At 37.9% G+C, this 287237-nt stretch overlaps 16 protein-coding genes and 2 pseudogenes across 29 annotated transcripts in view; 12 read left to right on the top strand and 6 right to left on the bottom strand.

The window, feature by feature from the left end:
- Window positions 1-3260, bottom strand: part of LOC144646980 (cytosolic arginine sensor for mTORC1 subunit 1-like) — an 11452-nt gene extending 8192 nt beyond the window's left edge. Inside the window, exons 1-4 of one of the 3 annotated variants that reach the window (XM_078506705.1) lie at window positions 3152-3225; window positions 2607-2958; window positions 2234-2304; window positions 91-278 (exon numbers count right to left, since the gene is read on the bottom strand). In XM_078506705.1, the coding sequence (XP_078362831.1) occupies window positions 91-278; window positions 2234-2304; window positions 2607-2743 (396 nt within the window). In that variant the 5' untranslated portion in view covers window positions 2744-2958; window positions 3152-3225. Of the gene's footprint in view, window positions 1-90; window positions 279-2233; window positions 2305-2606 lie in introns of all 3 variants that reach the window. The other 2 variants (XM_078506706.1, XM_078506704.1) reach the window with 2 other exon arrangements.
- A 149-nt stretch (window positions 3261-3409) lies between these two features.
- Window positions 3410-8995, top strand: LOC144646981 (ribosome maturation protein SBDS-like). Its single transcript, XM_078506707.1, has 5 exons — window positions 3410-3713; window positions 4612-4741; window positions 5642-5842; window positions 7142-7309; window positions 7788-8995. Exons 1-5 carry the CDS (start codon window positions 3586-3588, stop codon window positions 7914-7916), a joined length of 756 nt encoding a protein of 251 aa, XP_078362833.1. The 5' UTR covers window positions 3410-3585; the 3' UTR covers window positions 7917-8995.
- On the bottom strand, window positions 8894-11942 carry LOC144646983 (ribonuclease P/MRP protein subunit POP5-like). The gene is made up of 5 exons (XM_078506710.1): window positions 11647-11942; window positions 11411-11553; window positions 10451-10600; window positions 9893-9976; window positions 8894-9150 (listed from the first exon to the last, which is right to left on the bottom strand). The coding sequence occupies exons 1-5, from the start codon at window positions 11664-11666 to the stop codon at window positions 9029-9031; spliced, it is 519 nt and encodes a 172-aa protein (XP_078362836.1). The 5' UTR covers window positions 11667-11942; the 3' UTR covers window positions 8894-9028.
- Window positions 11831-24864, top strand: LOC144646977 (S-adenosyl-L-methionine-dependent tRNA 4-demethylwyosine synthase TYW1-like). Its single transcript, XM_078506702.1, has 21 exons — window positions 11831-11946; window positions 13003-13184; window positions 13837-13953; window positions 14479-14580; window positions 15020-15205; window positions 15648-15747; window positions 16473-16645; window positions 17729-17848; window positions 18174-18219; window positions 18392-18466; window positions 18827-18879; window positions 19001-19119; window positions 19368-19477; window positions 19845-19916; window positions 20919-21024; window positions 21910-22045; window positions 22518-22628; window positions 22964-23032; window positions 23210-23308; window positions 23528-23584; window positions 24217-24864. Exons 1-21 carry the CDS (start codon window positions 11832-11834, stop codon window positions 24376-24378), a joined length of 2310 nt encoding a protein of 769 aa, XP_078362828.1. The 5' UTR covers window position 11831; the 3' UTR covers window positions 24379-24864.
- A 29330-nt stretch (window positions 24865-54194) lies between these two features.
- On the top strand, window positions 54195-58275 carry LOC144646966 (SREBP regulating gene protein-like). Its single transcript, XM_078506688.1, has 5 exons — window positions 54195-54305; window positions 56350-56479; window positions 57120-57271; window positions 57405-57518; window positions 58068-58275. Exons 1-5 carry the CDS (start codon window positions 54219-54221, stop codon window positions 58149-58151), a joined length of 567 nt encoding a protein of 188 aa, XP_078362814.1. The 5' UTR covers window positions 54195-54218; the 3' UTR covers window positions 58152-58275.
- A 501-nt stretch (window positions 58276-58776) lies between these two features.
- On the top strand, window positions 58777-75021 carry LOC144646951 (uncharacterized). The gene is made up of 18 exons (XM_078506675.1): window positions 58777-59080; window positions 59740-59892; window positions 60401-60634; window positions 61183-61702; window positions 64674-65008; window positions 65582-65847; window positions 66564-66828; window positions 67296-67556; window positions 68431-68574; window positions 69199-69373; window positions 70257-70384; window positions 70604-70804; window positions 71707-71879; window positions 72569-72626; window positions 73315-73395; window positions 73629-73697; window positions 74291-74491; window positions 74931-75021. Exons 1-18 carry the CDS (start codon window positions 58991-58993, stop codon window positions 74970-74972), a joined length of 3396 nt encoding a protein of 1131 aa, XP_078362801.1. The 5' UTR covers window positions 58777-58990; the 3' UTR covers window positions 74973-75021.
- Window positions 75022-75153: 132 nt separating this feature from the next.
- On the bottom strand, window positions 75154-80186 carry LOC144646964 (uncharacterized; annotated as a pseudogene). The gene is made up of 5 exons (XR_013569497.1): window positions 79597-80186; window positions 77919-77982; window positions 77507-77593; window positions 76903-76972; window positions 75154-75647 (listed from the first exon to the last, which is right to left on the bottom strand). The product of XR_013569497.1 is annotated as an uncharacterized LOC144646964 (transcript).
- Window positions 80187-80626: 440 nt separating this feature from the next.
- LOC144646953 (scavenger receptor cysteine-rich domain superfamily protein-like) lies at window positions 80627-92840 on the bottom strand. The gene is made up of 11 exons (XM_078506676.1): window positions 92577-92840; window positions 92419-92454; window positions 90992-91309; window positions 90038-90349; window positions 88678-88995; window positions 87275-87586; window positions 84734-85075; window positions 84038-84325; window positions 83288-83593; window positions 82441-82752; window positions 80627-81547 (listed from the first exon to the last, which is right to left on the bottom strand). Exons 1-11 carry the CDS (start codon window positions 92608-92610, stop codon window positions 81309-81311), a joined length of 2817 nt encoding a protein of 938 aa, XP_078362802.1. The 5' UTR covers window positions 92611-92840; the 3' UTR covers window positions 80627-81308.
- A 4174-nt stretch (window positions 92841-97014) lies between these two features.
- LOC144645679 (uncharacterized) lies at window positions 97015-102983 on the top strand. Of its 2 annotated transcripts, none has more exons than XM_078505233.1 (6): window positions 97015-97227; window positions 98736-98813; window positions 99574-99689; window positions 100452-100640; window positions 101616-101762; window positions 102224-102983. In XM_078505233.1, the coding sequence occupies exons 3-6, from the start codon at window positions 99576-99578 to the stop codon at window positions 102380-102382; spliced, it is 609 nt and encodes a 202-aa protein (XP_078361359.1). In that variant the 5' UTR covers window positions 97015-97227; window positions 98736-98813; window positions 99574-99575; the 3' UTR covers window positions 102383-102983. The 2 variants fall into 2 exon arrangements, with proteins under 2 accessions (XP_078361359.1, XP_078361358.1); XM_078505232.1 differs by having other exon boundaries at window positions 99571-99689.
- A 2061-nt stretch (window positions 102984-105044) lies between these two features.
- On the top strand, window positions 105045-114090 carry LOC144646949 (scavenger receptor cysteine-rich domain-containing protein DMBT1-like). Its single transcript, XM_078506669.1, has 11 exons — window positions 105045-105127; window positions 105246-105281; window positions 106222-106536; window positions 106830-107141; window positions 108391-108702; window positions 109716-110027; window positions 110563-110904; window positions 111412-111699; window positions 111774-112079; window positions 112432-112743; window positions 113298-114090. The coding sequence occupies exons 1-11, from the start codon at window positions 105094-105096 to the stop codon at window positions 113573-113575; spliced, it is 2847 nt and encodes a 948-aa protein (XP_078362795.1). The 5' UTR covers window positions 105045-105093; the 3' UTR covers window positions 113576-114090.
- A 3358-nt stretch (window positions 114091-117448) lies between these two features.
- LOC144646948 (Golgi-associated plant pathogenesis-related protein 1-like) lies at window positions 117449-140504 on the top strand. 3 transcript variants are annotated; one of them, XM_078506667.1, is made up of 7 exons: window positions 117449-117480; window positions 117712-117770; window positions 120901-121068; window positions 135286-135514; window positions 138058-138127; window positions 139516-139665; window positions 140093-140504. In XM_078506667.1, exons 1-6 carry the CDS (start codon window positions 117464-117466, stop codon window positions 139663-139665), a joined length of 693 nt encoding a protein of 230 aa, XP_078362793.1. In that variant the 5' UTR covers window positions 117449-117463; the 3' UTR covers window positions 140093-140504. The 3 variants fall into 3 exon arrangements, with proteins under 3 accessions (XP_078362793.1, XP_078362792.1, XP_078362794.1); XM_078506666.1 differs by lacking the exons at window positions 135286-135514; window positions 138058-138127; window positions 139516-139665; window positions 140093-140504 and adding exons at window positions 121498-121729; window positions 122074-122143; window positions 123242-123397; window positions 123788-124112; XM_078506668.1 differs by lacking the exons at window positions 117449-117480; window positions 135286-135514; window positions 138058-138127; window positions 139516-139665; window positions 140093-140504 and adding exons at window positions 121498-121729; window positions 122074-122143; window positions 123242-123397; window positions 123788-124112 and having other exon boundaries at window positions 117712-117841.
- Window positions 140505-145738: 5234 nt separating this feature from the next.
- Window positions 145739-161105, top strand: LOC144646947 (Golgi-associated plant pathogenesis-related protein 1-like). 4 transcript variants are annotated; one of them, XM_078506662.1, is made up of 8 exons: window positions 145739-145898; window positions 155135-155270; window positions 156129-156260; window positions 156999-157037; window positions 158013-158241; window positions 159605-159689; window positions 160505-160667; window positions 160843-161105. In XM_078506662.1, exons 2-7 carry the CDS (start codon window positions 155135-155137, stop codon window positions 160661-160663), a joined length of 780 nt encoding a protein of 259 aa, XP_078362788.1. In that variant the 5' UTR covers window positions 145739-145898; the 3' UTR covers window positions 160664-160667; window positions 160843-161105. The 4 variants fall into 4 exon arrangements, with proteins under 4 accessions (XP_078362788.1, XP_078362791.1, XP_078362787.1 ...); XM_078506665.1 differs by lacking the exon at window positions 145739-145898 and adding an exon at window positions 148417-148480; XM_078506661.1 differs by lacking the exon at window positions 145739-145898 and adding an exon at window positions 149037-149181.
- On the bottom strand, window positions 161096-165153 carry LOC144647514 (Golgi-associated plant pathogenesis-related protein 1-like). Its single transcript, XM_078507312.1, has 5 exons — window positions 165027-165153; window positions 163559-163791; window positions 162788-162823; window positions 161593-161747; window positions 161096-161146 (listed from the first exon to the last, which is right to left on the bottom strand). The coding sequence occupies exons 1-4, from the start codon at window positions 165151-165153 to the stop codon at window positions 161601-161603; spliced, it is 543 nt and encodes a 180-aa protein (XP_078363438.1). The 3' UTR covers window positions 161096-161146; window positions 161593-161600.
- A 4008-nt stretch (window positions 165154-169161) lies between these two features.
- LOC144645677 (ectin-like) lies at window positions 169162-174892 on the top strand. Of its 3 annotated transcripts, XM_078505229.1 has the most exons (7): window positions 169162-169283; window positions 170939-171047; window positions 171684-171815; window positions 172309-172552; window positions 173710-173794; window positions 174218-174381; window positions 174623-174892. In XM_078505229.1, the coding sequence occupies exons 2-6, from the start codon at window positions 170984-170986 to the stop codon at window positions 174371-174373; spliced, it is 681 nt and encodes a 226-aa protein (XP_078361355.1). In that variant the 5' UTR covers window positions 169162-169283; window positions 170939-170983; the 3' UTR covers window positions 174374-174381; window positions 174623-174892. The 3 variants fall into 3 exon arrangements, with proteins under 3 accessions (XP_078361355.1, XP_078361356.1, XP_078361357.1); XM_078505230.1 differs by lacking the exon at window positions 174623-174892 and having other exon boundaries at window positions 173710-173804; window positions 174218-174367; XM_078505231.1 differs by lacking the exon at window positions 170939-171047 and having other exon boundaries at window positions 169192-169283.
- Window positions 174893-180272: 5380 nt separating this feature from the next.
- Window positions 180273-194416, bottom strand: LOC144646958 (uncharacterized). Its single transcript, XM_078506682.1, has 9 exons — window positions 194097-194416; window positions 193146-193271; window positions 192370-192486; window positions 191415-191537; window positions 190405-190983; window positions 190069-190288; window positions 189573-189645; window positions 188843-188997; window positions 180273-180478 (listed from the first exon to the last, which is right to left on the bottom strand). Exons 1-6 carry the CDS (start codon window positions 194197-194199, stop codon window positions 190191-190193), a joined length of 1146 nt encoding a protein of 381 aa, XP_078362808.1. The 5' UTR covers window positions 194200-194416; the 3' UTR covers window positions 180273-180478; window positions 188843-188997; window positions 189573-189645; window positions 190069-190190.
- A 15190-nt stretch (window positions 194417-209606) lies between these two features.
- Window positions 209607-214744, top strand: LOC144646968 (ectin-like). The gene is made up of 6 exons (XM_078506690.1): window positions 209607-209648; window positions 210514-210537; window positions 211392-211617; window positions 212311-212398; window positions 212701-212853; window positions 214612-214744. Coding segments are annotated over exons 1-5 (489 nt in total). The 5' UTR covers window positions 209607-209647; the 3' UTR covers window positions 212851-212853; window positions 214612-214744.
- An 8564-nt stretch (window positions 214745-223308) lies between these two features.
- On the top strand, window positions 223309-236503 carry LOC144646963 (ectin-like; annotated as a pseudogene). Its single transcript, XR_013569496.1, has 8 exons — window positions 223309-223414; window positions 230529-230679; window positions 231547-231678; window positions 232176-232199; window positions 232941-233170; window positions 235174-235261; window positions 235564-235716; window positions 236364-236503. The product of XR_013569496.1 is annotated as an ectin-like (transcript).
- A 12349-nt stretch (window positions 236504-248852) lies between these two features.
- Window positions 248853-286465, top strand: LOC144646965 (ectin-like). 2 transcript variants are annotated; one of them, XM_078506686.1, is made up of 7 exons: window positions 248853-249008; window positions 276508-276658; window positions 281133-281156; window positions 281797-282019; window positions 283523-283610; window positions 284080-284231; window positions 286326-286465. In XM_078506686.1, coding segments are annotated over exons 2-7 (624 nt in total). In that variant the 5' UTR covers window positions 248853-249008; window positions 276508-276522; the 3' UTR covers window positions 286327-286465. The 2 variants fall into 2 exon arrangements, with proteins under 2 accessions (XP_078362812.1, XP_078362813.1); XM_078506687.1 differs by lacking the exon at window positions 281133-281156 and having other exon boundaries at window positions 248854-249008.
- The last annotated feature ends 772 nt before the right edge of the window (window positions 286466-287237 follow it).

Genomic DNA, 287237 nt, shown 5'->3' with positions numbered 1-287237 from the left:
CTGTTTTCTGTCATCTCTTCTCCCAGCTCCCATAAAGTTCCCACCCTGTTTCCCATCCTAATTTAATCTGTCAAACACCAAAACACCTACCAGGACATAATCTGATTGGTACGTTGAAATGACTAGCACCGAGACTTTACAATCTGCCAGGGGTGAGATGACGGTCTTGACAATTCTACTGATACCAGTCAACTGATGGCTCCCGTAAGCTCCAGCTGAGACGGTTAGTACTCGCCAAACAAGATCAGGCATGTCAATACTCTCACTTTGAGGAAGCTCTGTAAATGACAAAAGAATACTGAGCTTTATATATAGGTGATGTCTGCATGCAGGCTAGAAACATGGTATGTTTCTTCGACCATATCTCAAAGTGCAGCAAAGTGAGCTCCACATCGTTACATGGTTACCTGTTTTCAATGACTGATTGTGTATTCACTATTTGTATGTCATATTCCTATTTGAATATGTCATGATTTAATAAATAAAACTGTGCACAAAGATCTACAGGATATATCCAAAAAAAGTCCTACTGAGATATTTATTAAAGCATTCAAAACTTTTTTACTCAGTGTCCTGCCAAGTGTCTGGCATTAATCAAATTTTTTGTCACTAACGCTTAAACCTAAAAGGACAAGAAGATCCCACAGATGTTGTCAGAATGGTTTCACATAAACCTGATTATTTTGGTTCCTTTTGTGTGTGCCTAAATTTGAAACTGATTTTTTTTGTTTATTTTTGCAGTCATAGCTCATTTAACAAATTCATACGGACTTGAACTAACTTCCCATAGAGTAAGAGTCAAGAAAATGTTTTTGCAAATATAATTAAAAGCTCTGTTTTGTTATTAATTTTAATCTTATTCCTCTGTAACCAGACATGCAGTTTTAGGATCGCCTGCAAACTAAGTAAAAAAATACTTTGATCTTGCCTAGGCTACTTATATATTGCATTCATGGTATCTAAAAGAAAACAATGTACAGTGTTGACTCAGCAGTGATTGCATATTTTTTAATTTTGTTTTTACAATGTTATTATTAAATATTTAAAGAGTTCAAAATTAAAAGTCAAACTTCATTTTCCATGCGTATGGAGAAAAACAAGCCCTAAACAGCAACAATGCTTATTTTTTTTTGCTTTTCAAATAAACTTGTTTGGTGCCAAAAAAAGATCAAACAACATTGCATGATGTAAAACAAGGTCATGATTGTGACCTCACAAACAAAACCCCCATGCCATTAAAATAATTTGATCTGAATTTTTACATTAACACCATTTTATAACATACAAATAAAATATTAAATTAACAAGACATCTCTTTCCCTCCTTCTATTTTTAGGGAGATTTTACTATGTGGCATTGTAAGTAGTGGATATTACATTGCAATGTTGGAATACTGAATAAAACATTAGTGAAAATAGATTAAAATTATTTAATTTGTTGTTGACATACAATTCGGAGAGAAAGAACTGTTAAAGCCATTGACAATATAGGGGAAAATCCACAATATTGCTCATGAACTTAATAGCTCAGTCTCATATTGCAGAAAATTCATCCTTTAGTTTTGCAGTAAAAACCCCATGTGAAACCCATGGTTAGCTTGATACCTAAAAGATTCAAATTTTGTATGACACATCTAATTGGATCACAAGTTACTGGGAACATCATGTGATTTTGTTTACATTCCAAAAAATCCTCAGTTCCGGATCTCAGCAGCATGCACTTAACCAAGATTAAAAATATAATAATTTAGTTCGCCCAAACGTTTCCTCTACTTTCTCACGTTTGCTCTGATTGTAAACAAAGCTTTATTGTAATAATATAAAATAATTATAAAATTTTTAATTTTTACTTGACACAGCAGGGTTTACATGCTTTATTTATAGATTTCTGTTTTGCCAGGTTTAAATTCTTTTTTCCGGCTTCTGATGATAGTAAAAATATTTCTGAAGCAATTTCTATTTAACCTTCTATCTGATTTCTATTGGGTTAATATTGGTTTACCATATCATATTCTGACCTCGCGCTAAGTGAAAATACGCTCCATTAAATTAGTTGAACGCGCGCGCAAAAGCCCTTTAAATTTTCGGCATGCATTTGAACAAAAGCAGTTTTTTTTTAAAATACCAATCTTTAAAGATTTTACAGCATACCCAATACATTCGAAACCTGTTTTTTGCTCGTATGATGTTTACATTTACATTTTTTTGTTTACATAATACATGTACGTACGCACCTTTACAAAGGTCTTCTTCCACGATGATCGTGTAGCCATCTCTGGTTTCGGTAAAACTGAAAAATCTTGGCCTGCAGAAAAGATACATAGTATAAAATACAAGATATGAAATAACTTTGTTACGTAATGGAAATTGCGCGGGAAGAAATCGCTTTTGTTTCGTCCCATGACAAGGCGATTTTCGAATGCCGGCAAACTTGTAAACATGCTTGAATTACAACTTCAAGGAGGAGATAGGAAATCTCATGAAATTCTGAAAGAGATGTTAAGTTATTACTTTGTTTACCCTGTATTAAACCGATTGAAGAACATAGCATGACAAAATCAAGTTACTCGGTTAAAAATTATAACTTGTAAGTTTATGTAAGCGTACCTTGATCGAGGTAGTAATGAAATTTTTATTAGCGCGTGAGTGTACAAAGGGATTGCATCCTTCTTCAAATTGGAAACTCGAAGCTTGTGCTCAAGAATGTGAAGTTCAGAAGCATGACCCAAAGATCCATTCATCATTTTTGTCCTCAAACGCAAAAATCAACGGCAATCGTGAAAATGCGTGGATGTGTGCGCCACACACTGTATATGTACAGTTCTTCGACTTCCCGCCGTTTCAACGTGATCCGTCGATTGAGCTAACACACACTGTGAACATCCTTCTTGTCAAACGCATTTCCTGTCAAAGTCATCTTAGATAAATACGATCAGTTCCGGATATCAGGCGTTCCAGGCTATATATATCGAAATAACAACAACTTAGTTCAGTACATTGAGTGAATCACACAACAAGATTGCAATACGAGACACAAGATCCTCCAAGTTGATGCCCACGAGCGGGCCTCGTTACCGGTTTTTCTCGACGTTCAATTCACGATGGTGGACGTGAGGGAGGTCTAAAGGAATTTATGTAGGTTATACACGTACTTCCTTCTCAGGAAAACCTCAATTATTTAACGAAAACAACTTCTTTTGCAATCTTTTGTGGCGATTTCAAATGATTGCATTACTGTTTGACGGTGCCCCATCCTAAGCGATCCTGGGTACCAGGTTGGACCAATGCGCGGTTACAAGGCGGTGCAAGTGACTGACTCAGTAGGGTCCCGTGACTGACAAAGATTATGAAAAAGTCACCAATTTAGTGACCTTAAGTAATAATTGAGAATTTTAAACCTTATAAAACTAAATAGCTTTAATAGTTTTTATATTCATCAAAAGATTGTTAGAATGAGGCTTTTCAACAAGTCCACAATGAATTTATCCCAACATGACAACTGACTTTACCCCTCCACTGAAGGTAGTAATTTCATTCATTGCGAGGTTGTCGTCTTCAAAAGTTGAAAATATTGTATGAAAGCAAAATGTCGATTTTTACGCCAACAAATCAAGTAAAGCTAACAAATGTAGCTGTGGTAAGGTTGAAGAAAGCTGGAAAACGTTTTGAAATCGCCTGCTACAAGAACAAAGTCATGTCTTGGCGTAACAAAGTGTAAGTCTAGCAAACATTTCACTCAAGTGACTTTGTAGTTTTCAGCTGACATTGCAATAATAGAAAGTAAAAATTAAAGTTACTAACAAGAGGTGGAAGTAAGGTATATATTATATGAGTTATATAATTAACTACAGATATACTTTATTTAGGGCAGCTGCAATCGTATTTTTTTTACCAAAAAAGTTAGTTAGAATATAAGCTTTATAATTTGAGCTTCAAACATGCATAGATTATACACAAACAGGTAAATTTTTTTTAGAAAAACCGCCCACAAACGATATTATCCCGACGTTTCGGCGACATCTTGACGCCATTATCACCCCAGGGTAAATTGAGAAAAAATAATTAATATGCGAGGTTCAAAGAGGTAAACATTTGCATAATGGTGGTGGCTATACAAATACATTTGAGCACGGATTGAATCCGTTTGCACGTTCAGACTCGGTGTTAATTGCTTGATGTAAAGCATCTCGTTGACAAGACAGTCAAATTTGTTCTTGCATTTCTTTAGCACTTTGAAACAACTGAGGAGGTTGTCATAGTGCTTGCGTACAGAAGATGACGTGCTTTTGTGGCCATCCACTCAGGCATGCAAATGCCCGCGCGTGTAGCCAACGTAGTTCCCTGTATCACACAGAAATGCAAAAATAAAATAAAACAAAGGAGAAAAACAAAAGATATTAGATGAAATTGAAGTGTTTTAATAGAGCGATGAGTGTTGATAATTTTCTCAGTCAAAATAAAACAAAGGAGTAAATGACAACTTAGATCAGATTGTCCAATCAACATAACTGTAAGTAAGTTATGGCTTCCTTTGTTTTACCTCCAGTTGATGAATTATTTATGAGGTTGACAACTGTATTTCACATAATAATTATTACAACTTTTTCTACAGAGAAAAGGACATTGATGAAGTTCTTCAAACCCATACAGTTTTCACAAATGTTTCCAAAGGCCAAGTTGCAAAAAATGAGGATTTAACAAGAGCATTTGGAACAGCAGATCAATCAGAAATTTGTGTACAGGTAATAATAATTAGTCACATAAATTTGGCTTTCATGTACAAGTGCCCAATAGTAAAAATAAAACATTTATATATACATTACAAACCTATTATTTCAATCTAGATCACTGTGAATTTAAGTGAATGATGTTTTAAGCAAGGCTGGTTCTTACTTGCGTTTTGAGTCTGAGTGGTAATCGGAAGTGCAGAGCACTATGATCTAGTGAAAATGGGGAAAAAAAAAACAAAAACCCTTTTTGCTAAAAAAAAAAATAAAAAATTTTTTTTTACAAAAAAAAATACCCGAAAAATATTATACACTTAAAAAAGCCGGCAGCCGGCCCCTAGCGACATCCCTGGAAAATGGAACCGATGTAGTCATATGCCATAAGCAGAGTTTAGGTTCCACTTATGACTCCATCCATTGCTTATATATAATCTGCTGCAAACAAGATTGTTGAAGTCCCAAGCAGAAAGGAAGTAGGCGGAGGACCTGAGAGCTAGCATTGTGATTGGTTTGTTCTTCCTCTTCTGCTTGTGGCTCTGACAATCTATTTTTACTGGATCATAATGATGACAGCTGGTCATAAGCAGAAAAATAAATATCGGAAGAAAATGAAAACATACTGATTAACTGGACTCTGATCCCGTCAAGTTTGTGCCTCTGCTTACGACTCTGATTTTCGATTTTTACTGGTCGGTAGTGCTCTTATGACTCTGATATTTACATCACTCTTTGACTAGGACTCTATTACTAATGACAACCAGCTTTTAGAAAGATCCTTTAACATGTGACTCAAGCAAAATGCTGCACAACAAGAAGCTAAGGGGCATAATTTGTTGATTAAAATGGCTAAGATTTATTATATTTTCTCTTTGGCAAAATTATTTATAATAAATTGTTTATTTTTTTCACCTAAAGATTTTGGCTAAAGGAGAGCTACAGGTGTCAGAGAAGGAAAGAAGCACACAGCTGGAATCAATGTTCAGAGACATTGCGACAATTGTAGCTGACAAATGCGTCAACCCAGAAACAAAGAGACCTTATCCCGTTGGTTTGATAGAGAGGGCAATGAAAGACATCCATTATTCAGTTATTCCAACAAGAACAACAAAACAGCAGGTACTAGTTTTGCAGTGGCTAACTTACTGGAGCAACGGTTGATAGCTTTAAACCCTGGGGTGGCTGGTTTTTTAGCTCTGGGCTGGGTTGTTCAAAGCATGATAATTTAAGCTAAATTATGAGGTCTTTTTCCTCAAGTTTTGAAATCGACTTATCTCTAACATGCAAAACCCACCATAATAAGCATTAAAATACTCTTTCAATCCCCCATCCCCGTCCCCATTTATGAAGGACAAGGGAAATTTAACCCTTGATCAGCCATACAGTCAGGGGAATGAGTGCCAGTTGATGGCGACATCACTTCTCCGAGAAGTGACTGAGCCTGCGGTTTTCGTCCCAGAAGTTGCTAAACAGAAGCAAGGGGACATCATTTATCAACGTGTGACGGCTTTTGGAGTACCGTAATGATTCGATTAAGCCCCCTCCTTTCAATAAGCGCCCCCTTCCGAATAAGCGCCCCCCTTCAAATGTGTTTTTGTGGTACAATAAGCACCCCGTATTCCAAGTAAGCGCCCCCATTCTTACAAGCACCCTCATTCTTATAAGTGCCCCTATTCTAGGCATAAACGCCCCCTATTGTGGATCAACTCCCTAGGTGAAGTCATCTACTTTGGTCTCAAGTTCTTAGATAAAGTCGCATGAACATTTACCATACCGTACAATGTATATAATTACTGCTAAAATGAACAATTCTTTTATAAAGTAATATAAAACCGCTGCTTTTCCCTCTAACTTTACAACAATTTGCTGCTGTTACAGTTTCTGTTATTGTTAGTTATCTTTAATATTTATTAAAGTTTTGTTTTGAACATTTTGTTATTTCTCAAAAATTTAAATTAGCGCCCTGTCCCGAATAAGCGCCCTGTCTCGATTAAGCGCCTCCCTTGAGGTGCAAAAAGTAAATAAGCGCCCCGGGCGCTAAATCGAATCATTACAAACGAGTACCCACCCCCCCCCCCCACTCCCAACACTGCTCCCCTCGCAGATGACTTAAATTAATTAAGCTGTTGCGATTTCTTACCTTTCTTCAATAATTTGGCTGGCCTCAGTCCACTCCAAGCCTTTGTGCCATGGGGGTGAGGAATGGTTAAATTTGTCATCCAAACACTTTTGAGATCCTTAGTTTGAGAGTTCCACATGACAAGAATTTATGTTGACAGATCATTGGAGGAGGTTGATCATGGTGTGAATAACTGGGGCTGAGACCTCAACTCAGTGCCATTAAGGGTCTCACCCTGGATTAATATGTGCCTTAGAAAGGAAGGATCAATAATTCCTATCTTTGTTACATTTTCTTAGGCTTTGGAGGTCATCAAGCAACTCAAAGAGACCATGGAAATTGAACGTGCTCAAATGCGTCTGCGGTTGATCATACCAAGTCGGGAGGCTAAGAGAGTACACGAGAAACTTAGACCTAGCATATCTGTTGTGGAAACTGAAGACTGGCAGAATGGAGATTTAGAAATAGTAAGAAAAAGGAATTAATGGAGTTAACTTAACAAGAAAAATAAAAGATTTGCACATTTGTTATAAGTCAAGTCTAAAATGTTTAGGTTTCTTTCTGGATGGGATATTGTGACTGAAATGTTTCAGTGCATACAAGAATACTGCATGGTAAAGCTCTCTCAACATGACAATTTGAAACCCAAAACAGGTCCTTCAGTTGCTACATATATGAGCATTCTCAGCATAAAATATGAAACAAGCCCTACAACAGGGTCTTATAATTGGAAAAGTCAAATCATTCTTTAAGAGCTGTTACAAGATATAAGCCCAGGAGCTTATATTTGAGAGGGCTTGTTTTCAGAAAGGATTTTTGCATCTGAAATTGTAGGTTTTTTTTTTGGGGGGGGTTTTTTTTGGGGGGGCGGGGGGGGGCGGCGAGGAGTATTGTTGGAATTGCATATCTCTTACTGAAATTATTTTTGTTGCAATTTGTTGCTAGGTTTGCCTCATAGATCCTGGCTGTTACAGAGTTATTGATGAAACTCTCCGGGCTGAAACACGGGGACGAGGAACATTGGAAATGATCAGTTTAAAAGATATCGAGGAAGGCGATGAAAGACTTGAATAATATGGCTGCAACAAATATGTGCACACTAAGTTGTTGTTTTTTAACTGTTATGCAATTAAATTAATGCAATAAAAAGAACACAGAAAACAAGGAAATGAAAGATGTAGGGCAAAAGAAATAAAGATAAAAAGGACAGAAAGACAAAAAAAAAAAAATCGAAATTTGTGGGGAAGAATTACTTGGCCCCTGAGCCTGCTGCAGCATCATTCATTTAGCTGAAGGCTCCAATCTCTCCCCAGGAAGAGTTTTTTAGGCCCCCATACCATATGAGAATGCCACAGGCTGTAAATTGGAGATTCATTCATGCGACTCAAAGATAATTGAGTTGTAACCGCTGTGTGCAGCGAGCGTGTACCATATACACTCAGCTTCCCATAAAATCCTTTGGGATATTAAATTTAGCAAAAATATTGGCTGGTGTATGCACTTATACCTTGGTTGTAATAATTAATTTCTGCCAGAAGTTGACTAAGATCAAGTGCTCACTCTGCGAGACCAGATAGAAGGACTTAATAGATGTTAAAACATTTTAAATTAACAAGCCTTTTTTGTCACCGCAACTTACTTGAGAAATAAAAAAATGCTTGAGATTGAGGAGATTTTAAAAAGCAGTGTTGGCATGGCCATTCAAGACAAAAACATTTGGTAAAATGTTGGCATTTAAACAAACTTTCCTAGCCTGTGAAGAAGCAGCCTGCATGCAGCATCTCTTATTTGCCCTTTTCCACTTGAGGAATGAGATGGCTTTACACAAGAAGGTGTAGAAGGCGTTTCCTTCTCAAGTGTGAGAAGCAAACAAAACTTTTTCTCATCTGAAGAATTTGTTTGCTTCTTGCACACAGGAAGGTTACGAGTTACAACTGGTAAGCAGGCTAAGAAAAAGTTCTTTTTTCCACCAAAGATTTCCACCAATGTTTTTGTCTTTTGTGATTCAGGCAGGTTTTAATATCATTATTTGAATGACACACAGACTTGAAGCCACTGACAATAAAATTTATTATGTGGTATTATATTTTACAAGGTTACATAACATAACATAAAAGAATTGAAAAATAAAGGTTTGTTGTTGTATAACATAATTTACTTTGAATCCTGCTAGTTAGAGTCAACATCTATTCATCAGGCAGAATGTCTGAGGTAGAATTTGTTTTCTTTTTCCATGCTTTAAAGGGGTCCAGGGGAATTGTACTTGTTTCAGCTTTCTTTATGGTCTTTGATATCTTTTTCCTTTCAGCTAAAACAAAACAAAAAGAAAAAACAGTTTTTATGGTCACAAGTAAAACCTTTCTTACAATCTGTCAGTTAAAGAACAAAAGGATATAAAATTAAAATTGACTAGGGGTTTAACATTTTAGGTTCTTCATTCTTTTTAGGTGCAAAAATAATATTGATTTTGCTGCTTGGGAAAGGCCACTGGATCAGGCTTGAATACAAGCTTCCCTCCTGCCAGGCTTGGCAGTAGAAGGTTGGACATTGGGCTGATCATCCCATCCCATTAAGTAGTAAATTATGATGGTGATGACGATGATGATGACAATGTACTGGTTTACTTCATTTCTTGATAAATAAAATTAATGTACAGGAATTCATCTAAGTGACGAAAACCACTATTTTGTGATTTGCAAACTCACCATTGGTTGAAACCAAATTATGTGAAAATGCCAGTGATGTGAATTCTCAAGACAACAGGGGTCAAAATACAGGCAACCGAAGGCACCACACCCTCTCCACACAGTGTGTGCCGATAATATATGCTATGTATTATCACTGTAGTATCATAGGCCTGCAATGCATGCAAATGGCTACTGTCTATAAAGCCCTAAGTTACTTTTTAATGTGCTTTTGGTGGTTAAAAATCCGGTTACACTGAATGTTTTTTTCTCTGATGATTGGTAACTGCTGTAAAGTTCTTTCTTCTCTGCCACACAACAATGAGTATTGCCAAGAGTTAGAGATACATGGTTGCTAAAACTAACCTGGTGTCTTGCACCGCTGTAACAACTTTAATAACTCCTCTTTATTGTGACGTATTAGGAACTTTTGACAGGAGAGAAGAGTACCTGAAAAGAGCCAGAGAACACAAACCACGTCTACACTTATTTTTTCTGTTCTGTTCATAAGTTTGAAATTATTTCTATTTCCTTTCATGAACTAAATGGAAGGGTAGCATCTCTAGCAACCTTAAAATCTACTAATATATATCCTGATTAACTTAAAATCAAACTTTGAAAGATTGCAAGGACAACGGAACATTTTTCCACATTGGTGGGGGGGGGGGGGCTGACTAGTGACTTGAAGTAGGGGGCTTAAGAGACTCTTCTCTTAGTAAGTCTAAAGTTATTTTTTTCGCAAAAAGTGGGGGGCTAAAGCCACCCTCCCCCCCCCCCCCCCCAAACACCAACCCAGCCCACCAGCTTCACCATCCCTGGATTGGTAGCTGGTCCTAAACTATGAAACACACTGTCACCAAGGGAACTCAAAAGGGTAAGAAGTTTGCAAATTATATTATTAATATATTAAAAAAAATATATTACCTCCAACATGAAGTACTCTGAACATGCAAGGTGTAACTGTTTTTTCAATGGAAATGGTCCTGATAAAGGTGAGTGCAGACCAAACCATCCTATAATAGTCCCTGCCGCAGGCTATAAAAGCTACTCCAGTGAGCGGGTTTACATACTTCACTAAAATAGGAAACAAAACGAAATTAAAAGTACTGTACTAGACAGTGGTCAAGAAAGGATACTTTGACTTTATGAACAAATCCCATTAAGGGACACTGTCACCAGTTTCACTTCAAAACCGCAAGAGCCTTAAGACAAATGGAAACTACGAATAGTAGTCCTATTTTGTTAAAAATCACCATCCAAGTGTACTGAAGCGATAAACAAGTGATATAATTGTGATGCCATCGGGAACTTTAGGTGCCAACTTGAAAAAGTCATGCTGATTTTTTCAAGTTTTGTCCTTGCGGACCGGAAAAGCACCTAAAATTTATCATGGCTCACTTTTTCGCTCAACAACAATTTACTTTATACCTCTATCTTGATGTACTAGGTACATTTTGTGTACGAAAAGACCTCTTTAATATAGCTATTCACCAATTTAAATTAGTAGGTAAAGTCTGTGTCTGAGCCATGAGGCTCATACAGCCGGAGCTTATCCCGGTTTCCGTAGCATTAAGCGACTAGGAGTATTGCTACTCCCCCCTGGATGGGATGCTAGTCCATCGCAGGGTTACCCCCCAGGGTAATCGCCGGTACCCATTTATACACCTGGGTGGAGAGAGGCACTGTGAGAGTAAAGTGTCTTGCCCAAGAACACAACGCAGCGCCCCGGCCAGACCTCGAACCCGGGCCGTTCGACTCGGGGTCGAGCGCGCTAACCATTAGGCCACCGCTCCTCCCACAAAATTTAAATTAGTACTTTTTACAAAAAAAAACATTAAAATCCCCGTGACAGTGTCCCTTTAAGAAAGCCTATGAGTTATGCACCTTGCAATGACCGATCAACGCAAGCCATTCCGTAGTCTCCATGAGCGGATATGACGGCTTCTTTCACGGCTTTGTATATTACTTTGCCTAAAAGTTTGTCATTGACTTTGCCGTCTTTAAATGAAATTTCCACCAACAGATACCTGCAATAGGAGTGAAATGACAGAAAACGAATTCAGCTAAAACGTGAAATACTCTACTTATAAACTTCTGGTGAGTTTGTGTTCAACACTTACCTCTTTTTAAACCTGACCATGCTTTCTACTTCATGATTTTAAGCTTAATACAAACAGAAGTTCATCCGTCGGTCAAGTTCGTTTTGGCGGTATGAGCAACTGCAGTTATCGACAGGCGTTCCTTGCCTGACTTTGTAACCGAGCTTTTGTTTCGGGAACGTGGAAACCACGTTGTGTAAGAACACATGACGCAACAAAATCAGCTGAAAATGGCGGCTTGTAAATCATGCGGGTTGATGTTCCTTTTCTTTCGGACAGCCATCTTGCTTCTCGTTATTTGTTTATCCTTTCAAGTAGATGGTAAGTATTAAAAGCAAATAGTAACTCTTTGTATTTATCGGTTGTAGAATGTAAATTTGGTGGACTACTAAAGTAAATTCGTACAGTGTTTCGAAAGTTTTGAAAAATTCAGCATGCACGCATGTTTGCCTCTATAGTACACTTCCTTTTCCTCGTTTTTCTTTCTTCACGGATTTATGAATATTACAATAGACAAGAATTAAACCATATACTCCAAACTTTTAAACTCTACAATGTATTGATTGTTTACGACGTCAACGCATTCCACATTCTTTCTGTTATAAACAATTATGTTTATGTCTTTAATCTCTGTTCACCCACGTTCAACTCAGTTCACTCACTCACTGCCCATTATGCCCACTGGCACGTAGGGCAGCAACAAAGGTCCTCCACTGCTTTCTGTCTTTGGCCAGCTGTTGGATGGTGTTCCAGCTTTGGTTTAATCCCCTCTATTCTGTCCCTACTGTGCGTCAACTCAGTTTACCTCTGTTCATTCCTGGCCCACTCGCCTTTGTTAACACACGTTCACGTCTGTATACCTCCTTTTACCTTTGCTGGTACCTCTGTCTAACTCTGTTCATCTCTGTTCACCCCCATTCCCGTCTATTCATACCCGTTCACCCCTATTCATTTCTGTTCAATCCTATACTCCTCCCTTCACTCCTGTTCACCCAAATTCAGCCCCATTTTCCTCTGTTCAGCCCTGTTCACCACCAGTCAGTTATCTCTTCTGTTCGTCTGGACTAGTACTATGAGAGGCAGTGTAAGCAGTCCTTTAATGCCACCAGAAGTGGAGGGGAGGTGGAGGAGGGAAGAGGCCAGGTGCATCTAAGTAGGCCGAGCATTTGAACTTACATGTTTTCCCCATCTACATTGAATGCCCAGCATCTTCCTCCATGCAGCCAAACATTGATAGATGATATTGCATATTAAGCTTACCATTAAAGCACCAGGAAACACACAATCTGTGGTTAATGTCTGTGCTACAGTGCTCTAATTTGATTAGCAAAATGTTTTGTAAGGTGTGTGAATTTTAGAAATCTGTTTTTTCCTTAGCACATTCTTCAAAAGCTGATAAAAAGCCCACATGGCAGGACAAGTTAATAGATTGGTGGATGTCTGTGAGACTTCAGGGAGGAAGTCTTATTGTTGGAGGATTGGGCTTGTCTTGGCTTATTATCAAACTCAGAGGAAAAGACAAGTACACCTCAGAGTATAGACAGAGAAAATCTAAACAGGTACCGGTAAAGGTTTCTTAATTGAGATAAAATAAATATTAAGTGATTATTGTTTACCCATGGAAACTGATTCAGCACAAGTGCTTATGGGGCCGAGCATTCAAATATTAGAAACAAAGATTACATATTAAACATACAGTAAGGAGGTTAAAAATCCCAACTAGCTATAGCAGGAGTCCAGTGCCCTAACCACTCGGCTAGCTGCCTCGCTGATAAAGATACATACATAGATACATTCTGACTATTGTTATAAAAAAAAAAAAAAAAAAAAAATTCCCTTTTAAAAATTTTCCCCCCCCGGGGAGGCAGTCAGGAGGAACCCCCATTTTTTCGTGGTTCCCCATTTATACACGGGGGGGGAGAGAGAAAAGAAAAAAAAGTTTTTCCCCAAAAAAAAAAAAAAACCCCCCGCCGGGGGCCGAACCCCGAACCCCCCCCCGGGGTCCCGCGCGCTAAACAATAGACCACCGCGCCTCTCCAAAGGAGAGGTATGTGGAAAAAATATAAATTTATCTGAGTCCCAGACAGGAGTCAAACCTGTGATCTTACAATGGATGGAGGGGTTGGATGCTCTAACAACTAAGCTTAACTGGAAGTGAAAACTATTTAAGGATATTAATAAACTTAAGGGTAATGTTTTTTTTTTTAACAGGGAAATAGAGCTATCAATGACTCTACACCTCTTGAGGATGCTGAGAGTAATAGAAGAAGAATAGCCAGATCAGATGGACTCAAAATATTCTTTGGAACACAGACAGGAAAGGCTAAGGTACAAAGTGCATGGTATTTGATGCATTCATATCTAGTGTACAAGTTTGCATTTTTGAATTTTGAATAAGGTAACTTTACGTTAAGTAATTCAAGATAAAAAATTCAAATATTTATTAATTTGATTATGAATTTGAGTTTGTTATTTTGGGGGGATTCAGTAGTGAGACTTTCTTTGATTAAGTCCCTTCCAATATAATATAGCATGCATTAGTTTTTCCTACTTTCTTCACTCATAACTAATAATAAATAACCCTTTGTTTTGTTTCATACATTTTTATAGCCTTTATTTTACTAGACTTATAATTAATTATTATTTATCAGGGTCCCTGTTGATACCAGCAGCCTTTACTGCTGACTGGGCAACCCTGAAGAAATAAAAGTACCTATCTAATAGTCAGAACTTAAGTTTACTAAAATACATGTTCATGTAATGTTTGCCATTATACTGGAAGGCACCGTCATAACAACTGACTGAGATTGCCATGATCTGTTGCCAATAACTTTTCATTTCATTCTTTTGCAGAGCCTAGCAGAAGACCTACAATCTAAAGCACAAAGCCTTGGGTTGAGAAGTGAGGTGGTGGATTTAAAGAGTTATGAACCAGAAGACAGTCTTTCTGACGAGGTACATTATAATATAGTTATGTCTACAGTTGTAAGAAACCATTAAGCAGTAGTTAAGTTAAGTGTTAAGAAGTTTTCTTCATCAAACATACCTGGTAAACTCTGTCTTGCTACTAACAAAAAATGGAATAATAATAAGCTTATGTTTACATCAACAACACGCTTTTAGGAGCCACCAAACTTGCAAAAGCAATGACTAGTACTACCTTGTAGTTTTATGTATTTTATTTATAAAATAATCAGTTTTACATACTTTTCCATATAAGTGTCAATTCACAACAGACAGTGCCTTTTCCAAATGTTTCCGCAGATAAGCCCCACTCCCAATTTCAAGCGATGATTTTTGGAAAAAAGGTGCGGCTTAACTGTGGGTGTTTAGGGTAATTCAGTTTACCTTCAAGTTTGCTGACTACATGTATATTTGATTTTCTAAACTACAGGTAGACACTTGTGTGTTTATAATTAGCACCTATGTGGATGGAAAGCCCCCAGACAACACTGAATGGTTCTGTAAATGGCTAGAGGAAGCTGCAAATGATTTCCGTGTGCAAAAATCACTCCTTCATGGTTTAGACTATTCTGTGTTTGGCCTCGGCAATTCTCTCTACGAGGAAAGGTTTAACTTGGTAAGTGTCATTACAAATTAAATTCCTCATCCAACATTCATAACTTGACTAATTTGACTGATGATGAAAATCAAGGCCTTGAAAAAATTGTTGTTTGAACTTAATAGAATATTAAAAACAAATTGCACATCTTTCAAAGTTATGGGAAGATAGTGGAATCCCTAATTTGGGTCAATGAATACCTGTTGTGTGCCATGTAGACATTTCACCAATCGATGTTCGACTTAAATTTAATAAAATTGAAGTTTGTATATTTTTAACTAATCACTTCAAGAAATGAATTTTGTATTGAATTTTTTATTTTTTTTGTTATTGGAAGAAATTTAAACACTTCACTATTTTAACTGCAAAGTGTTTACATGTACATGTAGCAACTTAATAATTATATGCTCTTCTTTAAGAAGTTTCAAACAATCACCAGTTGAAATTAATTCTATTGCAGGTTGGAAAGAATGTTGACAAGTGGCTTGGGCTGCTCAGTGCAAGGCGAGTCTTTCCTTTTGGAATGGGAGATGAAAATGTGGCAAACAGCAAACATGGAGGTAAGAACATATCGTAGAATAATCTACTAAACATTGAACAGCGTGGCTGGCTGGTTACTTCGACCTCCTGTGCGCCCCGGTGTCCGTCAGCGTCGTGTCCTGGCCGTCCCTCGTTCTGCCCCGTGGGTGTGTGTTCGCGGTCTCCGTTGACTCGCTGCGCCGTGAGTAGAGCGCTGGAGTTGAAATCTGGTGGTCGAAGGTTTAAGTTCCGTTCTGGCTACTACTTGTGCTGGTGTCAGGGATGTCGCTAAGGGCTGGCTGCCAGGTAGTTTCAACAGCTGAAAGAGAACTCAAATCCAGCTGAAATTTCATATGAAAACAAAGACTTTGGTAGACTTTTAGAGCTGCATTTGAAGGCCAAAAAGCCAGCTGGGCTTGTTCATGAGCCGGGTCAGTGTTTTCTTAGCTCCATCCCTGTGGTGTTGTTTTCAGTAGTTCAACTCCTCGGCTATGCTTGTAAATAGCCAACTGGTCTGCCTCTAGCCAGTTTGGATTTTTAACCATGCTAAGTTCATTTGCAATATTTGTTTAATCAGTGTTCATGTTAACATTGGCCCTGAGAAGCCCTGTTGAGGGAGTGGCCAATAAAGATATTTATTAATATTTATTTAGTTAACAATAAATGACGTACAGCAAGTGAATCTTGAGTTTAACAGTGTTGATTTTGTGAACATGGTTTGATTTGTTAAAATGTTACTAAAACATTGTTTTTAATATTTTTTTAGGCACCGAGGAAGACTTCAAATTTTGGAGTTCAGACTTTCTGTCCCATTTTAAAGATGCAAGAGAAAAATCAGAGGAGACTTCCTGTCACTGTTCCAGTGATTCACAGTTGACTGACAAAACCTGTTGTCACAATCAAGAAGATCTTAAGGAAAATAAAATTCAAGATGATGAGGTAGTGAGTTATAAGGGTGGTGAATGGTCCTTCTAAAAATGCATATCTGGCAAAACTTTAGCCAAATTTTAAGGGTCTCGTCCTCTCAAATATTTCTTTTATGCCTGCTCTGAGTCTTGATTTCTTTTGCAAGCCTAAAAAGGTCTCTGGCTTGCAGAAAAGATATCAGTCTCGCAAAGTCTTACATTTACCTTTGGACACCCATTGTTATATATTTTTAGGAGTCTTGCAGTGTTTTGGCATGCCCAAACAATGAGTCAATAAATACAAAAAATTAAACCACAACATAATTATATGTACCTAAAATCAATTGTGTTACAAATTCTCTAGACTTTTAATATACACGTAAATCATGTACTAATCATTTGAAATGCAAGCTTTCTTTAATTTTAATAGCATTGTAAATGGCAAAAATATTAACCTTGCCTTCTGAGTGGCATAATAGTTATTCGCTGGACTCCAGATTAAGTGGTCTGGGTTCGAGCCCTGGCCAGGGTCATGGAAATGTGTTCTTGGGCAAGGCACTTTACTCCCATAGTGCTTCTTGTCACCCACTCCCAGGTTTAAAAGCTGGGTACCAACGAATTTGGGAGGCGCGGTGGCCTAATGGTTAGCGCGCTCGACTCCGAGTCAAACAGCCCGGGTTCGAGGCCTGGCCGGGGCGCTGTTTTGTGTTCTTGGGCAAGACACACAGTGCCTCTCTCCACCCAGGTGTACAAATGGGTACCGGCGAATTAACTGCTGGGGGGTAACCCTGCGATGGACTAGCATCCCATCCAGGGGGGAGTAGCAATACTCCTGGTCGCTTAATGCTACGGAAACCGGGATAAGCTCCGGCTGTATAAGCCTCATGGCTCCGACACAGACTCTACCTACCAACAAATTTATTGCTGAGGGGATAACCTTGGGATGGACTAGCTTCCCATCTAGGGGGGAGTAGAAATACTCCTTTGGGCTTCATGCGACTGAACTGGGATAAGCTTTGGCCTGATGGACCACAAGGCTTGAACACAGACCTTGCCTGCTCAAAAATGTCCAGTTAGACAGTAAGTAAAACACATTTCTCTTTTTTATTGACTGCAGGTGATGTATGAAAGCACCAGTGAAGAAGAAGATGGAGAAGATGAGGACAATGAGAATAAGTCTGGCTTGTTAGATATGGAGGATTTAGGACCTATGATGAATACAATGAAACAAGCTAAGGTAAAGTACATAGGAGTTGGGTAGCAGAATGAGCAAAAAAAAACTAGCCACAGGCAAGTAGAAATGCAAAGTGCCTCTGCTCAAACCTAAGTTAGCTTAAGAATTCTGGCTGGTAGAAAATTGGTTTTGGCCATTGAAATCAAAGCTGTCACTAGCCAATAGGGTAGTTAGCAAATAAGTTAGTCTGTAGCCCTGAGAAGCATGCAGAATGGTATGAATTTTTTAAAGTTAATTACTGATCAAAACATAACTATCATAATGCTGAAGTTTTGTTACAGTATTAATTTTTTTCCTACTGGTAATTTCATTTTGTACCTCTTTGTAGGAAGATAAAGAAGCTATGCAGTTAAAAGGCCCAAAGAGAATAATAGGTAAGATTATTAAATATTGGATTTGGTACATTTCATCTGGACTATGCTAGCTATAGACTGCAATCACAATGCAGATTAGTGATAATAAAATTATAATAATATAGGTGAGAAATGTTGGTCACAGAAAACTATACCTGTAATGTTTAATTGTTTCATTGTACTCACTTTGAAGGTAAAAAGAAAAAGGTGATCACAGAGCCTAAAGAGATGATTACACCTGCACTGGAGAAAGCCCTAACTAAGCAAGGTACATGTAGTAAAGACATTTCCAATCACCGACCTAAGACCAGGGCTTGAGACTAACTTATTAACTCACTAGTTTACTGGCTAGTGACATGTCAGATTTTACTAGCCAAAGTAATTTTATTGATTTCTATCAAGAACAGTTACCAATGTTCATTGAACGATTTCATTAGGCACTCACTGTTTATCATTGGGCTCTCCAAAACATTTTGGTTGAAATGCAGTGTTCAAAATATACACAGCATACTAGTTAATCTCAATTTCATGTGCTTAACTTTCACTCCTTTATTTGTTTTACAAATAGCAGTTTGAAGTTTTGATTGCTAGTAACATTTCCCAACTTTTAACTTGTTCTTTTTTCTAGGTTATCGATTGATTGGCACTCATTCTGGAGTTAAACTTTGCAGGTGGACAAAGGTATGTTGAAGAAGAACTTTAATTTGTTTTACTGCCGGGTAAAACTTAATTAACCTGCTTTTAGCAGTGATGTGTGACAGTTAAAAATATTTTTACACGGATCCTTTTCTTTTGCTTACAGTCAATGTTAAGAGGTCGTGGTGGCTGCTACAAACATACCTTCTACGGTATAGAGAGTCATCGTTGTATGGAGACCACGCCCAGCTTAGCTTGTGCCAATAAGTGTGTCTTCTGTTGGAGGTAAGCACAATTTAGTCTCCATTTAAAAACAGAGTAAAGTTATGCAATCAAGGTACATTGTTTTTCATGGAGAACTCGAGAATATAAACATTTTTCTACAGGTTTTGCATTTCACAATTAACCAAAGATAGGTGTCTCGGCCGGGTGTTACAGTAACTTTAATCCAAAAAAGAGTTAACCATTTGACGACCATTAGAAAACCTCCCAATGTTTATTCTTATACAGTGAATTTAATTTTTATACTGCAGACATCACACAAATCCTGTTGGAACAGAGTGGAAGTGGAAGATGGATGATCCAGACACCATTGTTAATGGTGCCATGGAGAATCATCGTAACATGATTAAACAATTCAGAGGTATGTTTACCAAAATCAGCTGAGGTTAAACATTGTCATATTTTCCCTTGTCTTTTTTTTTCTCCCACAGCAATTAGGCTATAATATTGTTTGCTCATTTGACAACTTAAACAACGAGTCCCGTTTTCACATTAGATTATCCTTTAAAAGAGGTTTTCCTAAAACTGTATGATAATTGACAATTTTTCTTGTCCTGAATGTGTTATAAAAATAATGTTTTCAATTTGATGAAAACAAAGTTCTGCTTGTACAAGTACATTGAAAGAGTTCAATCTTATGGTGCATGCTGGCCATTCCTTGTGCATCTAACCCTGTTAATTCAATAAAGCAAATGTTATTCAACTGCTTTGCTATACTCTGTTTTCAGGTGTTCCTGGTGTTAAACCTGAGCGATTCGAAGAAGGAATGAACATCAGACATTGCGCACTTTCACTTGTCGGTAAGAGACTTTCAATCACCTGGTAATGTTTGAACTCTGGTTGTAGAAACGTACAGTATAGAATGAAAACATATAGCCATAAAAGTGTAGAGTTAAGAATCAAAATAGAGCCGTGGAAACGTATAGTTTAGAATGAAAACGTAGAGCCATAGAAGTGTACAGTTTAAAATGAAAATGTGCAGCTATAGAAACGTAGACTTTCGAATGAAACCGTAGAGCCGTAGAAGCGAAGAGTTAAGAATGAAAATGTAGACCCGTGGAAGTGTAGAGTTTTGAATGAAACAAACAGGCGTAGAAGCATAGAGTTTCGAATGAAAACGTAGAGCCGTAGAAGTGTTGAGTGTAGAGTTAAGAGTCCTAGAAGCACACAATTAAGAATGAAAACGTAGAGTCTTGGAAGCATACCGTATAGAATAAAAAACATATAGCCGTATAAGTGTCGAGTTTAGAATGAAAACGTAAAGAAGAGAACAGTTTAGAATGAAAACGTAGAGTTGCAGAAGCGTAGAGCTTAGAATAAAAACGTTGACCCGTAAAGGCGTGCAGTGTATGAAAACGTAAACCAGAGAAGCGTAGAGTTTAAAATGAAGTTGCTAGAACTATTGAAGGGTGGGAGAGTGGAGAAGGGTGAAGAGTAAAAAGTTTTTTAGGATTGATTCGTTTACTACTGCCTTGATCACGTTTATGTAGACAATTAAATTACGTGAAAAAAAGGAAAGATGAGATGTGCTTTATGGAAACAGAAGCACCAGGCGAGTCCATTTCAGAAATTCTTTGGCTACATTTTTTTCTAAATCAAAACAGATGTAAGTATTTTTTTTGTTCGAACATGGAGGTATAGAGCTCTACGAAAACTTCTACACCAAAAGTGACATCCAAAAACGTGCCAGGTGTAACTAAGGAAGCATTGCATGTACAAGCCCAAGCAAGGCTGTGAAGGACCCTAGCTATATGCTCTCACTGTGAATTGCTTGTTGATCCTCAGTTTCTTTTTGTCCATAGGTGAACCTATAATGTACCCAAGGATCAATGAACTCGTCAGGATTCTCCATGGCCATGACATTTCCTCGTTTCTTGTCACCAATGCACAGTTTCCTGACGCTATCAGGTGGGTATTGTTTGCTGCTTTGTTTTTCCAAATTCTTGTTTATGGTTTTCCCTGTCCAGTTGAAACGTTTGTAAGCCCCTTGTTAAGTTTCCATTAAGTTTTGGAGCTCTTGATTAGCTCCATCTTTCAAGGTGTGGGGTTGCATAAGTTTAATTCACCAAAGCCTTGCATACTTGTTTGCATCTCACTCAGTAACTATAGAGCCCTTAACTATTTCTACATGAACTTATGTGAATTTTTCGAAAGCTCATCTATAAGTTATATATAATTTATCACCTATTGTGTTGGAATGGTCATATTTTATTGCCTGAGGTAATTTAGTTTAAAGATGAGGCAGCGAGAGCTGATGCCATGTGGAAAGGAACAGGTCCTTTTCACTGAAGACTTATAATCGCCTATGATTTTCGAAATTAATGTGTGATGAAAAACTGTAGTTTTCTTAAGCTTAAACTTCCGTGGCATGGGCTAGGACATGGGTGGAGAGATTAAAATGTCGTTTTGGGTAAAAAAAAAAAGGCCAGCTACGATTTTCGAGAACGCAACAGTGGCTTGTAAATTTGGGTAATAATATTTCGTTCCCTAAAATTTTCTGAAGTTCGAAAGTTCAGCTAGCGTACACACAACACATTTATATCCGATAAGGTACAGTTTTCTAAGCGTTTAAAACAAGTCTTTTAATCGCACACAAAGGACGCTTGTAACATAAAAACGGTGTGCCGACTCTATAATAAAATTTCCTCGTTAAGCGAGTCCGCTCTGTTGAGAAGGACAAATTAGTTATAACTAATAACTGATGACAACGCACAGTCACTCTCACACAGTTTTTACTTTAAATATTTTGTTGCAGCGATTCACAGTTAAATGAATGGTTTTATTTTCTTTTAGAAACCTTATTCCTGTGACACAGTTGTATGTGAGTGTGGATGCGAGCACAAAAGACAGCCTCAAGAAAATTGATCGACCACTGTTCAGAGATTTCTGGCCTCGCTTCCTTGACAGTCTAAAGGCTTTATCAGAAAAGGTCTGAAGAGTCTTGCATTGTGTGTTTTTACTTAACAACATTTGTACAGTATTTCCAACAGTTTGAGGGTTCACTGGCTACATTCTATGTACTTATACAGGTGTAGGCTAGGGTTATGATTAACATATCACTAATCACACCTCCTTAAACGGACTGAGCTTGTGCCTTTGGTAAGCTTGGTTGTGGCATGTTGATATTAATAGCGACAAGCATATGTGATAACACTGCAGGGAGTTCTTGCTAAGTCTTGTAGTATTCCCCGATTCTTTTGTTATTTTACGAAGATTTGCTGAAACGGCCTCCCTCATAACTCTGGTTGGAGAGTAGGTCTGGGTAAAATGAGCATAGAAACGATTTCAATTCAAGTTTAAGACCAACGCCCCCTCCTTATCACACCGTGAGTGGCAAATTTATTTTTGTTCAATTTTCTAGGCATGAAAGATATTTTCATAGCTGGTGTCTTGCATTTCAGGGTCAGAGAACTGTTTATCGCCTCACAATAGTGAAATCGTGGAACAATGAAGAACTCCAAAACTATGCTGACTTGGTTTCCATTGGACGCCCAGACTTCATTGAAGTTAAGGTACTGTTACATAATTTCCTAAAGGAACAATATGTTTAATTTCAGAGGTCATCGACTGTGAGACTCGCTTACTCACCGACTCACTTGCGCCAGATACACCCGAGGCTTTTCAATAGGAGCTAGTCTTTTACTTTCCAGTGCCTTTTAAATTTAATTGTCACCTGATTTTGGGATTTTATCGTGCCCATTTCAACAGTGTAATTACTCGTTAGAAAATGACTGATAAGCAGTGGATAGTAAACTTGAGTGAGAATAGGTGACTGCTTTTATTGAGTGTGCCATAATACTATGCATGTTAATGTTTATTTGTTTCTCTCTCTTCTTTTTCTCTTCAGGGTGTGACTTACTGTGGAGAGTCTAAAGCATCAACTCTGACAATGAAAAATGTACCATGGCACGAGGAGGTAGAAATTTTAAAATATCACTTTCTTTAAAAGGAAGTTTTGCGAATTTTAGCAGTAATTCCATGCAATAATTTGTATTAGTTAATTATTTTCTTTAACCTTATCAACTGTATGTTTGACAATGTATTCATATTTCAAGGAGAATCTTGATGATGATCAATTTATTTTGCTCCTTAGGTGATCGGCTTTGTTCAAAAGCTCACAGACTTGCTGCCTGATTATGAGATTGCGTGTGAACATGAACATTCCAACTGCCTTCTTATTGCTCACAAGAAGGTAAGAATTTATTGGAAACTGCATTTTGCCCCCATCTCATTATTTGCTGTAATTTTACTGTATCCTTTGTGCTAGCCTGAGTACAACTGTCCCGCTCCTGGAGGCTAACTTTGTGTCCCCCAAAAAGTTTCAACAGTTCTAGTGCACTATCCATTGTGCCACCCATGTTTCTCTGTTTCTTGTTTTATTATTTGCTTACTTTATTCAATTTATTTGCAGTTCAAGAAAGAGGATGGATGGTACACATGGATCGATTATCCCACATTCCATCAGCGTGTAAGTCCTTAATGTCAACATAGGTTTAGTGATGGAAATATTCTCCCAAGTTTTACCCAGTAAGGAGCTTTGAGCACCTCTTTTGTGAAAGAAGGAGCATAGGGTATAGGAACTTTCTCGTAAAGGATTGCCAAGATCTCCCGCTTTGCATCATCTGGCTGATAAAAAAAAATAGCCTGCAAATACAGCCGCCTCTCATTCGCTCCCGCTACTACGTGCGAAACGCGAAGAGAGACGTCTACGATTCACGGCCAGAAATTCCATACTGATGACGTTAGCTACTTATTAGATTTCCCAACATCACACACTCTGAGGAGTACTTTGATTTTTATTGAAATTGAGATCAGTTGAAATTGGCTGAGAAGAGACTTTGCCGAAGACCGAGTTTTGTTTTAAAGAAACTTTCAACGAACAGTTAAAATTCTGCTTTGGTACATCTTCACGTTTTATTATTCTGTTGTAAAATAAACTTACTACTTGCGAGAAATGGCGAAAATTTAATAAGCGTCCAGCCTCGAATAAGCGCTTATGTTAAAAACGACAATAAAACCATATCTTCTGTGAAGGCTTTTCCCTCCTTTTAAATCTTAACATAGCTCACATCTTTTCTTTTTATTTTATTCGTTATGTAGTTGCGTAGTTATGAAGAGAGCAATGGAACAGAAAACTTCACTGCCTTAGACTACATGGCCAAGACACCGGACTGGGCCTTAATGGGACATGCGCAAAGGGGGTTTGATCCAGAGGAGACTCGCTGGCACCGCAAGAAGAAGAAGGACATCAGTGGCTGTTAAATAATTAATCTACAATTTTATAATTCGCTTGTAATATGTTAAGAAATGTCGCAATGACATCTTCACGAATTTACCTGACTTGTTTTTTCGTGAGTCAGGAAGGTTGCGAAGTAATGGTGGCATGTTTCTATGGCACAAAGAGACACAATTTACAAGTTTACAGTTTTCGGATTGCAGCTGCTCGCGAGTTTTTGCACTATTTTCTGATTGACAACAGCAATCGGAAATGCTTCGTTTATTTTACGAGAATTTTAAGCACGTCCTGGAAGAAACTGACATCCGCCGAATATTTCAGCTTCTATACTAGAAGACTGGTTTTGAACCTAAAGGAGGTGGCAATCGAGCACACGTTGTTGTGGACACAATTGTTTCCCTGCGGATACAAAGATTCTGATTTTTTCAGGAAACATTCTGTGTCTGCAACAAACGTTTTCCTTTTTGCTAGCCCAAGAAAAACACCACGAGCAACAATGTGTCCGCCACAATGTGTCCTTGTTTGCCACCGCCTTTTACGCTTTTCACACTGTATTATTTACATGTTCAAGTAATTGAAAGTTACTGCCGGTTGATAGGAGAATTTGGCAGAGAGCCTAGAAAGGAGAGGGCCTCAGTGGTGAATTCCCCAATAGCACTGATGAAATTGTTTGCTGTACTTAACTTGTGTGGTTTGCTTAGGATGTTCAAATTTTTACTACACTGTATTCTGGCTGGTACCTTGTAGAATACTTTCTTTCAGAATTATGTTATTTATTATCTGTTTCTATTTCGATTTTATATTCACTTAAGATATTTTTTTTTAGTTAGCAGTTCCCACTGCTATTTGTAACTGACTCAGTAATTAAGTCATTATTAAAGTTAAAGCCATTACTATTACTACAACTCTTACTTAACGGACACCTCTATGTAATAAGACGGACACCTGGTGTTGGTCCCGTCCTGCCGTTTTTCAGTCTTTTCACTGTAACTAAACTCCCCATAAGACGGACACCTCTCTAAGAGGGACAGTTGGAGCTTGTCACGACGGTGGTCGTGTTAGAGAGAGCCGACTGTAGTGATGTTAAGGTATCTGGATTCTGTACATAAGTAAGGATAGGAGGAAACTTCTACTCTTTAACTTGGAGTAGGAGCAATTTTCAATTGAGTGTCGAAAGTAATATGGAATTGCTTATTTTGCTTCACTACACTTTGTGATCGGTTTTGAAACCGTGAGCTAATTTCTCAGCCAATAAGAAGTAACACCACAACCAATGGTGACTTGCTTGCACACGTTTTTCTGCACTTCACAGCGGCTACATGCACTTGCCTTAAGCTTTGATTAGTTCACTGGATTGCCTTTGTACTTTGTGATTACTTTGCTTTTGGTCTTACGACACTTAATTGAAAACTGCTTTATTTTGTGAGTTAGACTTGTCACTGGAGCGAACAGTGATTTACTTGCGCTAGTATAAGTACTACCTAGTAATTTATACATACCCATACACCTATAAACTAGTAGGTATTCAACGCAAGCCAACCAAAAGTTTGTTCCATATGGCACTGGTTATTCAAAAGGTGGATAATGCTATCCACCGGATCAGTCAATATCCAGTGGACAGTTGGTTTGTGATTTATTCCATGGATAGCGTTATCCACCCTTTAAACAACTGGACCCAGAAGGTTTAAAAAAAAATAATAAATTTTGAGTTTCATCTACATTCTGGTACATGTACTGTAAAATGACCCTAGTCAGCTTCCGCCATTCTCGATGGCATCAACTAGTGAAGCGATATCTTATTGCATTGCTGTAAGTTGTGTTACTAGAAGTTTGTACAAAGATGTGGCTGAGTAGAGTCCTTTAAGGAGTAAACGTACCCCAAACAGACTTTGCCATAATTACATGTTAATTACATGTTACATCAAAAGCGTTCTTGGCTCGAGACAGTCACATAACATGGCACTTACGTTGACAAGTTCTACATTTTCCAACTGAAAGAAAGACTTTTTTTTTCCACCACCAAATATTGTCTCGGATTGGTCTTTACTTGTGAGAAAAAAACATTCATTTCTCTCTCTGAATAATCAGAGACACTGTTAGTGTACAGATTTCAAATAAAAACAGCATGCGACTAGGCTTATTAAATAGCCCCTTTGCATGATCTGGCCACATGGTACAAAATCAGCCATGCTGGACCGCAAAACACGCAGTGGCACATTCAGAACAAAGCGACTCGCACCAATTAAGCTTCACCTTCCTGCGTTATGGATGTCCCACTGAGTAACTTGCGTCCCGGTTCGTCCGAAGGGCCTATTCCTCTTGTTCCCGTTCCAAGGGAGCAATTTCGAATTTCTCACACAAAAAATAATACCCTAAAATTCAACAGCTACCGGCCACGTCTGCTTAAACTCAATTATCTTGGAGGAGGCATGTCGAGGCGGCGGTAAAAACATACCACCCTACCCTGTCGTTGACCGTGTCACTTAATTTTTACAGCAAAAACTCTAAACTCCCTTTATAAAAACAAGCTATGTCACGCAATTTTAGGCAATTTCGGCACTGGCAAACACACAAAAAAGGAAAGAAAGAACGAGGTCCATATTGCGCCATCTTTGACCGAGCAAGAACGGCAACGACAATAAATGAAAAGGAAGCCAGTTGCATGCAAAATCGATGGCGCGTGCTACTTTATCCTGATTGGGCAAGCTGAAAAATAAAATCATTTCATTGGTTTACAAGTTTTATGCGTGGCTGTCAAATTCTTGAATGGTACGAGTCGAAGTGGTCGAACTAAAGGACACGATGCGACACAACAAGAATAGCTTTTAGAAGTGTTTTGAAATGGCTAAACTTGAAAATCAATGTTGAGTTTGAAGCCGTGAAACAAGAATGCTCATTCAATCTGGGCGCCGCTTTCGATTCTTGGACATTTTCCTCTGGCGTTTCAATCTGTAGTGCAAACCAAACCTTGCCTGACACGAGCTAAATATTGAAAGCGCAGTTGCTGAAAGCGCTTAGAACTTACCAATTCACGGAAAAGGGCCGAACTTGTCTTTATCATTGATGTAAATGTTTGACCAACTCTTGTTCAACTTCAGTGTTAGGGGCTTCGGTGAAAAGATGTTAGTGCCAGTGATTCAAGAAGTTCGAAATTTGATACGGTAAGATTTTTGAAGTCTTTTGACGTCTCGTCGGCAGAACATGCTCGTTTGTTTCCGTTATAGTTTTCCTTGGCGCTTTTACAGAGTGTCCTAGAGCATCATTAAGCTCGCTATTGGACTCAATTTTAAACAAATTCGAAGAACTGAATTTGTTCCTCCTCGGGGCGGGCTTGTTGTAGTAAGCCCCGGCGGAAAAGCTCTGTAATAGCAACCGAAAGTCTTCAGGCTAAGAAATATGCTCACATAACAAGATAACAAAATACCTCGATAATTTGACAATCGAGTTTTACACGAATTAAGAATAGCCTGAAGACTTTAAAAAATTTCAACCTACAAAGTGACCTAGGTGACCGTTTTTTAAAACTTTTCTTACATCCGGGAACTTCATAAGAATGAAACCAATGAAACTACAAGGTACGAGTGACAAGGCTGTCTTCCTTGAAATGTTAAAATTTTGTTAATAGGATAACAATGATATTTTTATATGATTAAAAATGATATATTATATTAGGCTGTCTCGAAGCAAAGACAGTTCACAATGTACAAGAAATAGCAGAACCTAACATGACGTTTAATTTATTTTTCCCGCGAACGGCAAAAATTCAACTCGTGCCGTCTGCCGTTTGGCGTTCGTACGCGGAAATGAGTAGTTTTTTGTTTGTTGTGAATGTGGGATTTCTTTCTTATATTTATGAGGGATTAATTTTAGGATTCGATAAATAGGTAGCAAAATGAAAGGCAAGCTCGCGTTTGTCGTTTATGTTCATTTCAAGAAACAAGGTACGTAAAACGTTTTTGAAGTGTCAATCGTTCTAGCCGAGTGGAATACAATGCAACAACAATTTAATTTCATTTCACTGTATTTGGAAGCGGCTATATTGTTGATCATGAACTTGAGCCACGGAAAAAAATACCATTGGTATTGAAGTAGAAACTGAGTCATTGAGATAATACGTATCGAAATAATATTAGTTTAAACAGTAAGTTAAAGATATGAAGTTCACAGCCCATGCATAACATAATAATTTCAGACAAATAACTTGAAAAAAAAAAAAAAAAAAAAAAAAACAATTATGCTATGACATACTCATAGACCAGTCCTACAAATGCCGCAAAATATGATATATATATTTTTTTCGGAATTAAATGGAGTTTTCAGCAAACAACGATTTCTTGGACGAACCAGTTCAAGAAAAATAAATGACAAGACGCCGAACGCTAAAAAAAACCCAACAACAATGAAAGTCCACCCAAAACACAAACTAAGACAGTGCGAAAAAGGAAAAAGGAGATCGAAAAAAGCAGAAAAACAAGCAAATAAGAAAGAAAAAAAAAATCAAAACGGAATTTCCGGGGAGGAATCACTTGGCCCCCAAGCCTGATCGAAAGTAATTCCTTGGTCTTAGACGCAAATCTCCACCCGGGGAGGTTGTCATTCGGCCCCCAAGCCAGTTCTAGAATGACCCCTATAAAGCGTGATTCGAACCCTCGACCCATGATGACTTCGTTGTCCTCGCTGCGCGCCGCGATTTCCACTCGGCCACCTCTGCAACTCCTTGAGAATATTAGTATATTTGGTCGGTGTAGTAAGTTTTTTTAATAGGGGGGTTCCGACTGAGAGTGCGCACACTGTTGGTTTAGTTAAAATGGGCTAAAATCGGCAAACGTAGAATTTTATTTGGTGCAAATAGTGTTTCGCAACAATCTAAACTTAGAAAAGATTTCAAATCGAGCGATTTTCCGCTACCGACAACTTAGTTCAGACCTGGCAAACTGCATGTCCCACAAGTCTTGGACGTTGTCGGAGATCAAAACATGTTTGACCCGGCACCAAAAGACAGCGAGCAAATGCCGTTGGCGAAGTCAAAAATTTTGCCGACCTTCTGAGCTCCAGGCTCAGATTAAGGCTGGAAATTGCTCTGTCACTAAAGTGACCGCAAAAACATGCAGAGCACGAGTGACAAGGCTGTCTTCCTTGAAATTCAATTTACGCAAAAGGGTTGAACTTGTCTTTATCATTGATGTAAATGTTTGACCAACTCTTGTTCAACTTCAGTGTTAGAGGCTTCGGTGAAAAGATGTTAGTGCCAGTGATTCAAGAAGTTCGAAATTTGATACGGTAAGATTTTTGAAGTCTTTTGACGTCTCGTCGGCAGAACATGCTCGTTTGTTTCCGTTATAGTTTTCCTTGGCGCTTTTACAGAGTGTCCTAGAGCATCATTAAGCTCGCTATTGGACTCAATTTTAAACAAATTCGAAGAACTGAATTTGTTCCTCCTCGGGGCGGGCTTGTTGTAGTAAGCCCCGGCGGAAAAGCTCTGTAATAGCAACCGAAAGTCTTCAGGCTAAGAAATATGCTCACATAACAAGATAACAAAATACCTCGATAATTTGACAATCGAGTTTTACACGAATTAAGAATAGCCTGAAGACTTTAAAAAATTTCAACCTACAAAGTGACCTAGGTGACCGTTTTTTAAAACTTTTCTTACATCCGGGAACTTCATAAGAATGAAACCAATGAAACTACAAGGTACGAGTGACAAGGCTGTCTTCCTTGAAATGTTAAAATTTTGTTAATAGGATAACAATGATATTTTTATATGATTAAAAATGATATATTATATTAGGCTGTCTCGAAGCAAAGACAGTTCACAATGTACAAGAAATAGCAGAACCTAACATGACGTTTAATTTATTTTTCCCGCGAACGGCAAAAATTCAACTCGTGCCGTCTGCCGTTTGGCGTTCGTACGCGGAAATGAGTAGTTTTTTGTTTGTTGTGAATGTGGGATTTCTTTCTTATATTTATGAGGGATTAATTTTAGGATTCGATAAATAGGTAGCAAAATGAAAGGCAAGCTCGCGTTTGTCGTTTATGTTCATTTCAAGAAACAAGGTACGTAAAACGTTTTTGAAGTGTCAATCGTTCTAGCCGAGTGGAATACAATGCAACAACAATTTAATTTCATTTCACTGTATTTGGAAGCGGCTATATTGTTGATCATGAACTTGAGCCACGGAAAAAAATACCATTGGTATTGAAGTAGAAACTGAGTCATTGAGATAATACGTATCGAAATAATATTAGTTTAAACAGTAAGTTAAAGATATGAAGTTCACAGCCCATGCATAACATAATAATTTCAGACAAATAACTTGAAAAAAAAAAACAAAAAAAAAAAAAACAATTATGCTATGACATACTCATAGACCAGTCCTACAAATGCCGCAAAATATGATATATATATTTTTTTCGGAATTAAATGGAGTTTTCAGCAAACAACGATTTCTTGGACGAACCAGTTCAAGAAAAATAAATGACAAGACGCCGAACGCTAAAAAAAACCCAACAACAATGAAAGTCCACCCAAAACACAAACTAAGACAGTGCGAAAAAGGAAAAAGGAGATCGAAAAAAGCAGAAAAACAAGCAAATAAGAAAGAAAAAAAAATCAAAACGGAATTTCCGGGGAGGAATCACTTGGCCCCCAAGCCTGATCGAAAGTAATTCCTTGGTCTTAGACGCAAATCTCCACCCGGGGAGGTTGTCATTCGGCCCCCAAGCCAGTTCTAGAATGACCCCTATAAAGCGTGATTCGAACCCTCGACCCATGATGACTTCGTTGTCCTCGCTGCGCGCCGCGATTTCCACTCGGCCACCTCTGCAACTCCTTGAGAATATTAGTATATTTGGTCGGTGTAGTAAGTTTTTTTAATAGGGGGGTTCCGACTGAGAGTGCGCACACTGTTGGTTTAGTTAAAATGGGCTAAAATCGGCAAACGTAGAATTTTATTTGGTGCAAATAGTGTTTCGCAACAATCTAAACTTAGAAAAGATTTCAAATCGAGCGATTTTCCGCTACCGACAACTTAGTTCAGACCTGGCAAACTGCATGTCCCACAAGTCTTGGACGTTGTCGGAGATCAAAACATGTTTGACCCGGCACCAAAAGACAGCGAGCAAATGCCGTTGGCGAAGTCAAAAATTTTGCCGACCTTCTGAGCTCCAGGCTCAGATTAAGGCTGGAAATTGCTCTGTCACTAAAGTGACCGCAAAAACATGCAGAGCACGAGTGACAAGGCTGTCTTCCTTGAAATTCAATTTACGCAAAAGGGTTGAACTTGTCTTTATCATTGATGTAAATGTTTGACCAACTCTTGTTCAACTTCAGTGTTAGAGGCTTCGGTGAAAAGATGTTAGTGCCAGTGATTCAAGAAGTTCGAAATTTGATACGGTAAGATTTTTGAAGTCTTTTGACGTCTCGTCGGCAGAACATGCTCGTTTGTTTCCGTTATAGTTTTCCTTGGCGCTTTTACAGAGTGTCCTAGAGCATCATTAAGCTCGCTATTGGACTCAATTTTAAACAAATTCGAAGAACTGAATTTGTTCCTCCTCGGGGCGGGCTTGTTGTAGTAAGCCCCGGCGGAAAAGCTCTGTAATAGCAACCGAAAGTCTTCAGGCTAAGAAATATGCTCACATAACAAGATAACAAAATACCTCGATAATTTGACAATCGAGTTTTACACGAATTAAGAATAGCCTGAAGACTTTAAAAAATTTCAACCTACAAAGTGACCTAGGTGACCGTTTTTTAAAACTTTTCTTACATCCGGGAACTTCATAAGAATGAAACCAATGAAACTACAAGGTACGAGTGACAAGGCTGTCTTCCTTGAAATGTTAAAATTTTGTTAATAGGATAACAATGATATTTTTATATGATTAAAAATGATATATTATATTAGGCTGTCTCGAAGCAAAGACAGTTCACAATGTACAAGAAATAGCAGAACCTAACATGACGTTTAATTTATTTTTCCCGCGAACGGCAAAAATTCAACTCGTGCCGTCTGCCGTTTGGCGTTCGTACGCGGAAATGAGTAGTTTTTTGTTTGTTGTGAATGTGGGATTTCTTTCTTATATTTATGAGGGATTAATTTTAGGATTCGATAAATAGGTAGCAAAATGAAAGGCAAGCTCGCGTTTGTCGTTTATGTTCATTTCAAGAAACAAGGTACGTAAAACGTTTTTGAAGTGTCAATCGTTCTAGCCGAGTGGAATACAATGCAACAACAATTTAATTTCATTTCACTGTATTTGGAAGCGGCTATATTGTTGATCATGAACTTGAGCCACGGAAAAAAATACCATTGGTATTGAAGTAGAAACTGAGTCATTGAGATAATACGTATCGAAATAATATTAGTTTAAACAGTAAGTTAAAGATATGAAGTTCACAGCCCATGCATAACATAATAATTTCAGACAAATAACTTGAAAAAAAAAAACAAAAAAAAAAAAACAATTATGCTATGACATACTCATAGACCAGTCCTACAAATGCCGCAAAATATGATATATATATTTTTTTCGGAATTAAATGGAGTTTTCAGCAAACAACGATTTCTTGGACGAACCAGTTCAAGAAAAATAAATGACAAGACGCCGAACGCTAAAAAAAACCCAACAACAATGAAAGTCCACCCAAAACACAAACTAAGACAGTGCGAAAAAGGAAAAAGGAGATCGAAAAAAGCAGAAAAACAAGCAAATAAGAAAGAAAAAAAAATCAAAACGGAATTTCCGGGGAGGAATCACTTGGCCCCCAAGCCTGATCGAAAGTAATTCCTTGGTCTTAGACGCAAATCTCCACCCGGGGAGGTTGTCATTCGGCCCCCAAGCCAGTTCTAGAATGACCCCTATAAAGCGTGATTCGAACCCTCGACCCATGATGACTTCGTTGTCCTCGCTGCGCGCCGCGATTTCCACTCGGCCACCTCTGCAACTCCTTGAGAATATTAGTATATTTGGTCGGTGTAGTAAGTTTTTTTAATAGGGGGGTTCCGACTGAGAGTGCGCACACTGTTGGTTTAGTTAAAATGGGCTAAAATCGGCAAACGTAGAATTTTATTTGGTGCAAATAGTGTTTCGCAACAATCTAAACTTAGAAAAGATTTCAAATCGAGCGATTTTCCGCTACCGACAACTTAGTTCAGACCTGGCAAACTGCATGTCCCACAAGTCTTGGACGTTGTCGGAGATCAAAACATGTTTGACCCGGCACCAAAAGACAGCGAGCAAATGCCGTTGGCGAAGTCAAAAATTTTGCCGACCTTCTGAGCTCCAGGCTCAGATTAAGGCTGGAAATTGCTCTGTCACTAAAGTGACCGCAAAAACATGCAGAGCACGAGTGACAAGGCTGTCTTCCTTGAAATTCAATTTACGCAAAAGGGTTGAACTTGTCTTTATCATTGATGTAAATGTTTGACCAACTCTTGTTCAACTTCAGTGTTAGAGGCTTCGGTGAAAAGATGTTAGTGCCAGTGATTCAAGAAGTTCGAAATTTGATACGGTAAGATTTTTGAAGTCTTTTGACGTCTCGTCGGCAGAACATGCTCGTTTGTTTCCGTTATAGTTTTCCTTGGCGCTTTTACAGAGTGTCCTAGAGCATCATTAAGCTCGCTATTGGACTCAATTTTAAACAAATTCGAAGAACTGAATTTGTTCCTCCTCGGGGCGGGCTTGTTGTAGTAAGCCCCGGCGGAAAAGCTCTGTAATAGCAACCGAAAGTCTTCAGGCTAAGAAATATGCTCACATAACAAGATAACAAAATACCTCGATAATTTGACAATCGAGTTTTACACGAATTAAGAATAGCCTGAAGACTTTAAAAAATTTCAACCTACAAAGTGACCTAGGTGACCGTTTTTTAAAACTTTTCTTACATCCGGGAACTTCATAAGAATGAAACCAATGAAACTACAAGGTACGAGTGACAAGGCTGTCTTCCTTGAAATGTTAAAATTTTGTTAATAGGATAACAATGATATTTTTATATGATTAAAAATGATATATTATATTAGGCTGTCTCGAAGCAAAGACAGTTCACAATGTACAAGAAATAGCAGAACCTAACATGACGTTTAATTTATTTTTCCCGCGAACGGCAAAAATTCAACTCGTGCCGTCTGCCGTTTGGCGTTCGTACGCGGAAATGAGTAGTTTTTTGTTTGTTGTGAATGTGGGATTTCTTTCTTATATTTATGAGGGATTAATTTTAGGATTCGATAAATAGGTAGCAAAATGAAAGGCAAGCTCGCGTTTGTCGTTTATGTTCATTTCAAGAAACAAGGTACGTAAAACGTTTTTGAAGTGTCAATCGTTCTAGCCGAGTGGAATACAATGCAACAACAATTTAATTTCATTTCACTGTATTTGGAAGCGGCTATATTGTTGATCATGAACTTGAGCCACGGAAAAAAATACCATTGGTATTGAAGTAGAAACTGAGTCATTGAGATAATACGTATCGAAATAATATTAGTTTAAACAGTAAGTTAAAGATATGAAGTTCACAGCCCATGCATAACATAATAATTTCAGACAAATAACTTGAAAAAAAAAAACAAAAAAAAAAAAACAATTATGCTATGACATACTCATAGACCAGTCCTACAAATGCCGCAAAATATGATATATATATTTTTTTCGGAATTAAATGGAGTTTTCAGCAAACAACGATTTCTTGGACGAACCAGTTCAAGAAAAATAAATGACAAGACGCCGAACGCTAAAAAAAACCCAACAACAATGAAAGTCCACCCAAAACACAAACTAAGACAGTGCGAAAAAGGAAAAAGGAGATCGAAAAAAGCAGAAAAACAAGCAAATAAGAAAGAAAAAAAAATCAAAACGGAATTTCCGGGGAGGAATCACTTGGCCCCCAAGCCTGATCGAAAGTAATTCCTTGGTCTTAGACGCAAATCTCCACCCGGGGAGGTTGTCATTCGGCCCCCAAGCCAGTTCTAGAATGACCCCTATAAAGCGTGATTCGAACCCTCGACCCATGATGACTTCGTTGTCCTCGCTGCGCGCCGCGATTTCCACTCGGCCACCTCTGCAACTCCTTGAGAATATTAGTATATTTGGTCGGTGTAGTAAGTTTTTTTAATAGGGGGGTTCCGACTGAGAGTGCGCACACTGTTGGTTTAGTTAAAATGGGCTAAAATCGGCAAACGTAGAATTTTATTTGGTGCAAATAGTGTTTCGCAACAATCTAAACTTAGAAAAGATTTCAAATCGAGCGATTTTCCGCTACCGACAACTTAGTTCAGACCTGGCAAACTGCATGTCCCACAAGTCTTGGACGTTGTCGGAGATCAAAACATGTTTGACCCGGCACCAAAAGACAGCGAGCAAATGCCGTTGGCGAAGTCAAAAATTTTGCCGACCTTCTGAGCTCCAGGCTCAGATTAAGGCTGGAAATTGCTCTGTCACTAAAGTGACCGCAAAAACATGCAGAGCACGAGTGACAAGGCTGTCTTCCTTGAAATTCAATTTACGCAAAAGGGTTGAACTTGTCTTTATCATTGATGTAAATGTTTGACCAACTCTTGTTCAACTTCAGTGTTAGAGGCTTCGGTGAAAAGATGTTAGTGCCAGTGATTCAAGAAGTTCGAAATTTGATACGGTAAGATTTTTGAAGTCTTTTGACGTCTCGTCGGCAGAACATGCTCGTTTGTTTCCGTTATAGTTTTCCTTGGCGCTTTTACAGAGTGTCCTAGAGCATCATTAAGCTCGCTATTGGACTCAATTTTAAACAAATTCGAAGAACTGAATTTGTTCCTCCTCGGGGCGGGCTTGTTGTAGTAAGCCCCGGCGGAAAAGCTCTGTAATAGCAACCGAAAGTCTTCAGGCTAAGAAATATGCTCACATAACAAGATAACAAAATACCTCGATAATTTGACAATCGAGTTTTACACGAATTAAGAATAGCCTGAAGACTTTAAAAAATTTCAACCTACAAAGTGACCTAGGTGACCGTTTTTTAAAACTTTTCTTACATCCGGGAACTTCATAAGAATGAAACCAATGAAACTACAAGGTACGAGTGACAAGGCTGTCTTCCTTGAAATGTTAAAATTTTGTTAATAGGATAACAATGATATTTTTATATGATTAAAAATGATATATTATATTAGGCTGTCTCGAAGCAAAGACAGTTCACAATGTACAAGAAATAGCAGAACCTAACATGACGTTTAATTTATTTTTCCCGCGAACGGCAAAAATTCAACTCGTGCCGTCTGCCGTTTGGCGTTCGTACGCGGAAATGAGTAGTTTTTTGTTTGTTGTGAATGTGGGATTTCTTTCTTATATTTATGAGGGATTAATTTTAGGATTCGATAAATAGGTAGCAAAATGAAAGGCAAGCTCGCGTTTGTCGTTTCCCCTTTCCCCCCCACCCCCCATGTTCATTTCAAGAAACAAGGTACGTAAAACGTTTTTGAAGTGTCAATCGTTCTAGCCGAGTGGAATACAATGCAACAACAATTTAATTTCATTTCACTGTATTTGGAAGCGGCTATATTGTTGATCATGAACTTGAGCCACGGAAAAAAATACCATTGGTATTGAAGTAGAAACTGAGTCATTGAGATAATACGTATCGAAATAATATTAGTTTAAACAGTAAGTTAAAGATATGAAGTTCACAGCCCATGCATAACATAATAATTTCAGACAAATAACTTGAAAAAAAAAAAAAAAAAAAAAAAAAACAATTATGCTATGACATACTCATAGACCAGTCCTACAAATGCCGCAAAATATGATATATATATTTTTTTCGGAATTAAATGGAGTTTTCAGCAAACAACGATTTCTTGGACGAACCAGTTCAAGAAAAATAAATGACAAGACGCCGAACGCTAAAAAAAACCCAACAACAATGAAAGTCCACCCAAAACACAAACTAAGACAGTGCGAAAAAGGAAAAAGGAGATCGAAAAAAGCAGAAAAACAAGCAAATAAGAAAGAAAAAAAAATCAAAACGGAATTTCCGGGGAGGAATCACTTGGCCCCCAAGCCTGATCGAAAGTAATTCCTTGGTCTTAGACGCAAATCTCCACCCGGGGAGGTTGTCATTCGGCCCCCAAGCCAGTTCTAGAATGACCCCTATAAAGCGTGATTCGAACCCTCGACCCATGATGACTTCGTTGTCCTCGCTGCGCGCCGCGATTTCCACTCGGCCACCTCTGCAACTCCTTGAGAATATTAGTATATTTGGTCGGTGTAGTAAGTTTTTTTAATAGGGGGGTTCCGACTGAGAGTGCGCACACTGTTGGTTTAGTTAAAATGGGCTAAAATCGGCAAACGTAGAATTTTATTTGGTGCAAATAGTGTTTCGCAACAATCTAAACTTAGAAAAGATTTCAAATCGAGCGATTTTCCGCTACCGACAACTTAGTTCAGACCTGGCAAACTGCATGTCCCACAAGTCTTGGACGTTGTCGGAGATCAAAACATGTTTGACCCGGCACCAAAAGACAGCGAGCAAATGCCGTTGGCGAAGTCAAAAATTTTGCCGACCTTCTGAGCTCCAGGCTCAGATTAAGGCTGGAAATTGCTCTGTCACTAAAGTGACCGCAAAAACATGCAGAGCACGAGTGACAAGGCTGTCTTCCTTGAAATTCAATTTACGCAAAAGGGTTGAACTTGTCTTTATCATTGATGTAAATGTTTGACCAACTCTTGTTCAACTTCAGTGTTAGAGGCTTCGGTGAAAAGATGTTAGTGCCAGTGATTCAAGAAGTTCGAAATTTGATACGGTAAGATTTTTGAAGTCTTTTGACGTCTCGTCGGCAGAACATGCTCGTTTGTTTCCGTTATAGTTTTCCTTGGCGCTTTTACAGAGTGTCCTAGAGCATCATTAAGCTCGCTATTGGACTCAATTTTAAACAAATTCGAAGAACTGAATTTGTTCCTCCTCGGGGCGGGCTTGTTGTAGTAAGCCCCGGCGGAAAAGCTCTGTAATAGCAACCGAAAGTCTTCAGGCTAAGAAATATGCTCACATAACAAGATAACAAAATACCTCGATAATTTGACAATCGAGTTTTACACGAATTAAGAATAGCCTGAAGACTTTAAAAAATTTCAACCTACAAAGTGACCTAGGTGACCGTTTTTTAAAACTTTTCTTACATCCGGGAACTTCATAAGAATGAAACCAATGAAACTACAAGGTACGAGTGACAAGGCTGTCTTCCTTGAAATGTTAAAATTTTGTTAATAGGATAACAATGATATTTTTATATGATTAAAAATGATATATTATATTAGGCTGTCTCGAAGCAAAGACAGTTCACAATGTACAAGAAATAGCAGAACCTAACATGACGTTTAATTTATTTTTCCCGCGAACGGCAAAAATTCAACTCGTGCCGTCTGCCGTTTGGCGTTCGTACGCGGAAATGAGTAGTTTTTTGTTTGTTGTGAATGTGGGATTTCTTTCTTATATTTATGAGGGATTAATTTTAGGATTCGATAAATAGGTAGCAAAATGAAAGGCAAGCTCGCGTTTGTCGTTTATGTTCATTTCAAGAAACAAGGTACGTAAAACGTTTTTGAAGTGTCAATCGTTCTAGCCGAGTGGAATACAATGCAACAACAATTTAATTTCATTTCACTGTATTTGGAAGCGGCTATATTGTTGATCATGAACTTGAGCCACGGAAAAAAATACCATTGGTATTGAAGTAGAAACTGAGTCATTGAGATAATACGTATCGAAATAATATTAGTTTAAACAGTAAGTTAAAGATATGAAGTTCACAGCCCATGCATAACATAATAATTTCAGACAAATAACTTGAAAAAAAAAAAACAAAAAAAAAAAAACAATTATGCTATGACATACTCCTAGACCAGTCCTACAAATGCCGCAAAATATGATATATATATTTTTTTCGGAATTAAATGGAGTTTTCAGCAAACAACGATTTCTTGGACGAACCAGTTCAAGAAAAATAAATGACAAGACGCCGAACGCTAAAAAAAACCCAACAACAATGAAAGACCACCCAAAACACAAACTAAGACAGTGCAAAAAGGAAAAAGGAGATCGAAAAAAGCAGAAAAACAAGCAAATAAGAAAGAAAAAAAAATCAAAACGGAATTTCCGGGGAGGAATCACTTGGCCCCCAAGCCTGATCGAAAGTAATTCCTTGGTCTTAGACGCAAATCTCCACCCGGGGAGGTTGTCATTCGGCCCCCAAGCCAGTTCTAGAATGACCCCTATAAAGCGTGATTCGAACCCTCGACCCATGATGACTTCGTTGTCCTCGCTGCGCGCCGCGATTTCCACTCGGCCACCTCTGCAACTCCTTGAGAATATTAGTATATTTGGTCGGTGTAGTAAGTTTTTTTAATAGGGGGGTTCCGACTGAGAGTGCGCACACTGTTGGTTTAGTTAAAATGGGCTAAAATCGGCAAACGTAGAATTTTATTTGGTGCAAATAGTGTTTCGCAACAATCTAAACTTAGAAAAGATTTCAAATCGAGCGATTTTCCGCTACCGACAACTTAGTTCAGACCTGGCAAACTGCATGTCCCACAAGTCTTGGACGTTGTCGGAGATCAAAACATGTTTGACCCGGCACCAAAAGACAGCGAGCAAATGCCGTTGGCGAAGTCAAAAATTTTGCCGACCTTCTGAGCTCCAGGCTCAGATTAAGGCTGGAAATTGCTCTGTCACTAAAGTGACCGCAAAAACATGCAGAGCACGAGTGACAAGGCTGTCTTCCTTGAAATTCAATTTACGCAAAAGGGTTGAACTTGTCTTTATCATTGATGTAAATGTTTGACCAACTCTTGTTCAACTTCAGTGTTAGAGGCTTCGGTGAAAAGATGTTAGTGCCAGTGATTCAAGAAGTTCGAAATTTGATACGGTAAGATTTTTTAAGTCTTTTGACGTCTCGTCGGCAGAACATGCTCGTTTGTTTCCGTTATAGTTTTCCTTGGCGCTTTTACAGAGTGTCCTAGAGCATCATTAAGCTCGCTATTGGACTCAATTTTAAACAAATTCGAAGAACTGAATTTGTTCCTCCTCGGGGCGGGCTTGTTGTAGTAAGCCCCGGCGGAAAAGCTCTGTAATAGCAACCGAAAGTCTTCAGGCTAAGAAATATGCTCACATAACAAGATAACAAAATACCTCGATAATTTGACAATCGAGTTTTACACGAATTAAGAATAGCCTGAAGACTTTAAAAAATTTCAACCTACAAAGTGACCTAGGTGACCGTTTTTTAAAACTTTTCTTACATCCGGGAACTTCATAAGAATGAAACCAATGGAACTACAAGGTACGAGTGACAAGGCTGTCTTCCTTGAAATGTTAAAATTTTGTTAATAGGATAACAATGATATTTTTATATGATTAAAAATGATATATTATATTAGGCTGTCTCGAAGCAAAGACAGTTCACAATGTACAAGAAATAGCAGAACCTAACATGACGTTTAATTTATTTTTCCCGCGAACGGCAAAAATTCAACTCGTGCCGTCTGCCGTTTGGCGTTCGTACGCGGAAATGAGTAGTTTTTTGTTTGTTGTGAATGTGGGATTTCTTTCTTATATTTATGAGGGATTAATTTTAGGATTCGATAAATAGGTAGCAAAATGAAAGGCAAGCTCGCGTTTGTCGTTTATGTTCATTTCAAGAAACAAGGTACGTAAAACGTTTTTGAAGTGTCAATCGTTCTAGCCGAGTGGAATACAATGCAACAACAATTTAATTTCATTTCACTGTATTTGGAAGCGGCTATATTGTTGATCATGAACTTGAGCCACGGAAAAAAATACCATTGGTATTGAAGTAGAAACTGAGTCATTGAGATAATACGTATCGAAATAATATTAGTTTAAACAGTAAGTTAAAGATATGAAGTTCACAGCCCATGCATAACATAATAATTTCAGACAAATAACTTGAAAAAAAAAAACAAAAAAAAAAAAACAATTATGCTATGACATACTCATAGACCAGTCCTACAAATGCCGCAAAATATGATATATATATTTTTTTCGGAATTAAATGGAGTTTTCAGCAAACAACGATTTCTTGGACGAACCAGTTCAAGAAAAATAAATGACAAGACGCCGAACGCTAAAAAAAACCCAACAACAATGAAAGTCCACCCAAAACACAAACTAAGACAGTGCGAAAAAGGAAAAAGGAGATCGAAAAAAGCAGAAAAACAAGCAAATAAGAAAGAAAAAAAAATCAAAACGGAATTTCCGGGGAGGAATCACTTGGCCCCCAAGCCTGATCGAAAGTAATTCCTTGGTCTTAGACGCAAATCTCCACCCGGGGAGGTTGTCATTCGGCCCCCAAGCCAGTTCTAGAATGACCCCTATAAAGCGTGATTCGAACCCTCGACCCATGATGACTTCGTTGTCCTCGCTGCGCGCCGCGATTTCCACTCGGCCACCTCTGCAACTCCTTGAGAATATTAGTATATTTGGTCGGTGTAGTAAGTTTTTTTAATAGGGGGGTTCCGACTGAGAGTGCGCACACTGTTGGTTTAGTTAAAATGGGCTAAAATCGGCAAACGTAGAATTTTATTTGGTGCAAATAGTGTTTCGCAACAATCTAAACTTAGAAAAGATTTCAAATCGAGCGATTTTCCGCTACCGACAACTTAGTTCAGACCTGGCAAACTGCATGTCCCACAAGTCTTGGACGTTGTCGGAGATCAAAACATGTTTGACCCGGCACCAAAAGACAGCGAGCAAATGCCGTTGGCGAAGTCAAAAATTTTGCCGACCTTCTGAGCTCCAGGCTCAGATTAAGGCTGGAAATTGCTCTGTCACTAAAGTGACCGCAAAAACATGCAGAGCACGAGTGACAAGGCTGTCTTCCTTGAAATTCAATTTACGCAAAAGGGTTGAACTTGTCTTTATCATTGATGTAAATGTTTGACCAACTCTTGTTCAACTTCAGTGTTAGAGGCTTCGGTGAAAAGATGTTAGTGCCAGTGATTCAAGAAGTTCGAAATTTGATACGGTAAGATTTTTGAAGTCTTTTGACGTCTCGTCGGCAGAACATGCTCGTTTGTTTCCGTTATAGTTTTCCTTGGCGCTTTTACAGAGTGTCCTAGAGCATCATTAAGCTCGCTATTGGACTCAATTTTAAACAAATTCGAAGAACTGAATTTGTTCCTCCTCGGGGCGGGCTTGTTGTAGTAAGCCCCGGCGGAAAAGCTCTGTAATAGCAACCGAAAGTCTTCAGGCTAAGAAATATGCTCACATAACAAGATAACAAAATACCTCGATAATTTGACAATCGAGTTTTACACGAATTAAGAATAGCCTGAAGACTTTAAAAAATTTCAACCTACAAAGTGACCTAGGTGACCGTTTTTTAAAACTTTTCTTACATCCGGGAACTTCATAAGAATGAAACCAATGAAACTACAAGGTACGAGTGACAAGGCTGTCTTCCTTGAAATGTTAAAATTTTGTTAATAGGATAACAATGATATTTTTATATGATTAAAAATGATATATTATATTAGGCTGTCTCGAAGCAAAGACAGTTCACAATGTACAAGAAATAGCAGAACCTAACATGACGTTTAATTTATTTTTCCCGCGAACGGCAAAAATTCAACTCGTGCCGTCTGCCGTTTGGCGTTCGTACGCGGAAATGAGTAGTTTTTTGTTTGTTGTGAATGTGGGATTTCTTTCTTATATTTATGAGGGATTAATTTTAGGATTCGATAAATAGGTAGCAAAATGAAAGGCAAGCTCGCGTTTGTCGTTTATGTTCATTTCAAGAAACAAGGTACGTAAAACGTTTTTGAAGTGTCAATCGTTCTAGCCGAGTGGAATACAATGCAACAACAATTTAATTTCATTTCACTGTATTTGGAAGCGGCTATATTGTTGATCATGAACTTGAGCCACGGAAAAAAATACCATTGGTATTGAAGTAGAAACTGAGTCATTGAGATAATACGTATCGAAATAATATTAGTTTAAACAGTAAGTTAAAGATATGAAGTTCACAGCCCATGCATAACATAATAATTTCAGACAAATAACTTGAAAAAAAAAAAAAAAAAAAAAAAAACAATTATGCTATGACATACTCCTAGACCAGTCCTACAAATGCCGCAAAATATGATATATATATTTTTTTCGGAATTAAATGGAGTTTTCAGCAAACAACGATTTCTTGGACGAACCAGTTCAAGAAAAATAAATGACAAGACGCCGAACGCTAAAAAAAACCCAACAACAATGAAAGTCCACCCAAAACACAAACTAAGACAGTGCGAAAAAGGGAAAAGGAGATCGAAAAAAGCAGAAAAACAAGCAAATAAGAAAGAAAAAAAAATCAAAACGGAATTTCCGGGGAGGAATCACTTGGCCCCCAAGCCTGATCGAAAGTAATTCCTTGGTCTTAGACGCAAATCTCCACCCGGGGAGGTTGTCATTCGGCCCCCAAGCCAGTTCTAGAATGACCCCTATAAAGCGTGATTCGAACCCTCGACCCATGATGACTTCGTTGTCCTCGCTGCGCGCCGCGATTTCCACTCGGCCACCTCTGCAACTCCTTGAGAATATTAGTATATTTGGTCGGTGTAGTAAGTTTTTTTAATAGGGGGGTTCCGACTGAGAGTGCGCACACTGTTGGTTTAGTTAAAATGGGCTAAAATCGGCAAACGTAGAATTTTATTTGGTGCAAATAGTGTTTCGCAACAATCTAAACTTAGAAAAGATTTCAAATCGAGCGATTTTCCGCTACCGACAACTTAGTTCAGACCTGGCAAACTGCATGTCCCACAAGTCTTGGACGTTGTCGGAGATCAAAACATGTTTGACCCGGCACCAAAAGACAGCGAGCAAATGCCGTTGGCGAAGTCAAAAATTTTGCCGACCTTCTGAGCTCCAGGCTCAGATTAAGGCTGGAAATTGCTCTGTCACTAAAGTGACCGCAAAAACATGCAGAGCACGAGTGACAAGGCTGTCTTCCTTGAAATTCAATTTACGCAAAAGGGTTGAACTTGTCTTTATCATTGATGTAAATGTTTGACCAACTCTTGTTCAACTTCAGTGTTAGAGGCTTCGGTGAAAAGATGTTAGTGCCAGTGATTCAAGAAGTTCGAAATTTGATACGGTAAGATTTTTGAAGTCTTTTGACGTCTCGTCGGCAGAACATGCTCGTTTGTTTCCGTTATAGTTTTCCTTGGCGCTTTTACAGAGTGTCCTAGAGCATCATTAAGCTCGCTATTGGACTCAATTTTAAACAAATTCGAAGAACTGAATTTGTTCCTCCTCGGGGCGGGCTTGTTGTAGTAAGCCCCGGCGGAAAAGCTCTGTAATAGCAACCGAAAGTCTTCAGGCTAAGAAATATGCTCACATAACAAGATAACAAAATACCTCGATAATTTGACAATCGAGTTTTACACGAATTAAGAATAGCCTGAAGACTTTAAAAAATTTCAACCTACAAAGTGACCTAGGTGACCGTTTTTTAAAACTTTTCTTACATCCGGGAACTTCATAAGAATGAAACCAATGAAACTACAAGGTACGAGTGACAAGGCTGTCTTCCTTGAAATGTTAAAATTTTGTTAATAGGATAACAATGATATTTTTATATGATTAAAAATGATATATTATATTAGGCTGTCTCGAAGCAAAGACAGTTCACAATGTACAAGAAATAGCAGAACCTAACATGACGTTTAATTTATTTTTCCCGCGAACGGCAAAAATTCAACTCGTGCCGTCTGCCGTTTGGCGTTCGTACGCGGAAATGAGTAGTTTTTTGTTTGTTGTGAATGTGGGATTTCTTTCTTATATTTATGAGGGATTAATTTTAGGATTCGATAAATAGGTAGCAAAATGAAAGGCAAGCTCGCGTTTGTCGTTTATGTTCATTTCAAGAAACAAGGTACGTAAAACGTTTTTGAAGTGTCAATCGTTCTAGCCGAGTGGAATACAATGCAACAACAATTTAATTTCATTTCACTGTATTTGGAAGCGGCTATATTGTTGATCATGAACTTGAGCCACGGAAAAAAATACCATTGGTATTGAAGTAGAAACTGAGTCATTGAGATAATACGTATCGAAATAATATTAGTTTAAACAGTAAGTTAAAGATATGAAGTTCACAGCCCATGCATAACATAATAATTTCAGACAAATAACTTGAAAAAAAAAAACAAAACAAAAAAAAAACAATTATGCTATGACATACTCATAGACCAGTCCTACAAATGCCGCAAAATATGATATATATATTTTTTTCGGAATTAAATGGAGTTTTCAGCAAACAACGATTTCTTGGACGAACCAGTTCAAGAAAAATAAATGACAAGACGCCGAACGCTAAAAAAAACCCAACAACAATGAAAGTCCACCCAAAACACAAACTAAGACAGTGCGAAAAAGGAAAAAGGAGATCGAAAAAAGCAGAAAAACAAGCAAATAAGAAAGAAAAAAAAAATCAAAACGGAATTTCCGGGGAGGAATCACTTGGCCCCCAAGCCTGATCGAAAGTAATTCCTTGGTCTTAGACGCAAATCTCCACCCGGGGAGGTTGTCATTCGGCCCCCAAGCCAGTTCTAGAATGACCCCTATAAAGCGTGATTCGAACCCTCGACCCATGATGACGTCGTTGTCCTCGCTGCGCGCCGCGATTTCCACTCGGCCACCTCTGCAACTCCTTGAGAATATTAGTATATTTGGTCGGTGTAGTAAGTTTTTTTAATAGGGGGGTTCCGACTGAGAGTGCGCACACTGTTGGTTTAGTTAAAATGGGCTAAAATCGGCAAACGTAGAATTTTATTTGGTGCAAATAGTGTTTCGCAACAATCTAAACTTAGAAAAGATTTCAAATCGAGCGATTTTCCGCTACCGACAACTTAGTTCAGACCTGGCAAACTGCATGTCCCACAAGTCTTGGACGTTGTCGGAGATCAAAACATGTTTGACCCGGCACCAAAAGACAGCGAGCAAATGCCGTTGGCGAAGTCAAAAATTTTGCCGACCTTCTGAGCTCCAGGCTCAGATTAAGGCTGGAAATTGCTCTGTCACTAAAGTGACCGCAAAAACATGCAGAGCACGAGTGACAAGGCTGTCTTCCTTGAAATTCAATTTACGCAAAAGGGTTGAACTTGTCTTTATCATTGATGTAAATGTTTGACCAACTCTTGTTCAACTTCAGTGTTAGAGGCTTCGGTGAAAAGATGTTAGTGCCAGTGATTCAAGAAGTTCGAAATTTGATACGGTAAGATTTTTGAAGTCTTTTGACGTCTCGTCGGCAGAACATGCTCGTTTGTTTCCGTTATAGTTTTCCTTGGCGCTTTTACAGAGTGTCCTAGAGCATCATTAAGCTCGCTATTGGACTCAATTTTAAACAAATTCGAAGAACTGAATTTGTTCCTCCTCGGGGCGGGCTTGTTGTAGTAAGCCCCGGCGGAAAAGCTCTGTAATAGCAACCGAAAGTCTTCAGGCTAAGAAATATGCTCACATAACAAGATAACAAAATACCTCGATAATTTGACAATCGAGTTTTACACGAATTAAGAATAGCCTGAAGACTTTAAAAAATTTCAACCTACAAAGTGACCTAGGTGACCGTTTTTTAAAACTTTTCTTACATCCGGGAACTTCATAAGAATGAAACCAATGAAACTACAAGGTACGAGTGACAAGGCTGTCTTCCTTGAAATGTTAAAATTTTGTTAATAGGATAACAATGATATTTTTATATGATTAAAAATGATATATTATATTAGGCTGTCTCGAAGCAAAGACAGTTCACAATGTACAAGAAATAGCAGAACCTAACATGACGTTTAATTTATTTTTCCCGCGAACGGCAAAAATTCAACTCGTGCCGTCTGCCGTTTGGCGTTCGTACGCGGAAATGAGTAGTTTTTTGTTTGTTGTGAATGTGGGATTTCTTTCTTATATTTATGAGGGATTAATTTTAGGATTCGATAAATAGGTAGCAAAATGAAAGGCAAGCTCGCGTTTGTCGTTTATGTTCATTTCAAGAAACAAGGTACGTAAAACGTTTTTGAAGTGTCAATCGTTCTAGCCGAGTGGAATACAATGCAACAACAATTTAATTTCATTTCACTGTATTTGGAAGCGGCTATATTGTTGATCATGAACTTGAGCCACGGAAAAAAATACCATTGGTATTGAAGTAGAAACTGAGTCATTGAGATAATACGTATCGAAATAATATTAGTTTAAACAGTAAGTTAAAGATATGAAGTTCACAGCCCATGCATAACATAATAATTTCAGACAAATAACTTGAAAAAAAAAAAACAAAAAAAAAAAACAATTATGCTATGACATACTCATAGACCAGTCCTACAAATGCCGCAAAATATGATATATATATTTTTTTCGGAATTAAATGGAGTTTTCAGCAAACAACGATTTCTTGGACGAACCAGTTCAAGAAAAATAAATGACAAGACGCCGAACGCTAAAAAAAACCCAACAACAATGAAAGTCCACCCAAAACACAAACTAAGACAGTGCGAAAAAGGAAAAAGGAGATCGAAAAAAGCAGAAAAACAAGCAAATAAGAAAGAAAAAAAAATCAAAACGGAATTTCCGGGGAGGAATCACTTGGCCCCCAAGCCTGATCGAAAGTAATTCCTTGGTCTTAGACGCAAATCTCCACCCGGGGAGGTTGTCATTCGGCCCCCAAGCCAGTTCTAGAATGACCCCTATAAAGCGTGATTCGAACCCTCGACCCATGATGACTTCGTTGTCCTCGCTGCGCGCCGCGATTTCCACTCGGCCACCTCTGCAACTCCTTGAGAATATTAGTATATTTGGTCGGTGTAGTAAGTTTTTTTAATAGGGGGGTTCCGACTGAGAGTGCGCACACTGTTGGTTTAGTTAAAATGGGCTAAAATCGGCAAACGTAGAATTTTATTCGGTGCAAATAGTGTTTCGCAACAATCTAAACTTAGAAAAGATTTCAAATCGAGCGATTTTCCGCTACCGACAACTTAGTTCAGACCTGGCAAACTGCATGTCCCACAAGTCTTGGACGTTGTCGGAGATCAAAACATGTTTGACCCGGCACCAAAAGACAGCGAGCAAATGCCGTTGGCGAAGTCAAAAATTTTGCCGACCTTCTGAGCTCCAGGCTCAGATTAAGGCTGGAAATTGCTCTGTCACTAAAGTGACCGCAAAAACATGCAGAGCACGAGTGACAAGGCTGTCTTCCTTGAAATTCAATTTACGCAAAAGGGTTGAACTTGTCTTTATCATTGATGTAAATGTTTGACCAACTCTTGTTCAACTTCAGTGTTAGAGGCTTCGGTGAAAAGATGTTAGTGCCAGTGATTCAAGAAGTTCGAAATTTGATAGGTAAGATTTTTGAAGTCTTTTGACGTCTCGTCGGCAGAACATGCTCGTTTGTTTCCGTTATAGTTTTCCTTGGCGCTTTTACAGAGTGTCCTAGAGCATCATTAAGCTCGCTATTGGACTCAATTTTAAACAAATTCGAAGAACTGAATTTGTTCCTCCTCGGGGCGGGCTTGTTGTAGTAAGCCCCGGCGGAAAAGCTCTGTAATAGCAACCGAAAGTCTTCAGGCTAAGAAATATGCTCACATAACAAGATAACAAAATACCTCGATAATTTGACAATCGAGTTTTACACGAATTAAGAATAGCCTGAAGACTTTAAAAAATTTCAACCTACAAAGTGACCTAGGTGACCGTTTTTTAAAACTTTTCTTACATCCGGGAACTTCATAAGAATGAAACCAATGAAACTACAAGGTACGAGTGACAAGGCTGTCTTCCTTGAAATGTTAAAATTTTGTTAATAGGATAACAATGATATTTTTATATGATTAAAAATGATATATTATATTAGGCTGTCTCGAAGCAAAGACAGTTCACAATGTACAAGAAATAGCAGAACCTAACATGACGTTTAATTTATTTTTCCCGCGAACGGCAAAAATTCAACTCGTGCCGTCTGCCGTTTGGCGTTCGTACGCGGAAATGAGTAGTTTTTTGTTTGTTGTGAATGTGGGATTTCTTTCTTATATTTATGAGGGATTAATTTTAGGATTCGATAAATAGGTAGCAAAATGAAAGGCAAGCTCGCGTTTGTCGTTTATGTTCATTTCAAGAAACAAGGTACGTAAAACGTTTTTGAAGTGTCAATCGTTCTAGCCGAGTGGAATACAATGCAACAACAATTTAATTTCATTTCACTGTATTTGGAAGCGGCTATATTGTTGATCATGAACTTGAGCCACGGAAAAAAATACCATTGGTATTGAAGTAGAAACTGAGTCATTGAGATAATACGTATCGAAATAATATTAGTTTAAACAGTAAGTTAAAGATATGAAGTTCACAGCCCATGCATAACATAATAATTTCAGACAAATAACTTGAAAAAAAAAAAACAAAAAAAAAAAAAACAATTATGCTATGACATACTCCTAGACCAGTCCTACAAATGCCGCAAAATATGATATATATATTTTTTTCGGAATTAAATGGAGTTTTCAGCAAACAACGATTTCTTGGACGAACCAGTTCAAGAAAAATAAATGACAAGACGCCGAACGCTAAAAAAAACCCAACAACAATGAAAGACCACCCAAAACACAAACTAAGACAGTGCGAAAAAGGAAAAAGGAGATCGAAAAAAGCAGAAAAACAAGCAAATAAGAAAGAAAAAAAAATCAAAACGGAATTTCCGGGGAGGAATCACTTGGCCCCCAAGCCTGATCGAAAGTAATTCCTTGGTCTTAGACGCAAATCTCCACCCGGGGAGGTTGTCATTCGGCCCCCAAGCCAGTTCTAGAATGACCCCTATAAAGCGTGATTCGAACCCTCGACCCATGATGACTTCGTTGTCCTCGCTGCGCGCCGCGATTTCCACTCGGCCACCTCTGCAACTCCTTGAGAATATTAGTATATTTGGTCGGTGTAGTAAGTTTTTTTAATAGGGGGGTTCCGACTGAGAGTGCGCACACTGTTGGTTTAGTTAAAATGGGCTAAAATCGGCAAACGTAGAATTTTATTTGGTGCAAATAGTGTTTCGCAACAATCTAAACTTAGAAAAGATTTCAAATCGAGCGATTTTCCGCTACCGACAACTTAGTTCAGACCTGGCAAACTGCATGTCCCACAAGTCTTGGACGTTGTCGGAGATCAAAACATGTTTGACCCGGCACCAAAAGACAGCGAGCAAATGCCGTTGGCGAAGTCAAAAATTTTGCCGACCTTCTGAGCTCCAGGCTCAGATTAAGGCTGGAAATTGCTCTGTCACTAAAGTGACCGCAAAAACATGCAGAGCACGAGTGACAAGGCTGTCTTCCTTGAAATTCAATTTACGCAAAAGGGTTGAACTTGTCTTTATCATTGATGTAAATGTTTGACCAACTCTTGTTCAACTTCAGTGTTAGAGGCTTCGGTGAAAAGATGTTAGTGCCAGTGATTCAAGAAGTTCGAAATTTGATACGGTAAGATTTTTGAAGTCTTTTGACGTCTCGTCGGCAGAACATGCTCGTTTGTTTCCGTTATAGTTTTCCTTGGCGCTTTTACAGAGTGTCCTAGAGCATCATTAAGCTCGCTATTGGACTCAATTTTAAACAAATTCGAAGAACTGAATTTGTTCCTCCTCGGGGCGGGCTTGTTGTAGTAAGCCCCGGCGGAAAAGCTCTGTAATAGCAACCGAAAGTCTTCAGGCTAAGAAATATGCTCACATAACAAGATAACAAAATACCTCGATAATTTGACAATCGAGTTTTACACGAATTAAGAATAGCCTGAAGACTTTAAAAAATTTCAACCTACAAAGTGACCTAGGTGACCGTTTTTTAAAACTTTTCTTACATCCGGGAACTTCATAAGAATGAAACCAATGAAACTACAAGGTACGAGTGACAAGGCTGTCTTCCTTGAAATGTTAAAATTTTGTTAATAGGATAACAATGATATTTTTATATGATTAAAAATGATATATTATATTAGGCTGTCTCGAAGCAAAGACAGTTCACAATGTACAAGAAATAGCAGAACCTAACATGACGTTTAATTTATTTTTCCCGCGAACGGCAAAAATTCAACTCGTGCCGTCTGCCGTTTGGCGTTCGTACGCGGAAATGAGTAGTTTTTTGTTTGTTGTGAATGTGGGATTTCTTTCTTATATTTATGAGGGATTAATTTTAGGATTCGATAAATAGGTAGCAAAATGAAAGGCAAGCTCGCGTTTGTCGTTTCTTCCTCTCTCTCTCGTCCGCGCTCCCCTCTTCAGCGCCCTCCCTATGTTCATTTCAAGAAACAAGGTACGTAAAACGTTTTTGAAGTGTCAATCGTTCTAGCCGAGTGGAATACAATGCAACAACAATTTAATTTCATTTCACTGTATTTGGAAGCGGCTATATTGTTGATCATGAACTTGAGCCACGGAAAAAAATACCATTGGTATTGAAGTAGAAACTGAGTCATTGAGATAATACGTATCGAAATAATATTAGTTTAAACAGTAAGTTAAAGATATGAAGTTCACAGCCCATGCATAACATAATAATTTCAGACAAATAACTTGAAAAAAAAAACAAAAAAAAAAAAAAACAATTATGCTATGACATACTCATAGACCAGTCCTACAAATGCCGCAAAATATGATATATATATTTTTTTCGGAATTAAATGGAGTTTTCAGCAAACAACGATTTCTTGGACGAACCAGTTCAAGAAAAATAAATGACAAGACGCCGAACGCTAAAAAAAACCCAACAACAATGAAAGTTCACCCAAAACACAAACTAAGACAGTGCGAAAAAGGAAAAAGGAGATCGAAAAAAGCAGAAAAACAAGCAAATAAGAAAGAAAAAAAAATCAAAACGGAATTTCCGGGGAGGAATCACTTGGCCCCCAAGCCTGATCGAAAGTAATTCCTTGGTCTTAGACGCAAATCTCCACCCGGGGAGGTTGTCATTCGGCCCCCAAGCCAGTTCTAGAATGACCCCTATAAAGCGTGATTCGAACCCTCGACCCATGATGACGTCGTTGTCCTCGCTGCGCGCCGCGATTTCCACTCGGCCACCTCTGCAACTCCTTGAGAATATTAGTATATTTGGTCGGTGTAGTAAGTTTTTTTAATAGGGGGGTTCCGACTGAGAGTGCGCACACTGTTGGTTTAGTTAAAATGGGCTAAAATCGGCAAACGTAGAATTTTATTTGGTGCAAATAGTGTTTCGCAACAATCTAAACTTAGAAAAGATTTCAAATCGAGCGATTTTCCGCTACCGACAACTTAGTTCAGACCTGGCAAACTGCATGTCCCACAAGTCTTGGACGTTGTCGGAGATCAAAACATGTTTGACCCGGCACCAAAAGACAGCGAGCAAATGCCGTTGGCGAAGTCAAAAATTTTGCCGACCTTCTGAGCTCCAGTTCAATTTACGGAAAAGGGTTGAACTTGTCTTTATCATTGATGTAAATGTTTGACCAACTCTTGTTCAACTTCAGTGTTAGAGGCTTCGGTGAAAAGATGTTAGTGCCAGTGATTCAAGAAGTTCGAAATTTGATACGGTAAGATTTTTGAAGTCTTTTGACGTCTCGTCGGCAGAACATGCTCGTTTGTTTCCGTTATAGTTTTCCTTGGCGCTTTTACAGAGTGTCCTAGAGCATCATTAAGCTCGCTATCGGACTCAATTTTAAACAAATTCGAAGAAATGAATTTGTTCCTCCTCGGTGTTAATATTCCCGGTGTTTCGCAACAATCTAAACTTTGAAAAGATTTTAAATCGAGCGTTTTCCCGCCACCGACAACTTAGTTCAGACCTGGCAAACTGCATGTCCCACAAGTCTTGGATGTTGTCGGAGATCAAATTCATGTTTGACTAGGTACCCTCTTCCCGGTTTGTGAGTGATAGCATTGCACTACGCTATCACCTGCATCCGAAAAAAAAAAAAAAAAGAAACTACGCTATCACGTCACCTGCATCTAAAAAATAAACTTGAAATGTTAAATTTTTGTTAGGATGAAAATGATATTTTTATATGATTACAAATGATATATTATATTAGGCTGCAGTCTCGAAGCAAAGACAGTTCACAACGTACAAGAAATAGCAGAACCTAACATTATCAGTCCGCGATCCGCATCATTCAGGGCAGCACTAGAACGCATTATGTTTATTTCAGGAAATTAGGTACGTATAACTTTTTTGAAGTGTCAATCGTTCTAGCTGAGTTAAATACGATACAATTAACAACAATTTCATTTCATTTCACTGTATTTGGAAGCGGCTATATCGTTGATGATAAACTTGAAAAAATGACTAGTGGTGAACTACCGTAGAATTCCGGTTATAAGCCCTGGGTTTATACAACTTCGTAAGGGGTTTTGTGTGGGCTTACTAAGCGGAGGGGCTTGTATCCGGGAGGTCTTATAAGTGGAATAAAAACCGTTTCGAAATGATCTATGAAAGTGTTGATCAAAAAACCGTTTTTAAGTCAAAAATGCATAATAACGCAACATTAGCCCTGTTCGGTACTGTCATCCGGCCCAGAGGGGACGTATATTCGGAGGGGCTTATAATCGGATGTATTTTTTTGTTTCCAGTCGAGGTTGATGGGCCTATAACCGGGGGGGGGGGGGGGGCTTATAACCGGAATTTTACGGTATATAACAATTACAGACAAATATTTTAACTTGAAAGAAAAATATCCAATTATTATGATATGACATACTCATAGACCACTGCCCGTCTTGTTGGCCTTCTTTTCCCGCCCTTTCCTCCACCGAAGCAAATTTACATTACGTCATCGAAGACTATTCATTGTGTATTACATGCAGTACAGCGAGGTAGCCATGTTGGTTGGATTTCAATGAGTGTTGTGTTTGTTCGTCGTTGGCTCGTGGCTTTTTTCATAGCCATAGGAATCATTCTTATCGTTGCACTTTCCCTTAGGAAGGTAAGCTTTCTTAATTTAAACTTTTTGTGATGCTGTCCGCGGCATTTAGGGGGAAATTATTTCGGAAGATGTGAGCTACGTTATTTGGAAGAATCTTCTAGAAAGAGTTTCACCCTAAACTGCCAGAAGCTTAGCTGATGTTTATTGCGGAATAACGTGCTTTTAAGTGGATTTATCTAAACAACCGTATACCAATAAAGTAATTATCTGTCGACGATATATTCCAGACTAAATTGAATTCCTTAAGTGTTTGGTTTTCAACAATATATTTTACAGACTGTCTTGTTCATATTCTCAAGCCCGGGCCAGACGAGGATGAGAGCTGATGAGGGTTGACTCTCATGAGAGTTTTCCTCAACTCTCATCGGCTATCATCAACTCGGGCCAAACGAGAGAAAACTCTCATCAACTCTCATGAAAATTTTGAGCATGTTCAATGTCAATGAGAGCGCATGAGAGTGCATGAGAGTTCCATGTCAAACGAGAGTGAGGGTTTGAACTCTCATCAACTCTCATCCTCGTTTGGCCTGGGCTTTACATGTAAGCTTATGTACAGCTGTAAAGCCCGAGTCAAACGAGAGTTGAGAGGTGAAAGTTGATGAGAGTTGATGAGGGTTGACTGTCATGAGAGTTTTCGTCAACTCTCATCGACTATCATCAACTCGGGCCAAACGAGAATGAGAGTCCGTCAAACTCTCATCTACTCTCATGAAAAGGTTGAGCATGTTCAAAGTCTATGAGTGCGCATGAGAGTCGGTGAGAGTGCATGAGAGTCCCATGCCAATTAAACGAGAGTGAGAGTTTGAACTCTCATCAACTCTCATCCTCATTTGGCCCGAGCTTCAGGCTAATCAAAACTTACCAGGTATGTACATTAATGAAAACTCTTTTACACCCCATTCTCTTTAAAACCGCCCTGTGAAAGTTTAATTATTTAAGCAAACTCCTCCTCTCTTTTTAAAAGCCCTCCCACCTTCCTAGATGGTACATTATGACAATCATTTGAACAAGAAAACAATGGAATTTTAGGCTCTTTTACTTATTGATGCACCAAACTTACTTTTTATCGTTAAGGGGCCTTCACACAAGAAACAAAAGTTAGCAAACTCTAGTTCAGTGGTGTGTGTGAACAATGTTCACAGCAACAGTTGGCAAACATGTCGGGAAACTGTTATCAAGAATAGAGACAAGTTCTATTTGTCGCCAACAGTTTGCCAACATGTTTGCCAACCGTGGATGTGCCGTTCACACACACCAACTTGAGTTTGCCAACATGAGTTTGTTAACTTTAGTTGTTGTGTGAAGGCTGCTGTAGTTTTGTGTGAAAATGTGAGATTAGAAACTGAAGGTACCCAAACTTATTTATGATTTGAAATAAGCCCTCCCCTGTCTTAAATAAGCCACCTTTTCAAAAGGTCTAAAAAATAAGCTTCTGGGGGGCTTAAAAAAGCTTTTATGGTAAGCTCATGTTAATACTAATAATTTTGGTGTACTTTGAGTTTCTTTCCCCTTCTACAACATTTAGAGTAAACACTAGAACTTGTTGCCTTAAAGTTTTCTTGCTCAGTCCAACTGTTCAATTAACTTCACTAAAACTGGCTGTCAAGTCTACAGATTCAGTTTAATCATAACTGTCACTGCCTTTGTAATGATAGTTAATCACAAAGGTTATCAATCAATCAATCAATCAATCAATCAATCAATCAATCAATCAATCAATCAATCAGTCAATCAATCAATCAATGCAGCAATCAATCCAAATATCAAGTGATCATTTGACAATCATGATTGTTATTGTATGTGTAACAAACAAGTGTGATCATCTTCAGATTTTTATGTTATCAAGAGTTTTTTGATGCCGAAGTGAGTCAGTTAGTTAACTTTGCTTATTTGACCAGTAATATTGTTTAATTTGCTGGCATTTTTTAATATACAAAACATAGCCCTTTCTTACTTAATCCCCCTTTTTGATACCATACCTGTATAATATAATCCTATTATGTTTGTAGATGACCTTGTTTTAATTTGCATCTCTTTTTTACAGTCTTACGAAGAGTCTTACGTCATAGAAGCTCCCACCACCGAGTTTCAGTGGATTGACATTGAAAACTTGACAGAGTTCAGAGCTTGTAGAAATTCCATTCAGGGTGCTTTGTTGATTGTTGATGAAAGAGGTGAGAATTTTTAAAGGAAGGCAGTTTAGACCTTTCCAGAACTTGTCCACAACAACAAGGTTGCACATAAGAGCCAAATAGATGATGCTGACCAGATTGAAAACTTAAAATAAATAAAAACTGCACTGGTAACCTTGATTTTTAACCCAAAAGCAGTTCAGAAATGAAATGCTCGAGACTGTTTCTTTTACCAAAGCTTGGCCTGGTAGCAGGAAAGTACCAAATGTGTCCCAAAATTGGACCTATGGTTTCGGTAGAGTTTCTCCTTCCTCTACTAGTTCTACAAAGCTTAAAAGCATTAGCTAGTGGAGAGAAGAGTATTAGAGTAGTGTCGTGTGGTGTATAGCAGGAGGGACCAAAAGAAAACGGAACGAAATACTCTTCTCCACTCTTCTTCTCTACTCTTCTCCTCTCTTCTCTTGAAAGTACATACAGAGATTTGTTATCCACCATTCTACATGTATACTAGTGCAAGCAGAGTACCGAGAATGAGGAATTTTTGTGAGCTAAATATTGCTTTATGGCTAACTCCCGCGATCAAGAGAAATGAAAGATGTTCTGACTAGTCAAGTAGTGCTTCGTGTCTTTTAGACTGACTTCATTTGGCCAGCACTTTACATTTTTTTTGTTTCATTTCCAGGATTTGTTTGCAGTCGTGGAGACCTGTCTGCCAGTGGATGCTGTCATAGTAGTGGAGAAAGTACAACACGTTACCAGTGCTCAGACTGTCAAAACAATAACTGCTGCAGTATTTATGAACACTGTGTTTCCTGTTGTTTAAATCCTGATAATGTAAGTTTTGCTGATTTGTTGGTTCTTTACTTTTTTCAATTTCCTTGAGTTTTATCATGAACATCTTTCTATGTCACAGGAATGTAAAAGGCATAGAATTTATTACAAATTTGTGTTTTGATGACTTTTACAGAAGAACGTACTGGAACAGATTTTGAAACTTGGATCGTCAGTGCCTAATGTGATATCAAAGTCTGTTAGTGATCAGTTTGAGCTGTGCTTGGTCAAATGCCGTACTTCTTCTAAAGTAAGTGAATCTGACTGTCTTTTTAATTCTACAAGTTTCAAGTAACAAGGTTAAGTCAAGATTCAAGCCTAGTGGCCCATCAGGCTGAAGCTTATCCGGGTGTCCGTAGCACGAAGGGACTAGAAGTATTGCTACTATCTCCTGGATGGGATGCCATTCCATCACAAGGTTACCCCTAGCAGTAAATTCACCGGTACCCATTTATACACCTGAGTGGAGTTCTGAATGTTCCACACTTCCACCATGTGTCTTATGGATAGTAAAGGGATTTCAAGGGCTTGAAAAACACAAGCAGTAGATAAATGTAGGAGAGAGGAGTAAGAAACATTCACTCTGGTGACTGTTTTTGCTAAATGATTTTGTTATTTATTTTTTGCCCATTTTATATGTAACTTGCATAGGAGAACTGGGACTTAGTGAATGCAGATGTACCAAGCTAATAATAATTGTTACAGCTGATGACCAATTTAAAGCATATACCACATAATAATTCTGTTTTTTTTTTTTTTGACAGTATTAACTGTGTTTATTGACTTTTTTGTTTTGCAGAGTGTATGGCATGAGAATTCATACAAAGATAAGACATTCAAATACTGTTTTGGACTAAGTGAACCTGACTTTGCACTTATATAGTTATATTTGCTTTTTCCTTGACATAAAAGGGAAACAAAAGTAATATATTGTTTCTAACTAGATGAAATCTTAGTTATTTAATACTTAAAAAAAAAGAAAATACTTTTTGTTTGGCAATGCATTAAGTATGTAATTAAAGTTTAAAGCTTTAACTAGCAATTCAAAGTATACTATCTTTATTTAACGATACATGTATGTAAGCTTACGTGTATAATAATGTTGACAGTTTTTTAGTTTCATCAAGTTAGCTAAAATTTACTTGTTAAAGTTTATATTCTGAATTCAATTTTTTTTAACAAAGTACATGTGACAAATTAAGTGGTTATTATTATAGCTGTAAAAAGAAGTGCTCATTTTCAGCTCAATACAAAAATAAATAAAATAAATAAATGTACATGTACATATGAAAATTTGATGTTTTACTAAAACAAACAAAACTTCTAGTACATGTAACAGCAACCTTAAAGTATATTTTCTTCCACTTGATGTAAATTTCTTTAAATTGGAGTATACTGTTTACTTCTGTTTAAGTTAATGGTAAAAATGAAACATTGTTGTAAATTTGTACATACAAGTCGTGTTATTATGTAAAAATAAATATTGGATAAAATTGTAAACACAGTGCTAAGCTCTTTGTTGTCATCATTTGTTGCTGTAAATACAGCCAGTGGGAGTTAAAATTGAATTTAAAATTTGTGTTCAGAGCTGAATAAAACATATTCTAAAGTTACTTCTTTGTGACAGTACCTAGAAGTGACCATATTAATTTATTAATAATTTGATGTTAACTTTGTCAGAAGATTTTTTAAGTTGCTGAATAGTATTCTAAATAATCAATAATGAGTAGTGGAGTTGACAATCCTTACAAGCTGGTGTGGATGGATTCTTGTCTACAAGAAACACTTCTACCAGGCTCTCCATGGATCAAGGTATTTATTTGATAAAAATTAAAATTAATTTTATTTAGTATAGCTCCAACCCATTGGTGATTGATTTCCAAATGTTGATCATCTATTTGCTCAAGCTACATGTACATGAGTTTGTCTCTATACTTTAACATACATGTAGTACATTTTTATTTGTCTTGCCCAATTCAAGAATCAAAACAATTACCCAACGGCAGGTCACGACACAAACCTGGCCTCGGTTGGTTAAAGGATGGATAATGCTATCCACCAGATAAATCATTATCCAGTGGGTAACGTAGTTTATTTTGTTGACACTTGTTCGTCAGAGAGTGATTTATCCATGGATAGCATTATCTACTCTTTGTACAGCTGGCCCCTAGACAGCTTGATCTGCAGTTTTATGTACTAATAACCATGTGTCTCGAAAGCTAAGGCATAAGGCCATCTGAGACCTTAACAAGACCTAAAAACTTAGAACATGCATTATTATACCATTATGATAACATGTACAGTGAGTCCATTACACATTGGTTTCAAATAGTTTCAGTTTACTTCATATGATAAAACTGTTTACCATTCTCAGGTAACCTATAGCTCTCATGACATATTGCTCTAAAGGACACGTTAATAAAAATTAATTGTAATATAATTATTAATAAATTATACCTATTTGTTATCAGATTAGAGATGCTATAAAAAACAGATTGGCCACAAAAGTGAAAACATTTTGCAAGAGTTCCCAAAGTGACAGGATTCAGCCCCTGTTGGATCTTCTGGGAAAGCAGTTTGTGGAAACATATCTTCCTGATGTGCACATGCTGCACAATAACCAGGTGAATTGTCAAGAAATTAGAAAATTGTGCCTCTCTTTAAACTGTTGTAAGTATTTAATGGAGAAACAGCAAAATTATTTATACCTCCTAGGTATAACCTAACAAAGTGCTTACCAGTGTCATTGCTAATCACTTCTAAAAAAACTCTGTAAGAGCATCTTAGAAATATCCCTTTAAATAAGAAATAGGTGCTTCGATATTGTCTCGAGGTATTTGAGGGCAGTTATATTCAAATTACCGGGTAGATTATTAATAAATAATATTTCATAATCATAGCCATTCGCTTGTTTAAAAACAAAAGAAAACTACAATAGTTATTATGGTAACCGCTGTAACTAAGAAACCAGTAAAAAATCATACTTTGGTCATATGTGATCATTATGGACAGGTGTAGTCTGGCAAAAATCAAAGATTGGCTTCCTAGTTAATTTTCATTTTCAAAACAATCACCTAATGGTTAAAAAACTACATTGAGCCTCCTTAAAAGAGTTAACTGCGAAATCAACAGGGCATTCCAAGCACACCTATCTTATCAGAGTCTCACAAAGTAGAAGCACAGGCTTGGCTCAAAAACATGCTTCAAGAAATAATAGGCAGCCTTGGGTTGCATTGGAGAGGTGAAGAAGATACTGCGTCTCGTGACATGTTGGAGTTTGTGGGGTTTACACAGCAAGCAGTGTACAGAGGGATGGAAAGGGAACTGGCAGCGATGGAAAGAAAAGATGCACAATACCAAGAGAAGGTTAGCACTACAAGTCAGTATACATTATAATTTTTTATTGATGTGCAAGAACAGGGCTCGAGACTAACGGTAGCCAATTCGCCAAAGACTACTAAAGTTGAGGTTTTTGCTACCAGGTTTAGCATTCCTACTAGCCACTTGGGCTAGTGAAGAACATGTAAAAGTCAACAATTTTTGATAGAAATCGATATAATTTATCTGACTAGTGAAAAATTACTTTTGGCTAGTGAAATATCTGACATGTCACTAGCAAATAAACCAGTGAGTTAAAAAGTTAGTCTCGAGCCCTGAAGAATTTAGTAACTTATGGTGTCCAGTTCACTAGATAACCTGTAATACCTTCAATTGATTCTTATATTTCTCTTGAAATGTTTTGACTGTTTAATAGGCAGGATCATCCTAGAGTAGGTATCTTGTACTCAGGCAGGTCTTATTAAAGTAATACATGTACAGTCATATATTAAGACAACAATACAAGACATGTTTACAAATTTTAATTTAACTTATAATAAGTTTGTAACATTTATAATTTTTTTCCACCCATGCAGCATTCATTTGATAGGAGACAGCCAGGTCTCCTGGGAAGCAGCCATCAAAGTGATACTCTCGGGAAAGCAGTGGCTGCTCTTCTGAAAAACCACCCTTCCCAGCTAGGCCGCATTTGTGAACAGCTCCAAGGACGACAGCTGCCTAACTCACTGAGACACCTAATCTGGTCTATGAGACTGCAGAGGAAAGATGTAGATGGTATACTCTCTTCTAGAGACTTAGAAACTGAATTCGAAGAAATCTTCTCACAGTTTAAAACCTCCCTCTCATGGGGCTTAAAAGAGCTTGGTGTGTCAAATGCAGTCCACTCCCCAATAGGTGGGGTTATAAAGCATGCTGTTACACAAGCATATAAATACAGACCAGGTCTTCACAGTGAACTTGTATCAGAGATGCAGATAAAGCAAGCAGTAGAGGCATTGAATGTGTTGTATGTTTACAACAGGACTTATGAACCACAGTATGCCTTACTGGTCTATCCACTGATTTTCACTTTTCAGAATGAACACATGGCATCTGGTAGGTAAAAACTGGTTTGCAGTTTCTGTAAAGTGCAGGAGGTGCGGTGGCCTAATGGTTAGTGCGCCAGACTCTGGATCGAGCGGTCCAGGTTTGAGCACTGGCTGGGGCACTCAGTTGTGTTCTTAGGCAAGAGAATTTACTTTCATAGTGCCTCTCTCCACGCAGGTGTATAAATGGGTACCGGCAAAATAACTGCAGCCCGGGGTAACCCTGCAAAAGACTAGGCTAAGCATCCCATCCAGGGCCTGGGAGTAGAAATAATCCTAACCACTGTATGCTACAGAATTAACCGGGATAAGCTATGGCCTGATCAGCCACTTGGCTCGACAGCAGGCTTTTCCTTTTACCCAATACAGAAAGTAGACTAAGAACACTTACACTCACACATGATCAGGTTCTGCACCTTGTGACTGGCAAGTTATATTTGTGACCCTATTTGGGAAAAGCAGGCTTAACGAAAATAGCGTTGTGCCGTTTTTCCGTTGGAAATGCATTTTCGATGCATTGCAAATGCATTTTCAACGCGTTGAAAATGCGTTGAAGAACATTTTCAATGCATTGAAAACGCGTTGAAGAACACTTTCAATGCATTGAATATGCGTTGAAGAAAATCGTTTTGAAATGTTTCTCAGCGAAAACGAAATGCGTTGCAAAATCAATTTAATATATTTTCAAAATATTATTAACGTGTTTTGAAACATTCGAAAACGAAATTAAATCACCGAGCATTTAGAATCATTCACGGGACTATTCCCGGGGGACTGTTGTGCCAGTTTTCGAAATTCTTTACAGCGTATTATAAAGCCACTTGCATCATTAATTTCGCTTTGAATTTAATTTGGAGAAGAAACTCATCAAATACATGGACTATTCCTGTAATTTTGCGAAACGCTATAAATGCATAATAAACTTGGAAGCGGCGTTGAATGAAATCATGCTGCATGTCTGAGTTTCAAATGACATTCGATCTCTAGCCTGCGAGCAGGCTCACGTTGGGGCACGCGCGAATATACCTTGTTATTATTCAACACATGCGCGCGCTGCCCATATATGGTCAAAATGTTAACGATATCTGTCATCCGTACATAACAGATATCCTGCGTTATACGTAGGTTGCGAAGATAATTCCGAAATCTTGTAAAGCGCTGCATAATTACAGTTTTTTTTTCTGCAAAATGTGTTTCGTTGACAATTTGTTGAATAATAAAACAATTATCCTGCTCAATCTTGCGGAATATCGTCTGATTTTAGCCAACTCGGCCTACGGCCTCGTCGGCTAAGTATCAGGCGATATTCCGCGCGATTTCGCAGGATAATTGTTAATGACGCCACTCGCTGTCGCGGCTTCGCCGCTCACGTGTCGCGGCTTCGCCGCGCTCTTGTAGCTCTCGTGCGTGCCCCAAGGTGAGCCTGCTCGCAGGCTATTCGATCTCTTCCATATTCGCAGATCTTATTCGCATGCACGCAACAAGTTCTAAAGATAAATATATTTCATTCCGCGACCACAACTCTCTATTACTGGTGCCGATTAAACCTGTCTGCTGTTAAGTTATCAGTAAAAGCTTCGCTTCGCTGACCGTTGCAATAAAACAGCATAAAAATAAAAGGCGCAAACTTTAATTTTTTAGCGACGGGTAAACAGTCATGCGGCGCTACATTGTCTGCTGTTACTGCTTCGTATAAACAAGAGAGGATAAAATTATTTTTCAGATTTTTCTGAGCCACTTGCATCATTAATTTCGCTTTGAATTTGGAGAAGAAACTCATCAAATACACGGACTATTCCTGTAATTTTGCAAAACGCTATGCATAATAAACTTCGAAGTGGGGTCGAATGAAATCATGCTGCATGTCTGAGTTTCAAATGACATTCGATCTCTTCCATAATCGCACGCACGCAACAAGTTCTGAAGATTAATATATTTTATTCCGCGACCACAACTCTCTATTACTGGTGCCGATTAAACCCGTCTGCTGTTAAGTTATCAATAAAAGCTTCGCTTTGCTGGCCGTTGCAATAAAACAGAATAAAAATAAAAGGCGCAAAATTTAATTTTTTTAGCGACGGGTAAACAGTCATGCGGCGCTACATTGTCTGCCGTGTCTGCTTTGTATAAATTATTTTTCAGTTTTTTCTGAAAAGATTTGTAAACCGTTCAGTTTCATCCAGTTTACAAACGCAGAAAACTTTAAACAGAAGACTTTATGTCTCATAAAAATCTCTTAAATGCTTTTGCCGAGTAATATTAATTAATGCTGGGATTGTTGGGACGGTTCATTTCATCCAACAAGTCACGCACGGCGCAGTATCAGTTCGAGAGCGAAACATAATTATTATTTTCGTGGTCTTGGCTCTTTATGCTTGCGGTTCTTAAAAAAAACGTTTTATATTCTCTTAGTTAAATAAAATCAAATTCTCTCTGATGCCGAATTTTGACGTCTTTATTGAAACAGAGCGAAATATTTTCCAGTATTTCAACCTTTTGCGGAACATTCCCATTTTAACGTTGGAAAAAGCAGCCAACGCGTCAAGAAACATCTTTTATTCGTTACTAAACGTTTTCACAACGGAGTGAATAACATTGTGAATGCGTTGAGAATCATTTTCAATGCGTTGTAAATGCATTATCAACGCGTTGTAAATGCATTATTAAAGCATTGTAAATGCATTGATAATACGTTACAACGCTGTTTTCGTTAAGCCCGGTTTTCCCAAATAGGGTCACATTTAGCAATTCAGGTTGTTTGGAAAAATTCATAATTGTATGACTACTTAAATTATAATCAGTTTTATTATAAAATTATATGTACAATGATTATGATTATGATAATTTTCGTATTGAATAGAATACTTTACAAGAATCCAGAGGATTATAACTATTTCAAAATGGCCATTTTCAGCTAATATCAGTGGAAATATTTCTTAATAGTATTTTATAAATGATTTTACTGCTTTTTAATTTGCCAGGTGGATTTAGTATGGCCCACAAGCTTGCAGTTTTCCTTCATCTTTTGCTCAAAAACTGTTTTCCAACAAGGCTGCAAATCTTCAGCATGGCTGATCATGTCATACAAAGACTACAACATGAAGATGAGGAACTGTGTAACTACCTTATTAGTGAAACGAAAAAAAACATTACTTCTGACCCAAGGGAATTTCTGGTAAACTTTATTCACACTGAAAAAGAAAAGGCTATGCTGGCAGAAAGACAAGCAATGGGAAGTTCTTTTGAATCGTTGCCCTCAGATGCCAAGGAGCTACTCTTTCATCCAGCAATGTTTATTAGAAAGTGGATAGGGGAGGTACAGTGTGTGTGTGTAGTGTATGATTACACTGTATAAGCATGGCTAGAGTTTCTCTCTATCTTTCTACAAATGTATATCTTTATGGCGTAAGGCCGATAGACTTTGACACCCACTATGATATGCTGCAAGGGCTCTGACATTTGCCAATGATTTTAACCCAGCTGTTCGCCTTTCATCTTCAACCATCCTCCTGAGTCCTCCATGTTGTTTTTGGTCAACCTGGTCTTCTTCTCCCTTCTGGCCTCCACTCCAAAGCTGTGATACAATGTTCATGGCTGTAGTTTAGGTTTACAAAAAAATAAAACAACAGGAAAGGCCCCTTTCCTCAAAAAGATTTGGCCTGCCAAAAGCTGAAATTCAAGGTTCAGCCTGGTATTAATTATTTCTTTGTTCTAGTGTATGGTAATATTATATGATAATGAATATAAAACAAGGGAAAATACCAAATTGTTCCAAGGGTCAAAATTGAACCACAACATACACACTCGGTCGGTAGTTTGTGCTTTATTCAATAATTTAATAATTTTAATTATTAATAATACTTTCAATTCTTTTTTTATTGTTGCTCAGGGATTTGTTGGCATTCTAGGGGTTCATGCAGTAATGCTGGTGTGGGATCAATGTTTCATGTGTGGCTGGCAGCCAAGCATGATGGAGAATACATGTCTTGTGATACTGCAGCTTCTGAGAGGCCGCATCTTAGAAGCTGAAGGGTATGCTGGCATCAGAACAGTTTTGTTAGATAAGCCATCTGAGCTGTTCACTGTGGATGTTCAACAAGGGCTGTCATATCTGGCAAATGGTGGAGCATTAAGAGATGTTGGATCACTAAGACCGTAAGTGTATTTTTAGTACTTTGCCCTTGACGATTGTTAGAATTGCTTAAAGAGCAATTTTTAACAACGGTTTCTCCTTACAACTTAACCATTCAGTATTCAAGCAGGTAATGTGGTATTTAATAATTATTATTGTAAATTATCCTGCAAAATAAGCTGATGAGGCCGTACACCAAATGGGATTAAATAAGATATGATATTCTCAAGATTGAGTGGGATACTGTACATGACTCTTTGCTTGTCTTTCAGATTTACAATTAGCAAAAACAATTGGGAGGGAAGAGTGGGGGGAAGGTGGAGAAGGGCAGGGTAGTCAAGCTGACTAATGGCACAAGAAATATAATTTTATAATTGCTGTTTTCAGTGATATGCAAACTCTGAAAATCAATCCTCACCCAATGGTTTATGCTTTTTTCTGCTATCTGAATCATGAACCTCTTGGAAAACAAGTTGCTTCAACCAGGTCAAAAGGTCACATCTGTCAGTTGTGATTGGTAGATTTCTATTCATTTTGTTTGTTTATCTGTTTTTTATGGTTTATTAGCTGTGGGCATAATAATTTTTATGATTGACGGCAGTAAAACATGTAATCGCTAGTTGGATTTTGAACTTCAGAGCTCACATATTTATCACTGAAAGCCGCAGTAATATTGATCCAAGCAAATTACATGAAAGTTTAACATTGCTATTAAATGTTTAACAATATTTGTTTCTAGGCCTACACAGCTTCCTTCATTATCAGAGCATGAAGGAATTGTACCCAGCCCAGAGCCTTCAGTGTTGGAATCCCGTCATTCATCAGTGTCCAGGCCTGTCAGTAGACGCTCTACTCCACGTACACCACTCCAAACTGAGCCTATGGAATTGTGGGTAGAGAGTAGAGTGACATCACCTCCGACAGAAGTGACTACTAATCGGGACTTGTTTGATGTGTACATTGATGAAGTCAGGTTTATCCCAGACAATGCTACCATCATTAAGGTGATTAAATAAATTGGTATTGCTAGTCATTATTAAAAGCACAAAGTAAACAAGCCCGTGCAGAAATCATAATGCTCTCGACTGATACATTAGATAATTATTACAGTAGAGGGTTAAATAAATGTTCTGACTTACCAACTTGTTTGAAATATTAAACACATTTCTAAGAAACTTATACAAAGAGAAGATCTTGGTTTCTAACACAAATTCTTTGCTGCTGATAAGTCTTTTGACAGAAGCAAAAATCAATATTACCGGTAAGTGAAAATGGGTCTGCAATCCGGCAGTACCAATTTGTTTGCATAACTCTGCTGGCATGAATTATCTTTTATTTCAATTGGAGTAAACCTACTGAAATTGGCTACACCTGTACATCCAGGAGGTCCTTCACTGAAAGGGCCTAGCGTCTTAGTGATGTTTTTGCTGTCACTATCTGTTTTGTTTTAATCTTCATTATTACATCTCAGGTTACTGGTCGCATCTTGGACCCTTTTTGGAAGAAGCCTAAGAATTTGGAAACTCCAGACATTGAAGCATTTCCACTGCTTGATTCGTCAGCACGGTCGCCCAAATTCCAGTATAGGTACACTGTGAATGCCCCTGCTGGTGGTATCACAGGAGAAGCCATGCTGCTACTTAGAATCTATACTCTTGATGTTAATAGTGGAGAACTAGTTGTTATTGGGAACAGCGTTATCAGGATCTTCACTGAAAATGAGAATGAGGAGGTAATGTGTACATGCATGTGTGCTCGCATTGCATGACTAGGTTGAATTAATCTTTTTGCTATTATGAAGAACAACTAGTATGTGATTACTGAGCAAGTGGCAGCGACTGAAAGAAAACTGTCTGTCTAAAGGTCCTGGTTCAGGATCTGTGGCTGGTTTCATTAGCTTAATTAGCCTAGTAGCCAGTGGACTGATAACTTTGCTAGTCAACACACATAAAAAGGGCCCGCATTTCACCCAGTCACTTGCTTGAGGTAAAGACAAGTAATCAAGGTGCTACACTCTTAACACAAGGCAAAAGTGACCTGTCCACATTGCCAAATGTTATTATGGCTTCTTCAGAGTGACTCAACTAGCCAGAGGGGTTGAAGGGTTTTTTTCCCCTGGATTGGTGTTATCTCTTAACACAAATTTATAGCCATATAGCTTGCAACTTAAACGAAAAATACCAAAATTACAGTCAGGAGTTGACATTAATACTCTTTATAAATTCTGACGCTGACTTATTTGAGCGTAAACAACGCTCATAATGTACTCAAGACGTTTCGACCGAGAATCTTCGGTCTTCTTCGGTTGTTATCATGGCAACTTAATTACTGACAGTAACTATACATTGTAAACTTGGGAGGTGGCATGTACGTACCACACTTTAGAAACTGTAGAAGCAGGAACCTGGAGTCTAGGCCTTTAATTAAAAAGGAATTGTACAAAGTCATGAAGTGTTGTACATGAACTAACATGTACAGTCACTTTTATTATTTTTTGACAATTACATGTATGGGTGAACTGTTTTTTACCCTACACATTCACAATGTACATGTAGATAAAGTGACTTTTTTGCAGGATGCTAAATAAATGTATTTTGTTGTTTAAGTGGCTTTTAAATGCAGGAGGACATCAGCTGCCCCTGAAGCATATTCTTCCATCCACTGTAGCCAGACTAACAGAGGAAGCTTTTGCCAGTATAACTAAGATTCCAGTCACTTCAGTTCTCGTCAGGCTTTTGCCGCACTCTGAGGTTGGTTTGGATTTCTTTGCCCACAGTGTTTATGTTAAGTTAAGATTTAGTCTATACTGTATGAGTGTTTCTAACAGTTCAAATTTAAGTGAACTGCATTGCCCCATTAATTATTGTATAGTTTGGGTTTTCTTTAATTTTGCTCTCATGAAAATGATATCCAGTGTGATACTACTTCCTCTTTTATCTGATGCATTGCAAGGTGCATGGTACAAATTTTGTTTTTGACAAATTTAAGTTAATTTGGGTTGCAGGCGATAACTTTGTAGATCTAGAGTGCGCTTCCCTTTTTGCCTTGCACATACCTGCCAACTCTCCAGATTTTCCCGGGAGACTCCAAGTTTTTCATCAAATCTCCCGGTCTGATTTTTTGAAGAGTTTTCATACATTGTCTTAAATGATATCCTTACAATGCAAAGATTTTTAGATGTCTCCAAATTTTTTTACTCTGGGGGTTGGCAGGTATGCTTGCATGTGTTTCTCCATGCAGCTCACACCTCATGTAGTTCTATATTACTCCAACCTCTAGCTGCCATTAAGTTTTTAGGAATAAGAATAGGAATAGGATACTTGTACAATGTAAGTCAAGAACAATGATTATCATAATATTTAACTTTTTTTCAGGAGTTCATAGAATCCCCTGGCTACTCTAGTGGATTCTATGTAAGTGATCAGTGCAAGCCAAATGATTCAGAGTGGCGCATATTCAGAAGGTTCCAGCACCATCAAGCATACCCTCCAACAGTAAGAGAAGCTGTGCGTGACGTCAAAGAAGGGGAAACAGATCAAGACACTGAAGGTAAAATATGAAATTACACACTAACTCAGCTAACATGCTCTTTCTTAATTGGCATGTCCCTGTTCTTTTGGTTGTCATGCAAAACCTCTCTCTCCTTAATATGCCACGTAATGGCCACCACCATCATCATCATCATCATCATCACTTTTTTTACCCTCGGATTTGAAGAGTAGCTTAAACAGCTAATATCTCCGAGCATTTCACAGTAAGCACAATACAACGGCGATAGACCAGACCACAACACCGGGAACTCCATGCCCTACTCTTTACGATAAGCGTGTGGGTTCTTTTACGTCCCCTGCTGACCATAACACTGAAGATGCAGGAGACGGGGCCTACGGTTTATCGTCCTTATCCGAGATATACACAATATTTTTGTACACAAGGGTTCCACATGTATCTTTTTGGCTCTTAATTAATATGGTGGAATTTTACCTACCGAAATGTCTGTTAGTTGTTGTTGTGTTCAAATGACTGAATGAACCACCTTTAGATTGCTGTGACACTCAGATCAGTAATTGTTAAATACCTTTTCATCTTAAATTATTTTACTGAAATATTTTCATCAAATAAGGAAGCATCGTCTTGATTTGGAACAAACCTTATTTACATCTAAGACCTTGTTGACGAGGTCTGAGATGAAACTGGTTTTATAAATCGCATAAGTAAATTAGTGTGTAGAAAGTAAATGTAAATTAGGTTTTTCCAAATCAAAATGGTGTTTAGTAATACTTTCTTGGCTGTGACGAGCAAAATCTCTCAGAAAAATTAGGAAGCTTTTCTATTTAATTTATACAATATAAGTGTTCAGACACTCAACTTACTTAAAAATGAATAAAAATAGTAGTGTTATAGTTGCAGCTTTTATCTACTCTTTCTTTAGGCTTTGACTTAACAAATAATCTAGCTGTCACTCAGTATTATCAACGAAGGACAAGTAAGCATTTACTAATGAGACAGCCAGCCAAGCCAATGGACCTTGCTGGAGGTGTGCAGTATGACCAAAAACAAGTATGTTTATTACATAAATTGAAGTCATACAATCATACATGTAGGCTTTATTATTGTCTGGAAACGTTTTGACAATTACATGTAAAAAGCCATTAAAATTGAAACAGTCAAATTGCTAGTACAGGTACATGTACATTGAACTGTTAAACTATTTTATTGTTATTTTTACCATGATGGCTTTGAACTAAGTCTATTAAAATTCCTTTCTTCTCTTTATAGGGTTTGTCATTGACGATTGAACAAGCATTCAACCTCCCTAACACCAACTTTGTTAATGCCCTTGTACATGTATCTCCTGGGCATGATGTGCAAGGTAAACAAGCAACAGAAGAGGGATTTGGTAGGGAAGAGAAGGCAATAACGAAACAGCGTGACTTCAACAGCTACCAGAAGTCTCCCAAGTGGATAGACCCACCCATAGTAAGTATAACTGCACCTTGAGCAAAAAATATCATGCCATGGAAACCGCACCACATAATATTTATTGAATTTATATCAGTCTGCATTAACTGAAAAAGTCTACTAACTTATTGTGGATGCACCTGAGGGTAAAAATAAATAATCTTATCTGAATGGCTGCACAACGTTGACTGCACAATGTTGTTGCACAACGTTGTGTTTATGGGCAAGACACTCTTATAATTTATTCTCATGTGACTCCATCGCTGGGAAGAGGGGGTGGAGTATGAAGTGGGTGGGGATGCTCCTTGTCTCACTTAGGGGTGTAAATTTGGAGTTTTATGGTCTCGCTCAGGGTGTTCTGGGCAAACGGGCACTTTTCCCCCGACTGTGTAGTTTACATGGTTCTTGTGAACTTTAGCCATAATGGTCCGGTTTAGGGCTGCACACAAAGAAATTTACAAATAAAAATTCTCTTCTTAGTTTTATGGTATCTTTTAGGGGTCAAGGAAAGCTTGAGCCACACCCAGATTGGTGTCTTTTAGGAGCTTTTTTTAAAATTTTCGACGAGCATCCCTGCCCCTTTCATAAAGGAGTCTCCCCCTCCCCTCCCCAGGACCCCGGCTAGTTGTTAATAGGTACTGGCAAATGAAAGGACGGGCTACCCTGTGGTTAACCCACCCAGGTGGGAGTAGAAATACTCCTATAGTCACTTCATGCTACAAAAACCAGAGTTTCATGTAAGTGGCTGATGAATGGGCCATGTAAGGTAAAGTCTGCGCTGAGCCTAGTGGCCCTGCCCATGTACAGGCCGAAGCACGCTACGGGCCATGTCACTATAATTATAATAATTATTTATTTAGCTAGGCTTAGAAGGGACTTGAAATTTACCTGCTGTTTTTGATTTTTATTGCATTGTACAGGTGTTTCACCCTTACAGAGATGACAACACAGTTCTGGTAATCAAACTGTGCTCACTTGAAGCCTCATACACCCCTCGTGTTGTTGGAGCAGGGCCAGGCTCTGTTGTGGGACCCAAAGGCAAAAGTTTGACTCTAGTGCCATTTGCATGGACTGTTCTTCAACTGTTCTCAAAGTAAGAACTAGTAGCAATAAATTAACAATTATTGGTTACAGTTTTAATATTTCTGAGCAACTATACTTCAATCAAAATTTGATGTTGCTTGTTTTAATTTGAAGGACTTGATGTGTGATTACATGTGATAATTTAACTCTTGGACATACAAACGGGGGTTGGAAGCCAACCCCCCCCCCCCATAAGGCCTTTTTTCTAAGTTTTAAAAAGAGGATTTACTCTGCAATGCTGAAAGTTTTGATATGTCAACCATGTGCCCGTGATTTGACGTTGCAAAATAATTTTAAAGCGCCTTAATACATCGAAAACTCTGGGGAGGGGTTCCATCCCCCCCCCCCACACACACACACACACACACACACACCTCCTTGTATGATAGTGGGGGTATGAATTAGCTTGTACGTCCGAGGGTTAAAATTATTAATATTAATAAAGTACTCAGTTTTTGATTTTTCCAATTGAAGTATAGAAGTATAAAGTAGTATGGTCGCAGAGGTGGCATGGCAAAATATGCCTCCTCAAGTAAATCTTCCCCAAAGATCCCATAAAAGTCCTGTAATTCTTAGATCCAGTATCTCAGTGTTAGCAACATCAAGACTAGTAATCCTTGTAATGTTTTTGAATATAACTGTTTTTTATACATTACATTTTTGCAAACCACTGCATTTGACAACTTTTTTAATCACCAGGGAGTATGTGAATGCTGGGGTTCATTACTTACCACTCTTTGAAGGATCTCCGACTACAGTAAGTTACTGATAACCTTATTCTTACTTATTTTCGCGCGTACTTAATTTGTGAAATTTTTGCCATTGCAAGCAAAATAAGAGCAAAATTGTATTTAATTTCGTGATTTTTTTATCTCGATCAGTCGTCAAAAACTAACTAAAGAAACAACTGGAAATACACAAATTAAGGTCTAACTCAATGTTACTACAAGGAGTCTGCAAATGGAAACTTCTGTGACTGTGCTTTAAGATATCTTGACTGATTTACAAGCTGAAGGAAACAGTAATCAGAGGGGGGTGGTAGTCCAAATTAATATATATAAAACAAGATGGAACGATATTTTCAAGGATAGTTAGTTGCAGCTCCTAAAATTATTATTTTGATATAAAATATGGTATTAATTTTCCGTGTGTTTAAATTTCACACATAATTAATTTCGCGATTATTTTGAAAACCCGAAAAGTTAGTACACTCGCAAAATTAGAAAGAATAAGGTAGAAGTCAATTTTAACTTGCATTATAGGCATGCAATACATACAAACAGCTTAGTAGCTGTTGCTCTTTGCACAAAATTGGGTACGATGCTACATAATGTAAGCCTGCGAGCTCTATAAACTATAATTATCATTCACAGCAAACATTCTTTCGTTTAATTTCACTTGAAGAGTTTCATCTTAATTATGCCTCTTTTGCTTCTTTTTTTCAGACCTTCTTGGACTTTTTATCCAACCATTCAGTGGACACTAGCTTGAGAGAAGCAATTAATCAGGGAATCCACACATTACTGGTAAAATTAATACACAACATCTCTGTCGCTTATACCACGTGGTAAAACCGACTTAAGTAGACAGGGCCAGTCAGGAAAAGAAACCAAAAAAAGTACAGACTCAAAAAAAGATTGAGAATTGTAATAACTCGTGCCAGATCTCCTCCATGGCAATTTGCCTTAATAAGATGGCAGAAGGTACATAACTCATATCTACTTCAATCTAATAAACATGATTCATTTTGTGTTCATAGGGCACGTCCTGTGTGGCTGTTCGTCTTTGGGATGCCCACTACTCGCAAGAGGACTGTTTTCCATTACTTGTAAGCACTTTATTTTTTGGAATGTATTGTTCATTGATTGTTTTTTTGTCTCCAACCTTTTATTTCATGTGGTTGGGAGGAGGGGGGGGGGGGGGACTCCCCTATAAAATGGGTTGAGATTCTCAGTGGAAAAATTTGAATTTATTTAAAACCCCAAAGGAGACCAATCTGGGCGAGGCTCAACATTTTTTTCATGCCTGATGGGTCGAGAATGTCAACAGAGTATGATGGCATTAATTTTTTTATTTCCTCATGTGTAGCACTAAATGAGGTTTCAACAGCTAACATATCACTATTGCCAAAACAGTATGGATTTTTGAAAAAAACAGTACAAAGTAAAATGCAGGTAAAAGAAAAAAAGCAATAAAAATTAGTACAGTCAAACCTCTTTAATACTGACACCAATAGGACAGGGAAGAGTGTTCGTATTAGGGAGGTGTTCGTATTACAGAGGTAGAGTTTATATGAATATTGGTCTCTTTCGGACCAAGTGAACTGTCGTAATAAGGAGGTGTCCATAGAAGTGTCTGTAAGAAGAGGGTCGACTGTATGCTTATAAGTTATTTTTTCTTTCTTTTTTTTTTTTCTCACAGCCCAATGAAGAAATTTTATCCCTTGGAAAACCAGAACGATATAAGAAAACGATTCAGACAAACACAGGAAAGTTAATATCTGATGTGGTGCTACAGACCCTTACAAGGCAAGAACGTAAACAGGGTGTAGCAGGGAGCAGATACATCACTGAAAAAGACCACTATGAAGAAGCGATGAACAGTGTGTTTAATAACCTTTTGGTGAGCAAGACTATCCGTAAAATTCTAGTTGTAAGCCCCCCCCCCGGTTATAGGCCCATCTATCTATAAGCCCCCCCCCCCCCCCCGCTGCATATAAGCCCCCCTCTGCCAGATGACAGTACTGAACAGGGCTAAATGTTGCTTCATTATGCGTTTTTAACTTAAAAAAGTATTTCGATTTACTCTTCTTTGGCTAAGCCCTCCTGGATATAAGCCCACCCAAAACCCCTTACGAAGTTGTATAAGCCCAGGGCTTATAACCGGCAATTTACGGTATGTTACTAACAACTGTCACTATAACGAAATTAATTATAATTGCAATTGTCACACTAGGTTACAGTTTTATACTTTTGAAAAAGGAGGAGTGACCAGGCTGAAACCTAATAGTGTAATACTGTTATTCAATATAATTAACGCCTCCATATTGTTTCCTTTGTAGGATGACGTTCTTCTCCAAAGTGGCCTGGGGCCATTAACATGACAGTTAAGAAAGGGTCCAGACCAAAAAGTGGACCAAATGTGACACAAATTTACAAGAAAGAAAACAAACTCCTGAGTACTCAGTTAACAATAACAAAAGAGGTTTTAAGAGCCAAACAGGTTAAGACTAATGCCAAAATGCTTGTGAATAATTATTATGTTTGATCATCCTTGCTTGACACTTTTAGTGTGGCCTTCCTTGCAGTGTGTTTCGTTTTTGTCATTACACATTCCTGCAAGGCTACTGAAATCAGTTTTGTATTATATAGGAAAAAGAGGCTGACACTTTGCAGTCTTGACAATAATACATGTATATAAATGTAAAAAATGTCTGAGTGATGAATTAAAACAAAATAATATTACTTTATTGGTTGTACTGGCAGAACTAGCCTGTGCTATATGAGCAGGGCCTCTTTGAGTTGCCACAGGGACTCAGTAGTTCATGTGAGATATTTTTGTTCTCAACCTCACAATTGTTTTAGTCTGAACAAGACCCCCAATCTTCCTCTTCTGCAAAACTAAGCAATTCTCAATTTCTTTTTCGCAACCATTCCTGAATTCAAACCAAAACGTCTTTGGTCATTCTTTTAGTCTCTGAGAGGTGATCCTGTGAGCTTTATTTATCTTTGAGACCAAGATTAGCTTGGAAAAATGCTCCATCACCTTGAGTAGCAGTCTGAAATGATAAACAAAAAAAAAAAAAAACTTAAAGCATTACACTGAAGCCAGTAAATAAACATGTACATACAGATGTGTTTTCCTGCGTGTACATTAAAAATTGTGCATAATTACAATTACCGCCGCCTGGTTAGCTCAGTTGGTAGAGCGCCGGACTACTGTGCGGGAGGTCGTGGGTTCCTCCCAGCCGGACCCACTCGTCTTCTGAGGGATGTGCTGCCTTTGTACTACATCTCGTCATTCTGTCTTCTCGGAGGACGATCCGTAGGTCCCTCTCCGTTCTTCAGTCTTCTACGGGGACATTGACCCGCACACTATTCGCAAGGTAGGGCACAAACTCCCTTGTTGTGGTCTGGCCTTCAATTGTATCTTAATACAGTAGTGTGCGCATTTGACATATATTGGAAATGCGCTATATAATCATTATCATTACCATTATCATAATTCTGAAATGTGGTGATAATATTATATGTTTTTCTCTGAAATCCTGGCTTGCAGAGCTTTGTGAATGCAGGTGTCAGATGAGGAGGGGAAGTTGCCAGTTCTGGTGACAGTCAGTAAAATGTTTATGTCACCCTAAGGTGCATCAGAATGAAAGGCTATTGTCATGAGTATACCACACCATAAATTGGGGGGCAAAAATTTGGAATTTTTTTTTTTAAAAAACGCGCATTTTTTTTTTTGTTTTTTTTTTTTTAATTTTTTTTAAAAATTCTCTTTTTTTTTTTTTTTTTTTTTTTGGGGGGCTCTTTTTTTTTGAGAAAAAAAAAAAAAAAAAAAAAAAAAAAAAAAAGGGGAAAAAAAAAAATAATATTTAAATTTTGCCCTTTGTGTCATGGCTGGCTACGTGGTGCAACCGGAGCGTGTGTATATCAACATATTGCCAAAAACGTCGCCACATGATCCCATATGATCCTAGAGCTATTCAATTGAGTTCGCAAAAATTCAAAAGCAATGATGATAAATTCATGCTCGGACCTCAAAAAATTTTTTCTTTTTTTCTCCCCCTCCCCCCCCCCCCCCCCCCCTCTTTTTTTAAAAAAAAAAAGGGGGGGGGGGGGTTATATTGAAGGGGAGAGGGAAAAAATTTCAAAAAAAAAAGAGCAACTCTCAACACTTTTGGCGCTCATTGTAGTCCATGCTTTATAAGAAAAAAAAAATACATCTGAAAATAATCATGAAAAATCTGATACTAGCTGCATATGTAGCATGTAGAAACCATCTGTTAAAGTGGCTTTTATTTACCAACCAACCTTGTTGATAGCTTTATGCCTGTCCCTGCTCACAATCTCTTCTAAGATCTCACCAGTACCTTTGACAAGCCTGTTGCAAAATGTACATCACACAAAGTGATTTTGACGCTGTTTGAGAAACTACAGACATTGTTTAATAAAACAAACTTAGAGACATAAATATACAAATAAACTCCAAGCTGATGTTAATTTTTTTGTCTGGGTGTTTGTGTGACTACAGTACTACTTAAAAGTACATGGTAAATTTCCATTCTTGTGTTATTGGTAGTTAATCAAGTCTGTTGTGAACTGCAACAGCACCATTTAGAAACTGGTAACAGCACTTTGAGTGGTACTGAAAGTTTTTTATTTACAACTTTTTTCGCTTATTTGGTGGGAAAACAAATGTTGATCATTCTTAAAGGTTTTAAGTGCTAGCGGTTTTTTTTTTTTTTTTTTTTTTTTTTCCCCCCCGGATGGGGGGTTTTTTTTTGGAGTTTTTTGGGGTTGTTTTTTTGTTTTTTTTTTTTCCCCTCTACATCCCCCCCAATTAAAAACCGGGGGCCCCCCTGGGGTGCTAGCATGAACAGCAACATGTATGAGCAGTCACTACAGTGCAACTTACCTGTGTCGACCTGTCTCTGGGTCATACACCCTTCTAACCTGGGCTTGCTGTTTTTCATACTCCTCCTTTGTCATGGGGACCATGGGTCTTTTAAAAAAAGGATACAAATGCAATACTTAACGATGAACAGTATACATTCATTTGAGCTTCCAAACTTTGTGGCCGTACAACAGCATCAAATGATGCAGTAAAATAGATGTTTATGAAGAAGGAGGGGGGGGGGCGGGGAGGAGCTTACATGTACCAGTATATGGCACTCGATGGGGATGCTTGCTGTACCTTTTACATTTGACAAAATATAACTGCAAGTTACACTGCTTGATCTTCCAATTCCAACACTGTTGCCTGTAGTAATCCAACATTACTCCAACATTTGTAAGAATCACTTACCGGTACAATATTATTGATTTACCTCTTTTTCGGAACTGCTTCAGATGCAAGCTCAGTTGACTGTGGCTCTCTTGACGTTTCAACTCCTGCATGAAATAAAATCGTAGGAAAACAAAACAGAATAAACAAAATTAGTTAGTTCAATCTAGACCATTCTGGCGCATAAGAACAATTTCTGTAATTAAAAAAGGTTTTTTAGCAGTGAGGATACATGTCTGTTGTGAAGTTGAAAAATTTTTCCCTGGCAAAAAGCGATGTACCATTTACTTAAAGATCCAACTCCCTAATGGATGAAACTTATTCCCTCCCTATGTCAGATTTTTTTGTCAGAACCATTTCACAGGGCTTTCCTACCTACCCTCTTTTAAAAATTAGAGGATTTCTACTGGTCAATTGTTATCAAGAACTTTATCCATTGAGAGGGGTGGGACCGTAAAATTTAATGGAGTATGGGAGATGTACGTGTGGTGACCTAAGGGACCATTCATTATCTATGCCAGGGGGTGGGCTGGCAAGAATAAGGGATGGGTCATGATAAATCCAGGACACTCACGGGGGGTGGGGGGTCATCAGGGAATCTGCATACAAAGAGCAGGGGGGGGGGGGGGCTATTTGTTTTTATGTGTATTTTTGGTTTATTATTTTTGATAAATACATGTACTTTGATTCTTGCTTTCTGATATGAAAATGTTGAGGCTATCTATTTTTCACATTACATGTAGAGGGGTCATGACCTTTCTTCTTTTCCTTGGAATGGGATCAAAAACTTGTTTTGCTTGATGATGGATCTTGCCAGCCCACCCCCTGGCATAAAAATTAATAATGAATGGTCCCTAAAGATTAGCAGGCCAGACTTTAATTTGGCTCAAGTGGTCTGGGTTCAAGCTCTAACTGGTGTCACTATGTTGTGTTCTTGGGCAACCGAGACACTTCATTACTCTGACAGACTTCCCTCTCTCCACCCAGGTATATAAATGGGCACTGGCAAATTTAATACTGGGGATAGCATTGCAATGGTGTCCCAGGTGTGTCCATCCAGAAGGGAGAAGAGTGTCTGTGTCTTCATGGCATTAAAACCGGGATAAACTCCAGTCCTGAGCATGGGCCACTTTTGCCAAATGCAGACGTTGGCAAGCCAAAATAGACTAAGGTTTTCCTCGTTACTGGACCCCACACATTTCTTATGATTCTAGGTAACGGATGGCGTGACTATAATAACCGTATAGTCACGTCATCTTACCAAATTATTATATTCAAGCTTAATATACAATAATGCATCAGTCATTCCAGCAGTACCCATCCCCCCCCCCCGGGCCCCCGGGGCTTTCCTTGTTGCCCGTCCCGGGTGGGGCATTTGCTCCCGGGGCCCCCGGGCATTTGCACTCTTTCACCGTGGGTGGTCGCGTTCGTGGGGCGTTTTTGGCCAGACGTGGACTACGTTACAGATTAGCTGTTCCGTGACTGGAGCTCGTGGATGTTCGTGGATGTTTTTAAGGTATTTTTCTCATTGTTTTCTTCAGCTGAGCACAACTTGTATTTTTCTTATTCACCTATCGAGAGATGAAAACAATTAACCCGGGAGCGGGGCATTTGCCGTTCCTTCTCCCCCCCCGGGTTTGCCAATTTTTTTAGTGCTTGCCCGGGGTTGCCCGGGGGGGGGGGGATGGGCACTGCTGGAATTGACTGATGCATAAGCAGACCTTCTGTTTGATCAATGTTTTCGGCAATATCTTTATCAATACTTTTGACAGCTGCAGCCTTTTCATCTTCTCTCGCCTTACGTTGTTTACGCTTTTTCTCTTTCTTTTCACGTTTCCTCTTTCTCTTTTCCTTCTTTCTCCTCGCTCTATCTTTTTCTTTCCTTTTCTTTTTCTTTCTTGCGTCATCACTGTCACCACAACTCTCGCTGCTACTGTCACTTGCTGAACTACTCTCAACCTTCTTTAGTTTTTCATGTCTCGATTCCTTTTTTTCGCCCCTCTTTTGCAACTTGTTCCGAGGCTTTTCTAGCAGTTTTTCGTGACTTCTCTTCGTCCTCAGAGCTTGCGCTACTCGAATCACTCTCGTGGTTCCTTTTCCTTCTTTTCTTGTCGTTCATGTCTCTGTTAGCTTTCCAAATGTTGCAAACGTTTCTTCTGAAGTTTCCCCTCGATTCTTGACAACAGGACGCTCAGGTAACGACGATTTCCTGGTAAAAATAGTCAAAGCAAGTTTGGGTAAAAACACGACAAAATGGACGCCATTTTGTTTCACGAGTGTGCGAAGGGTCTGGGAAGTAGCGTCCAGTTCTTCTACGGATTTCTCGTTCAGCGGGCCAGCATTAAATTTTTCTTCCAACTGTCCAAGCACACTGCCGACCACAGAAATCAATATTCTTCTTTCTAAATAGGATGTAGAGGCAGAACAACTCATGTGCCTGAATAAGTGTTAAAAATAAAACACCAAATTACTGAAAAAGGTTTTCAACATCATCTGACTCAATCTTCGCGCCAAAATCATTCGTGCTATAAAATGTTTAAATTTAACCAAATCTAGTCCATCCCGGTGGCTGGCTCGGATCATGTAATACCGGGCTGGAAGTCATCTCGGCAAACTTTCGCGGCAAATGGAAAAAATTGCTTATAACCTCAACAAAGATTGACACAAGTTTAAAATTAAATATAACTTTTTATTGGGTTTCTTCAGTTTTACATTGTGGCCTCTCAGGAATTACAGCAAGGCGCCCAAAAGTGTGACCACTTTTAATTTATTCACATTCTTTCGTGCAGATTTTATCCAATCAGAAGTCAACTGCAAGCTATCCACGGCTTTTGATTGGATTAAATCTGCACGAAAGAATGTGAATAAATTAAAAGTGGTCACACTTTTGGGCGCCTTGCTGTAAAGCAGCTATACCGAACACAAGCACAAGTAGAGAACAAAAAGCTCCCATACGCTGTATACTGAAATGCTTCTTAATTCCATTTTAATTCGTTTGTCCACGACTGTGAGACATCCTGACATAACAGAAATGTGATATAAGTAAATTTAACGAAGACTATCGAGAATAAGCAAACAATGACCCCTCATATCAGATTTCTTCGTTTTACGATTAGTCCACGTGAAAAATTGTAACTGACCTGATCTTACCATTTACACGTTAATCTAGGACTCGGTCCCATTCGCTTTTTAATTTGGTATCGTAAGAAAGATTTGATGTGGAAAGGTTAAAAGACGCGTGGCGGATCCAGAGCTACCCAAAGGAGCCTTTTCTCCCTTCTTGCTTCAATAAGGGAAATGTGGTTTGGGGGAAGGGGGGAGTGGATAGAGTGAAGGCGGGCCCTTTCGTGCTCAGTGGGAGAGGTGGGGGGGGGGGGGGGGAGGTTCTTAATCCACCACTGTTAAAAAGGAATGGGACTGAAGTCCGATCCGCTTAAATCTCACTCTCCAGCTTTTGGTACTCGTGCGATGCAAAACCGGAGTCCCCTTCCAAAGCTCTGGAAGTATTTTCAAAAGAAGAATCTTGAGTTTGCAACTCAGTTTCCTGCTCTTTCATATTCGTAGAGAATACTCTCTTCCGCCATTTTAACCAGAAAATGACGACAGAAACGATGCAAAGAGCAAAACCCAAAACTATCACCGCAGGCAGGAGAGACAATCTTTGATCTTCACCTAAAATGAAGCAAACAACAAAAAGAAAGTAACAGTTGGCTAGAAGTATTGCAGGGGATGCTAGTCCATCGCAAGCTGTTCCCCAACATTCTACAACTCCGTCATGATGTGACCCCAAACATTTGCCGATAAAACGTTACTTATACTCCCTATTATTATTCAACAATGCGCGCGCTGCCCATATATGGTCACAATGTTAACGTTATCTGTCATCCGTACATAACAGATATCCTGCGATTCGTAGGTTGCGGTTCGTTCGAATCTTGTAAGCGGTGCATCTACAGTTTTGCTTTCTGCAAAATGTGTTTCGTTGACAATTTGTTGAATAATAAAACAATTATCCTGTCATCTTGCGGAATATCGTCTGATTTAGCCAACTCGGTCTACGGCCTCGTCGGCTAAGTATCAGGCGATATTCCCCATTCGCAGGATATGTTTCTAGTCGAAAGAGGCACTGTGAGAGTAAGCTGCCTTCCCCAAGGACAAAACGCAGTGACCCCAGCGCGCCAGGTATTAACCAGAACCTCCCCATCCAGAGTCCAACGTTTTAACCGAAGGCGACTCAAGAAAAATACATTTGCAAAACAACCGAAAAGTTACTTAGGTGGTAATGAATCGAACTTGAGGTTGATAAAAGCAAATAAGCCCCGTAGCGAGTTTGAAAAGTTGACGTTGGAGCATTAGCCCTTCGTGGTTCATATTGGTTATTTACCTTTATTAACTTCTATGTGATAATCAGCTAAAATGTTTCACTCGCCCGCCGACGCAGCACAACAGTTTACATAGAGTAATAGTTTTTCTACCGACGACTTAAACTCCTTAACACTGTATATACTTTTGTTATAAAAAGAAAAACACAGACGAAGGTTATATTTTCAAGAAATTAATTTTACCGTTGATTTCTTTTCTCTTTGAAAAACGTGCCATTCTTCCACTGTTTCCTGTTACATTCATCCCGAGCTCCACACCGCCAGCCTCGTTTTCAACCTTGCACACGTACAACCCATAGTCCCCTTTGGTCCTGGGTTTGATCACAAGAACGTTGTTGATAATGATGACATCACTGCGGTTCAATGGCTTGCCGTCTTTTGTCCATGTGTATCGAACTGGTCCGTTACTGGACGCATGGCAGAACAGGGTACATTTGGTTTTTCGATCACATGAGATATTGTTGGAAGAAATGTTTCGATCTATTCGAGGCAAGTCTGTGAAAATAGAAAAAAATGTAACTATAAACGTTAGCTCAATGCGCGTTGCGAGTTGTTTCCATTCAATTTTTGAGTGAGGGGTGAAAGTTACTGGTGATTCGATCGAGTACCGGTATTTTTGTCTGGGTTCACCTGCTATAAGAAGACATGGAACGATATTTCCTCACTAGAGGTGGCTTAATCTGTTTCTTGAGTGCACGTGTGTGATTACCAAAGGTGAAATGTATTTTAATATTTATATTTTTACATCTCGCGTTGTCATTAGTAGAAAGTTTGTAAAAATAATTGCTGTTTACGTCTACATGGGTAAAGAACTACTGCCTATATTGACACACACCAATAATGCCTATATCATTTTAATATTACAATTTACCAAAAAAACGCTTATTCCTATAGCTTCTTAAATTTTTAACTTACGTAAACAGTGTAAGACTACTTAGAATCTAGACAGACAGTTTCTATGGTGACTTCAGTAATAACTGGGTTTCGTTTGCATCCCGCATGCGCATGCATAGCCTAAATAAATAAGCACCTTGCTGTCCTTGAGGGCTTAAACCAATGGATGGCATGCTGGGTTCGCTTTTAGCTCCATCGAAAATAGCATAGACTCTGAAATGGTAAATGACCGAGTCATTTAGACCAGTCACTGTTGCGTAAGATTTCTCCACGATGCAGCGACCAGGAGAAGTGCTATTTGTACACACTGCGTCCCTCCATTCTGGAGTTTGATGGAGATTTACTTCCAGCTTGTAAATTGTAGATTGTAACAAAATCGGTGTCCATCCAACAGTGATAGTTCTGGTGGTGTGAGCTTTGAAGAACGGTCGATCAGGAGTTGCTGCAAAAACAAAGACAAGTAAGACTGATTTGACACAAGCTGGCCTCGCGCGGTTACCGTAAATTAAAATTCCGGTTATAATATAAGCCCCTCCCCGCTTATAAGCCCCCCTAGTTATAGGCCCATCTACCTGGATGTTATAGCCCCCCCCCCCCCCCCCCATGGATTTAAGCCCACTCCCCTCTGCTGGATGACAGTAATGAACAGGTCTCAATGATGCTTTATTGTGACTTTTTAACTGAAAAACCGCATATTTCGATCAACACTGCCTTGGCACGTTTCGAAACGTTAAATTTATTCCGCTTATAAGCCCCACAGCATAGAAGCTCCTCCGTTTAAAAGCCCCTTACAAAGCCCAGGGCTTATACAACCTGGCATGCCAGCCCAGTTGTGGCGATCCCAGCATGCTTACAGTATGCGAGTTTGTTCATAGTTTGTACCTACCAAGACTTTTTGTCTTCATAGCTTCTGATGTAGGACTGACAGTCCCGTTGGCCGGTTGAATCCTGAAGAAGTACACGCTCGATGGTAGTAGCCCCTTGACAGTAGCCAGGGTACTGTTTACCACACACGATCCAGCAACCGTGCTCCCATAGCACATCGCTTCTCCCCACTCATGACTGTCATTGCTATAAATCTGTACCCGGTAACTCTTTGATTTGCACGAATTCCATTTCAAATTGATGCTCTGTAAGCCACTTGAGATCATCCTTGGCTTTGCAACGGATGCCACTACAAGGCAATAACAGTCGTAGATGTTCATTTGGGTGGGGAAGGGTAGGGGGGTTATCCTTTATTTATAGACAAATTTTCTAATGTGAAAGAAAGTTTTGATAATTGTTTAAAACAATCGTGAATGTGTTTGCGTGCTTCAATAATTCGAGGCCTAATAAGATAAGAGAAGACAAGACAACTGCGAAGACGAAGACGCAGACGAAGACGAAGACGAAGACGAAGACGAAAACGAAGACGAAGACGAAGACGAAGACGAAGACGAAGACGAAGACAAGACAAGATTATGTACAACTTTGCTCCGCAAACTCTACACGAAATCAAACTGGATCTCGCCTGGGCACGTGGCCGGCAAAATTAAAACCTCGCTTCGCGATTCAGCGAGCACTAATCTAACACTTTCAATACCTTGATGGCTGCAAACTACACTTGCATCTTCAATATGGTTGCAGGAATTCTGAGCCCATCCGCTGTGCCTGCATTCCAATAACGAGAACTCGCTCCCCACACACTGTACGTAGCTGAGCCAGACCGCCCCTCCTTTAGTAATTGTTCGTGCCAGTTTGTGTAACACGCTCTGGGGTTCTCGGAGAGGATCACTTGCTGCCTCGGCATTCTCATATCCTAAGTGACGGCAAGCCACGTTTGCGTCTTGCAGATCCCAATGATAACTGCACACTGTTCCCCAAATTCCGTTGTGCAGAACTTCAACCTGTCCTCTGTATGGAACATTTCCATAAGTCAGCCGCACTAACGAAAACAAGACAAAGTCAAATCAGACAAAAATCAATCAAACAAGCAAAAACAAGACAAGAAAAAAAGTCAAATACAGTGCGACCTCTCTATTATTTAAATTTTATAGTCTAATTTTTGTATTTTTATTGAATAGATAATCATATTTAATTTTTTTACATTGTAACTTTTAGAATACACGTTCACTTTTAAACGAGCCCCAGGCTCATTGGTGACATGTGTTTAAATAAAGTTCTACTACTACTACTACTAAGCGGCCACCCTCCATTAAGCGGCCACTTTCCAAAGTCCCGATTTATTTGTCACCAAACTGCTGCATTTGATACCTCTATTCAACGGCCACCTCTATTAAGCGGCCGCGGCCACCTTTTTGCTGTCGCAAGTGTACTATTTATATGGTTTTTTACCTCCATTAAGCGGCCAGCAAATTCAGTCTTTCCAAACGAAATGGAGACAGATGATTTATATCGTCCGTGAAATATCTTGAGCTAAATTTTTTCACGTACTAACTGTTGATGCAAAAAGGCCTAAGAAACTTGTCAACGATGTTTTGCATATTTTTCTGTACATTATTAACCCGAAAAAATGCTATACATTTCAACTACGTGCCCTCTGTGTTAGAGCTAGAACTATTCATGGGCTGGAAATGCACTTGATGTTTTGTTACAATGAATTTTGGATTTATCTTTATATATGTTCACCTTTTAAAAGCATTTTGGTATATAGAGTCAATGAAAACATGTTTACTGCCATTCCTATCCAATTTATATTGTCCCTTTATTAAGTGGCCAACCTCTATTAAGCGGCCACTTTTCAAAATCCCGAGGGTGGCCGCTTAATAGAGGTCGGACTGTAGAAAGAAATATTTGTAAAGCCATATCATATACATATCTAAACTAAACTTCTTTCACTCACAACATGATTTCGAACTTCTTACTAGACTGCAGTTCAGGCCTCTATCTGCGACGCTAGCATATACTCTCCCCAATACCTTTGTTTGACAGTTAAGGACGAAAATGGAATACCTGCCTAGCTCTCCACCCTTACAAAAACATTAATCCATGCCCAGCTTCACTAGGTCCTGCCAGTGAAGTGTCTCTGGTGATAAATTTTAAGTTTACTGCGTGTTAGTAAATTACCCACCCATAATTTCGTTGGCGGATCTAGCATACACAATGTGTTTGATAACAAATTAAGAGGGGACAAGAGGACCTTTATGCAGTAACTAAGTATGTGTACATGCCTAACAAGTTATCGTGCATATACATAACCTGTATTTGAAGTAGCAGAAACACCTTCGCTAGCTAAAGACAAAATTGAGTTAAGCATGTAAATCCGGGTAAACATATATTTATATTTAAAGGAGCTCCGTCACGGGGATTTTGCAAAGTTTCGGTCTTGCATGTAACCTTTCTGAAATTAGTGGTAGGCAAGTTATATATATATTAACTCATGAAAAACCTATATCTTTGAAAATCTAAAGGAACGTATAACCCTAATTTGCGGATAGAAATCAAGCTACAGTTACAAATATCGATTTTTCTGAAGACATGCGAATACAACTTGAAAAGTTTATCCTTAACTTTTCAAGTTGCAATCCATTCCCATCCTAGCCATCCGCATCCAAAGACCCTTGTTTTAAGTTTCAGTGTTCTAATATAGTAATTGCTTATAAAAAAGTGAAACATTATTTTTAGGTTTCCCACGAAACAAATATAAATTTGGCTGTTCAAAAATCTGTTAAAATCCGTGATAAAATGACGTCAAAGGCTCCAAATACCTCACGGGTTGAACGTCATTTTCTCCCTATTCGCAACCAAGCCTTGGAACAAGGTTTTTTAATGGCGGCCGTAAATTATCGGAAATAAACGTTAAAATAAAACGACTTCTGATGTTCGTAATGGATTGAAAATTGGCAAGGTAAATAAGAAAGTCTAATTGTACACGAAAATGTAAAAAAATGGAAATCGAAAATTTGATCATAGTGGCACTTTACAGCAAGGCGCCCAAAAGTGTGACCACTTTTAATTTATTCACATTCTTTCGTGCAGATTTAATCCAATCAAAAGCCGTGGATAGCTTGCAGTTGACTTTTGATTGGATTAAATCTGCACGAAAGAATGTGAATAAATTAAAAGTGGTCACACTTTTGGGCGCCTTGCTGTAAGTCATGATGACTTAAAAGTTTATTCCTACCTTCTGGTCCATTGCATGCAACAATCGCTTGCTCGTTGCTTGGGCAGCGTTGTCTCCTCCATCCGTCATGTGCACATAAGAACAGTGACCCTTCGTTCCCAACACACCGCACGTTATTTAGCCAAGTTGTGGTGTTGTCCCACTCAACAACTACTTGGCCGTGAGATGGATATGAGCCTGTGTAGCCCATCATCTTGCAAACCACATCAGCATCTTGTCTGCTCCAATTGTTATCACAAACATATCCCCAGGTGTTGTTGAGGTAAACTTGTACCAGACCTTCTCGTGATGAAGGTCCATTTACTAAACGAACTATAGAAACGTCCAAAATTAGTTAAAGACGAAAATATAGCTTCACTTTTTTCTTTTTCAGGGAGAGTAACAAAAGTAAGGCGTTTTTTACTTGCCACCATATCATCAAGGGCGTCGACTCCATACCCCATGCAACATTGATGCTCCACAAATATTACTGAAAAATTGCACGTTATAAAAATTAAGAACCACTTGACTACACGAGGCCATGACACAGGGTCTGGAAGGGTATTTAATTTCGGGATCCGGGATTTGACCAAAATACAGTGCGGGATTCGGGAAAATGCAAAATATCTTGACGGGATTCGGGATTTGACTGCTCTCCGGGTAGTGGGATAAGCTAAAATTTAGGAACGGGATGCGGGATTTTTAGCCTCTTCGTCGGGAATTTAGGAAGTCGTCACAACACAAATGGACGTTCAAGCAGCTAACGCGAATCAACCGGGCGAGCACATGGAGTCTGTTTCAGATAAGTAGCGATAGAAACTGTTCCTGTAAACTTCAATCTTGCTTTTTCATCATACTGAGGTATGAAAATTTATTTCTTTTTTTGCACACGTTAGTTCAAGATTTCAAACGAAAGCGCTAATCTGCATCTCACATTTATTAGCTTTTGCAGAAATTAATCTTCTCTGATGTATTTTTGGGGAGAGAAAAAAAAACGGGATTCGGAATTGATCACATATTGACTAATAAATAAAAAGAAACTGTATTGAAGTGATGGTTTCTAATGTACAACTGACAGTACTTGCAAAAAAGATACAAAACCCAATACTGAGTCTGGAAAGTGAGGTGATGATTAAAATGGACTGCAAATCGATGGACAAACTCGAGATTTACTTTTCATATTTAGATCAGCTCTAAGATGTTGTTGCAACATGGATGCGACATGTAAATTTGTCTGAGTAAGAATCATCAATCTGTTATTGCATCTCAAGTTGATTGCAATTTGTCGAAATTTAGAAAATACCCAGTGACACTGCTTCTTAAAAAACAATCAGGCTTATAAACAAGTCCTAGCCTATTAATGTACAGACAAAAATTTTAATATAAAGACAAGACAAAATAACATTACGGCAAGATAAAGATACCTGTATGGATGCAAACTGCACTTGCATCTCGGTAGTGATGAAAAAGTGGGCAGGAACTGATTCCCCATCCGTTAAAGAAACAATCTGCGATTGAGCTTTCATCTCCTGTGCACTGAACGTGAGTCATCCATATTACTCCTTCCCCTTTGCCAAACGCTGACCATGGACGTGCTGCCACCGCTCCGTCGAAGCCCAGCTGGCGACAAATCACTCTGGCGCTTTGAAGATTCCACCACTCGTCGCAAACTGTTCCCCAGAGGCCACTGTAGAATATTTCAACCCGACCATAGAAGGTAGAATCTCCACCAGACAATCGGACTGTTAAAGAGATTGGTAGAGACACAACTAAATTTGTATTTTCAGCATTCTTTATCGTTTTACTCACGATGAAGAATCTTTAATTAATTGAGTTTTAGAAGTCAAGCGAGAACTAAGCCATATCCTCGTGTTGTGTTAATTGCATTAAGGGATTTCGGACCTTTCGTGAAATGGGCATTTCGTTACGAAGTTCGTCATGAACAATTTCTATACTCGTAAGTGAAAACTATGTTGGTTAAATAAACTGACAGAGTCAGCAAGCATAAGATCTTTGTGATGAATCCCCTTTCTAGAACGTCAATTTAAAGTTTTAATATTAATATAATATTAACCACTCCCTACCGTTCACCATTACAAAGATGGTAAGCCACAACCAAACAAGCAATTATTCTGCTGTACCTGTAAATTTTGGGAGAATCAATACTCTCATGCCCCACATTAACTTTGCTAATTGATTTATGATTCGAAATATAATAAGGTCCACCCTAAAAAAGCCCTCCTCAAAAGATCTTTTAAAAGACATACCCTCCTCCCCCGTGGGCTTAAAGATAACCTATACCTACATTCCTAAAGACGTTCTTCTTCTTCAATAAGACTTTAAGGGAGAGAAATGGCAACGACAGTCAGATCGATTGCACCGCCGATCGTGGCGCACACGATCAATATGCTAACGAGAAGGGTGGTTACTGAGTATTTTTTTTTTTTTTTAAAATATTTTTTCCCCCCGGGATATTTTTTTTTTTAAAAAATTGCAAAAAAAAAAAAAAAAAAAAAAAAAAAAAAAAAAAAAAAATTTTTTTAAAAAAAAAAAAAAAATAAATTAATTATATTTAAAAATTTAAAAAAAAAAAAAATATTTTTTTAAAAACACCACCCCCTTTATATTTAAAATTTTTTAAAAAAAACAAAAATCACCCCATATTCTTATAAAATAGATTCTTTTAAAATAAAAAGAGTTATAGTAAGTATGTCTAGGAAAGAAAAGGATAAGAAGTAATAACTCAGCATATATTTTGGGCGAAACTGTTAAAGGTTTGAATACCTTGTGGCTTTATGCACCTCACACCAGACTTTTTGTTGTTTAGACAGCTTTGAGATCCCCAGCCATCATGGGTGCAAGAAAAGAGGGAACTCTCATTTCCAGCGCATCGGGGATTGTTCAACCACGTTGCTCCTTTGCTGACGTCTATAGCTGTGCTCGTATAAAACGTAGAAGAGCCCGTGAAACCAAGTTCTCTACAAACCACATCAGCACCTTGGTTGTTCCACTGGTCGTCGCACACCCAGCCCCACGTCTTGTTGTAATAAACTTGCACCAGTCCCTCTCTTCTTGATGGCCCTCCAACCAAACGAACTGCATGCAAAATATAAAGTTCATCCGGGAAAAGACCGAGTATGCTAAATTGCAATCTGCGTAAAGTTTTACAATGCATCATTTTTCATTATCCTCTTTCGTTTTGTAATAAATATGCCTAAAACAGACTACATGTCCAGTAGAAACTCGAGTTTCTCGAACCCTCGGTTTCTCTAAACTCCCAATTTTTCTAACCAATTTTCGTTTCCCTTGGATAGTACTTCTCTATAATTTTACACTTGGTCTCTCGAACCTCTCGATTTCTCGAAGCAATTTTCATTTTCCTTGGATAGTACACTGTAATTTTACACCCGATCTCTCGAATTAATTTAGATTTTAAGTTTTTAATTTCGTGAAATAACTGTAAACTAGCCGTAAAGCTAAGCTTATTTCACTTTAATAAAGTTTCGTATCGATCGTATCGTATCGAACCTCCCGATTTCTCGAAACAATTCTCGTTTACCCTGGAGGCTCGAGAAATTGGGGTTCTACTGCACGTGTAAACCAAACGATGCCTTCGTTGATATCAATTAAAGAGAACCTGTTAGAAAAATATACGAAACATTTATTTTGCCTAAGTTATTAAAACACCTCACTTCAAATGTTTGACATAATTAATCTGGCCACACTTGTTGCCCTCACCTGACGGATTGCAAACAACACTTGCGTCTTCTTTATGAGAACAGTTAACTGCTATCCCCCATCCGTCATGTGTACAATCTGTTATGGCACTCTCATTTCCAACGCATTGTACTTTATTCATCCATATTTTCCCTGTTCCTTCTCCAAACGAAGATTTCGAAGTGGGTGCTGCCTTGGCTCCATCGTACCCCAGTTGGTGGCAAACAATGTTCGCGTCCTCTAAATCCCATTCAGTTTCACACACCGTTCCCCACTCTCCATTGTGCATCACTTCTACACGGCCCTGGGAGGCTATGGTTCCATTGCTGACTAGTCGAACTTGTAGTAGAAAATGAGAACGGAATTGTAGATAAACAACTTTAAAAGTCAGTTGTCTATAAGCTGATAAATTATGTTTAATTTGTCTCCCAACTTCAACTTTCAATACCGAGTTTCTGTTAAATTGGTGAGCTGTAATATGCTGGTTAGGTTTTCGCTGTTTGTTTTTGAACATATTTGTGATGTTTGTGGAGTGGTTATGGCCAAGTATGTTTTCAAATAAAAACATTTGAAACATTTGAAGTATACTCATGATATATAAATGTATGGTTTCGCTTTTAGATATTTACGATTCAGCAAGCTTTCTGTAAGCTACTTAGAACATTTACGCTGACTTCTAATTTTCTTCAACGGCAATCATTTGAAATATCTTGATGTCAACTCAGTTCCTTTTCATTAGGCGAAAACGTCATACGAAAAACGTTTAGTTGAAAAGAAGTAAAAAGAAAAGCAAAGGTCGAGATCGGGGAAAAAATAGCATTGTGATGACAGCTGGAAGTACATACGTTGAAAGCAAATAGATTAATTGGAACCTTCGCTTTACTGGGGAAACCTCATGTTAAAGGACAAGTCGGGACATTTAACTGGGATAGTTCTTCGTAGTCTCTGCCCGGGCATATTACGTCATACTTTAAACCTTTCACTCTCAAGAAAATGAAAAACAGTTTCAATTTAATATTTTTAAAGCATGGAGGGGAACAACAGTACTTCTGATAAATAGCTTTCATTCGAATGTTCACAAAAATGTGGGTTTTATTCATAGACTTGAGTTAATTTGCTCAAGGTTTAGATCATGTAAAGGGTGAAGAGAAGTCCCGATGTGCAGCCGACTCTCTTTCATAAACGAACGCTAACATCATTTCTGAAGTCCACTTTCAACTAAAACATTGATTCACAGTATAAAGAAAGCCTTTCTAGAGCTCGAATCTTCCATAAAGAAGCCTTTCTTGAGCTAGTACCTTCCATAAACAGCACCGTCTCTTAAGCAGAAACGAAATCGAACCTCACAAGGATATCCACTCATTGGAGATTTTACTAAAACCCATTTGTTGCTTTTCATAAACTTGAAATATTTTTACTGTTGAATTAACTAATTGCGAACAACTTACCTTTATCCTCTGCTTTCAGTGTCAACAACAGAACACCTTGAAAACGAAATAAGTTGAAAAGGCCAAAGAAAAGGTATTTTAGAAGCAAAATACCTTTACCTTTACAAACAGAAAATGTGGTATTTAACAAAACCAACATAACACAACTCAGGTTTTACCTTGCACTAGAAATGAAATTACACTGATGCTCATGTTGGGCCAACGAGTTGAGATACAAGAAAGGTTGTCTTGCTCGATGCTAGGCTAAGAAGTGACTGCTGCTTCTCTGTGCAGTTTTAGAATTAAATTGTACCAGCGAGGAAAAAGAAATACGCTGAGCTTAAACGCAGCTCTTAAAGGTAAAAGCAGTCTAATAAATAAATTGAAAACTTTTGCTTTCAAAACTCTGTAACGAAAACCTCATTTTTCTTGCTAGTTTTCTCATTCAACTCCACTGGAATCATATCAGCAACGGAAACGTTTATTCGAATCCAAAAGCGTTAAAAATGCTTAGTACCGAACCATTTGAAACAATAGGTTTCTTTCGATATATTAAAATTCAGCTTGGTAGCGAGGCCAAAAAGACACAAACAAAAAAATTTTTACAAGCATGTTTATTCATTTTGTTTGTTTGTGTCCTCTAGGTCTCGCTACCAAGCCGAATTTTAATATATCGAAAGAAGTTCTGAATAATCTTTTAGCCACTTTTCGTTTTTACTTGCCAGACCAGATGTCTCCACTTGTCCAAAATCAACAATAGAAAAACTGCTACAGCACTACGATACTTGTAATGGTAATTTCCTCGTGGTTGCGTACTTTCAGGTTATACTGTCGTTTCGTCAACAAACTAAAGTTGTACAATGATTGGCGTTTCTAGGTGACAGGTGACAATTTAGATAGATCGTCCCCTGATCCCACACATCTTCTATCTTCTCCTCCCCACTTCTCTTCTTCTGAGGGCACGGTCAATCCTCATCTTGTCTGCTCTCTCTCCTCTCCGCCCACCCACGAACCTTCGTGAGTTTAATTTCGCGGCGAGACGAACGAACCCATGACAGTTTTGCTCTCCAAAATCGATGTAGTTGCTCACCAACCGTTGTAAATTTGAAAGGGAAAATTAACAGTGGAATTAAAGGCTTTGAAGTTCTCTAAAGGCGAGTATTGATTATCTTTATTGACAATAATAATAATAAAAGAGATTCAGGTCACCGATGACAGCAACAGTGCCTTTCTGGAGAGAGGCCCAATTGCAAATATGGCTTAATTCGACGACGTCCTCAAGTGCGAGCTGGTAGTTTCCAGTTAGCGCTCTCGGTGGTCGGTACATTCCAATCATAACCATCTCCTTTCTACCGACTGTAATCTCCAGCGCGATGAAGTAATGGTTTTATGGCCGTGGTTTGTCGATCGTTGTTTGTGCATTCGCACTGATTTTCACGCCGGTTAACTGCAAGTCGCCGCTTTACAGACTCGATTTTTCCTTTCAAACACCTTCCTTCCCTGCTACTTTTCTCCACAACCGAATACTGCTTATCGCCATTCAAGAAAATGAGATGCTTTTTTAAAAAACAGTCAAACTAATTCTCGCAATATTGTGCCGTGTGCAGACGATCAAACTACACATTTCAGCTTTATTCAGTTTCACTTTCGCAAACTTTTTTATATCAAAACAGAATACTGTGGGAATCAACACAGAGGTTTTTGACTCGTAAAATACAAATGTAAATAGCTGGAAAATGTGTGTTGTAAGTGCTTTCCAGTCCGGAAAATAAGTTTAAATAAACTCGCAAGCCGAAATGGAGTTAAAAGTATTTCGCGACTCGTTGATTTTTTATGCTCTGTTTTGGTTCTACATTGGGCTTTTTTATTATTTTCTTGAGTGCTGTTAATTTTAGCCAATTAATTTTGTTTGGCAGTAATTAAGCTCTTACAGCAAACAGATATTTCTTCATTCTTGCCGTAGCTTATAGCGATCGACTCAACATTGGATGATCACTGTCATCGCAACTCTCGCTGCTACTGTCACTTGTTGAACTACTCTCGATCCTTTTGAGTTTATCATGTCTCGATTCTTTTCTTCGCCTCTCTTTTGTTTCTTGTCGTGATTCTAAGGCTTTTCTAGCAGTTTTATGTGAGTTTCCTTCGTCTTCAGAGCTTGCGCTACTCGAATCACTCTCGTGTTTCCTTTTCCTTCTTTTCTTGTCGTTCATTTCTCGGTTAGCTTTCCAAATGTTGCAAACGTTTCTTCTGAAGTTTCCCCTCGATTCTTGACAACAGGACGCTAAGGTAACGACGATTTACCGGTAAAAACATTCAAAATATAAAGTTTGTATTAAAAACTACGACAAAATGGACGCCATTTTGTTTCAGGAGTGTGCGAAGGCCTGGGAAGCAGCGTCCAGTCCAGATCGCGTCCAGTGACCGTGTAGGGGACGGAGGGGACCTCTACTTCGATTGGTCCCTCCACTATTAGAGTGCACTTAGGCGAAATAAAAAAACAAGCCCAAAAGGATATAACGAAGAATGAGCAGCATCTGAACTATACAAAAACTCGGCTGATTAAACCATAACAGGGCGCACACGAGGCAAGATCTGCGACCACCAAAGGCGCGAACAAGCAGTAGGGGGATCTGGGGGCTCGACCGCGGTCAAACGACTGAAATATGCAAAAAAATAAGAAAAGTACTGCGAAGATAAGGTTTTAATTTTCACAGTTCAAAGTTCGATACATTACCGGTATTCTGAGGGTTTACTAAGTTTTTTGAAGCTTTACTAAAAAAGTTCTACGTGTTTGAAAATAGCGATATGCGGACTTGTCGGCGCCATTTGTCAAAGCACTTTGGTTCGGATGCACTCGTTTACCTGAGGAAATGGGATTATGCTTACACTCAGCAACTATTTTTATCTATCCTTGCTCATACTAACACTTCAATACGAACAAACAACGCCGAAATGGAAAGAAAAGCTGCCTGAGACGTTTGACCGCGGTGAATCTGGGGGCATGGTCCCAGAAAATTTTGAAATCTAGAAGCTCAAAAACGCTATTTTAGCAATTTTCATAAGATATTTTTTCAGAAAAATTAATCTCGTTCAACTGGGGATTATTTTCCTAATCAAAAAATGTTATACGGGGAGGCTCCGCCCCAAACTCTTACCCCTTACCCTTTTATATACCATTTTTGACAGAAATTGTACCCCTTTCGTATACCTTTTACTGAAAAAAGTACCCCTTATACCTAAAAGACATGGCATGGTCCGGTCATGACGTTTCAAAAGAATGTATGAGAGAGTCGTTACGTTTTCGACTTCCGTTTAGGAATTCTTTGTTTCAAACAGCCAATCAAAAAAAATTCGAATTAATTCAAAAATCCTATGTCCCCAGAGCCCTCCGTTTTCTCGTGCCAAGTCGGCTAAGAGAAACGAAAGGGCTATGGGGACGAGAATGTGTTTTTTCTCCCAACCACGGTCCCAGGCTCTCTCTTTCCTTTTCTTTTCTCGTCGTGAGAGAGGCTGCATGCTGGGTTCTAGGGTGCATTCCTTCCCACTAGTCTTGTCGTCTTACATTTTTTCACAAGAGACGACTGGGACGAGAAAAGTTAATAAACAAAGTAACGTCATTATATATTTTCTTATGCAACTGTCCCGTTTTCGTTGATGAACTGTGTCATAACTTTGTCAAAGTAGTGATAATACATCCATCTAATGACACAGTTTATTATCGATAAGAAAACAAACGTTGCAGTGAAAGTGACATCAATCTGTCAATCTTTTGTCCAGTGCTTTTGCTTCTGAGTATCAACATTGAACTGGTAACTAAAAGACATATTTATTGCAGTTGCTAAAAAAAGAGATTAACTACAAATCTGCCTAGCTATGATAATTACCTTTCCCCCCAAGTCAATACATCAAACCATACGAGAGACAGTATTTCATCGGGATATCCAAACACCGAGGAGAGAGTTGAAAATACAATGCGCAGCGGAGTATTTTTGACGAAATTCGAGGTGATTGGTTAGCCGATGAAACACTGTCTCGAGTGTTTTACATATCTTCTCAATCGAAATAAAAATTACGGAGTGAACGGAGAAATAAAATCATAAAAATCTATGCTAATTAAGACCAGGTATCCAAACCTTCTTCACGGTCGTGAGTTTGAGGAAGCCACATTGAAAGTCTCTTAACTTGTTACGTTTTGTAACAAAATAAATCCCCTGAAAGTAAACAGATGGCTAAACATGCTCGCTCTAATCGTTTCATGGCTTTCTTTATTTTAGTGACGGTTATCAAGGCTAAAGTTCATTTTTTTAACTGTGAATGTTATAAACAAACAAGAGTTTCATCATCCTAAGTTATTATCAGTTGTTATGCTACCAGATTAAAATTTCCATCGACTTCGACAAAAAAAATAAATAGGTATTGAAAAGAAAGTTAGTTTCAGAAAATATTCCATACAGGTAACTTCTAAAAAGGTTTATACACAGTTTCAGTAGCAATAATTATCTTTTTGCTTCTAGAAGATTCTAAGTTCTTTCTTGCGCTGCGTAACAATAAACTAAAATTAATAAATTTATAATGCCAGCATGTTGCCTCTTTGTCGCCCTCCTCGGTGGAATTCAGACGACGTAAATTTTGCTTTCTGTCTCTCAGCTTTGACATCACCTACTGGCTCTATTCCACGACTATTTGCTTACCCCGTCAGTTTACCAACAATGAAAACGGCAGGTGAAAATTGTCCTTGAAAAATACGGGGGAGTCGTACAGGACACAAAGACAAGAAGCTGAAATGACCGGAAAATTTCCCCTTTTCCAGCCGGCTGAATCAAATTTCTGGTAAGGCAAAGGAATATTTTGCTATTATTTGATGGATCTCGAAAATATTACAATTGCATATATTTATCACTCTGTTTAGTTTTGAGTATATCTTCGGCTTGAAACGCCGGCCAAGCGAAGCATTGCCGTTTTAACTAATTTATTTGGAACGGTTTTGATTATTAGACTTCTTTGCTGGCGTAATATGCTAATGATTTATCATTTTATAAAAGCTAAAACTTGTAGGTTTGGTATATCCAGAGGTCTTCAGTAAAACATAAAATTGCTAGCTTACAGTTTCATAGTTACCATGCCATTAAAACACAAACACGAACTTGAGGTCGATTATTATGAGAGCTCAAAATTAAAAATTATTTTGGTTGTAATGTTAGTATAAATCGAAAATAGGGTCTAAATCCTACAGCATCAATTCGATCTTCCCCGATTCAAACAACCGCGAACCATCAAGAAAATTGAATAAAATTATACTTGAAGAAGCTTTTACGACGGTGTAGTTGCGAGAATCTTTCCACCTTTCGAATTTATCGGCCGCTGTGTCAGTTTTTAAACAGTCTACAATTTACCTATATCATGAAACTACGCGTTGCGATACTAATAACAAAAGCGAAATATATTTTCGAGTATTACGAGCTTCAAATGATTATTTACAATTGGAAAAGTACTTATATCGAGAACGCAGCTGACAGCTTGCCTTTTCATCTAATTCTAGAAATTTCTTTGCATCTGTTTGGTCTGAATCAGAAACCGAACGTCTGTAATGATGCTCAAAATTCTAAATTCTGTCGATAAATCGTGAGGAACAGACCTGTAAATTAATATTTTCCTGAGAAAACTGCTGCGTAAATTTTAATGCGAGTGCAGAGTATTTATCAGTAAGTGCATGCCTCTCAAGAACTAAATTGATTAACAAGAGAGTTAGATCGTAAAATTTGTTTCCGCTAAATGAAATTTTCAGTTCGCATTGCTCAAAGAGTACTACGCTATATTACAGTAGAAACTGTTATCTGATTCTTAATCTGAAAACAGGCCCAGTAAGCTTAAAGCCATAATTAAGATAACATGTTGCTTGGCAACTGGAGATTAATTTCCCCGATTATGCAATGCTTGGGTAATGTTTAACTTTTTGCTGAGTGATGTTACCCGCAGTTGTCTCTGAACTTTCCAATAACAGGAAAACTTACAAAAGATGGTTTAGGTACAAATCCTTACATAAGTACACCTTAAGATCACAATTTTTAGCGACCACTTATATTTGAGGTAACTTAGCTGTGATTATGTAAGAACTCGATAATAAAACGCACTCGCTTAGTTTAAAAATCGTTTAGAATTATATTATATATCACCAAAATCTCTACAGATAGATGAAAGTGGTAAATTAAATATTCGCTAAGAAATCGGCAAATTAAGTATCCGTTAAAAATGTAAATTATAAATCTTGTAGTCGTGTTGTTATTTAATCCTTCCGTTGGTAAACATCACGTTAAAACTCAATACAACTCATATCCTAGAATACTGTAACCCCTGCAGTCTGAAGATGAGAGATATTCCTCTTTGGGCATGGCTTATTTAACGCATAACAACGGAAGGTAAGCATTTTTTGCAGCAACTAAATTGTGTTCTATTTATCAAAACAACGTGGAAGCGGTTTCTAAAACGCATTACCAATTAAACAGTTTTCGCGTGGCCTTATAAGTCAATCAATATGTATCTTATCACATGAGATAATCGGAGCACTGACGAGTACAGTGCTGGACGTGAGCCGGTCCGGAAAAAAGCCGTCCTACCCACTGACACATCAACAACTCAGTTATTACGCAAAATTCAGAATATTCCCCAAGAAATCTTCGCAACTTTTCATCAAAATCATGCTCAATAATTGTTGTATGATAAAATGCTTGTTAAAGGAGCAATGTTGCGGTACATTAAGTCATTTGTTTATTCCTTTCAAATTGAAGCAAAACTCACAATAACAGCTTTCTAACATAGAAAAATAACAAAGAGTCAATAAAAAGGTAAATAACCAAGAATGTTTTCTACTGATCAAGATTAAGGCAAATTTCGAACGACAAATTTGAAAAACTTTGCCAATTTTTTCAAAATGCGTTCTCCGTGACATATCTCCTTTAGCTCAGTTAGTCGGGCTGGACGGGAAAATATTTGGCCCTCTGTTATTTTACAGGGACCGCGCTCTGCTCGGTCCGTACGCCTCGAGAAAAATTATTTTCTGTTCGGCCTTTCCACTAAGTTAATAAGCTCATACCCACATCTGTGACAACTGAACACTCTCTTTACTCTTTGCGTGTCGCTGTGACTTTTTTGAAATATTTTTTCTTAATTCTTCAGCAGGTATGGAAGGAAATTCGCCAACTTTGTTATTACAGAAGCGCAGCTGGATATTTCGTCAGAACATTAACAAAGAATTTTTCAAATCGTATTCCGGAATCATAAAAATAGCTGAGATGGTAAGTTCACCTCCGAGCTACTCGTGCGCGAAAACTGTACCGTTAACGGAATAAACTAGTCAAAAGTCATCCTTTCGGGCTATATTATCTCACTGTTTGAGTATATACTAAAACAACTATTCACCTCAGTGTCGGTGGCCACCGACACTGAGGTGAATAGTTGTTAAATATGCCTTATCAGGTAGTGTTATGTCACTTGTGTGTGGTAGTCAGAAAAAAACATCCTTGGACTCGTATGCTCTAACATTGAGGACCCCCTCACTAAGCTTCTGAGAATTCCTGGTGAGCTAGGTCATTTTACTAGGAGGCGGGGGAGGGGGTAGCAGGGGGTCGGTACTTTCCATTTTCCCTACCTTTTACCCTCAGTTCCCACTCCTTCCTTGGCGCTTCCTGTCTCTCCGTGCTTTTTAATATTGCAAAACAATATGCAATGTTGCGAATTATCGTTCACAAATTTTTCCTGGTTCTACCACCTTGGTAATCAAGCTTTTCGCCGCCTTCTCCTTCTCCCGCCTCGATGTCCCGTCCACTTTACTCCCGGTTCAAACCCCCTTGTCTCCCCACACTTACTAGGTACTATAGTGACACGCGTCTACCAAAAATGCTAAACTCGCAATATCAAAGCATGGTGACTGTTAGAACCAAATAAAATAATGGAAATAATGCAGCCCTGTTAAATGATGATAATCTCATCGTTGGTAATGTAATAGCAATGTTAGGAGAAGTTTGATGTTGTTCATTATTCCACTCCTTTTTTGGTAGGTGAGCCTTGCAGCCTGTTTTGGAGCATTGCTGCATTACGTCACGTTGGTTGCCAAGACAACAATAACAGAGACTGTCTTTTTCGTCACTACAGGCGTGGCATATTTTGTAACAATGATTCTATTCATTACACTAGTCTTCGACCTTCAGCATAAAATTACGAGATCCACAACAACTTGGAATATCTTTGTAAGTGATACAAGTAATAACTGGTAACTAATTTAGAGTTGAATCATGGAGATTTAACAGTCAGTGGGCTTTGGTCACTCGACATTACGATCAAAACGAACTACATCAACAAAAAAGTATTTGAAATATACCGAACTTTGTGGATCAAAATTCTAAATTTCTAAGTTTGTATCTGCTTTCGTTTCCTCTCTTAAACTTAATAATCGCCTTCGATTTTTCTCGCAAATTCTCCCTGACACCTCAGTCTGGTTCAGTTGCAATCATTTTCAAGTGAGTAGGAAATTGGCGAGTTGCCACCAGAAGTTAGGCTTTTGCATAGCTTGAGCGTTTGCGTTCGGTGGATCCAGTGTAAGATCCTGAATCAAAACACATGTATCAAAGCTGTTACAAATGCGATGACGCTACTGCTTTTGTCTCAAATGTTAGGCTCAAGCGCTAGCTCAAGACTTTCAAAAAAAAATGTTTTAACCCATTTACCCCTGAATGTTTCACACGCTTTTGTATAACTTTCAAGTGGGTCAAAAACGATGTAAATTGGCTCCGCCAAAATACTTAATTTTTTGCTGAACTCGAGGGGATAAACAAAATATTTCAGAAGACAAATCTTCAGGCAACACCACAAAATTAATTAAAGGGCTATCATTTCCGCAAGCAAGGTTTGTACACAATTATTTCAATGCATGTTTTGTTGTCCTTATTTTTAAGTGCCTCTTTATTCGGCTTTAAATGCATGTCATTTCTTTTCGGGCAATAGGGTCCCCGCCCCCGCAGGTCTGAGGGTGCCCGTATGTTACGTGCCATGTTCGAAAATAATTAAACCTTTTTTTTTTACAAAAAACTTAATTTTCCACCTACAAATTTTACCGGTAATTTCCTGGCCATGTCCTTAAAATAACGAAGTACAACTTAACCCTTAATTGTAACGTTTACTACATTGCACGCGATATTCTCAATCACCTTTTTTGTTATACACAGATGGCCATTTTCACACTAGTAAACGCCGTTACGTTGTTAACATCTTCAAGCTTACTCACAAGCGAAGCAGTTAAGCTGGGTGACTCCTATCATCAAACGCCATACCAGGACAAATGTGTGAAGTGCAGTAAGATAAACATTGCCACGGTAAGTTAAGAATCATGTAAAGGGACTGTGCACGGCTATATTTAGTCTATCTTATTAAGTTTTACTAATACAGAGAAATTAATTCTGTGGATTTAAATGACAAAACCATTCATTACATTCCAGTATATCTCCCGGGCGTTTACAGAGGGTATAAATGGGGTTTAGTGTTTAGTGTTATTTGCCCATAATTTTTAGTTTTTGCTGTTACATAGCAAATTTTATGTGGAGAAAAATATATATAAATTCTTCAAAAATCGGAAAAAATCAGTCATGAACTTAGAGAAAACTTTCGGATTTCACCTCGAAATCTTCTAGTCTAAATCTTCGGCAGTCTTCGGGAATACTCGTTAGTTTTCCGAAATCTTCCAAAATGATCGGAAATCGTCGGAAAATGATAGGCGAGTTTTCCAGTTCAATTCTCAGCTATCATTAAATCAAGTAACTTATTTCTTTCCTTTCAGGTGTTTGGCTTTCTATCGTGGATCCTGTTTACTGTGGATTTCTTTCTTTGCATGAGACAATATGGATTTCCCTGTTCAAAACGGAAAGGTCGTAAAGTGACTGTACAACAAGTGTCGCCAGCGCCAGAAAACGAACAAGAGCAGGCGGCTCAACCTTGAAACGAGAAAAAATACTTTCTCTCAAGTGAAACATGTTATAAACAAACATTGATGATTTGGATGCGATTGGTAAAATTAAGGCTGGTGAGAACACCATTGATTCCTACACAACAGGATGGTGGATTTTATACTAATGGTCCGCGGGACCTCTGTCTCACTTAGAGACTTGGTACTATCGGCCAAGCTTCGACGAAGATCGAGAATCGTGGCGTGACTTTTAGATGTTCTTAAATTAACAACTTCAAGAAAATATACGATATTCAAAGAGTCGAGGACAAGAAAAACCGAAATTACACAAAGCGAAACTTATCTATTCATGTGTATTGAGGACATTAAGCCCGTGGCTTCGCAAAACTTTATATCGAAGTGAGGAATTCCTCAGCCCCAAATTTGATGCTATGGGATTGCTCGGGTTGATACTAACCCGAGCTAAGATGAGACGAAGTTGACCTGAATGCTTCAGATCTAATTACTTGCCCAAATTTGAATTGCTATTTCAGTTCAGGACAACCCCTTACCAAGCAGAGGTTTCGTCCAAACAAAGAAATCAAAAAGGCCGTAAAACTTTCAACACGATTTGAACGCAGCACTCTGTGACGAGGGTAGAATAAAAGTCAATTTTTATGTAATTTTTGTTGCAGAAGTCTTTTGGGAGAAAGCGGGACACACTTCAGTGGAAGAGTGTTCTGCTGGAAAACTTCAACAACATTCACCATTTTACCGAGTTGAACGCCGGTTGATCCAGGCCGGGACGGCGGAACATTGTTCCAATTGGAGGGGGGGGTAACTTTTGACTGGAAGTGGAGGGTTGGGGGGGTGCTTAAGAGACCATTTTCGTAGTAAATCGTTTTTTTCGGAAATGATGGAGTGGCTAAAGCCCCCCAGGGAGAGAGGGAGGCGTAGTGGCCTAAATAGCGTGCTGGACTCCGGATCGATCGGCCCAGGTTCTAGCCTGGCCGCGGTTAGTGTGTTGTATTATTGGACACTTTTTATTGGACACTCTCATTGTGTCTCTCTCCACCCAGGTGTATAAATGGGTACTGGCGAACTAATGCTGGGAGGTAACCCTGCGATGGATTGCCATCCCTCCTCCACGGGGGTGATACTGCTGTCGCTACTGCTTCAGAACCGGGATAGCTCCGGCCTGCGTGGACCACTAGGCTCCGCAGCTTCCCCCTCCTCCCACCACCTCCTCCCCCCGCTCCCCTCTCCCTCCCCCCCTCCGCCTCTCCCTCGCCCCCGGCTCCGCCGTCTCTGTGATCAACCGACCAAACCAAAATTCTAGAAACCTCGACGGCTTTGGGCAGTTACTCCCAAACAGACAAGGCTGTAGTAAAACATTTTGTTTTCCTACAATAGATACAAAAAGTCAGTTTTACAGAAATCAAGTGCAGATATTAAGCTTTATTATACATTGTAGTCACTATCTGTCTTTTCATTGGCCAAGATTTTCCAAACCCTAAGTGGGCATAGGGCCGGCATTTGCCAAGAGCCTACAGTTAATTCTGAGAATCAGCGCAACCTACAGATAAGTGAATAATCTGCTAGCAGATTATTCACTAATCTGTAGGTTGGGCCCGCAGTGCATGATTTCCGAGAGGAATGTGGGACACATCTGACAGCGAAGGAAATTCACAGTTCGTCGATTCGCTTCTTCAACCGAGCAAAACATTTACCTAAATTGAAAAAATTGCTGGACAGTAATTTCTCGGAAAACACAAAATGACCGACAAAGATTGTGGAGGAACTATTCCACGAATACCTGGAGAGAAAAGCATTCAAAAGCAAGACGAAAAGTAGGAATTAGTAGAACGGTTGTAGTCTTTTTGTCCTTATTTTTTCCCGAAAAACAATGTATAATAAAACAATTATTAAATTCGGTTTTTGTGATATCCGGAATAATCAAGATCTCGATAAGTGTTATCAGCCTCAGCCTTCGGCTATGGCTGATAACACTTACCTCGACCTTGATTATTTCGGATATCACAAAAACCTTATCCAATAACTGTTTAGTATTACTACACCCATTTGATTGGTACATGCACTTTTGTTCAGCACGCATGTTATTACACAACATGCGTAAGTAAGCCCAGTGCTCAAACAAGGCGTGGTTTGAGATTTTTTACTAATTTAAATTTAATTTTTGTGAAAAGGGAATGTCTATAACTCGTAGTTAAAGGAATCATGGAGAAGGTTAATGGTACATGGAGATTGTGTTGTTTTGTTGAGATCAGCCGGAGATAATTATATATTAAAACGATCACTGTATCTGAAATGTCACATGTCACCTTTAAGGAAACTGTTATTATCATACCTTCAGTTTGTTGAGGAAACGAAATAACAACCGAAAGTACGCAACCACGAGGAAATTATCATTACAAGTATTTGAGTGGCTGTTACAAATAAAATTGTGCCAGTTTTACGATCGATGAACGTTTTGTGATTTTTTTTAAATGGAAAATTGGCAAGAAAATTGTTTAGGCCTTGAGCCGTTACAGCGTATTGAAAACAAAAGTTTTCCGGCAAATGTTTCACTATCAGACTGCTTTAACCAAGAATGGAAATCTTTAAGAGCTGCGTTAAAGCTCAACTTATTTCTTTGTCCTCGGTGTTACAATTTAATTCTAAAACTGTAAAGAGAAGCGGCATTCAATCCTTAGTCTAGCGTCGAACACGACAATATATATTTCTTGTGGCTTACATATTTAGACATGTGCATCTTTGTAATTTTATTTCTAGTACAAGGTAAAAACTGTCGAGTTGCCGTTTCACGTTCGTTTTGTTTTACTACTTTTTTGTAAAGAGAAAGGTTTTTTTCTAATATGACTTTTCTTTGGCCTTTTCAACTTATTTCGTTTTCAAGGTGTTCTATTGTCGACAATAAGAGCAGAGGACAAAGGTAGGAAGTTTGCAATTAGTTAAATCGACAGTAAAGAAATAAACAGCTAAATGAATAACACTGAACAAAATCAGTTCCAGTAGAAACTCTATTAAGCGGACATGTCTGCTTTAGAGACGGTATACGTGCCTGTTTATGAAAGGTACAGAGATATTTCGTGAGAGGAAATGGTCACTGCTACTTTGTAAACCTTCAAAATCTACATAACATACAGGATGTTCTGATTGGAAAAGGTACTAGCTCAAGAAAGGCTTACTTTATACTTAAAATCATCGTCACAGTTGAACTGGCCGGGCGGAGACTACGAAAAACTATCCCAGCTTAATATGCCACCTGTCCTTTTATATGAGACGCCTGATAGCGGACGTTTCGCTGTAATCTATTTGCCTTCATCGTTTATATGTATACGTACACCTAGTAAAAACAATTTTCCCCCGATCGCAACCGTTGTATTTTCAGCGTCTCAACTGCATGTGACTTTTTTGCTTATCATGTTTCTCATAACGACGAGGAAAAGTTAACATCAAGATAACTAAATTCGTTGAAGAAAACAAGGAGTTAGCGTACACTTAATGTTTTAAGCAGCTTAAAGAAAGCTTGAAAAAAGCTTCCAGAAAGCTTGCTGAATCGTAAATATTTAAAAGCGAAATCGTACATAAAAATGGCATGGATCATACTAAGAGCAAATCGAAATATCATGACATATGTATCAAATGTTTTTATTTGAAACCTCACTCGTCTGGTTCATAACCACTCCACAAACTTCAGAAATATGTTGAAAGCAAACAGCAATAAACTAACCTGAATAATATAGCTTACCAATGTAAAACAAATTTGGTATAGAAAGCTAAAGTAGGAATGCGAACATAATTTAACAGTTTATTGACAGCCTTTAAAGTTGTTTATCTGATCAATTCTACTCTTATTTTTCTTACACGAGTTCGACTCGTCAGTGATGGAACCATAGCCTCCCAGGGCCGTGTAGAAGTGATGCACAATGGAAACTGGGGAACGCTGTGTGATACTGGATGGGATCTAGAGGACGCAAACATTGTTTGCCGTCAACTTGGTTACGATGGAGCCCAGGCAGCACCTGAGAAAGCTATGTTTGGAGAAGGAACAGGAAGAATATGGATGAGTAATGTGCAATGTGTAGGAAATGAAAGTGTCATAACAGATTGTGAACATGACGGATGGGGGATAAGTGATTGTTTTGATCACAGCAAAGACGCAAGTGTTGTTTGCAATCAAATAGGTACGGGCAAAATGTGTGGCCAAACTATGCCAAAAATGTGTCAGTGTTGTGAGGCGTTTAGCTTTAACAAAATAAATGCTGCGCATATATTTTTCTTACTAACAGGTACTTCTTAATTGATATTAACGAAGGTATCGGTTGTGGTTTACATGTACACATAATCTAGTTTAGTCATGTTTATTACATAACGGATCGATTGATAACGAAGGAGGATAATGAAAGTATGATGCAGAGTAAAAATTCTACAGACCACAAATTAGCTTATTCTTTTTTTTTAATTTGATATTTTGTAGTTCGTTTGGTTGGAGGACCATCAGGAAGAGAGGGACTGGTGCAAGTTTACTACAACAAGACGTGGGGCTGGGTGTGCGATGACCAGTGGAACAAACAAGGCGCTGATGTGGTTTGTAGAGAACTTGGCTACACGGGCTCTTCTACGTTTTATACGAGCACAGCTATAGACATCAGCAAAGAAGAGACGTGGTTGAACAATCCCCGATGCGCTGGAAATGAGAACTCCCTCTTTTCTTGCCCTCATGATGGCTGGGGATCTCATAGCTGTCTGAACAACGAAAACACTGGTGTGAGATGCATTGCACCACAAGGTATTCAAACGTTAGCAGTTTCACCGAAAATATATGTTGGTCCAACTTCTCCAGGAGACGCACGTATTACTCCGGGTGCCAATTTAGTCCAATATTTCGAAAATTTCGGTCGGACGTCAAATGGAAAGGTCCACTTCGGTTCGGTCTGACCGGAATATTCGGGACCACCTCTGGAGGTGGTCCACTGTAACCGGTCAAAGCAAACCGTTCAGTTGTCTTTCTTTCGTTCAGTAGCTTCTCGCAGATGCGGGGAACTGGGGAAAGGAATGCAACATGGAAAGGACCTTTCCAATCGTTTTGCTCGCATTAATCGGAAAACGTCGTTCCATTTTACAACATTTCGTGTTGGTCCGACCGGTCGCACTTTCAGAAGAATGGAAAGCACCGTCCGTGTCCACCCTTCTCTATAACACAGTGCCATCCGACTGTCACCACTTTGCTCCCTCTAAGTCACATGCATTGAAGAAGAAATACTTTTTTATCGAGAGTACCGTAAATATTCTCTTAAAGCTTACTGGGAGGTCTGTCTTTTTGGAGCATTTTTTAGGCGGTGACGCCTCTGCCGGTGGCGGCCGTGGGGGCCCCGGGCCGGCTGGCCTTCTCGTCGTCGCCTCTTCGCCGGCCCCGCCGCGTTCCGCGTGGGGTCGGGGGCTGGGTGCTCCGCCGGTCGTTCGCCCGTCCTGCGTGCGGGGCCGGTGTTCCTGCCTGGCGGCGCCTGCGGGGCCGGCCGCTTCCCCCCCCCCCCCCCCGCCCCGCGCTCTCCCCCCGCCGGCGCGTGCTGTGCGCCCCGTCCCCCGGGCCCCCCCGGCCCCGGGTGTGCGCGCCGCGTGCGTCCGCCGTGCGTCGTGCGTTATTAAGATATGCCTTGTTTCAAATCATTTATCAATAAGCGCATGGACGACTGTCTTTCGTTAACTTCTGTTTGATGACGCATCTCCGCTCAAAAAAGCAAAGTAAACCTGGTAAAGTACTTATTGTTTTTGTCTTTTGGCTTGCCATCTTGGGAACGGTGGGGAGTAGTTAATATTAACATTTTAAAAAATTTGAATTGATCTTATGTTTGTTGCTTCTTAAGTGTGGAAAATGTTTAACAAACTTTACAACGAAATGTTCCTTTTACGAAACTCGTAATGCATTCACAGCACGGCTAGATGTGGCCTAGTTCTCGCTTGACCTCTGAATCTCAATTCATTTTTTTTTTAATTTTCATTTAAAAACTAAGTTTTTTCTCAATCAATCTATTTAACAGTCAGATTTGCTGGAGATTCTTCCTTCCATGGTCGGGTTGAAGTGTTCTACAGTGGCCTCTGGGGAACAGTATGCGACCAGTGGTGGAACCTTCAAAGCGCCAGAGTGATTTGTCGCCAGCTGGGGTTCGGCGGAGCGGTGGCAGCACGTCCATGGTCGGCGTTTGGAACAGGAAAAGGAGTAATATGGATGAATCACGTCCAATGCACAGGAGATGAAAGCTCGATCGCAGATTGCTTCTTTAACGGATGGGGAATCGATTCCTGCCTTTTACATCACATCCAAGATGCAAGTGCAGTTTGCCACCAGACAGGTAACGTACTAATCTTTAAGTTGTCTTGAGTGAGTAAATAAGGCAAAAAATAAAGGCTTTTTTGAAAGTGGATTAATAGATTCGGAGTTTTAAAACCAGATTGGCTTTTAATAAGCAATGCTACTGGTCGGGAGTTTCTCAATTTTGATAAATTACAATCAATGAAGGAGGTACAATAACAAATTGATGACTCTGACTAAAAGGCGTTTCCACGTTTGCAGGATTGCGGGAGCATTTAACCGAGTCCAAATATAAAAAAAGTGAATCTTGAGTTTGTCAATCGAACTGCAATCTGTTTCCTGCATCATCGCCTCACTTCTTCTGTACTGAATGGGTTTCATCATTTTGTTTTGCAAGTACCGTTGTACAAAACCGAATCATCGCTTCAACGCAGTTTTCGTCCATTGGGTCGATATGTCTAGGTCTGTTGGAGCTACGCGATAATACACTTAACAACTCAGTCCACGCTGTTTCCCTGAGTTTTCACAACGTGCAATTTTCAATATTTGTACAACATTAGTATTGCATGAAGAATGGCGTAGACGCTCTTGACGATATGGTGGCCAGTAGAAAACGTCTTCTTAAATTATCTCTAAAGGTCAGTTTACACGAGCAATTTATGTGACAAATTTTATGTGAATTTTTTTTATTTGCACGTGTAGACGACGAAAATTGGCCCATTTTTATGTGACATGCAAATATATTTGTTGAGACGCTGGCGTGTTACCGTTAGCTAAATAAGAGATGTCACATAAAAAAAATTGCTCATGTAGACGACTTGGGCATTGTGCATGCCTTGTTTCTACGCATCTCTGCTGTCTAAAGTAATTACTTGCACATTAAACTTTGAACTGCTGACAAATAATTGTTGTGCATCTACACGATCAATATATTTGTCACATAACAATTGTCACATAAAAAATTGCCCATGTAACCCTTTTTAAAAAGCTAGCAGTAAAGCATTATTGACCAGCTTCATTTTCGACTTCAACTTATTCCGGTCTCTTACACAGTTCGTTTGGTAAACGGACCTTCAACAAGAGAGGGTCTGGTACAAGTTTACTTCAACGATGCCTGGAGACCGGCCTGTGATAACAAGTGGAGCAAACAAAATGCTGATGTGGTTTGCAAGATGCTGGGCTACACAGGCTCATATCCATCCCACGGCCAAGTCGTTGTTGATCTTGACAACAACACAACTTGGCTGAATAACGTGCGCTGTCTTGGGAACGAAAGATCACTGTTATTATGTGCACATGACGGATGGAGGAGACAGCATTGCCCAAGCAACAAGCAAGCGACTGTTGTATGCACTGGACCAGAAGGTTGGAATAAACTCTTAAGTCATCTTGAGAGAAATGCACCGAACTGCATGCAAAATGTACAAAACCCCCCCTTTTTTTTATGCCTAAATATCCCCCCCTTCAAAAGGGGGGATATTTCTTTTACCCCGAAGAAGAAGACACAAAAACTTATATACGCCAGGTGCTTTGAACCCGCAAAGTAAACAAAGAATTTCAGGGCGGGTAATTTAAAAACCAATTATGTTGAAGCTAGTCACTCACATCGCTAGAAATGCTTGTATGGCAGAACCATGACCATCTCACGAAGCTAGGTGACATCAATAATTTTTTAGAGTAGAGGCTAGGTATATACGTATTCCATTTTTCTCCTTGACCGTCACCCAAAGAGGCCTGAACTGAAAGGCAGTTAAGTAAGAACTTCGATATGTAAGTAAACACAAGTTTAGTTAAGTCACGTATAATTCGTCTTTTTCGATATTTCTTTTAATTAAGTAAGTTTTGGCTTTGTTTTTTTTTTTTCTTGTTTTTCATTTTTGTATTACTTAATTTTCGTTAGTGCGGCTGGTTAATGGAGATTCTTCATACAGAGGGCGGGTTGAAGTTCTGCACAACGGGATTTGGGGAACAGTGTGCAATTATCATTGGGATCTGCGAGACGCAAACGTGGCTTGCCGTCACTTAGGACACGAGAAAGCCGAGACAGCAACTGACCCTCTCCAAAATACCCAAAGCGCGTTTGAGAAACTGCTACGAGCAATTAGTGGAGGAGGGGCGGTCTGGCTCAGCTATGTACAGTGTGTGGGGAAAGAGTTCTCGTTATCGGAATGCAGGCACAGCGGATGGGGTCAAAATTTTTGTAGTCATAATGAAGATGCAAGTGTAGTTTGCAGCCATCAAGGTATTGAAGTGTGAGAAGATTATTACTCGCTGAATCGAAGAAGAAGTGTAAGAAGATTATTACTCGCTTAATCGCGAAGCGAGGTTTTAATTTTTCGGCCATGTGCCTAGGCGAGATCCATTTTCGTGTAGAGTTTTTGAAGAAGAGTGGTACATAATCTTGTCTTCGTCTTCGTCCTTGTTTTCTTGTCTTTGTCTTTGTCTTCGTCTTCATCCTCGTCTTCGCAGTTGTCTTGTCTTTCTTCTCTTGTCTTATAAGGCTTCGGATTCTTGAAGAATGCAAACACATTCACGATTAATCCCACCTTGGGGGGTTTTTTTTTCCCACCACTATCTTTATTATTTATTAACACTAAAATTTACCATCTTTATTATTTACTACATTCACGATTGTTTTAATCAGTTTTCAAAAACTTCCTTCACATTAGCAGAATTTGTCTATAACAATAGAAGAACCCCCTCCTTTCCCCCACCAAAATAAACATCACTAACTGTTTTTGTCCTGTAGTGGCAACTGTTGCAAAGCCAAGGATGATCTCAAGTGGCTTACAGAGCATCAGTTTGAGATGGAATCCGAGTAAATCGAGGAGTTACCGGGTACAGATCCATGCCAATGACAGTCAAGGGTGGAGGGAAGTGCTGTGTTATGGGAGCATGGTTGTTGGATCGTGTGAGGTAACAAGTACCATGGCCACTGTCAATGGGCTACAACCATCAAGCACGTACTTCTTTAGGATTCAACCGGCAAGCGGGACTGTCAGTCCTACATCAGTAGCTATGAAGACAAGAAGTCTTGGTAGGTACAATCATGAACAAACTCGTATAACCGCGCGAGACCAGCTTTTCAAATCAGTCTTACTTGTCTTGCAGCAATTCCCGATCGACCCTTCTTCAAGGCTCACACCACCAGTACTATCACTGTAGGATGGAAAACTGTTTTGTTACAATCTACAATTTACAAGCTGGAAGTAAAACTTCACCAAATCCCAGAATGGAGGGACGCCGTGTGCACAAATAGCACTTCCCCTGGTCGCTGCATTGTGGAGAAATCTTACGCAACAATGACTGGTCTTAATGGCTCTGCCATTTACCATTTTAGAGTCTATGCTATTTTCAATGGAGCTAAAAGCGAACCCAGCATGCCATCCATTGGATTAAGCCCTCAAGGACAGCAAGGTGCTTCTTTATTTAGGCTGTGCATGATACAAACGAACCCCAGTTCGATTAAGTCCCAAAAAGGTCAGTCTAGATTATAAGTAGTCTAAAAATAAAAGAAGCTAAGGGAATAATAAGCGTTTTTAACTAACTTAGTTTACAATATACATATAAGACATAGAGTTTTAGTCTATAGAGCTTTATGCCCTTATCGTTCCATGCATGTTTCCTTGTGTGAGACGAACCCAGACAAAAATCTAACAAGAGAGTAAATCATATACCAATAACTACCACTCCTTACTGCAAAAATTGAAAGTAAACATCTTACAATGCGATTTCAGCTGGCGTTGGTGACATTTTTCTATTTTCGCAGCTTTACCTCAAATAGATCAAAACATTTCTTCCAATACTATCTCATGTGATCGACAAACCAAATGTACCCTGTTCTGCCATGCGTCCAGTAAGGGGCCAGTTCGATACACGTGGACAAAAGACGGCAAGTCATTGAAGAGCAGTGATGCCATCATTGTCAACAACGTCCTTGTGATCAATCCAAGGACCAAAGGGGACTATGGTTTGTACGTGTGCAAGGTCGAAAACGAGGCTGGCGGTGTAGAGCTCGAGATAAATGTGACAGAAAACAGTGGAAGAATGGCACGTTTTTCAAAGACAAAAGAAATACACGGTAAATTATTTTCTTGAAAATTTAACCTTCGTCTGTTTTTTCTTTTTTCAACAAAAGCATTACGGAGTAAAGGAGTATAAATCGTCGGTACAAAGCTAGCACTCTTAGGAAACTGTTGTGTTGCGTTGAATCAGTTTGCACCGACGAAGGGCTAACACTCCAACGTCGACCTTTCAAAATTCGCTACGGCGGCTTATTTACTCTACTTAAAGTTCATAATCATTTAAGTAAATCTTTGGTAGTCTGTTAATTATGTGACTATTTCATTTTTCGCGAGGCGCCTATGGGTAAAACTTGGAAACCGAAAGGGGTCAGGTTCTGGTTTGAGCCCTGGCTGGGGTCACTGCGTTGTGACCTTAGGCAAGACATCTTTCTCTCACAGGTCCTCTTTCGACCAGTAAGGAGTGTAAGTAACTATCGGCCAACTGTCGGGGTCACGTGCACATTACAGCAGAATTAAAGATTGTTGGGGAGCACCCTGCGATGGACAAACATTCCTTGCAGTACTTTTAGCCGCCTTTAAAAATTTCTTTTTGTTATTTGCTTCATTTCAGGGGAATATAAACGAATGCGTCTCCTGCCAGCGGTGATAGTTTTGTGTTTTGCTCTTTGCATCGTTTCTGTCGTCATTTTCTGGCTGATGTGGCGGAAGAAAGTAATGTCTACAAACACCAAAGAACAGGAAACTGAGTTGGAAACTCGTGTTTCTTCTTTTGAAAATACTTCCAGAGCTTCGGAAGGGGACCCAAATGCATCGCACGAGTACCAAAAGTTGGAGAGTGTCAATGTTCTGTATGCAGGAAGACAAGAAATGTCTTATGAGGAGATTTAAACTGATCGGACTTCAGTCCCATTCCTTTCTAAACAGTGGCAGATTAAGGGACCACCTTCCCCCTCCCATTTTTGGTGAAATTTGGGATCTCTCTTTATTTTAGCACGAAAGGGCCTACTTTTACTTCATCCCCTCCACTCCTCCCCCCCCCCCCTCCGAGATCGAAGTTGAACAGCTTCTGTTACTAAGTGTTCATTGTTTTTCAAACATTCCACGTCAAATCTTTATTCCAACATTAAACAGAGAATGGGACCGAGCTTTTTTCAGATTTACATGTAAGTGGGAAGATCACGACAGCTACTATTTTTCAAAGACTATAATTTTAATCCTAAAAACTAAAAATCTGAGCTGATCGAGAAGTCATTGTATGCTCATTCTCGATAGCTCTCGTTAAATGTGCTTTATACTACATGTCTATTATCCTGAGGTATCATATTTGTGGAGAAACCCTTGTAAAAAAGGCATTTCAGTATACGCCTTAATTTACAATGTAAAACTAAAGGAGCTTAAAGGAACCCAATAAAAAGTGATATTTAATTTCAAACTTAACAATAACTTCCATTTGCTCGAATACGGATGCACGGATGTTTGACCGCTGGCATTATGTGTCAGAACAGAAAAATAAAGCCTGCTTCGCTGACAGCCCCGCTACAACGCGGGCTAGTTCCGGCCAGAGCAAATAGCTAGGGGAGAACTGTGTGCTTCGAGAAAAAAAGTTAAAGGGAAAAAGCTGCCAAACGTTACTCTGGGTGCCAGAGGCGAAGGCCTTCGACCGCCGAAGAGTAATACGTCGCGCGCGAGAAAAATCCTCCACGGTCTGGCCAGGACCTGTACGCATATGCACAGCGTATTACTCGTGGGGTGGCAGCCATGGACAGCTGTTTCGTCCTTGTTAGGACTCATCAGCATGCCATAGCCAGGCGTAAGGTCTCACATAAGATCATTTTTTTTGGCGGAATGATAAGCTAGGTGCAATGCCCACCACCCATATGTCTTCGCTAGATACAATGGAGGGGAGTGCCATCCAGGTGACTAGGACCGCCGGGGTGAGGAAGACCCTACTGCTAAACAACCAATAAAAACCATAACACATAGAAGGCCAAACAAAAACGTCCAAAAAAGAGCCATGCAAGAGGCTCAGTTAAATCTATTGAAAACCAAAAAGGCCATTAAATCTTTAAAAAAGACAAGTGAACGTTTTGAAGGAAACCACAACGAATAAACCAGAGAGACAAAGTACATGAATACATAAAGGCCAATACATAAAGGCCGAATCATCTTATATATGGAAAACACTGACGTCGGAACCCCAAAGGGAGCAAACCACACCGTTTCCACCCCACTGACGAATAATATAGCGCTTACGGCGAGGAGAAACAAAGCATTTGAAGAAACGGGTAGGTAAAAACGCAAACGGGATTTGAGACCAGCTAATAATGACACCGCCCCCGAGGTCTGACAGATAGGAAACGAAAATCGTTTCTCTGGTTCCAGATAAGGAATTTAAAGACATGCAGCAAATAATAATAAAAAAAAAACAACACGCGGGACGACCAGTAGCTCGTTGCAGGGTTACAAAAGGAACATGTCGAAGCAGAATAGTGGGGGCAAGGGAAGCTGATAGAACCCGCCGTTTACTCCAAAGGCGAACCCGAAGGTTGGTATCCCAAACCCCATATAGAACCATATGGGAGCTGGGGCTGGGACCGCAGAACAGTCTCGGCAATGCGTAGGGAGATGTGGATGCATAGGGATGCATGTGTGACGACATAATAATGTCAAAATAATAATAATAATGTACAGGCTCTGCCGTCTGTGGTTGTCGCGTGCCTTTCTTGTGGTTTTGCCACTTTGTCTTTGAGTGGGACGAGTCCTTTTCTGGCCGTCTCCAGGGTGCCTGCTGCTGGATTCAGGCGTTCACTCAATCGTACTTCGTGTTGTCTCCCTGTGGTGACCCAGTAGACCCGGCGCGGAGGGACTTTCGTCATTCTCCCGTCTCCCGTGTCCCTGTTCTCGCGCAGTCGTTTGGGTGATCGCTTTCTGTCATTTCGTCATTCTCAGAGTACATTTCATGTGCCTGGCACTGCACGTAGCACTTTCCTTCTCTTCACCGATTTCAGAGATTGTGCTCTCATTCTACGCGGGGGCAATTTTTGGCTTTTTAAAGATAATATGAAAAGCGTAACTGTTACACTATGGAGAGGGCTTTTTCTACAATAAACAATTTATTTAACTCACGCAAAGCTATACACGCCTTGCTGAATAACATCACGCAAAGGGACTTTGATTCAACACATGCATGTTTGAAACAAGCAAACTGCGGATTGAATGTGGAGCTATACAACTAACTTACCGAGGACCAGTTCTTGAAATCACACCGAACGAAAATCCCGGTTTCAGCGCTAACCTTTTTGCTTATAAAATGGGATTCCTGCTAAGTGCGAAAAATTAAACAAAAGCTTGAAAGGCTAAGGATTGTTGCCTTTTGTGTCCTTCAGAAAAGAATCAAATAGCTACGTTATATCTCCCGTTTAATTTCGTTTAACAAAAACGTTCGTTCGATTTGTATCATATTGTTGATCACTCTAGCTTTCAGTTATGTACAGTCTAGAATTTAACCTTTGTTTCAAATAGAAATAAATTAAACAAATTTCGTAAATTACGATATACATTCTTATCGATAATTGACCTAGCTCAAATTATGTAAATTACGAAATTAAATCGTGGAAATTGTTGGTAGAATGCTCCCAATGAATTTTAATTCAACGTTGCTTTAAATAACGAGTTTCTGTGGGACGTTCGCCTTTTAAAACTTAAAATTTAACAACACTTATCGTTTGAACAATTGCATTGTGTCAGAATTGATCAACATTGCTTTATTTGACATAACCTTATGCATCACTGAACAGTATTGGAGGAGAGCAGAAATTGTTTGCTATTTCCAAAATAACGAATGGAAATGGTGTTTTACACGACTTAATTAGCGAGGGGAGCTTCTTTCACCGTAACCTGTGATCAGGCGTCCTTTTTTTCTTTTTTCGAGTGATATGTAGGGAGGGACGGAGGGCACGATCTCAGGTTACTTTCACCGTTGCAAGGCGTACAGCAGGGCTAGAAAAATCTGGTATGGATTGTCAATCGGTTCTCGCGCCTAAACATTGCATGGCTCCCACTCAAATTAAGCAAAGACTCCCGTAGCCAAGGGTATTTAAAGAAGAACGCAGGAAGCTCTTCAGTTGAACTTTGAACGACACGGCATAGAGTATTGAAAATGGAAATTTACCTTTGTGTGGAACTCTTCAAAGACTATGGAATGTGCTCTTGTAAATCGTGTTTTGACTCCCCGGTCTAACACGACAAGTTAAAATATGATAAATCTTAAAACAATGAGTTATTTCAGTCGTAACGTTATAATGGGTTTTCATAAAGGATTAAGATCTATTGTAACTGTTGTAAGACAATCATGAGTAACTTTGATGCAGTCAGTTCAAAAATATGCTCTCACAAGATCCCGCGGCTTGTCGCAATTCCACGGAATTAGCCGGTAACCATTTATTCACCTCTGGGAGGATAGAAACTGTCAGGTAAAGTGCCTTGTCTAAGGAATGACCCGAGCCAACTTATGCCCAGGTCGAATTTGAACCTCTCGATCCGAAGACTAACGCTCAGCAATAGGTATGCACCCGAGTTTCCCACCAGCGTGATTCCCGCCCTAAGTAAGTAAATGGATGCTCTCACAGCCAAGGGTGATCAAAAGAAAGCAGGAAGCTCTTTAGTAGTAGCTGAAGGAAAAAATGGCACGGCATCGAGCAGGGAACAAATGAAAATATTTCAGATGAAATGCGCGCAAAACTCTTCAAAGGACTGAGGAATGTACCCTTATGGATCATGGTTTGGAACAAAAGGTATGATCGATCATTGAAAGATTAAGTTCTATTTTCGATGTTTTCGTAAGTCAGTTAAATTGTTCTACTTTGTTGCAATTTCCATTACTTATCAAAAGAAGTCAGGATTATTCTTCACTTGTTAACTTCGGTAATAACTCCCTCCTGATTCTTTGGTTTGTTGTGATTTGCATGTATTGTTTTTCGATACCCACACCTCGGACTTAAAAGCAGTGCTCCACCTTCTGTTAGATTCATTCGACAGCAGTCATCAGAGTGGAAGGGTGTCCAAAAATCTTCAAATCTTTTCGGTAAATATATTTTTCAAGTTGACCATCTTAACTCCCCAGCCTGCTCCACATCACAGCTTACAGCTACTTAGGTAAGCGTTTTGCATGTGTTTCCCTGGTACTTATTAGTACTCAGGCAGTTTCATCACTCTTAATTAAGCTTAAAGGGCATGTAATTTTGAACGACAGAACAAGAAGGAAAATATGTGTAATATCCTAAGTTGAGACCGAACAGTGCCGGAGTTCAGTGACCATATTTAGCGAGTGTCTACTTTTACTTTCGAAACTTGATATTGTTGGGTGAGTTTAAAGAGGATGTTTTGTGTGCGTAAGATACGATTCCCACCAATACTGAGGAGTGTGGACTAATGACAAGTGAGGGCTAGAAGCGGTAAACAATGAAAAGGGTGGGGTTTTCTTTGTTGTTCATGGTCAGTATGACATTACGCTGCGCTCTGATTTCTTCGAATTCAGGCAAGTTTCCATTGCCATTACATAAGATTGCCACCAAAATGAGAGAACGCGAACAAATAATACGACTTTGAAAAGTTTGTCCCAGTAAATGTGCAAATCTTGAACTTTGCTATTTAGTCACCCATACCGCATTTATCCCACTTATTCTTCCTCTCAAATTAGGGCTGTTGTTAGACAAAAGATCTTACCGAAACACTTCTTTCATATTTACTTACTTACCAGTATTAATTTAAAGGAACACGAAAAAATAATATATATAAATTCAAGATTTTTGCGAAGGCAAGTGCCTCGGTTCGCCCTGCAAAGCGCAGAATTTCGAATTCATTTGATATAGGATACATTTACTGTGAGATTTCTTTATTGTCGAATTTTTGGTAGCTATTTGCAATCTAAATTTAATTTAAACACTGCTTAAATGTGTCAAGATTCTACTGAAACGGTCTAAATTGTAAGAAAGAGTTTTATTATTGCCACAAATGACCACATTACTGTTATCTACCGTTCTTATGCATCTAGAACTACTTACATAGCAAGACAACATATCAAGAAGACAGCAAATTTTGTCTATTTTGTTCAGATTTTGCCTCGTTCGCCTCGCCTTCTTCATTTGTTGGGTCTTTCTGTGGTCTCTTTTTGTCTTTTGGGTGCTTTGGTCTTTTTCACTCTTATGTGTCATTTCTCTATGGTTAGGGAGTTTGCCACATGACCACATTACTGTTATCTCCGTTCTTATGCATCTAAAACTACTTACATAGCAAGACAACATATCAAGAAGACAGCAAATGTTCTGTCTTGAAGCAATACACACGCACTTAGCAAGTAGAACTCCTGAATGAAATGTTTTTCCATTAGAGGTTGTACCCAGAATTTTGGTAAATGCTTATGCTGTTTGGTTTAGTGACTTATTTGAATCGCGTTTGCAAGGGACCGGCAGATTAAATCCGGACAGTTTTTGAAAACGATCGGGTAAGAGATCTCGCTGTGTCCCACATGAATGACTCGCTACACTTCGAGAGAACAATAGTACGAACAACAGAAATAACGCCCCTAGCCCCCAAAACAATAGAAACTGCTTTACTAGAGAACTTGTAGAATTACAAGCTTCCTAGAGCTGATCACTACTGTTCGTAAAGTGTCACATATAAACCTAAATACCCATATATACCATGCCAATATATATTCTATACCTGCTTCAAACACTAACCAGGGATACTAGTACCGAAAAGATATCGTTTAACATAGCACAACACTGATATTGTTGAACAATTGTGCCACGATTTACTGACATTGTTTGTGATACATGCAAGTGAAACGGCTTATATGGACCAATACTACATGCATCACTGAGTAACACTGCAGGAGCGTGGGAAGGCTGCTTGATGATACTATAGTAATCGAGGTCGCTGGTGGAGCTAGCCGCCTTTTTTTAAGCTCTACGTTTGCAACTTCTACTGTTCTGCGCTTAACAGAAACGTCAGAACAAACAACTTCTTTGGGACGTTTTACGCCATAACTTTTTTCCCGCCAAAATTAAGAACAACAACGTTAAAAGTAATTACTAAGATCCGAAAAATCAGAGAAAGTGCGCAAAATGTAGTAGGAAGCTCAGAGAAGATACAAAATGACAGCAACCTCGCTTAGATCGTTAATTCATTCATGTTTTTTTCTAAAACAAGACAAGTAATTGTACATTTTGATGTCAGATACAGTAATCTAGAAGTAAACCTTATGTTGGTTTTGATAACAATAGCAGGGTACTTGTTTGCATGCTTAATACATGTAAGCTGTTTCTTTGCTAATAAATGTGACAAGACAACTCAAGCGCCAAAGAAACGGGAGGCTCTTCGGAAAATTAATAGGGGTCTTAATAAGACTTGGCAGAACTCTTGTGTTTATACCTCTTCGTCAAATGAGTAAAGAACTAACTTCTTATAGATCACAGCTAGTCCAATGTGAAAATGATGCAACAGTAATAAATTAGAGATTTGAAAGGCAAAAATTTATTCATAAATTATAATTTGCAAGAGATAATGATCTATTTTCGGACATGATTTGTGAGTCAATTGCACGGTTCTGCTTTGATGCAATTTCACAAAGATTTCATGTATTGACGACTGGCAGGTAATGTTTTCCATAAGCCAGTTTGTTTTTCTTTAGTTAAGACATCTATTAACAACATAACGCAGATAAAAATCATTTTTAACAATAAATCATGAAACTTCGTGGTGCGAATTTTTATTGACTGTCGTAAAACAAAGTTATCACTCTGGTCAATCACAACAGGACACCGGCAATCTAGCGCAGATATAAACGCGCGAGGACATTTTTAACGCGTAAATGTCCTCGCGCGTTTCCGTGGAGAATGCAAAGGCCAAAACATGGTGGTCGTCGGAGTGGGATAATTCTGGTCGTCCCCCTTAAAACGCGCGAGAACATCCACGCAACGCGCGTTAACATCCGTGGAAGCATTGGGTACCATGTCTAAAAACAACTTTAGAGGGATTACCTTGGGAATAAGGCCTGTATGGGGGATTCACTCTCTTACCCTTTATCCTCTCTTGACTCTTCCCAGTAGCAGTTGTTTCAGGTTTTGAAAAATATATATACTTATCAGCTTAGAACAAGAATTTTTTGTTTTCAGTCATTTTAATTCTCTATTACTTTTTGTTTTCACCAGATATCAGCTTAAAGAAATTCCTGACAAAAATGTCTTCGGTTTTCATTGTTTTGGTGCTTGTCTCATTCCAAGTCTTTTGTGATGGCGCCCCTGGCCGTGTCATCCCAGCACGGCGTCGTTTTCCCTGGTACGCTTCACGCGAAGATTACGGAGTGGACAAACGTACAGGTTATTATGATTATATTATTATTATATGTATATGTTCTAATGCGCTGTACACATACTGTAATTTACTACACAAAGGTAAGACCACAACAACGGGAGCTTCGTGCCCTACTCTTTGTGAATAGACTGTGTGGGCTCCTTAACGTCTCCTGTTATAAGGCTGACATATCAGACGGGGCCTACTGTTTATCGTCCTTTTCCGAGAAGACTAGAATGTCTAACCATTTGCAGATGTAATCATAAAGGCAGCACACTCTCCTTAGTCATTTTAAGACCCTGACTGTTAGTCCGGCCTGGGGTTCGAACCTCCTGCAAAGCGGTCCTGCGCTCTACCAACTGAGCTAAAATATAACCAGGCGGCGATTGACCGATTTGAGGCCAAGAAGTTTAGTAACAAGAGAGTTAAGTTCGTTTTTTTGTTTAATTCTGAAGTGAACCAAAACGCCTGCCTGCAAGCCCATAATGACAAGCGTGCCCTTCATGCTGGCACATCAGGGCTGACCTGGGATGCAACGCTGGCTCAACATGCTCAGGACTGGGCTAATCACCTGATCGATTTGGGAGTTATGCAACACTCTGAGGTGGCTGGAGAAGGAGAGAATCTGTACGAGGCCTGGTCTTCATCCCAAATAGACGCTTCTTGCGCAGACGCAGTACAAGCCTGGTAGGTGACAATTTTAATCAAATAAATTTAACGATTTTCTGCAGTGAGTATGTACATGTAGGAAAAAAAGTGGAAATAGACTGATAAGAAATAAAAACACTGCCTCTCCCCCCTAAAAGGTGATAATATCTTAATAAAAAGTAAACTTCAAAATTGGGAAGGGAAAATCGATATTAGTCTTCGATTTTTTTAGTCCACAGGCAGTTCAAGTTCATAATAAAAGGTACGCGCAAGAGACCCTTAACTTGCTTGCTTGAATCTAACCAAGATTCGATCATGATTTACAATTGCCGTGTGTATGGGAACAGAAAAATTCGTTTAAGACAATGCTTTTCTTTTTATAGGTACGACGAAATAAAAGATTATTCCTTTAACAACCCTGGATTTTCTGATGCAACTGGTCATTTCACACAGGTACGCGTACCAGTACATTGGTGGGTAGGGGGGTGGTATGCGCGAGTGGGGGGAGGGAGAAGGGGGAGGAGGTGTTCGAGGACTGATAGCGGTTTAGTTCTTTCATTTACTGGTTATGTTAAGGTATCAATATCCCAAAGTTGATAAAAAAAATTAAACTTCACTATTTTTTTATAACTTGAAAGGTCACTTCAGTACGTTTCATTTTTCATTATAAGAAAAGCATCTGGTTAATGTTAAAGTGGTTCCCCTTTGGCATTGGGTTAATTGTACTGTTGAGCAAAATAATGACATTCTTAACTCATCTAACTCTCAGCCTGGGATATGTCCTTAAAGTTTGGTCAATCTCATCCTTAATCATCATCATCATCATCATCGTCATTATCATCACTTTGATTACCCTCGGATTTGAAGAGTAGCTTATAAACTAATATCTCCGAGCATTTGACAGTAAGCATAGTACAACGGGCAAAGGCCAGACCACAACACCGGGAACTCCATGCCCTACTCTTTACAGTTAGTGCGTGGGTTCTTTTACGTCCCCTACTGACCATAACACTGAAGATGCAGGAGAGGTTTATCATCCTTATCCGAGAAGACAAGAATATCTAACCATTTTCAGATGTTATTGCAAAGGCAGCATATTCTCCTCAGTTATGATGATGATGATGATGATGTTGACAAATGCTCTTGTTTCTTGGCCATTTCAATTTCACCAGAAATAAAATACAAACAGCGGCAACAAACATAACACATGAACAACGCATGGTCTGAAAAAAGAATCTAAAATTTACTTGACGTTTCGCATGCTACAGCACGCATCTACAAAAAGCGAAAGATAAGTTTTAAGTTTTAAAATCTTTCGCTTTTTGTAACCGTCACTTCTGAAGATGCGTGCTGTAGCATGCGAAACGTCAAGTAAATTTTAGATTCTTTTTTCCGACCATGCGAGTCCATGTGTTATGATGATGATGCTTATCATAATGATGATGATGATGATGATGATGATACTTAACATTCCTATAAAAGTCTCTTATAAAAAGGAGTGTACCACTCAAAAAGGAAGACATTTAACCTTAATGCTTTTATTTTACACAGGTTGTTTGGAAAGGAACTACCAAAGTTGGAGTGGGTGTAGCAACATCATCAGAGCCGAATGAAAAAGGCGCTTACATAAGCATTGCAGTGGCTCGTTACTCACCACCAGGAAACTATATGGGCCAGTTTGAAGCCAACGTTGGGGATTTACTTTAAGTAAGCCATCAATGGTTTAAAAGAAACTTTATTTGGATGCTGATTTTATAGGGGATACTAAAAAAAGACCGCTTTGGGGTTCCAATAAGGGCCCCCCAGAGGGTTTTGGAAACAAGGGAACTGGAAGATGGTCAATTACATTATGGGAGGGAACAAATGTTTAACGTCACAGCGTGCACTATTGAGTTGCCTCGGTGCGACTCTAGCTTCTTGAGTGCATCTGTAACTCATATGGAGAACATGGGATCAAGGGAAATCCTCCCCCCTCCTCAGGAGGCCCTCTCTAATGCGTGTAACATCACTTGCCCTGTAGCTTCTGTACCTTTTCGTTGTACGTCGTGGGAAACTTTTTATGATGACTTTAAAAAATGTTTGCGTTTTCTTTTCCAGATTGGCTTAGAATCAGTGGAGATGATATAGTGCGTCCACAGATTTATGTCCCGAAGACTGAGCATTTAACAGTAGAAGCCGTAGTAATATAGTATAGTAGTAGAAAAATAGCTTACAAGTATCACTTGGGCGACTTCAAACGTTATCAGGAGCCCATAAAAGCCATGCATATATCATTTACCCATGCTTGTTGAATAGTTAGAACCAAAATATATTGTTTTGGTACATTTGATTTCTTGCTTTCTTGTGAAATTATGATTTAGGTCTTACTTTTTTAGCCTAGTTTTAATGCATACTTTTTAATAAACATTTCTGCTCGTTTGAACAGTGTGCAGTGTAATCAAGCACATTACTTTAATGTATTGAAAGAAAACATTGAAAGTAAAGTTTTTTAAAAAACTTTAAGTAAAATACCTTATGCGTAAGACTTTGATTTGTGACTTATGACCCATGCGTATGAAAGCATGCGTTTGTAAGGCTCATGCTGAGCTTGGTCTTTGGGAGTTCTGGTCTATGTTTTTTTAGCGGGTTTCCAGTGTTTTGATTGGACCGGAGAGTTCACACTTTTAAAACGTTCAAGAAAACATACGACTGTATAATAAAAAAACAAACAAACATATAAACAAAAAGAAAACAAGGCATAAAATATAGGATGTATGCTATCTTCCGTTGTTCAAAGTTTGGTAGTGTACGTTGCTGGATAGTTGTAACAATTTCTGGTTGGTTATATGCGTGTTTGATGAAATCTCGCCACGGTCGTGATTTGAATGGGTACTCTAAATCATTCAATGTAGTTGAATTGGGAGACGTAAAATATGTACGATTCCAGGATTTTGAAGAATCTATTCTATTCCTTGTGCACCCAGTAACTAACTTCTATTGTTTGTCTTTTTTAAAGATTCTTACATCCAGTTAAAGTCCCAGAAATAAATAAATAAACAAACAAACAAACAAAACAACAACAAAAACACACTCAGTCTAGTGGTACATAAACGACGACATTAAGATATTACTATTATCTTTTGTTCTCTAAATAAGTTCTAGATCTTCTGCAACTGAGACTGCATGCATAGCTAGACAGCTTATCTGGAAGAAAACAAATGTTCTGTCTAGAAGTTATACTCACCCAAGTTTAGCAAGTAGAAGAATTTTTTTCCCACCCCTTTAATGGGATGCTTGTTCATCACAGATTTCCTCAGAGTTTTGGTAAATACTTATGCTGTTTGGTTTAGCGACTTGTTTGCCCGGGGAGGGGCACCCTATATATTTTTAAGTGGGGGTGTGCCGCTGGGAATTTGAAACCCTTACCCTATACCAGACCATGTTTAGTTGATTTTGCAACCCTATACTTGACTAGACACCGAAAATCCCTACCCTATCCCAGACTTCATTTTTTAGAACTGTATCACTTTCAGTGTTTTAATAGGAAACTATCTGTCAACAACGATGATTTTATTTACGTTTAGGAAAGCCTCTTTCTCTTTCCAGTTTCTATTCCTATTCTGGACTTAATTCATCATACACTGATCAGTTCCCGCAATGATACCCTATTCTAGACCAAAAACTCTCTGATTTCTATACCCTATCCCAGACTAAACTGCTTGAAAACCATACCCTTCACAGCGGCACATACCTATATAGCTCATATATGGCAGTGCCCCCCCCCCCCCCCCCCGGGCTTGTTTGAATCGCGTTTGCAAGGGACAAATTAAATCTGGACAATTTTCGTACAGGATCGGGCAGCAGCTCGCGCAAGGACTCACATGAATGACTCGCTACCCTTCGAAAATCAACAATGGAACAAACAACGGGAACAATGTCCCTGGCCCACAAAACAACAGCAACTTCTACACAAGAGGAGCAGTAGAATTACAAGCTTACTAGAGCTGTTTGTAAAGTGCTACATATAAACTTTAATAGCCATATTTATCATAAACGTGCTTCAAAAACTGAACAAGATTTTCCATTAGCAAAAAGACTTCTTTTGCCCTTACAAAGTTATAACCTTGAACGAATTGTGTAAGAATTTATCGACATTGCTTGTTCTTAATTATGTTAGTGAAACGGCTTATTGGCCAATGCGGTGCATGCATCACTGAGCAACATAGAGAACATACAAAACGACGTTAGCCTTAAGTTTTCATCTTTTTTTTTCATTCAAAAACATGGCAAATAATTACACATTTTGACGTCAGATACAGAAAACTAAAAGAAAAAGGCCCAAAAAAAAAAAAAACACCCACCTACAAATATAAAACACATAGAAGTAAACCTTTACGGTTGGTTGTGATAACAATAGCAGGGTACTTTTTTGCATGCTTATAATACATTTAAGCTGTTTCTTTACAAATAATTGCGACAACACAACTCAAGAACCGAAGAAATTGGAGGCTTTTCAGTACAATTGAGTCGTTAAGGATAGAGGAAAATTAATAAGCTTCTCAGATCTCTTGTGTTTGTCGTTCATCAAATGAATATAGAACTCATTCTTCAAGACCAAGGCTTGTCCGACAAGGTGAAAGTGATACAACAGTAATAAATTAGAAAGCAATAAATTATTATTAAATTATAATTCGCACGAGATAAAGATCTATTTTCGGACATAAATTGTGAGTCAATTGCACGGTTCTGCTTTGATGCAGTTTCACAAAGATTTGATGTATTGACGACCGGCATGTATTGTTTTTCAATAGCCAATTTGTATTTCTTTATTTTAAGACATCTATTAACAACATAACTTCGTGGTGCTTAAGGCTCGGTTTTTGATTGAGTGTTGTAAAACAAAGTTATCACTCTGGTCAATCACAAAAGGACACCGAGACAATCCAGCGCAGCGTGCAAACATGTCAAACATGTAGCCGGTAGGAAAACGTGCCCGAGTGAGTCACGATTGCATGGTTTTGGTTTTACTTCTGATTGCAGGCTACTCAGAAAGTGGCTCACTGTTTTAATTAAACCAGTCATCAAGCTTAGTATTTGCCAAACCAGAGCAAACGCAAATAACTTTCGACCCTGAAATTGAAATCATTATAATTGGACGTGTGATTTTTGGGCACAAACAGACGGCCGCTCTAAAGCAAAACAGCCACAGGCTGTGCGGAAATTAAGATTCCTGACAAAATGGAGCGCAAAACCAACCACAATTATGCAAGTGAAGCCTAAATGAGCGATCATAAATTTAAAAGCACTGTCAACCAGTTCTGCTTCGGTTCCCTTACTCAAAGATTCCATTAGCCACGAAAGAGATAAGGGATGCATGGTAGGGTGCAATTTAGCTTTGGATAGATTTTAAGAGATTAACTGAAATACATTAATAAATACATTATAGTAATATAATACAAAGCCATTCTTGTTGAACATCATACATAACATGTCGTAAACGCAAAGATTTGATTATGTCTGATAAAACCAGTTCATGATGAAGACTGGGCGTGGAGCTGATCTGACCGCCTTAATGTTATCCACACTTAAGCCGAAGATAGCTAGGCCTTCGCTTGAAAGAAAGAAAACTTGGTTTGAGCGCTAATCTGTGACGCGCTTATAATGGGTTCCCGCCAAAATTGTGCGAACTCATTTACGCGTGGGTTCGATTTTTGCCATATCATTTTTTGCGGTTTTTTTCATATCGGAAAAAAGGGTTCCTGCAAATAAAAATTATACCCCAAAAATATTTCCGCAAAATTTATTCCATAGTGGGAATATCAGCAGACATCATTATAATCTTTACATGTTCATAATCTTTACGTGTTGGTACCTATTAAAACGTTTCTTTTCGAAGTAGTTTTAGAGTATCATTTTGTCGAAAACGAATTTTTTTATTATTTTATTCCCATTTTATTCATTTAGAATTGGGTCCAGTGTTGTTTATATACTTTTTTTTAGGTTTATTTAGCGAAACACTTATATATCTTACGAGTCTCTCCTTCATCCCCCACAGAAATAAATTTAAGAAACTTGGTTAATTATTAATAACAACGCGCGCATTTTTGAGAACTGTTAGAGAAAATTGCATGCATAGTTAAATAACATAATACAAGAAGGACAAAAAATTTTAGCCTTACGTTAAACTTCTCAGAACTTGAACATGTTCTTCAAATATCAAAGTTTTGAGTGTTATCGTTAAACCGCAGAAATTTAAGGCTCTTGCCAAAATTGTGAAGTAAAACTAACCTCAGGTGAGGCCACGAATCAATGTGGATTAAAGTTAAGCACTGTAAAACAGTTCTGCTCCACTTCCTTTCCTCAAAGATCAATTAACGATGGCTTGGGGGGTACTTTTACCCTGGGGGGTAATTTTGGCTTTTAAAAGAATTTGAAAGATAAAAGAAAACGTAAATGTTACTCCATGGTGCGGGCTATTCTGCACTAAATACATTACAATAATATCATGCAAAGGTGTTCTTGTTGACATCATTAAGCGAAGTAACATGATTATGCTAGGACGAAGACTGAACGTAGAGATGGTCTGAACGTCTTAAAGCTATTTGCACTTGAGCCGAAGATAGGTCGATACTTGAAAACCCGAAATCTTGGTTTTGGGCGCCAATCAGTTATGCGCGCGAAATCGGGTTCCCGCCAAAATTAAGGAGTGCGAACGCAAGTTTTTGCAAAGATAAAAAGCAAGGCTCTATACAGATTTGAGACTTATGATTTTGTGTTTCTTTTTTACTTTTATTTAATGCAATACTTTGATATCTTGCATAGCCTTCTACTTTTTTCTTTCAAGAGATTTCAGCGTTCGCATTTTCCCTCCTTTTATTTCCTGCAGGAATAAATTAAAGGAAACTGATTAATAAATGCAAGGCCTTTTAGATCATCATCCCTATATATTGGATGATTCCAAGGGTTGAAAATAAATCGTGAAATCGTTTGGTAAATAGTCACGTTGATAACTGCAAATGCAGTTGTCACTGAAAACTTTTCTTCACGAATTCACATGCAAAATTACTCGTTGAGCGGTAAGGTCAACTTTCATTGACATTGTTTCTAAATGCATTGCTTACTAAACAAAATAACAGGAATGTAAGCAATATTTGGTTCATCTAAGATAACGAATGAGTTCGTAGCTATGTAAATTAGCAATGGAGACTGCTTTACTTTTGTAACTGTGTTTAAGTTGACAAAAGTCAAAGTAAAAACACATAATTTAGTATACATTATATCGTTAGTGTTTAAGCGCCTTAACACGATTCCCGCCAAAATTACGACCGCTTGCACGGTCAAGGGTAAACCGCTAGGGTGCCAAAATTGATGAATTAGATCGAGTGGGCGAAGAACCATCTTTTTAATCGAACAATTTAAAAAATTCACGCTCGGACGACTTTTAAGGGAATAGGGCGCGAAAGAAATGGTATCGTAACTAAGAGAGAATAAACGAAAAAAACACCAAACTTACGTGACGAGGCTAGTATTCATTAATCACGTTTTGCCCAAATGACAGCAAAACATGACAGATAATTGCACATCTAAATCCACAAGTAAACTTTATTTGGGTTATAATAACAACAGGAATGTATAAACAAAGTAAACGTTCCAAACATGCATCTATTTGAATTTCTTTCGTTGTTCTTAGAAATAGATTATGGTAAAAAAAAAAATGTCAGACGTTGCACATGCAGTAAATCAAAAAGACTGAAGAACCCTTGAACATGGCATGGGATAAAGTAAATGAAACTTGTTTGGTCTCAAGTGTGCATAGATCTTCAAATGACTATAAGTCTACTCTTGTAGATCACGGTTTGACACAACAGTTGTATGATCGATTTGAAAACAATGAATTACCACTTAATTATGGTATCTTGCAAGGGATTAACGTCTATTTTCGGACATTTTTTGAGACAATTAAATGGTTCTGGTTTGATGCAGTTTCACAAAGATTCTATAGATGAACATAAGTGGGCAGGCTTATTATTCTTCATTTATAAATCTTAATAAGTTTTCGTGTCTTTTTGACATAATTTTGCCGGTTTGTTGTGATTGGCATGTATTGTTTTCCAACACCCAGATTAATGAGTTATTAGCAGTTACCACTTTCTGTTAGATTCATTCGACAGCAGACTTCAGAGTGGACGGTTCTCCGAGTCTTCGAGGAATAATTTTTCTTTCGCTGAATACAGTTTCAGTTTGGTCAAAACGAAAAACTGCCCGCCGCTTTAATAACCACACCACAGCTTGTAGAAACTAAGGTAAGCGGTGTTACAGGTATTTCCTGTCTGAATATTTGCTTTAAGCTTATTTTTTTTTAAAGATAACTTTAGCTAAAACGGCATGTAACGTTGCATGTATCGAGCAGCGACGACGGAAAAGAACTGTTTAATTCTACCAAGCTGGAAGAGTAGATGTGGATTTAGTGCAAGAATCTCTTTTGTTCATTTGAAGTCGCAAATAGAGGAGACCTGTTCGGCAAAATTTAGTTTAGAACGTTAATATTCAAGTTGCGCGCGTAAACTTCCCGCCAAAATTGAGAAGTACAAACTTACAAAAAAACTGCAGAAAAAAGGAATAGTCAAAAAGTACATTCTAATTTAGCACAGTACCAACGAAAACTCAGTAGACTGCATTCAATTTGTTCGGGTATAGTGAAAAAAATGCTTATTTTGAAGTTAGAGTTTTGCGCGGGTAAAAGAAGTTTTCCGCCAAAATTAAGCATCCTGTAATAAAAATACGGTAGGTTTTCTCCTCTTGAGTCTGTTTCAAACTATATCCAGTCATTTATTTTTCATTAATTTCTATAACTTGTTTTAGCTCGTTTATTTTCGTGAATATTGTCTTTTTCTTCTTCTTAGCCATGCAGAGTTATGAGTACAATTATTCGAACAATTACATTCAAAAGATAAAATTATTCATCACTAAAGTTAAAGTTACAGGCACAATAAATAGATTTAAATCTACCAATTTATCGATTAAACGTGGAACTTTGGACAGGGCGATACTTCTTTCACGTTCTCCACCTCAAATATTAGTAGGAGCGCGCTCGAGAACGAAAAACCAGCTGGTTTATGTTAGAATACTAACGTGCAAAAACTAAGATTCCCGCCAAAATTAAGGAGCACGAACTATAATGTGAGTCTATGGTTTTGTTAAGTAATCGCTTCACTTTTACCCTCTCTCGATATAATTTTTGGGATAGCAAATTGGCGGGCGCTAGCATGATAAAAAAATATTGAAAAGAACCGATCAAGAAAATTAAGTGCATCAAGTGAAGTCCTTCTAACCCTTCATGCGTCACTGAACAATGAAATGAGCGTGCACTTCGACGTTTTTATCTACTCTGCTGCTTTATTTACTTTACGTGTGTAAAACAAGATTCCCGCCAAAACTAACGACGACATAAAAGTAACACAGTTAGTTAAAAAAATAGTGTACAAACGAAAAAAAAAATTTGCAGTTTCGCTTTTCGAAATCATTCTGGCCGGTCTGTGTCTGTTATTGATTGTAGCCGTTCTAGATAGTCAGGTTTATTTGAAGTTTTTGAACACCGATTACTGACTTAGACGCGATAACCATAATTAAGTCGTGATTAATTATTCTTTTTAAATTCATGTGTTATAATCTTGTTAAACCCATCGTCAAAGAAAAGTCACGCATTGCTGCACTGCAAACAACACCAAAAGACCAAATATTAAGGGTTTTTCAAGAAAATGAAGAAACATGATAATCTCACCTCTGCACGAAACAACGAAACACTCTCTGCTCCAAAAATTTGATGCCTAGCTATCGTTCATGTTCGTTATGGGACGAAGTTAATATCTTCAGCGGTAAAATAAACCGTTTTGCGAGGATCGCTCGTTATATCCAGGTTGCAAAATATAACTAAGACTTAAAGAAGTGCTACTAAGAAACACGCGCAAAATGGTACAGCTAGCAACTCAGACAATGTGTCAACGATTGAGTTAGCAGTGACGATTGTCAGTTTAATTTGTGCAAATCGATGACTGTTACGTACAAATTCACAGTTTGACGTCATAGCCGGAAACAACAGTTATTATATATTTGTAAAATAACAATTGCTCTTGATAACACAATTCATTTGTTTAACAGCAATTCAAACATTTCTGCTCTGTTGCCTAGGAAGATTTTGTTAACTGATCAAGTTGAGGGATTAATATTCTTCCCTTAAAAATCTTAATAAGCTCGGCGTCTTTGTGTTTGCAATATCAAAGATTTGACATAATTCGCATTTATTTATGCAGTTTTTACATGAGTTATTTTAGGCGAAATTCATCGCTAAACAATGTAAAACAAAAGACAAACGTGGAGTATTTGATAATACACGATAAAAAACATCGACTGTTAAACAATGTGTACTTTTTATTTGCGAATGAAATTATAAAAACATGTAAACAAGATCCCGCCAAAAAAAGAATCCTGAAGCTTTCCGCGTCCTGACTAGCACGACTGATTTTTTCAAACATCAGGTTAATTTCACCTTCATATCTCTTTTTATTTTGACTTGTTTGACATGTTTTCTAGCGAAAGCATTAAAACTAATATGTACCAAAACTTTTGAACTGAAAAATGCCTACTAAAAATCAGTCTTGCATTCTATTGTTGCTGTTTTGCCTTAAAAAATTTATTGGTAGTATATTGGCTACAAATATGTGCACGCCTGACGTTTATTGCTTGAAATAATTTGCCCGAGAAGCTTAGAACTTTCTATTGGAAGTGCAAAAGGAAACTGGGAACGGAACATATATTGGCACTTTCGTTTATCCTAACTTAAGTGTTTGCTTTGGTTTTGTCAAAGATAAACTAAGTGACTATTGTTCTATTGTATTTGATGTTTCGAAGGGCACTTGTTAAAAACGTTCTATCTTTAGTGGAATGGTTTAATCGTTTGGAAACTTTTTCCAACATTTTCTTTACACGCCATACAATTTAAGTGCGAATCGAATAGAAGCTTGATTAATATTAAATATTGCCATTTCCTATTGAGAAATCAGTGTAATAATATTCTTTTTTGACGGCATGCTTACATACCACCGCAAATAAACTGCCCCCTTGTTTCAAATTAAATTAACAAATTTAAAGTATATTGATATCAGAATGATAAAAAAATTAACTCTCAATAACCGATCTTTATCTCTACTATGTATCATGTTTGGCTTGGGTTGGGCTGATGACATGATCACAGGCTAAACAAGTTTTATTTTCCATTCACTTAACATTGCGTCAGTCAGCGCGTAAATAATCTTGTTCTTACTTTGGAAGGTTTTACCTGCTCTTTGCCATTAATATTACAATATGTTTATACAAAGGGTTCTTTGTGCCAGTTACTTATATAGTTCGCACAGAATGAGCGGAAAATATAATATCTCAAAGAGTCACCATTTTCTTCTCGTTATTTCTCCGTTACTTATTTCGTTTCAGTAGGCCGCATTCAAAACGGAAGGCCAGTCCCTCGTTTCCTGTTAATGTATTGGACCAAAAGAGATCTTACCTAAGAATGTTTTTTAGAAGGAAAGGAAAAGTAGCCTAGATGTTTCTTTTTTCTCAAGCAAACAAAAAAGTTGAAATGACTTTAACGTGCCGTGAATGTGCATAAAAGTAGTCTACCCTTGACAACAACATTGAAAGGGAAAGATATCTTTACAGTGGACGTGTCATTGCAATTGACTGCTTTGCAACCACATATTAAACCTTTTTAAATGTGGGCAAATCACTTTCATTTGTGTCGTTTCTCAGTAGTTCACATACAATGTATGGAATTAATTTCATCTCTAGTTTAACATTTTTCATCACTGCAACAGTAACAACAACAGCAACAACAAACATTGAAGAAAACATTCCGCACACTTAAGTTTATTTTAACAAATTTGAAAATATGAAACTACCTTTAGTTTTTACGTTACGGCAGTTTCAAATCAGTTTAACTTAATCAGGAATTTTTTATAGCGTGATATCTAGAATAGATGCAAAAATACTGGTCGCTCAGTGTTTTTTTCCAGCGGCACTCTAAAAAGATCGGTACAAAGAATCCCGATCTAATATCAGTTGCATCATAACGTATAAAACTGGGATTGGTTTGCACTTTTCACCGTCTTTGGAAACAGCTTCAGGGCCTGAAGTGCTAGAAAGCCGTTTAAAAGAAGTTTACAGGTATCACTTATACACAAGAGAGAGGCGACTGGGTACGAGGCAGGGCTTAAAGCATTATTAAGGCAAGCTTATTCAAGTTTCAGTGGGCGAAATAATATTTATGATTTAAATTCTTTTCTGTTACTGTAACATTTCTTGTTTAATTTCTAATCAACACAACACAAAGAACGTATCACAAGCTAGAACTAGTCACAGTCTCTTTGTAGATTTTTATAATATAGTTTATTTATATGCATGTAGGAATTGCAACTAAAGCTTTTTCTAAACGAAAGCCATGTAATTCGGTTTCTTTTCTTTACGTCTAGTTTCAAGGAAAATGAGAACGCTGCAGTAAGAAACGGTCATAACATTAGTCTATAGTCTATGGAGTAGCTTTGAGTCCGAAAAATATTTTAATAAATTTTTAAACCCACTGATGAATCGAATCGACCTTGAAGATTTTAAATTTTTCTTACTTAGGATTATACAGTTCTTTAAGTTAGCATGCGAGAATTTTTAAGTGGTACATGATGCCAATGTTGCCTCCGTTTCGTTAAAATTGCTTCGATTTTGAAAGGAGAATATGTACTTCCCAGTAGCAGTTGTTTCAGGATTTGAAAAATATATATACTTATCAGCTTAGAACAAGAATTTTTTGTTCTCAGTCATTTTAATTCTTGGTTACTTTATATTCTCACCAGATATCATCTTAAAGAAATTCCTGACAAAAATGTCTTCGGTTTTCCTTGTTTTGGTGCTTGTCTCATTGCAAGTCTTTTGTGATGGCGCCCCCTCCCCCGTCGTTTTCCCTGTCGCGCCGGGATGATCAAGTGGATAAACGCGGAGGTAATTAAAATTTACAGTGGCTGTTTTGGCTGCTTTGAGGCTACCCCTTATTATAGGAAATGACACTCCCGTAAATTAAGGACTTTAAAAATTAACGCGACTTAAATTAACGCGAATTGGAGCCTGTGGGAAACCTTATTTGAATAAAGGAAATTAACGCGAACGTCGAGGCAAACTTTCAAAATGGAGATGATTAACGCGATTTTTGAAGTCTCTAAAGATATCTTGGCTGTTGTACCGCTCTTCTGACAAGAAGAATAAATTGAAAATATTGCAGATGACATATCTTTAAGGCTTTAACATTGTTCAAATATGAAAAATAGTGTACAGAAAAAAAAGATTTTTTTGTTTCCTAGTTTCTATATGTGTTCGGACATTATCCAGTATTTGAAATGCAATTAAGGTCCTAGAAGTTAACCTTCCAGCGGACTCGAAATTAACGCTCACAAAAATTAACGCGATTTAAATTAATGCGAATTTCGAGAATTCGCGCTAATTTCATGAAGCATTAATTTCTTGTAAGGTATACCCTTTCTAAGCACCAATAAAAATAAGTTTGTTTTTCTGTTTCGAAGTGGACCAAAACGCCTGTCTGCGAGCCCATAATGCCAAGCGTGCCCAGCATGGAGCATCGCCGCTGGTCTGGGATGCTGGGCTGGCTAAAGAAGCTCAGGATTGGGCTGATCACCTGGCGGATATAGAGAGAATGGAACACGCACAGGGGACTGGGGAAGGGGAGAATCTGTACGAGATCTGGATTACAAACAAACAAGACGCCACCTGCCCAGACGCAGTGCAAGCCTGGTAAGAGACAATTAATCAAACAGATTTAACGATAGGCTCAGAGATAAGCACGCTAAAGCTAAAAAACACCCTGCGGTCTGCCTCCTCCACAGGCTTTTCCAAGGCCGCGCGGGTTTTGGAGAGAGGCAGGGTTTTTGAGCGCGAAGCGCGAGTAGGGAGATTGGGAGCGAGCGCGAAGCGCGAGCGGTGGGTGATGGTCTTAGGCCTCGCTTTCCTCAATGATTAACTAACGTTTCTACCAACGATCGCGAGCGACTGGGGACGAGGCAGCCCTGCGGTGACAAACAAGACAAGACAACGCATGTCGGAAAAAACACTTTGATTTTAATAACTTAACATTTCGTTTGCTGCAACATACATCTTTAGAGGTGACCGTATGAAGATGTATGTTGTAGCATACGAAACGTTTTAAAAAGTTCTTAAAATCAAAGTGTTTCTCCGACATGCGTTGTCTTGTCATGTTTGTCACCGTAGTTTTTTTTTTATTTTCATTGAAGTTAAAATGGCCTAAAAATAAGAATGTCTACGATAAGGCTACTTTCGATCAATATATTAAAATTCATCTTGACAGCGAGGATTGGAGGACACAAACAAAAGAAATGAATAAACATGCTTGCAAAAGTAGCCTATTGAGTGGTAATGAGTACGCTTACTAGGAAAGGGCTGATAGGGAACTCAAACACCGCTTCTATCCCTCCAAAAAAGGTGATAACCTTAAAAAAATAAACGCCCAAAATTGGGAACGAAAATATCGGCATAAGTCTCAAAGCAAATCAGCCTGCAAAACACGCAGCCCAAGCTCATTGTACGAGAATTAACGCGGCGTAAGTGACTCTTTAAACGAACGCGAATTTGCAAGGACCACCGTGGCCAAATACTGAGAAATACAGTGTGTAAAAGGGGCTCTGTTAGACAGTTGCCTTTCGAAATATTGAAATTTAAATAAACTCCCATACCCTTTGATCAGCCTTGCATGTTACCTTTGTTAAATGACTCAACTTACTAATAAGAGGTATTGTATTGATGACATCAATTCTCTGCAACTTAACCGCCTACCAAGTTTCTATTGCGAAGTTTTAAAACATTAGCAAAGCACAAAACAAGCTTTTGAAAACGACACATTCCCACACAATGAAATAATCTGGAACAACTGCAACATAAAAATCGAAGGTAAAACACTTTTTTATAAAAACTGGTTCGAAAGAAATATTCTACGTATTGGAGACCTTCTTCAAAACGACGGTAATTTCCTTTCTTTTAATCAATTCTCCAAACACTTTCACCTTGAAACACCTTTCACTTTATATTTTGGATTGATAAATTCCATTCCGACTAATTGGAAACTAGCAATAAAAAGAACTCCTCGGCAAATGTCGGAAAATGAAAATAAAACAAATCAAATCTCTACCAAAAACGTCTACGCCGTTATGATAAGAAAAGTTTTTTTACCACCCACCGCCGAAAGCAAAATTTTAAAGTACGGTTTTAACAAAGCAAACATAAACAGAGTTTATAAATTACCCTTTCAGATAAAAAATGACATTAAGATTTCAATGTTTCAATACAAGGTTATTCATAACATTCTTTCAACAAAAGTTAGCCTTTTCAAAGCTAAAATATCGGACAATTATATTTGCCCTCAATGTCTCACTGACAGACATTCTTTAGATCACATGTTCTTACATTGTCCTTCATCTCTATCTTTTTGGAATCGATTTCAAAATTGGTGGTCCAGTAAAACTAAAGAAAATATCACCTTATCAAACAGTATGATTTTATATGGAGTTTTTGACAACAAGATGCACATGTACGCCTTAAACTACACGCTTCTTATCGCAAAGTACTCTATATACTGCAAATGCTTACACGATGATGTTTCAACAGTTTTTTAGCACTCTTACGGTACAAAATCAATATACAAAGAGAAATTGCAATACAAAATAACAGCCTTTCCAAGTTCAATGAAACATACGGAGATCTTTTGTAATTTTGTTTTTCTTTCTTTTATACCTTTTTTTTTAATATTGTGTGTGTCCGTTTTTTTTTCTTAATAACGAAATTATTAAAACACCTTGCAATCTTAATTATGAACTTAATATGATAATAACCATACGCTATGCACTAAAAGAAAGCTAGGCACCGAAAAGAAAACTTTGAACTAATTTAAATACTTTATATTCTCTTTAATTAATAAAAGAGCTAAAGATAATAAATATTGTTACCAGTAAGTTGTATTACATGTACCTAAAAAGAAAAAAAAACACTGTAAAATTAATAGCGCTTGTTGTAATTATTATTGAATGTACTTACTATTGAATTCGTCTTTGTATTTTTTTTTCTTTCTTTGTGTAAAAATTTTTATTGTAAGTAGCGTATCGTTTATGTACTGTATGTTTTTTTTTTTGTGTAAATGCATTAATAAAAAAAAAAATAAAAAAAATAAGAGGTATTGTGTTACCAAGATTTGATTTATGAAGGTAAGTATAATCGCGGAAAACCGGTATAAGACATATTATTGAGACAATACTTTTCTTGTCCAATAGGTACGACGAAATAAAAGATTACAATTTTAACAACCCTGGATTTTCTGGTGCAACTGGTCATTTTACACAGGTAAGCTAGGGAGGGATGGGTGGGGAGGGGCGGGGGTTTGAAACGGGGTGTGTTGGCCATGGAGGGTTGATAGCAGTTTAGTTATTCCATTTACTGGTTATGTTAAGGTATCAATAGCCCTAAAAGTTGACAAAAAATTAAGCTACAATCTTTTTCATAACTTGAAGGGTCACTTCAAAACGTTTCTTTTATAACGTTTGCCGTTCACAAACATTTACAAAGTAATCATATTCAATCAAAAAGACACATGTTCCGCTCATCTACTGTTGGGAAGCGGCCTTCGAAAATTGAATGTTCTAGTCTTTCTACCTATGCTTTATACAACCACACTTTTATAGCAGATAGTCTCTGTCTAATTTTTCTGCTGAAGCAGGCTCACAGCACTCTCTAGTCTAAGGGGGTACCATTCAAGACAAATATTTGGTCGGTATCACTGAAGAAAGCCTGGAAAGCCATCACATGTTTAACTTTTTCATAACTGTGTCCAGTTACAATCTTAAGGTCTCAAACTTATGAACCAAGATTTCATTTATCAATTTTATTGGTTTCACTACTTGTAGACGGAGTTCGACAAATATCTGTAATTATTTTTGATCAAAACAGATTGGCTAAGTTTGAAAATTATCATGAAATTATTTTTCAAAGTTAGATTTTGATTCACGGAAAGTGATTTTGCCACAACGCAATGTTCATTCCACAATCTATCATTGAAAAAATTACACCCTTACTTCAAAGCAATTTTCATGGAAAATTTACAGCACAACCGCCATTAAAAGGGGTACACTCTGTTTATAAAAGAACGTCTAATTTTGTGGCTGAGCTTCAGGAGCGTCCCAATTCTTTTTATTTTACATTTCAATAAATCAATGCGGACGTGACTAGGAAAAAAACAAAGAAGTAGAGCCTAAGTTGGACTACAAACTGAGATGTTCTACAACAGGGACGGCGGAGCATTTTTACAACTGGGGGGGGGGGGGGCTGACTAGTGACTTGAAGTGGGGGGGGGGGCTTAGACTCTTCTCTTATTAACTCTTTATTTTTTGAAATTCTGGGGGCTAGCCCCCCCCCCCCAGCCCCCCGGCTCCGCCGTCTATGACAAAGTGTGTTACGCCGTAAAAAAATTAATTGCTAATGTAAGGTGTGTCCCTTTAAGCATTGATTTGATTGTAGTTACACACAGTTTTGAATTTTTCAAATCCTGATACTCATTTAAATAATAACATTTTTAACCCATCTTACTCTCAGCCTGGGGTATGTTCTTGGCATGTTATTAAAATTTGGTCAATCTCAGCCCCAAAATTCAGAAAAGGTTGTTATAAAAAAAGTGTACCACTTAACAAGGAGGGCATTTAACCGGAGCGCATGAAATAAATGCTTTTATATTTCAGGTTGTTTGGAAAGGAACTAAAAAAGTTGGTGTGGCTGTGGCGACGGCATCAAAGCCAGATGCAGACGGCTTTTACACAAGCTTCGTAGTGGCTCGTTATTTTCCACCAGGCAACTATATGGGCCAGTTTGCAGAAAATGTTAAAGCTTAAGTAAGTCATCAGTTATTTGAGAGAAACCAAACTGGGATTCTTTCCTTTCTTCCTTTCCGGAAGAAAGGCTCTTGTCTGGTTTGTGTCAATAAGGCCCCCCAGGGGTTTTTAGATACAAGGAAATTTGAACATGATCATTTATTTTATGAGAACAAAGGATATTTTTGGACAATTGTAAAAGAACAAAAGGTTATCGTTACTAATAACGGATTTGTTTTTGTGAAAATGTAAGGGACAATTGAACTGTTAATGGAGAACAAGGGAGAAATTGTAAACTTTTTAAGGTATCAAGGGAACATCTACCCCCCTCTCCCCACCAGGCCCTCTCTATTGCGTGCAACATCATTTTCCCTGAAGCTTCTCTGGTTGTACTTTGTCGAAAACGTCTTACGATGATTTTGAAAACTGTTTGTTTTTTCTTTTCCAGATTGGCTTACAATCGGTGGATACGCTATAATGCTTTCACAAGATTTATAACACGAGACTGAGCATTTACAAGTAGATGGAAGTAGAAGTTATATAGTAGTAGCTAGTATGCAAATAGCTTATTACAAGTATTATGTGGGCAACTTAGAACGTTATCAGAATCCCATAAAGCCATGCATATATCATTTACCATGTCTATAATAATTACAACCAAAATACGAAGCAATGGTACCTTTGATTTCTTTCTTTCTAATGTATTGTGATTTAGCTAGCACAATTTTAGCCTAGTTTTTTAAATACATTTTTAATCAACATTTCTGCTCGCATACTGCACAAAGTGCAGTGTAACAAAGCAACGTATTTCAATGTATTGAAATAAATCATTGAAAATAAAGACTTTTTTTTGTAAAATACCTTCTGCGTGAGACTTTTACATGCCACTTATAACGCGTGCGTACATAAGCATTGTCTCATGCAAGGCTTTATAAAAGCCTGTATTTTTTTATTGCTGAGCCCTTCGAGCCCTGGGTCCGGTTGTTCAAAGCATGATTAAGCTAATCCAGGATTAGCGTGAATTTTGATTTCAATTTTATATAATTTCGTTGAGGTTTTCTGTTAATATTATCTGCATGTCCCACAGTTTTGACATGGACCAATCTCAAACCTAACAAAATATTAGCTTTTGGAAACCCTTTAAAACAAGAGAAATTAAAATCTTGATCATCTTTCAATCCTGGGTTATCGTTAATCGTCTTTCGAACAACCCGGCCCTGGTCTATATTCCACTTTTAAATCTGAGTTTCCAGTGTTTTGATTAGACGAGGGAGAACATACTTCTAAAACGTTTAAGAAAACATACGACGATATAATAAAAGAAACCAAACAGAGCAACAAAACGAAAACAAGGGTCACAATAAAGGATGTATGCTATTCCCCGTTGTTTTAAAGCTTTGTAGTGTACGTGGCTTTGTTAACACTTTTTAACTGGATATTTGTAACCAGGTTTGGTTGGTTGGTTATGAATTTTTGACCAAAACTAGCCACAGTCGTGATTTGAATGGGTACTTGATTAAAATGATCGATAAAGATGGCCTGGAAAGCTGATAATTGAACAATACATGTTAATGTAGTTGAATTGGGAGACGTAAAAGATGTACTATTCGATTCCAGTATTCCAGTATATTCGTCTATTCTATTCCTTTCTTCCATGGTTGGTCTTTCTTTTAGATTTTTACATCCAGTTAAAGTCCCAGAAAGAAAGAAAGAAAAAAAACACTTAGTACCATGAACACTAAGCAAGACATGTATTAAGTTGTTGTCTCTAAATTAGACAGAATAGCTGGCAATTAATGTTAATGTATCGTTTCCGCAACAAAAAAATGAAATGAAGCCGCGTTGTCGCTTTTGCACCTCAAGAAAAGCCAGCTACAGTTTAACTTGAGAACACGAATACAGTTTCACTCTACGAGTTGTGTTGCACTGCAAAGCCATCAATAAAAATAAGTTCTTTCTGGTACTAAGGCCGTTGACCTTCGGTCAAATCTAACCGAGAAATCGACTGATTACAATGCAAGAAGAAAGGAAAGATGTGTTCTCGGTCCAATCTAGTCCAGTCGTTGAACTCTTTCTACCCGGCCCTAGGTAAGGGGCTGAACCCAGGAGGGAGAATTAAGGGAGAGTCTCTCTCTTCTCCTGCTTGGGTTCGTGTAATCCTCATATAGGGCGGCAATCAAGTCTGTATGAAACTAGGCTGTGACTTTGAATAATGTTTTATTCGAAATTGCTAAGGGTTGCATATGTTCTGTTGCTAAGTTACAATACTATGTGACTGTTAAGCGTGCCGATACTTTTTGAAAATATAACGCGCATAAGGGCAGAGAGCAATGTTACGCTAAGTAGCTAAACGCTGCATTTGACAACTGGATTCAAGCCCTAAAATGTAACAATGAAGTTGTAGTTGTTAGAAATTACCTCGGCATGGAATTGATTTTTTTAATCCTAGTTCTGTTTTAAGATCCCCTCTGAAGATGGGCCTAAGTAGGATTTCATTTCAGTATTCGGGAGGTATTCTTGAGGTCTGGCTTAAATCCTGTCTATTTAAAGAATGCATTACTTAAATTTAATATACAATCTTCGTTCACTGTCCAAAATCCACGCGCGCCATTGGTTAATTATGGGTTAGAGACTGTTGTGAGTGTTTTGTTGACAAATACACGCACGCGCTGGCCGCACAATGAACGAGAAATTTTCAATACTGCACGAGGCGTAGCCGAGTGCAGTATTGAAAATTTCGAGTTCATTGTGAGGCCAGCAAGTGCGTGTATTTGTCAACAAACACGAACAGACAGACTCTAACCCTTTAAATATACAATCTGAGTACACTGCAAGCCATCATCGACTCAACGAACTTCAAACAATAATGTTTAAAATAAAAAAGTGTAGTAGTACATAATTACACGGGATTAGATTAATAAAATAAAAACCACGAATAAGCCATACAGAAATAAAGCTTACTCTTGAATGGTTCATAAAATCGTTCATCGATCAGCTGTGGTCGTTCATAAATACAGTCAGCGAGAAGCTTGTTCAAAGCAAGTCGATGCCTTTCACAATCAAGCGACAAGTAAGTCAATCGCACACAAAAATGTATTTACTGAGCTGCAGTTTACCTTTGAACATGAAAACGCTTCAAGTTGCTATCCTCTTCGATTTTTTTGGTATTGGATCGTTGATTATTTGAGGAATATATTTTTCTTCCACTTCTGCAAGCCTTGAAGCTGAAGACACTTTCAATAATGCACGATTTTTGTGCATTATTGTCAATACTGCACTGTCGAAGTTTTTGTGTCAGTTGTCCTGCACCGATTCAAAGCGGCTCTCTGATTGGCTGATTTTGGCTGATTTTATAAATTCTGTACCGAGACGTACCGGACTAATCACACTCGAGCTTTGGTTGTGAAGCCAAAGTTGGGCGGCGAAACGGTTGGTGTCATTTAGCTATGTTCGTCTGTTCGACGAGATGCATCGTCTTGTACGATATTTCAGTTGAGATTGTCAGTTTTGTAAGCTTTGGACGTTTTCTTGTTATTTTGTTGGAACTGTTTGAGTTATATCGCATTGTTTATAGTACACCCGGTACAGTCGGTACGGCCAGTACAGTCGGTAAACTCGGTACGCCCGGTACACTCGGTACACCCAGTACAGTCGGTACGGCCGGTACAGCCGGTACAGCCGGTACAGCCGGTACGGCCGGTACAGTCGGTACGGTCGGTACGGCCGGTACTGCCGGTACGGCCGGAAATGGCCGGCTCCGGTCATAGCCGTGCTTATCCATGCCTTCCCATGTTTGCCGTTGCTATTGTAAATACCTATGATAAGCCAGAAATGTTCTTTAGATGGGATGTAAATTAGAGGAACTACTAACGGTAAAAGAATTCACCACAAAACATATAAAGTATTTATTTTAATAAATAATTTTCTATTGTTCTCGTGAATCAGCCAATCAGAGAGACGCTTTGAACCGGTGCGGGACTGCTCTTTTGTGTGCGATTGACTTGCTTGTTGCTTGATTGTGAAAGCCATCGACTTGCTTTGAACAAACTTCTCGCTGACTGTATTTATGAACGACCACAGCTGATGAACGATTTTATGAACCATTTTAAGCTTTATTTCTGTACGGCTTATTTGTGATCTATATATTCTTGATCTAATCCTGTGTAATTTTGTACTACACTTCTTACTTTTAAACATTATTGTTTGAAGTTCGTTAATCGCTTGCAGTGTACTCAGATTGTATATTTAAAGGGTTTGAGTCTGTCCGTTCGTGTTTTGTTGACAAATACACGCACTTGCTGGCCTTACAATGAACTCGAAATTTTCAATACTGCACTCGGCAAAATTTCTCGTTCATTGTGCGGCCAGCGCGTGCATGTATTTGTCAACAAAACACTCACAACAGTCTCTAACCCATAAACATAGAATTCATATATCTTACTGGACATTTTACTATGTCGTATTGCTGAATATTTATTCTTGCAGTATCTTGACAAGCCCGAAGGGTTGGTCAAAATACAAATGACGAGTAAAAATTAAAATGTACAGCGGTACTACACACAAGAGCGGTTTTCACTTGAGAGTCGAAAGTAAATTGCGTTTGCTTTGGTTTTGCATTACTACGCTTAATGATTGGCTTAAAAATCTCGCGCCACTTTCTCAGCCAATCAGAACTAAAACCAAAACCAATCGTGACGCGCTCGTGCACGTTTTCCCGCGCTTCGTGCCAGCTACATGTATTTGCTTTGAGTTTCGATTGGTTCACAGGGTTGTCTGTGCCCTTTGTGATTGGCCAGAGTAAATACTTTGGTTTTGGTTTTACGATACTCAATTGAAAACTGCCCTAAAATGTCAAATAACAGATTTATTATTCAACGTTATCTTTTCCCAAAATGCTGACTTTCTCCCTTTTTAGATCATTCGCGCGGTCAAGATGGATATGAAAAAGAACTACACGGAACCTGTTAAACCGGTCTTGAGGAGTATACAAACAATCTTGAAATATTCAGTTGTACTCGTATCGAGCATTATCTGTACTCCACGAAGCCAAGTTGGATTATAATGGTATATATTTCGCGTAGTTATTTTAAAAAGGCAGCAAGAGCGAAAATTAATTTCAACCTTGGGCGTTTTCTAAGGAACAATTGTCGAGTTGAAAGTGCAGTAATTATATTAAGAAAACGTTTATGTTCCGTGTACCGTCGTACCTTGTTGCACTTTAAAATAATTAATAAGTAAACACTAGCACTTCAAGTTTATCATCTATCGAGTGTAAAGTTTGATTGCAAAGAAACTTCCCGGCTGAAATTACTGCGGTTTGACTGTTTTGAACTAAGCATGGAAGGCAATGTTTCCTTTTGTCTAAACAAAAATATCACATGCTTATTTAATAATCTTCCGACCTCTGTTTTGTTTTAGAGAGAAAGCAACAGTTTATCTACATCAGAAAAAAAACTATCTCGATACATTGGTATATATGGACATCTTGCAATTTTAAAAATTGAGGGCTACCGTAAATGCATATATTTATACTCTATTCATTTTGCCACTGTAATCTTGAAATGATAGCCAGATTTATTTTATTAATTGATATTAGTCAAGTTGCAATAAAAGCTTTTTGAAGGATGTTTTTTTCCGCCGTCTTACCGATCCATTTTAATTTCTCAAAATTGTATACGCCTGAATGTGGGTGGACATAAAAGGGCCGGTAAATTAGAAGCAAGACTTCCGTTCAGTGCAAAAATTAATAGATGTATTTCGGAGAGAATTTTTTTTTGTCTTATTGGGTTTAAATAAAACAAAAAAAAAATACTATTTTCCACAATCCAGCCAGAATATTTCTCAGTGTTTTCTTTATTATTCCAAACTAGGTTTATTTCAGGAGTCTAAAACAAGGTCATTCAATGTAAATGTGATGCAAAGGTACCTTTCATTAATGCAATAAGTGCAGACAAATGTAAATAAGTAGTTCCGCTTATTCCGTGCCGGCTGGTTTGTACTTATCTTATGCGCACGCTCAAAGAAAACAATTTAAAAGCACCAGCAACAGTATTGCAAACCACTTATAGATATAACGACAAAAACAAACAAATGTAAACAACAAAAGCGGTTTATATTTTCTTTCCCACTAATTTATAAGTTCATTTGGTTTATCGGTTTGCGTGCAACGCAAAGTAAAACATTTTCACTGCCAAGTTGGTCGACATTCGATCAAGATTCGCTTTTTCAGCGCTGTTGTTCTGGAAGCAAGGAAGGTATGTTGATTGAAAACTGCTACAGGTAGATAGTCATAAGATTTTTTCTAATATGTAGGTTTATAGGGTGTGTGGTTGAGTCATGGCTCACTATTATTTCTTTTTTCATATTTACATTTAATGTAAAATCACAGTAGAAAATTTCGTCCGTCTTTTGAAAAGAAAAAAAGGTGTGGCTATCACATCAACTCCTTAAAACGACTCAGGAAATATTACCATAATCACAATCCTTTAACTTATAATATTTGTCCTAATTTTTTACTTTATTCCTGTACAAGAAATTGAATAATTTCGAGTAATAAGGTAGGTAAGCGAAATGCAGTCGACACTCATTTGACTAAACAAGTACAAGAAGACGTTTACGCTGCTTAAATTGAGGTAGTTGTGACATTTTCCTATAAAAGATCAATGCCGGGCAGCTATTTGTGTATGGTACTTATGGATAGAGTGGTCCCTTCCCTCCCCTCTCCTCTTATGAGTCTTGTATTTTTCGATTATGTAGCCAAATATTCACGAAAGGAGTTGTTTATGCGGAAAACTCGATCTTTTTTAATTAATTCAGTTAGAAGTAACAAAACTTCCTTCGCCACAATATTGTTCGTTGAAAAAGAAGACGTTTTTGCTGCTTAGATTGAAGTAGATGTGACATTTTACTTTTAAGGATCAATGAAGGCAGCTATCTATGCGTGGTACTTATGGCTGGAGTGGCTCCTTTCCTCCCCTCCCCCCTTATGACTCTTATTTTTTCGATTATGAAACCCAATATTCACGAAAGCAGATGTTTATGAAAACTCGATCTCTTTCTATTTATTTAGAAGCAACAAAACTACTTTTGACTACAATTGTTGGATAAAAAAAGGCACATTTCAAGCAAATTCTTAAAAATATAAACATGTTTTTAAAATGATATAATCGTTGCCAAACACTCTAAAAAAAATATAAAAATCTTTCTGCTTGAAGAACGTCATAATCGTAAATAACTTCTCGCCTTACCGCCAGGTGTTTGACGCTCAATTACTTTGATAAATATCTTTTTAAAATAACAACCTTGACCCGATGTTTCAATCAGCTGTGGTCTGCGGCAGTTATCTTCAGTTCTTGAGACTATTAAGAAAATAAACATGAAAAATCTTCGACAAATTGGAAGCGTATCTTTTAGAATTGCCTTCCGCTCGCTAGTGCAGATATGAATGCCTCTTGTGTCAAAAGGTTCGTGTCATTTTGTTGGTGTTTTGCCACACAAAGAAACCATTTTGTGAGAAGCTGTAATTATTAAAAGTCGTAACTAGACATGAAGGCGCTTCGCTTTTATCTTTGATTCAATTTTCTAGCCAAATCTATCCGTGATTGTAAGAACAAACAAAAGAACGTCAGCTGGAAATGCAGATGGTAAATGATAGAAAAAAATAAAACAAAACAAAAACGGTGTGAATTGGCGCATACAGATCGTATGCTCGGTTACCCTGAGATTTTCAAACCATTTCCTCAAGCTCATGTTATTGATTCACTTTAGTATTCAGTATAGAAAGCTTATAATGTCAATTCCATCAATTTTGGTTGTACATACATGAAGACAATACCCGTCTGCTAGACAATGTTAATTTGATGTTGATCTCTTTTTGGTATTTAAAAGGGTTTATGCCTGACTTTTTTATACTTTTAACTTTGTATTTAAGAAAGGCGCGAGAAAAACAGTTTTAATTAAAGAAAACTTAGCGTTGTTTGTTTTGTGCGGTTGACGAGATGACACACTTTCCTTTAAAAGTCGAATGACTAACTTTGTATCGACAGCCACCACAACCACAGCTCTCCTTTTATCTGTAATATTTCTCCTTCTCTTATCTTCGGCTATCACAGCAGCAAGCTAATTAAAGCTATTAGGATAATTACGAGAAACCACTTTCGCTTTAATTATAATTCCACGAGACCATCGTGCACGGTTTTATCAGACGCCATCAAAATTCTAAAATGCGAATCAGACTCTAAACGACTTGCTATAAAAATGCTTTTTACGTTATTAAGAAATGTAGTGGTAGTGCTTGTGAAAAGTAAAACGCTTAAAAACCACTTAAATTTAAAAAAAAACCGTTTTAAAATTTCGAATGCTCGGCTGTTCTATATCTCAGGCATGCGTGCAGTTTTTTTCTATTTCCTTTGCTTAAATGCGGCGAAGGGGGTGGGGATTGGGGCATTTAATTAAATCTGCAATAACATTAAAGAACAGCTTGCGATATTTTTTATAACTTCCGTAGTTGTGTTGGATATGCTGGCCACCATCTTGGGGCATAAAAGCTATAAACCACCTTAGAGGCCACATAAAAGACCTTATAAATTGCTAAATTTGATTTTGCCGAATAACGTGAAGAGAAGCTCTGGCTTACAAAGTTTGCCAATTTGTTCCATTGTTACTGTGCAACAATGCCATATTTTTGGTTTTGCTTTACGTCAAACTGAGTGACCCCCTTATTAGGCTTATAAAGGAGGAGAGAGAGAGTTGAGAGGCCATTATGGTGCAGTTGTGTTGCAGAGCAAGTAACTTATCCTCTACATTCGACACTACATAAAGGCCAACGTTATTACGGGTAACATCTAGCAAAATACAGGAGGAAGGTTTAAGCTTAAGAGGAGTCACAAATAAACCTAGTCGCGTTATGCTACTTACGAATGCAAGAGTTGCATCCTTATATCCGACCTCATGACTGTCTGCCCAACTCGATATAAGATACTGAAAATTTCAGGCTTATTCATTCTAAATGTAATTAAGATCAGAAATCCATACAGTTACCAATGTAAAGTTTCCCTTTTCAAGCATAACTCGACAATAGCACTATTTTTGCTTTTTTGAAGGCGTAAAGTAAACTAAAACTTGCACGACCATATGTTTGCTGGGTTTGTCTGAGTTTTGGAGACATCTTATCAAGGCATCATGTTTGGGTCTAACTGCGAACATATCTGAAAAATCACCATGCCTTTCACCGAGATAGCCTGTGCACATCCCTTCTCCGCTTGAAGAAGAAACCGCACCATTAGCCTAAAACCAGATTTTGTTATCATGTGAATTATCAAATTAGTTCCACTTTTTATCTTAGACATGTCTGTGGGAAATGCTTATAGAATTAAGGTTGTTTGCCATTTACAGCTGCAAACCGGTTAGTCCACGGATTGTGTTCGGATATTCCAGCTCTGTAAATTAAGAAAATCCGAGGATCTAGTCATTCCAAAAAAGCGTCTTGACGAACCTAATTTACAATTCGAGGTGGAATTTGCGATTGTTCGCTAAATGGTAAGTGGAGCCTATATCGAGAATGACTTGTTAGAGTTTTGTTACTTATCGCAGTAGGCGGACACTTAACAAAAGAGTGTTCATGAGACAGCAATTTTAAATGTTCAAGCACGTAAAATTATATTCAAAAGTTAATGAAATTAAACAAGTAATTATATTATTATTATCCCATACTGGTGGGAAGATCGTGATGAAAACATCTGGATAGTTTTCTTGTATGTTCATTTAGAAGTGCGGACCAATGATCTAAGACCAGGTTTACTTAAGACGGACTCCAGTCTTGCAAAAAACCTAAAGATCGAGAACAGAATTGATCTAGTCTTAAAAGTGGGCACTGGGAGGCAGTAATAATTAAGAAAAGCGAGGTACGGATGATGCCACACCCCATATGATGAACTTAATTTGGGGGGGGGGGGGGGGGGGGCCCCCCCCCCCCAAAAAAAAAAAAAAAAAAAAAAAAAAAAAAAAAAAAAAAAAAAAAAAAAAAAAAAAAAAAAAAAAATTAAAAAAAAAAAAAAAAAAAAAAAAAACACACAAAAACCCCAAAAAAAAAAAAAAAAAAAAAAAAAAAAAAAAAAAAAAAAAAAACCCCCCCCCCCCCCCCCCGGTCTGGATAGGGTTAAATAAATCTCGTAATGTTAAAACTCTGAGCTACAATTTCTTTTAGAGCGGATTCACCTCCCAAAAGATACTAGCTAAAATCTCAAAAATCTTTCTCAGTCACCTTTTCCGTCGACGCTTCTATCCTCGAGTACTGCTCCCTCCAAGCTTAGTGAAGTCTTTTTATAAGTTGCAGGCTTATAGCTGAAAAACAAAATATAGGAACATGATGCAAAAACCGATTTCCTAAAGTGATGTCTACTCGACAAGCTTTACATTACATTACACGTATATCCTGCGGCAATGTTTAGCTTTACGATGCCATTATATAGGTTAGAGCGACATACCTCATTAAACAAAGTAACAAGAGGACAAGAAATGCTTGACTCTAGGAAAGTTTGAACGATCGAACGGCTAACTAAGCGACTACTTTCAACGGCAAGTCATTTCAGTTGGCGTTGAAAAAAGAATATAGAAAGTATATTATCTAGAGCGACGTCTTTGCTCATAAAGACGATTCCCGCCAATATTACAGAACGAGCTCCCGCGGGGCTAAATTACAAAACTTCATGCCAGGATGGTCTTAGAAAATGCGCGGGAAAAAGCGACTGAAAAAACGAAACACAATACCGCTGCGTGGCTCATTCCTTTTTTTTTCCAAATAATAAAAGTAATAGCAACATTTGACAGAAATAGGGCGCAATAAGTATACACAAGAAACTTGGTTTCGTGATGCACCAAATAATTCACTTAATTGATCTTTTGTTTAATTTTAAATTCTTTACAAACCCGAAATGCCACTCTCAAGTCGGTACACGATTCTAAAAAAAAGCTGCTCTTCGGTAGGTTTTGAGACACGAACAGAGCTCTGCCAAAGTAACACACACATGGTACTTCGAATAAGTAGTCTTTAATTATAAAGGAGCAAGGATGCAGAAAATGGTTCTTATTTTGAAATTTTTGCTTAACTGAAATGCCTCTTCCAACCCAGTAGACAAGAAAAAGAAAAAAAAAAGAAAAAGAAATATGGTATGGACTTAAAATGAAGTGCACAGATTGACAACTATGGTAATAGCCCTTATGACTCGTTTGCTAAACAACAGAGTTAATTGCTTTTAACAACAATACAACTGTTTTATCGGCAAAAGATTTTTTGAATTCACGCCAAAATGTTTTAGGAAATGAGCGCGAAAAATGCCCCCGCAAGTGACCGCAAAATGCGAGACCCCGCGGACATTAATAAATAATGATAACTTCTTTTACTTTTTATTTTTCGTTTTCAATACTGGGTGTAACATTTAAATGTCACTACCCATCTGCAATGGAGGTCTAAAAGTTTTTTTTTCGGAATATTAAAACAATGAAGGCGCTTTCAGTAAACATAAGAAACCTGTTTTCGTGATCCTTTTGTTTAATTGATTTTCATTGCTTCACAAGCATGCTAATATCACTCCTAAACCGGCTAATAACAACTGAAGAAAAACAAATAGCCTTTCCGGAAGCTTTAAGGAGCACGAATTTCAAATCATGGACTAGAGAAAACAAGACTTATAATAAACAGGTCTTATGCGTGCAAAGCTTCTTAAGGCTGGTTCTCATATGACCCCCGCGCTCCCTTCTGTCGTTTGCGGGGTGATTGGGCGGACTTTTGGCGACAGGGGGCGATCGGGACGATCATTGAGAACCAGGCTTTAGTAGACACTTTTTATAGAGCACGGCTTGACGCCGATGGTGATAATAACTATGATCTATTTGCCAAACAACTGATCTGAGCCGAGTTAATTGCCCTTTACAATAGAACTAATATTTGACACGAGATTTTGATCTATTTCTGGATTTATGGAAATTTGTGTGAAATTTGACCAAGTTCTGCTCAAATGAACTTTTACAACGATTAGGTAATGGATAATCATGACAAGTGATCAATCTTCCTTTCTTGAGAGGGTCGGTGCCTTTATCAAAACACCCTCGCCTATTTGTAATTATTGGCATATATTGTTTCCAAATAGCTCACAGAATGACTTACGTATACTAGCAGTGACCTACCTTCTGTTAGATTCATTCAACAGTAGCCTTGAGAGAAGAAGGTTGTCAGTATCACGAGAAAACTATTTCTTTTAGCAGGAGGTTGCTTAGTTGACAAAGCTTAATTACGTCCCACAGTTTTAAGGTAAGAATTTTAAGGTATCTACATAATGATTTCCTGGGGAGTAACTATAAGCTTTTTTAATATAACATATTAAAATCATCAACTAAGACATCGATGATCAGCATAACCTAAGGTCAACAAAAGTTTGATATTTCTAAGATAAAGGTTAACTAAACATGAAGCTTTGCGAGTTAGAATTTACAAGTTGTGACTTTTATACCTTTGCAGAAAAAAAAAAATAGATGGGCGAATAGAAACAGTGAATCTAGATTTTGGAGGTAATGCTTACGCGCGCCAAACAAGATTCCCGCCAAAATTAAGCAGCGCGGACTAATAATACCTTAGATCATCTTAGGCCTGGAAGAAGCACACACAAAAAACGGATGAAAGCTTTGTGAGCTCCAATTTCGTCCAATAGTTTTGATAAATACCAGCTTTACATTAAAACTGAACGTCTTAAATTTTGATTATGTATATTTCAGTAACTCATCTAGATCTACAACACCTAGTTTTCATCTCTACACTTCGTTTACAACAGGTTCATTTATTATGATTGAGCTGGAACTGAATTTCACCGTCGCATAGAAAGAAAAAAAATGGCAGGTAGCATTATTTTATAGTGTCGTGGCCCTATTAGAAATTGAAGTTTACGAGGGATACGTATAAGCAGTTATCTTGACTTAGTTTGGTATACCATACGTTACATATTTAGCGTACTAATATCTTTAAACATAAATCTAATTTGAATTCAATGACTGTTTAAAATAACAAGGTTCTATAAAAAAACTTTGAAATTTTTAAAATAGTACAATGTGAGAGCAGTTGTTAAATAACTAGTTTACTTGCCATATGAAATATGATTTCAATTATTTTATAGCCAAAATAAGCAAATACGCTAATTTCCGCGTGACTTTATATGTCAAGTAAAAGTGTGTGGATAGCTACTTGAATAATCGTGTGGTTTACCGGTACAATAATCAACTACTACATCGACCAATCAGAATGCACACAGCCTCTTATAACACATTTATTACATGTATCAGCGATAACATCATATATGCTGAACAACATCACACCGGAGCAAAGGTGTCTAAAAGTTAACGGTTAATTCATGTGTCTTTCTTGTCCTACTTGATGACTTACTTAAAAAGCACTTTCGTTTTTCTTATATAGGCCGCCCGGACGCTTGCTGTCGAGAAACCAGACTGATTTGGACCGTTGATGTTGAATTCCCGCCAAAATTAGTGAAATGGAACTTGGGTTAGCCTTAGGGCTAGGTCGCAGCGAAGAGTTCGAGCTGGATATTTTCTTCTTAAATTGGGTGGAATAGATTTGTTTGTACTCGATTTGTTTTATGATCGCGATGATTTACTTTACGATTCTTTGCTCGAGGCGTAAATAATCGGACGCTAGCCATAAGAAAATACAAATTAATACAGAAACAAAATAAACAAATATTGCATCTATTTTTCTAGCAACAAAAGTTGCATGTATAGCTGGAAATTTAGGGAGGACAACAAAGACAAGCTCTCTAAACACCCGTAAGCGGAAGCACTACTAACAGGCCGCCTTGTTTGAAACCCCGTTTTAAAGGGACCGTGTCACGGATTTTAGCCAAACTTAGGCATAGGAAATGACCATCAAATTTGTTTAAATGTATAAAATAACCTCTTAAAACAGTGAAGGAATATTTAAATAACACACCAAATGCAAAAGAAGGTACGGATGGCCAAAAGTGTCGAAGATTGAAACGGATTGCGATGTGGGCTTTTGAAATATGGTCTGGCGGAACAGTTTTCAAAGTTAATCTTGTCTGCTTGTAACTTTAATTTATGACGCCCGGGAGACACATTTAGCTGCAAGGAACACTGCGCAAAAGCTTAAATATTCTAAAGCGTTCTTGACTAGAATACGTAATCATGACGCCATAGTATCCTAGAGTATTCAAAGTGCGCGCGATACTTGACGTACACCTAGAATATGCGTGTCGAATATGACCGAATACGCTCTGTACATAATCGTTCGTGAATTTTCTTAAAAGTATACCACAAGTCTGTCGTACTGCTGAAATATGATGGAGTATTTTTGAAATTTTTTTAAAAATTTTTTTAAAAAAAAAAAAAAAAAAAAATAAAAAAAAGCCCGCGGGGCAAAAAAAAAGAAACTTAAAATTTTTTTTTTTTTTTTTTTTTTTTTTCCTTTTTATTTTACATTATATATATTTTATATTCTATTATATAAAAAAAACAACACAAATATATAAATATATATGATTTAAATAGAAAAAAAAAAATAAGATATATCAGAAAAAAATGCCAGAAATTAATTTTGAATTAAAATCAGCAGAAACAAAAAGATGCGCTAACCGCGGGTATCTCTCAGTTCCTGTCGACCCGAGCTTTCACTTAATCGAGACCACTTCTTTTGAAAGTTTTTAATGGTATAATTTTCGAGAGACGTCTGTTTTTTTTTTTACTTCCATTTAATTAAGAACAAGCTGTGAAAGCACCTGCAGGTTTGGTAGAGTGTTTAGTAAATAATTTACTAAAGTGTAGCACGTATATCTTGCGACGGGGCGAAGAAAATGCACAGTTTTCTGTGAGCTGAAAACACAAGTCGATAATTGGCACTCAACATGTTTTATTCAAACCAAGTAGAAGTAGGATTTACGCAAAAAAAATTATTTCAGGGATTCGAAATAGTGTTGCGTGAGAAATTGGACTTACAGACAGCGGACCAATTACGATAAAGTGGTGCTTTATCGAGTTCGGTTAATACATTTTTCCGCAAAGTACAACGTCGTATTTAAGATAGCATGCAAACTTTCGAATTCTTATAAATGTAATGTAAAATTAAAAGAAAGGCATTCATAGTTTGAGTGATTTAGTTTATCGAACTTTGGGAACGTTTATTTTTAATTTTTTGTCCCTTCTTCTAAATGCGTGATCAGGCAAGAAACTAAGGACTAAAATGATAAAAAAAAATCTAAACAGCTTGACCTCAAGTGTTTTTAATTTCAACTCTGTCAATTGAAAAAGGGTCAGTGCATTAAACCGACAGAATAATGCTGTACAGTTCCGACAGGTATCTAAGTGCGGCTAGTTAAAAAGAAATGTATTGCGTGTAGCCTTCCACAGATCCCAAAACGACAAATAAGCGCGATTTAAAAGCGAACTAACGCAATTCTCTCCACTCCTTTCCTAGATGGCTTTGGCGACAATGACGAAAGTTCTTCTCGTGGCGATGTGGTTCTTTGTATGTGAAAGTCGACTTCATCATAAGCATGGTTTATCGCCCCCCAGACCTCCACTCCATTACTGGGCCGTCGCAAAGAAAGGCCGTAAGTTTCTCTCAACATTACATTGAGCATGCATACAAACAGTCGCTTGTAAACAGAAGTGTACTTGTGCTGGTTTGAAATAGTAAAAAATTTGCAAATCATTAATTCTTCAAAAATTGCGTGGATTCAAAATAGAATCCGAGGTGAAGTTGGTAAATTTTATTCTTTTACAGAACAAGGTAGCCCCGAGTCAAGAAAACACACTCTGTTATTTCTTGAAACGAGGCCAGTGAGTTATTGAGAGACAGAGAAGCTTTTAAGACCTTCGAAAAGTTCTTGATAAGCATTTTTGAAAGGCTGAGATTAAGGGTACGGCCGGGGTGGGAATAGGGAGGTTCCACTCCTTAGTTTTTATTGTCTCCTTAGTGATTCCCTCCTCTGCCCCCACCGCCCCACCGCCCCCCCCCCCCCCTCCCCACACATCCTCACTCAGGGTTCCCTAAGAAAGGTTCCCTACTCCAGAAATTCATGTCATCACTCTCCCAGATCTTAAATAAGAAAATATCAAAAGATGGAAAACTTGGGTATACTTCTGCCGGTTTAGTCTCTAACTTAAACTTTCTAGTGAGAACATAACAGCCTACTTTTTAAAGCCATTGAGCAGTACCTTCATGTGGTGCTGTTTATTTAACTGCACAAGGTGGTTCCAAGTTACTTTTTAGAACTGTAGAAGAACCCCTTTGTGTGTAACTAATCAATTGAACGTTTCAGGAGGAGAATTTCTATTTAGTAATAAAATGAAATTAAGATATTACTTTTTTACTTTGGAGTAAAAAAGTTAATGGGTGATTCAAGATTATTAAGGACGAATACAACCGTATGTGGCTCAGTGATGATGTGTATTTTTGTTTTTACAAGTTTGTCCTGAGGGAGGAGGCGATAAAAATGCCGGCTGTGGATACTGGAAGAAACTAGGGTATTGTGCACCTGAGAAAAATTATTACAAGTTTATGACGGAAACGTGTCCTGCCACGTGTGGACTCTGTCAAGGTTTGTCAAGAAGAAAATTAACTACAAGAATTACTCTTACCACACATAGTTATAGATAGCCTGCGTAGCAGGCGACTGTGTACGTTTTTAGCGCGTTTTAAAGAGTGCGCGATCGTGGCGCACTTGCCTTTCGCGTTTCCCATTCGCGCGCTCGATACTACGGCGCCTGCTAAGTGATAGAGGTAAAAGGTTAGAAACCCCGGCAAATATCAAAGAAGCAAACCGAAGAGGCCAAGATTTAGGTCGGAAGGTCCATAACAGTCCACATCTTTTGTTTTGCGCTCATACACTATACATTTACGTAATCCCAGTGTTTTTATTGGTTAGTTGCATGAACACACGCAGCCACCTATTGTATTTTGTCTGGCTTTGTGCACGGTCAACCCCCAAAATAGCGAGCAAAAGCCTATAACAAAGAACTTTGCCGGCTTCATCACTATTTACTTAGTCATTTTTGCAGACATTCACATGCACTTTTAATTTCTGTTTTGGGAGCTAATGTAGGCGAAAAAAACAAACGTCTCTATCTCTCTTTATCTCTCTCTCTTTTTCTCTTTTTCGGAGATATTACCGTTTTCAGCTACTCTGCCAAAAATCCTAGGTTTAAAAAAAGGTGATGTATGAATGTATACGTTCATGTAACAAACACAATTGTCATAAATTCATTGCCTCTGTTTATATGAAACTGGTGAACATAACAATGCGACAATAAATTGATTAAATATATTTTTTTTTCAGCCCGTCCCACCCCGGCTCCAAAACCCCGAAATGTTCAAGGTATATACATTGTATAAAAAAATAGATTTCTTAGCTGTTTGTATTTTGCAAGCTGTGTCAGAAACGCCACGAGCATGGGGCGGGGAGTTACGAGTTACTGTATACTAAAAGGTAAGTTTTAGAATCGTGGGCCTCGACGGCAAAACCAAAAGTACTCATTGAAAGAATGGTCCTTCCACGCGCTAACACTCTGCTAAAGCCGGTAACGTAAAGGCCCGTTTACACAGGCGATTTTTGTCGCGCAACTCAATGCAATTTTTGTCGCGCCGAAGTTAGCTGGCCAAACGGACTCGCAAGTGCACGCAAGTTGTCAAAAAGCCAATTTCAATGTTTCTGCGCGCACTGCAATTCAGTACTTGAAGTAAACAGCAAGACTTGCGTTGACTTGCGTTGGGTGGCCAAGGGGTGAAAAACCTTGCGTTGACTTGCGTGCACATTTGATCTCGACCAAACTGAACGCAAGTCATCGCAAATCAACGCAAGTACTTGCAAGTCATGTGGCCAAACGGAGACGCAAGTGGACGCAAGTTGAAAGCTTGCGTCTACTTTAAACCTGATAATTTGCCTTATCCTTAAAGAAGTCAACAAATAATAAGTGCGAACAATGTATGATGTACTTTATCATACTTTTATGAAGGTGGACAGAGGCCAAAAAAGATAGTGAGTTACAACTAAACCAGTCGAATAAATGTCTATCAATCGTAACCATGCATTGCAATATGGCATGACTTTCTTTATTCTTTCAAATATTTGTTTGACTATTTTATCGCTCTTAACTTTAGGTTATTAGTTGTAAAACTGTTATTAATAAAACTATTACGTTTAAATTGACAGTAAACATAAACGAATGCCTGAAGGCCCATAATACCAAGCGTGCTTTGCACGGGGCCAAACCGCTGACCTGGGATAGCTCACTAGCAAGAAAAATTAGTTGTAAAACTGTTATTAATAAAACTTTTACGTTTAAATCGAAAGTGAACATTAACGAATGCCTGAAGGCCCATAATACCAAGCGTGCTTTGCACGGGGCCAAACCGCTGACCTGGGATAGCTCACTAGCAAGAAAAGCTCAAGCTTGGGCCCTTAAACTTGCAACCAAGGGTGTGATGGAGCATGCCCCATGGAGCGGCGCTGGTGAAAACCTTTACACTTCATCAAGCATTGGCGATACAGCAGATACATGCAAGGACGCAGTTTTGGCCTGGTAACTATTGCTTAGAAGTAAATGTCGCCCCATCTTGGAAGATTTAAGATGTCTTCACTAAGGGCCTGTTTACATGATTCCGGAATGACTTTCATTACGGAACGAGTTCATTCCATCCCCATACATTTCTTTGTATCTGTATACATGATACCGAGACGAAAATCAAGTCATTCCGAAATGAGCTCATTTCCGTTTTCATTCCTGAATGAAAGTTTCGTTCTGGAATGACATTTCATTCTGGTATCATGTAAACACAGAACGAATTTCGTTTCGAGATGAAATCGCAACTCATGAAACCACAAACGGACTCCACAATTTGAATTCAGAGCGAAATTTTATAGCATTTACTGTTTACCCAAGGAAGCAGCTCTATGGTCAAATTACTCGTTAAAACTGCAGATACGGCCATCACTGGGCACAAAAAAACGTTTGCTTGAAACATGCGCCATCTTGTTTTGATCTCGCACGAAAACCGCGCACGTGAAAATGCCTTTGGTTCAACCGGTCGACTCTGTCATGTAAATGCAGAACGAACTTCATTCCGGAAGGATTTTCGTTCCGGAATGAGAGTCATTCCGGAATCATGTAAACAGGCCCTAAGTTGGCACAAAACAAGAAGTCAACTTCACGCTGTCAGCACATCTACATGTACATTCCTGGCGTTGAATCTTTTGCCAGGCCGATATCTTAAGCTTTCAGAAAACAAATTTTACGTACGTAATATATCAAACACGAGAGGCAGTGTTTCATAATAAATAATTATAAATAAATATTTATATAGCACCTATCCAGGCCTGCTGTAGGCGCTTTACAATAATGTTAAATCAGGGATGTTCATCGGGATATCTCAACACCGAGAAGGGAGTTGGAAATACGACGCGCAGCGGAGTACATTTTTGACGGAATTCAAGGTGTTTGGATAGCGAAGAAAGACTGTCTCGAGTGTTTGATATATCTTCTCAATCGAAGGAATAAACAGAAAAGTAAACTCATAAAAACTTCCTTCACGGTTATGAGTTTCTTTGTTTTCTCTTGATGAATTATTATGAGCGATAGAAAGGGAAAAAAATAACGTCGGATTCAAATACAAGCAATGTATATTTTTTGCAATAGGCCTTATTCGTATTCTCGGTATTGGACTGGAACTTGCTTGCAATGGAGGCTCATGCGGGGGAATATCATTAAAAACAGTTTCATGTTATTTGCATTTGAAAAGATTACCCGCATGGGCCTCCATTGCAAGCTAGTTCCAGTCCAATACCGAGAATACGAATAAGGCCTATTTACTGACTTCTAACTGTAGGCATCTATTTTAATTGTTTAGCTAGTAATTATAATTAAGCCTTCTTTTGTTTTCTCTCAGGTATAGTGAAGAATCCGACTATCCATTCTGGAAGCCCCCGAATTCTATTTTTGACACCAAAGCTCAAATAGGACATTTTACACAGGTGGGTGAGGTCACTTTATTTTAGCCCGAAAGTTTTCAGACCTACTTATCTAGAGTTAACTGAAATAGGATGCTGACGGATAAAAAAGAAAAAAAAAACAATTCTAAATAATATCAGTATCCGGCAACCTGGCTTAATAACTGAACTGTTACAAATTTTCTGTATACGTTTTCTGTAGCCGCTTATTCTTCTTTTCTATAAGAATATTTTTTATAGTAATAACGAGGCGGAAATTTGCGAAATCTTCAGAATCACGGTTCAAGGATAAACCTGAGGCTGAGATTTTAAAAATTATTTTAATTGTTGGTTGAAAATTTTTTCAAACAATACAAGCCAAAAAAACAACAAAAGTAGCGCTAGCCAAATGTTTGATGCTAATGACATTTCTGCACAAACACTATAATTTCTGCACAAAAGCTATAATCTTAGATTATTCACATTTTTTAGCCTAAAATTTGCAGAAAAATAAGAATATTCAGCCTCAGCCAGAAAAGCAACATTTTTATAGGAAAAAAAGTGTGTAGTAGAGTGTCCGGCCGATGCGAAGAAGCCGGGTCATGGGCTCGACCAATTCAGGAGAATTCAAAATTCTGTCAAGAAGTACGAAAATAACCATTATTTCTTTTCAATTATAATTTGTTAATTTAAAGTTAATTTTTGGTATGATGCTAAAACCGAAAGCCTAATTGAAGACTCCTTTTCTTGAATGGTTTGCGCGTAGTCAATTTTATTTTACGAATTATCATGCCATGGAGAAAAAATGAAGAACATACATTATGTGATTTATCGTAGCATACTTTTTTTGCCCCTGTCAGGTCGTGTGGAAGTCTACCAAGAAATTAGGTGTAGGGATTGCCTCTGTTAAACGTGGCTTCTGGACTACCACTTACATAGTAGCACGCTACGCGCCGCCAGGAAACTATGAGGGGAGGTTTAAGCAACAAGTAGGAAATAGCATCATGGCTCTTAAGTGAAACGGTAAGAAAAAATCTGCATTTCACTTACTAATAGTTACTTTCCAGACGCTTGCCGTAATACTATTAACTGGATATAGGAACCCAACTTATCCTAAAAGTGTACGTGTATCGTAAGTTTTAATAACATAGAAACTAGCACGATGTTATAATGTTCGTGTTTTTTTTGTTTCTTGCAGTCTTTCCTCTGATTTCATGTGCTACTCAGAAGCTGTCAGTAGTGAACAATAAACTTGCACACAGGGCTTCTACGCTGAACAATAATCTCTTATAATTAGTACCATTGTATTCGACAATATTAAATATACTATGTCCAACTGACGATATACCGGTGCCAGATTTTTCATTGAAAAGATCATGTAAAAACTGACTGAAATAATGTAGCTCGTTCATATTTAGCAGTGTTTGCTGTATGTGCAATAAATGAAACAAGATTGCAACGTTCAACGACTTTCTTACTTTTGATCTTGAGTTGTTTGAGCTCTGCAAAAAATTAATACAGCCGATTGTTACTGAGTAGTTTCAATGTGCACGTAAGTGGCTCAATGAGCCATTGAGTCGGCCAGCCAATCAGTCAGTCAGTAAGTCACTCCCCGGTCAGACAGTCTTAAGCAGATTTAACTTTCGTTCAATTTGTTTTTCTATCCAGTTATCCAAGCATGTATTCTTCTCGAGCAAATTGGCTGCTTTTCCGTCTTCTTTGACTATTGTTATCAACAAGCTCTCTTCAAATGACTATCGAGGCCCACGGCAACAGAAAAGAACAAGACACCCAAGCCGTTAAAAGTCCCTTCATGAATGCATATCTCTCTACTAATATTCAATGAATCACTCTTTGTTAAAAGAGCTTCCTGTACAGGTGGCATCGGCATCATCAATTTCAAGGAATGAAAATTAAAACAAATTAAACAGACAAAGAAACTATGCACCTTTAACTTCAGCGCTTCTCTCCCACGTTTTCTTTAAACATTCTAAAAATGTTTCCTCCTGGTCGGTAACGAGCCACAATAAAAGTCTGCTTTGAAAAGCCTGACCCCATAGAAGCTTGGACCACTCCCACCGCTTTGGTAGCTTTCCACACAACCTAGATAGATAGATAGATAGAGCGGTTTTCATTTGAGTGTCGAAAATTTAATTGCGTTTGCTTTGGTTTTGCATTTCTACGCTTAGTGATTGGCTTAAAAATCTCGCGCCATTTTCTGAACCAATCAGAACTAAAACCAAAACCAATTGTGACTCGCTCGCGCACGTTTTCCCGCGCTTCGTGTCAGCTACATGTATTTGCTTCGAGTTTTGATTGGTTCACTGGTTTGTCTGTGTCCTTTGTGATTGGCCGGAGTAATTACTTTGGTTTTGGTTTTACGACACTCAATTGAAAACTGCTCTAAATAGAGCGGTTTTCACTTGAGTGTCGAAAATAAATTGCGTTTGCTTTGGTTTTGCATTGCTATGCTTAGTGATTGGTTGAAAACTCTCGCGCCACTTTCTCAGCCAATCAGAAGTAAAACCAAAACCAATCGTGACCCGCGCGCGCACGTTTTCCCGCCCTTCGTGCCGGCTACATGTATTTGCCTTGAGTTTTGATTGGTGCACTGAATTGTCTGTGTTCTTTGTGATTGGCTAGAGTAATTACTTTGCTTTTGGTTTTGGTTTTGGTTTAACGATACTCAATTGAAAACTTCTCTAATGAAACAACTGGTGTGTTAATCAATTCAGAAGCAACGTTTTTAGCTGAAGATAAACAATTTTCAACATTATGTTGGAAAATTTAGCCCTAAACACATATATTTTAATGGTTACATTTTATTCTGAGCAGCTTATCCTACAAAAATGTGCCAGGGGTGATTTTGACAATCACATTTGTCAGTATTTCAAGCTTCCTCTCCTAAAGCTTATGATAGAGACATTAACGTTCTACTCTTGGTATCTTAGCTTTCCAAAATGTCAAACAAATTACAGATAAATGGTTATTGAAGGCGTCATTGTAATGGTGCTCGGCTTCAAACCTGTCCTAAAAAAAAAAATCATAATATTCCTCAAAACATGATTTATCATGCATGCAATTATTTATTTCTCGGACAATTTTCAGTCTCAATCACAAGTAGTGAGAACTAGTTTATTTACCTGCGTAAAATGACCAGTTACAGGAGAAAATCCAGGCTTGTTTTAATCATACAGCGGCTCTTCTCTGTCGTACCTTAAATAAGCAATATTCAAGTTGTTTTATCATAGCTTTTTTAATTGCTATTCGTGGAAAGCAATAATTAATGACCTGCTAAATTTTTCACCAACATAACGTCGAGTCTGTGTTGTGTTTTATAAATGCGTGTGGATTAAAAAATGTTTAATGGTTGTCGTGCGTTCGTACCAGGCGGCCATTGCTGTAACAGTGCCTTTTTCTACCCAGTTTAATATTTGGATACAGATAGGCGAAATGTGTTAAAATGTCCTGAGACGGCCATAGCCTACGAGCAGGCTCACCTTGAGTCACACGCGCGAGTGGCGACGCGAAGAGCGATTCCGCGAGCGAAGCGAAACGGCGGGGAGGAGACTGGTTGAGAGGCGCCAAACGTGAGTTCCATATCCACGTGTCATGCGCATATCGATTCTCCTTACAAATCTCTCTACGTTGTTTGCGGTCGATGGCGAATCCCACAAACGTTTTACTTTATTTCTGGAGATGTGGGATAATCGAGTCTTTTGGGATTCGGCCGAGTTGAATATTGCCCAAAATGAATGAAAAAATTAAGCATGTAAAAATCCCTTTCTGAAGCTAAGTTGTAACAAAGGACTGTAAACAGTTTAAACATCAATAACATTCCAAAGTTCAATCGGCATCCAACTAAACAGGATAACTAAAAGTATAAAGCGTCAGATGATGAAAACAAAATAAACGTGCCATCCTCTTAAGGCGTCCGTACAGTCTGCGGTATGGTGTCCTCTAAACCAAGCAATGTTTTCTCCTTCCTTATTGAGGTTTGGGTCATGCCGTATTTTACCTGTGGCAGCTAAGTGATCTGCCCAGACCTGCGCACTTTGTACCAGTGCGTCGTCCCAGACCAGCGGACTTGCTCCATGTAAAGCACGCCTTTCGTTGTGCGCTCTCAAGCAGGCATTTTCTATCAAATCTAAAGTTAGAAAATTATAAAACTTACATTATAATACAGTGGACCCCAATGATTTTACGACCTTTGATTTATCGAACCTTCCAATAACCCGAACCAAAAGTCATTTGGCATGGATTTGCCTCACTAAGCCAGTCGAACATTTTAATTTCAACCCCGCATCTCGAAGCAATTTTCGTTTCTCTTGAAGGTTGGAGAAATCAGGATTTCAGTGTAATTATTTCAAAACGTCTATAATAATCTTAAAATTTATTTGTGTGTAGGACAGAGCCTGTCTTGTAGGCTCTTACCGAAAGTACTCGTAAAAAAGCATTAAATGCTTAAAGCAGTGCTCGTTTTTTACCAAAAAAGTGTTAAAATAATGCTAATTTTTTTAAAAAGTGCTCGTGGTTTACATAAAAATGCTCACTTTTTTCCGATTTTTTTTAAACAGAATATTACATTTTTCAGATTTTCAGTAGCTTATTTTTCATTTTTTGCCTTGGCTGGCTGTCTTCCATTGTTCCTCGATGACAACGTGGATGACGCCATCTTGGAACGAGTGTGATGGACTGGGTTTCTAGAAGGCAACCGCTGACCTATCAAACATATTCCCCAGGCCTCCTCGGCTCCTTTGACTAAAATGAGGGCAAAATGTATCTGGGAGGCTTTGGACGCCATAAAAAAAGTCAGATTGTGCTTTTTAACAAAGAATTATACAAATATAATCAGTCGAAAATCCAAAATAATGCTAGCAGTGCTTTTTGGGATAAAATGTAGAAAAAAATGCTCGCGAAGCAAAATAATGCCAAAAAAGTGCTAGCACTTTCGGTAAGAGCCTACTGTCTGGGGGAAACACATAATTTACTCTTACTCATGGAATGGATGTGACAACCTAAAAGCTGAGGGTAGTAAGGGGGGTGTTGTCATCCCATTTCACCACAAATTTTAACCAAATTCACGTGTCACGTATACTTGAAACAGCAGAATTCACGAATTACGTGCCTTTTCTAGCTATTTTCACGCGTCACGGTTTAATTTTTGCGCTATTTTCACGCGTCATGATTTAATTTTTGGCCTATTCACGCATCACGCATAAACCCTTTGCTACCATTAAAGCTAGGAGCGGGACGATTAACCTGCTAATAATAATGATGATGATGATGATGGTGGTGGTGGTGGTGATGATGATAAAGGCGACGACGACGACAACAATGATGATGATAATAATGGATACCGTTTCTTGATAGTCTGCATACCTGTGGAAGTCGAAATGGGAAGGGCCGCGGATGGTAGCAGTGCTGTAGTTGGACTGCCGATAAGAGGCGGGTTAGATGTTGTAATCAGTCCACCAGCTTGCTTTTTTCCCACATTCTCTTTAAACATCCTTAGAACGTTTCCTCTTGGAAGATAACAAGTCACAATGAAGGTCTGTCTTGAAAAACCTGAACCTACAGAAGCTTGGGCTACTCCTACTGTTGTGGTAGATTTTCACACAATCTGTAAATAGATAACGAAAAGACGTTGGATTTATAAGTATAGAGTTGAAAGTGCTTTCATGGGTCATTGAGTAAAAATAATAAGATATGAAGAGGTATCATCTAAAGATAGGGCGAGGCTAAAGTGTTTCCTTTTCTCATAGTTCTAGATTAAAATGAACACTCTCCTCAAGATTTTGGGATGGATATAAATTAATTATTTAAGTGGTTAACTTAAATCCAATCGATGGTGTGAAGTTATTGCTAGATCATTATCAGTTATGCATTAACGCTACATTATACATTTGACTTGAGTTTACCTGAGTGAAATGACCGGTTTTAGGGGAAAATCCTAACGGCTCTTCGCGGTCGTACCTTCGAGAAGAAAAATAAATGATGTACTAATCGATTCTGTGGTCAATATTTCCAACAGCAAATATCCAACCAGAATAATATTATCAAGTGTAACTAACAAATATCGAGGATTCACAGTGTCTTAAAAGATTTGATTATTTACGTCTGCAAAACGTAATGTCTGCAAGACAGAAGCCTCGATCTAATGTGACAAACTATTGATTTTTTGCATTCTTATCACTATTGGAGACAAGATTGTTCTCTTCCGGTGTTACGACAAACTGTCGTGATTGACACATTTTTGCATTCCGATCGTTCTTAGTGGAAGAACAAAATTTTCAACTTCCGGTTTGCAGATAGCCTTTATAAACGTAGCGCGCACGCGTTATACGCAATCCGCTGGTCACTATCAAGATTAGGGTTGCATGCCTCTCTTGGGCCCGCAACTATGTTCTATAAATAGCACCACGGCGTGTCTCTTGACTGCACGTATTAGCGTCTAGCTCGACTGCACATTTTGATTACAAATAGACTGCAAAACAGTCGTTTTTTTCGAATGCGCTCGGTCTTCGTAACGAGAAGGCCTACAGCCAATGTCAAATCCGAGAGTGATTGTTTGACGATTTTAGAGATTATAAATCGTATGGCACCACTAAGGACGCCAGTCTTTTAAAGTTGCACTGAAAGAAACGAGCAAATAGGCAAATATACCGACGAGCAAAGAGGAGCTTCTCTTCCTTTTTGGCTTTAATTTGATATGTTTCCACAATTTGTCGAGAGTAAAGAGCACGCCATGTTTACATGTTGGCAGAAGCCACTGAACCGATGACAGCATCATTCCAAGTAGCCTAGGTACAGGCTCCGTGGTGCGCTTTATAGCATGGAGCGAGCCGAGCACAGTCTGGGTAAGACAAATCCCTGAAATCCCTTCTTAGAACCTCCAAGAGAAAAGAAAAATCATTCGAGAGTTTGGGAGTGAAATTAAAGTGTTTGAATTAGCCTGATATTTTTAGAATTCGTAACTTAGAAATAATCAAAATTGCTAGAAGAGTTCAATTCACGTTGCCCCCGAATAGAGAGCCTGCTCGCAGGCTAGGGGAAAACGCCTTTGCTCTCTTCACATTTGCAGCAAGTGCTCACATATACATCAGCAGAACAAGTGGTGTTTTTTGGCACTCGTGAAGTTTTTGATTTGTGATTTTAAGAAATCAAATTAAGTTCAGAAAGCTTACTTCCTTTTTAAGAATCAAAGAAATTAACGCGAGCGCTCGAGAGAACTGCAATAGTGCCGCAATTAGTTGCTTCTCAATTTTGTGTACCCAAACTGAGTTGATTCGCCTAGAGTACTTAAAGATTCGCACGGAGTGACCCGCAGTCGATCCCCTTCACCGGAAGTCGAATCGTGGAAGGGCACCCTGAATATTTTTGGGTGGGGGTGTGCCGCTGGGAATTTGAAGCTCTTGCCCTATACCAGACCATGTTCAGCTGGTTTTTGCAACCTTTTACTAGACTAGACTAGTTATCACTATCAGTGTTTAAATGGAAAACCATCTGTCGACAACGATGATGATTTTATTTAAGTTTAGGAAAGCCCCTTTCTCTTCTGAGTTTCTATTCCTATTCTGGACTTAATTTGTCATAACACCGATCAGCTTTCCGGCAAATGCTACCCTATTTTATACCAAAACATTCTGATTTCTATACCCTTTCCCAGACTAAACTGCTTGAAAACCATACCCTTCACGGCGGCACATACCTATATAGCTCATTTATGGGAGTCCCCCCCCCCCCCCCCGGGGAATTCAACTAAAGCTGTAGTTTTGCTCGATTTAAGCATTGGACAGTGCCGGTCATAAAATGAACTTTTACGGAGGCAAGAAGTAGCTCTTGCCTGGTTTAAATAACTCAATCAAAGCCTGGTAGGTTGAAAGCATGGTAGCCCTGAACACTATCTTCGTTTCTTCTGTTGACTATCACGACCTTTCTTTATAAAACTTAATAGGCTGGTCACGCTTTGCATGCGCTCTGTCACGCCTAGTGTGTTGTGCTAACGTATTATAGGAAATTAACGCTCCTGTTTAAACTTTGCAGTCGTTTTATGACTCTTTTATTACTGAACATTTTGAAGGGTAAAATGGCGCAAAAAAATTCGCTTCATATGCACTTTAAGGTATATGAGATTAACGTAACGCTACTTAAATTAATGCCAATTGGAGAGAAACATACTCCTGAATAAAGGAAATTAACGGAAAAGGGGAGGTAAATTTCGAAAACGAAGAAAATTTACACGATTAACTGAAGGAAGCGCAGTTTGTGGCGACAACAAAGACAATTTTATTTCAAATTTTTGGCCGAAACATAAGAAGTTCATGTGTCAGATGTCGAACTGCCCTTCTTGATCAGTGAAAGCGGGCTATTCTGTAAATATCGTAAACAATATACCCACAGGTTTTCACATTGCAAAAGACCTAAATACAAGCTAATGCAGTTTGTTGAGTAATATTTTAGTCAAAATTTAAGGTCGCGGAAGTAACACTTCACTTAAATTTCCTAATAAGGTATACTGTACTCAGCTGACACACAGCTTGACTTGTGTTCCGATCTTTGTTCGGCTTCGCACGCTTTATTGTGTTTAGTGTGTCCTGTAACAGAAAAGCTTTACTAATGAGACAAGCTTCAGAACATTCTTTCAGCATGCTAAAATTTAAATCTATTGTTTTAAAGTGGGACTTGTTCCATGAAGAGTCAGATTGAAATAAATTGAATAAAGAAATAAAATACGCACTCGACTGCATTGTTGAGTTATATATAAGCAAGCGGGAATTTTGAAAAACACGAGAGAAGTGCATAGAGAAGTACGAGGCGCAGCAAAGTTATTTTACCACTTCTCGAGTGTTCAAAATATTCCCAAGTGCTGATATAACTCAACAATGCACGAGAAGAAAGTTTTTTTTATTTCTTTTATAAATGTTATAGAAACTACGCGCCCTCAAACTCGTGACGTAAGCGCGTACATTTTAACTCGATCGATAAAGCACGCACGTGACGTAAGCAGCGTGCTTTAATTTATGGAGCTATAGACCAATCATAGCGCACGCAATTCCTCGGACATTTTATAATTACTATTTTACAACGATGTCTTTCTTGTAAATGGATCTCTTTCCAAAAACCTGTTCATTTAAATATGAGGTACCTCAGGAGCAATCTCGGTTCCCTTCGGTTCTTATTTACGTGGACGATTTGCCTAACTGTTTATCACCCTGTCATCAATGGATTTGTGCTGATCAGACCAACCCACACATCTATGGCCGCGGGCGCTAATCTGATCTTTAAATTATGAAGTTCCGGTGACAATTGATAGCTATAATTTCTGTTAGTAGAACGTGCTTTAAAATGTATGACGCTTTAGCTAGGTCAATTTGCGAAATTATGCTCGCTCACAGCCAAATTCAATGTTTATGAAATGGCTTTATTTGGTTTTCAGTTTGTCGTTTGCGTGTTTCATTTTTTGTAACGCCCTAGGCATAATCACGTAGGTCCACGTAGCTGTGTGTTATAAAAGCGGCTCGCAATAACCTTAGAAGTTAGTTATCTTGCAACCGCTACGATCATAGGATCAGCTACGGGCTACCTCTTGATGACCTTTGGCTACTTTCTGCAATTTTTTGTGTGACCGTCACCAAAGTAAGTTTGTTATCCTTAATTATCTCATTTAAGCCTCCCTATGGGTATCCGCAGACTTCGTTTTCGTCCCATTTCCCTGGCCTTTTCCTCCTTTTAACGCAAATTTTCTTTTAAGGTTTAAAACTGTGTGACAGTAGCCAGTTTAATTCACAGTCGGAAAAAATATTTTCACTTCACAAATTGCATAAATAACTGATTAAATTCATGAAAGGCAAACAGTTGGTGAAACAATAACAAGGGAAGGTAACGATTGTTTGAATGTGTTGCCGAGATATTTCTGTCTTGAGTCGTTCAGTGTTTGATGTTATTTATGCCTTTTTTATACAAACCCACTAGCTCGAAGCTTTAATCTTCGCTTCAATTTGGAGATCATTAATCTGAAGTTTTTCACGCGGTAATCGTCGCGTCTTCGATTTCTTCGAATTACCCACAAAGGGGTTCTCATTTATATCTCTCTGACATCTATTTTCTTTACGCTAGCCATAGGTTGTTATCGTCACGCCATTATTTTAATTGTCTGATCTTAACCAAATTATTGTTTTCATGATTGAGCTCATTGTAAATATGCGCAGTGTTATCGAATTCAGTTCAGTCTTACCTTGGAAGAGATGTTCTCGGCGTCTTTGCATATCAGTTGTTAGTTTACGTTACAGAAGTTTCGTTTCAGGCCGGACGCCGACGTAACGTCCGGTAGTTTGACATGCAACGCACGGTTGTTCACATACAAAATAATTATTTTCTAAAGTGTAAAAATAAGTTGACTTTGCATTTGTTAAGCAAATATAGAGTAAATCCTTATTTTCCTCACTTGGACTAACCGAAAAACTAATGTTTTAATAGCAAAAAAAAACTTTTATATCGGAGACCTTTTGAACCTACTACTGAAAAAAACGGACAACTACACAGAGAGGATGAGACATTGACATTTATAGTTATTATTGCCAAATCAAAAATTTAATTTTTTGCGAGTATTAATTTTTTAATGCCTTACACCCGCTTTCAGTATTACGTGCATAGCTATCTTTCTGCATCCATCTTTTGGCATCGTCGTGCCGTTTGAAATGAGCCATCTGCAATGCACCAGATGGATACCAGTGTTGGTTTCATGCAAATGAGCCCACAAGTTCAGAAGCTCACGCTAGTGGGCTGTGTTTGGCGGATTTCCATCTGTCTTGTTTGTTTAGCACGTCGATCGATGGATGTCGATAGAAAGCCGCTATGCACGTAACACTAAAGGCGGTAGCAAAATACCTTCTCGGTCATCCAATTCCGGTTCTGGGGACACAGGAAACTTTAGCAAATCCATTTTTAAATACTTTCCTGTGGGAGGATGGACCCCGCACCCCCAAGAAGTTCGTGACTCACGGGCTCGATTGTTCACGCATAAAAAAAAAAATAAAATAAAACTGGGATGTACTTCAAAATTTCTGCAGTGTTTGGATATAAAAACGGCCTTTGTTTAAAGTGCGAAACTAATAGGCCTTCCACTCTAAACAGGTAGAACTCAGCTTTTGTTATTTTAAACCCTATATTATATAATATTATATATCCTGCAAACTTTACGTTTTATAGTCGATTTTATAGGTATTTTAAACCTGAAATACTTATTTACCCAATAATTATACTTTCAGTGATGATCATTATTTTTTTACTAGGTGTTAAAAAACCTGAAGAGACCTGCGCCATATATTTTTTCGAGGATGTTGAAGATTTTCTTTGTTTTGATGTTTTTCTTCTTGTGTGAGGGGAAACCACGATTAGCTAGTAAGTCTCTCTGCTAAATGTTTACGAATATGCAACATTCAGTGGCAAAGTCACGCAAAAGAAATGTACCAACCATCAGATAGAAGTTTTTAAATTTAAAAATAAAAGAAACACTGTTAATAAGGGACATAAAACCCACCCTCGATTGTTGCTATCACTGCTGTTAATCAATGTTTAGCTCGTTACCAGTCACTTTTAATTTTTAAGTTTTAACTTCTAAAAAAGCATGTGAAGCGTCATGTAAATTTTAATTTCTTTTTTCAAACCATGTGTAGTCCTTGTGCTATGTTTGTTGCGTTGTTTGTAGTTTGTTTCTTGTCAACTTGAAATGGCCAACCTTCCAGCCGGCTGAGCCTATAGGGCACGAGGAACAAGTGACTCTAGAGACACATGATTTGATTGGCTAGATCTTTAGCAAAGAAAATTTAAATTTGGCAAATCAAAACAACCGTTTTAAAATCCCTTTGTTGTAAGGGATTTTTCTACGGTTGTACTACTTTGTTAAAACAAGATAATGAAATCATGAGTGTTCTGGACCCACTTATTCCTCGTGCCCCAGACTCAGCCCGCTAGGAGGGACAAGCAGCTCTGGGGATGAAAACGACAATTTTTAATGTCATTGCATTACTTATACAGCGTGCCCTGGGGGAGGAGGAGATAAGAGGTCCAGCTGTGGGCGCTGGAAGAAGTTAGGATACTGTGATCCTAAGAAAGGATCTTGGAGATTCATGGCGGCCAGTTGTCCTGCCTCGTGTGGATTATGTCAAGGTTTGTCAGGAGAACTTTAAGTGGATATGGGAACTGTTCCTTATCCCCTGGAATAAAAATAGGATTGCAAGTTTCAGTCTTTGCATTCATGTATTAATTATTATAGACTTTATTGCTGTTTTCAGCAAAAGAATTACAACAATATTTCAAGATATTTATAAATAGTAAAAAAGTTATGTACAAAAATACTGTAAAACTTCGCTCTTCTTACGATGAATGAAGTCTGTGCCTCTTTGTACGCAAAACTGGCAAACGTATAGGGTTGAGAAACCTAAAATAATGCGCGTATTATAATAGAGATCATGTCAATGTAATTAATTATTTGTTTTTACCATTTGAATTTGAGTTATGGTTTTTTGTTTGAAACCATTAATATTTTTCTATGTTTACATAGTGGAGGTGGATACTTATTTAACTAGTCAGAATACTGGTTACCCATAATGCTCGGTTTATGAACGCAGTTGTACTAACACCAGTTCTTATTTTTTGATAGGGTTAGAAAAAGTAAACATAACAGAATGCCTTCAAGCACATAATTCCAAGCGCGCTTTGCACGGGGCAGCACCGCTGACCTGGGATACCTCACTAGCTAGGAAGGCTGAAGCCTGGGCGAGTTATCTTACAACCAGGAATCTGTTTGAGCATGCGCCTTGGAGCGTGCGACTTGCCGGCGAGAATCTTAACCTGAGAATAAAACTTGGCAAAACTGCTACCTGCAAGGATGCAGTTGAGTCGTGGTGAGTCATTTTATCTGATTATTTTTTAAACCACAGGTAATCAAAGCGTTCTATAAGACGAAAGAGTTTGTATGAATTTAAAAATAAGTTGAAAATATTTCCTTTCTCCTTTGAAGGCAACAATAAAGCTTGAAATCTTACCCGGTGTCCTTATTTTGTCTTTTTAATGCTTCGAAAAGCCACACGCGCGATTTTCGTTTCAACTGTCTATAGCTATCACATACTAATAAACCGTTGAAACGAAAATCGCGCGCATGGCATTCCGAAGCATTAAAAAGACAAGATAAGGATACCAGGCAAGATTTCAAGTTTTATTGCGGCTTTTCAAAGGAAACAGGAGCTATGTTCGACTTATTTTCAAATCCATACAAAAGCCCATAGTACGCCTTGATTACCCGTGTTTGATCTAAAGGAAACCTCAAAATGACAGTTTTTTCAGTTTTAATAAATCGAAAATATAAAACGAGAAATTTTACAACTGAAGAAAATTAAGGTGATTCCCTAGTATTGCATTGCGCATCCTTACTGCGCAGAATTTTACGCGTTATTAGCGCGCGCACATAAACAAAATGGCGGCTTTTTTCTATGCGGCTTGGCTCGCGAGACGGAGAAATCATCGTTTTCTCGTAAACGAGTTCGGTGACCTATCATTTTTGTCTCTTAGTTCGAAAGCAGCGATCAAATTCTTTCTATAAAATGAATACATATCAATTTCTATGGCAGAATAATACATTATCACCGAAAACGTGCACTTTCAGCAGTACTCGCAAAGGAAATATAAGGAATTATATGGTAAATACAAGGTCTTCCTGCTCCTAAACGAATACTGGGACCCCACTTTTTTATTTCAAAATTTAACTTCCCTTAAAGTAAAGAGCCAACTGGCAAAGTTTGGTTGGAAATCTATGAGCAGTTCTATTTCTACGGAATTACCTTAAAACGTATTTTGAACGACCAACTTAAAAAATAGTCTTTTCTTCAAGATAGTTCTTTTATATGTTTAAATCAATTAATAGGTAACTAAGACAAACTTCCATTTTTAATTCTTTATTGTTGTGTTTCCATTTCATCCTTCATCATAAGCGGTTCTTTAGAGAAATCATATTTCAAAATAGTATAGAACACTAATTTTAAGCAATCCTCTACTTTATTCATAGGTATCTAGAATGGAAGGACTACCCTTTCCAGAACCCTCCGAATTCTGTTCAAGACACTGAGGCTCCAATAGGACATTTTACACAGGTAGGATATGGTAATTGTTCAAAGACGGTTTTCCAACGGGCAAGCTCAATATGACATATTTCTTCACTTGCCAACCGATTCAGAAATTTTATGAAAAAAATATAATTTTTGTTATCAAGCAGATTTATTTGAGGGCTTATCTTTGTATATTCATATTTGATTTGTCATTAAGGATAGAAAGTATAACAAAATGTCAGGTCAGTAAGGAAATAATATGAGATGAAATAACATATTTAAAATTGTTATTGACGCTAGAAGTTTCGGTACAATTTTACCGACGTTTCGGCAATACTGCCTTCATCAGGGTGAGCAAAAAACTTTACTCGTACAAGACGCTACGCAGTTGTTACCAATTTTAAGGAAATAATATGACCTAACTATAATTAACGATTTGATGAACTTGGCGTTTTTGTTTTAAAATAGGTTGTGTGGAAGTCTACTAAGAAGTTAGGTGTTGGGATTGCCTCTGTTAATTGGCGCGGCCACTGGATTAAGACTTACATAGTGGCACGATACTCGCCTTCAGGGAACTATCCGGGGAGATTGAAACAAGAAGTAGGAAAGAGAATCGGGTCTTAACCGACATGGTAAGAGACCTTTTATTTCGCAACAATAATTCAACTTTCAATTTTTAATGCATCCCCTTTTAATATGGTCATCTCTACCCCGGAAATAATATTCTTTTGTACTCCTGCATAGCTTCCTTTTGGTGTACACCACACAAGTAAATAGTGTTTTTTGCGCGCGCTGATTGGTTAACTCGGAGGTGATTAACAAAGTCCTATGTTTTCTTGTTGATTTACACTTTTTCATTTTGCTTTCTTGCAGAGGTATTTCACCAATCTCCTATCCTACTTACAAGCCGCGAAAGAAGTGGACAAATATAACGCACTTTGCCTGTTGCTATTTGTAACTCAAATAACAATGCACTTAATAAGAATTTTATGTTTCAAAATGTTAGTTGTTAGTTGCCCTTTACTTAGGGTTTCTAATGTAATTATAACAAATGGTATCCACAAACTGTTGATACCTTTCGACAAATAAGGATACCAAGTGATTCATCTTTGAAGGAATAAATGTAAGAATAGCAGATTAAAATAAAGCAACTGTAATAAAGGAAATAACATTGCGAGGTGTATCATCCAGTTTACTTGAATTGTTAGAGGCGTTTTCAAATGTGCATCGAAAGTAATCCTGAATTAAACGAAAAATACCAAAATTACAGTCAGGAGATGACATTAATACTCTATAAATTCTGACGCTGACTTATTTGAGCGTAAACAACGCTCATAATGTGCTCAAGACGTTTCGACCGAGAATCTTCGGTCTTCTTCGGTTGTTATCATGGCATAAAACGGCTTTTTAACGGTTTCACATTGTACGCGCGCGCGAGTGACTAATACAAATACACGCGAACGCTGCGCGACACTATGAACATTATGTAAGTGACTTATATACATCAGGGATGTCTATGTGTTCATTTCCCGCATTCTGGTCCCTCTGCGAATGCCACGCTTCCAGGAAAAGCCTCTTGTGGTAATCGCCTGACTTGTCCACCACCGCTGCATGATTGAAATCCATATCATGGCCAAACGTGTTCGCGTGTTGCGCGATCTTAGAGTTTTTGTCGCAAACACGGACTGCTCTTTGATGTTCTTTAATTCGAGTAGCTAACGCTCTGTCCGTTTGTCCATAATAGGTAAAATTGCAGTCAAAGCAGTTAACTCTGTAAACTACACATCTAAACTGGAATGCTGTGAGTTTGTCCTTCGGTCTGGGGAAGCGTGTGCGTAACGTGTTAAGTGGTTTAAAGCCAACTTTGACTCCGTTGTTGCGTAGAACTTTTGAGATTCTTTCAGTTACGCCTTTCACGTAGGGTAGAACAACAAACGATTTTGCGGCATCATTTGGAGTGTCGCTGCTGTCTGAGACACGCTGCTGTCTGAGGAGCATGTGGTTAAAGTTTTGATGAACAATAACTATCCATTGCGGTTTATCAAGAGTTGTGATTCTCATCGCAAAGCTAATCGTCGTGTCTCAGACAGCAGCGACACTCCAAATGATGCCGCAAAATCGTTTGTTGTTCTACCCTACGTGAAAGGCGTAACTGAAAGAATCTCAAAAGTTCTACGCCATGATATGGATTTCAATCATGCAGCGGTGGTGGACAAGTCAGGCGATTACCACAAGAGGCTTTTCCTAGAAGCGTGGCATTCGCAGAGGGACCAGAATGCGGGAAATGAACACATAGACATCCCTGAGGTATATAAGTCACTTACATAATGTTCATAGTCTCGCGCAGCGTTCGCGTGTATTTGTATTAGTCACTCGCGCGCGCGTACAATGTGAAACCGTTAAAAAGCCGTTTTATGCCATGATAACAACCGAAGAAGACCGAAGATTCTCGGTCGAAACGTCTTGAGCACATTATGAGCGTTGTTTACGCTCAAATAAGTCAGCGTCAGAATTTATAAAGAGTATTAATCCTGAATTGTTTTGGTTTTGAATTACTACTTTGTCAGATTGGCTAAAATACTCGCGCCACTCACTCGACCAATCAGATGGAAAAAAAATCAATAGCGACTTGATCACGTGCGTTTTCCCGCGCTTGGCGCTGGTTACGTGTTGCGATCTTTACGTTTGTTGTGGTTGGCCATTGTGATTGCTTTGGTTTTAACATGACGACACTCAAACAAAAACTGCTCTATGTTCAGAAATGCACCTTTTGTTTAGCAGCCAAAATGTACATAAGTTAGTAATTTTGATCGAGAAGTCAACGACTTGGTTTTTCAACGGCTCTATTTAAATTAAGACATTGTGAAAAGAATAAAGCCCCTAGGACCCTTAAGTGCCACTACATTTTCAAAAAGGTCACGTGCAGGGCATTTTCGCCGCAAAATATGTGTCTTTACAAAACCCCTAACAGGCTGAACAGTTTGGGACCGTTCATTTTTTATGAGGTAGGGGGGGGGGGGGGGGGCATGAAAAAAATGGCTTCAAAGGGGGGCTGGTGTGATTTGAGGGGGGGGCATGAAAAAAATAGCTTCAAAGGGGGGGGGGGCAGCCAAAAAAATATGGTCTGTAATTATACTTTTAATGTTGTAATGAGGGCTTCTGTAATAGCAAAAAATCTTGCCAGAATGCCCAAAATAACGTTCCTGAGGTTCTGAAAATTCAAATTTCCCCGGGGGAGCATGCCCCCTGACCCCCTACTTTGTTATGTACCAAACCCCATTAACTCAACCCAACAGCTTATTCGTTACAATAAGTTTAGTTAAGCACGCTGTGTTGTTTGCCCTTGTTGCTAGTGATAGGAAGAATTGGAAAAGGTTCTATATGCACAGTCGCCTGAGCTGCAGACAAATGATCGATTTAAGGTTAAGGACTTTGAATGGAGGAAAGGGATGGGCAGGGGAAGGAGTGGGGGAGGGGAGTTGGAGGAAAGAGGAAGGGGAGGGGAGGGGTGGGGAAGGGAAGGGCGATGAATGGAAGGGGGAGAAGGCTCGGAAGGTTAAGGCCACTCGCATATTACAGCGGTCTCAGTCAAAGCTAATGCTATCGACAAAGGTGAGTTTGAGAATAACATATCACTTCCAATTAATTTTGATTTGCATTTATTAAAGATGCATAATGCAAAGCCATTGTATTACTTATACAGCGTGCCCTGAGGATAAGAGATCCAGCTGCGGGAACTGGAAAAAGTCAGGATACTGTGATCTTGAGAAAGGATCTAGGATATGCTAATTTATCACGCAACTAGTAATTTATCAGGCTCAAAAAATGACATATTCTTCAGTTGGAAACCAACGCAGCACAATTGCTTTTGTTATTATGCAGATTCAGTTTAGGGCTAATCTTTATATGTTGTTCCCAAATTGTTTCACAAAAGTACAAAACTATCCAATCTAATTTTGTGCTCAATAAAGTTGAAGGAATTAACGTATGAGTTAGCTAAAGCCGTTTCGTTTGGTGTTGGTTTGTCATTAACGATAGAAAATAATATGAGCTATAATTAAAGATTTGGTGAACGTGGCGTTTATGTTTTAAAATAGGTTGTGTGGAAGTCTACTAAGAAGTTAGGTGTTGGGATTGCCACTGTAAACTGGCGTCGCGGCTTTATTAAGACTTACATAGTGGCACGATACTCGCCTCCGGGGAACTATCGGGGGAGGTTTAAACAAGAAGTAGGAAAGAACATCATGGCTTAACCGACAGGGTAAGTAGCCTTTTACATGTGCAGTGCAAACAAAAACGCTACAAAAGTGCGAAAGCTAAAAGTTTTTGACAGGCGTCTTGCGTTGCTCGTTAAACTTCTGAGATAAGACGTATGATAGTTTACTAATTGTTGCATATCTACATTGCAAGCTTCTACCTATAAATTACAAAGTTATGTTGTTTTTTTATGAGTGGTATAAACTTTTTTCATCCCGTTTGCTTCGATGTAACATTGATTTAACTTTGAACTAATGCAACCCTTTCTAATCCGGTCATCTGCACCCCGGAAGTACTTCCTTGCATTTCATCTGTGCCCCTGCACGGCTTTCTTTGTTTTTGCACTCCTGCATAGCTTTCTTTTATTTCTTTTGTATGTTTTTTTTTTGTTTATTTACATGTTTCCTTTTTGACTTCTTGCAGTGTCATTTCACCAATCTCATGTCCTACCTACAAGCGGCGAAAGACGTGGACAATTATAATGCACTAAGTATGATCATGAGTTGTTAATGTTTGGAAATGTTAGTTGTTTCTTCATCACTTTGGGTTTTTAATGTAAAACCTGTTGATACTTTTCGACAAATGGGGATACTAAGTGATTATACATTAGGGATACTAAGGGTTAAATGTAAGGATGCATGGCTGATTAAAATAAAGTAACCGGTATATGTTGTGTTCAGTGCTTATTAAATGGAAATAAAAAAAAAGTAACACTGCTAGGTGTATCATCCAGACGAGGTTGCCAGTTTACTTGAATTGCTGGAGAGCATTTAAGTGTCGAAGTGTAGGGAATTCCTTTGGTTTTGTGTTACAGTACTACACGTTCTCTAATTGGTTAAAAATAACTGACCTGCACCACTCACTCGACCCATCGGTGTGTTTTCCTGCGCTGGGCTACGGTTACGTGGTGTGATGTTTACGTTTTTTGTGATTGCTTTAGTTTTCGCTCGACCACAGTCAAACAAAAACTGCTCCTCTGTAGCCAGAAATGCGCATTGTTCCAGCAGAAAAATGTACAATTAATGTAAGTGTGATCGGGAACTCAACGCCAAAGTTTTTTCTCATAAAGTAATATTTACTGGTTCCGGAATTCAAGACACATGTAAATCCCAACCCCCAAGGACGTCACACAACGCCTGCAACGAAGGCCACCAACCTTTTGACGTGTAGTACATCAAAACGCAAAACCCACAAAGCGAGGGAAGGAGGGGTAAAATACCCTTGGGTTTTCGTTATTTTCAGTAATTAAGATATTTTGGATAGAATAAATCCCTCCCTTAGCCCCTTCCATTAGTGCCACAAGAGTTTCAAGCAGGTCGCGCGCCAGGCCGTAAAATAGGTGTTTTCATAAAACTCCTAACAAACTGAACAATTTTACTTTAAAGTAAGTAATTAAGACCTACAATTTCTAAAGAGTTTTAAAATATCTCATAGATCATCTACATCTCACCGGTGTTCTCAGCATTTTCAGCAATCGTCAAGCGAATCATCACGTCACCATCCAAAATCGCTGTCATGATCAAACTCACTACCATTTAGAGACAATTCGCTTCCTGAATCATTCCATACTTTTCTAACGCATCTTGAGTACTTTATCAGGCCATTTCTTTGGAGTTGTGACAAAAATGCCGAGCGCTCCTTACTTTCTCAGTAAATTTCCCTCGCCAAATGCGTTCAAAAACAAAAAATCAAAATGGCGGACGAAAATGTGCAGGAGGGATCGCAGAACTTCTTGGGAATAAAAACATTTGTCACCAGTTTCCCTGGAAACCTTGTGTCAATGGCTGACTTGTGTGACGTGAGTTTGACTGAATCCCTTACTGCGCCTTTGAATTATTCTGCAAACTCTGCTCGAATCAACTGTTACGTAAGCGAACGTCTTTCGCAAAAATACTGCCCGAGATCTTGCTAATCCACATTTGCCTGCGGTATATGTTGTTTAACGCAAAAAAAAAAAGAAAAAAAAAAGGAAATGATAGACTGGACTCCTCTTTACCCTGTGTTATAACAGTACTTTTTGCCTATTACAACTTAGTTGCTGTTCATAAAACTTTGTTGATCTTGGCAATGAGTATATACTTCGAAGCTTTCGAATGGTTTAAAATGTAAATTTGCAATGATGAAGCCGAACAAAATTTTTAAAAAGGCGCTTCCATTTTTAATAAGAGTTCTGTATTGCTTCACACACATTGTTATCAATCACAATCAAGCTTATTAAAATTAGATTAAAACCACATTCACTGAAAAGCCACACTCAGTGCTTTACATCATCTGTATTTATTTCCATATAATTATAATCCCTTATAAACATCATTACTGCAATGAAGATAATGGATAATGATAGATAGACCTTAAATATAAGTCCTTTCTCTTAATTGAACTATTTTATGTGTTTCTATTTCCATTCTAATGACATCTAATCTTCACATTTTCCCTGTGATAATGGTATTTCGCTTGATTCGCCTTTAAGCTCTGAAAGGGAAACGGAAATTGTAAGTTATTTTATATCTATGATTCACGAGTAATTACGTTCACTTTAATGGATTTTTTCATACGGTTAGTCAGTCAGTCAGTCAGCCAGTCATGATCAGTCAGTCAGCCAGACAGACGTCATTTCAGTCAGTCAGTCAGTCAGTTAGTCAGTCAGTCGGTCGGTCGGTCGGTCGGTCGGTCGGTCGGTCGGTCGGTCGGTCGATCGGTCAGTCGGTCGGTCAGTCGAGTCAGTCAAAAAACAGGATCAATTTTTGTTTCTGGGAAACCGTCCTCGGTCAGAATACACCTACCTCGGTAGAAAAAAGCGTCTATGGCTGGTATAAACCGAGCTCGGTTGTAGTGTAGTGTGCCGACCACCGTAGAAACCGATCATCGTTCACAAAAACCGTTATTCTTTAACCGTTCTCGGTTAGCCACATTTATTATAACCGACGTCGGTTTTAAATTTCGGTTTAAGTCCAGTTTAAACCGAGCTCGGTATACTAGTCCAAGTTTAAACCTAGTATGGTTAAGTCCAGTGTAAACCGAGCTCGGTTAAGTCCAGTTGAAACCGAGCTCGGTTACGTCCCTTTTAACCTGGCTCGGTTTAAAGTAGTACTCTAGTCCTAACCGAGCTCGGTTTTTGGAAGTCAGTATTGTCGCCCCCCCCCCCCCCCCAAAAAAAAAAAATAAAAATAAAGAAATAAATAAATAGTATAAAGAAAGAAATAAGGAAAGAAATAAAACAAATAATAATATTCTGTTTTACTTCCATTTTTTATTTAATTCAATTTTCGCTCTACACGATTTGAATCCTTTTTTTCCTGCCTCCGTCCCTTGTTGAGTACACTCTACCATCTTGTTGTGCACAACAATAATATACCCCCGATAATAAACGAAATAGTATGCAATACAATAACTACTCTAAGACTTGCTTACAATTTCTGATTTTACGACTTTCACCTAGAAAGGTTAAAGGATAATTAGAGATGCTTATTTTTGAATAGGCGTGTGGAATAAGGAGAAATAAAAACGATATAAAACCTGGGCTGGTAGTCTAATTGTAAATTAGAAAACATAAGTAGTTTATTTTATCTATAATAAACATAATGGTAGAAACGAAAACCGTAAAAAAGAAAGTTTGAAGAAAACCGCCAAAGGAGAAAAGTTGTACAGTACCTTTGCCTTATGATTAAACTTGCTCTCGTCGCATTTTACTACTACTCCCGGGCCACCAAATGGTATAACTGGTCTTTCTTGAAGGTCCAGGGAACATAAATCTTGTAATCGCCTACAAATCTGGGAAACCAGCTTTGGAGTCAAGTTCAATATCCTGGAGATTCTTATTTGAGGGTCATCTTGGGTGAAGTAAAAAATCACCCGAAGAAGTGTTCCAAGGGCAACCTTAGGGAACAACGAAAAAAAGCTTCCTGTTCGCAAGCTTCTTTTCTTCTGGCATCCACTGCAGCGCCTATGATAAAGGAAAGGCAAGACGCAAATGCGATAGAGATAATTATTGCAAGATTAATACTTATGAAAACGTTCAAATTGATCGCACAACGGTAAAATACCCTTTCCAGGGGCGTAGCCAGCTTTCTGAAGAGTTGTAGGCCTGGCCGCTTCTAGAGGGAGGGGGGTGGGGGGTTCGGGGTTATGCTCCAGATAAAGGCCCTAAAAAGTGCGATCCGGCAGAAGCTAAATTTTGGCATTTCATTTCCGTGAATGGTCCGGCAATTTTCACTCATTGTTAAATATATAAACGCACTTGTCTTTAACGACACATACCTATCTCTTTGTAAAATAAAGTTCTCGAGTTCGAGTATAAAGTGCCAATTTAAAAATATATCCTTCCAGACGTTTCGAGCTTAGCCCTTTATCAGTGGAAGTCAAGTTGCTGTTTCGTTGAGAAATTTGCTAAGGCCACGAAAAAAGATTTAAAGTTCCAATGCAAGCTGCGACTTACATTCAGTCAGCGCGGCTGACATGTTCACAGATTGAAGATGAGTCGCTTTTCCTGACGTTTTCGTTGTTTGTTCCCATCGCAAAACATGATGCTACGGACTTGTACATCTTGAATAGTGTGGCCATTTGTATTGAAATGCTTTGCGACAGGAAAGCCAGGCAGATTTTCCTCGATGCTGCAGAGGCGCTCAACGAAACGTTGCTGTAGCGTGCGGCTAGTTTTGGCGATGTAGATCGTAGAACAACGGCGGCAAGAGATGCCATACACTGAGCCAGTTGTTTCGCAGGTGAAAGTATCCTTGATAAAGCATTTGGGATCCTGCAGGGCGGGGTCAAGAGAATTTGATCACAGGTTGCGGCAGCGAGCGTGCGTGCATGGAAAAGTTCCCACGTTAAGACCAGACTGGCTACTGTCGGTGGTGTGAACTAAGACGTCGTGCTATTAAAAAAAGCCCGAAACGTTTGGAACGCTATTTTGTAAAATTGGCACCTTAAACTCGAACACGAGAACTTTATTTTTTACCTTTTTATGCTTTAAAGTATAAGTGTCACGCAGCCAAGAATTTCGACTTACTAGAGACTTGATCAATGGAGAAAGGGTAGTTGCAATATTTATAATGCATATTGCTTTCTATTTCATATTGAAAGTGCTTCAGCCACAATTACTCTCTTGATAGCACATTTTAAAAATACGAGTGGGCTAAAAAATTTGTAGGCCCGGGCCTACGGGCCTATAGGCTAGATACGCCCCTGCTTTCACGCTTTTAAGTAGAGACTTTAACGGACAAAATTTAGTAAAAAGATGAAAACTGTCCGCCTAATCATATTTAAAAATTTAATAGACGACAAGCTCGAGGTTTCTATCTGCTTACAGTATAAAAATCAACTATGAAGTACATATAAAACTGAAGCGAACCGTCTAATTGTTTTAAAATAAGCCTGATCTGTTAAACTCAACGTATCGCTAGAATTGTGTTTTTGAAGGTTTCGATCTATAAAAATTCCAGGAAAAACTGAGCACACGCTACAGGAGCGGTCTAATGATCATTTTTACCAACTATCAATGGTATATTGCAATGAGTTTTAATTGGGTTAACAGGCAGTCTCAACTAAAGTAGCCAATACGCGTAGATGAAAATAGATGGGGATATAAAATATGACAAATAATTTAACATTTCCGATAAAACCAATATTAAACTAGCGCTTAAAATCCTTTATATCGCGATTTTATCCACCGCGGACTCGTGAAATAAGTTCAAGAACCCACGTTAAAGAAGCAGCTCAAACATGCTGACATAAGACTTTCATTTTAGTATTATGTTATTTTCTTTAAATTAGTGTTGTATAATTTAAAATACATCATGCTTTATCAAGTTAAGATGCACGCGGCTTACGTCAGCCGAGTGCCTCGTGCTAGGGCTTTCCACACGTTGCTCGAGATTTCCCAAAAAGTTGCCCGTAATTTCTCAAAAAGTTGCTCAAAAGTTGCTGCAAAAATTCAAAAAAGTTGCTTCTGACAATAAAAGTTGCTCGAAAGTTGCTCCAAAAAAATCCAAAACGTTGCTTCTAATGAAGAGAATTTCTCTAAATATATGCTAATTTCCCTTTGAGTGTTAGATTCCTAAGCAGTTTTCTGCAATTTTACAGCAAAAAAGTATCTAAATAACATGTTAAGGAGAAAATTTGTTAAATAACAAGGTTTTCTTTAATTGAGAAAAATCGCGAAGTTATCGATGACGTCATGTTTGCTGACGGCAGAATGAGGCGAAAGTTGAAACGTCTTTAGATGTTCCTCGAAAATCCTTGGCAAACTTCGTAAATCTTCGGAAACGTTCGTATGCCCTTTGAACAACACTCGGATAATCTTCGGAGATCTTCGGTCTGGAAATTGCACAAAATGTAACAAGTTGCTCGAGAGGAAAAAAGTTGCTCGAAGGAGAAAAAGTTGCTCAAAATATTAAAAGTTGCCAAAAAGTTGCCGAGCAACTTGTGGAAAGCCCTACCTCGTGCACTTCTCGAGTTTTCTTAAAAAGTCCCGCGTGCTTATATAATTCAACAATGCACTGGGGTGCTTTTTTATTTCTTTATTATCCACGTAGCACTGAGTTGATTGAAACGTTCTCACATCAAACAAGCACGAGTGGGATAAGTGGGATCTTTGAACTCCCCGGCTGTTCTCGCTGACGCACCCACTTAACATTTTCGATGTCCATGAAACAAATCGAAGCAGAGATATTGCAACATTCCACTTAAAAGCAAAGTTCATCCGGCAAAAATGTTATCCACTGTTTAGAGAAAAAAAAACAAAACGAGATATTTGGATCATTACTTTGAGACTCCAGAATTTTCAAGTCCATGTGTAAAGATTTGGATCTATTTTTAACGCAACCGATTTCAATCGTTTCGCACTTGCAAATTATTTGTTCCACGAGGCACACCGTGCAGACACGAATAGCTGTGCACAATTTCGCGCCAAAATGAGACTGTTGTTTGTATATTTTTTGCGCGAACACTGCCTGTTCCTAACAGAGAACTATAAAAAGTCTTATGTGAATAGACTTAAAAAGAACAGATAAGCGGAGAAATATCCTTACACCTTTTCGCACCTATAGATCGAAGCATAACTTCGCATAGATCGAAGCAAAACTTCGCGTGCATTTGCGATCGTTAAAGAATTCTGTAAAAGGGCTAAAAGTACTTAGCCCTGAAAAGCACTTTCTATGGTACTCTGCTCGTACCCATTAAAAAAGCAAAGGTGAACAGTTTTCTGGAACGACGCGTTAACAATACATGATGCACGCTTAAAATAGACGATATTTTTGGTATTGATCAAGCCTCTAAGGTTCAAGCACATAGGGATGAAGGCATGAATCGGCTGACGCATGTAGTGATGGCCTGCAGTTGTGCAGTTGTGTTAGATTCTCTAACAAATCAAAATGAAATCTAACTCACCAGAGGAAGCCGTTTACATGGTTATCCTTTCTCGCAGTTAAATCCATTCCACGAGTACACTGGGCACACTCTAAAGGATCGGCAAGTAAATACCGGGCTTGAAGCCATTGGATTAGTTGTATACGTGGACCCCTTTCCAGGTCAATGAAAAGGTTTAGATCCATAGCGTAATATTAGCGTGCAACAAGAAGTCGCAAGGAAAGCCAACACTGCTGCACGTTTGAACTTGCGCCTACGTTTGCTGAATTTGTCAAGCTTCCATTGTTATGCAAAGTAAATGAAAACTGTAACCATGATAACAATAGCAAAAAACAAATGGAAAAATTGTGTGTACTCCCACGGGATGCAAAAGTTAGGAACGAACAACTAAAGGCTGGTTTTCACAAGCGACGCAAGCAAAAGTACAAGCACAAGCTTAAGGATAACAGCTCTCATTTCGACGTGAATACGGCTTCGTCGCAAGCAAAAGCACAAACACATTGAATTTTGATGGTTATACTTGAACATGTGTCAAGCACAAGCACAAGAGTAATTTGTTTTCCTGTTCGCGTGCTTACGTTGGTGCCGGCTTGCGCCGCTGGTGAAAACAAGGCGTACAGCGCGAAGCGCCTTACCGTGGCCACCCAAAAAACCTATTTACAAGTGTCAGCTTGTAATATTTTACGTTTTCACTGCGTTTTGTTCATAAATACGAAAAAACAAGTACCTATTTGATTGTATTTAACTTTACAAATAGCCGTGTTCGTCAAACAAATAATAAGATTACGAGAGCACACTTGCAAAAAAGTTTGTTGGGTTGCCACGGTATGGCGCGTCGCGCTGTAAGATCTCGATGTAGGATTTTAACTTTAGATCTAACTTTGGCTCACAACTATTGCAACTCTAACCGCGTATGCAATAATTTACAAAATTGGGAAAAGTTGTGAGAGTATTTTGAACTAAACTGAAATGAAATTAGAGGTCGGCAATCAGTAAAGCCTGGTTTTCACTTGCGACGCAAAAAGGACTTCTCTTAAGGCACAAACATCCTAGACAAAACCCCTTTAACCGGAAAACAAACAAACAAAAAAAAAAATCAGGATCGGAATCAAAAGTAGGGGTTCTCGTTAAAAAGGTGAATCGAAACATATAAAATTGAAGAACTGTAAAATCGACAGTGCGACGACAAGTGAAAATCTTAAAAAGTAACTAATTTATATATTGGTATTCCATTTAAAAAAGTTTTTTAACAACACAGGACACCACAAGATTAGGAAGCTTTTTCCTACCGTGGAATGCAATAATTAATAAATCGGCAGAGTAACCCCTTTAGTAGAAGATATGACATTATAAAAAAGTATATATTCCGCATTAAACAAACGTTGATTCTATGAATAACATAAACATAAAACGATAACACCGAATGGAATTTTTGGATAACTGCATTGTTCTTTTTGATATATTCCATTTATTTAAAATCAAGATCTTTTCCTTCTTTAAGAGCTTTAAGAGCACGGTTTATGCAACCTGTGAAATTATAATGTTCATTCTGACGACGTTTACTTTTCTCCGATTTCTCAGTAAACATTTGGGTTATGGTAAATAGAAAAAGAAGTGACATCGTTATTATAAAATGTGATCTAGCAACTTTATTGGTCTCAAAATTTAAAACAAAGTATAACAAAAGAAATGGTGGCATTAAAAAAGAAAAGGGCCAAATAGGAATTGCGCAAACGGGTTTGTGAAGTGCTTTCCTCTCGGCATTCATCACGTCTGCACACCTTTTTATGTCAATGTGCTTCGGATCGCAAAGCCCGGTTTTGTGAAGTGCTTTCCACTCGACTCACTTTACCTTTGCACACTTTTATTTGTTATGTCAGTGTGCTTCACCTCGAAAGCTCTTTACATTGTACCCTTCAACGCTTTGTTTGTACTTTACAAAGTATTTTGTGATGCGTGCTTCGCGTTCATACCTACATATACATACATTCTTAATTCAAGACGCAACTTACAAGTAAAAATAAAAAGGAAAAAAGGCATCTAGAAAAAGAAGTTAACCCTATGTGAAAAATCCCTAAATTAATACCAAAAAACCCCTGAAAATATATAAAAACAAAGACCCTTAATTAAAAGAGGAGGCTATCCGCTTCCAAAACGTCTTTAGGTGAGTTGTTCCATAGCTTAACTATTCTAATACTGAGTTGGGGGTTTGCATAGTGCTTTCCACTCACGGTTTCCACTCCCTTCCCTTTCATTCGTTTTGTACATTGAGGTGACACTTATGTTGCGCGTACTTTGCCTCTCAGTGTTTTGGGGTGCTTTTAAGTCCCCATTTTCTCACTTTAATTTTGTACGCTTAAAATTTTGTATCTTCTTAATTTAAGTAGAATATACATGGTTTCTATTTACTTTCAACGTTTTATTGCTTTAATTCGGTTGTTGCTTTAGTTGTGTCGTGTTTTCTACTCCCTTTCACGCTCGTTAATAAGAGATGGAGATATGCTCCCGCGCCCAGACGTATGCGAAGATTAAATTTAGATAACCCGAGAGATTACAAATACTGTATTTTCGCGATTGAACGCCAGATACCTGATAAACTCCGGGTCTTTAAGATGGAGTTGAAAATAGGCCCCTCAGGTATTTTTCTTCAGATATAATAAGCTGTAGTTGTATTAGCAAAATACATGTTTGTCCATATGATTTTTGCTTCCAAATTATCACAACTAACGCGTATTTTAGAGCCAGCAATTGATGAATTTTTAAAAATAAGGACACGAAGCACAAGATGGCGCGGATGTATTGTTACCGCAATAGCTAGAATGAATTTGTAAACTGCTTTATATACAACTGCATGATATTGACAAATTAAAGTATGAGCTTTAAACATTGTAAGCAAGTAGGGCTTTCCACAAGTTGAATTAAATAAAAAATGGAAGTAGAAAATAAAATTATTATTATTATTTGTTTTATTTCTTTCCTTATTTCTTTCTTTATTCATTTTTATTTTTTTATTTATTTATTTATTTTTTTATTTTTTATTTTTTTTTTTTTGGGGGGGGGGGGGGGGGGGGGGCACAATACTGATTTCCAAAAACCGAGCTCGGTTAGGACTACTTTAAACCGAGCCAGGTTAAAAGGGACGTAACCGAGCTCGGTTTCACACTGGACTTACTTAACCATACTAGGTTTAAACTTGGACAAGTATACCGAGCACGGTTTAAACTGGACTTAAACCGAAATTTAAAACCGACGTCGGTTATAAGGGAGATGGCTAACCGAGAACGGTTAAAGAATTCGGTTTTTAAGTACGATGATCGGTTTCTACGGTGGTCGGCACATTACACTACAACCGAGCTTGGTTTGTACCAGCCATAGACGCCTTTTTCTACCGAGGTAGGTGTATTCTGACCGAGGACGGTTTCCCAGAAACAAAAATTGATCCAAAAAACAAGCTCGGTCGTTCATGCCTACCTTTAGCTTGGTTGCTTATTTCCCACATTCTGACTAAACAAGCCATGAATGTTTCCTGGAGGACTGTAACGAGCGACAATGTAGAAATGTTTAAACAATCCGGAGCCTGTAGAAGCCTGAGCCACTCCTACCGCTTTGGTAGCTTTCCACACAACCTTATAGATAAGTAAAACATATCATGTGTTAATCAATTAAGAGGGAGTTGGAAGGTTGCAATTGAGTTACCAAACAAGAGCAAAACCTGTTAAAGCTCGTTTCAAAGGTACGTGTGTGACTGGGAAAGAGAGAACGTTGCGAAAACAAACAAATAATCATCTCTAACATGAAACATGAAATGTTTACGTCAAATTGTAGCTGACCTTCTTCAGCTTCTTTGTTTTTCAGCAAGGAACATGCTGTGTTGTAATTTCTATGGTCGATTAGAGCACAGACCTTGGAAAAATTTGTCATTTAGAGTTCCATGGTTTCCCTTTCTTGGGTTGCTAGTCAATATCGGACACAATTTCACCCTTGACCTCAACTCAAGGGTGTTCTATCAGATAGAACACCCTTGACTGGTATTTTTTTTTTAATTTTTAATTGTTGCACATCAAAAAGCAATTGGCAATGGTTATTTTATGCTTTGCTTAGAGAAGATTATATCTCCTTATTACTCATAGCGATTTCGTAAATTAGAGGAAGAAATAAGGGGATCGACATAGTTTTATTCTTTTGGATTATATTAGTTTACCTGTGTAAAATGACCAGTTTCAGGAGTAAATCCAGGATTGTTATAGTCATACTTTGGCTCTTCGAAGTCATACCTAAAAAAAAGAAAAAAAGAAGTGATAACCCTGGTCAATCAGAAAAGACACAGATAATCTAGTGAACCAATCAAAACTCGAAGGAAACAACCACCGCCCCGAAGCGCGGGAAACGTGTGTATAGCAAGTCACGATTGGGTTTGGCTTTGCCTCGGACTGGTCGAGAGAGTAGCGCAAGATTATTAAACCAATCAAAGAGCGTAGTGAAAATTATTTTTACGCACTTTTTTTGACAACCAATCGAAAAATTGTGTGTCTCTGTCAGTTGTGATTCGTAGATTTTGATCCATTTTGTTTGTTTCTGCTTTTCATGGTTCGTTGGCTGTCGGCATAATTATGATTGACGGCAGCCAAAACGCAATCGTTAGTTGGATTTTGAATTTCAGAGTTCACATATAAGAAACAACACTAAAAACAACTTACCATCCTACTAAGGCGTGCGTGCAATCTCTAGACTCAGTTCCATTAAAGAATGCCAGGTTTTCTCCTTCTCCATTGAGGTTTGGATCATGTTGAATAACACCCGTTGCAGCTAAATGATCTGCTCAGACTTGTGCATGCTGCACCAGTGTGTTATTCCAGATCAGCAGACCCGCTCCATGTAGGGCACGTCTGGCGTTGTGTGCTTTTAAACAGGCATTTTCTAAGTCCAAAAATGAGTAATTATTTGAGACGACAGATGCTTGTCAGAAGATAGCAGAAAAGTTACATTTTCTCAGAATAGCAACACGTTTTTTTTTTCTAAAAATCATAGCATACCTGCGGGTGTTAGAGTAGGTTGTGAAGTTGTTGCTGGAGCATTGGTGGTCGAAGGGTTAGAAGTGGTACTTAATTCGCTTGTTGTTGAAGGGTTAAATGTGGTACTTGGTTCGTTTGTTGTTGAAGGGTTAAATGTGGTACTTGATTCGCCTGTTGTTGAAGGGTTGGAAGTGGTACTCGACTCGCTTGTTGTTGACGGGTTAGATGTCGTACCTGATTCGCTTGTGGTTGAAGGGTTTGATGTAGCACTTGATGCATTGCTAGTTGTAGGATAAGATGTGGTATTCGGCACACTTGTGGTTGACGGGTTTGATGTGGTACTTGATGCATTGCTAGTTGTAGGATAAGATGTAGTATTCGGCACACTTGTGGTTGACGGGTTTGATGTGGTATTTGATGCATTACTAGTTGAAGGATTAGATGTGGTATTTGTTGCACTTGTGGTTGAAGGGATAGAAGTGGTAGTTGGTCCACTGGTTGCTGGAGTTGTAGCATGAGCCGTTGTGATTAGTTCGTTTGTTGTCGACGGTTTGGAAGTTGTGACTGGATTAGTGGTGACGGGTTTTGTTGTTGGTGGTTCTAAAATGTACAAAGAATAACATTTTATTTCCATTGATACGAAAAATCTAAAAGGTCAATTATATGGTGCAATTTGTAGCATGTTAAAGTATTACCTGGTTGTAAGTGACATTAAAAATTTATAAATACAATGTCTGAATTGTTTGCGCTCAGTTTTCTAACTGTCTTAAAAAATCCCACAAAGAAGTGCAGAGTAATATTAATTTTGTAAGGGCAACATGTCGAAATGATGCTATATTTCTGTTCAAATTATATTTATGTGAACTTTATGTGTTCTGCACTATACATTTTTAAATTTCCTTGAAAATATAGCTGTAATACATCCATATAGGTCTTAATGATATATTTTACAGCTATCGTGGATTCATGCAGCTGTAATGTGTTAGCCATATATTGTTGTAACTTTTAATTGGAGTTTTTCGTTTACTTACGGACACAAAAGCCGCATGTTGTTTGACAGTTCAGCAACATATACTGATAGTATTGACTGTTGGAGCTGCAATAACCAAGCCCTTTCCAATATGAACAGTGTGAAACTTTATCTGGTAAACAATCTAAAGAAAAGGGAGACAACAACAATAGAACCAAGAATGAAAAAGTTAACAAGTGGTTTAACCTTCAGTTATTATCATAATTAATTGTTGGTATTTTATTGCGAAGGGCGACTGTCGGAATAGCTGTCAATCTAAACTTACAGTTGTTCAGGTAGAGATGATGCTTTATTCTGTTATTATATCTTTTACAACTATCGTTGATTCCTACAGCTGTTATATGCAGACCCTTATAATTAGTCTCAAATGTTGTCATTTTCTTGCGAAGGGCGTCTGAACCGTGAGCCGTCAAACTAAGCTAAAATAAACAATTGTTCGAGAGAGAAAATGGAATCCTATAAGGTCCAATAATTATACATGTGACGAACCAAATAAAACTCTTAAAGATACCTATGAAATTGCCGAGCATAATACAGTCAGCTCTCTTTAAGACGGACACCTGATGTTGGTCCCGTCTCTGCCATTTTTCAGTCACTTTACTGTAACTAAACTCCCTATAAGACAGACACCTCTTTAAAACGGATAGCTCGCGTCGGTCGCGTAGGTGTCCGTTTAAGAGAGAGTCGACTGTATTAGTTAAACATTATTCTAATTATTTATTGGTCAAACATATGTCTAAACTATAGTCACATGACCTCCCTGTAGTATCTGCAGCTGTAAATGAGAACGAAAACACCCTGATTTGTTTCATGATTCAGTTAATCCAAAGTTAGAAAGGGAGAAGCTTCACTCAACTTCAATGAGAAAACAACTGACGTAGCCGAGTTGAACACGTTACTATACAAACTAAGGTTAACCCATCTCAAAAATAATTTTATTGATGTCTATTACGTACCACACTTATTGCATGTGGCCGGACAGTACAACATCATGGATGCATAGTAGTAATTTCCTTGCTGGCAGTAACCCAAACCCTTCCAGTAGCTGCAATACTGGGAATGGTCTGTGCATTCTAACAACAAAACGAAGGCAATTAGAAACAGCAAAATGTGATTGAGATACGAGATTTAAATAAATTACAAAAATGATTAGTGTCATTTGAAACACCTAGTGTCATCAGGTGTGTATTATTTGGGTACCTTCGATATACAGTACTCGGTATGTACAGCTTGGTATGTTTAGCGAGGCCTAATGCCTATAAACTAAGGAAATTGAATAAATATCAATTTGTTCAAGCCACGGTAGCCTTTTCGCATTTGTATACGGACGGTGCCTCAGAGCTGAACTTGGCAGCCCATTCAGGCCGATTGACTAATTAGTCTATTAGTCGTTTTCACGGAATTTTACCTGTGTGGTCAATTAAACCAAACTTAGTTAGGCCAGTAGTTGCCATCCTTTACTGATAGAGGGGTTAAGCATGACGTTTATGGCAAACGGCAAACGGCAAAAATAATTCTGATTTTTCTCGCTTTTTCTTTAGCACTTAAATAAAGCCAGTCGAAAAATAGGAAAAACCCTTAATCACAGTAAATGCAAACAATTTCTCTAAATTGTACAAAAAGCTAAAATCACACACCAAAAGTTCGATTTTTGCCGTTTGCCGTTTGCCGTAAACGTCATGCTTAACCTCTCTAATAGTATGCATATTAATTTATTCAACACTAAGCTTACCTCCACAGAGACCACATGTACTCTTGCAGTACACCTTCATCGAACTGTAGTAATAGTTGTTTGGCTGACAGTATCCCAGGTTTCGCCAATAACCGCAGTAGTTCTGATACCAGTCGACGCACTGTGCTGTTGACGGTAACAATATATTAATATTGGTTTCAAAGCGTAAGTTTTCTCTAAACAATGGACACAGGTCACGTACGTGTGCTATTTCGGGAAAGTTAGACATGAGAATCACCTGGTACATTCGTACATTTGTAATTCTTCACAATAAAACAATTTATGTTCCGGTTTAAATTTTGACTGAGTCTGGCAATATTGTTTATTTCTAACACTTTCGGGAAATTTCTATTCTGCAAACAATTGAAAATGAACTAAAAGACCCAATTTCATTAAGAACTCAACATGTATACTTTTAAAGGCACAGATCATTTTTAGTCAAATAGAACAATGCAAAATCTGTGATAAACATCGAGAACTCATGTGCAGACACTTGGATTTGGATTTATCGTTTTTCAGGATTTTCCCAACATGAGATTGTACTCATTCATATTTTCCTTGGTTAAGAGAGAAAATTTATCGTGCAAAGGTCAAGACGCTCGCCAGAGAGCATCTGTACACCTTGCTTTTGAGGTTTTTAGATAGGTTGCACGGCCAAAGCAGAGATGACGGTTTATACTGGAGGGGGGGGGGGGGGGAATCCCATTTCCCAGGCCAAATTTTGTCCAAATCCCATTTTCCAACCTATTGTTTTCCTAAATTTTCAAAATTCCAGTCCCAGTTCAATTGTTTTTCCGTCTGTGATTTCCATACCCAGTGACCTAAATCCCATTTTCCCAAAGATTTGCCCAAATCCCAGCTCCCATTTTACCCCTTCAGCCGGGCCTCTCTTTTCAGAAGCTAGAAATCAATCAAAGCTTTCATGAAACCAAGGAAAAAAATAATACTTACAGGAGCGCTTAGCTCGTAGCACAGAATTGGCAGATTGTCGTGGCCTTGGCAAGCAAGGGATAAATATAACAGAAAGACATAACAGGAGAAGCAAAGAACGCATTTTGAAGAACAGCCGAGTATAGCTGAGGATGAAGCAGCTTAGCTCTGTTGTTGCTAATGTAACTGGAAGTCATGCACTTTTCCCTGGCTTATTGTCGTTTGTGTTTTATCATACGTAATGCCTCTTTCTAAGGTAAAAAAAATAAATAGATGAAATGGTTTATTTATTCTTTTAAACAAAGACGATAATTTAAGTTTTTAGAGTGTTTAGTTTCCAAGTGTAAAATGACAGTAAGACGTTTGTTTTATTTCTAGCCGAAATTCTTTTTTTCTCACGAATGTTTACAATAAGGACAGCTCGTATTGACTTAGCATCTGAATATAATGGGCATATTTTTTTCGCATCAGAAGAAATTACGACGTACTGTTAGACAGGCACAAAAAGTAAATGTCTGAAAACTAGTTGATAAACACTCTTAAATTAAGATAAAAGCTTCTTTCCCGCAAATACTCATTTGAAACATAAAATGTTTATTTTCTAAAGCAACTTCTCATTGTCTTCCCTGCATCTACTAAATAAAGTTTATCTCGTTCTGTAAATGGAATCAAAGGAAAGATATCTTAATGGGATTGCAGAATAAACAAAATTAAAAATCACGGGAATGAAACAGGAAATAACTTGGTCAAACCGAGGTCTCTCTCGATTCCTTTTGAGCTTAGTTTTGAGAATTATTTTTCGTGTGCTAATACTGTATCTGCCTTCAAGGATTTATGAAACGTTGTAGCTGTTTTTATACGTTGATATAGAAGGACCATGTAAATGTACTTATTACTTTACAAAGTGTTTAAGAGGAAATCCACCAAGACTTCGAGTAGTTATTGGACAAAATTATGTACCAAAACTATTTACACCTGATTGCAAGCTTTTGTGTTACTGCTTCAAATATCGTATCGAAAGAAATCTTTTCTAACAACACCACACATCGAAAACACATTTTGAAGTTCCGTTGAATTCCACTGAATCGCTTAAAAGATGTAAGCTTTTGCCCATAGCTTGTGAACTTTTAATATCATTTTCTCAGACCCTGATAAGAAATTGTTGTACCAGAATTATTTCCACCTTATTGCAAACGTTTTTGTTACTGCTTCAAATATCTTATCAAAAGAAATCTTTTTTAACAACACCACACATCGAAAACACATTTTGAAGTTCCGCTGAATTCCACTGAATCGCTTAAGACGAATTTACAAAATGGCTACACGTGAGATTTTGCCCATACCTTGTAAACTTTGAAATTCATTTTCTCAGACTCTGATAAGAAATTGTTGTTGGTATTATCACGGATAATTACTTACATCTTTACCTTTTATTAAGGCTAGGAAATAACGCAATAGGATTTAAATTATTCTGGAAATTGATTTTTGTCCAACTTTAATAAATATTACTCGACTTCCTAGTGGATTCCGTCTTAAAGCAAATACAGTTGGAAAAAACTCGTTTCTGATTTATACTTACTTTTGACGTTATACTAGTACTGTCATGTACCAAACAAGTGCAGTCACCCCATTGTTGTTAAGATTAAATTCTAAAGTTTTACCTGTTATCATACCAGACTCGATCGTACATTGTTAAATCAAATCTCAGTCATTCATTCAATGTATTTTAACTTCTTCGAATGTTCAGATTTCTTTGGTTAAAGTAAGTTTTTGCCAGACAGCCAAGAAGAATAAAGGTAGTTCATTCAATGTATTTTAACTTCTTCGAATGTTCAGATTTCTTTGGTTAAAGTAAGTTTTTGCCAGACAGCCAAGAAGAATAAAGGTAGTTCATTCAATGTATTTTAATTTCTTCGAATGTTCAGATTTCTTTGGTTAAAGTAAGTTTGTGCTTATTTTCTTTGATCGGGACAACCAAGAAGAATAAAGGTAGAAATGAATTTATTACGTTAACATATTAGATACAGACAAAGAGGTTGTTTTGAAATCTGTTACACGATGATAGAAAAATTGCAAGTTAAAGGATTAAACATGCTGGTTTAAGCACAGGCAGCCCAAGCTAACGATAAGAGCCTCAGTATTCTAAGACTCAATTTATGAGGGTTTATTTGGTAATGGGACAATTTTGTTTAAATGTATAAATTCGAACGTTTTATGAATAAAGTTGACTTACACTGTTGCTGTGTCGTGTTCTTTCTTGTTTGCCAGCTCCTCGAGCCAATTTGAAGTGATTTCGACGAGTTATTGTTTACGTTGTTCGAAAATTTTGAACACGTGTACATTTTTTTCGACGGCATCTCGCTTGAAGCAAAATATATTCCGTGAAATTACATAGTCATAATCTCCGATAATTTCTCTTTCCCATCGTTGTCTCACGTGTTCCGAGTGCGGTACTAAAGCGTAGAAAAATCCTCCTAAGTGCGATTTGTGCTTTTCTCGTTATGCGAGACCGGTCAAACCACACACAAAATGGCGTCAGGTCGACAAAATCGACATTAGCGGGGAGGGCATGAAATTACGCTGTGGGACCCGGGAGAGGTCGATTTTCTACCGGAAATAGAAAATCATCGGCGCGTGAAAAATGCCCGCACTTTTCTAAAACGTATCCCGTCCAAAACAAAAACGCTTTTTTGACGCGCACTTAAAATAAAAGTTTACTATTATACTTTATCGCATTAAGCCAATGCCGTACACCTTTGAAATACTATCCGACTGAAATGCACGAAAACCAACGCGAAAATATCTTGACAAATTTAACCTCGCCCAGTTCTGCGCATTTATTCCATTTTTTTTTTAGTGGAAGTCGATGTTTGGTAAACCGGTTTCCGTTTCCGTGGTGTGTGGCGAGGCTAGTGACGAGCCAGATGAAAGCCAGCCGCGCCAGAAATACAATAGGCAGCGAGGCAGAATTTGGTGGTTCCGCACAGTGTTCAACTGTACGATCGGCTCGGGTACTCTCTGTAAATAACTTACTGGTCAACAAATATTAAAAAAATATATTTTTTAATATAAAAGGCTCACAAAACGTTAGTTGTGATTATTTCTCATCGCCAGTCTTGATAGACTTTTGAGTCCGCGATTATTATATTCTGCGGTACATTAAGCATGTCAGCGAAGGAAGATTTCGTATGGAGCAGGAGGGAGGGATGCACTCGTCAGATTCGCTGGGTGTATGCTCGTCGAACTGCACAAATCTCGCCATTTCCCCAGTCGTTCTGCATTAATAGCAGTTGTCGTGTGATGTGGGAACGAGGTTGCGATCGATCGGTTATTGCCGTGGGAACGAGGTTGAGATCGGTTAATTCTTGATAAATTATTGGACAATTGACGTCATTTCAATCGTCGTATAATTGGACCTTCTTCCAAAATTTGGTTGGCGCCAGCCGGTTAGCTGGAATTAACCGGGATTGAAAGCCAATCAGAAACGGAAAAATATTTTGAATGAATAATAATATGGATTATTTACTCTTTTAAGGTATCACGGAAAAAAAAATTGATGTTAAACTTTGCGTTCCAAGTGAAATTGTGTGCAAACCATCAATGGTAACCCCAAAAAAGTATAAATTTTCTGAAAGCTTATTGATTAAAGATTGTAATTTTGTATTTTGTTTTGATCATATAGACCTAAACTTTTATGTGGAATCTGACCCACATATATTGGTCTAAAAAACAGTGTCGCAGATTTTTCTTTTCTTGCTCCATTTTTTTGTGAATTTTTAAACTTCAAGAAGCCCTAAAAATGCCATTTTTAAGTTTGAAAACTTATAAAAATATAATGCAGCACGAAATCTGAAGAGCCGAAGATGTTTCGACGTAATATCGATAAACGTTTGCTCATTGAGAATTGAAACATGGCAAACTCTGCAAGCTGCCGAGTGATTTTCGGTGGGGGCAGAGCCCGCACATTTATTTATTTATTTATTTATTTATTTATTTATTTGTGTGTGGGTTTGCTTGTGTCATGTGTAGGGCTTTCCACAAGTTGCTCGGCAACTTTTTGGCAACTTTTCATGTTTCGAGCAACTTTTTCCCCTTCGAGCAACTTTTTTCCTCTCGAGCAACTTTTTGCATTTTGGGCAATTTTCAGACCGAAGATCTCCGAAGATTATCCGAGTGTTTTTCAAAGGCCAACGAACGATTCCGAAGATTTACGAAGTTTGACGAAGATTTTCGAGAAACGTCTGAAGACGTTTCAACTTTCGGCTCATTCTGCATTTAAACATTACAAAAACTCCTCAGCAAACATGACGTCATCATTTTACAAATTTTCCCCTCGATATGTTATTTAGATATTTATTTTGCTGTAAAATTGTATAAAACTGCTTAGAAATCTTTGTTTTGTTTAGAAATCTAACCATCAAAGGGAAATTAGCATAGTTACATTTAAAGAAATTATCTTGATTAGAAGCAGCGTTTTGGATTTTTTGGAGCAACTTTCGAGCAACTTTTATTATCAGAAGCAACTTTTTGGATTTTTGGAGCAACTTTTGAGCAACTTTTTGAGAAATTACGGGCAACTTTTTGGGAGATCTCGAGCAACTTGTGGAAAGCCCTAGTCATGTGGTCTTCTGCGAGAGATCCTGGGGATGAGTCGGCGGTCTTGTCGAGTAGGCCATATTGGATTTTGGGGTGTCGTTTCGTGTGGTTTCTTTGATTTCAGCTGTTCCTGTAGTTGCTCGTCATTACAGCAGCTCACGAAGTCATACTAGCCAACATTTCGTTTGGCTGGAAGTCTGTGTAGGTTGCACATCAATTCAAGAAGAGCTTTTACGCTTACGCAAGCCAATATTGAGAGCCGCAGAAACAGCACAATTTAATACATTTGTACTTGAATCAGTCTATATGGCTATATGTTCTGATATATGTAAATTATTCTGCAATGCATACCTCTGGGGCGATATAATAAACAAACCATTTTAGTGCTGCTGGTTAAAAAAGAAAAAAAAAGGAAAAAAGAAAAAAATTGTCTCGTCTGGGATTCGAACTCGGGACCTCTCGCGACCTCTCGTTCCCCAGTCAGATGTGCTACTCTCACATACATAATAACGTAAGGCGAAAATATCGTATATCAATGTAATAGACATTCTGCTGTTTATCTGTTATCATGTGCATCAAAGGAATGAATTTGCAAAAAATCGCAAAGATTATTTTCCGCAATAAATAGCAGCCTTAAAGTAATTGAATGTACTTAATGAATTCACAAAAAAGAAGAATCAAATTTGAAATTATCAAGCCCCCACACGTACGCATCGCGGACTGTCTGGAATGTAAAAAATGCGAATTCATGTATTTTTCTTGACTGTTTGCTTGTATGTTTCTGACAATTTTGGTTTTATAAAGCTGACGCGGTAAAGTAAAATAATTAAAAAGCCAACACGACCTTCTCAAGGCAAAGTAGGAATGAACAAAACGAAAGAAAGTTATGCTGATTGAATAAACATGCGTTCAGTGAGTCATTAATTTTGATGACGATGGCAACTTGGCTCTCGCATTTGATTAACGCACTTCATCTTTCGTTAATCGGAGAGTTACACATTTAGAAACTTTAGGGTACAAGGAAGGTACTTTAATGTTCTCTTCAAGGATTCAACCTTTAGCTTAAAAAATCAGGCTCTCCTGAAAGCTACAATTTGTATTTAAGCTCAAGGTAATTAGAAGAATAACTTAAAATTCTGCGCCACGTTATATTAACAGAATATCATGTTAAAATGACAATCGCTTTTATGTCCGTTAGAAATGATATGCATGTGACGTGTTTCCTTAGCTTAATCAACATATCAATGAGCATTTAGTACATTACGTAGAGTGTGTTCTCGGAGAGCGGAGCAAAGAAGGGACCTCACGGAAACATTTGAAACCTTGGAGGAAACGTTTCATAGGTAAGAGTAATTTCAATTTTCCCAGTGATTACTCGCACGGAAAACGTTGTGCACAACTTAGTCTGAAAATGTATCGTATATTTCTCTCAACATTGCGTTATAAATAAATTCAAATACGGAACACTTACTTGTAAAGAAAGCACCGTTTAGAATTAAGATAGCATAATCTGTGAAAGACGAAGACCACTTTCTTAAGCCATTTGTTACAAATTTTAATTGAGTTCGTGCGCTTTCGAAAATCGATGAACTTTAACTCTATTTTTATTGCTTTCAAAAAAGATTAAGAAATACGTGAGCCAGATATGGACTTGAGTAAACCCCAGCGCAAACGTTAATACTTAGAGTTATTGACACCCCAGTTAAGAATTGGTTTTGGTTTTCTTGAAGGGAAACCAGAGTAAAATGCGGCTCGCCTTTCTGAAAAAATAAAATAATAGCCTGCTCAGGTAAAGAAAACACGAAAGAGGTGGTAATGAAGCAGATAGCAACAATGGGTGCTTAGGAAATGAAGCCGACGCCTAAAGCATGAAGGAAAGAAAAAAGTGTGAATTTAGCAATAGCGAGTCACTGAAGGCGCAAGCTGATTAGCTGCGCTGCTATTCATTAGCGAATAGGAAATTATTTCATGCGTAACAGCTGCGTGAAGAAATGTATTTCATTTTTGCATAGCTTAACGTTTCTGTACCTTTAACACCAACTTGTATTGCTATTGAAGCTCAATCGAAACACTGTTACTCCGTGTATTTTAATGTTGTTACTGCTAACGTTTACAGGAAGACATTAGTTAGTATTTGTATAAGGCGGTTTATCTCAACAACGTCGAGCACAAAAGAACTTGAGTAATTTTTTGGGGGTACTTGTTGCAATTGTGCTGCAGGTCCATTTTAAACAATTTGCTTGTTAAGCTAATGCGGTGGAGTAAAGTACTCAATTAAAAGGCAGCAAAAGTCTACCTATGGCTAATTGAAAAGAAATTAAACGAAACGAGAGAAAGTTATGCATAAACATGCACTTTAAATCAATGATTAACGCAGTCCGTTCTTCTTTGAAAATATTATTAAGAAACTTCAACAGATCCGTGCTTCCGTCTTAAAATTTGGCAGCTCGGGCGTTTTATAATCTAAGCTCATTTTTGAAGTCATTGAAATTCTTTTGTACAACGCAAATTTAAACTGCTCCGTTACGTTAGTAACAGATATACATGTGAAGCGTTTCTTCAGCCAAATCAACATATATTAATAATGAGTTTCGTAGAGCAGAGCAGTTAAAGGACCTCGCTAAAACGCTTGAAACCTTCAAGAAAACATTTCGTCATAATCAAATCACAGTGATTATTGCCAAGAAAAATGTTTCGTAGTAACTGAAGCGCCACTCCTTCAATACTGCGTTGTAAATATTTTAAAATCAAGACACGGTGTTTGTGACGAAAGCCATATAAGACATGAAATAGTAAACACTTTTTCTTTAAAGTCAAACAATGTTTCTACAAAACTAAAGTAAGTAAATAAAAGAAACCATGCTAACGTTTTCCCGCTAAATGGAGATAAAAATGTCAAAAAGCAAACACGGATTCGAATATTCTACACGAATAAATAATCTTTGCGATATTCTTTAAACGTCTTATAGTGTTGTTTTATAGTTTGTAAGTCAGATGTTCTTTTTTTTCTACCTGAACATTCTTCGCCGTAAAAGGAGTACAGGTATTGGGATGGGGGTTTGTTTATGGATATAAAGCTTCACGTATAAATTTAAATAAAAATCACGTTCTTTGGTGGTCTTTAATTGTGACGATCCCGACTGAAAAATGACAAACAGTTTCATGGCTGTTTTGTGCGCGCAGAGTAAATGATAACTAAGCGTAACAGACGTTTACGTTTGCACAAGATAAGTCTCAAACATTAACTAACAGTATCAGAAAGTAATTCCGATTGAATGAATACGAGAGCTTGAGGTTATTTCGTAATTAAAACGCACCATATGGTGGTCAGACTGTCTGGAATGTGAAAAATGCGAATTCATGTATTTTTCTCGACTGTTTGCTTGTATGTTTCTGACAATTTTGGGTTTTTATAGCTGACGCGGTAAAGTAAAATAATTAAAAAGCCAACGCGACCTTCTCAAGGCAAAGTAGGAATGAACAAAACGAAAGAAAGTTATGCTGAATGAATAAACATGCGTTCAGTGAGTCATTAATTTTGATGACGATCGCAACTTGGCTCTCGCATTTGATTAACGCACTCCATCTTTCGTTAATCGGAGAGTTGCACGTTTAGAAACTTGAGGGTACAAGGAAGGTACTTTAATGTTCTCTTCAAGGATTCAACCTTTAGCTTTAAAAATTACTCTCCTGAAAGCTACAATTTGTATTTAAGCTCAAGGTAATTAGAAGAATAACTTAAAATTCTGCGCCACGTTATATTAACAGAATATCATGTTAAAATGACAACCGCTTTTATGTGCAAAAACAAAACAAATTTCAACAAGTCCGTTAGAAATGATATGCATGTGACCTGTTTCCTTAGCTAAATCAACATATCAATGAGCATTTATTACATTACGTAGAGTGTGTTCTCAGAGAGCGGAGCAGAGAAAGGACTTCACGGAAACATTTGAAACCTTGGAGGAAACGTTTCATAGGTAAGAGTAATTTCAATTTTTACAGTGGTTACTTGCACGGAAAACGTTGTGCACAACTTAGTCTAAAAATGTATCGTATATTTCTCTCAACATTGCGTTATAAATAAATTCAAATACAGAACACTTACTTGTAAAGAAAGCACCGTTTAGAATTAAGATAGCATACTCTGTGAAAGACGAAGACCACTTTCTTAAGCCATTTGATACAAATTTTGATTGAGTTCGTGCGCTTGCGAAAATCGATGAACTTTAACTCTATTTTTATTTATTTCTAAAAAACCTTGCGAAAATCGATGAACTTTAACTCTATTTTTATTTCTTTCTAAAAAAGCTTCTGAAATACGTGAGGCAGATATGAATTTGCATGCGTAACCCCCCAGCGCAGACGTTAATACGTAGAGTTATTGACATCCCAGTTAAGAATTGGTTTTGGTTTTCTTGAAGGAAAACCAGAGTAAAATGCGGCTCGCCTCTTTAAAAAAATATAATAATAGCCTGCTCAGGTAAAGAAAATACGAAAGAGGTGGCAAGGAAGCAGATAGAAACAATGGGTGCTTAGGAAATGAAACCGACGCCTAAAGCATGAAGGAAAGAAAAGAGTGTGAATTCAGCAATAGCGAGTCACTGAAGGCGCACGCTCATTGGCTGCGATGCTACTCATTATAATTCTGAATGTAGCGAATAGGAAATTATTTCATGCGTAACAGCTGCGTGAAAAAATGTATTTAATTTTTGCATAGCTTAACGTTTCTGTACCTTTAACACCAACTTGTATTGCTATTGTATGAAGCTCAATCGAAACACTGTTACTCCGTGTATTTTAATGTTGTTACTGCTAACGTTTACAGGAAGCTTAAGACATTAGTTAGTGTTAGTATAAGGCGGTTTATCTTAACAACGTCGAGCACAAAAGAACTTGAGTAATTTTTTGGGGGGTACTTGGGTAGTCGGTGGTCTTTTGATTCCTTTAAGCATTTAAGCGATCAAACTTATTAAGAGTGGGTTTCTTAGGCTGCATTATTTGGCTCACTATTTGAACGGATGGTTGCGGAGAGAACGGCTGGGTTTTACAATAACAATTCAGGACACATTCAGGACGATAATCAAACCTTTTCTTCAAATGGTGACTCTGATAAGAGGCTAAAAACAACAAGAAGACGTGAACTGTTACCCTTACTTGATAGTATCATCACAATATATTTGAGCATTTTGGATAAAATAGACTCTACCATGCATAGTTAAGAAATTTCAAATTATTAACGGCTCTCGAAGGAACTTATGCAACACCATAACATATAACCAAGATAAAAAGCCATTGTTTCACTTGATGACGATTTGATAACAAACATTTTCATCTAAATATAACTCTAATAACCAATGAAAACATAAAACAGAAAACTAGAAAACCACCCGATTTTGCAAAGTACTCAAAATGAATAAAAATGTGCTTTAAACCCGTAAAAATAAAAAATAAAAGTTGATTTTTGGTAACAGAAACACGCAAAATTACAAATTTGGGAAAACATGCCTGTCAAAATGCCGTTGCCATGGTTATGTCAAGTTCCTGACACATCATTCAACCCTAGCAAATTGTTGCCAGATAAATTTTAGGAAAACTCAGAAAGTTTGGCAGCGTTTGGTTAAATGTTAAAAAAAGTTATAAAAGTTCAAAGCCAGCGCGGGCCTCAAAAGCCCCCCCCCCCGGTCTGAATAGGGTTAATTTTATGTGCCATCGTCCACCACCTTCAGTTTCATCAGTCGATCATCAGAGAAAAACACCCAGCGCTGAACGAGGAAAATTTGTAATGATAACTTATGTAATTACAGGGATATGAAATTCTGCTATATTACTAAACTTTTTAATCATTGTTTTATGCAGCGTTTGAAGGGGCGAATGGAAAACTTTATTTCGCACTATGTTTTGTAAATCTTTAACTCTTCCGAGTTTTTCTACTTTTGCGACCTACTATTTTAAAATTTCTTAAATTTTTTTTTTAAATTTTTTTTTTTTAGGTTTTTTGCTCATTTAAAAAAATAGACGTAATATGCTTTTTGTTCACATAGCTCCAGAACTCGATCTTTAACAACTTGCAAATTAAGTTAATATCTAAATTTTCATAATACAGTCCGACCTCTATTAAGCGGCCACCCAGCATTAAGCGGCCACTTTCCAAAGTCCCGATTTATTTGTCACTAAACTGCTGTATTTGACACCTCTATTCAACGGCCACCTCTGTTAAGCGGCCGCGGCCACCTTTTTGCTGTCGCAAGTGTATTATTTTTAAGTAATTTTACGATCGCAAAAAAAAAAAGTCTGGGGAATACATGTACAACTGGTGTATCCTTATGAAAAGGACATACACATCTTTATTAGCATAGCAAGCTATGTAATAGTTAAGATTTTAGTGGCATCGTCTTAAGGAAGGTATATTCAAGGGTTTTAGTTCACGAGCCTGGTCTGGGCGATTCTTTAGAAAAACGTTTATTTTTTACATCAAAAGCAGTAAATACAATATGTCTATGTTTTTGACCAAACGTGAGGTCAATAGTCCTTTTTTGCTTGTTTTAACCGAAAGTCAAGGTCAAAGAACACACAAAAATTATATTTTCCAAGCTTAAATTTTTTTTAAACCTTAGAAAATGGGGCCGAACAAAAGGTTGGCTTTTTCTTGCTTAAATAAGGGGAAGGCCGAAAAACGTTTCTGCCTTTTGGGCCTTGGGTAATTCTTTATCTTCCACTTCATTTATACTTGCAATATCAACTTATTTTTTGTTTGAGTGGCAAAATAAATAAATAAAAATAAAATAAATAAAAAACTTAAAATTAAATAAATAAAAAACTTAAAATTAAATAAATAAATAAATATTTTAGCTTTGTTTTACGAGGGTAAAACAATATACAGTATTACGACTGAAAAAAGTCGCCCTCAGATGCCCGATTGTATTGAAGTGAGAAAAAAGGTTTTTGTGGAGGGAGGAACTAAGAGGGATAGCCAGGACAAAAATTCCTCGGAGCAATGGCGGTAGCCAACAACAAACTGTGACGCCAATACAGTCAACTCTCTCTTAACGGACACCTATATAAGACGGACACCTCCATAAGACGGACACCTGGTTATAGTCCCTGCCGTTTTTCAGTCATTTTACTGTAAGAAAACTCTCTGTAAGACGGTCACCTCTCTAAGACGGACAACGGACACTTTGAAACCGCCAACCAACTGGCACTAAAAGTTATTTTTTCGTGAATAATGCTTCAAAACTTGTTATCGACATATAACATAGCAGGTCAGCGCCTTTAGAATACCAAATTTATCAAAAAACAATCCGCTAAAACGCATTACTTCTCTGCTTAAACTTGTAGATTTAGTTTTCTACTTACAGTATCACCGTTTGTTATTAACAAACAAGTCGAATCTCTGACATTATATTTGTTCCACTTTATAGGTTTTGCTAACGTAAGCGACTAAAACAGACGTGTATTCGTTGTGCATAGCCGTTTAGCTATATCGTCTTAAAGTTCCTGGTGTCACGTTACCTCGACTATCTATAAGGCGGAAACCTCTATAAGACGGACAGTTGGGGCCGGTCCCGACGGTGTCCGTCTTAGAGAGAGTTGACTGTATTCAGGATTCGAATTCGGGCCACATTGGTAGGAGATGAGAGCTCTCATCCCCTCGCCATCCCTGCATCATCAAAACTTAACCTTTTTTTTCGATTTCAGGAAATTTCAAGAACGATGTCTTTTTTCTTTATTGGTTTGTTCCTCGTTGCATTTCAAGTCACCTGTCATGGCGCCCCAGAGCGCTTGTTCCCAGTACCAAAACGTCCTGTGGATATCTCTCAAGATGAGACACCTGTGGATAAACGCGCTAGTAAGTAATTTTAATTGGCCCAGGTTACAAAATATTTCTTCCGTTTAAAGCTAGAATACCATGAATATTCGATAAAAGAATTGAAATCAGTTGATCTAAAAGGAAAAACGGGAAAAAGTAATCAGGGATATATTCAAGTCAAAATTAGCGTTAGACGAAAAACAACAGTCTCTTAGGGACGGACCATTATTTTTTTGGAGGGGGGGGGGGATGAAAAATATTGAAAAAAATTGTTTGCAGGGCCTGGAAAGACAAAATAAATTGTTTGCAAAAACGATTTGTATGACAAAAATTAGTAAGAATTTCGAAAAAAAATGTTTGCAGAGGTGCATAAACTAAAAGAAAATGTTTGCAGAGGAAATTTTTTCACCCCCCCCCCCCCCCCCCCCCCTCTTAGAAAATTATGGTCCGTCCCTTAGGACCACCTAAATACATATCAGGGGCAGTGCATTTATGGTATGTGTCAGTTTCTTTTTAATTACGACATAGCCAAAGCTTCGCGTGATCTTCCTACCTGTGCATCTATAAAGGTGCCCGAACAAAAAGGAGACATGTCGCAGGGACCTCGTGCATCAGTCAAACAACACATGATTTTGTCCCTGCGACATGTCCCCTTGTATGCGTGGTCGTTTTTGCACCGTTCACATGGGTTTAACGGAAATATCTCGTTCGTCTTTCAAGAAATCCAAAAACGCTTTCATTACCCCATATATTTTACCCCATGTGTTTGGCGGTGTTTTGTAGATTTTGAGGTGATTTCGGGGGATGTTGTTCTTTAAAATTTTAGGTGAGTTTAAAATAAGAAATTTTTAGCTAAAAATTAAATTACGGACACCAGACAGTCCCCTGATCATGACAACCTAGAGTGCTCTTACGTGGGGGTCAACTGCCTGGTAGTGTTTCATTTTTTTTCTTCAATCCCTTCTTTAAACCTTTAAGTAATAGTAATCAAGACGTAATTTAACTCACACAAGATGTTGTGTGAGTTAAAACGTGCCTCCAAGAACGAAACGCGCCTTTAAAGAAAGCTAGTAGCTAGTTAACCACTTCTGGCCCTCGGTGTCTGATCAGCCGTTCACTTATAAAATGTTACTTTGGTACATTCAATTTGCAGTGTGCACTGAAAACCAGCTTGACCAAAGCTCAGGATGTACTCAGTGGGCTGCAGCCGGTTACTGTGCTAAAAGTAGCCCATACCATAATTTTATGCAAAGCACCTGCTACGCAAGCTGCGGCAACTGTGAAGGTAAGTAAAAGACAAAATATAGGCATACATAATACCTAACAGCGTTCATTGATTATAAAAGGACAAATTATTGGAAATTTTCACGTAAATCTGGAGGAAGGGGCATAATTTTGGAACAAACTACTTATATAAGAACCTGAAAACATAAAACCATATAATCTTCTTAAACAATGTTTTTTTTTTTTTTTTTAAAAATCACTTTTAAATATATTCACACATTGTTAACAGTTTTAGTACTTTAGATTAGTTTGTAGTATGTTAATCAATACATTGATTCTTATTATTTATTATTTATTTTATTCATTTAAAAAAACTTTTTGTGCGAAATCATGTGTAATATTAGCTAGATCAGTTAATCTAAGATAGTACGCGCGCTCTCATTGGTCGATAGGTGAGTTTAGATGAGAGTATGTAAACACGGTTGTGACGTCACGCTTTCTGTGTTTCCCGGCACAATTAAAAACTGTCAAGTGTACAAATATTAAAGAAATGAAAAAAAATACAAATTTTAGTAAATAATAAAGATGGTAAATTTAAGCTCGGTAATAAATTATGGAGATGGAATATTCAACATGACTCGAGCATGGGACAAAGAAAAATTCCGAGTCCCCGACGGGAATCGAACCCATGGCGTCCCAGACACCGGAGACAAATTATGCTTAGCTTGATGTGTGTTCCGGCTTTCTCTTCCCGTAAGAGCTCGAAGAAAAAAAAGCAAAAGAAGGAAGAACCACAGCCCTTCACCTACCTTGATAATCGTGAGCTAGACGAGCTCGTGGAAGGAGCTCAATCGAACGACAAAATATGCAACAAAATACGCGGTAAACATTTTTCAAGTAAATTTTTGTATCCAAGTACTACAATAAAATTCCCTTTAAGACATTCTTTATTAGGAAAAAAAAGCTATTACAAAAAAAAACGTTAACGCACACGAAAGTATATGTTGCAAACTGTAAATCTTTAACCTTAAATTCAAACTTTGCGCTGCCTATCGATTGCAGTCTTTTTGCCGTCAAATCTGCTTAAAATGACGCTTAAAATGCATTTTCTCTGAGATGTTCTCAGCGTAAAAATTCTACTGCTACGTTGGCAATAATAGTCGTAAACTTTTTTTTTTCAAGATGGGCTTCGGGAAGAGGAAAAATGGAGATATTTGTCAGAAAATCAAAGCAGATTTTGATGTCAATTTGAGATTTATTCTACGCTTGAAGCACATTACAAAGACGGAGGAAACGAAAGTAGAAGAAACTGAACTTGTTTGAATCGCTACAATGTATCTGAATAATACCCCGTGCAATGTGCTATGATTCTTAATTATCCAGCCAAACTTCACAACGATGAGACTTTTCAACTATGTTATCGGGCTTCCAAATCACTCAGGCAAGTTCACTTCTCTTTCAAGAGCGTTTCCAGCTTAAAATAGCTCCTCATCTTGAAGTTCTCTCCTTATAGAGCCGAATTTTTAGCATTTATTTTAGTTTTTACCAAACGTTCCGTATTTTACTGCAAGATTTACGTGAATTCGCTCTTATCGACACGACGGCGCTACTTGCCACAAAGTGTACTAGAACACTTATGACACGAATTTTGATTGGTTCATGCGTTGTCATATGCGCGTTTTGAGAAAATCTATTTCAATCAAGAAGTAAATAAACCAAATCCCCTTTATTTGTCGAACTATTTTTGCGAAATATTTATAAAAAAATAGAGGACTTTTTTGCGTCTTAGGTTTGGATAACTGTCTCGAATTCTCCCAACCCCACTCTTATTTAGATGAGGCTATATATGTAAACACGGAAAATGTATATCCATCTACTTTATTTAAGTTATAGTTAACTAACTTATTGGGATCTTCTTAGAAAAGCTCAGGAGTAAGATAGTGAGCATGAGGTCTGATTTACAACTGTTTATTTGCTTATCTAAGCTCAATTGTTGAACAGCTAATTTAAAACACTCATCTGGTATTAAACGCTATCCAGGTATTATTTCTCCATGACCAGTTCATCAAACCATAAAACTTCCCCACTTTCCACTCCCTCGCAAAAATTTATATTTGAAAGCTTTATTATAATGTAAAAGCAAAAAAGTTCGACCAATCCCTCCTCCATTATCCATTCAAGTCACTTTAGACATTTCTACGTTTCTGGACAGAAGAGGCAACACGATTGTGGACCTTCAGAAACTAAATTGAACAAAATATGGCCTTAAATCGTGGAGATAAACTGCATCGAAACTGTGGAACTCTTTACCAGGCGACACAACAAAAATAAAAACTTACACGATTTTTAAAACGAATTTAAGGACATTAAATCTTACAGGACTTTGACCAAGAAGTTTGTCAATTTGTCTATCTTACTGTTTATAATAATATTTTAAAAATTTTTCATTTTGTAAGTTTTAAATTTTTTAATTTTTTTATCTCAGTTAGATAATATTGTAATCTGTTGTTATTCTTAATTATAGCTTAATTTATTTTTATACACTTCCAAGAAGTTTTTATTTTCAATTTTGTTTTTTTGTTTCGTGGCGCACCTGCAAACTAGCTCTTCAGCTAAGCATGCTGACCACGTTAAATAAAGATTGATTTTACTTAATTTTTTTTTCGATTTTTTTGAAAAAAGGTTGATGCTTACACACTATTTCAAGAGTTAAAGAGCTAATGCACGCTCCTTTCAGTAGCTAATTAAAACAAGCGCTTTGTGTACTCTTAAAATTAAAGTTTATTATTGATATTTGTGTTTCAGTGCCACCCACTCCAGTCCCCAAAGGTGAGTTGAAACAAACAAACAAACAAACAAACAAACAAACAAACAAATGCATATGCACGCAAATTAAAACTATTCAACAACGAAATAACACGAATTTAGAAACACGTGAAAGATGAGCTAGTGAAAAAACAGTAACGAAGGACTCATATAATAATATGAAATGTAAATTAGTGAGATAAATACATTTTTTTTCTTTTTTGGGGCGCGCAGGGGGGGGGGGGGGAGGTGACTCTATTGTTTCCAGTTGTTTATTCGTGACCGACTCATCACTGCCAGTTTGACGTCACATAGCAACGCGCGAGCGATTCCCTCGGTTTGGTCAGATGAGCGGGATTAAATTGTGAGTACGCCACAGCAGAGGTCCAGAAAGGCTTATCATTACTGCTTATATCGCTATTGTTCGCTAATTCTTTCCCAGTAGTTAGGTTTGATGCCTTAACTTTCTGTGTGTATGATCTGTTTCTGTTTTTTTGCGCATGTTATCATGTAATTTGGTTATTATTTTTAACTCTTGAATGGGACAATAGGCAGGACCGCCATTTTGCTTTATGGTCAAGCGAAGTCCATCACTAACATCCATTTTAAACATATTTCCAAGAAAAAGCAGTTTATAAATACATAAGCAATTAGAAAAAAATGATTTTTTCTTTTCTTAAGTTGTCATGTTCATGTTGTTATGTCCTTTGTGTGAAAGAGGCTTTACTTTTTAAACTACGATAAAGAATAGCTTTTTCTATGAGAACGATAACGATAAGAATATATACCACCTATTTTGTAAGTCTCTGTACATGAATTAAACCGTTAAGTTTGATTATGGTGAACGTGCATATATTAACATTTTTCTGAATATGAAGTGGACGAGGACGCCTGTCTGCAAGCCCATAATGCCAAGCGCGCTCTTCATCAGAACACGCCTGCGCTGGTCTGGGATGCCACACTGGCTCAACATGCTAAGGACTGGGCCGATCACCTGGCAGAAATAGGGTCTCTACAGCACGCGCAGGTCACTGGACAAGGAGAAAACCTGTACTGGGCAGGAGGCTCATCAGTCGCCTCATGTGCTGACGCAGTGCAGTCTTGGTAAGTGCCATACAAAGTCAAGACAACAACAGTAGAACCCGGTAGTTGATCTCTGAAGGAAAACGGAAAAATCATTTCCAGTTAGCGGGGCTTCGGGGTATCGGGGTCGATTGAATATTCAATTTGCCATGTTAATAATTGATAGTTTACTGATTTTATAGCACTTTAGTAATAATTTCGCATGAGTTTATCAGTGGTCTATTTTCCAGTAAAACACTCGCGTCTATATAATAAATGGTCCTAAGTCATGTCGTAGTGAATGTGGGAAGCTTGTCGTATGCGAGAAAGTTTCACCGTGTTAAAAGTAAAAGTAAGTAAAATTTACATTTTAGTGTTAATGTATTTAGCCCTTGTGGGCTTATTGGGGACACCAATTAAAATACCTAAAAAACTATTAATAATACTAAGCCTAAAATCATTTAAAATACTTAACTAAAAACTAATATTCACAATATCTTCTAAGCGCTACAGAGCTTACAGCAGTTACTATTGTATTCTACATAGTCCGATAGATTCAGTTTCTAATTTTTGTTCTGAAAGTTGCTACTGTTGGCGAGTTTTTCAGGTATTTGCTTAGTTTTGACCATAGGAATGGTCCAAGATATCTGATACAATGTTTCCCGTAGTGTTAAGACAAAAATCCCTAACTCAAACAAGCCGGCTTGTATTGTTTTTTTTTTTTTATTCATATAGGTACAACGAGGTTTCTCTTTACGACTACAGCAACCCTCCAGAGATAAGGCAGGAGTTTAACGCTGGTGGCTATGGCCACTTCACCCAGGTATTTATACCTGTATCTATATAGTACACTCAACAAAATTGCTAAATTCTGATGTAGACGAGAGCAGTACAATTAATCCCAAATTGTACTGCCTAGAAGTATCTATTTTCGTTCTGAAGTTGAACCGAAGTATTCCGAAGATTTCCGAAGTCTTCCGAAGACTTTCGAAATTTACCCGAAGATGAATATTGCCGCCAAAATCAGGACTCTGCAAGTAAGGAGAATGGCACCTTATTAAAAAAGTAACTGTCATTAGAAGAAAGTAACTATAGTTGTACTTATTGAAAGAGTTTGCATTGCAGGTGATCTGGAAGGGAACTACCCGCGTGGGAGCGGCTCTCAAGAAGATAGTGAACAGCCAAGGCTACACTGAGACTTACATTGTGGCACGCTATTCCCCACAAGGAAACATAATCGGCCAGTTTGACGCAAACGTTAAGCCAGAAAAATGAGAAGTAAGTATCGCTTTTTCGATAAAGTTATTGCGCACGTGAATTTGATTTCTCCGTGATATAGAGATATTTATTTTTGATTTGACTCTTTTCCACGCAACAAAGTTCCGATCTTGGACCCGCACATCGCATCTGAGCTTATATTACCGAGCAGTTACTGAAGCCTGCTTTTTAGGCTGATGAACTTAAAACGCTTTCCAAACTATTTTCAGTTTTTCCATTTTGTTAATTATCCGCCAAAAATATCGGTTTTGATCATCTTAATAAAAACAGTGAAACACACAAAAAAAACTCCCTTAATAATACAATCGTATACAATTATAAAACTTGCAAACGAATTTTCGAAGAGTAGATTCCTACCGTTAAATACTTTTTTAAATAGCCTCAAATAATCGGGTTGGGTAATAAATATAACTGTTGTCACAAGATCGATCGCACATAAATTCCTCGTTTCGGTGGTATATCAGGCGAGTTTGGTCGAGCCATGGTTCGTATTTTGGTGAGACCAAACGATCCTGATAGGCCGCCGAAGCGTACCAAAAAAATACGATTAGGTATTTACCGTACCCAAATTCAGCCAAAAATCTGGTTATATTTATTGCTCAGTTGTCAGTTGAAGCCATGCTTGCAAGCTACGTACTGCAAATTGTATTGACTTGGTCTTCAACACTTTTACCAAGTTCCTTTTCTGCTCTTTTTCACTTTCCACTCATTTGTTTAGAGTTTCATTCTCTAAACTTTCAAAATCAAAATTTAGCGATAAGTTTGGAAATTGCGACTGCATTTGAATGTCTTAGTACTCGTCGGAAAACATCGCGCAATTGGCGAGCGCACTCAACAACAACAACAACAACAACAACGACAACAATCTTTTATTTCGTGCCCAGAAGAGTTACAATAAAATAAATAAATGCAAGAGGAAAAATTAACAATAAAAAATAGCACAGCCACTTAGAAATAGCTAAGGCTAATCGAGCTAAGTGGCTGGGCCAAGCGGAAAAAATATTGCAATAAAGTTAAATAAAGACACGATTTCCATTCACACACACACACACACACAGACAGAGAACAAAAAAAAGAAAAGTGTATGTACACACAGAAAAGAAAAATAGAGTTCATCAATGTAACCAGTAAGTAGTTGGAGATAATAAATTCTTTTATGAGATTTTTGAAACAAGCACGACTCTTAGATTTTAGTGAGTCATCAATGGAATTCCAAACTTTAGCACCGAAAAAACGCACTCAAGTTTTGTTTTGGCGGGAAAGTTTTTATTTTTTTACGACCGCTGAACACCGCTAAATTAAAATTACGCGGTTCTGTTCTATTGGTAAAACCTCTTTTCAATTAACAGTACAGTAACAATACTTTACTTCAAATGATCGCGATATCGTGGCATATCAGGTCAGTGACTTGAAATCGTAAGAAATCAGGACAGTAGATCGCGCTTCTGACTGCCTACTTGCGAATTTGGGTACGGTTAGTTTTGAGAGAACACTTCTGAAACAAAAAACAGGAACAGTAGCTCACAAAACAGTAGTAAATGCATGCTACACTAGAGGACCAGTAGAATTACAAGTTTATGAGAGCTTTCGCATTCCTGCAATTATGTTATAACCATGAATTGCCCCAACTGTTTTGTGGCAGTTGCTTTGTCATAATATTTCAACACAAAATTGTGATTCACAGAGCATTTGTTATCAACAGCGAAAATATCCAACTCTCTGAACTGATGATGGCCTGTTTTTATTGTCATCTTTTAGATTTGAGCTTAACCTGAGGGAAGCCATTTAAAGAGATCTGCCAGATTTATAGAATGGCGATCATTGGGGCAAAAGTATTGAAGTTATTGTAGTAGATCTAGACAAAAAAATCTCAATAAAAGTAATGTGTGGGTAAATTGAACAGTATGTGCGCTTGTTTATGGGTCTATAGGGTTTTATTTATGGTTTACTAAAAGCGCGACTCCTCCGTTAGCTTGTGAAAAGACTTAATAATACGTAGGGACGGGGAAAAGAGCGATGGGCTAGCTAAGCGAGAGGAATAGGGGAGAAGAGAGGGGAAGTTAAAGAGAACGTTTGCGAACCAGCTTTTGCTATTTACTAAATCACTTATTTTCTCTTGGAAATATCTGAAGTCATTTCGAGTTGGCTAGGGCTATTTCTACTCCCCCTGGATAGGATGCTATAGCCCATCGCAAGGTACCCCCCCCCCCCCCCTCCTTAGCACGATTTTGCCGGTAACAATTTTTCCATGCAACTGGTTTGAAAAAAGCACAATGAGAGTAAAGTGCCTTGCCCAACACAATGAACCCGGCCAAATCTCGAACCTGGAATGTCTGCTCCGGTGTCTGGCGCGCTAACCATCAGGCAACTGCGTAAAATATGATTGGATAAAATATGAAATTCGATGTAAAATATGTTTTTTATGCTGCATGCGTCGAAATATTTTCCTCACATCTTTTTTTCCTGGGCAAAAATGAGTCCTTTTCGTATGTAGTATTTTTTTTATAGTATCGTTACTCCGTGAACTCGCTCTGTGTTTATTTAAAAATGCTGTCGTTTCAGGACAGGGGAAAATCATCAAGGTAAAGAATATATTTTAAGTGTCATTGTCAGTAAGAACCGGGCAAGCTCCACGGTTCCACGATTCCCTTCAAACGTTCAGCGTTTTTCTCTATTGGATAAGATTAGGATCGGTGCTATTCTTAATAAAATAAAATAAATTCCTTCGGATTTTGACCACCCCCTAGTTTTTGGAGTAAATTAAGCAAGACACGGTGGCAAATTTATGTCAACTTCAACGGCTAATTTTATTAACGTCTGATGAGCCTTGATCATTTTTACGACTGTTATATATTGTCCGGCATATAAACAACTTATGTCTGTGACATAAACGATTTGGGATAAAAAGCTTTACTTTGGCTTGACTCCAAATATTAGCATTTTTTGGTTATCAGATACAAAAAAGGGGGTTTTAAAGCTAAATTTCTCCAAAGTGCGGCAGTGTCTTTTGAAACCAAATATATCTTTTATGAGTCCGTCCGTAAGTCTAACTAAATTCGCAAACTCTCATTTGGCAAGTCAAAATCCCGTCGCGTGAACTTTCTCACGAATTGTCCTAATTTGCATAATTGTTGATTTACTGGAAAATAACACGCTTTTTTGTTTCATGTTGAAGGTGCTTATTAACTTCTTTTTTAAGTATGAATAAGCACGAAAGACTACTTTTTGAGAATAGTAGGTTAACTATTTACGCCAGTAAATTTATAGGAAAAACCTAAGTAATAAACCCGGCGTAAAACAAATGTAAGTTGATTGGTTTACGTGTTTTTTTTTTTAACTCTGTGATTTCATTAAAAGTTTGAATTGAATAAGTTGACTTCATTCGTTTGTTTTGTGCTTGCCTACAAAATCGGGTGACGGATATCAAATCGGACTGGGTATATTCGCTGATACCCGTCGTCCGATTTTGTACCACGTGATGCGTTTTGCCCAATGAGCGCGCGAAAAATTAATGGGTGGGATACTAAAACCTGATAACTATTTCGAGTACAGGCCTCCGTTGTAGAGATTGTATTCTATTTCTATACGTTGTAATAGAATGCTCAGAGCGACTGTAGGAACTGCATTTTGGGGGTTTCATATCGTGTTTTTGCAGAGTTTTACTTTGTGGTCTGCACCAAAAAAAATTCAGTGAGAGTATCTCGTACAAATAGAAACCCAAACGCTTTTGAAAAGCAAATTTTCATCAGTTTACAGCTTTGACATATTTCGAAAAGCTGCGTGCGAAGTAATTGTCGTATCGTCCGCATACAAATCAATATTAGATGAACTAACATGTAAGGGTATGTAGATGATAAACAACAAAGGGCTAAAGTTAAAAGGTGCCTATAGCTAGCTGATGTCGTACATTTTTTAACTGATAGAGTCTAGCTGAAATGCAAGGAAATCAATAAAATACCTTCTGTGCATTTATTCCAGTATTTTTTCAGTTGAATCTGGTCATAATATAACATTAAGGGAGGTCAATGTTTGGTAAACCGGTTTCCGTTTTCGTGACGTGTGGCGAGGCTAGTGACGAAAGCCAGCCAGCCACGCTACAAATCAAGGGGGCAGCGAGGCAGAACTTGGTAGTTCCGGCCAGTGTAAAACTGCTCGATCTGCTCGGCTACTCTCTGTAAAGAGCCAACCTCCTACCATTTGTGTTATTTTTGTAAGTTGTGATTATTTCATCACCAGTCTGACTTTTGAGTCTGCGAGTACTATATTCTGAGGTACATTAAGAATGCCAGCAAAGGAAACGCATTGGAGATAAAAGCATTCCTTGACGAATGATATCGTGCGAGAATTAACGCAGTTTTGGCGAGCAGTTTTTGCGCCAACGTTTTTTTCTTCATTTACAACAGTGCAACGCACTGTAAACCGTAAAGCGCCAGTAATATCTGCGATTGTCTGGGTCCTGTACTAATTGAAGTTAAAATAATACACAGTAAACATAGCTAGAAGAGCAGATCTGCAAAGCAACACATATTGAAGCCTTGCTAATTTATCTTTTGTACAAAATAAAACATCGAGGGACGTAACTCCGCGGTTTTACGTTTTACATATATTTCATAGGGTATATTCGTGTTTCGTGATCGGCTTTTGTTATTTCCCGTGAAATGTAAAATGGCTATTTTTTCCTCGTGAATCGTGATTTCCAAAGTAGTCGTTAAGCATAAATAGATTGTGCTCGGCAACTTTTGAGCAACTTTTAGCGTTTTAAGCAACTTTTTGTAGTACCAGCAACCTAGGGCAACTTTTACCTTCCTTGGCAACTTTTGAGCAACAAATTGATATAAAACCGATCCAAACCGTAAAAGGTCGTTTCATTTCGAAGGATTTTATTAAAACTGGTTTTATTCGCTGCAACATAGAGCCTGCCGACGGCCATCTTGGTATTTGCTGAAGTCCGAGTCACTTATGGCATCGCAATCAGATGAAATTTTAGACGAGGAAAATGAAAATAATTCAGACATTGACCCCATTGAGGTTGCCATAGACGCTGCGGCAAGTCTTAGTAAACCTGCAAGCGCTTCAATTTCAAGAAAACGCAAAATTCATGTCAAAACGACTCTAGAGAGCAAGCAACTTTTCTAAATTTTGGTGGCAACTTTTTGATATTTGAGCAACTTTAGAGCAACTTTTTGGTATGTTGTGAAGCAACTTTTCCTGAATTTACTAGCACAATCTATTCATGCCTAGTAGTCGTGAACCGTGATTTTCCAAAACGCATTGTTATATTTTCCATGGAGCGTGGAGTGCTAAAAAAATTATTGTACTTTTTGCGAATTGTGGAAGAGGCTTTTTTTTTTTTTTTTTTTTTTTTTTTCGTGAAACGTGATTTATACCCACTTCCTACCGCAAACCGGCAAGACAGAATCAAATTCCCTGAAACTTAAGAGAAGAATATAGTTGGCTTTCTTATCGTCAATCGCCATATCATTTCATGGCCGGGGATAGCGTGATCTCTAAGTAAAGCGACAAAAACAGTTTATAAGAGTTATAACACCAAGAATATATATTGATTTTGAGAGCTGAAACCGCTGTAGTGAAATATTGCTGTAGGCACCGCATTCAAAAGTATTGGACTTATAATTAAGTTGTATGCGACTTGAGATATTTTCGAAAAAAAAAAAACACACTTTAATTTAACAACAACGACAACAACAAACAAAAACTGGAAGAATACCTTAGTGTATTTACTAAGTAGAATTTTTATCAAGTATTTTGAGATACAAGTTACTAGAATTGCTTTAGTATTTCAATATTGAACATTCTCTTGGTTTTGACCAAATTTTACAAAAATAGCCACATAACGCATTCAACCAGTCTTATATGGCTTTTTCGCAAATTTATATATAGATAAACCCTGTAGAGTAATCTTTCCGATCACGACATACAATATTATACATAACGGATGTTTCTACTCACACCGGCCGTCAGTTTGTCTTTGATATATTGTATGGTCTGATATGGAGCCAACATATGATGCCGAACAAGCTAATACAGATAAACCATCATTTTCATTGGCTCTTAATTGTAGCAGAAGATTACTGATAAGACATGGGTGTAACATTTAAAAGCATTTTTTTGAAGCGGCACTGATCAGTATATTAAGGAAGGTCGACCGTTTGGTGAAAACTTGAAGCCAAGCTTGAAGACTACTTCACAGGTATCCGGTACAATATTTTTAAATGCTGAAATGTAATGTTGTAATGAATTTGTTTACAAACTGTCAAAAGAATTGGTCCTTGTAGTTCAGGGTTAAACGGGGTTTGAACTTATTACCGTCAGGGGCGAGTCAGAGGTGCCGGCGGTGCTTGAACAGTAAATGCAAAAGCTGGGGAGCAGAAGGTCACATAATTGTGAGTCCGCGCGTGCTCTCGTAATTACAAAAAATTATATGGAAAGTGAGCTAGTTAAACATTATTTTCAAATAGATTAGTGTGCAATTTTGTTTGTTAAACTATTTTTCACTCTCTATATTGTCGATTATTTAGTCTTTCAATGTTAAACACAATCAATCTGACCTTATATATAGGAACTGCAGGCCGATTATTTACGGCATTTAGGCAGCATCTTAGAAATTCGTGGTCTAAACAGGGTTTAAACTAGCCTGCGAACATAGTGGGGGGAGCGATGAGAGGCGACTGTATTCGCAGGCTAGGTTTAAACCATAAAGTACACTATTTACACCACCGCTTCTAAACGTAGCCCTTGCAGGTCTGACAAATCGAAGTGTTTTTTTTTTTATTAAGTATGAGTACGTTGTTGAAATGATGGTAAGATTTTTTTTCTTTTAGAATTCATACCCTACTACAAATAGAAAAATTCTCGTTATATTAATTCTATGAAGGTGTAGAAACTTTCTTGTTCGACAAAAAAGTGGCAATGTACGCTTCTCATTATGGACGCTTTACACGAATACACAAGCCCGCTAACCCCCCACGCCCCCGCTCATACCTCCCAACCTCAACTCGGAACCCGAAATTCATACAGCGTCGATGTCAACACTCGAGATACGTTCCCCTTAATTAAATGTGATAGTAGGAAATCTCGTTCCCAGATCTCGCGCGAGATCTGGGAACGAGATTATATAGATAGTAGAAAAAAAAAAAAATTAACCGGCAGATCACGGCGTTGTAACGGTTGGCCAAAAGAGGATGTTAAGCAAATGATACACGCGGTTCAATATTTGTGGAGCAACAAAATGTTGCGACAACAAATAATGTAACCGGCAACTTGTAAGTTAAATGGAGTAAAGCCTTTCCGTTTCAAAAACGTTCAACATGTTGAATGACATATTTCATATGATACAACATATGATACAACATTTGTTGAACGGTAGTTGCAACATTTGTTGCTTAACTGTACGTTGAACCGTGTATCATTGGCTTTATTCAATTTTGTCTTTATAACGGCCGTTCAAATATAAATGCGTAAGTACAGTTCTCGCAATATATATCACAATATAACAAGAATCAAGTAATCGTGTGTGAATGTTGCAGGATATTGGCCAAGTTTGGTCCGAAACGATGAAACGTGATTCACGCAAACAGAAGGCGAACATCTAGAGTGAGATTCGTAATATATGATTTATGGCATGGATTTAGGGAAGATTTTCTTTCTTCCCGGTTTAGTTCAAAACCAAACTGGTCATTGCAAATTCGGTGAAAAATATATCTAGTAACTGTAACTCGTTTTTCAAAATCTGGGAGCGGTTTTGGTAGTATTTTAAGATAAAGACAGTTTTATCCGCCTCGTAGGGTAGATTTCCTGATTAGCTTAGTAAGGTATTTATTCACTTCGGTGCCTATTTCCTCCGCGCAATTAACATATAAATAGCTTTTCAAACAGACCGAGCTTCAAAAGCGGGCAATGACAAAAAGAAAGCACAAAGAAACAAATACATTGTGTACTTCGTCGGGCCCTTAATTTTGACGATGCCGAGCTATCATAAAAAGCAGAGTTGAGTTGCCAGAATAAAAAAAAAACTAAAAAGTAACATACGTTTACTGAAGGCAAATGAAAACCATGACAGTAAGAAGTTGAAGGAGAGCCGAATGAATAAATGATTTATGTCATTAATTTTTCCAACTGTTGTCCTCGGTATTTTGATTTTTGAAACAAAAATTATACCTTTAAGGTTGTTGCGTGCGCGACTTGATATAAAAGACCTCAGGTATTTTTTTAAATTTTATTTTAACAATTTGCGTGCCTAGCTGATTCGGTTGAGTAAAGTAATTAAAAGACAGCAAAAGTCTGCATAAGGCTATGTGGAAATGAATTAAAAGAAACGAGAGAAAGTTATGGTTAAACATGCACTTTCAATCATTGGAAGATTGGAAGATCGCAACTATTTGCTCTGGCTGTTAATTAACGCAGTCCGTCCTTCTTTGAAAATGTTCTTCAAAAACCTCAACAGATCCGTGCTAACGCTTTAAAATTTAGAAACCCGGGCGTTTTAATTTAAGCTCATTTTTAAAGTCATTAAAATTCTGTGTCGTCCCATTATACAACCGAAATCACCTGTCAAAGAGACAATGTCTTTTTTACAGCGCAAGTTTAAACTAGTCCGCTACGTTAGGAACGGATATGCAAGCAAGGCGTTTCCTCAGCCAAAACAACATATTAGTCTGCCTAAGGCTAAGTGGAAATGAATTAAACAAAAGGAGAGAACGTTATGCTAGAACGTCTAATTTAAATCATTGGACGATCAAAACTTGGTATTGCCATTAATTGATGCGCTCCGTCCTTCGTTAAAAAATGTTATTCAAAAACTTCAACAGATCCGAGCTTTAGTTTTTCAAATTTAGCAACGTACAAAGTTGTAATTTAAGACTATTTTTAAACTCATGAAAATTACGTATCATGGCATTATACGACCGACTGTCACATGTCAAAGTGACAATTCCTTTTGTACAGCGCAAATTTAAACTAGTCCGTTACGTTAGGAACCGGTATACATGTAAAGCGTTTCCTCAGCTAAATCAGCATATATTAATATTGAGTTTTCTTAGAGCAGAGCAGAGAAAGGACTTCGCTAAAGCGATTGAATTCTTCAAGAAAACATTTCACAGGTAAGATGGTTTTAATTTTCACGTAGAACAGGACCACAATCTGTGATTATCAGTGCCAAGAAAACTGTTACGAAGTAGCTGACGCGCCACTCCTTCATTACTGCGTTGTTAATATTGGCAAATTTTTTACTATGTTTGTGACGAAAGACATTTTATCAAATAGTAAATACTCTTTTTTAAAGTCAGAAAATGTTTTTGTCAAGCTAATGTAAGTAAATAAAATAAACAATGCTAACGTTTTCGCTCTAAGAAGTCTAAGAGGAAATGAAAAGCAAACATGATTTGAATATTCTACGAGAATAAATCATTTTTACGAAATTTTTTAATCGCCTTATATATTGTTGTTTTCTTGGTTTGTAAGTTTTTTTTTTCTGCATAACTGAACATTCTTCGCCATAAAAGAAGAACAGGTATTCTGATGGGGGTCTTCTTATGGATATAAAGCTTCACGTAGAAATTTTAACAAAAATCACTTTCTTTGATGGTCTTTAAGTTGTGAGGATCCCGACTGGTTTACGGCTTACAGTAAACTCTCGCCTTGCGAACACCCCGCTATTGCAGCACTCGTAATTACGGACAAAATTCAGATCCCTGGCGAAAGAGGTTTGACTGGAAATGACTCGCTAATACGGACTCTCGCTATAACGGACACTAAACGACGCCGCAAGCGTGCCCGCTATAACGAGAGTTGACTGTAGTTATTATAAGCTCGCAGAGTAAATGATAACTAAAGGTAACTGATACGTTTACACAAGACAAATGTTTAACATTAAACAAACAGTACCAGAAAACAGTTGCGAATGAATAAATAAGTGAGCTTGAGGCTATCTCACAATTTTAATGCACGATCGGTCAGAATGGAATATCAAAAGTGCGAATCGTGTATTTTTCTTGACTTTTTTTATTTTCGACAATTTTGGCTTTTTAAGGCTGACGCGTTTAAGTAAAATAATTAAAAAGGCAACCTGACCTTCCCTTGGCTAAGTAGAAAGAAAGAAAGTTATGCTTAATGAATAAACATGGCATTAAAGTCATTAATTTAGATGACGATCGCAACTTTGATCACGCACTCCGTCTTTCTTTTAAAGGGAGAGTTCTGAAAGTACTTACATTTTCCCTTTAAGGATTCAACATTTTATTTTTAAAATTTACTTAACCGAAAGCTGTAATTTGTATTTAAGCTCAAGGTAATTAGAAGAATACATTAAAATTCTGTGCCACATTATATTAACAAAATATCATGTCAAAATGACAATCGCTTTTATGTGCACAGACAAATCAAATTTTAACAAGTCCGTTAGAAATGATATGCATGTGACGTGTCTCCTTAGCTAAATCAACATATAAATGAGCATTTAACACACTAGAGTTTGCTCTCGAAGAGCAGAGCAGAGAAAGTACCTTACTGAAACATTTGAAACTTTGGAGGAAACGTTTAACAGGTAAGACCCGTTTTAACTTTCACATTGATTACTGGACGGAAAACGTTGTGCACAACTGAGTCTGAAAATCTATCGTCTATTTCTCTCAACACTGTGTTATAAATAAATGCAAATACGGAACACTTACTTGCGAAGAAAGCACGATTCACATATAGCAAATTAGACACTGAGGAAAACGATTAAGATTATAACTTTCTTAAACCATTTGTTACAAATTTTGATTAAGAGTTCGTGTGCTTTCGAAAATCGATGAGCACAAAAGAACTGGATTAATTGGTTCGGGTACTTGAGTTGTCGGTAATGTTTTCACATGGGTAGCGAGAATCTTACTCAGGGACTAAGTAGGAACACAGCCTTAGCTCTCCTTTACATAAAATCCTGTTTTAGCCTAGCGTTGATTAACGCACTCCGTCTTTCTTTAAAGCAAGAGTTACACGTTTGGACTCTTAACAGTACAGTGCAAGTACTTTGATCTTAAAGGATTCAACTAGGTTTAGCTTGATTAAATATTCACTAACCAAAAAGTTGCAATTTGTATCTAGGTTCAAGGTAATTAGAAGACATTTAAATGCTGTGTCGCATTCTATAAACAAAATAACATGTCAAACTGCCAATGCTTTTGGTGCACTGAATTGTTCCGTTAGCAAACAAATTTGAACAAGTCCATCAGAAATGATACGCATGTGACGTGTTTCCTTAGCTATATCAACATATAGATGAGTATTTAGTACACTGAGTTTCATTGACGGTAAGCAGAGCAGAAAAACGCACTCGCTAAAACGTTTGTTGATAACGCTTCACAGTTAAGATAAAACCTTTAATTTCCATAGTGATTTTTGGTACGAAAAACGTTTTGCGTGAGTCTGAACATGTATGTATCATTTATTTCTCTCAACTAATTATATAGCCGTCAGTAAATCCTATATTGTCAGCACAGCTATTTTTCCTTAATTTCTGGGAACTGTCCAATTTGGGATTAAATTTGGATAGTTTCAATTAGGATTTTTTGGTAAAATTCACAATCTGTCCAATTTAAGATAAATTGGACAGTTTCGTCTCGGCCAATCAAATCGAAGAAAACACAACATGTGATGGATATTAGCCAATTAGCACAAAGCATAGCGTCAGCGCTGTAAACTGGTCGCATTGTGAGTCGACAATGGCGGAATTTTATGGAGCAAGTTTGCTACGTTTTTCTATTCCTTTTGAGCTTTTCAGCAATAGAAACAACAAAGAGAAATTTTCTACGTTGTCAGAAGAGGAGCTTGCTACACTAAGAAGCAAAAACCAAGAGCAAAACACCTCCAAGAGTACAAAACTTGGGTAAACGTAAATGCAGCGAAGCGAAGCAAGAAATCTGTCAGATATTCATCGCCGTGAGGCATGAGCTAGATGCAATTCTTTGTCGTTTTTTGCTGAAATTCGAAAAAAAAAGACGGCGATGAAGTACGAACGAGATAGTGGAAAGGAGTATGTCAGATTCAAGAAGTTGTAAAGCTCTTCGGACACTTTGTTTACGACTTTCATTGATTGATGCAGTGTTTTCACTCACTTTGTAGCAAGCTTCGCAAACTCAGGTGAATAAAATTGCACTGTTTTGTTTAAGTTTTATTTGTGAAGACAATGCTCTGAGTGAGTTGCATGTGCTGTGTTATGCCTACTATTGTTGAATGCTTTTCCCGTTCTGGACATAAGTTTATTGTTTATGCTGGATTGACTGACTACAAGCTATATAATTAATATGTAACCGGACTACATGCTTGTCCAATTTTGGAAATAATTAGATTCAAAAAATTCCTCTGACAGCCAAATTGGACTCGGCCTACGGCCTCGTCCAATTTTGGCTGCCCTCGGAATTTTTTTCATCAAATTATTTCCAAATTGGACAGCATGTAGTCCAATTACGTATACAAATATGGAACACTCACTTTCCAGGAAAGCACCGTTCATAAAATAGCAAACACTGGGAAAGACGCGTACATTGTATATTATCACTTTTTTTTTCGGGCAATTGTTGGAAATTTTGATTAAGAGATCGAAAACTGACGATTTCTTTACTCCAGGTTTACAGCTTTTTTAATGAATTACACGAGCCACACATGGATTTTTGTAATCACACAACAAAAGCAAACGATTAATACTTAGTGTTCTTAATACTGCATGCAATAAGAATAGATATTGTTTTTTTTTTCTTTGAAGGCAAACCAGAGTCACATTTGAGCCCAGCTTTCTGAAAGTCATTTTTAGCGACTTTTTGAAATCAAACGTAAAAAATCAAAATATTAGTTAAGACAGGAAAGGAAAATACCAAAGAGGTGGCAATTAAACAGATAGAGACAATGGGTGCTTAGAAAATGAAGCCGACGCCAAACAACTGAACCAGAGCTGTGAAAAATAATGGTGATTTCAGCTTTTAATGAAAATACTGATTGGTTGGAATTCAATCACTTTAACTCTGTACGTGAGAAATAATAAATTATTAAGAGTCATGATCAAACAGTCGTGAAAATAAATAATGTATTTAATGTTTGCACAGCTTTTCTGTTCTTTCAAACAGCCACTTGTGTTGCTAAAGCTCAATCAAAGCTCAGTTGCTCCGTGGTATTCTTATGTCGTAACTTCTTACGTTTATATTTGATAGTCAGTCTAAACAACTTCGCGTACAAAAGAACTGGATTTGGCACTTTCCTGTGCAAGTCAAAATGTCAGAGATTTCTTCTTCAAATGATGTTTACGAGCATCTCTGATTACGTAACAACGACGAGATGAAGAAAAGCTTTGTTTTCTTATCACCTTCAATATTAACCCTATAAACAAACGAGAAATCCCAACAAGGTCTTTCAGAAATGCTTCTCCTGATTTTTAGCATAATCCCTTTTTGTTTCAAAATGTTGTTAAAGCATCTAATACAAATATTAAAAAGCACCTTGCTTTTACTGGTCAAGAAAAAGATCATAGAACGTTACAAAATTTTCAAAAAAGAGCTTTGCTTTCGTTCTTTTTTGTTGCCAATGGGTTGTACACTCAAACTCTGTTTTTCTTAAATCTGACTTTTCATAACTATATGGTAACGTAACAGAAGTTATTATCGAAGCGATACACAATAGGAGATCCTGGTATTTTTATTTGCAGCTTTTTTTCAATGGCTTTTAATCCAGGTCTTTATTGATTTTGATATCAAATATCAAAACTTCTGATAAATTGGAAATTAAGTGCTAGAAATACTGAAGCAAGCAAACTTCACAAACGTTATGTGTAAAATTGCTGACTTTTTTTAACTAACCTTTCCATGAACTTTTAAAATTTTCTTTCTTATATTTCGTGTATTTTTGTCTTTAGACTTGTAGAAAATAAGGGCTGTACAGTCAAGAAAGACATAAAGAAAATAATCTTATGATTCATTTAAGTATTACACTGGTCCAAACTTCACCTTTTTTCACGTCTTTTTGTAGACCATTATTCTTGCTGATAATGATAAAAAACTTCATTATCGACAATAACGGGCCTCCAAAACTAAATCCACGTACGAAATGAAATTGATATAAACGTACAATAGTCTCAATACGAAATATCAACAGCAATAAAACTAATTAAGAGCGGGCTTCCCTGGCTGCATTGTCTGGCTCAGTATTTGAACGGATGGCTGAGGAGAGAACGGCTGGGTTTTACAATAAAATTCACACATTCAGGACGATAATTTAACTTTTTCTTTAAATGCAGTCTCTGAAAAGAAGCTAAAAACAACAAGAAAACGTGAAGAGTTGCCCTTACTTAATAGTATTAACACAATATATTTGAGCGTTTTGGATAAAAATCTTTACCATGGATACTTAAGAACCTTCAGATTATTAACGGCTCTCGAAGGAACTAAATACACGAGAGTGCAATATACCTAATACAATAAAAAGAAATAAGTAAAAGAAATACGTATAAATACAAGGTATTAAAGCCATTGTTTCACTTGATGACAATTTGATAACAAACATTTCCATATAAATATAACTGTAATAACCAATGAAAACATACAGCTAGGAGATAATGTAATCTACCAACTATATCACGTAGTTGCCATCGTCGATCACCTTCAGTTTCATCAGTCAATCGACAGAGAGAAATACCCAGCGCTAAACAAGGAAAATTGGTAATGTTAACTTATTTAATATCAGGGGCATGAAATTCTGTTAGTGTATTACTTAAGTTTTTTATCATTCTTTTTGCCAGCGTTTGACTGGGCGAATGGAAAACTGCATTTTTGTACTCTTTTTCATTCCAGACCTCGAAAAAAATTAGCAATTATTTTTAAGTTCCTTCGTTACCCGTCTTAATCATTTCCTATTTTAATCGTCCATGTTCCTTTTTGGTTAACGTTAAACTCTTCCGTGCTTTTCTGCTTTCGCAAACTATTATTTTGAATTTCCTTCAATCTTTAAGGTTATTCGCACATCTCAAAAAATAAACTTAATATGCTTTTTGTTTACATAGCTCCAGAATTCTTTAACAACCTGGAAATTAAGTTAATGTCTGAATGTACACAATATGTAGTAAGACGTAGTTATTACTTTTAACACTATTTTCCAATATCTTTCAAAAAACACACACCCATCCCCGTCACGTTTGTGTGATAAAATACACACCTTTGTGAATTGAGAGAAAACGAGACGACTTTATTAAGTTGATCGATCAATCAAAACTGAGTATTCAAGGAGAACCTTTTCTTAACAGTAACAATCCCGCTGCAAAGATTCAAAGTGAGTCGATGTATTAACAAATGACTGCAAAAGAAAACATACCATATAAGTCGTTTACATATATTAAACTCAGTGAGACTCAAAGGAAGATCTTTTAAGGCCGAGTAATAGTGCATCTCCTCAAAATATTTATGTGAAGAATAATAATTCTTAAAACATATCTGTCTAGCATTGAAAAACAAACATAATTATACAGTCATTTAATTTGGTGAAGAGAGCTGTCGTAAATGCGTTTTTGCTACATGTTTAAGAACGCCTCGAATATCGTTGGCAGGGAAGATATAAAAACACCCAGCACCACACCAGATAAGTAATGATAATTTTGAAATATATAACACTATTAAAATGGAACGAACGTTGTGTATAAAAATCTGCACTTTATGCGCACTTCCTCTAGGTAAACCGTGATTTTGTTTTTCTTTCTTGGGTAGACTATTTATTATATTTGGACTATATTATTCTTCGGTACAGCCATACTTTTTTCGAAAGAAACACAATCAAGATAGAAAAGATAATTAAACCTTTTAGCTGCTCAAAACAATGGTTATTTAAGTAAAATTAACTATTATCTTCACCACTTTTTCCCGTCTCCGCTTGTTTCCCTTTTTGTACACCACTTACACCCTAAGAGAGTTCATTAAAAACGAACGTCATTTGTTTAAAAAATTAAGTCACTCCACCCGCACTTTTGTAAAAACGAGAAACTGTTTTCCAGTGGCAATTGTTTCACAGTGTCTTTTATCAAAACAAATTGCAATCTCACCTGGTTTATATGATAAAATTCCCATCTTTGAAATCAAAAAGGAAGCTGCTTATGTAAGTAGAACCTTCACGGAAGTTATACAAAAAGCCGTACAATAGTAATAACAAATATTGTACTATTATATTTAACTATTTACAAAGCGAAAGTTTTATTAGATTCATCAATCCATCGTTACACGGCAACCGTCATGAATAGGGCGATTAGTGAGTATTGTATTGTGTGATGCCTACTTGTTGCTGTTTGCATCAGCTACACGACTTCATAAAAAGACGGCGGCGTTTTCCTTTATTACATACAGAAAATTTTATGTTTAAACAAGAGCGCTCTTTTTAGTTGAGAGTAACAAGATGGCAGTGAAATGCGGTACTTTACAATTGATGAGGATCATGGGTTATCGGACAAACCGGGTGCCAAATTGGCATCATTCGTACACTGTATGAGACACCGATACTGAACAATTCCGATCCCCAATAATAATTTCTCTAATAATTTTCGTGGTAAATTTTCGTCAAGATTGGGTAAAATATAATATTTCGCAGAAAGAAAATTGAGAACACTAGTGTACATTAATGTGCCAGATGCTAAGCCGGCACGCCAGGAAGTTTACCTTTTATCGCATATTGGAGAAAAATTCTTACCAGGTTGAGATTTCATATTTGTAACAGAGGCCGTGTTCTAAGAAATACAACCGTTAGCAGAAACAACAATCAATCTGTCTTCTCAAACAGTTTGGTTGTTTTCCATATTTGATTCGCGCGTCCCCATTTAGCAGCCGCTTCACACGAGAGGGTATATAGTTATTCGAGGCATTTTTGTCAGTATGGGCCGGAATTAAAGATATCTGGGGAATTGAATGAAACACATGGGAACGAACAGTGCTGAATTTGGTTATCAGGTTACTGTTGACGCAGGGAAACTGTCTGGGCCAAAAGCATTCAGTAAAAAATGATGGAAAACAAAACAAAACAAAACAAAACCATAGCGTGGCAATGAGTATCTCTATCGCCCAATTAAAATTAACGGGCCCAACGATTAATCGAGATTTAGCGCGTCCTCCTGTATCATGTTTACGTAACTGGATAGACAAAACTATGATGTTTTCTATCTTTATTATACAGTTGACGCCTCACCTGGTTAATTCAAAACGCCATTTGAAATTAAATTTTTGTCGTTTTACGAGAGAGTAGCTATTAGAGACATTAAAATACACCTGAGGAATGAAAACACGATCGAAAGAAACATCTGGGGATTACAACTGGTGAATCTTTATAAAAAAAGACATGTACATTTTTGTAGGCATAGCAAGCTATGTCATTAAGTTAAGATTTTAGTGGCAACTTCTTCAGAAAGGTATGTTCAAGTGTTAGTCTCACTTCACGAGCGTGGCCTGGGTGATTCTTTAGAAAAACGTTTATTAATTAAATATCAATGCCAGTAAATACAATATATCTAGGTTTTCGACCAAGCGTGAGGTCAATAGTCCTTTATTGCTTGAAACGAAATTAAGGTCCATAAACACTCAAAAATTATATTCTCGCACCCCATCGCCATCCCTGCACGCTTAAAACTTACGTTTAACCTTTCATTTTTTTTTCGATCTAAGGATATTCCAGAAACGATGTCTTTCTTCTTTATTGGTTTGTTCCTCGTCGCATTTCAAGTCACTTGTCATGGCGCCCCAGAGCGCTTGTTCCCGGTACCACAACTTCCTGTAGATGTCTCTCAAGAGAAGACAGATGTGGAAAAAAGGGCTTGTAAGTGATTTTTATTGTTCCAGTTTACAAAATATTTTTTCCGTTTAAGGCTACAAACCCATGAACATTCGAAAAAAAGACCCGAAATCAGTTAAAATGAGAGGAAAAACAGGGAAAAACGACCAGGGATATATTTAAGTCAAAATATAAATAGTTAGATAAAAAAACAACAGTCTCTTAAAACCTCGCGAAGGAAAATCAGGGGGAGTGCGTTACTGGAGTGTGTTTGTTTCTGTTTACGACATAGCCAAAACTTCGCGTGATATGCATACCAGTGCTCCCATAAAGGTGCCCGCACACGAGGGTCATGTCGCAGGGACCTCATTGTGAACAACACATGATTTTTTCCCTGCTACAGGTCCCTGCGACATGTCGACGTCCCCTCGTGTGCGTGGTCGTTTTTTCACTGCTTAACATGGGTTTAAAGGAAATATCTCGTTCGCGTCTCAAGTAATGCAAAAACGCTTACATTATCCCAAATATCTATGTTTGAGGGTGTTTTGTAGACTAAAGGGTGATTTTAAAGAATGTTGGGAGAAGACAGTTTTCCACAAAAGATAAGTAAACTTTAGAGAGATAAGAAATATTGGAGATTTAACGTGATTTTAAAATAAGAAATTTTTTGCGTGGGGTCATTTTTTTGGTGATGTTTCAATTATTTTCTTCAATCCCTTCTTTAAACCTCTTAAAATTTTATTCACTCGGTTCCCCCCCCCCCCCCCCCCTTCGCGCAGTTGTTCCTACTTCTTGCTCATGTTGTGTGGTTCGCTTGCCTCCGCCGAACGCACCTTTGGGCTGTGCTGTCCCTTCGGCCCTCAGCGTCTGATCGCCGTTCACGTGTAGTGTTCTTGAATCATCAATTTGCAGTGTGCACTGATGACCAGCTAGACCAAAGCTCAGGATGTACTCAGTGGGCTGCAGCCGGTTACTGTGCTGAAAGTAGCCCATACCATAATTTTATGCAAAGCACCTGCTACGCAAGCTGCGGTAACTGTGAAGGTAAGTAAAATACAAAATATAGGCATACATAATACTCGAACCGCCTACTGATTATAAATGGAGAAACCATGTGGAATTTTCTTTTAAATTTATGGCGGCGGGGGGGGGGGGGGAGGGGGGGGGGTGTAGGCATTTCCCGATTATGCTAGCATTTTTTTGGCATAATTTGGGTTAACGAACATTTAGCATTTTTTGCCAATTTTATCTTCATTTTTGTCGTCAAAAGCAAAAATTTGCTTGTTTTGTGTGTTCAAACACTTCTAAAGACCTTTAGGGAACTCCAATACTTTATAAGCTCCCAACCGTGTGGGTAAGTCGCGTTACACATTACTACCTTTCTTAGAAAAAAAAAAAAAGGTTCAAAATGCTTAAAATCATGATCAAGTCCAAGAGTCAAAGAGAAAGTTCACGCTCCTAAGCTAATCAATGACAGCGCTTTGTTGATTTTTATTGCATTGTGTACTTTTTAAAGTTTTTAATTGCTATTTGTGTTTCAGTTCCACCCACTCCAGTCCCCGTAGGTAAGTTGAAACAAACAAACAAACAAATGCACGTAAATTAAATCTATTCAACCGAACAAAATAACAGAATTTTAGGAACTTGTGAGATAAGAGCAAGTAAAAAAAACAGCAAAGAAAGTTTCATTTCTTTTTATAAAATGTAAAGTAGCCGGTGAGGCAAAGACATTTTCTTGGAGCGCGCGAAAAATCAGTTTACTCGTAACGCTAACTTCATGTAAAATCATTTGAGATGTTTGGAGTGTACGAGAAAAGCTTGTAGATCACGAACCGTTAGACCAGCGATTTACAAGCATTTCTGGAAATGATTGAGTAAAGACTACCGAATGAATCGCTGTCGGCTATTAAAATCTATTTTTTTTTTTGAAGGCGCCTGAAATCAACATATAAACGTTGGCTAACGTTTTCAAATGGCAACCATTTCAATCCGAGCCATCCCGCCAACGCGCTTTTAAACAGTTTCAGTGCTCTAAACTAGCAATTTTTAATAAAAACGGACCATTATTTTTAAGTTTCCTACGACACAAATATAAATTTTGGCTGTTATAAAAAAATGTTAAAAACCGTTACATAGTCCCTTGAACAAGGCTTTCCTTTAACCCTCCAAAAAATAATAGCTTTTTCTATGAAAATAATAACGGTAAGAATTTATACCAGCTATTTTGTAAGTCTCTATACATGAATTAAACCGTCAAGTTTGATTATGGTGAACGTGCATATATTCACATTTTTCTGAATATGAAGTGGACGAGGACGCCTGTCTGCAAGCCCATAATTCCAAGCGTGCCCTTCATCAGAACACGCCAGCGCTGGTCTGGGATGCCACACTTGCTCAAGATGCTAAGGACTGGGCCGATCACCTGGCAGAACAATGTAGGGTCTCTGGAGCACGCGCAGGGCACTGGACAAGGAGAAAACCTGTACTGGTCAAAAGGTTCATCAGTCGCGTCATGCGCTGACGCAGTGCAATCTTGGTAAGCGCCTTACATAGTCAAGACAACAACAGTAGAACCCGGGAAACTCAAATTCTGAAGGGAAACGAAAAACATTTCGAGTTAGCGGGACTTCGAGTTATCAGGGTCGATTGATGTTCAATTTGCCATATTAATAATTGATAGTTTACTGCCCGGGGGGGGGGGGGGTACTCCATATAATGGCCTATACGGGGAGGCTCCGCCCGAAAGGGGTACCTTTTTTAGGCTTCGGGTATATAAAAGGGTAGGGATTTCACAAGTTTAGGTATATGAAAGGGTATGTAAATCCGTCATTTAGGTTTCTAAAAGGGCCTTGAATTAACATATTTCGAACAACGCACTTTATGGCTGTATTATTTTAATTTATAAAGCGCAACATGAAAATGACAACAAAACGTCCTGTTCTAAGTCTATGCCATGTCTTTTAGGCATATGAAAGGGGTACCTTTTTTCAGTAAAAGGTATACGAAAGGGGTACAATTTCTGTGAAAATGGTATATAAAAGGGTTTACTGATTTTTCAGCACTTCTGTATACAGTAGAGTGTAAATGAAACTTATCTTGTCAGAAACTGTAACGCAATTACGCAGCTAAAGTATGGATTCGGGAAATGACTGTCAAATACGTGATCTGTTCGTTGCACTAACACTAATTAAAATCAAATTGATGTAGTGTTAATTATAGAGTTAAAAATCCAATTACGCGACAAAAAAAACTAATGGAATAATTCAATGGGCATCGGTGGAAGTCTAGAACTAAAATTCGAGCTATCGGGGTAAGTTTTGATTATTTAGTTCGAGTTAGCAAGGAATTCGATTATCCGAGTTCGAGATAACCGTGTAAACATGACTAAAAGGTGGGGTCAAATCAAAGGGGAATGGGACTTAATTCGAATTTGCTTGGGAGTGCCAGAATCCGTGTACTTTAGTGCCAACCGATTTTCAGTTGCCTAGGAAAATGAAATTCAACTGTATTTTCGTTTTTTTGTTGTTTTTCTTCCGTGGTGTAAAAATGGAATTAAAGTTTCATTTTCAAAATTCGTTGTTTGTCTCTCCGTGAAAAACAACATCCGACTTTCATGTTTGTTTTTCAACTTTCCTCCCTGGAGGAAAACGGAATTTGAATTCACTTTATGCTTTTTGTTTTTCGGTTTTCTATACCTCTTAAACCGGATTTCAATTTTTACTTTCGCTTTATGTTTTCGTATGAAATTTGGAATTTAAAATTCGCTTTCCGTTTTTCCTTTTCAGCCAAAAGCATTGAAACTGACAATCTTAGTTTTTGCGGGAATATTAAACAAACAAAAATGATGGCGTTAGAAGATGTTCTTGATAAGGACTTTGTGTGCTGGTTTCTTATCATACAAAGAAATGAACCAAGTTCTAAGGGCTAAAAATTCGTAAAACTGAAACCGAGTACCTTCATCCATTGTTCGTCACGTATATCACACGCGTGCCTATAGCTAAATTTGTCACGCTCAGCGAAAGGCGCACTTTCATTTTGAAAATTTAATTGTAATCTTATCTGACCAATGTTAAAACATAATATTAAAGTTATGATTCATTGATAGCAGGATTTCTTTTTTTTTCGTCATCGAATTCTGCCTTACGCTCTTCATCATACGTACACGCGTTGAACGCCTTAAAATCCCCGCGGAGACTCGTGACTTATAGTCAATCGATTACCCTCTTAGCCCTACCAACTCTCCCTGACCCACTCACACCATGATTTAGAAGAGCACCTGTTGATGAAATAAAGCAATTGTTCAGAATAAAAGAAGCGAATTAGACCGCGGGACGATATTGCGAACGAATATCGCATACAACACGCTTGCGCCATGACTGCAACACGAATCGCGTCGTGTAAATCAACCAACCACATTCTTACGACTGACGCGCGCGCGTGTAAATGGTCCTAAGTCATGTCGTAGGGCTGTGGAAAGCTTGTGGTATGCGAGAAAGTTGCACCGTGTAAAATCCTGCTTGTATTGGTTTTTTCTTGTAGGTACAACGAAGTGTCTCTGTACGACTACAATGACCCACCACAGACAACGCAGGAGTTTTACGCTGGTGGCTATGGCCACTTCACCCAGGTATTTATTCCTGTATTTATAGTACACTCAACAAAATTACTGGATTCTGACTCGGACGAGACCAGTACAATTAATCCCAAATTGTACTGCCTAGAAGTACCTATTTTCCTTCTGAAGTTGAACCAAAGTATTCCGAAGATTTTCGAAGTCTTCCGAAGACTTTCGAAGTTGACCCGAAGTCTTCCGAAGATTCCCGCCGAAGTAGACTCTGCAATTAAGGAGAATGGCACCTGAGTACAAAAGTAACTGTAATTGGAAGAAAGTAACTATAGTTATACTTATTCAAAGAGTTTGCATTGCAGGTGATCTGGAAGGGAACAACCCATGTGGGAGCGGCTCTCAAGAAGATAACGGACAGCAACGGCTACACTGAGACTTACATTGTGGCACGCTATTCCCCACAAGGAAACATAATCGGCCACTTTGACACAAACGTTAAGCAACTGAAGTGATAAGTAAGTATTGCTATTTCGATAGTAGTGCTATTAAGCTGACCATTGCGCACATGAATTTGATTGCGCCCTGATATAGAAATATTTATGTTTGAGTTGACTCTTTTACCACGCAACAAAGTTCCGATCTAACACACGCACATCGCCTCTGAGCTTACCGAGCAGTTACTGAAGCCTGCTTCCTAGGCTAAGTGAATTAAAAAACAGTGAAACAAAAAACTCCCTTAATTATACAATTGTAGACGATTAAAAAGTTTATTCCATGGAAATAAATTTTCGAAGAGTAGATTTATTTCTACCGTCAAATGCATCAGAAGACTATAATAAATTGGGTCGGGTAATAAAAATAGCAGCTCTCGTAACTGGTCTCTCTCATAAATTACTCGCTACGTTTCGAGAGAACACTACAACAAACAACAGGAACAATGTCCCTAGCTTCTAAAACAGTAGTAACTGCATGCTACACTAGAGGACCAGTGGAATTACAAGCTTACGAGAGCTGCTGCACGAATTCCTTGAGCTGTTTTGTGGCAGTTGCCTAGCCATAATATTTCAAAACAAAATTCTTATTCACAGAGCATTTGATATCAATAACGAAAACATGCAACTGATGTTGACAGTAAAGAGGTGTTTTTATTTTCAATTTTCAGAACTGAGCTCAACCTGAGGGAAGCCATTTTAAAAGATCTGCCCGATTTGTATAGCGGCGATCTTCCAGGCAGAATCATTAAACACATTGTAGTAGACTTAGACAAAAAGCTCAATAAAAGTAATGTGCGGGTAAACTAAACAGTTTCTTTACTTGTTTATGCCGGAGTCTATGGGGTTTGTTTATGGGTCTAACAAAAGCGTGTCTCCTCTGTATAGCTTGTGAACAGACTCATTAATACAAAGGGTACGGGGAAACGAACGACGGCTAGCAAACTGAGGGGGGTAGGGAAGTTAAGGAGAACGCTTGCGAACCAGCTGTTGCTACTCACTGTTTTGTTATTTGTTTCCTCTGTTTCAGTGGCATGCTTGTAAACTAGCTATCTCGTAGAGATATGAAGCTAAGTGCATGACCACTATAAACAACATTTATTTTTTTTTTTTTTATTTAGGGTTGACCGTACCACTGAATATTGACAAATTTGTGCTTAACCACACGACCTCGGGCATTGTATAATCTCAGAATTAACAATGAATGAATTGGATCCTATAACTGGAAGCTTCCAATAGCTTTAATCCATTAATCATTGGACCATATGTTTGGATAGCTGCGGCGAAATAGTTAGTTTCCTTACATCTTTTGTCCTCAGGAGCACCAAACGAGAAAATTCAACCACCGTTTTTACCCGAAAAAGCGCCGCGGCGCTTATTTAACAAATGGTAAACGCCGTAGCGTACGCGGGAGGTTGCTAAGCACGAAAGAAGCGTAAGAGTCGCACGAGGTGATAGCCGAGTGCGACTCTAGCTTCTTGAGTGCTTAGCAAGCCTCCCAAGTACATTCATAACTCAATAGTGTAGGCTATGGCGTTTACCATTTGTTTTATAGCACAACTTTTAGGCGATTTATTACAGTTTTTTGAGGTAAAAGTGCGCGCGCTTATTTAAACAAATGCGTGTAGTGCTCGCGTAAACGCTGACGAAAACCTAAAAGAAAAAACAAACAAACCTTTTGAATTTTTGATTTCAGGCGTGCCTTATACCATATTTCAATCTTTTAGGAATTCTCAAATTTGAAAATGTGTACAAATTTAAAGTGGCTCTTTTTATTCATAAAATTTTAAATGACTCAATAAACATTCCATAGAACACTTACTCAGGCCTCTGAAGTTCATACCCACAATACCAGATATGCTGCTAACTTGAACTTTCATAGAGCAAGAGCAAATAATAACTACGGGACCTCTACCTTCTCTTTTGTTTCATCAAAACTTTGGGAAACTATTCCAACTGATTTGAAAAAACTGCCTTATACTTCCTTTTACAAGCACTATAAAATTTATCTCTTAAATAACCAATCCTACTCTTGTGCATAATTTCGTTGTTTTCTGCATATATATATATGTTATTTGCCGGCCGGGAGGTCCGTATTGGGAAAAACTGTACCCGAGGTCTTGAGTACGGCCCGAGGCCGCAGGCCGAGGGCCGTGCTCAAGACCGAGGGTACAGTTTTTCCCAACACGGACCGACCTAGGCCGGCAAATAACGTTTTTATTTTTTTCTACTTTAATTTATTTGGAAAAGAAACCAAGGAAAAATGAGTCGCAAAATCTTTGTTTTTACGCGCGGATTTGATTTGATTTGATTTGAGTCCGACTTGATCGACGAGAAAGGATGAAGAATGCTGTTTGGCAGTTTGCTATTTAATTCCGAATGAAATAGCTTTACTTAAAATGAACCGTACTCAAAAAACGTTCAGCATATTTAATTTACATTGCAGAGAATCAAGAAAAGCAAATGAAGTCATAAATAAAGCACAAATATGCCGCAAAACTTAACACATTTAAATCGATTTCAGTCGGCTTCCCAAACAATTCTCGATAAATTCTCTTGAAAGAATTTTTGCTCACAGGGTTAAGGCTATTTCTCTGACTCAAAAATACTCTTTGACTGGAAAGCAGTATTTTAATCTATTCACACTTGTACTTGTATTTAACAAATTAATAATCTCTGTACTTTTCCCAGCAGAATTTTATTTTGATAAACAGTTTCATACTGAATGAAATGCGTAGTGTCTACGTACGGCACAATATTGTGATAATTAATTTGTCCGTTTTTAATCAAAGAATCTCATTTCCTTGAATGATGGCAAATAGTTTTCTGCTTTAGCAAAACTTGACAGATAAACAAGGCAGTTAAACTCATAGATAGAGCCTAAAAACCGCGGTGAAGGTTACCGCAATGGCGTGAAAATCATTGCAAAATGCACAAACAACGCGACGGCAAACTACGAACGGTAAACTACAACTCGATTTTGTTGAGAAAGAAATAAATACTCGCCTTTTGAAGAACTTTGAGGCCTTTAATTCCACTGCTTTTTAGTCCTTTCAAATTTACAACGGTTGGAAAACTCGAGTAAACAGCTATTTCGATTTTGGAGAGCAAAACTTTCATGTGTTCGTTCGTCTCGCTACACACTGATTTCGCGCGGAACTGAATCCCGTTCCGTTGATTCCCTGCGGCCCGCGTACCGTTGACCGCGGTCAAGATCGTAAAATTCCGCCCGCTCCCGGAACCAATCAGATTGCAGGATTTGGTTCATCTTGCCCGCTCACGCGCTGAGAAAAAAATAATAGCTTATATTTAGTTTGATTTATTCATCTTTTAACATATTTATTCTACATACGTTTGTTATTCATATTCTATTACTTCTAGTAATTTATGTGTCTTGTCTGTTTTTTTGAACGTGTCAGTGACCAACACGATAGCTTATGCTTCTTTGGTCACTGAGCACATTTTATTTTGGTTTTGTATCTATTGTATATTTTCCTTATTTTATTATTGCATTTTCTGTAAATAGTGTTAATATTGTTTAATTGTTGTAAATAGTGTGAAATAATAAAAAATCTGAAATCTGAAATCTTATGCCTAAACGTCTTTCAGTATTATGGAATGTTCTTAGGTAATGAACGTTGATTCGTTTGTCTCACGATAGAATCGCTTTGAGATGTTGATCGCGACGTTTCGACTGCAATACTGCTAGTCTTCATCAGGCGATGAGGTCGATTGTTTACGCGTCGCTATTTATGCACGCTATTTATGCACCAACGTGCATAAATAGCGACGCGTAAACAATCGACCTCATCGCCTGATGAAGACTAGCAGTATTGCTGTCGAAACGTCGCGACCAACATCCCAAAGCGATTCTATCGTGAGACAAACGAATAAACGTTCATTACCTATATTACACCACGATGAACAATATTCACATCGTAAAAAATGTTGTGGTTATTCATCGTGGTAGAGTACAATGATACTAAAGTATTTTTCGTTTGTCTCACGACGTAGTCACGTGTGATGGAGATCGCGACGTTTCGACTGCACACTGCTAGTCTTCATCAGGCGATAAGGTCGACTGGTTGTGCGTTTACTTATAAAGCGCGTACACCCATGGGCAAATAGTAGACGGTAAATTAACCAATCAGAGCGCGCGCTTTACCCTAGGTTTGCTATGATACATTTTTTGCGCCTCAGGTGCGGTGCTTATTCGAGGGCGGTGCATATTGGAGGGCGGCGCTTATTTAAAATTTGGACACCACAAAGAATATAATCTTTTACAGTATTTAAAATAGCATCTTTTGATTGTCAGTATATGTCTCTTGCTGAAGAGAGAAATACTGACAAAGTTTGCGGCCTTAACAACATTTACAGAACAAAGCTTTGTAAGAATGTTGAATATAAAAGCTAATGGGCAAGCGGAAAAACAATCGCTTTGAACGGCAAAACATCGCTTTTGATGGAAAAAGAGATGTCCAAGTTTGTTTTAGAGCTGCTTTGCAGTGCTGTTTTGATTTAAACGGAATTCCTCGAATAAGCACCGCATCAAGTCTGTGGCGCTTATTCGACGGCGGCGCTTATTCGAGGAAATACGGTATAGGTGTCGGTACATCGTTTTCGCGTTATAAATATCATTTTTGTGCGATTTAAAGCCTTATTTTTTTAACGATAAAAAAGTGTATCTTTTCGGATACGCTAGCTGGACTTTTAGGCTTCATTTAAGGGAACAAAATATTGTCACACGTATTTACTAGCCGCTGTCGCCTACTCGAAAATCGTAGCTGGCCCTTTTTCGTACAAAAAAACGACATTTTTCTCCCTCCGAAAACTACAGGCATTACTTTGCCCATGTCAAGAAAGTTTTAGCTAAAGGAATCTGCAGTTTTTAGTCACGATTTAATTCGAAAATCGCACGCGATTATAGATTATAGGGTGCCCTTCACAGCGGTCAAACGCAAAAATTGACGTCACATCCGGTCTTTGCCGCCTCGAACTTTCGACTTGCAAGTGGGCAAACTTTTGTAAGAAAATGTTAAAGAAATAGTACGGTGAAAAAACAGTTCAAGCTGGGACACTCAGTGAAGATGAATTATCAAATTTCCAATCCATAAGCGGCGTATAAACCTTAACTTTCCAGGGACGGCGTTAACTTTTGGCTTTAAAGCAAAAGTTTACGGAAAATTTAAGACTTTGTATGGAAAATTTTGGCGGCAATTACACATGAACTGCGCACGCGCGCTGCGTTTGACCGCTGTGTGAGGGTGCCCTGTGTCTTGGAACATGAGTCATTTTCTCATGTAGGAGTTAATAGCAGATTGACAGACAGATTCCTCGCTGGAGTTGTAGGTGCAGAAGCTCCGGTTGTTGCTGGAGTTTGGAATGCAGAAGGTTCTTGTAGGTTGCTAGCAGGAGTTGAAGGTGCAGAGAGTAATGTTGGGGGCTGAAGAAGTGGTTTTAAAAGATGCATGCGAAGTTCCTCAGCATTATTAGTTCCCTGGTTTCTTATCACAAGCATTACGAAGGCGGCAAAGCTGATAAATTCCCTGGTTCTTTATTTGCCTGTAATGACAAAGCTGTTTTGAATAGCTGAAAAATAAATTTATCAAAGACATTAAATTACAATGATTTTTGGTACTAAAACAATTATAAAATAACAATGCAATAAACCGGCTAAGATTTTCTGATTACACGCCATTTCTCCATGTTTTGAGCCTTAAAAGTGGCAAGTTCTAATAGACTCATTCCTTATCACCCCTTGCATTGAAATGCTACAGTTGAATTCCGATAACTCGAACCCTCAATAACTGGAACCTCTCGCTAACTCAAACCTTCTCCAATTCCCCTCCAGATCATTTTGTTAGTAATTTTACCCTCGATAACACGAACTCTAAATGTCTCGAACTTTTTCAATTTCCCTTGAAGGTTCGAGTTATCAGGATTCAACTGTACATAAGAAATCCAAACACAGGTAGAAATCTTCCTAACACTTTAGAGAATCAAGATTTGAATTGGTGATAAAAAATGCTTCTACGACCATAATGTCTGAGATGTTTTTGCAGGTGCAGATTAAACCCATTTGGTGAGACATGATGTCCGGACAATTTTTTAATCGGGCGTGGCCGATTTATAGTTTACCCTTTGGTCGTCCTAGAGCGTAGTCTCCTGGCGCGGCCAAAAAGACGGGGATAGCTTGGGGTTGCTACAAAACCGCTACGGGTGACGCATACCGCAATGGTTTTCATTTTAGTTTTGACAGGAAATCGTTGCAGGCACACTTGGTCGACTTTTGGGTTAATGTGTAATCAGGTTGTGTTTTTTTGCTTCGGCGGAAGGACAGAGAAAAAAGCTTACGGGGCAAAGTACAGTATGGGGCCCAGTTCTCGGCCACTTTTGACGTAAACTTGTATTTCTTACCTCAGAAGAACTGCAGGAACTTGAAATTTCTCCCAGAGCTAGCTACATTATTCAGCTTTTTGGTGTAAAGCTATCGACCGGTCAAAAATTAATTTGCCCGAGCAATAATAAAAATAAAAGCTCCATTTGTGGGCCCAGTTCTCGGCCACCTTGGCCCAGTTCTCGGCCACTTTTGACGTAAACTTGTATTTCTTACCTCAGAAGAACCGCAGGAACTTGAAATTTCTCCCAGAGCTAGCTACATTATTCAGCTTTTGGGTGTAAAGCTATCGACCGGTCAAAAATTAATTTGCCCGAGCAATAATAAAAATAAAAGCTCCATTTGTGGGCCCAGTTCTCGGCCACCTTGGCCCAGTTCTCGGCCACTAAAAAGCTTGTGCGTAATTATCTGTAAAAAAATTAATTTTCACAGTCATAAAATCACTCTGTAAACCTATTTATACTATATCGATCCCAAATTATTTTTATGATGCTTTGTTTTACTTTAGAAAAGAAGGATTTTAACGCGCCTAGTTGCCTATGTGCAGGTTCTGGCAAAACCGTATTGTGTGACCCGTGCATTTAGATGGTTTATTTTGCAGTGAAAAGGTCTTGAAAGATTTAGGTGTTGTAGAAATAATAGACAAGACAAGAGTCAGCTCAAAACTTAGAGATAAGATTGAACTTTATTTTTAAAACATTTATTTCTTTCATTCTGGCAGCAGCAGATGAAATTATATTAAAAACCAAGCGCTAAGCTGTGATAGCGAGCAGGGTGGCCGAGAACTGGCAAATACGCAAACGTCGCAAGAAAAAATTTCGAAGTAAATTAAGACCAAAAAATACAACGGTTCAACGAAAAGTTAACTAAAGCAGAAAGCTGAATTATTCTACGTTTCACATGCCAAAAATTAGCTCGTATGGTGGGGGCTTTTGGATAAAATACGAATTTAACTACATCCATGAATTTGGAGCCGTAAACAAACAACTTTTTCGGGAATGCAAATTCACCTACCTCCGCGTAAACTCGACGTGTGAGCTTTCTATATCGAATTGAACGATCAAACTCAAGATACTTAAAGCACATGAATCAGTCTATCGTTTGAAGGAAATACCTTTTTCTTTTGATTCAACTGGAGTGTGAAAAAACGCGTTAAACACAAAGTGGCCGAGAACTGGACCCGGCCGAGAACTGGGCCTCATACTGTACTGATATTCACCATTGTGAAATTGCACTTACTTTGACAAGTTAAAGTTATTTTTGTAAATGAAAAAGGTAACGTCATTGATGTCACGCAGTGTTTTTTTTAGCAAACTAGATGGTTTGCTGGTTTCTGACTATGAATGGGGGTGTGATCTTGCGGTATATTTTTTGAGCCTGACTCCGCCGTAAAACTTTTTTTTTATTTAGCAAGAACTGTGTCGATTTTCATTTCTGAACAATTGGTCGTCAAGTCGTTTGTCACAAAGAGTAGAATGTTTGTACAGCATGTTTTGGAATTATTTTAGATTTGGTTAGTAAGACGCTTCTGAAGACCTGAGCAAAACATTGGGAATGTACAGTATTAATAGGAACTTGAATGGAATTTTTCACAAGTTGGATAAAGGTATCAACTGAAAAAAATGGAATTCAAAATGAGAACTTGGATTTTGTTGTAATTAAATTTTATCGCGGATTGGATGCATAATATCACGGCTTTGAAAGTCTTCAAATAATTAGAAAGGTTCCTTTCTTCCTTTTGATCTTATTGTTATTTTCATGTATTGATTATTCGAAAGTGGTTTTCGTTGATACGAAAAAAAAAACGGGTTTTCACTGAATTGCTTGAAGTATTTTTAGACGTGATAATATTGGCTTAATCAAATTACATTGTGCACGAAATATTTGTTATTCTTTTGTCTTGAAACTTTGAGGAAATTGAAATTTTTGTTTGACAGTAGTGTATGAAAGGCATTTTATAGAACTGAATAAAAAATAAGAAACATTGATAAAGGTTATTTCAAAGATTTATTTTGCCTGATTTTGAAGGGTTTCAGGAGTTTTAAAGAGTGCTGGTAAACGGCTGTATGTTGTTTGTGATTACGTATCTTATTTAGTTTCGAACGCTCTAATTTTTGAAAGGTTAAAACAGGTTAAAACCGGGCGGTTTCAGGAGTTTTTTGGGTAGAAAGGTACGGTGGTGGTCAAAAAAAAAAATGTTTAGAAAGGAATGACTGTAGTAGCACGTAAGTCGGAGGTTTGCGTGAGTCACGGGGTATAGTATGCGTGAGCTGGATTTCCGGCGTCATAACGGCATGTTTTGTTTACTGAAAGATACACTCGACGTTTAGTTAGCTTAGTCGGCTTGGGAAACTATTTTAAAAATGAATGTTGTAATAGTTAATTAATAGTAATCTAGAATTAACCCACTCTCGATTGGAGTCTGTTCTGGATTCGCGCTACCTTTTCGCCGCGAAGGAATTTTGTAAAATTTCGCTAGTGGAAAGAGGTACTGTAAGAACAGTATCAATAACTCAAAAGGAGGAACTTCTTTGTAGCTCTGAATTAAGACGTATGATAAAATTTTAGAATAAGAAACTTTCGATATATGGTTTTCATATTGTTTTTGTCAATTTCCTTTTGTGGCAGATTTTTTGAGAATCAGCTTTTCTTTCGTGTGATGACAGACACAGGACAGAACGAGAGGTGGATGAGAAAGATGCCGAAGATGAATAGGCACCGAAAAACGACAAGAACCGTCAAGGACTTATCTTTAGAGGGCGGGGAGTTTTGGCATACTGTATTTTGAGGACTGGACTGGACTAGTAAAACGCGGACTAGTAAAACGCGGACTTGTAAAACGCGGACTAGTATAACGCGGACTAGTAAAACGCGGACTTGTAAAAGGCGGACAAGTAAAACGCGGACTAGTAAAACGCGGACTTGTAAAACGAGGACTAGTAAAACGCGGACTTGTAAAACGCGGACTTGTAAAACGAGGGCTTGTTAAGCACGGACTTGTAGAACGCGGACTTGTAAAACAAGCGCTTGTAAATCGGATAAAACTAAACGGTTTAGAGAGCGAAACAATTTGTGTTTGAAGCTCTTGTGTGTTTCTTCGACGGCATATTTCTAGCTTTTTTGAGCACTCTATGGTCTGTTTTAGCGTGGAGATGTTTTTGCAGTATAGCACATGTTCGTTCTGCAAACCCCTACTAAAACAACGGGATTGATGCTATGAGTTGTGTGCATATGTTTCTTTCTTTCCACTACTTGACGTCTGTTGAGTGCAGTCGTTTGTATTGCTCGCACGAGGTAGAACGGGGCCCGTCCAGAAATCAACAGTCAATCGTAAATAAAGGTGACGGGCCTACACGACTCCTACGTTCGTAACATTAGAATATTTGCCGTTAAATGTTTAAATTCGGTCTTTCGACCTTATTTGCTTCTGACTTCTTTCTGAGGGTACTGTTTTAATTTGGGGGCAGTATGTGGTAAATAAAGGTGACGGGCCTACACGACTCCTACGTTCCTGACATTAGAACATTTGCCGTTATATGTTCAACTTCGGTCTTTCGACCTTATTCAGTGCTTCTGACTTCTTTCTGAGGTTACTGTTTTTTTGAGACATTATGTATTGAAGAGAGCCGTAAGATGATTGTGGCCAAGGAATTCGAAGTGTCTAGAGGCGTTTTACAAGTCCGCGTTTTACTAGTCCGCGTTTTACTTGTCCAGTCCAGTCTACAAGTTAAAGACACATCAAGACCACCCCACTGTGAATTGCCATAGCACAGACAAAATTATAGTCAATATCTTATGTGTTTTTAAGAGAATTACATAAGAACCAAGGCATGTCTTGTCTTGCCTTACATTGACATGCAATAATTTGGAAATACTAAGCTCGTAACAGTTTAAGACAGAATCCATCAGGAATTTGAGTAACATTAATTTTAGTTACGCAAAAATTGAGCACCAGAATAATTTAAATCCTTGTGTTCTTTCATACCTTGTTAAAGGCTTGACATGTGATAACACCAACATAACACCAACAACAGTTCTTTATCAGTGGGGATTGAAGAAAAAAATGGAAACATCATCACACAGTTGACCCCCATGCAAAAACACTCCAGGATGTCACGGGGCTGTTTGGTGTCCGTCTGCCAATTTCTAACTTCAAATTCCAATGTTAAATTCACATTAAATTTTCAATATTTCTTAGTTGTCTAAATTTTACTAATTCTTTTAAAAAAACTATCACCTGCCAAACATCCCCAAAAATCACTCAAAAAATTACAAAATACCGCAATACATAGATACATGGGATGAGTGAAGTTTCCTTGGATTCCTTGAAACACCAACAAGATATTTCCGTTTAAGGTGGCTGATAATGGGTTTCAGTATTTCACAGTCCTTATACTTTGGTTCAGGACTAAAAGCCTTCATCAATTGCTATTACAGTAATGGTATGAAACAAATGTTCAATCATTCATCAACAAGTTGTGATCATTTTCTTGACAATAGTAGTTCCCCGGTAAACGGTTGTAGTACTGTCCCATCAAAGTGCAATGCCTGGAAAATACCGAAAAGCACACGACCTTCAGGTGAAACCGCACCTTACAGTATTACCAATACACTGCACTTTGCTAAGTCTTAAAACTTTACATTGTCTAGTCGTCTACTTCAATCGTTTATTTGTATTGTGTGAGATACATTTATAAATTGAAACCATCATGTCATTAAGTAATAATGCAATCTCGACATCCCTTGCTCATGCAAGCCCTGTGACTTACACAAACACAGTCGGACTGAGTGCTACTTAAGTAACTGCTTCGTGGTTTCTGCTGTACTGAACCCTGCCTTTCCGAAAGGCAGGGTTCAGGCAAAGCGCCCGATTTTAAGCTTCTCAAGCTTCTCAATGTTCTTGTTGATTGTAAATCATTTTACGGCAACAATGAATAAAATTCAACCTTTTGTTTTTGATGATAGCTGACCACAATTTTGTTTTGTCCAACCAAGATGGTGTCTTAGTAGGACATATGTCCTTTCAAAAGAAAAGAAACAAAACTATTAAATAAGAAAAAATGAATGTCCGCGAGAGAATTAAATTTTCGCTTTCTCGTAAACGAGTCTGGTGACCTAATTTTTTCTCATATTTTGGGTGTAGCGATCAAATTCTTTCTGTAACTGATGAAAGCAGATCAATTCCTATGTTTGAAAAATAAATTATCGCTAAAAACGTGTACTTTGGCAGTACTCGCAGAGGAATTATAAAAGAATTATATGTAATATACAAGGTCTTCCTGCTCCTAAACGAATCTGGTGACCCCCCTTTTTTATTTCAAAATTTAAGTTCCCTCAAAGTAATAAACCAGTAGGCGAAGTTTGGTTAAAAATCTGTGTTCAGTTCTATTTCAGGGCAATGACCTTAATAGCTAAGTGCAGCTCGCAAAGTAAATGATTTATAAGTAAAAAGAACCAAGTAAAAGTTTGCCTAAGAGTAAATAAAAAATAAATAAAACGAAATAGAAATGTACCGAATGAATAGACGCGAGTAAACCGTCTTATGAACATGCACTGACTTTTGAAAGTTTTATTTAATCGGCTCTTTAGTGTAGTTTAGTAACGGATATGTTAGCAAATTGTTTGTTTGTTTTTGTTCTCGCCTCTTAAGAGTAGCTTAGTAATGATAAGTAGGCAAGATGATTGATTGTTTTTGTTTTATTCGCGTAGTTATACATAACTCGCCCAGGAAGGCCTACACTCTTAACAGCGGTCCATTGTTTAAAAAAAAAAGACAAGCAGAAATTCTACGAGAGTGTGGCGTACTCTGGCTTTGACGATCCCGACTTGAAAAAACAAACAATTCTCCAACTTATTAGTCGCACTCGCGAAGAAAAAAGCAATAAAAATAATCGATGTTTGCCTAAGGCTAAGTAAAAACTAAACAAAACGAAAGAGGGCCAGAATGACGAATGAATTAATGTGGATGAGATCATTACATACAGTGGCAGTCCCGTGAAGTCAAATTCTCCGGCAGCTATAATTATTCAGTCAGTGTGGTGTATATATTATGTTATTCACAAAATTTTGTAACTTTGTCTATATTATAGTTGCCTCGTAGGGTAGATTTCCTGAGGTGTTTTTTCCTCCGCGCAATTTACATATAAATAGCGTTTAAAAAGTATAACGAAACAAATACTTCACCTGGCCTTTAATCTTGACGATGCCGAGCTATCATATAGCAAAGCTGAGTTGCCAGAATAATAATAAAAAAAAATAAAAGTGACATACGTTTACTGAAAGCAAATGAAAAACATGACAAAGAAAGAAAATTAGAGGAAAGCCGAATGAATAAATGATTAAATCATTTTTTCAACAAAAGCCTCTCTTGATTTTTCCAACGGTTGTCCTAGGTATTTTGATTTTTCTGAACTTAGCCTTAAAGGTTGTTGCGTAGGCCACTTGATATTAATCAGACCGCACTTTTTTAGGTTTTTAATTTCATTTTAAAAAAATTTGCTTGTTAAGCTGATGCAGTTGAGTAAAGTAATTAACAGGCAGCAAAAGTCTGCCTAAGGCTAAGTGGAAATAAATTAAACGAAACGAGAGAAAGTTATGCTTAAACATGCAATTTAAATCATTGGAAGATCGCAACTTGGCTTTGACTATTAATTAACGCAGTCCGTTCTTCTTTGAAAATGTTCTTAAAAAAACTTCAACAGTTCCGTGCTTTCGTTTTAAAATTTAGCAACCTGTCAAAGTGACAAATGAATGTCTTTTGAACAGCGCAAATTTAAACTAGTCCGTTACGTTAGTAACGGATATATATGTGAGGCGTTTCTTCAGCCAAATCAACATCTATTAATAGTGAGTTTCGTAGAGCAGAGTAGAGAAAGGACCTCGCTAAAACGCTTGAAACCTTCAAGAAAACATTTCGCAGGTAAGATTTCCTTAAATTTTCACGTAGTGCAGGATCACAGTGATTTTGCCAAGAAATATGTTACGAAATAGCTGACGCTACTAGCCACTCCTTCAATACTGCGTTGTAAATATTTGCAAATGCAGGACACTGTGTTTGTGACGAAAGACATTCGTAAAGTAAACACTTTTTCTTCAAAGGCAAACAATGTTTTTGCAAAGCTAAAGCAAGTAAATAAAAGGAACCATGCTAACGTTTCCCCGCTAAGAGGAAATGAAAAGTAAACACGAATTCGAACATTCTACCCGAATAAATCATTTTTGCGGAATTCCTTTAATCGCCTTGTAGTGTTGCGTGTTCCTCTTGTTTTCGTTTTTAGGTTCAATTGGCTTTAATGCAATATGGTTTGACATATTTGTACTGTTTTTTTTTTGAAATTTCTGAAAGGCCAATGTTAGAAATTAAATAAAAGAAGAGTAGTACGTAATGACAGAATTAGTAGAGGGAGACCTCTACTAACTCTGGTAATGACTGTGTATGAATTTTTTATATATACACGGGTTTTGAAGATTAACAAACGAAGATAGAGTCCCAGCTGGAGAACAACATTTTAGTTCGCAAACTATTTAGTTATTTGTGAATATCACAACGAAATATTTAAGTGCACGCGTCACTTTAAGTGAGCGGAAAATCAATAAACAAATAGTATCAGAAAGCAATTGCGAATGAATAAATACGTGAGCTTGAGGTTATTTCGCAATTAAAATGCACGATCGGTCAGACTGGAATATGAAAAGTGCGAATCGTGTATTTTTTTTGACTGACACAGTAAAGTAAAATAATTAAAAAGCCAACATGACCTTCCCAAGGCTAAGTAGGAATAATCAAAACGAAAGAAAGTTATGCTGAATCAATAAACATGGGATTAAAGTCATTAATTTAGGTGACGATCGCAACTTTGATCACGCACTCCGTCTTTCTTTTTAAAGGGAGAGTTATAAACATGTTTGGTAACTTGAAAGTACAGTGAAGGTACTTTAACGCTTCCTTCAAGGATTCAACCTTTTATCTTTAAAAGTTACTCTCCCGAAAGCTGCAATTTGTATTTAAGCTCAAGGTAATTAGAAGAATACATTAAAATTCTGCGCCACATTATATTAACAAAATATAACAGGCATGTTAAAATGACAATCGCTTTTTAAACAAGTCCGTTAGATCAACATATCAATGAGCATTTAGTGCACTAGAGTGTGTTCTCAGAGAGAAGGGCAGAGAAAGGATCTCACAGAAACATTTGAAACCTCCGAGGAACCGTTTCGCAGGTAAGATTAATTTTAATTTTCACAGTTCTGGCACGGAAAACGTTGTGCACAACTGAGTCTGATCATGTATCGTTTATTTCTCTCAACACCGCGTTATAAATAATTGCAAATAGGGAACACTTACTTGAGAAGGAAGCACCGTTCATAATTAAGATAGCAAACATTGGGAAAGACGAAGGTCATTTTCTTAAGCCATTTGTTACAAATTTTGATTAAGAGTTCGTGCGCTTTCGAAAATCGATGACCTTGTTATTCTATTTTTATTGCGTTCTAACAAGATTATGAAATACGTGAGCCAGATATTGTTTTGTGTAACCTCACAACACAGACGTTTATACTTTGCGTTATTGACGCCCCAGTCAAGAATTGGTTATGTTTTTCTTTGAAGGGAAAGCAGAGTTACATGCGGTTCGGCTTTCTGAAAAAAATCAAAATAATAGCTTGCTCAGGTAAAGAAAATACGAAAGAGGTGGTACTGAAGCAGATAGCAACAATGGGTGCTTAGGAAACGAAGCCTACGCCAAAAAAATGAAGGGAAAAAGTGTGAGTTCAGCAATAACGAAGTTACTGAAGGCGCACTCTAATCGGCTACAATGCTAGTCATTGTATCGTCATTGATTATAATTTCACTTAATCACACGCACATAACGCGTGACAAACGATAATTTCCTAATTATTGTATTACTGATCAATTGACACAGACACAACTGTGATAAGACATCAACTGAAGGCCATCGGGTAAATATTCTTTGTATTTCCTTTTGTGATGTGAAGACTATAAATAGACAGTTATGTCTTACTTTACAGATTTCGAACTACAGACTACAGACCACAGACCACATACTACCTACTACTAAATGGAATAAAGTTTGAAACTGATAGCCTATTATGTTGTATATTGGTACACACCGATACAGTCATTATAATTCTGTACGTGATGAATAGAAATTATTTCGTGCAAAACAGCTGCGTGAAAATAAAATGTATTCAATGTTTGCACAGCTTAGCGTTTCTGTATTTTTTAACACCCACTTGTATGGCCGTTGAAGCTTTATCGAAGCACTGTTGCTCCTTGTATTTTTCGTCGTTATGTAATCAGAGCTTCTCTGAAACACCATTTAAAGAAAAAACTCTGAAATTTTAACTTGAAAAAGAAAGTGCCAAGTCCAGATCTTTTGTGCTCAACGTTCTAAAGACAAACCGCCTAATAAAAATGCTACTGACTAATGTCTTGCTGAAAATCGTCGCATTCTATGAAGTTTACCTTTTATCGCATATTGAAGGAAATCCTTACCAGGTGGAATTTCATATCTGTTACAGAGGCTGTGTTATTAAATTTTTTTTCATACAACCGTTAGCAGAAACAGCAATCAATCTGTCTTCTCAAACAGTTTGGTTGTTTTCACATATTGGATTCGCGCGTCCCCATTAAGCAGCCGCTTCACAGATAACAAGGCCTTATCTGGTAGGTTAAAGAAGCTATGTCACGGGATTTTGCAGATTTTTGGTCTAAACTGTTCTGAAATTAGTGGTAGTTAACCCATAAAAAACATTGTCTCTGAACATGCAAAGGAATATGTAACGTAATTTTGCGGATAGAAATCAAGGTACAGCTATATCGATTTTCTGAGACGCGCGGAAACAACTTGAGAAATTAAGCATTAATTTTTCAAGTTGCAATCCATTTCCATCCGAGCCATCCTTAGCCAAAGATGCTCGTTAACAGATTCAGGTTCTAATAAAGCAATTTTGAATAAAAATGGACTATTAATTCTAGGTTCCTTGCGACACGTATATATATTATGGCTGTTCAAAAATCTCGTAAAATCCGTGACAAAGCCCCTAATACAGCTGAGAGCCCTTCCCAGGGGCTTCAGGAAACAGAGGAACATGGCCATAAAATAATTGGGAACAAGCTAGGGAACAAAAGAAAATACGTTGAAACACGGGAACAAAAGCTGTGTTTCTCTTATTTTAGGGAAGAGGGATCATAAAATAATCGACAAAATACTTTTAGGGAACAAGGTAACACAAGCGATCTTTTGGTAGGAACAAGGAAGAGGAGAGAGCTGACGCCTCTCCTGGTGAATATAAAACGCAAACTGATATTTTAGTCGTTTTACGAGAGAGTAGCTATCAGAGACATTACGGTATGCCGTATTCTCTGGATTAAACGCCCCGGTGTTTATTTCAAACTTGGCCTGGTGGAGCCGGCGTTTATTTGACTCCTGAAAGTTTATTCAAGCCTCATGTTTATTACCAAGGGTTTACATTCATTATTTTTGACAGCCATATGTATTGCCATTTTTCCTCAAGCATTCTACACCACGAATAAATGCTTGAGGGTCTTATTTACAACTCCAACTTGACGACCAGGCAATTAATTGAGATAATACAGTAAACGTAAAATTTAAATACACCTGAGGAATGAAAACACGATCAAAAGAAACATCTGGAGAATTCATTCAGACAACTGGTGTAGCTTTATAAAAAAGACATATACATTTTTGTAAATAATAAAGATGGTAAATTTTAAGCTCGGTGATAAATAATGAAGATGAATTTTTCAACAATGACACGAGCATGGGACAAAGAAAAAATTCTGAGTCCCCGACGGGAATCGAACTCATGGCCTTCCAGATACCGGTTGGGCGCTTTGACCAACTGAGCTACGAGAGACTCGTGGTGAGCTGGGCCATTTGCTAGGTTGATATGTAACACGCGTCCTGCATACTGCTGGGATCAGCAATGTCGAAATAATCTAGTGTGTTGTAAATAATAAAGATTGTAAATTTTAAGCTCGGTGATAAATAATGAAGATGAATTTTTCAACAATGACACGAGCATGGGACAAAGAAAAACTTCTGAGTCCCCGACGGGAATCGAACTCATGGCCTCCCAGATACCGGTTGGGCGCTCGAACCAACTGAGCTACGAGAGACTCGTGGTGAGCTGGGCCATTTACTAGGTTGATATGTAACACGCGTCCTGCATACTGCTAGGATCAGCAATGTCGAAATAATATAGTGTGTTGTAAATAATAAAGATTGTAAATTTTAAGCTCGGTGATAAATAATGAAGATGAATTTTTCAACAATGACACGAGCATGGGACAAAGAAAAACTTCTGAGTCCCCGACGGGAATCGAACTCATGGCCTCCCAGATACCGGTTGGGCGCTCGAACCAACTGAGCTACGAGAGACTCGTGATGAGCTGGGCCATTTACTAGGTTGATATGTAACACGCGTCCTGCATACTGCTAGGATCAGCAATGTCGAAATAATATAGTGTGTTGTAAATAATAAAGATGGTAAATTTTAAGCTCGGTGATAAATAACGAAGATGAATTTTTCAACAATGACACGAGCATAGGACAAAGAAAAACTTCTGAGTCTCCGACGGGAATCGAACTCATGGCCTCCCAGATACCGGTTGGGCGCTCGAACCAACTGAGCTACGAGAGACTCGTGGTGAGCTGGGCCATTTACTAGGTTGATATGTAACACGCGTCCTGCATACTGCTAGGATCAGCAATGTCGAAATAATCTAGTGTGTTGTAAATAATAAAGATGGTAAATTTTAAGCTCGGTGATAAATAACGAAGATGAATTTTTCAACAATGACACGAGCATAGGACAAAGAAAAACTTCTGAGTCCCCGACGGGAATCGAACTCATGGCCTCCCAGATACCGGTTGGGCGCTCTAACCAACTGAGCTGCAAGAGACTCGTGGTGAGCTGGGCCATTTGCTAGGTTGATATGTGACACGCGTCCTGCATACTGCTGGGATCAGCAATGTCGAAATAATCTAGTGTGTTGTAAATAATAAAGATTGTAAATTTTAAGCTCGGTGATAAATAATGAAGATGAATTTTTCAACAATGACACGAGCATGGGACAAAGAAAAAATTCTGAGTCCCCGACGGGAATCGAACCTATGGCCTCCCAGATATCCGTTGGGCGCTCTAACCAGGTGAGCTACGAGAGACTCGTGGTGAGCTGGGCCATTTACTAGGTTGATATGTGACACGCGTCCTGCGTTTGTACATTTTTCCCCACGCTCGTGTCATGTTAAACAATTTCTTCACTATTTATCACCGAGCTTAAAATTTTCCATCTTTATTATTTACAACACACTAGATTATTTCGACATTGCTGATCCTAGCAGTATGTAGGACGCGTGTCACATACCAACCTAGTAAATGGCCCAGCTCACCACGAGTCTCTCGTAGCTCAGTTGGTTAGAGCGCCCAACCGGTATCTGGGAGGCCATGGGTTCGATTCCCGTCGGGGACTCAGAATTTTTTCTTTGTCCCACGCTCGTGTCATGTTGAACAATTTCTTCACTATTTATCACCGAGCTTGAAATTTTCCATCTTTATTATTTACAACACACTTGATGATTTCGACATTGCCGATCCTAGCAGTATGCAGGACGCGTGTCACATATCAACCTAGTAAATGGCCCAGCTCACCACGAGTCTCTCGTAGCTCAGTTGGTTAGAGCGCCCAACCGGTATCTGGGAGGCTATGGGTTCGATTCCCGTCGGGGACTCAGAATTTTTTCTTTGTCCCATGCTCGTGTCATTGTTGAAAAATTCATCTTCATTATATACATGCCAAAAAAGCATAGCAAGCTATGTCATTTAGTAAAGATTTTTGTGGCAACGTCTTCAGAAAGGTATGTTCAAGTGTAAGTCTCACTTTAGAAGCATGGGTGATTCTTTGGAAGAAAACGTTTATTTTCAATATCAATACCAGTAAATACAATATATCTAGGTTATTGACCTCGCAAGAGGTTATTAGTTTTATTTGCTTGTCACGCTAACCGAAACGAAGTCGAGGCCCATAAAAACTCTAAAATTATCTTTTTCAAGCTTAAAAATTGTCTTAAAAATATAGAAAAGGGGGCGGACTAAAGGTTGGCTTTTTCTTGCTTAAATAAGAGGGAAAGGCCGTAAAACGTTTCTGCCCTTCGGGCCTTTGGCAACCCTTGATCCCCCACTACATTATATTTATTACATTTCACCAAGGTGGAACACTGAGTTAACAGCAAATTTACCTGCTTTGCAATGTATAATAAATAAATAATTACACAAACAAGATATAAAATAAATATAATTAAATAATTAAATAAATAAGTAAATAAGTACCATTAAATAATTCTACGGCTTGAATATTACACCTTTCAGTCTAAAACTTGGCATGAAGTATCTCTGTTTGACTCTTTATAACCCTACATTTTTGTTTTTGATGAAAATCTTTCAAGAGCCAAGAAATTTTCAATTCTGTGCAACGTGCCCATATATTGCTCTGTAAATAATTAAATAAGTACAATTAAATAATTCTACGGCTTGAATATTACACCTTTCAGTCTAAAATTTGGCATGAAGTATCTCTGGAAGACTCTTTATAATCCTACGTTTTTGTTTTGGATGAAAACCTTTCAAGAGTCGAGAAATGTGCAATTCTGTGCAATGCGCCCATACCTTGCTCTGTATAATTATGTAAAACAATTCTGCGATTAAATAATTCTACCACTCGAATATTACACCTTTCAGTCTAAAATTTGGCATTTATTATCTCTGTATGACTCTTAAAAATCCTACATTTTTGATTTTGGTGTGGATCTTCAAAGAGTCGAGAAATTAGCTATTCTGTGCAACGCGCTCACACATTGCTCTGTAATAGCCCTTATGCATGATTACGTCAACCTGGCTAGTTTCACCACCAAGCTTCGCTTTCAAAGTGCAAACTTGTAAATATTATCATGAACGAATTTCCAAAGCAGCAAAGTTGAAAAGAATACCCACGTGAAACTGCATGAAGGTGGCGAAAGGTTACGAATAATTTGCGTAAACGAGGCTTGGTGGTAAATTTTGAGCATATGACGTTATCATGCATAAGGCCTATTGCATATATACAAATCATTCGCTCTCCTTCAATATTAACGCTACAGATCAGAAATTTGGTGGACATTATCTCTGTATGACTGGCTAAAATAGAGCCATGGTTTGTTTTGTTTACTCATAGCTAGTAATAGCCGAGCAATTAACTACTTTGTAAAGCGCGTCCAAATATAATATTTAAATAATCAAAACAAAATTCCCTGTACCGTACAATGTTGCAATGTCTCAGTTGGTAGAGAGCAGTTCTACAGTAGTTCTGCTGTATGCCCCCGGCCGTTGGTTCGAATCAGGACGGAAGAATTTTTTACTTTTTTCATTACGAGTAAAAGTCTCGCTTGCTTTTTTTCGATTTTTGGGCGAAATAAAATCATTTTTAATTATCTCGAGCGCGTGCGAGCAAATTAAACGTCTTCCTTATTATATTTATTTTCTTAAAAACTTGCTCGCCTTTATTTTAATTGGCAAAATTCGAGTTTATTAATCTTGAGTGTGCGTGGGCACGACTCACATCAGTTAAATTGTTTATTATTAGTGCACGTGTGACCAAAAGTCCCGCTTACTTTAATTGTTTACATTGAGTTGTTTGGTTTAAGGTAGTAAGCGAGCGAAATTCTCGTTGAAATATCTTTATCTTAATTGTGCTGGACAAAGTCCCATCTAATATCTTAAGTGTGTGCGTCCAGCAAAAATTGTACACAATTCAATTCCTTTTGTAACGAGAAGGACGCCCTTTGCGGTCCTCAGTGATAAAGGAACTACGTTGTTTGATATATAAGTGGTGTAGGGCCAATATCGTGCATGTTTAGACTGTTAAAGACTATTGTACCTTTCAAAATATGAAACCTCTTTTTAACGGACAATCCCGTGATCACGGGATGATAGTTTGTGTATGTAATGCAATTTCCTGTTTGTAGTTACAAAAACAACAACGATTATTCATCTTAGACGTTTTCGGAATTGTGCTTAATGTCAATTTTTACATGCAGAATTGCGTTGAAGATCATTTTGTTTGAAAACAGCTGTGAGACAGTGTGTCTCAATGCTACATATAAAACAATTTAGATCAGGAGCCATAATCGGGGACGGAGACCGTAAGCGCGTGCCATTTCAATATTGGGGGGTGTCCCCATGATATGGAACAATTGTGCTATTTTTAGCACAAATTGCGCCATCGCGTGTGGTACGCGCGCGTACTGCTGCGAGGATTTTTGCGTGGACGTCGCGCGGAGAAAAACAAACAAAATGGCGTCCAAAATTACCACTTCAAGTAAAGCAGATATTGGATTTTTTTCATCTGTTTCTACTCCTCAGTTACATCCAGCCTTCCTTGAGCACTTCCTTGAAAGTGATTATGAAAGTGAGGGTGATTCAAGTGGTTCGGTTGTCTGCAGTAGCATTTTTACCGACAAATTCAGTCGTGAACAGCGTCAGAAAACGCGTCGGAGATGTCGTACGAGGAGGCGCAAGACAATTTACACTTACTCGTTTTAGAGCGCAGCGACAAGGAGAAGCAAAGCATAAAGATCGTCAGGGACAAACAGAGACCATATTTTTGCCGAAATACGGCGTATACATCATGCCGTTCTTTCTTCGATGCTTTAATATGTTGTACAGCAGTCTTGCAAGTTTATAGCTAGCTAGGACTTTGATACTGAGTAAATGGAATAGTTTAGGAATATCTTAACATGTTTCTTAAATATTTTACCCCATTCAAGTTCCTTATCTGACTGATGCTGCTCCGAAATATTTCTTTAAGTCTCCTGTATTTTAATTTTCAATGCAGCAATAACTTTTCATATGGACATGTACTTACTTTGTTAGATAACATGGAATAATTAAAAACAATTTCTTAAAAGCTGCAGTATATTTTGGCGGTTTTTGAAAGCAGGGAGCATTCAACCATTGCTATTAATGTAAAAAAAAAAATCTTTTTTACTCAGGGGTGACAAATTTAAAGGTTAAATTGCAATCAGTGAGCCAAAAAGATAATAATGAAGTCACAGGAGAAAATAATAAAAAAAACTTTCCTTACTCTCAGGGAAAACTGTGTATTCAAAATTCAAAATTGCACATTAACAGTATCAAATTTCTTGGACTACAGAAATTAAGTGCAGTCTGGTTATGCAACTATTACAACTATTATGGTTGTTAAACTGGAATTCAACTTTCCACTACCATTTAATTAGCCTTGTGTTTTATTTTGGGTATTGATCAGGCCTCTTTGTTAAATTTCCTGCTTGTAGGGATAGGACTGATAATCATAACAAAACAAAAGTAAAACAAAGAAAAAAAACAAGCACTAAGGGTCAGGTCAAACTAACCTGTAGTTAGAAGCACTAAAAGATGAGCATCTGTTATATTATTGACATTATTACTAAATATATACATATAAAAAGCATCATATTAAGCATCATGAAAAACAAAACTAACTCTATTTCATATGTTAAATGAAATGAAGGCAAAGTGCTTATATTCCATTCAAAAGAGGAATATATATATACAAAGTGAAGCTCAGATTCGTCACACTTAACTGACTCAGTTCCTAATGCCACTCAAACAGTGTTGTTATGGCTATTCTACCTGAAAGAATATACAAGCTAAAAAGTTTGAAGTTTTATAACCCTTTCACCTTTCACTTTTACTTTGTTTTGGTTAAACAACAAAAACTGGATTCTTCCTTTTTTATTAGGAGCAGATTCAGAATTTGTCCTAATTGGAAGGGAGGAAACTACAGAAATTGCAAACCAAAAATAAAGAAATCAGTATAGCCATACAATTAGGGAGAAGTGACAAAAAACTTACAAATCACTCCTAAGATCTAATTTGTGACAAAACTAGACATAGTTCAAAAGATTCATCAAATGGTAAGATTCAGTACATATCACAGAGCTTCGACAGAGGTTACCAATGAGATAGATGACCATAGGCGTACGGGCACCTTCGGTCCTGGGGGGGCGGAGACCTTTTTGCCCGAAAAAAATGGCATGGGTTGAAAGCCGAATAAGGGACGGACCATTATTTTCTTGGAGGGGGGGGGGGGGGATGAAACATTTTCCTCTGCAAACTTTTTTTTTTAGTTTATGCACATTTGAGTCGAAAGCATTAGCTTCATCACATTTATAACTGCTTTAAGGTCTTGCACTAAATCCACCGTGCGCAAACGCTCAAGCTATGGAAAAGCTGATTGCAACTTTTTAAAACTGAGGAGTCACGCCGAATTTGCGAGAAAAATCGAACATGATTATAGCAATTTGCGATAGGAAACGAACGCAGATGAATGAGAAATTCGGACTTTAATTTTGAACAACAAAGTTAGGTACATTTTCAATACTTTTCATGTTGATGTAATTCGTTTTGAACGTAATGTAGACTAGACTTTTCGGCTTTTTTTCTATTTTTTTTTTAGTCTTGTTGCCCGAATTCTAAGCATTTTGCCCGAAAAATTTTGGCACTGGGGAGGCTGCAGCCCCCCTCGCCCCCCCCCCCCCCCGCCTCGTACGCCTATGTAGATGACAGAAGAACCATATAGCAAACAATATTGTTTGGTCATGCAAGACATGCAAGACACCTATAAAAAAATCATTGATTTACTTTTGGCAAAAATCATGGATGTGCTATCCATAACATGTCTTTTTTTAGAATACTATTTGTCCATTTTATGTAAGGAGAATTAAACTTAGACCTGCTGCAGTTTGGCATTCAAGAGTTTAAGTAACACATATTAAATATTAAATAGCATGTGTCTTTCTCTCCAAATTAAGTTTAGGAAAGTGTGCTTGCCTTCACCTTTTTTACTCATCCAATTAAAATTATGATTTTTTTATTTCTGCAGAACACTTTTTTGCATAAATGGCACCCTATGCGCTATAGCATAGCTTTGAATGTCCCATCGATGAAAAAATAACTACAGTAAAGTGCAAGATCAGAGTAATAAAATTAATTTAAATAGGTTTATTTTTGGAATCATAAAATATTAAAATTAATCAGTTTAAAAATATAGAGTTTTGTGACTTCTTATCTCCGATTAAATGCAAAACAACTCTTAAATCGTAGATGAAATTATAATCTTTTGACAAAAAGGTTGAGGTATATACTTCTCTAAATATGATCACATGCTCAAATCACAGGCAGACCACCCTATGTGTTCGTGGTTAATAATTGTTGACATAAGGTTATGTTGAAATCAATGGCGCATATTGAAGATATATAGAGAAACATTACGTCGGCTTCGATTTACTACAAAATATAAAATTTACTCTAAATGATTCAATAGAAGTTAAGATGAAATGCTGAATGTGTCTTGTGTCGTGTTTTTTTTGCCGCCCCGAGCCCTTTAAGACGTTTATTTTGGGGGTTCATTTAGCGACCTCTCTCTCTTCTATTAAACGGTCGCTAAATGATCTCGCAAAATAAACGTCTTAAAGGGCTCGGGGCGGCAAAAAAACACGACACAAGACACATTCAGCATTTCATCTTAACTTTTATTGAATCATTTAGAGTAAATTTTATATTTTGTAGTAAATCGAAGCCGACGTAATGTTTCTCTATATATCTTCAATATGCGCCATTGATTTCAACATAACCTTATGTCAACAATTATTGACCACGAACACATCGGGTGGTCTGCCTGTGGTGAAGCTGCCTGCCTTGTTCTCTTTTCTCTCTCTCTTCTATTAAACGTTCGCTAAATGATCTCGCAAAATAAACGTCTTAAAGGGCTCGGGGCGGCAAAAAAACACGACACAAGACACATTCAGCATTTCATCTTAACTTTTATTGAATCATTTAGAGTAAATTTTATATTTTGTAGTAAATCGAAGCCGACGTAATGTTTCTCTATATATCTTCAATATGCGCCATTGATTTCAACATAACCTTATGTCAACAATTATTGACCACGAACACATCGGGTGGTCTGCCTGTGGTGAAGCTGCCTGCCTTGTTCTCTTTTCTCTCTCTCTTCTATTAAACGTTCGCTAAATGATCTCGCAAAATAAACGTCTTAAAGGGCTCGGGGCGGCAAAAAAACACGACACAAGACACATTCAGCATTTCATCTTAACTTTTATTGAATCATTTAGAGTAAATTTTATATTTTGTAGTAAATCGAAGCCGACGTAATGTTTCTCTATATATCTTCAATATGCGCCATTGATTTCAACATAACCTTATGTCAACAATTATTGACCACGAACACATCGGGTGGTCTGCCTGTGCTCAAATCAAATAACTTAAATGCCTGACTTTCAAAACAAACAGAAACCCTGGTCGATAGCTGAGGCAGAAATAAGCACAAAGACACTGTTTAGTTTTGAGGCCATTTCTTGCAAATCAAATGTCTGTGGTACTTCGACACGTAATCAACCAGGGCATACTAATATAAAAAGCTTTATTATAACCAAGATTTATAACCGGGTAAGTAAGCTTATTTACAGTCATACCAGGATTGTATTCTGCTCGTTCGTCTCGATCCGCGCTGCAAGCTCTCCCGGTAAATACGAAATTATTTCTACAGAACAAGACACAGCCAAGTTGCTTCTGTTGTCACTGTATAATTACGATTTTCATTTTTGGCGATGCTTGGAGTATCGATCAGACCGCGATGGCTTCGATCAGTAATCCAATGTTCATATCGCGAATTTCATCTCAGAAAACTTCTTCAGCAGTTGCAACGGTAGTTAATCTTGTGCTTTACATCAAGGAGATGAATTTAGTTTGACATGGCAGTTGCACAGCTTGGTAATAATAGCGGAGCTCTACAGCGCGCGCCAGCGCGCGGAGCGGAGCACCATGGGTAATGCGGGTACGAGAGAATTTTTGTAAACCCAGGAGGCCGAAAAAATTTGGTGCGTACGCCCGTCGACCGCGCGCGCGTACAGACTCTCGGGGAGGGGGAGGGGGAGTCCCAAGGCAACCCAAGCAGAGGGGGGAGGGGAGACAATCTTCTGCCTCCTTCGCCAGAAATGAGTGAGGTAATCGACTAAGATCTTTGATATTGGACATCCATTTTATGGTCAATTGACAGCTGTCAAAACAACGTATCCGCTGACCAGTATCACATGACCATATCGCGGGCTCAGGTTTAGAACTAGTCAAGGTCGCGTGTTTTTTTTTAAGTTGACCGCTGACCAAGTGATAGCATTGCTATTGGTCCGCGGGCGCAAGTTCTTTTCCATGGTCAGTCCATTTAGATTTACATGAAGGACAAAGTGAACAACCCGGTCAGTTTGAAAGCTGAACGAAGCACAAGGAGAAACCGAGCAGGAAAAAGAAATGTCTCCGTAAATATTTCTCGGTCTACCCCGTCTAAAGGCTTTACACATCATGGAAGTTATGGCAAACGATAAGGGCTTACGGGGAGATCCGAAAAAAAAGCACAGGTGGAGAGCGAGCGAGTTTCTACCGTTTCGGCGGCTGACCAGCTCTAGTAATTGAGCTAAACGCAATTAACTGAAGTGAAGGAAAAAAGAAGTGTCAATAGCTACACGGATGGAAAAGGCTGAAATAGACCTTCGCAGATAATTCAAAGGTCGGTGGTGCTGGAGTAAGTTATAATTTATAGCTTACACATGTACTACGCGGTTGGATAATAATACGAAAAACTGCGGCCGCTTCGCCTCCGATTAATTCATGAGCTGGTTGAAAGCTTTGTCCTGCTGAATTGCTGTGAATTGACAAGCATTCTCCGACTTCAAATATGAGGTAACAAACTTTGACTTTACTGAATACACTAAGTCCATGTTTTTTGTGAAAATCTGTAATTATATGCTTAAACATGTACTACGCGGTTGGATAATAATACGAAAAACTGCGGCCGCTTCGCCTCCGATTAATTCATGAGCTGTTAATGACTTAATGTTTTTATTTAAACTCCCAGCTAAACTTAGTGTTTTAGTTTTTTTAATTCATCTATTTATTCTTATTTACTCGCTGTTGGAATTCGTTTGAACGAACTATTTTAGGGTCGTGGACGAATACGCTAAGAGATCGTTACGTTGCGAATTTCTTGCGTTGACACGTTTTTACCACACCTTAGCAGAAACAAAAAAAAAACTCAGTTTATTTCCACATAAAACTATCTTAGTTAATTATTTTTAGTAATTTTACAAAACACAATTGTTCGCTCTACTTGTAATTCATGCCATTTTAGACACTGTATGCAGCTGTGTATGCAAACTTACATTGACTATCACTATGACAGTGTTGAATGTGTATCTTTGCAATGGCAATGTTTTTTCTATACAAGTAAGTTAACAAGAAATCTCCAAGAAGAAAAGCTAAATATCCCATTGTAGGAAGGAAGGGTCACTACACTGAGTGTATAAACGAAAGAGGCTAATATTATTATATTTGATGAGATCCATTAAATAAGACAGAATTTTTTATAAATTCTTTTTATAAACATTTTCTTCTAGATTTATTTGTTTTCAACCGTTTGGAGCGTGAAAAAGTTACATTTACATCGTCTAGAACTTTCAACCTCTTCAGGGTTCTCTTCAGGACATGATAATGAATATTATATAAGTCACTACGTTAAATATGCTGGGCAAGTAAGAAAATAGCACATGAACATTGATTCCCTAAGGTGCTGTCTAAATTGTCTTATTGTTTGAGTTTCTATAAACAGGGCCATTAATTAGAGCTAGTGTGGTGGTTTTTAATAGATTATTATGTCAATCCTTCTTTTAGGTATTGTTATATTCTGCCATTAAGCCGCAATGAATGAAGAATACCTACTGGCTACAGTCAAGTTTTGTTGAACTTGGTATAGAATGCTCTGTGCAAAGTGGACAACAGCAAAGTAAATCAGGTATCTAGTTTATATTAGTTATAATTGAAATATGTTTTTATTCAGTTTCGTTCTTTTTTTACCCAGCTGCTTTAATCTGCATTTGGTTGCTGCTGATCTTCTTACTTTGTGAAATATTTGCATTCATTATTCAACTCCTCAATGGAGGTTGCCTATTCACCGAGTTAGGATTTCGAGTTGGATTTCGAGTTAGGATTTTGAGTTGGATTTACGAGTTCGATTTTCCAGTTGGATTTCGAGTTAATATTTCGAGTTGGATTTCAAGTTAGGATTTCGAGTTGGATTTTCGAGTTGGATTTTGGAGTTGGATTTCGAGTTAGATTTCGAGTTAGGATTTCGAGTTGGATTTTCAAGTTGCTTACCGTACTAAGCACTCCGGTTAGCCTACTATACACGCCAGTTAGCTTACTATGCACTCGGGTTAGCCTACTACACACTCCTGTTAGCCTACTATTCACTTTGGTTAGCCTACTATGCACTCCAGTTAGCCTGTTTATGGTTAGCTTTCAATAATTGTAATGGGTTTTGCTTTGTCAAAAAAAATCCAACTCGAAATCCTAACTCGAAAATCCAACTCGAAATCCTAACTCGAAAATCCAACTCGAAAATCCAACTCGAAATCCAACTCGAAATCCTTACTCGAAATCCAACTCGAAAATCCAACTCGTAATCCTAACTCAAAAATCCAACTCGAAAATCCAACTCGAAAATCCAACTTGTAATCCTAACTCAAAAATCCAACTCGAAAATCCAACTCAAAAATCCAACTCGAAATCCTAACTCGAAATCCTAACTCGGGAGTTAGTTTGTCTCTCTTCAATGACATTCAAAACAACTACAATGTATTAGTAGACAATTTAAATAATTAATATTTCACTAAAAGTATGTTTTCATGAAATGCCTAGATCTTGTACCAGAAAATATCTATACCCTATCCTCGCTGTGGAAGGTTAAATGGTTTGAATGCCACCTCCCCTCACAAACTCCTCACAAATTCCAATGTGTGGTTATGGCAGAAATCCATGGCCATCTCATCCTCAGTGTATGAACCAGTGAAACAAGGCATCAAAGAGCCTCAAAACAACATGGAGCAGGAAAACAATAGCTTCAAAACAGACATTTTTCACAGGTTCTTATACCAAGGAAAACCCAAATATTCAGATCCATCCCATGTAAGGTCAATGGAAGTTCTAAAAGGGCTAGCGGGAGGGAGAGGGGGAGGGGGGTTGATTAAAGGCCAAACCTTTTAATTACCGGTAAGAGGGGGTGTTAGGGTTTGCAGTGATGCTTTGAGTTTATTAAAATATTTAGTTGACTTTGCAGTTATCAGTAAAAAAAATAGTCTGTGCTGATCCATCTATGTTAAATATCTAATGGATCCTTTTGCATCCAGTGGTTTGGCTTCAGTTAAACAAGCTCAAGTTAAGTGTTTTGTTTTATAAATTATTGATATTGATGACAATTAATCAATTTTAATTTAATCTGTGGCATTTGACTTTTTTCAGGGTTAACATGAGTTGCAGAGTTTGCAGTGCCACAGACACAAAAACAGACAAGGACAAGGACATAAATAGAAAACAGGAAAGATTAAATCCAGCTCGATGTTTGGGTGTCGTCATGATGCTATTTTTAAGAGACTAGTAAATTACATGTAAATTAAAATCAAGAAAAGCTGCAAATAAGCAAAATTTAGATTTTAAATGTTAACCTATTTACAGTGTACTTCAGAAAACGACTTCTTGATTGACCTGTCACTTTCACATCTTGTTAGATGTAACAAGGGAATTATGAAGTGATCTTTTCAAAAATATGCAGCGAAAACAGTAACAGCAGAAATGGTGGTAGTTTAAAATTGCTATTTTCAATGTTTTGACTGGTAAGAAACCACATGTGACCAAGCTAAAATCTGTTTGGCCAGTTAACATGACCTGCAAGTGTCCAAATGTTTTGAGCCCTCAACTACACAGGACTTACATGTAGTTGTCTAATTATATGATAAGATCTTTGGTTGACTTTGGGGGAGGCAGTGGAGTTACAAAGCAATGTAATTATTTGAATTTGGATTAGTTATGCTGAAACTGGTGGTACTGTAATTCTAAAGTATAGGTGAGTTTAAAACCGTTATTGCAAGCAATATACATTACCAATTTCATTCTTATGTATTGTATGCTGTGTACAATTTATAAGAACAGCTATATTTTTAAAATAAGTGAAATATTCTAAAGCCAGATAAAATTTGCAGTATCCATAAGGTACCATGTAGCAACCAAATTGTGACTCACTTGCTTACTTTGTGAACTCCATGACAAATGGGCAACATGACTCCATAAAGATGTGGACAATAATACAAACAAATTTTTAAAAGAGTAGTCAAAGTATTGATGTTATATTTTTTCTTGCATAGTTTTATACACAAGCAGACATGATTCTATTTTTTTTTCTGGGTAATCAAATAGCAAAACTGAGTTTGAGACTCACAAACAATATTCTAGCTTCCCAGAATTTTTGCTTTTTTTCTGTAAGTGAAGTGAAACCCCTTAAGAGGAAGGGGAGTCAAAAGACATGTAAAAGTGAACAAGGTGCTATCTTCTTTTTTTTTGGGGGGGGGGGGGGGTTGGGGATGGGGTGACCCTGTTCGGTGGAATGACAGAATGTCACTTCTTTGTTTCCGGAGTTAGGTTCACCCCTGTTTGCTCGCAGTTAGCTTTATTCATCTGGTTTGCTTGCGGTTAGCTTTCACTCTAGTTTGCTTGTGGTTAGCTTTCACTCTGGTTTGCTTGGAGTTAGCTTGGTTTGGGCAACATGCTGTAAACCATTAGCTATAACCTCTGCCATTTCCATTCAAAATTAAAATATCGGCGAATAGTGAAAATGAAAATGAATAAATGAGTGAATGAAAAAAATTAAAATCAACCTTATTATAAATGTAGATGTTTGTTATTTTCTTTATACTCTAAATGTAAAGTGATTTTTTCTTTCTTTTAAAGCTGGTAAAGCAACAACAAAAATGCCTTATTTGCCATGTGATATGCCTATCTACCCCGACATGCAGCCCTAGTCCTCCCTCCTTTTTTTCTACATGAAGGTAACATAATTGCCCGTTTTGCAACATAATTTCCCATCCAGACTTCTTTATGATAATGCTTTCGGTGGAATTATAACATTTTGATTGATTTTGTTTGTTCTCTTATTTGGTGTTGCTGTACATGGTACCCGGAGGGGGGGGATGGTACTCCCATATAAGAGCTATACGGGTATGTGCCGCTCAACATGGTATGCTTTTTGTCTCTCTGACTCTGAAACAGGGTATACAAATCACCCTTTTGACTCTAGAACAGGGTTGATTGTTTTCCCAGAATCCTGATTAAACACTATCAAGTATATAGCTATGAAACTCCGCTCCTTTCATCGCTTTATCTCCAAGCCACAGACGAAAGTCAAGTGAGAGCTTTGTGATGTACGGTAGTGTTTTTAGGCGAGGACGTTAGTCTCGAGCCTTATGTTATGAAGCGATAAAATTGGTTGGGTTTACAACGGGCGATGTGATGATTCGAACCGAGGGGGATTGGTAACTAAGAATATGGCTTGAGATTGTTTTCCTCCGCCATCTTGGTTATTCGAGACTTTTTCGCAGCCAGAAGCCTTGACTCGAAGTAAGATTAGTAGCTTAAATTGCGCTCACTTACAAACATATTGAGATATCATAGTACACAAAAACCTTATCGACACACCGAACTAAATTGTGGTTTACGAGCTTGGAGTCAGCTGGCGAGTGCTGTTTCGGCAGACCTTTGCCTTTCAAGACTGAAGTTGAACTGGATATAAAGCATTGAAAGCAATATAAACACGGCTAATTAAACATCAGGATTGATATATTTGTGATCTGAACTACTGGCGACATTGTAACCTGAGCTTTAACTGAAGAGGAGAAGTGCAGAAGAATATATTGCCACAACTGCTGAGGTGAGCGATCAAAAATTTATATCAGTTTGCTTGTCACGTACTTTATTGAATAACATAATAGACAAAGTATTTATGGAATCGAAATAACGATTTTAAAAGGCTAAATATCTGCTAGATGTTGTTATATTTAATTTGCTGGAATTTATAGATTACTAAGCATTGAGAGAGCTTCATTCGCGATCCCTTCTGTCAACAGAACGTTTTCGTATACTACTAGGTCAGATTTCAACATTGATCTTAATAATGGTGTGCAAAGGAGCAGTAAATATAAACAAGTGATTGTAAAATATGGATACAAACAAACTTATTTCAGGCTTTACCACTGACAAAAGAACTACAATTGATCACATTTATACAAATCTAAATAAATACTGATAAATCAAGAGTCCAAACTGGTGTTCTCAAGACACACTAAAGTGACCTTAAAGCTGGGTCACGTTTAATAGCAACCAAAAAAGAGTATATACATTTTTGTAGACCATAATAACTAGTAAATGATTTAAGAAGCATAGTGTACATGTAGAAAGATGTGTTTCAGAAAAAAAGAAAATTTTAAGTAACTACTTATGTTGCAATAAATTGTTGCAATGTTGCAATCAATTTTAACAATTGATTCTTTCTTTTATTATGTTTACAGAACAGAATTAAAAAACAACAGAAAACATCCAAAATACAGTTTTCAAAGAATCCACTGACAGGTGTGTTTTGTCCTAATTGCTTCAATATGTTTAATCTGCACTTTGTCAAGAAGCAGCATGAATGTGTGAATGTGGCTATTGCATTGGAACTGCTTTGACTGGAACTGGTTATTGGCCTCTATTCTGCCTCTATGCAATATATAGAAAGCCCAATCCTCACTATGAATGGCAGATATATCTAAAAAAAAAACACAGCGAAAACCATGTAGCAATAACACCTAAGTTAAAAAAAATAAACTGTGTAAAACATCTCTGGATTTGCTACTGAAAGACTCTCAATTCAAATTCATTACTGGCAAACCACTGTATCAACTCTACTTCCTAGACTCCACATGTACTGTATCAAGATGTTGGACTTATTGGACTTACTTGCTTCACAAATTGTACAGAAAGTGCAAACAACTTTCAGCCCCATTTAAATTTAACAAGAGTAAATCAAGATGCTATATCAACTTTACTTCCTGGAAACTTGTACTTCCTTAAGCTTGCACTGCGTGTTTTAAGTGATATTAAGTTTTTGGACTTACTGCACAAAATTTACATTACAGATTGTACAGTCAGTGCAGACAACTTTAAGCCACATTTAAACAAGAGGCAATCTAGATACATTATTTCAAGACATTTTATTCTTGCCAAAGTTGTGGAAGTTTCCTAGCTGTCTAGTAAAGTTACAAAATATGTTGCCTTCCATTGTGAAAAGTCGTGAAAAAAGACATCTTATTAGAGTTGTACGAATTAAATCGTGCCAATTTTGTGATCAAAGCAGCTTACAATTTGCCTTTTATTAGTGCAGAATGCACTATTGTGATGGTTTGTTGGGGCTGTCGTCCGCTAACCCGCTAGTGCGCTAACGTGTAAACTTTAATAGTCAATTAATTAATTAATATCAATTAATTAATTATTCCTGTGGAGGGGGTTGGAGTGGGAGCACCTGACCATACCCCCCAAGTAAAACTTGCAGCACATCTACGTTACTTTTAGATGAGGATCTCCAAGGTATATATTTGTTTCAGTAAAACCTTTGCTCTCCTTGTGGTACTACTCAACGTAATTTACACCAAACGCATGCGCAGATTAGTCTACGTTGTTTTCTGGAACTATCATGAACATCGCTTGTACTGCGTGTTTGCGGTAGGCTGCAGACTTCTTGGCGCCAAGTAAAAACCGCAAATTAATTAAATTAGATTTTGAGACTTTCACAGCGCTTTCGTAATTAGGTATGCAAAAACTTGCACCGGGATTTTCGGCGTGAACACCTGACAACCAGGAAACAAATATCCTAGCTGTACTGCGTTTTAAAAAACCTGTCGAAAAATATGTTTTTTGATTAGATTTGTTTCTTTAGTTTTTGAGAATCGTCTTTCGTGCAGTCTAAACCGTAACTTAATTAAATTAAACAAATGTCATCGATGCCGCCGTAAAACAAACAAAAAACAAAAGTTTCATGTTACCGCATTTTCAAGGAAGACAAAAGTATTTTGTTACAAACGAACAAAAGTGTCGTGTTACGGTTGCAAAGATTAGCGTAAGGAACACCTGGGAAAGTAGCCTGTGAACAGTTTTTTCCGAAAGTAAAATAAAGCAAATAAACACGAACATATATAAAACATCATACTTTCAATTGTTCCATATTGCATTCTGCACTTACCAAATCATCGAGATTTTTAATTACAGTAACATTGGTTAGAAACTAACCTTTCCTTGGAATGCACAACTAAAAACACCACCGGAAACAAAGTACTGTATTTTAAAATTTTATTTACCTGACAAACCCATTTCCCCCCCCCCCCCCCCCCCCTTTATAGCAAATGTCTCAGTGTCTCAACTTTCGACTTACAGTGAGGAGCCCAAAAGGGTGACCACTTTTAATGTACTAACAATTTTTGCCTTGCACGAAAGAATGTGAATTAATTAAAAGTGGTCACACATTTGGGCTCCTTGCTGTAAATCACACATCTTTTGGACTTGCATTTTCACTCAATAGACATTTTTGGCTTTGTCAGTGTAAGTAGCCCATTTCAAAATCACATGATGCTGAATACCAAGATAATTTTTTCTGAATTTGAAAGTAGTGATTCTCAAGAGTGATGTCACAGTCTGAAATAGGACAACAAAAAAACGAAGCCCGAAAGGTCCCTTCTCAGTTCTTTGTCTGGAATTTTTAACATACTGTCTTGCTTTACTGGAACGTCCTCGCCTTAGTATGCATTGCATACCGGTTATTATATCTATCTTCATATATTTCCATTGTGGATATTGCTGGAACAGGGTACCTACTTTGCAGTGTTTGTCTGGAACAGGGTCGCAAATTGAACCTTTTGTCTCTGGAACAGGTCCAGAGTCTCAGCAACTCAACGGCACACCCCCATAGTAAATTTTAGGGAGTACCCCCCCCCCCCCCCCACCCCGGACACGGTAAAAAAGAAATAAGGAAAAATATTAATTATTATTTATTAAAAAAATAAAACGAATATAAAATTCTTAGCCTTAAAGTTTTACAATGGCCAGAATTCAGAGTTCAATAAAGTGCAAAATAATTAACTGGGGAGCTCCGCTTTTAGGCTTGCCTAAATTTATATATTAATATAAATTTAGACCGCGATGGCTTCGATCAGTAATCCAATGTTCATATCGCGAATTTCATCTCAGAAAACTTCTTCAGCAGTTGCAACGGTAGTTAATCTTGTGCTTTACATCAAGGAGATGAATTTAGTTTGACATGGCAGTTGCACAGCTTGGTAATAATAATAATAATTTAATAATTTGCTAATTTATATAGCGCATATTTTCATGTTCTGATCAATAGCGCTTAATATACGATATTGGTATACGATATTGTTCATACAAAATTTGAGGTTTTCACTGAACTTGACTGCCTTCTTTTCGAGTTTTCGTGCAGACTCGAGTGGTTTCGCGACACACGTGACACTGAACACGCAACTCCGGTTACATCCGAGCGGACCCACGCGAGAACCCGCGCAATTTTGCGTGTATTCGCGCGGTTTATGACGTCGAAGATGGCGCAATTTGTGCTAAAAATAGCACAATTGTTCCATATCATGGGGACAACCTCAATCGCGCGCTTACGGTCTTCGTCCCCGATTATGGCTCCTGTTTAGATGTAGTTAAACGACTAGTGTGGACCTCATTTAAGTTACTGAACACTTCAAGCTGTCAGTGTAGTCTTAAAAGTGACGTTATAGTGGAGACCGTTTCAATACGGACATCTCTCTAATACGGACACTCTGCCTTGTGCCTTCGGTGTTCGTATTAATAACAGTGAAATAATGTTTAAAACGTTTTAACCGACCACGGACATCACAAAAAATGATTGTCAATATCTTGTTTGTGCGGTTGCCCCAAGATAAATCAATAAACAAATGAATAAATAAATAAATAAATAAATAAATAAATAAATAAATAAATAGACGATAATACATGGTTGCCTGGAGGTATGAAATTTATCTTCGAGTGCTCAAATTTGAACACGAGAAGATAAATTTCATATCTCCAAGCAACCATGTATTATTCTATTTATTATATAAACCCACTAATTACGATGTTTTTTGACTATTTTCCGAAGATTTCCGACCATTTTCCGAAGATTTCTAAGGATTTTCAAAATGTTGTCCGAAGGTCGTACGAATGTTTCCGAACATTTTCCACACTTTTCCGAAAATTGCCGAAGATTGCCGATGAAGATCCGAAGATTTTTCGACTTAAAATCGATTAACTTTGGCTCATTTAACAGTGAAACAGGGTAAGCTTGTCAGAAACATTTCAAAATCGTTATCTTCACATGTTATTTGCCGGCCGGGAGGCACGTGTTGGGAAAAACTGTACCCGAGGTCTTGAGTACGGCCCGAGGCCGTAGGCCGAGGGACGTACTCAAGACCAAGGGTACAGTTTTTCCCAATACAGACCGACCTAGGCCGGCAAATAAAGTTTTTATTTTTTTCTTACTTTAATTTGTTTGGAAAAGAAATCGAGAAAAATTGTTTCGCAAAATCTATGTTATATACGCGCGGATTTGATTTCAATGTTGAGTCCGACTCGATTTACGAGCAAGAGTGAATAATTCTGTTTGCTATTTAATTCGGAATAAAATAGGTTCGTTTAAAATGAACCGTACTCAAGAAAGGTTCAGTATATTAATTTATACTCCAATGAAACAAGAAAAGCAAATAAAGTCATAAATATAGCACAAATATGCCACAAAACTTAACACATTTAAATCGATTTCGGCTTCCCGGAGAATTTCCATTTCCGATAAGTCCTGAAAGAAACTGGGCTCGCAGGGTGTTAGGCCTATTTCTCTGACTCAAAAATACTTTTTGAATGAAAAGCAGTTTTATTTAACAAACTTATAATCTCTGCATTGATTCCCAGTAGAATTTCATTTTGATAAACAGTGCCAAACTGAATGAAATGCGAAGTGTATACTGCGTACAGCACAATATTGTGATAATTAATTTGTCCGTTTTGATCAAAGAATCACATTTCCTTGAATGATGGTAAATAGTGTTTCGTTTTAGCAAAAAGTGACCGACAACCAAGTCCGTTTAACTCATAGATGGAGTCTGAAAACCGTTGAAGTTTTTAACACCGCAATGGCGTGAAAATCATTGTGAACTGCACAAACAACGGCAAACTACGAACGGTAAACTACAACTCGATTTTGTTGAAAAAGAAATAAATACTCGCCCTTTGAAGAACTTAAAGGCCTTTAATTCCTCTGCTTTTTTGTCCTTTCAAATTTACAACCGTTGGCGAACAGCTATTTCGATTTTGGAGAGCAACACTTTCATGTGTTTGTAATTCCGAAGCTGCAAAATGATTTCGCGCCGTGAGCGGTCCTTACGCGGGGTCCAGATGGGAAAAGCCGGACCGCTGGAGCGCGCTCAAATAGCCAATCAGATTCAAGGATTGAGGATTCCGGACCGTTGAGATGCTTGAGAAAAAAATAATATGTACTTATTGACTGAGTGGGAGGGCCGGACGGGCAGATATTTGGCTCCAGGTCAGGACGTACGGACCGAGCGCAGCGATGTCCGTGCGTCCTGACCGAGAGCCAAATATTTTTCCGTCCGGCCCGACCTAACTCAGTCAATAAGCATTTTATCATATGACCACTGATTTTCTTTTGTTTTTCTTTCGTGGAGACAGTCGCGGCGGCCCGTTTCGCGCGCATTTTGAAAAGCCAATAGTAGCTCGTAATTTGTTTGTGAAGCCAGTAAAGTGAATTTGAACTGCGATGTGCGTACAAAGTTTTTGAACTTTCAATGTCAAAATTTTCAACCAAATCTCCGAGTTTTAGCTCCATTTCAAGAAGATTTAAAACCGACCAAATTCCTCGTACATGACTGCAGTTAGTAGAAATTTCAAAGGAAACGTTTATGAAGGACTACAACAAATAATTTGCACGACGTTTCGGCTAGTCGTGCTCGTCTCAGCGAAGACTGAATTTAACCTGATTGAACAACTTAGCGACGTTTCTTCTGAGCCGAAATTCACAATTGGTTTGAACGAGAGGATTAATTAATTTTCCACCAAGAAGGATTTTGGATGTTAAAAACAACATTAGATCATGCTATGAAAAACTACATTAATACTTGAAAAGGGATTGTACTGGCAGTTCAGGATTTTGGTTCGCTTCGTTTCCCTTCGGCTTCAAGTTGTTTTGTTTACCATAGATCGTAGGATTTATGAACGTCTGCTGTTGCTGCTTAGTCCCTGAATTCGTTAGTTCCTCGACGATGTTGACCTCTGCATTACAGTTGATGTCCCAATTGCGCTTAAAATGCTTCGTGAAAACAAGCGGGAAACTGTGTCATAATCAGGTTAGTCGTAAACATGTACTCGCATTTTGTTTGTTGTGATTTAATAATTTACGCAGCAGAAAGAGAAATTTGAGTTAACTTCGCATTTGCATTTTTTCTTCAATGTTTATCATGACTACAAACCAGGATACGTCTTTGTCCGATTATGTTGTTTTTTGAGGGCTTTTATTTCGATTTTATTGTTGTTATCAGGAGTATTTCTTTATCATTTGCCAAGTTTAAACACGTTTTGTTTTAATTTCTGCGCCTGCAAACTACATCGCTTTCTAGATAGTAAAGTTTTAATAAACATGCTGGACATTCTCTGCTTTTTAGAAAAATCTTAATTATCGTTCATCTGAATTTAAAGCCGTGGAATCAACTGGTTCCATGCAATTCCGGCATCTCGCAGCAGGAGGTGGCCGTACGCATTTCTAGTAGGGCCGTACGGCTTTTTATTACATATATAGCGAGAATTTTTAGCAATAAACCTTGCAAGTAGAATTCCATATTTGCTATACTTCACATGTGAAAAAGCGATACGTCCAATCAGCTTCGCGTATAGCTTTCTTCACATGTGAAAAATATAACCAATCAGCATCTAGAGTAGTATGACTCAACCAATCACAGCGCGAGAATTCAAATGGTTTCCAAAGAGGTTGAGAAAGCGAGCGGCAAGTTTGCTCTCGACGGCATTTTATGTTTTGGAAACATGGCTACACGTTTTGTTCCTTTACAAAACTTTGCCTTTTAAGAACTTAATGAAAAGGCAAGCAAACAGAAACACGCTAAGCAAAACCTAAAGAATACAGCAGTGATAAAAATCATTCTTCAAAGGCGAAGTGTAGACAAACAAAGTGTCGATAAGTGAAAGCGAAGACAAGACTTTCTTCGGAACTTACAACAAATCCGCGGACTTTCTAAGAATATTCAGGCACTCTTGGATCGTCTTGGTAAAGTAAATTGCATTTTTTTACTCTGGATTTACGTCGTAATTATTGTTTCATTAACCGAATCTTTGCGTTGTCACAATTTGTTCAAAATCATTCGCTTGTGGTGACGTTTCCTCGATGCGATACGAAAAGTTTTGATTTAAACGTACGTGTTGTGTGTTTATTTAAATAAAGTTTTTGTCTAGGAGAGTTTGTCGCCAGAATTTTTTTTTACATCATTGAAATAGCGAATTCGCTTGTAAAGCTATGTGCATTTTTAGCTTTGTTTTCTCGCGCCGTTATTAAGCTGTTGTATGTCAAAGGTTATAAACTGGAAAAATCGGCGTGAAGTGCACAATGGTTGAATTCTCGTTATATATGTAATAAACAAATTATAGCATAGAAAGTGCTTTGTACGGTTTTTATTCACAAGTTACAAAACTTTGGAAAACTCACTCGTTCGCTACGCTCACTCGTTCGTTTTCCAAAGTTTTTCAACTCGTGAATAAAAATCCGTACGGCGCACTTTCTATGAAGTAATCTAAAACTAATCTATATTTCCGGCCCTGCTAGAGCGAGGAGTACGGCCCTCATACGGGACTTTTTTTCATATGGTTTTACAAGGAATTTGCGCGCGTCTCCGTACGGGTCATATAATAAAACATGTTATTCTCACGTGTGAAGATATGTTTTTTTCGCGCGAAAGATTTCCGGTTTTTTTTATTGGGGTTTACATAATAAATAAATGAATAAATAATTTAACTTTATTTTACGAGGGTAACACACACCAGTATTACGACTGACAAAACCTGTCGCCCTAGGATGCCCGATTGTATTGAATATAAAAAATGTTGGTTTTTGTGGAGGGACAAAAGCCGGATAAGCCGGATAAGCCGGAGAAAACCCTCGAAGGAATAACGGCAACGAACAACAAACTGTGACGCACATATCTAGGATTCCAATCCGGGCCACATTGGTAGGAGGCGAGCGCTGTTACCTCATCGCCTTCCCTGCACCCTAAAAACTTACGTTTAACCTTTCATTTTTTTTTTTTTTTCGATTTAAGGATATTCCAAGAACGATGTCTTTCTTCTTTATTGGTTTGTTTCTCGTCGCATTTCAAGTCACCTGTCATGGCGCCTCAGAGCGCTTGTTCCCAGTACCACCACTTCCTGTTGATATCTCCCAAGAGGAGACACATGTGGAAAAAAGGGCTTGTAAGTGATTTTCATTGCGGTCCCAGTTTACATAATATTTCTTCCGTCAAAGGTTAGAATACCATGAACATTCGAAAAAAGGACCCGAAATCAGTTAAAATAAAAGAAAAAAACGGGGAAAAAATATCAGGGATATATTCAAGTCAAAATAATCGTTATACGAAAATAACAGTCTCTTAAAACCTTGCGAAGGTGTATCAGGGGGAGTGAGTTACTGGAGTGTGTCTGTTTCTGCTTACGACAAAGCCAAAATTTCGCGTAATCTGCATACCATTGCACCCATAAAGGTGCCCGCACACGAGGGGTCATGTCACAGGGACCTCAATGTGAATTCGAACAACACATGATTTTGTCCCTGCTACAGGTTCCTGCGACATGTCCCTGCAACATGTCCCCTCGTGTGCGTGGTCGTTTTTTCACCGCTAAAGGGGGGAGACCCTAAACTACAAAATGGTTGTTATGGATGACTTCTAACCGTCATATCTTGGGCTCCCTTAGAAGCATGGCTTTAGTTTTTGGCCATGTTTGTTCTATTGGAGGTTTCTTTCATTTTCGGTAGTCATGACCGTATTTGGTAAGTCACGTGAACAGAACACAAAAACCCTCAAAAACTAAGCCAGGTTACATTTTCTTCCGTTTAAATCAACACCACGGGTTGAGTCCATTTTGAAGCAAAATCTGTAGCATGGATTTGTTGAAATTTACATTATTTTAAAATTTATGACGTCACAAAAACCTTATGGCGTGATAGTTATTTCAGTAACGCGTCTTATATATCGATTATAAATTAAATGAAGAAACTATGGAAAATTTTCATTTAAATTCATGGCGGGGGGCCGGGGGGAGATCTCAAATTTGGAACAAATTACCTAGCGACCTGAAAAAATAAAAATAACACACCTAATTGCAATAACATTGCCATAACAAAAGCAAAATGAAAAAGAGGCAGATAGGAATTAATTAATCACAAAGATTCGCTCGCTTCGTACAAATATAAACCCGTGAATTTCCTGTAAATGTATTCAGCTATGATGATTAAGCTAATTAATTTCTATTTGGCTTTTTTCATCTTTTAATATCATAATGTTATTGCGATTAGCTATAAGCGTATAATCTTTTTAAAAATCTGCGAAAAGTTAAGTAAAAATCATATGTAATCTTAGCTAGATTTACAGTTAGTTCCTAATACAACAAAGCCTGTGTAAATATATTCATCCCAAAACTATATCCAATGCTATATTTAAGTTATAGTTAATTTATTGGGATCTTCTTAGAAAAAGCACAAGGGTAAGATAATGACCTGAGCGTGAGATCTGACTTACAACTGTTATTTGTCCAGTTTATAAAAGCATTAATCATCATCATCATCATCATCATCATCATCATCATCATCATCATCATCATCATCGTCATCATCATCATCATTGTTATTATTATTTATTTGTATACTGGATCATGGTGATGGTAAGGTACTCTTTTGTTTAAAATACAATACAATACAATGCATTGCAATGCAATGCAATATAATGTTTAATGTGGTCATTACACTTAACTTAGTTTCGATGCGTCCCGCAGATATGACTAGCAAAATCTGCGGGAACGCACCAGCTAGTTTACAGGTAAGCCACAATGAAAATAAAATAAAATGATAATTACACAAACAAGATATAAAATAAATAAAATTAAATAATTAAGTACGATTAAATAATTCTACCGCTCCAATATTACACCTTTCAGTCTAAAATTTGGCATGAAGTATCTCTGTATGACTCTTTAAAACCCTACATTTTTGTTTTTGATGAAAATCTTTCGAAAGCCGATAAATTAGCAATTCTGTTCAACGTGCCCATACATTGCTATGTAAAATTAAATAATAAAGTACGATTAAATAATTCTACGGCTCGAATACTTCACCATTCAGTCTAAAATTTGGCATGAAGTATCTCTGTATGACTCTTTATAACCCTACATTTTTGTTTTTGATGAAAATCTTTTGAAAGCCGATAAATTAGCAATTCTGTTCAACGTGCCCATACATTGCTCTGTAAAATTTAATAATAAAGTACGATTAAATAATTCTACGGCTCGAATATTTCACCTTTCAGTCTTAAATTTGGCATGAAGTATCTCTGTATGACTTTTTATAACCCTACATTTTTGTTTTTGATGAAAATCTTTCGAAAGCCGATAAATTAGCAATTCTGTTCAACGTGCCCATACATTGCTCTGTAAAATTTAATAATAAAGTACGATTAAATAATTCTACGGCTCGAATATTTCACCTTTCAGTCTAAAATTTGGCATGAAGTATCTCTGCATGACTCTTTATAACCCTACATTTTTGTTTTTGATAAAAATCTTTCAAGAGTTTAGAAATTTGCGATTCTGTGATGTACCTATACATTGCTCTGTAATTATGTAAATCATCTCTGTGATTAAATAATTCTACGGCTCGAATATTGCACCTTTCAGTCTAAAATCTGGCATGAAGTATCTCTGTAAGACTCTTAATAACCCTACATTTTTATTTTTGGTGTGGATCTTTCAGGAGTCAAGAAATTAGCAATTCTGTGCAACGTGCCTATATATGCTCTGTAATTGCATATATTTAAATCATTCGCTACGCTTGACTATTATTCAGCGACATGCAGAGCAGAAATTGGGTGCAAATTCTCTCTGTACGACAAGCTAAAACAAAGCGATTTTTTAAGGTTTTGTATACTCGTAACCGAGTAGTTAAACATGTTTTTTTAAAGCGCGTCGAAATATAATATTAAAATATACAAAACAAAATATTCTGTACCATACAAAGTTACGATAGCTCAGTTGGTAGAGAACCCTTCTACAGAAGTTCCGTATGCCTTGGTCGTTGGTTCAAATCTAAATGGAGGCTGTTATTATTCTTTTTTTCTCATTTTTTTTAAAAAGTCAGTATGCAGTTTTATTTAAAGTTTAAATGTTGAACAAACGCAATAGTAAATTTTGATATTTCAGTATGTTGAGATCGAACGCCGGCTATTTGAGTGAGACTTCAACCGCTGATGTCAATAGAATTGGAACGCTTGTAGTGTAGAAAAAAACACCACCGAGAAATCAAGCTATGCGAGCGATATTTTTGTTCGTATATCTTTATCTTAATTTTGCTGGGCAAAAGTCCCAAGTGTGTGCGTCCAGCAAAAGTTGTACACAATTTGATTCCTTTGCTGACTAAGAAGCTGGAAGCTACGTTGTTTGATATATGAGTGGTGTAGGGCCACTATCGTGCATGTTTAGAAAGTTAAAGACTATCGCACCTTTCAAATAAATATTAGCGAAATTTCTTAAATATATGAGCGAAATTAAACATTTGAAAAAATAAGCACACTTCTAAATTTCAAAGACATGTTTCGAACACTCCGTATCCATTATCAGTTTAAAGATGTTTCTTTCAAAATATGACATTTACACGGGCACACGTCTCAAAGAGGATATCCCCCTCTGTATTGTCTCTGTGACACTCCCCAGAGAAGTAGTACCGCTCTACTTTTCCTCTTTCATGGATGTGGCGTTCATGGTATTTCTATACCTGATTGAAGAAACGTTGACCCGTGAAAAGCGTAAACCATGAACGATGCGACCCAAATGTTTACTGGGAAATCTGAAAAAAATCATCCCTATCTGTGACAGAATAAACATTATGAATGACAGGTTGCATAGATCATGCTCTTTATGCCCCAAAAGAGGAAAATATCTTGATTATCAATAAATGGAATATTTCTTAGCGCACCAATGTTGCCTTCCCAGAATGCCATTCGGTCTTATCGTTCATGTTTTATGCTTTTCACAGGGTCAATCTTTCTTCAATTAGGTGTAACTATATGTAAACGGATGATCTCGGAGAGTCAATAACAGTGAAATAATGTTAAATGTTATAACCGACCACGAAAATCACAAAAATGATTGTCACTATCTTGTTTGTGCGGTTGCCCCTAGATAAATAAATAAATAAATAAATAAATAACTCTTTAAAGCTTTAAATATATGCGACGCATAAATGAAAAAACGTAAGTATATAAACTACTATGAGTGAAAGGTTTACAAATGTTTAAAAAATGAGCGAAATGTTATAAAATATACAAAATTATTTACAATTTCACCACCTAGTACAATTACCTTACTACCATCAGCTAGTGCAATAACCTTTTCTAAGTTTGTTGTACTAAATCTGTAAATAAATAAATTTATAATTCTAAGCTTTATTATTATTACCCAAAGGCGAAAACTTTAGAGCCATCCAACGTTATATTCCCCGCCACACTCTCCTTCATCCATCCATGGCAGGACGCGTTACACACTACTACCTTTCTTAGAAAATAATAAAGGTTCAAGAGTCATAGAGAAAGTTCACGTTCCTAAGCTAATCAATGCAAGCAATTTGTTGATTTTTATTGCATTGTATACTTTTTAAAGTTTTTAATTGATATTTGTGTTTCAGTTGCACCCACTCCAGTCCCCGTAGGTAAGTTGAAACAAACAAACAAACAAATGCACGGAAATTAAAACTATTAAACAACAAAATAACACAATTTTAGGAACTCGTGAGATAAGAGCAAGTAAAAAAAACAGCAAAGAAAGTTTCATTTCTTATTATAAAATGTAAAATAGCCGGCGAAGCAAACACACTTTTTTTTTTTTTGAAGCGCGTGAAAAATCAGTTGACTCGTAACGCTGACTGACTCGTAACGCTGGCGTCATATACATTCTCTATCGGCGCAAAAAAAATCATTTGAGGTGTTTGAAAACGTTGGCTAACGTTTTCAAATGGCAATCCATTTCCATCCGAGCCATCCGCAGTCAAGCGCGCTTCTAAACAGTTTCAGTGCTCTAAACTAGCAATTGTTAATAAAAACAGACCATTAATTTTAAGTTTCCTACGACACAAATATAAATTTTGGTTGTTTAAAAATATGTTAAAAACTGTGACGTAGTCCCCTGAACGAGGCTTTACTTTTTACCCTCCAAAAAAGAATAGCTTTTTCTATGAGAATAATACCAGTAAGAATTTATTCCAGCTATTTTGTAAGTCTCTTTACATGAATTAAACCGTTAAGTTTGATTATGGTGAACGTGCATATATTCATATTTTTCTTAATACGAAGTGGACGAGGACGCCTGTCTGCAAGCCCACAATTACCATCGCGCTCTTCATCAGAACACATCATACCTGATCTGGGATGCCACACTGGCTCAAGATGCTCAGGACTGGGCCGATCGCCTGGCACAAAGGGGTCTGGAGCTCGCGGAGGGCACTGGACAAGGAGAAAACCTGCACTGGTCATGGAGCACATCGGCCGCGTCATGCGATCTCGCAGTGCAGTCTTGGTAAGTGCCTTAAGACAACAACACTAGAACCCCAGTAGTTGAACTCTGAAGGGAAACGAAAAACATTTCGAGTTAGTGGGGCTTTGAGTTATCGGGGTCGAGACGATTGAATATTCAATTTGCCACGTTTACAATTGATAGTTTACTGATTTTCTAGCACTTCAGTATACAGTAGAGTGTAAATAAAACTTATCTTGTCAGAAATTGTAACGCAATTACGTAGCTAATAAAGGCACCACATTCGGTATGACTCATAAGATCGGGAAATGACTCAATAATTTTTGATCTGTTCGTTGCACTAATTAAAATCAAATTGATGTAGTGTTAATTTTAGCGTTCAAATCCAATTAAGCGACAACAAAATGAAATATTTCAATGGAATATTTCAATGCGCATCCGTGCATGGAACCCGAGAACCAGAATTTGAGTTATCGGGGTAAATTTTGATCAAGGGAAACGAAATTTAGTTTGAGTTAGCGAGGAATTCGATTTATCAGAGTTCGAGATAACCTTGTAAAAATGACTGAAAAGTGGGGTCAAATCAAAGGGAAATAAGACTTAATTCGAATTTGCAGAGGAGTGCCAGTTGTCGCGATCGCGAGTTCGAGTTACCGGGGTTCTACTGTAATGCTTTTGCTCGACTTGCCCAAGTAACAGTGTGTTTTCTTAGATTTTTCAATGTACGTTGCTCTCTAGTTAAAAGCGGTTGTAAGTTTTGGTTTGGTGCTCTTACTAGCTCTGACTGGGTCATAATAGCATGAGCGTAAGTGTGATTGGGTACACTTGACTACTTCGTTTCTAGGAAACCAATCCATACAAAGAAATGAACTACGTTCTAAGGGTTAAAAATTCGTAAAACCGAAACCGAGTACCTTCATCCTTTATTCGTTGCGTGTACCACACGCGTGCCTATAATGCTAAATTTGTCACGCTCAGCGAAAAGTGCACTTTCATTTTGAAAATTTAATTGTACTTTTATCTGACCAATATAAAAACATAATATTGAAGTTATGATTTATTGATGGCAGATTTCTTTTTTTTTTGTCATTAAATTCTGTCTTACACTCTTCATCATACTTTCACGCGTTCAATGCCTTAAAATCCCCTGGGAGACTCGATCGTGACTTATAGTTAATCGATCACCCTCTTAGCGATACCAACCCTCCCTGACCCACTTACACCGTGATTTAGCCACTGCTACGCACAATCATTTTGAAGAGCACCTGCTGATGAAATAAAGCAATTGTTCAGAATAAAAGGAGCGAATTAGACCGCGACACAATATTGCCAACGAGTATCGCATGGGACACGCTTGCGTCATGACTGCAACACGAATCGCGTCGTGTAAATCAACGTATCGCATACTTACGACTGACGCGCGTGCGTGTAAATGGTCCTAAGTCATGTCGTAGGACTTTGGGAAGCTTGCCGTATGCAAGAAAGTTGCACCGTGTAAAAAGGCCCTAACTCAAACAATCCGGCTTGTATTTGTTTCTCTTGTAGGTACTTCGAGGAGTCTCGTTACGACTACAATAACCCACCACAGACATTGCGGGAGTTTATCAATGGTGGATATCTCCACTTCACCCAGGTATTTATTCCTGTATTTATGGTACACTCAACAAAATTACTGGATTTTGATGTAGACGAAAGCACTATACAATTAAAAATAAATCTCAAATTGTACTGAGAAGCGTGGAGAGGGAGCGGGAAGAATTGGGTTGGAATTCGTGGGCGGGTGCAACAACAGCTGCAAAAGATCGGGAGTAGTGGGAGTTTATTCTAAATGGCCTCAAGTATCCTCCAGGGCACGAAAAGGTTAAGTAGTAATTAAGTGTACTGCCTGGAAGTATCTATTTCCTTTTTGAAGTTGAACCGAAGTATCCCGAAGATTTCCGAAGTCTTCCGAAGACTTTCGAAGTTTACCCGAACACTTCCGAAGATTTCCGCCGAAGTAGACTCTGCAAATAAGGAGAATGGCATCTGAGTAGAAAAGTAACTGTATTATTAGAAGAAAGAAACGGCTATAGTTATACTTTTTTAAATAATTTGCAATGCAGATGGTTTGGAAGGGAACTACCCATGTGGGAGTGGGTCTCAAGACGAAAGTGAACAGCGAAGGCTACACTGAGACTTTCATTGTGGCACGCTATTACCCAAAAGGAAACATAATCGGCCAGTTTGCAGAAAACGTTAAGCCACTAGAGTACTAGTAAGTATTTTCATTTTTATTTTTTTTTTATTTATCTTTTATTAATGCATCTTTATTGAAACATAAAAACATACAACATTACAACACGCTAAAAGAGAAAAAATAAATAAATAAGCTGCACTTACATGAATTACAGAGTTACCCTTAAGATAAACACATGAATTATTTACAAGATGAGTTCGTCGCATTATTTATTTACAATATTATTTTCATTCCATTATTAATTAATTCCACTAAGTTACATGTTAACAAACAACATTACAAAGGATTATATAAATTAATTATATAATTTAACTATATCTAATTATATCTATACTTAATATGGAAAAATTAACCATTTTTTTCGAAAAAGTCTTTCTTACTGATTTGTTTTTCAATTTCATACTTATTTTTAATTTTTGCTTAAAATCCTTGAATTTTTGGTAGTGTTTGGCTTCTTCTGCAGTCCCACAAGAACAATTTTCCAATTGTTATGAAATAGTTAAGTAAATTAAGCAAAGCGCACTGTTGAAAAAGCATTCCAAATAAAACGTTTTGCATGGATAAGGAAATTTGTTGATTCGATAAAGAGTGCTAATAGGATTCAAAATCGGTCCAGAACTGCTTGGAGTTAGAACAATGGTAAAAGAAATGAGACAAATTTTCAGGTTCAGCATTGCAAAAAGTACAGAGATCTTTAGTTTTTTAGCCAATTTTAAATAATTTGGTGTTGGTGTATAGAATAGAATTTATAACTTTATATTGGAAAGCTTTCGCATAGGATTCCATTGCAACTAAATGTGGTAATGCAAAGATTTGTTTAATTTGGTCCGTTGAAAAATTGAAGTCACTCTGTAATTTATAGACTATATTAGGTGGTTTGGCTTTTTCTGAAACCAGTAGATAGTAATAATCTTTTGACCTTTATCCTTTAACATCAAAGATTTTGTTCTCAATTGAAAAGGAAAGGGATTCGGATAATACAGTTACAATGTTAGCTTTTAAATGTGAAGGTATAGAATGGCGAAGGCCAGCCCATTGACTGAAAATTGGTTTTATTAATCTTGTTCGCAAAGTAGCTATAGGAGTCGGTTGTATTTAGATCAAGTAGCAGGTCATGTATGTTAATGATTCCTGACGAAAGGTAGTTTTTTTTAAATAAACTAGCTTATTTTCTATTCGTATTTCCTTCTTATTCCAAATAATGTTTCGATAGTCTCTTTCTGAAGCGAAAGTTTCGCGGAATTCTGACCACCATAGCAAAAGTTCGTTGTAAAATTGAGAGGGAAATTTATAATCCTTGATGTCATAATTGCAACTTAAAAAGAAAACATCTTCTACAGGTTCTAGAATATGAAGAAAATACCTCTTCCACGTTGCAGTTGAACCATTGAATAGACGTTGTAAGCAAGCTAACCTTAAGGATTAAATCATACAGTCAACATCTATCATTTTTATACCGCCACTTTCATAATCATTAATTACTGATACACGAGTTACTTTATCAGTTCATTTCCATCAGAACTTAAACAGCAATCTATTTAGTTCGTTTACAACTTCTTTTGGTGTAGGAAGCAGCGAGAATACGTAAACAAACTTTGGAATCAGAAAGGATTTAATTATTGTCACTTTGCCGTAGATAGATAAGCCCCTTGAGGACCAAATATTAGTTAGTTTCTTTAAGCAATTTTCGATCGCAGGTAAAATATACTCCCAGAGCTTTAATCGGGATTTTAGGCCATTTGATACCAAAAGGTTCATCTTTACTTTCTTTTAATGATCCGATCCACATCCCTTCGGTTTTTGCTTCCTAGGCTAAGTGAACTAAAAAAGAGTCAAACAAAAAACTCCCTTAATTATACAATTGTAGACGATTATAAAGTTTATTCCATGGAAATGAATTTTCGAAGAGTAGATTCCTGCTGTTAAATGTTTTAGAGGCCACAAAATAATAATCGGATCGGGTAATAAAAATAGCTGCTCTCATAAGGTCTCTCACATAAATTGCTCGCCGCTACGTTTCGAGAGAACACTAAAACAAACAACGGGAACAATGCCCCTAGCTCCTGCAAATGATGATGATAGTTAAGTGCTGTTTTTGTTGTCAATTTTTAGGTGTCAGCTTAACCTGAGGGAAGCCATTTAAAAAGATCCGCCAGATTTGTATAGCGGCGATCTTCGAGGCAGAAGCATTAAACACATTGTAGTAGACTTAGACAAAAAGCTCAATAAAAGTAATGTGTGGGTAAATTAAACAGTATCATCGCTTGTTTATGAGTCTATCGCTTTTTGTCTCCTCTGTATAGCTTGTGAACAGACTCCCTAATACGAAGGGGACGGGGAAAAGAACGACGGGCTAGCAAAGCGAGGAAAGTAGGGGAAAAGGGAAGGGAAGTTTTGGAGAACGCTTGCGAACCAGCTGTTGCTATTCACTGGTTCACTTATTCTCTCTTGGAAATATCTGAAGTCATTTCGAGTTGACCATATCACTGATAGCTGACAACTTTTGTTAACCCCACGACCCCAGAGATTATGGATAAATTGACTTCTACATTTGGAAGCTAACGCTTTCAACAGCTTTCCATTAATCATTCGAACTTCTGTTTTGATAAAAAGGGAAGCCTCGAGCCAAGTGGCGCATACTGCCGGAGTTTATCCCGATTTCGAAAGCATGAGCAGCTAGGACTATTTCTACTTCCCCCGTGGATGGGATGCTAGTCGGTCGCAGGGTCCTCCCCTCATCACTATTTCGCCGGTACCCATTTATACACCTGAGTGAAGAGAGGCACTGTGAGAGTAAAGTGTCTTGCCCAACACAGTGAACCCGGCCAAGGCTCGAACCTGGAATGTCCGCTCCGGAGTACGGTGCGCTAACCATTAGGCAATTGCGTAAAATATGATTGGATAAAATCTGGCCATGTAAAATATGTTTTGATAGCGCCGTTGACAAAACCAGGATCGGATCGGACCGGATCGGATCGCGGATCGGATCACGGATCGGATCACGGATCGGATCACGAAAAATAA

The sequence above is a fragment of the Oculina patagonica genome, chromosome 3, assembly GCF_052425735.1.
Source record: "Oculina patagonica isolate OP01 chromosome 3, crgOcupat, whole genome shotgun sequence".
NCBI classification, from domain to species: Eukaryota; Metazoa; Cnidaria; class Anthozoa; order Scleractinia; family Oculinidae; genus Oculina; species Oculina patagonica.
Note: the sequence above shows the minus strand (reverse complement) of the source record. Positions and strands in the feature narration are given on the sequence as shown.

Bases quoted from the DNA above. Each gene is read 5' to 3' on its own strand.
- LOC144646958 (XM_078506682.1), bottom strand. From the start codon at position 194,199: ATGCGTTCTTTGCTTCTCCTGTTATGTCTTTCTGTTATATTTATCCCT. The intron at 191,538-192,369 runs GTACGTAATAGA...CCTTTTCTTTAG, and splicing joins GGCCACATGCAATAAGTGTG to ATTGTTTACCAGATAAAGTT. The intron at 190,289-190,404 runs GTATGCTATGAT...TTTTGGACTTAG, and splicing joins ACCTACTCTAACACCCGCAG to AAAATGCCTGTTTAAAAGCA.
- LOC144646965 (XM_078506686.1), top strand. From the start codon at position 276,523: ATGTCTTTCTTCTTTATTGGTTTGTTTCTCGTCGCATTTCAAGTCACC. The intron at 276,659-281,132 runs GTAAGTGATTTT...TTTGTGTTTCAG, and splicing joins ACATGTGGAAAAAAGGGCTT to TTGCACCCACTCCAGTCCCC. The intron at 282,020-283,522 runs GTAAGTGCCTTA...TTTCTCTTGTAG, and splicing joins GATCTCGCAGTGCAGTCTTG to GTACTTCGAGGAGTCTCGTT.
- LOC144646953 (XM_078506676.1), bottom strand. From the start codon at position 92,610: ATGAGCATCAGTGTAATTTCATTTCTAGTGCAAG. The intron at 92,455-92,576 runs GTAAAACCTGAG...TTCGTTTTCAAG, and splicing joins AATTTCATTTCTAGTGCAAG to GTGTTCTGTTGTTGACACTG. The intron at 88,996-90,037 runs GTATTCAAACCT...TCTCTTTAACAG, and splicing joins GAGGTGCATAAAGCCACAAG to TCCGATTGTCTGGTGGAGAT.
- LOC144647514 (XM_078507312.1), bottom strand. From the start codon at position 165,153: ATGTTTAAAGAGAATGTGGGAAAAAAGCAAGCTGGTGGACTGATTACA. The intron at 163,792-165,026 runs GTATGCAGACTA...TTCTAACTTTAG, and splicing joins TCCCATTTCGACTTCCACAG to ATTTGATAGAAAATGCCTGC. The intron at 162,824-163,558 runs GTTTATTTTGTT...GATTAAAACAAG, and splicing joins ACGCCTTAAGAGGATGGCAC to CCTGGATTTTCTCCTGTAAC.
- LOC144645677 (XM_078505229.1), top strand. From the start codon at position 170,984: ATGTTGAAGATTTTCTTTGTTTTGATGTTTTTCTTCTTGTGTGAGGGG. The intron at 171,048-171,683 runs GTAAGTCTCTCT...TTACTTATACAG, and splicing joins GGGGAAACCACGATTAGCTA to CGTGCCCTGGGGGAGGAGGA. The intron at 171,816-172,308 runs GTTTGTCAGGAG...ATTTTTTGATAG, and splicing joins CTCGTGTGGATTATGTCAAG to GGTTAGAAAAAGTAAACATA.
- LOC144646948 (XM_078506666.1), top strand. The intron at 121,069-121,497 runs GTTATTATGATT...TTAATTCTGAAG, and splicing joins CGGAGTGGACAAACGTACAG to TGAACCAAAACGCCTGCCTG. The intron at 121,730-122,073 runs GTAGGTGACAAT...TTCTTTTTATAG, and splicing joins GCAGACGCAGTACAAGCCTG to GTACGACGAAATAAAAGATT.
- LOC144646968 (XM_078506690.1), top strand. The intron at 210,538-211,391 runs GTGAGTTGAAAC...CTGAATATGAAG, and splicing joins ACCCACTCCAGTCCCCAAAG to TGGACGAGGACGCCTGTCTG. The intron at 212,399-212,700 runs GTATTTATACCT...TTTGCATTGCAG, and splicing joins GCTATGGCCACTTCACCCAG to GTGATCTGGAAGGGAACTAC.
- LOC144646981 (XM_078506707.1), top strand. From the start codon at position 3,586: ATGTCGATTTTTACGCCAACAAATCAAGTAAAGCTAACAAATGTAGCT. The intron at 3,714-4,611 runs GTAAGTCTAGCA...CTTTTTCTACAG, and splicing joins ATGTCTTGGCGTAACAAAGT to AGAAAAGGACATTGATGAAG. The intron at 4,742-5,641 runs GTAATAATAATT...TTTCACCTAAAG, and splicing joins AATCAGAAATTTGTGTACAG to ATTTTGGCTAAAGGAGAGCT.
- LOC144646947 (XM_078506661.1), top strand. The intron at 155,271-156,128 runs GTAAGTTTCTCT...TGTTTTTACAAG, and splicing joins GGCCGTCGCAAAGAAAGGCC to TTTGTCCTGAGGGAGGAGGC. The intron at 157,038-158,012 runs GTATATACATTG...TTAAATCGAAAG, and splicing joins AAAACCCCGAAATGTTCAAG to TGAACATTAACGAATGCCTG.
- LOC144646949 (XM_078506669.1), top strand. From the start codon at position 105,094: ATGTGCATCTTTGTAATTTTATTTCTAGTACAAG. The intron at 107,142-108,390 runs GTATTCAAACGT...TCTATTTAACAG, and splicing joins GAGATGCATTGCACCACAAG to TCAGATTTGCTGGAGATTCT. The intron at 112,744-113,297 runs GTAAATTATTTT...GCTTCATTTCAG, and splicing joins AAAGACAAAAGAAATACACG to GGGAATATAAACGAATGCGT.
- LOC144646983 (XM_078506710.1), bottom strand. From the start codon at position 11,666: ATGGTCAGGTTTAAAAAGAG. The intron at 11,554-11,646 runs GTAAGTGTTGAA...CTCCTATTGCAG, and splicing joins ATGGTCAGGTTTAAAAAGAG to GTATCTGTTGGTGGAAATTT. The intron at 10,601-11,410 runs GTGCATAACTCA...TTCCTATTTTAG, and splicing joins CGTTGATCGGTCATTGCAAG to TGAAGTATGTAAACCCGCTC.
- LOC144646966 (XM_078506688.1), top strand. From the start codon at position 54,219: ATGAGTGTTGTGTTTGTTCGTCGTTGGCTCGTGGCTTTTTTCATAGCC. The intron at 56,480-57,119 runs GTGAGAATTTTT...TTTCATTTCCAG, and splicing joins GTTGATTGTTGATGAAAGAG to GATTTGTTTGCAGTCGTGGA. The intron at 57,272-57,404 runs GTAAGTTTTGCT...TGACTTTTACAG, and splicing joins GTTGTTTAAATCCTGATAAT to AAGAACGTACTGGAACAGAT.
- LOC144646951 (XM_078506675.1), top strand. From the start codon at position 58,991: ATGAGTAGTGGAGTTGACAATCCTTACAAGCTGGTGTGGATGGATTCT. The intron at 59,081-59,739 runs GTATTTATTTGA...ATTTGTTATCAG, and splicing joins CAGGCTCTCCATGGATCAAG to ATTAGAGATGCTATAAAAAA. The intron at 66,829-67,295 runs GTGATTAAATAA...ATTACATCTCAG, and splicing joins ACAATGCTACCATCATTAAG to GTTACTGGTCGCATCTTGGA.
- LOC144645679 (XM_078505233.1), top strand. From the start codon at position 99,576: ATGGAAGGAAATTCGCCAACTTTGTTATTACAGAAGCGCAGCTGGATA. The intron at 100,641-101,615 runs GTAAGTGATACA...TGTTATACACAG, and splicing joins CAACAACTTGGAATATCTTT to ATGGCCATTTTCACACTAGT. The intron at 101,763-102,223 runs GTAAGTTAAGAA...CTTTCCTTTCAG, and splicing joins GTAAGATAAACATTGCCACG to GTGTTTGGCTTTCTATCGTG.
- LOC144646977 (XM_078506702.1), top strand. From the start codon at position 11,832: ATGACGCAACAAAATCAGCTGAAAATGGCGGCTTGTAAATCATGCGGG. The intron at 18,467-18,826 runs GTACATGTAGTA...TCTTTTTTCTAG, and splicing joins GAAAGCCCTAACTAAGCAAG to GTTATCGATTGATTGGCACT. The intron at 19,120-19,367 runs GTAAGCACAATT...TTTATACTGCAG, and splicing joins AAGTGTGTCTTCTGTTGGAG to ACATCACACAAATCCTGTTG.